This window comes from Mus musculus, chromosome 3 (assembly GCF_000001635.26).
Source record: "Mus musculus strain C57BL/6J chromosome 3, GRCm38.p6 C57BL/6J".
NCBI lineage: Eukaryota > Metazoa > Chordata > Mammalia > Rodentia > Muridae > Mus > Mus musculus.
In genome coordinates this window covers 57,388,635-57,612,192 of record NC_000069.6, presented here as the reverse complement: position 1 = coordinate 57,612,192, position 223,558 = coordinate 57,388,635, and the positions used below count along the sequence as shown (strand labels likewise).

The 223,558-nt window shown below is 42.1% G+C and overlaps 2 protein-coding genes and 2 pseudogenes across 4 annotated transcripts; 1 reads left to right on the top strand and 3 right to left on the bottom strand.

Moving 5' to 3' along the window:
- The first annotated feature begins 36,282 nt into the window (after positions 1–36,282).
- On the top strand, positions 36,283–156,549 carry Wwtr1 (WW domain containing transcription regulator 1). Of its 2 annotated transcripts, none has more exons than NM_001168281.1 (7): positions 36,283–36,479; positions 36,936–37,370; positions 110,325–110,461; positions 134,637–134,836; positions 148,629–148,750; positions 149,562–149,674; positions 153,083–156,549. In NM_001168281.1, the coding sequence occupies exons 1-7, from the start codon at positions 36,313–36,315 to the stop codon at positions 153,265–153,267; spliced, it is 1,359 nt and encodes a 452-aa protein (NP_001161753.1). In that variant the 5' UTR covers positions 36,283–36,312; the 3' UTR covers positions 153,268–156,549. The 2 variants fall into 2 exon arrangements, with proteins under 2 accessions (NP_001161753.1, NP_598545.2); NM_133784.3 differs by having other exon boundaries at positions 36,317–36,592.
- On the bottom strand, positions 82,162–84,681 carry Gm16016 (predicted gene 16016; annotated as a pseudogene). The gene has a single exon (NR_165316.1). The product of NR_165316.1 is annotated as a predicted gene 16016 (transcript).
- Positions 156,550–170,515: 13,966 nt separating the features above from the next.
- Positions 170,516–186,783, bottom strand: Tm4sf4 (transmembrane 4 superfamily member 4). The gene is made up of 5 exons (NM_145539.2): positions 186,405–186,783; positions 185,636–185,725; positions 178,344–178,480; positions 174,428–174,617; positions 170,516–171,119 (listed from the first exon to the last, which is right to left on the bottom strand). The coding sequence occupies exons 1-5, from the start codon at positions 186,576–186,578 to the stop codon at positions 171,102–171,104; spliced, it is 609 nt and encodes a 202-aa protein (NP_663514.2). The 5' UTR covers positions 186,579–186,783; the 3' UTR covers positions 170,516–171,101.
- An 11,318-nt stretch (positions 186,784–198,101) lies between these two features.
- On the bottom strand, positions 198,102–198,289 carry Gm52659 (annotated as a pseudogene).
- Between the last annotated feature and the right edge of the window lie 25,269 nt (positions 198,290–223,558).

Here is a 223,558-nt window from a genome sequence, read left to right as displayed (position 1 = left end):
CTCTGTTCCTCCTTCTCCCCTCTCTTCTGTTGTAGCCCAATCTGGCCTTAAATTTGTATGTTTCTCAGCTGGCTTTTAATTGACATCTTCTTTCCTCAGTCTCTCAGTTCTAGGATTGTAAGTGAGCCAGCACATCCGGCCCTGGCTCAACCGGATAGGGAACTCCTTAGAGTCTTTAAGCCTCAGTCCTTCCTTTCTTAGAGGTGATAATGCTAATGGCTTAAGTGCTCTCCAGATAACCAGTCACCAGCCTTCACGATGACTCCCTGAGAGAAGTGCAGATAGTTTTACAGAAGACAAAGAACAGATGTTAAATCATCTGCCCAGTCACAAACCCTTACGAGCAAACCAGGATCTGATCCCAGATAAGGGAACTCAAGCTCCGGTGCTTGGCGGGGCAGTGCTTGGCGGGGCAGTGCTTGGCGGGGCAGTGCTTGGCGGGGCAGTGGTGTGCCCTTGACTATCATAAAAGGTCATGGTCTGCACTGTTCGATTCCCACGTCAGAATAACTTCAGAATTTAAAAAAAAATGTAATCTCCCTTCATACAATCCAGCCCATCCTCTCCCTCCGCTCCTCGCAGACCCCTCCCTGCTTCCACTCTCACCCAGGCCCACTCTTGTGTTGACTTTTTGGCAACCTATGCATATCTTGTCTACTGGACTTGGGATCTAAGGATATGAAAGGTTCCAGTCTCATGCTATAAGCAACCTTACTTCAGTTTCAGGCATGGTTCACCCTCAGTCTTTCACTTGACTGTGTTTGGACACTCCTTCTCCATTTTCCTGCAGAAAAGAGCCAGGCTCCCCAGTGATATCGAACAAATAAAGCATATTAAGATACAATTAAGGCTAGACACAGCCAGTATATCAAGGCTAGACAAGGCAACTCACAAACATCCCAAACACCCCTGTTGTAGTAAATATTATTTGGGGGTTCCTACCCCACCTTAGATCATCAATTAGTTCCCCCAGAAAGACGCAAAACCTTTATATTTATAATAAGACTTAAAAGCACTAGAGCTGAGTTTGGTCACTCCTACTCCAACTGGCTGGCCCTCATGGCCATTTTCTCATGATCTATCCATCCCATGGCATCTTCTTTCTTCTTCTTCTCTTGCTTCTCCTCCTCATGGTCTGTTTCATACCCCAAGCCCAGGAACCTCCCTCAAGTCCAACCTACCTCTCTTCTGCCCAACTACAGGCTGTAGGCATCTTTATTCAACCAATAGTTTTAAATTAAGGAGCAAGGTCACATAGCATCACTTGGTGTCTGTGAAGATTTCCTCATCCCTGAGGATCTCTTCAACACAGGCAACCAGATCTTTGGGGGGCAGCATTTAGCATTACGTTACATAGAAACAGACCAAACCTCAACACACCCCAAGCTAAACAACCACAGAATGTATGCAGAGGACCTATGGAAGACCAATGTGGGCTCCATGATTGCCACTCCAGACTCTGTGAGCCCTGCTTAGTTGACTCTGTGGACAGTGTTCTTCTGGTATCCTAAGCCCCTCTGGCTAATACACCCCATCCTTCCCCTCTTCTGCGGGTTCCCTGAGTTCCATCTAATGTCTGACTGTGGGTCTCTGCATCTACTTCCATCAGCTGCTGGAGGAGGCCTCTCTGATGTCAATTAGTCTAGGCACCTATGAGTATAGCAGAATATCCTGACTTTTTTCTTTTCAGTTGTGTTTGGTTCTACCCCAGGTCTCTGAGACTAGCTCTGGTTTCTGGCCATTCAGACAGTGTCAGGGATGGGATTCCTCTCTGGACTTGGACCTCAAGTTAGACCAGTCATTGATTGGCCACTCCCATTAGCTCTTAGCCACCATTTCCCCAGCATATCTTGAAGGTAGGGCAGGAGTAAGAAAAGGTTTTGTGGCTGGGTTAGTATTTTAATGCCACTACTATGAGACTGGCCAGGTTACCAAAGATAGTCAGTTTAGGCTCTGTATCCCCCAGAACTAGGAGTCTTCGATAGGGTCACCCTCTTAGATTCCAGGAAGTTTCCACATTGCCTCCTAAATCCCCATCCCTTATTCCAGTCATTTCTCCCTATATTCTAACCCTTAATTCCCCCTACCCCCTGCCCACCTGATGCCTCCTGGTCCCATCCCCACCCAAATCCAGTCCACCCAAAATATCTATTTTTCCTTCCCAGGGAGAATCATGTATTTCCCTCTCAAGATCTCTTTGTTACTTAGCCTATCTGGGCCTGTACTGGCTAGTTTTGTGTCAACTTGACACAGCTGGAGTTATCACAGAGAAAGGAGCTTCAGTTGAGGAAATGCCTCCATGAGATCCAACTGTAAGGCATTTTTCTCAATTAGTGATCAAGGGGGAAAGGCCCCTTGTGGGTGGTGCCATCTCTGGGCTGGTAGTCTTGGGTTCTATAAGAGAGCAGGCTGAGCAAGCCAGTAAAGAACATCCCTCTATGGACTCTGCATCGGCTCCTGCTTCCTGACCTGTTTGAGTTCCATTCCTGACATCCTTGGTGATAAACAGCAGTATGGAGTTGTAAGCTGAATAAACCCTTTCCTCCCCAACTTGCTTCTTGGTCATGATGTTTGTGCAGGAATAGAAACCCTGACTAAGACAGGGCCTATAGATTATAATGTGATTATCTTTAACAGCTAATATCTACTAACAAATGAAGACATACCATGTCTTTGGTTGTTTTCAGTTTCTGGTTATTATGAACATAATTGAGCAAGTGTCCTTGTGGTAGGATGGAGTACCTTTTAGGAATATGCCCAGGAGTAGCATAGCTAGGTCTTGAGGTAGATCAAGTTCCGGTTTTCTTAGAAATGCCACATTGACTTCCAAAGTGGCTGAACAGGTTTGTACTCTCACCAACAATGAAGACGTGTTCTCCTTGGTCCATGTCCTAACTAGCATGAGTTGTCACTTGTAGTTTTGATCTTAGCAATTCTGACAGGTGTAAGATAAAAATCTCAGAATCATTTTGATTTGCCTTTCCTGATTGATTAAAAATGTTGAACATTTCTTTCTCAGCCCATTTGAGATGTCTCTGCAGAGAGTTCTCTGTTTTGATCTGTACCCCATTTTTAATTGAATTATTTTATTTGTTGACATCTAGTTTCTTGAGTTCTTTGTATATACTTTGGATATTAGCCCTTTGTCAGATGTGAAGTTGGTAAAATCTTTTCCCATCCTGTAGGCTGCCATTTTGTCTTCTTGATGGTATCCTTTGCTTTACAGAAGCTTTTCAGTTTCATGAGGTCCCATGAAGTGGAAATTTCTGGTTGTATCATGTGATACAGACTCACATGTTTGGCTAAATTTGTGGATAGAGATATTGTTGAACTTTGGCTTTATCATGGAATATCGTGTTTTCCCTATCTAAGGTGCTAATTTCTGAGTTTGTCTTTGTTGTATGGCTGTTTTGTTCCTTGGCTTCTGTTTCTTCTTGATCTTCTATCCTGAGTACCCTGTGGTTGAGTGGAGGGATTTCATCCAAATTTGGGGTTGGGCTTCTGATGGCTGCAGTGGACTCTGGGATAGCTGTGTGTCTCTGCCTGTGCTCAGCTTTGGGGCACAGTGATGAGGACGGGTGGAAAAATTGGGCATAGGGTGGGTGAGGAACTGAGAGGGACGGGAAATCACTGGGCATGCAGCCTACCTGGAGTTCTGAAAGCCAGTATGTCCCGTGTTTGAGCATGGGTTTCTCCAGTTGAGAGCTGAGTCATGACAGCAAGAAGGGGAGAGACAGCTAAGGTTGGCTGACAGACACTGAGAGAGTGGGGATATTCTGTGGGAGGGTGGTGTACCTGCAGTCTGGCAGCCTGTGTGGCTTCTGGTGGAGCAAGGGACCTTCCACATTTCTAAAAATTATATTTTATGTATATGTGTACATATATGTACATATGGGCACTCATGTGCCACTGTATGCTTGGTGAAGTCAGAGAGAGTCAGTTTCCTTTGCCTTGTGAGTTCCAGGGGCCAAATTCAGATTGTTAGGCTTAACAACAAGTACCTTTGCCTGCTGAGCCATCCCTTCTTCCCTTTGTGGATATGACCCCAGGTGAACAATGCCTCAATTCTATTCAATCTTCAGTCCTAGTTCACAGCTTAATGGCAGCTTAAGCCTGTGATTGTCAAAACACTTTCCCGGGAGAGAAAGAATTTGATTGGTGCAGGTCATCTTTGACATTGTTCTCCTGGAATAGATGTTAAGCCAGGTCCAATAAACTTGGGCAGAAGATGGCTGGTTCAGACTTTGTATCCAGTATTATTAGAAGTCATCCTAGGGTCACCTTTGTAGATTCCAGAGAGTTTACATTGCACTAGATTTCCACATTGCCCCCCTCCTTGATTCTAGTCATCTCTCCCAGTACTATGCTCCTCCATTCCCTCCCCTTTCTGATTCCTCCTTTTCCCATTCCTACCCACCCCTCACACACCTGCAAAATCTATTTTATTTATCCTTCCTAAGGACATCAACCCAGCCACAAAACCTTCAACCTACAATTTGTCCTGCCTGCAAGATAATGGTGGGGCAGAACTTGCAGGATTGGCCAACCAACCACTAGGTCCAACTTGAGGCCCACAAGTGAAGTTGCCAGGATGGCAGGAACCAGAGGCTAAATAGCTCAGAGACCTAGGATAGAACCAAACCTGACTGACAAGAAAAACAATACAAAGCAAAACAAAAAACAGTCAATGAAATGATTCCTAAGGATATTTTACTAGTAGATAGGTGCCTAACCCAATAGGCATCAAAGAGGCTTCATCCAGCAACTGATGGAAGCAGAGGCGGAGACCCATAGCCAAGCACTAGGCAGAACTCAGAGAAGCTCAAGGAATACTGAGAGAAAGAATTGTAGGAATCAGGGAGCTTGAGGACACCATGAGAACACAGCCCACAGAATCAAGTAAGCAGGGCTCACAGAATCTGAAGTGGCAACCGTAGAGTCTGTATGGGTCTGATCTAGGTGTTTTGCATATATGCTATGATTGTGTAGCTTGGTGACCTTGTGGGACTCCTGACAGTGGCAATAAGGGTCGGGTGTCTCTGATTCTTTTCTATGCTCTTTGGATCCTTTTCCTTCTATGGGGTTGCTTTGTCCAGCCTTGATATGAGGATATATGTCTAATCTTGTTGTAACTTGTTATGCTGTGTTTGGTTGATATCCCTGGGAGGCCTGCTCTTTTCCGATGGGAATGAAGGAGGAATAGACATGGGAGAGAGAGAGAAGATGGGGGGAGTGGCTGAGAGGTGTGGAGGGAAGAAAGACTGTGGTCTAGATATAATGTATGAAAGAAGAATTAAAAAAAAAAAGACTTGGACAAAGCACACCCATCTGTAACTCTGCCTCCAGTGGATCCAAAATCCTCTTGCAGGCAAAATATTCACACACATAAAATAATTTAAAAATAAAATTAAACTAAGATATTCTGACAATCCTGAATGAGGATAAACCTTGAGATTATGTAAATATAATAAACCAGCTACAAAGATACAAACACTGACTATAATTTATACAAAGTGGTTATTGTTATCAGATTCATAGAAGAAAAGGGAATATGGTCTCTGCCAGGGACAGAGGTAGGGGTTAAGGCAGCGGAGAAATCTCTAACACCTCAAATGGGAGTGCAGAGAATCAGCAGCTGAAGAGGAGTGAGGAAGTACGCACAGAGAAAAGGACCCTCTGCAAAGATGAAAATCCAGACTCTTCTCCAGGGCTGTTCTTGTTGTTTGCTTGTTTGTTTTTAATGTCTCTAAAGAGTCTACCTCTCAAATATTGGACTGGACAGTTTGAAGAAAGATAAAACGGGAAGAACCTGCAAGGCCTTTGGTTTACTTGGCCAAGCTTTCGCCTTAAGTCTTGGGAGATGACCACTTTTATCACCTCTCCCTATTGGTCTCCCAGGGAATCTATCTAATGCCTAGTCCCTCCAGTGTACAAGATGGAAACTGCTGGGGGTTAGCTTAAAAAGATGAAAAAGCAGAAAAGGAGAGGCACATCTGACCTCAGACATGTAGGACCATGTTTATTGATCACACCATGACAGGTTATTACGTTACCCACAGGAAACTGAGCCATATGTCCCATGCTATGCAGGAAGATGAGAGATTGCCCTCCGAGTCAGATGGCTGTGACCCTTATAAGGATGGAAAATGATTGTAGTGTATTTCCTCTTGAGTCCCCACTTCTGGCCATAAGGGAAACTAAGAAGTGTAGGCTTTTAACTGGAAACTATCAAATATGCTTATTATTAGTGAACTACACACTTTAAGATGATGAAGATGGACCCACAGCAGTACCCAGAAGATGAGCACTGTCCTCTTGTAGCAGAATGATATAGATGGAGAGGGCCTGGGGCCAAAGACAAAGGAAGATGGCCAGAGTTGTATCATTCCAGTTTCGGTGAATGCAGGTCATGTTGCCCATAACGCAGGAAATCTGAGCTGGAGCTGAGCCAGAAGAAAGTACAACTGTGAATTCAGTGACAGACTGATTAAATATAGGTGTGCAAAGATACTCACTTGGGTGTAAGTTGGCACTAAGAACCTATGTGGCCTCTAGTCTAGAATTTTCTGTTGGGCCCTGGGGACTTTGAGAAGTGTTACTGTAAGTTTTCACTGTGCACACAAGCAGCAGAAGCCCTGAGAAAGCTTAGGAATGTGTGTGTGTGTGTGTTATTATAACGATATATGTAATATATAATGAGTTATGATTACATATAATATAATACAGAAAGCATATATATTGCGTGAGTGTTTAGCCTGTGTGCGCGTCTGTGCTCCAAGTTTGTGCCTGGCGTCCTCAGAGGCTGGAAGAGGTGCCAGATCCCCTGAAACTAGAGTAATAGGAGTACCTACAGTGAACCACAATGTAGGTGCTGAAAATCAAACATGGGTCCTCTACAGAAGCAACAAGTGCTCTTAACTATTGAACTATCTCTCCAGCCCCTGTTTAACTTTGCCTAAGTTTTTCTCAAGTCAGTTGACTGCTGTACCCTTTTCCCCATTAAAATGTCTTCTGACTTACTAAGGACTACATTGGGGAAACTGTTCTTTGATCTATGAAGATGTTATTGTTGTTAGCAAAGTAAAGCAAAGGTCAGAGTGGTTGCTAGATCTGTGAATATTCAGTATGGTTACCCAATAGATGGTGGAAGCTTCCAGAACCTCAGGCCTGACCTGGAAACTGAGGACACTAACCCCTCAATATGGACAGTAGACTGCTAGAGGCTTTTGATCAAAGACAGCTTGCTCTCTTGGCTTTCTAACTCAAGTGCATGTGCCAGTAGAGACTTGGCCCAGTCTCTGCCTTGTTCTTTTTATCCTCCATATTGGCTTCTTGTCCTCACTTTTCCATTTGCATAACTAATATACACAGCACAGAGTTCCTGCAATTCTAAAGACATCTGGCCAGCACATCTTGAATGCTGATGTCAGGAAACATCTGGAAGAGAGTTAAAGTTACTGCCGGCCCAATGGAGAACAATGGAAGTATGTTAATATGGAAAAATCAGCAGGGGGTGGGGTTGGCTTGTGTAATAAAGATGGCTGCCAGGACAACTTATAAAAGTTTGCAAACTCTGTCGCATTTTGAGCATTCACACCACTGAGCATTAGAGCAGAAAGCCAATTAAAATGAAAGCATTGCCACTTTCTTTTGGACCCTTCCCCTAAAAGCTTTCCTTTTCTTTCTTTTTAAAATACATTCATTTTTGTCATCCGCACCTCCACCCCCAGCAAGATGATGTGGACCAAACCCAGAGCTTTGCATATACTGAGTAATCTACCACTGAGCTCCACCCCAGCCCCACGACCTTCCTTTCCAGAAAGCTTCCTGCCAGCTAGCCAAGATATACTTTTCTAAAAGCACAATGAACCAAGTCTTATTTTATAGTAGCATTAGTATGATCTTCCTCCCTTCCTGATCTCTCTCTCTCAAATTATAAACACATAAAATACTTTTTGTTCACCCATAATCTCTGTCTCTAAGAAGTTGGAAAAGTGAAGAAGAGGGCTCAGTACTTGTGACACAAGCCTGATTGACCCCCTAGTGGGGAACTGACTCCCAAAGGTTGTCCTCTGATTTCCACACTCTCTCCCTGGGTAATAATTAATAAAGCAGAGTAAATCAACGAGAGAAGACAGGTGCTTATTTAGCATATCAAGGTGGACCTTTGTTAGCATATCAAAGCCTCCAGGTTCTCCCAGCATCCCTCAGTCCTTGCCTGCCACAGGGTATAGCTGGCATATCTGTTCCCCGAACTCTTGAGCCCAAGGGTTGGGCTGCCCTTCCTCCAAAAGATCTTCCCTATATAATATAGATATTTTGATTACCCCCTCTCAGTTCCTCTTTTGATCCCTTTGTTCCTTTGGCCCCGTGGGTGCTGTACTTGGATCCTCTCTCACCCTCCTCCTCCTCCTCCTCCTCCTTTTCCCACATGGTCCAGTGTCATGAGCACTCTGGGCTTTCCCAGATGTTGCTTCTGGCTCTGTCTCCCTTCTATAATAATAATAATAAATAATATCTATAATAAACGCTCTCCTCTACCATACCTACAAGCAGTCATGTGCTTTCCTTTCCATTTAATTTCTTTCTTTCTTTTTTTTTTTTTTCTTCATTCAACTGTCTTAATTAAAAAAGGATAGGAGAAGGTCAGAAATAAAACTCGCTCGCTGCTAACATGATTGCCTAACACACAGGAGGCCTTTTGGATCTATCCCCAGTGTGGCAAGAATCTCACACACACACACACACACACACACACACACACACACACACACACACACACATACACCCATGCTCTCAAAAAATGAATAAATAAAAGGCAGACCTGGGCATCACTAATGGGCAGACTGAAATGTTTACTTTTTATTTGTTTGTTTGGTTTTGGTTTTTCAAGACAGGGTTTTCCTGTGAAATCCTGGTGGGCTATCCTGGAACTTGCTCTGTAGAGCAGGCTAGGCTGGGACTCAGAGATACACGCCTGTCTTTGCCTCTTGAGTGCTGGGGTTAAAGGCATGTACCATCACACCCAAAGGCTTTATAAATATTATTTTTCAATGGCATGAAAGAACCCAAGAAAAAGTTTTAGTGTTGAATTCTAGCCTGTCTCCTCACCTTAAGTGTGTGTAACTAGAGCATGTGGTAGTTATTTTTGTCTATGGATTGCTGTGAGGACCATGACAGCTCTATTGTGTTAGAAGCATTCTTGACTTCTAGTTAGCCACCTTTAGCATGACTTTCTTGATAACCTTAGTGTCAAACAAAGCAGGCAAGTTACTTAGCAAGGCAACTTATTCTTACAAAAAATGACACACCAGACCCAAAACCAGGCTAGGTCACACACAGGGACAGGAAGTTCGCTTGACTTCTATTCTAATTAAGGTCGCTTGATTTTTATTAAGGCGGTGCCTGTACCTCTTCCCCATTGGCTGGAGTCCAACTTCACAGTCTTCATGATTGGCTAATTTTAAAAGAATTAGTACGAAGAAAATGAAGGAAAGGGGCAAGGGCTCAACTGCAGGAGCTGGGGTGGGGGGTGAGAGATAGTGGGGGCTATGTGTGTGTGTTGAGGGGGGGGGAGTGTCTATGTAAACACAAACTTTACCAGATGGGAGACATTAAAAGATCTGCATAAAAGTTTCACTAGGTGAGAGAGATTAAAATGGAGAAGATCTACAGAATATTAGTCCCTGAGAGACAAGCTACTTTTGATAGAAAACAAAACAACATTTCTCATGCTGGATTAAGAAGAAATGTCTTCCAATATACCCATTCCTACAAAATTTTGAGCATCTGTTTTCAATTCCTATTCTACCATGTTCGTTTGTAATTAAGATTCTTCTCCTAGGCATCCCTGCAGAATTCTACCTCCTGTTTCACTTTTGTTTGTTTGTTTGTTTGTTTGTTTGTTTGTTTTTGTTTTCAAGACAGGGTTTCTCTGCATAGCCCTGGCTATCCTGGGACTCCCGTGGACCAGGCTGGTCTCGAACTCAGAGATCCACCTGCCTCTGCCTCCCAATTGCTGGAATTAAAGGAGTGTGCCACCACTGCCCTTAAATTTTGTTTTTTATATTTGAAATTTCTAACCATTTTTCTTGTTATATAATAGACTTTATGTCATGCTATTCTTTTTGTTTTTGTTTTTTTGTTTTTTGTTTGTTTGTTTGTTTGTTTTGAGACAGGGTTTCTCTGTATAGCCCTGACTGTCCTGGAACTTACTTTGTAGACCAGGCTGGACTCAAACTCAGAAATCCACCTGCCTCTGCCTCCCGAGTGCTGGGATTAAAGGCGTGCGCCACCATGCCCAGCTATGTCATGCTATTCTTATAATATTGCCACTTCTATGATTATTAGTTTTAAAAAACAGTTTTACATTAAGAATTTTATTATACAGGATTCCTAAAGCCATTTTCATGCAAGCATGTAACATACTTGGAGCATCCTCAACCTCTACCCCAACATACCTTCTCCTCCCATTCCCCTTGTCCCATTAGGCCCCTTTGTTCCCTAGACAGTTTTGGTTTTTTACTTTCACATCATCTGACTTTTTGAATTTAAAAATATTTAATTGTATGTGTGTGTGTGTGTGTGTGTGTGTGTGTGTGTTTGAGTGTGTGTGTGTGTTTGAGTGTGTGTGTGTGTGTTTGAGTGCATGTGTGTATGTGCCACCCTATGGGCCCTAGGGGCTGAACTTAAGTCTTTTTCAAGAGCAGTTTCTCCGGCTCCTAATGTTATTTTTATCTTACTTTATTTTGTCATTTTTATTTTTAATTATGTGGGGTCGGGCTTGTGCACATGAGCACAGTGCCTGTGGAGGCCAGAGAGTTGAATTTCCTGGAACTGTGGCTGCAGTTAGCTGTAAGAAGCCCTGCCCCGTATGGATCTCAAGTTAAACTTGGGTCCTGCATGGGGCATTTCTCCTCCTCCTCCTCCTCCTCCTCCTCCTCCTCCTCCTCCTCCTCCTCCTCCTCCTCTTCCTCCTTCTTCTCCTTCTTCTTCTCTAAGTATTCTAGGGAGAAAAAGCTGTTCTTTATAGAGAGGCTAGTTATTCCTGAATGCCTACACTCCAGTGACTAAATGTCAACTGAAGAGCAAAACACTTTACCACAAAAATCATCTTTCTATATACATACATACCTATGTATACACTTTCAGTACCCCATTGCTATCCTTAGTCCTGCCTAGTGCCTCAATTCTGGTTCATAGACCACTCTGTACTCTCTGCGGGCCTCGAGTCTGCTGCTTGGCGATGTGTGTTTAAGGAGGATGCTCTGGCCTTGCTCCTGTTGAGCGAAGGGTTGCTTCTTGGTTTTCCCTCCTGCTGACTTACAGTTTATCTTTCTCAGTTCAATAAATAGGCCTGTTTTTAACTCCTAAAATTCTGTTGCCTCATTATTTCTTCCCATTTTTGATAAAAAAAATTACAGTATTTTCATTTTAATGAAAGTTTAAAGGCAAACACGCTTGTTGTCAGCCATCTTTAATTAGTATTCCTGGAAAGATATGCTTACTGTATTGATTCATTCTGAAAACCCAGGTTTTATTTATGTGCCAGAAACTCAAATTGAAGCACTCCAATGGGATCAGAAAATACATCTTAGAATAGTTTTGAAAATGTATTTATTAATTTCTTACTGACTTTTAATGTATTGGCTGTCATAACTGCTGTGTGGTAAATGTTTCTATTTGTTGGCAAAACCCACTTGAGTTGTTCATCACCTTTCTTGTGGCTATAGACGTAAACAACATGTGCAACCCAGATGAGCTATGAAATCCAGGATCCCACTTTGTGACACTCCTTGTCCCACTTTGTGACAACACCACAGGCTTCCAAACGCACGTCCTCAAGTCGACTAATGGCAACTTGCATGTTTGCAGCTCTCAAGAAAGAACTCTCTGAGTGGCTAAAATCTTCATGTCAGAAAGCACTTTACATTCAATCTCTATTTTGGCAGGAGATTTTATATTTTATCTTCTTCCTATAAAACACAATGGGGGTATATTTGGATTGGCCAGGGGAGTGGGAAACGAGGCAAAAAGATTGGCAAGGAGTTTGGTCCCAATAACGTGCTGGATGGTTTTGTATCAGCTTGACACAAGCTAGAGTTATCTGAAAGGAGGAGACCTCAATTGAGAAAATGCCTCCATAAGATCCAGATGTAGGTTATTTTCTTAATTAGTGATTTACTAGGGAAGGTCCAACCCACCCACTGTGAACCATGGTGGTGCTATCCCTGGGCCGATAGTTCTGGCTTGAGTGGAATCCTGCAGGCATCCAGGTAGGGATGCAAATGGAGAAGACCATGAGGATGGAAATTCAGTTCAAACTGACTTCGTTGACCTGGATAAAGATTTTAGGGAGTCTGATATCAAGCAGTTTATTCCCAACACATTTAAACAGAGTAAAGTTGGCAGGGGGAAGCTTCCTGATATAATAGAATCCCCAGTGCCCAAGGAAGTGTTAATTACAGTGAAACTGGACTTGTCATTCTTCCAAGAAGATGGGTTCTAGAGATAGGCTGTAGCTTAAGGCGTAGTGAAGGATCTGACCTAGTCTTGGTTATATTACCACCTCTTATCCTGGCTGAGAGAGCTTGGGGGAGCCTTTGGCTATACAGATAAGGGAAAGGTCATTTAGACAGCTAGGTAGTTCTGGCTCTGATTATGGGAGCTTGGGTAGCCCCTGGCTATGAAGATCATTTAGGTTACTAACCACCTCTGGTCCTCATTGCAGGAGCTCGATATGGCCTGGTCCAGAAGATAACACAGATCACCAGGCTATCAGTCACTATGAAGTCCTGGCTTTCTGGGGGAAAGAACAGGTTGTTACCAGTTTTTCTCGTAGAAAGATAATCCTTTGTGTTAAACATTCCTAAGTTTCTCTGGAGGTCTGTGGGCACAAGGAACTCTGTGCCATGCCCCCAACGCTGGCTTTTATAGGAAAGCAGGCTGAGCAAGCCAGTAAGCATCTTCTGCATTTGGCTCCTGCCTCCAGGTTCCTGCTCTGTTTGATTTCCTGCCCTGACTTCCTTCAGTGATAGACTGTGATGAGGAAGTGTAAGGCAAATAAACCTTTTCCTCCCTATCTTGCTTTTAGTCATGGTGTTTCATCACAGCGATAGAAGCCCTACCTAGCCCTGTGTTCACACCTTCCTCATTTTGACTGTGTGTGCTGTTTTGTTGTTGCTGCTGCTACTGTTGTGTTTTGTTTTTTGAGACAAGATTTCTGTGTGTAGCCTTGGCTGGCCAGATCTACATGCTTACACGAAGGAAGGAAGGAAGGAAGGAAGGAAGGAAGGAAGGAAGGAAGGAAGGAAGGAAGGAAAGAAGGAAAGAAGGAAAGAAGGAAAGAAGGAAAGAAGAAGCAGAGAAAAAAAGGAATAGAGAAAGGAAGAGAAGGAAGAAGTGGTGGAGGAGGCTGGAGAAATGGCTCAGCAGTTAAGAGCACTAGCTATTCTTCCAAAGGTCCTGAGTTCAATTCCCAGCAACCACATGGTGGCTCACAGCTATCTGTAGTGGGGTCCAATGCCCTCTTCCGGTGTGTCTGTAGACAGCTACAGTGTATTCATATACACAAAATAAATAAATTTTAAAAAGGAAGGAAGAGAGAGAGAGACAGAGACAGAGAAACAGAAAGGAAGGGGAGGAAGGAGTAGTGGAGGAGGCTAGAGAGATGGCTCATTCAGTAAAGTGTTTGCCACACAAGAATGAGTTGATATGAGTTGAGATTCATAACAACAACATCAAAAGCCAGGTATGGTAGCATGTGCCTGTAATCTTAGCTCTGGGGATGTAGAGTCAGGAAGATCCACAGGCTGGAGAGATGACACAATGGCTAAGAGCACTTGATGCTGTAGCAGAGGACCTGTGTTCATGTCCCATCCACCTGGCAACTCACAGTTATCTATAACTTCCCAGGTACCTAAACCCTCTTTGGCTTCTGTGGTCACCATGCAAGCAGATGTCACACAAATATGCATAAAGACATTCACACATACAAATAAAATAATCATTTTTAAATGTTTTAAAGAAATAGCTCCCTCCTAGTCTTGTCAAATGAATGAGCTTCAGGTTCAGTAAAGATCTTGTCTCCAGAACTGTGGTGGAGAGTGATACAAAAGAATGCTCATAATTGTTGATTTCTAGTATCCACACCCACACTCCATCACACAGTCACATACCTGTGAGTGCACACACATATTCCACATGTGCATGTGTGTGTGAGAACATGTCAATACAGAAACAAAGATTTGCAGAATTAAATTCTGAGATCCAGGCTGGAGAGATGGCTCAGCGGTTAAGAGCACCGGCTGCTCTTCCAGAGGTCCTGAGTTCAATTCCCAGCAACCCTGTGGTGGCTCACAACCATCCGTAATAGGATCTGATGCCCTTTTCTGGTGTGTCTGAAGACAGCTACAGTGTACTCATATAAATAAAATAAATAGATCTTAAAAAAAGTAATTGGGGGCTCTACCTTGTTGTTACTAACCTGTCCCTGTAGTTTGTCACATACGGAAGGAAACTCCCGTTTGTTGAATGGCTGATTGCAAGCCAGGCACTTTACTTTTTCAATTTCTTGTTCATTTGGATAGTAGTGTATACATGACCAAGAATCCTAGAGAGTGCTAAGGATAGACATCCACCAGCTTTGCCGTTTCCTTCCCAATATTATCCACTGTTAACAATTTTCTATACTACATCCAGAGGTACTAGTTAGGAGGTTAAAATGTATTAACGCTATGTAAGCCTCTTGGCTTTTGCTCTTGTCTCAGAATATGAGGCAAATAAATGGAGAATGAAAGTCCAAGAGTGGCAAAAATGGCAACTGTTGCCCTTGCCTCTTCCTTCCATTTCTCTTACTAAAGCATTAGATTAGATTCCTGAAGCTAGCTCCCAAGATCCATTTCCTTATTTGGCTACTGAGACAAAACACTTCAAAATTCGTTATTTGGCTAACATGTCCAATCAGGACTTAACAACACACCATAGCACAGTCTCCTCCTTTTTCTCCTTAAAAACCCACTTGTTGCAGGATGTTTGTTCACACTGTGAACCCGGAGATTTTGTTATTTACTGGAAAAAAAAAAACCTGTCCTTAGTTGTTGTGTGAGTCAGCCTTATCATACATCTTTAATCCAAGAACTTTCTGCTTGAATATTTTAAACAGGATTAAATAAAATCAACCATAGGCTAAGAGACAGAGCAAGCAACCAGTTGACAGGAAGTAAGCATAGGATCATTAAGGAAAAAAAAAAGGCACAGAGAGTAGGAGGGGGTCGGGAGGAGAGTAAGAAGGGGTCGGGAGGAGAGATGAAGAGATTAAGAGGGGGTCGGGAGGACGGATGGAGAGATGCACAGGAAGTAGAAGGGAGGAATAGTCAGATTGAAGAAGTTTCTTTCAGTGAGGAGCATTCCTTCAAGGACTGGCTGAGGAGGAAGGCCAGCTGGATCCTTTCTCTGCCTCTTTGAGCTAGCAAGCTTTTACTCTAGCATCTGGCTCCTGAGTCTTCACTGGTAAATTGAATGATTGAGATTTTGTTTAAAAAAAAAAATCCACCCTGCAAACACGTCATCTGCTCCTTGCTTGCTCGCTGTTGCCTTTGGATCATTGTGTCTCCCCTTGGTAACGGAACTTGGGTGATGAACCCTCTCTCACAGAAGCTTTCTTTTCAGCCCAGAGGACTCTGGCTGGCCAGCCACCAGCAGTGATGGAGTCTGCTCCTCCATCCGGCCTGAAAAACTCCAACTCATATCCAACATTACTAGTGCATCCCAACATTCAAAAATAGCCCCTATATTCAAAGAGAGAGAGAGAGAGAGAGAGAGAGAGAGAGAGAGAGAGAGAGAGAGAGAGAGAGAGAACAAAATGATATTTAAAATTTTATAGCACAAAGAACTGGAAGTTGCAACTTTTGCAGTCATTGAACATTAAACGTTTTGGATGTCAACTAAATCTTTTTTTGTCAATACCTGTTTTCAAAAAACTATTTTTGGGGTATCTTAGGGTATAAAATTTTCTCTAGTACATATTCAAACCTTTGAAGCAGATTTGGAGGAAATGTTGATTGGGTTTGATGGTATAGGTCTTTATTTCCAGCACTCAGAAGGGGGGGACAGAAGCAGGTGTTTTACAGAGCTCTACAGGGCTACATAATGAAACTCTGTCTCCTAAACAAACCAAACAACAGTCTCAAAATATTTAACATCTTTAAAAAACCCAGAGCTGGAAGGAGTGATCAAGGCCCTTGTCTGCTCTTCTGAACATTCCTGTCCCGAGTATCTTAGACAGCATTCAACCCAGAAATGTCCTCTGTTCAATATCCTGTCAGTGATGTGCATTAGCTAGATCTACATCATTTCTTTAGACTTTAGAATAGACCTATGATCATAAGTACTATTTGCTTTTGTCCTTCCAAAAGTTGTCTGTCCTTTCTTGCTTGTTCTGATGATTCATGAGTTGAACATTTGCTAGGTACTTTGCACTATTTGGCTGAAAGTACAGAATCCTGTGTATTATTGTTGGTTAGAGAAAGGCATTATCCAAGGGAGAAATATCACCAGGACAGACCTTTGTGTTTAATTCTCAGGAAATTTGTGACCCTAGTCTCTTGAGTGGCCTCTTCATTGATATCATTAGTGCTATACTAAGCTGGCAAAGGGGACTTGGGAGATATTATTCACTTTCCTCCTTTCCTTACCTTGCTTGTTGGTTTGTCGGACAAGGTCTCATGTAGCTCTCTCCTGTGGCTCCAACTTTATAAGCGAAGGTGACCTCAAACTTCTGATCTTCCTGCCTCTGCTCTCCAAGTACCAGTATTGTAGGCATTCCACACCACTCCCCCTTTTCTTCAGAGTCCTACCTGCCTAAGAGGTGCGGTGGGTGTACTTTCATCCTTGGTTGACAGTGCCCAGTGGATTTTCTTATAGGAAGAGTCCTGTTGCAGGAGGGGAAGGTTCTGGGGGCAGTGAATACATCAAGAGTATGGAATTCTTTTGGGTGTTGTTTTGTTTTGTTTTGTTTTGTTTTGTTTTGTTTTGTTTTGTTTTTACATAGGTTCAACCCTAAAGTTGGGGTTTGCATAGGCTTTGGGTTGTCAAAGATGGCCTAAAACTCTTGATGTAGCTGAAGAATACCTTAACTCCCGATCTTTCAGCCTCTACCTTCCAAGTGCTGGGATTACAGGCATGTGGCCAACTAGGATATGGAGCTTTGCTTGTAATCTGTCCTTGTCCTGGGCCGCTGATCATAGTCAAGTCACAAGTCACCTCTCAAAACCTCATTTCTCACATATCTGTCTATCTATCTATCTATCTATCTATCTATCTATCTATCTATCTATCTATCTATCTATCACCTATCTATCTACTTGTCTGTCTATCTATCTATCTATCTATCTATCTATCTATCTATCTATCTATCTATCTACCTACCTATCTAGAGACAGATAAAATCAGATAATTGGGCAATTTTTACAATTCTGTTCAACTGAAGACTTTTCTCTTAGCCAGGCCTAGAGAGATGACACTAGCTGCTTTCCCAGGGGACCCAGATTCAATTGCCAGCACCCATATGGCAGGTCGCAACTGTCTGTAATGCCAGTTCCAGGGGATCCAACACCTTCATGCATCATACATGCAGGCAGGGAAAGCATCAATGCACATAAAATAAAAATAAAATAATTAAAATAAATAAACTCCATGTTTAAAAAATTTCCTTTTAGCATATGGAAATTTTGTATAGCTGTTTTTATAATAATTATATTGTTTACTGTTGATGTATGTGGCTGCTGGTATTTGTACTGGTGATAGTGTTAGGAATAATGGTTATAGAAAAGGAGGTGAGGATGGTAGTTGACCAAGAGTGGGCAGTGGCAAAGGTGATATAATTTGATGTATGGTGATGCTGTCTATGATGGTGGAAGAGCTGCAGATGATAGAAGTGATGGAGGTGGTCCTAGTACTTGGTGGTGGTAGCAACTTTAAATGTATAATATATTCATTACAGACTGCTTATCTCAATGATTACCACAGAATTTAGCACACTGTGTTGTATAGAGCGGGTACTTGATAACTACGGATAAAGGAATGTTTGGCAGAACTGGACATGACCACACATGTCTGTAATCTTGGCACATTCAAATTATAACATAGCTTTGAAAGTGCTGCCACTAATGTCATTTTAGTTGACATTGTACATACTGCATTCTGTAAGAAAGAATGAAAGGGGTTTTTTCAGCTAACAAGAAATCCTCTTATCAAAAGCAGAATATGCACTCTTACAAATGGTGGACAGCTGACACAGGGATGGGAGCCTGCAATCCGAGAACATGGGAGGCTAAGGTGGAAGGGTCTCAAGTGGAGCAGTCTGGACGGCGCAGTGAGGCCCTGTCTGAAAATAACACAACAGACATGTGGGGTAAGAGCCTCAGTTGCGCATCTATGCAGAAGTGAAAAGGTCATAGAAAGGAGTTTGACTAGGACCTTATCTGAATATTAAACTAAAGAAATAAAAATATTTTTATCTGATTTGAAACAGTTTGGATTTTTATGGAAGCAATAGGCTAGTCTTTACACTATGGATTGAAACAAGTACAGTTTTATTTACGGGCACATACTTTTTCTAACAAAGATTAATACTATACAGAACATTCTTTTCTTGACACACAAAAATATTGAAAGGGTTCAACAACTTTCCCTAGTTGTCCTTCTTTTCTTTTTCCCTTCAAATAATTCTTCAACGTGGGATTGTTTTTCTTTCTTGGGTTGTTAATGGATCTGCCAGCTAGACAAGGTTCCAAACATTCTGTTAAAATAATTGACTTAATTTAAAAAAAGGAAGACTTTCATCTTAATTTGCATTATGAAAATGGATATTTATGACTTCCAATAGACACAGTCAGTGCTGACTGCTGAGACACATTTGAGTGCAGAGCAAGGGATTGTCTTACTTTAGGGTATCTTGGGCTTCCCTGATCCAAAACAGTTTAGTGGAGATGGTCTTCCTTGAGGAGGCCATTCCCATGCTTGGGTGGGTCTAACCGTCTGTGACTCTGGAGAAGCTCATACCCATTAGCTTAGATGTGTCCTGATTTTCTTCTGAGTGCCATTTTCCTTTTGTCTCATATGTAAGCCTATATCACAGTTGGATTTTTAAAATTCTTCTAAATATAACACAGCTCTAAAATGATAGCCTTGGAATAAAGGTTTAATAATAACTGTGTTCAGGCCAACTGCTAACTCTCAAAGAGTAGTGAGAAGGCCAAGAAATATGTCTTCTCCAAAAGCTGAGGCAGGAGGATGGTGAGTGTGATCATTATTGTACAATGTGATCCTCCCTCAAAAAAAAAAAAAATAGCAAATACTGAAAATAAAAACCCAAGCCAAACCCAAAGCAGTGGGTTTTTATTTTTTGAACACCCAGAAATACTTTGAGGACTCTAAAAATGATAACACTGGGGCAGTACTCAGCTATGGGCTAGCATGATCAAAGCCCTGGGTTCAAATCCTAGTATAGGAAAGAAATGAAATCTTGGGAAAGCAATGAAAAAGATATAGGTACTTTGCTACCAAGTCTGATGATCTAAGTTCAATCTCCAGAACACAAACTGCAGAAGAGAACTGGCCCCTGAAAGTTGTCCTCTGACCACCTCACATGCACTGGGCACACCCATGTGTGCATGCACACACACACACACACACACACACACACACACACACACACACACACACACACACATACAAACACACCAATCAATAGAATAGATTTAAGACAAGATAACAGATGCCATGATCCTGGTTAATATCATTAAGGTTTTTTGCTGTCTGGAGAGAGTCTTGAGAATGTAGAGCCAGCCAGGCAGGATCACACTGCCTGGCTTGAGTGTCAGCCACAGCTCTCTGGTGACTTGGATGGAATTTTAAAACCACTGGCTGATACAGGGAACCTGCCACTCTTGTTCAAACCATAGTCCCAAACTAAGGCCAAGACTGTAACACAGTATACTCTGCTTTGTTCTTTCCCCCATCCCCAGGGACAGAGCTGGGTAAATGTAAGGGACCACCATTGGAGAGGAGATCCACAGGAGAGAATGGGTCATCACCAGAATGTCCAGCATTATGAACAGTGAAAGAAGTGGACAGGTAAGACAGAAGAGAATAGAGAAGGGGAGAAGGCCACTGGGGTACAGCCATTTGCTACCTTCCTCCTCTTCCCATTGTTTAGGTGTTAATTTCTAGATGGTAGAGATTAGAGGTTCCAGGCTGATAGAATTAGAGAACTGAAGGCAGCTTGCAGCATATGTGCCTGGGTTTTTAACATTGAGAGGTACATCCAAGGCTTGATGTAAGGCCCAGTCTCTGGGTGCTTGCCTCACTCATGCAAGTCCCTGGTTTCAATCTGTAGCAACTCCGTTTCAATAAAAAAAGGGAAAAAAATTGAAATAACAAAGAAGAAAGCTCTGGGCATGGTGGTGCATGCCTTAAATCTCAGCACTTGGGAGGCAGAGGCAGGCAGATTTCTGAGTTCGAGGCCAGCCTGGTCTACAGAGTGAGTTCCAGGACAGCCAGAGCTACACAGAGAAACCCTGTCTTGAAAAAAAACAAAACAAAAAAAAAGAAAGAAAGGAGGAGAGAAAGAAAGAAAGAAAGAAAGAAAGAAAGAAAGAAAGAAAGAAAGAAAGAAAGGAAGGAAGGAAGGAAGGAAGGAAGGAAGGAAGGAAGGAAGGAAAGGAGGAAGAAAGGAAGGAAGGAAAGAAAGGAAAGAATGGGAAGAAGGGAGGGGGGATGAGAGAAGAGCCAGTGTGTCTCAATCATTGTTCTATTGCTGGGAGGAGACACTATGACTAAGGCAATTCTTATAAAAGAAAGCATTGAATTTGGGTTTGCTTATAATTGTCAAGGTAGGAAGCATGGCAACACACAGGCAGACATGGTGCTGGAGAAGTCACAGAGAGTTCTATATGCAGATCCACAGGCAGAAGGGAGTGAGAGGCACTGCGCTTGGCTACAGCTTTTGGAACCCCAAAGCCCACCCCCAGTGACACACGTCCTCCAACAAGGTCATACCTCCTAATCTTTTCAAATAGTGCTATGTCCTGGTGACTAAACACTCAAAAATATGAGCCCGTGGGGACCATTCGTATTCAAACCACCATAGGGTGATTTAATTGTTTCTGTTGCTGCAATAAAATACCATGAGCAAAAACAACTTAAGGGAGAAAGAACTTATTTTTGGCTTTAATCACACACAGCTTATTCTTTCCCACAAACTCATCTTTCTTTCTTCCATCCTTCCTTTCTTTCTTCCTCCTTTCCTTTCTTTCCTTCTTCCTCTTTTCATTTGATGAATAGCCGCTCGCTGAAGATTGGGCATATCTAATGAATATATGTATTGTTTCTGGTCAATTTAGTGTAATTGAACTCTCCCAAGGAGTTTCAGGATAGTTTAGATTCTACAGGAATCATAGCAGAGAAGCACAGGTCTGTCTTTGTTTTCAGAAGAGCAAGAAAACCTTCAGGGTTTTCCTGGATTGCCTTCGTTTCCTTCCTTTCTCTCTCCAACTTAGAAGGAACTTTGTCCCCTGTACTAGGGTACTGTGACAAAATACCCCCCCCCAAAGTTCTATTCTTGCTCACAGTTTCAAGAGTACACTGCACCATGGTGGGGAAAGCATGCCTGCTGGTGTACAGGATGGCTGCATTGCATCTGCCTTGGGGAAGCAGAGAGAGATGATAGCTGGTGTTCTGTTTTCTCTTCCCCCCTTTATTTAATCTGAAACTCCAGGCATGGAATAATAAGTTCAACTTCAGGCTTGGTTTTCCCATCTGAGTTAATCTAGAAACTCTAATAGATATGCCCAGAGATTTTTTCCTGTCTATGATCTTAAGTCTTGTCAAGTTGACAATACTAAGCAACATATCTCCAATGACATCTTCAGAAGAATGGAAATTTCTGACAGAAGTGATGCTTTTTTTTTTTTTGAGTTCAGTTGGCTGTGTGATAACTGAAGGACAGACAGACTGCAGCTCGATGGGACTGATACAGGCATCACTACTATTGAGGTCTTTCTTGGTAGAGGTTTCCTTTTAAGGAAGATACCTACAAGAGTGGTTCTTAATGTCTTGCCAATGAAAACAAAGCCTCTGGAGAAAGGGGGAAGAAGACTGTCCAAAGCTAAAAGCTTGGACTCTGCACAAAGGCCCTTGGTAACTTTTGATAAAAGGGGTGCATCTCTTCTATGCCAGCAGCTTGCTTTGGAGACAGTACAGTTACTAATTTGGCAGAAATTCAGAGGAAGATGCACAAGCAAGGGTGAATTTCTCACCAGATGATGCTTGTCCTTTTAGGCAAACAGATGGAGACTTCTGGCAGTCTCTGTGTCTTCCTTGTGTCTTTAAACATAAACACAAAAAGTCATGGAACCCAGGTGACATATTTCAGTGAATGGAGTTTCTGAGGGAAGTTTTGCGGGAGAATCAACATAGACTGTTCTAGAACTGTCAAATTCAAAACATTTACCTCCATCTTATTAAAAAATCACCTTTTTCTTTGGTTGTTACCTGTATATCCCCCCCCCCCAATTATTTTGTTTTGTTTAGGAAATGAGGCATCACTGTGTGGCCTAGGCTGGCTCCTGCTCACAAGTGATCTCCCTTTCTTAGACACCTAAGCAGCAGAGACTACAGGCCCTGCTATTATACCTAGCTAAAAATTCTGCAATTACTGTCTGTGACAGTGTCATTCAAGACTTTCCTGATATAGACTGTAATATCAGGGGTGCAGTGTAGGGTTTGTGGTGGCCGGCATCTACTCAGCCACTGGGCTTGGGCCACTCATGGAGGCGAGACGTGGGACACCACTTTGAGGGGAGGAGGAGCTAAGTCTGAGGTCTCTGGGGACGGCTGGAGCTAGTTTGGGGGTCCCCAGGCCTGCAGGGAGACCAGGACCATCTGTTTCTCAGGCTCTTGGACACTCAAGCGTCACTGGGTGCAGTGGAAGAGCTGAGAATGGAGTGTGTGTGGTGGGGTGTCTTTGAGCTGGATCTAGCCTGGTGCTGAGGCAAAAAAGAGGGGAGAGCTCCAACTGGATACCGTGGGGAGGAGAGAGTCTTTGGCTTGCATGGTGGGTGGCTGGCTTGGCTTGGTGGAGGCCACGGCTGGGAGTGCCAAGAGGCCTTCTGCAGGAGATTAGCTGGGCTCTTTAGAGGAAGACCTGCTCCATTGCTCCAGCACTGTGGATCCCAGTGAAAGGAGGCAGTCAATTGTTTTAAGACACTTATTGTCATGGAAGAAAGTAGATGAATAAAACTGTACCCCACTTCTCAGGATTTGGCCTGAAGTTAAATACCTTTTGCTGGGACGAGTGTCTGGGAAGGGGAGTTTATTGGCTAAGCCTCCGGGTCTTTAGGTACCTGATTAAAATGGAGATCTGTCTTGAGGCTACGTGACCTGTGGTCAAGTCCTCTACCTGTGGAGGGGCTTGGGGCATTGCCCTTACATGACTGATGGCCACAGAGCTCTCTCTACGAGGGGCTGTGGGGGACTGTAGCTACATGACAGGAACCAGGGGTCCAGAAGCATGGCATAACACCTACCATCCCTGCAGGGTCATCGGGGTTTCAAGCCTGTGCTTGACCAGGGACCAGGCTGCCTTTCACAGCCCACCACCCTACAGTGCAGCATCAGAGATAACAATAATTTGGCATCTGGCTAGTTAGCACTGAATCAGCAAAAATAGAACTTCTCTATTCTAAAAGAGGGGCCCACCATGCTGGTGTGCCTAGATTGCTTACTCAGTTAACCCTGAATTCCATCCAAGTGTGGTGACACACTCCTGCAATCCCATTACTCTGCATGCAGGTGGGAGCAGCGGGACACACAGGAAAGATAGATTTTGTATAAGAATCTTGTGAAAACATTAGGGCCCAGAAGTTTGCCTCAGTCTGTAAAAGCACTTAGCATGAAGGACTGACAACCTGAATCTGACCCCTGAATTCCACAGCAGTAGGAAGAAAACAGACAACTTAAAGGTGTCCTCTAATTCCATATGAGTACAATGGCACTCAGACACCATACCTCCACCAACACACATGGGGAAATAATAATAGTAGTATTATTATTGTTATTTGTTTGTTTGTTTGAGACAGGGTGTCTTGGCTTTCCTGGAACTCAACTGTGTAGACCAGGCTGCTCTCTGACTTACAGAGATCTGCTTACCTTTACTTCTCAAATGCTAGGATTAAAGAGGTGTACCACCATGCCTGGCAATAATAATAATTTTAAAATTGAAAACCAACTAGAGGACTGGCAAGATGGCTCAGCGGGTAAGAACACTGACTGTTCTTCTGAAGGTTCTGAGTTCAAATCCCAGCAACCACATGGTGGCTCACAACCACCCGTAATGAGATTTGACACCCTCTTACGGTGTCTTCTGAAGACAGCAATAGTGTACTTATAATAATAAATAAATCTTAGGGCTGGAGCAAACAGGAACCGAGCGAGCAGGGCCAACCGGAGCGAGCAGAGGTCCAAAAATTCAATTCCCAACAAAAACATGAAGGTTTACAACCATCTGTACAGCTACAGTGTACTTATATACATAAAATAAATAAATAAATCTTAAAAAAGAAAAGAAAAACAACTAGAAAAGAAACTTTGTTCTTTGCTGAAACTTATAATATATATTTAATTAGAAAATGCAGGCTGGAGAGATGGCTCAGTGGTTAGGAGTACCGACTGCTCTTCCAAGCATTGAGTTCAATTCTCAGCAACCACATGATGGCTCACAATCATCTGTAAGAGGATCTGATGCCCTCTTCTGGTGTGTATGAAGACAGCTACAGTGTTCTCATATACATAAAATAAATAAATCTTTAAAAAAATTAATTAGGAAAGTAAAGGGTTTTGTTGTTGTTGAAAGTTTTATATTGTTTGAGAAAAGTCTGTTTTCAGTAAGGGGAGGAGCGTTTGGAATACTTGCAAGGCAAGTATGATTGAAAACCTAGGTGACTTTTCTTTGAAAATCATTAAACTAGTTCTACTTTTGCTGATTCAACGTTAATTAGTCACAGCGATTTAACATCTAGATGAACTCCTGACTTTGCAGTCTGTATCACGGAAGAGCCATGACAGACATTATCATGGATGGTGGCGCACGCCTTTAATCCCAGCACTCGGGAGGCAGAGGCAGGCAGATTTCTGAGTTCGAGGACAGCCTGGTCTACAAAGTGAGTTCCAGGACAACCAGGACTATACAGAGAAACCCTGTCTCGAAAAACCAAAAAAAAAAAAAAAAAGTTACAACAAAAATTTGCAAGTCTCAGAGTGGGGGTGGATAGGGTTTGCAGGGGTGGGGTGGGGGAGGGGTGCAGGGTCTGAGCCCTGGTTCTCTTGTTATTAGTTGATCTTTTGTAGATCTTGGTTTCTCATTCCTGTAAGAGCACTCTGAATAGACTTGCCTGCTGATTCTCACAGGGTTACCGCCAAAGGCATGTATGTATACTCTGTACAATATCATATGCTATTATCTATTATTATTATTACAATAGCTGAAACTTTTAATTTTTAGTTACCAGAATCTGGAGATGTTTCAGTTACGTGGAAAAATTAGGATTTGCAATGGGGTAAATACCATACGATGAATAAATCCACCTTCTTATCTAATATTTAAAAATATATATTTAAATTGTTTTATATTTTTAATTTATCATGTACATGTTCATAGGTGTGCGTGTGTGTGTGTGTGTATGTGAGTACGACATGCCACAACATCAGAGAACCACTTGCTTTAAACCATGAATTGATCTTCTGTTTTTTAATCAGCACTGGGACTGAGCCTAGAGCTCCACGTACCCTCGGTAAGTAAGAATTCCTCCACCAGTAAACTTTATCCCTGGTCCAAAAGACCTCTCTTGATCAGGCATCAACAGCGGCTTAGCTTGAGTCTGGACAATGGTGTGAAGGAGCTATCACCGGTGCTTGTATAAGCTTGGCAGCTGTCAACATGAAAAATAAGGCCAGGAAGAGAGGTGGCTTGAACAGCTGGTGGAACCAGACTCAGGGGAGGGAGGAGCTGAATGACAGCACCATCCCATGAATGTCTTATCAGGTGGTAAACCCTTCCAAGCTCTGCTCGAAAGATTGCTTCTGGCCTCCCACATAATAGGCACGCATAAAACAATGTATTTGCTATTACTCAGGAAGCCCAGGCTTCAACTCAACTTGAAGTCAGCCTAGCTTTAAGACCCTACCCTCCATCCCCAAAGTATTTATTGACAGGATAGATAATCCCCACACCTTGAAATTCCCCTCCAGTCACTGCTAAGTTATTCTCCAATCAGCATCTTTAGTTACTAATAATAACCACACCATTTGGGCTTCTGAGAGTAAATGATTCAGTTTGTTATGTGGCACATCCACAAAGATCTAAATATACAGAGAGAAGCATTCATTTAAAAATTTTATTCTACTATTTTAGCATCTTACTTTTCACTCATTTCTAATGTTTTGGACAAAGTTATGATTATGCCATCTACAGATGTTTCTTATCTGAATTTTTTCATGAAAAATATTAAAAATACCTCTTAAAGAATGCAATATCATCTTCATTAAACACTACTTCAGATAGCTAACCGAACCACAATGGGCTATGTTCAGTTGTTAGATCTACTAAGCCATTCTCTTCTTGTCACCTGATCCTCTCCAAATATATATATATATATATATATATATATTAAAGGTAACTGCTGTCATTCTTTTTCCCGTGGCCCAAGCACTGCTGACACAGTTGATAGCATCAGATGGAAGACCATCCCACTCATCTTCAGCAGCCAGAGTACTGACTGCCCTCATTGTCAGGCCATCGGCGTATTCACTAAGAACAGCAGAGTGTCCAGCATCGCAAGAGGAAATGCAGAAATGGGTGGCAGTACCAGTTTGCTTTGGTCTAAGCTTGGGTGTACACTGCATGTGTCACGTCTTCAAAACATCAAGGAACCAATCGACTTTTATCTTGATGTTTAACTAAAAGTCAATCTCATTTTACAGTTTTATGGACTTATTTATTTTAACATTAGGGCCCTTATGTACTCAAGTCCTTTTCTGCATTGCCCTTCTTCAGTTGCTAGTGATGAACCAATCCTGCCTGGGTCTTGAGAATGCTCTCCTCCTTGATTCAGCAAGTACAGACAGGGTCTGGCCCAGGGGCTTCTGGGCCATGGTCCTTTACCAACACAGCTACCTCTCAGTTTTCAAACAGTTCACCTAAGGTGGAATCTGCCACTCAAATCTAGTCAGTCACCCAGTGGGTGAGACTTTCTTGAGACAAAAATATAAAAGGCAGATGAAAAGTTGGGACAACTGGTCTACCAGCCAGACACATTAAACAACACTGTCCTGAGATACTTCATTGAGCATGGGAAAACAAAGAGAAAATGAAGTCTTTTTTGTAAGTGCATCATAGTCAAATTGTAGTGATTGCTAGATGGATACCTTATACACTTTCAGCGTACATGGATGGGTCTTGAAAGCAGAAGGGGAAAGATCATGTTAGAATAACTTTGCATTCAATAGGGAGCTGTTGCCTGCTCAGGAGAATGCCATAAAAAATGTATGATAGTTCTAGCTCCCTAGCGATCTGCAATCTAGTGAAGGGGGCAGGAGATAACAAGGTTAAGGCTGAAATACAATATATAATAGTGTTCTCTCTAATTTTATGTCACAGGAATGAAAAAGAGGACAGTGGAAATTTAGGGAGAGAAGAGTCCAGTGAAACATGACAATAGAGTTTAGAAGGCAGAGACCCACTGCTCTTTCCAGAGGACCCTGGTTTGATTCCTAGCACCTGCCTGGCAGCTCATACCATCTCTAATTCCAGTTCCAAGGAATCTGACTCATGACCTCCGTGTGTACCAGGCATGCATATGGTGCACAGACATACATGCAAGCAAAATACTTCTGTGCTGCCCCCCACCCCCAACACCGCACGCAGCCTGTACACACAAAGGAGCAGTAAAGGAAATATTCATGGATCAGAGCCTTGCTGGAATAGCTATAATAATACAGGCTATTCTTTCTTGGACTATGGGAAAGGCAAATTAAAAATCCTAGGAAGATGGAAAGGTGTTGAGAGACCTTGGGTGCTAGATTAATAGCTGTGACCTTTATTCCCCCGCTTCAGGCAATTGTTAAGGAGTTTCAGAGCCAAGGAATGACATCATGAAAATAAGAGGCCAGAGAAACCAGTTGGGAGGCTACTGGGAACATTTTAAGATAAGGTTCTGTTGTGGAAGTGTAAGAGTAAGAGCAGATTTGAATAAGCCAGAAGAAAGAATCAATAGAATAGCATTTACTTCTGATTGGACGTGAACAGATGGGGGTGGGGTTGAAGGCAGGATAACCCAAGAAGGGTGTTGAGGGATGGTTTGGTGATAGACCTCTGGTGGAAAGTAGAGAGCAAGATTTACATATCAGCAGGAGTGTACTCTCAGCTGATTATCTTACAACAGAGGGTGGTGGCGTTTCTCCAGAAGTCAGGCAGAAGTCACCAAGGTGACTTCACACGGCATTCCTAGGCAGCAAAGCCCTGCTCACACAGGACACACAGGAGAACAATGTGCTAAGGGAAAGAGCACACTGTTTATGGCTGACCCACACGGTTTTGGTTTTGTTTGATTTCATGTTTTCATTGTATGTATTTGGACAAAACACTTTAAAACCTATTGGACTATAAAGGGAGGACTTATTATGCACTGGATCTTGCATAGATCTTTATGAGATTTAAATAACAGGCATTATTTGAGGTTTGTGTTAATTTTTTCTTGCCATTTTGGCTGGATGCGTAGCTGGCTTTTATGCTTAAGACCCAGCACCAAAAACCAAACAATTTTCACTTTTTTTTTTTTTTTTTTTTTTTTTTTTGGTTTTTCGAGACAGGGTTTCTCTGTATAGCCCTGGCTATCCTAGAACTCACTCTGTAGACCAGGCTGGCCTCGAACTCAGAAATCCGTCTGCCTCTGCCTCCCGAGTGCTGGGCTTAAAGGCGTACGCCACCACGCCCTGCTTCAATTTTCACTTTCTTAATCTTTAGAATACAAATTCTGCATATAAATCCTAAATTTTGTGGAAAAAAATCATTTTATTCCATACAGTTTGCGCTCTGGTCTCACCCTGGTTCTGTTGACTTTTCTGGCACTTACAGCTAGAGAGCTGCCTGGGGGCTAGCCTCACCTTAAAAGCCAGTCTTTTTCTCTTCTTCCTTTCCGTCCCCTCCCCGCCTCCCTCCCTTCCTCCCCACCTCTCAAATAATCTTTATTTTTATTTCTGTGAGTGATTGCCTGCATTAATGGTTGTACACTATATGCATGCCCCATGCCATGAAGGCCAGAAGAGGGTATCAGATACCTGAAATTATAGATGGTTGCGAACGGCCATGTAAGTGCTGAGAACTGAACCTAGGTCCTCTGCAAGAGCAGCAGGTGCTCTTTCGTAACTGCTGAAGTATCTCTCCAACCCCCGACTATTACTTTTAGATAAGATCTTGGCAAGTACCTCAGGCTCACCTTGAGGTTGCTCTGTAACCTAGGAACACCTTGATTTTGCAGTCTTCTTTCTTTAGCCTCTGGTTAGCTGGGATTAGAAACTTCTACTAGTGGGCTCTGCTGCCAAGTGGTTTTCCCTTGAGGCTCAAATCTGCTTAGGTTTTGATTGGGAGACTCTGGTGTAGTTTTACTACTATAGTCTCCTGGTTAAGTTAAATCTCTGGCCCCGGTCATATTTAAGTGGAAAGGATTACATAAAGGATTTGAATAAAAGACATGGATCTCCCTGAAAAGGAAATACAATAGATGTTGTGGGTGAACTGGGGGCGGGGTGAGGATAGGAACAGGAAGGATCAGGTAAGGGAGGTGGGGAATAGAGGGAGAGAGTATAGGAGAGGCATGGAACTGAGGGGGAGGCAGAAACCTCATGCAATGGAAACTTCCAAGAATCTATGAGGGCGACCCTAGTGAAGACTCCTAGTCATGGGAGATATGGAGCCTGATCTGGGCATCTTATGTAACTAGGCAAGACTTCCAGTGGAGGGATTGGGACACCTACCCAGCCATAGAACCTTCAACGTACAATTTGTCCTGCCTGCAAGATGTGCTGGGGCAAAGGTGGGGTAGAACTTGTGGGAGTGGCCAACTCATGGCTGATCCAACTTGAGACCCATTTTGTGGGTGGCAGAGAGCCCAAGCCTGACACTGGGGGGCCAGAAACCAGAGGCTGGATAGCCCAGAGACCTAAGACAGAACCAAACAGGACTAGTTGGGGGCGGGGGAGTCAATAAAAGGATTCCTAAGGGTAGTCTGCTATACTCATAGATAGGTGCCTAGCCCAGCTATCATCAGAGAGGCTTCATCCAGCAACTTATAGAAGCTGATACAGAGAGCCAGGCATGGTGGCGCACACCTTTAATTTGAGTTCGAGGCCAGTCTGGTCTACAGAGTGAGTTCCAGGACAGCCGAGTACTATACAGAGAAAACCTGTCTCCAAAAACCAAAAACCAAAAAAAAAAAAAAAAAAAAAAAAAAAAAAAAAAAAAAGAAAGAAAAGAAAAAGAAGCACATACAGAGAGCTGTAGAGCCAAACATTAGGCAGACTCTGGGAGTCCTGCAGAAGAGAGGGAAGGAAGGTGTAGGAACTACAGGGGAAGACACCACAAGAAAACAGCCCACAGAATCAACTAAGCAGAGCTCTTAGGGGCTCACAGAGACGAAGCAACAATCAGGGAGCCTGCCTGGGTCTGACCTAGGTCCTGTATATACGTTATGGTGGTCTAGTTTGACGTTCTTTTGGGACTCCTAACAGCAGGAGCGGGGGTTCTCTGACTCTTTTGTCTGCTTTCGGGACCCTTTCCTCTTACTGTGTTGCGTTATCCACCCTGAATATCTGAGGATGTGTCTAGTTTTTATTCATTTTTATTTGTTCTTGTTTTTCCAGACAGGGTTTCTCTGGGTAGCCCAGGCTGTCCTGGAACTCACACTGTAGACGGGGCTAACCTCGAACTCAGAGATTCACCTGCCTCTGCCTCTCAAATGCAGGGATTAAAGGCGTGGGCTGCCATGCCCTATGACTATTCTTATTGCAACTTGTTATGCCAAGTTAGTTTGATTTCCCTGAGAAAGGAAAATCTTTTCTGAAGGGAATGGAAGAAGAGTGGATATAGGGAAGAAGGGAGTTGGCAGGAGCTGGGAGAAGTGGGAGGCGCTGGGAGGAGAAGTGGGAGGAAACCCAGTGGTTGGGATGTACCATATGGGAGAAGAATACATTTTTTTTTCTTTTTTTTAAGGAGGGTGGTTTATTGGCTTCAACAGTTGACCACAACTTTAGTAACTGAGTGGAATGTGAGTTAGGGAGGGTAGATGATTTACCCTTTGTAGTAGAAGGTGGAGCCAAGTACTTTCAAGCTTGTATTTTAATGAATGGGTCAAGAAACAACATTTGCTTTCCTCTTCTTCCTATTGTTGTTTTGAGTTGTCTTGTTCTGTAGCCCAGGCTAGTCTAGAAGTTTTGGCAATCCGCTGCCTCGGGCTCTGAGGTGCTAGGGCTAGGGGGTGAGTCACTGTTCCCGCAGGATCTCTTTTATTTTTAGACAGAGTTTCGTGTGGCCCAAGCAAGTCACACCATAGCTCAAGGGGACCATCATATTCTGATTTTCCTGCCTCCATCTCGCCAGTTTCAGGACTACAGTTCTGTCCTACGAGGCCAGGTTTTATCTGCTAATAGGGTATTGAGGTGGAGGGAAGTATTCTACAAACTGAAGTACACCTTCATGATTGGCTCATTTTTGTTATTTGAGAATTTCATACTTATATATAATGTTTTGATCAAATCACCTCCAATCCCTCTTCTCCACTTTTCCCCTCCTTTCCATTCATCTTCTTTTAAGAGATTTATTTATTTATTTATTTATTTATTTATTTATTTATTTAATGTATATGAGTACACCATTGCTCTCTCCAGACACACCAGAAGAGGGCATCGGATCCCATTACAGATAATTATAATCCACCATGTGGTTGTTGGGATTTGAACTCAGGACCTTTAGAAGAGCAGTCAGTGCTCTTAACCGCTGAGCCATCTCTCCAGCCCCATGAGTCTTCTTTTAAGCTGACTAATTCTACCTGATGCTGCCTGTACATACATGGGTGTAGGGTCATTCAGTACAGCCTCTTAGGCTACACATCCATGAAGAAAACTGGCTCTTTCTCCCCCAGCAGCCACCAACTCCCAATAGTTTCTCAGCTAGCATAAGGCTTCATGGACCCTTCTCCCATCCATGCATGGATTAAGCTGGCTTGTTCTTGTTCCATTCCTGGCCCTAAATGTGGGATTTTGCAAAGTTGGTATAGTACTATTTTCCTGAAATTACAAAGAGAAAGCAAAGAACTAGAGTGCTTGAGTGTCTGAAGTGACTAGGGTGACTGAAGAATTATACTTTTTTTTTTTCTTTTGAGACAGTGTCGTTATGTATCATTAGCTATCCTGGAACTCACTATGTAGACCAGGCTGGCCTTGAATTTACTCTGTAAATTTACCTGCTTCTGTCCCAAAATGCTGAGATTAAAGGTGGTCACTACTACACCAAAGCAAAGGAGTCATACTTAAACTTAGTTAAGTTTTCTGTTGTTGTGATAAAACACTATGACTCAAGTCAACTTGGGGAGGAAAGAGCTTATTTCATTTTACAGCTTCCCATCATCTTGAGAAGATACAGCAGGAACTCAAGGTAGGAACTGAAGAACACTGGTATCTTATAGCACCTAGGACCACCAGTTTAGGGTTAGTTTTGCCTGCAGTGAAATTGGCTTTTCCAGATCAAGAATCAATTTAAAAAAAAAATCCAACACAGGTTTGCCAGCAGCACACCTGGTACGCCAGTACCTGGACCTGATAGTTAAGATAGCTGTCGTTTAAGTTATTATTGTTGGAAAGATTGGGATAGCAGCATATTTCATTGATGCATATACTATCAGGTTATTTATTTATTAAGACAAGGTCTCCTTATGCTATGCAGTCTGGCCTGGAACTACTAGGCTCAAGTGATAGATTCTTCTGCCTCAGCCTTAGACTACAAATGTATGCCAGTGTGCCTGCCCTATGATGAATGATTGATTGCATGTGTTTAGGAATGGGAAGTTTTTGAGTTAGCAACGATTTCTAACTTACGCCTGGGTTCACTGCTGTTTGAGACTTAGCAAGGAATAAAGACTGCATCCTTATTTATCTGATCTCAAGCCCTATTCACCTCTTTGAGATAAGAACCTTCCTGGAATGGGACTGGCCTTGGACATCCTCACAGCAGCACAGCAGCTTCTGAATTGGTAACCTTTCCATCCCAGGCACTTTGCTTCCTCCAGCTCCACAGTTCATTCCCTCCCTCTTGCAAAGATTCTGTTTCCAAGGCAAGGAGCCTCAGCAGCGTTCGTTCCCCCTTTCTCTCTGTCCTTTGAAGAGAGGACTTGTTTCTGGAATCAGCAGTTTCAGATTACTGGAAGCAACCAGCCCTGCTTATCTTGGTAGGTGATCCAGGTGCCTTTCTCTGTTTGAAGCAGATCCTCTTAAACTCTGGGTTGTGAACTCACATGGGTTGTGTAATTTATTGTGGAGCAGGGGTCGTGAAAGATTTGGCAACTGTGAGAGGCAGAAGCAGGCAGATCACTGAGTTCCAGGACATAGCCAGGGCTATAGAGAAACCCTGTCTCAAGAAAAATAGTTTTTAGATTACATGCACAGAACCAAAAATTAATTCAAAATCAAACATGATTTTCATCGTTGGTAATACTTGTTTGTGTGGCATCTTGAGACTTCACTGTACTCTTGGTTCTGAACATACATGTTTAACATGTGTACTTTGTTCTGGGCACACTACACAACACCAAGGAGAGCTGCCTGAAATAGTACTGCTCAGATTTGAATTGTGGTCTTACTGGGCATACAGCACTGTGCTTTTACAGAAAATGATTTAATTATGGAAAATAGACAATATTTTTCTACCTTCATTCCTCAGTATGTATACATTAACATATATTTTGGTTAGGATGTTTGATGTTGGAAATGACTGAGTTGCTGACTTGACTTTCATTACAAAAAAAAAAAAATCATTAAATGAAATATTGGCTTGGACCTAGGACAGAACTTCCAATAGTTTCTGAGATGGCCCTAAACATACTTCTGCCATTTTGTACAACACCAGTCTCAGGACTAGCAATTATAAAATAAAAAAGGTGAAAAATGTTGAAGGCACCCTATGTCCTGTAGTATCAAAGAGTCAGGATTAGCCGGGCGTGGTGGAGCACACGTTTAATCCCAGCACTTGGGAGGCAGAGACAGGTGGATCTCTGAGTTTGAGGCCAGCCAGGTCTACAAAGTGAGTTCCAGGACAGCCAAGGCTACACAGAGAAACCCTGCCTCGAAAAACCAAAAAAAAAAAAAAAAAAAAAAAAAAAAAAAAGAAAAAAAAAAAGAGTCAGGGTTTAATTCTGTATATGGGAACCATCACATTTGTTTAGCACTTATTATTACTAGGGAATGATCCCAGGCAAGTGCTCTGCCACTGAACTATAGTCCTAGCCCAAAGCATATCTTATTATCTTTAATGAACGGCAAAATTTTATATATGCCCAGGAATGAATTATTTTAAAATCAATTTATGATTATCAGTAAATGTTTGATTCTTACCTATTTTATACAAATATAGATTAGGGTCAGATAGATAGTTTTTCAGGCAAAAAGGGGTCATGATTGAAAAAGTTCAAGAGGCCTTAGTATAAGACCACTTGCCATTTTGGGAAAAGTCTGTAAGGGACCTGGAGTCACAGCTCATGTATGGGTACTGGGATAGGACACAGCTAATCAAAGATGGTCTCAAAATTAAAAAAAAATGTGTTGGGGGCTCATGTGGGGGCTAGAGTTGGTTCTCTCCTTCTACCATGTAGTGTGTGGGATTCGAACTCAGGTTGTCAGAATTGCCTGAAAGGATCTTTTCCAGCTGAGCCACAGTTTTGTTCTCTCTTCTGTCTTAAAGTAAAAATGATGGAGTGGCTTGCATTTGTCCCTTCACCTTGCTGTTAGGTCACAGTTGTCTTCATTTTCCTGTAGCACTGTCAACTGTGGATTTAATTTTGACTTTTATGTCTCTCTTTAATATGGTGAGGCACAGTGCCTGCATTTGATACAATTCTGCTGACAAACTTCCATGCAGCCTTGGCTAAGCAAAGTGCTTTGCGTGTATTGCCTCATTTAACCTATCTAATAAACTTGTCTATTAGAATCTGTGGGTCGGGTAGGGGCTTTCTGGAATGTAACTTAAAAAGCAGCCACCCTTTCTTGGAGAGAAGGAATAGTTGAGCAGCTGGCAGTGGGAAGGGCAAGGCCTCCTCCCTCTTCCCGGCAGCTGTCTTACCAGGCCAGACCTCCTCTCTCCAAAGGCTGGGGTCTCCACCTCTGGCCCATGTCCAGTCGGGTGGGAGGCTGTGTGGCTTTTTCCGGGTCACTGGCACACCCTCTCTATCCTAGCCACCTGCCCCTGTTCCATTCCAGTTCCAGGCTCCCTAGAGCGACCCAGGGACATTCCAATCCTCCCACTACCCTCGCAAACGCCGCGGGAGGAGGGAAGGGGGCGCAATTGCTTGGCCTTCTAGAACGCAGCTTTGTCTCGGCCTTCTAAGGATTGATGAAAGGCTTGAAAGTTGGTAGTTTACAATCGACTCCTCGGTGAAGCCGCATCTTCAGCAACAGCGGCACTTTTTGGGAAACCGTCTCGCAGACAACTGAAAGCCAAACAGCCAAGTTGTCTCCCCAGCAGACCAAATATGGTCACAAGCGTTAAGCAGCCTTCCGTGGAAAGTCTGGCCTCGCGGGTGTCTCCCTGAGCCAGGGTGCGCCCCGGTCCGACCTCTGGCAGATCCGCGCCCCGTGCCACATTCCGGGTGCTGGGCGCTCCCCTTAAGACGAGGGCAAGCGCTCAGGACAGACTCATTCTGGGCCTTGGACCCTCAACCGAGGGCCCTCCGTTATTCTCCGATTTGGTTTTTGTCCATAACCCCTTGATTTAACAGGCTTGAACCATTTTCTCTTTGATCCCGCCCCAAGTCAGTGGTAAACTCAAAGGAATGCAGATAGGCGCTCGGCGGGAGAGGTCGGAGCGGCGCGGCGGGGCGGGGGCACGGTCTCTCCCGAGCTGCGAAGTGCCCAGCCCACCCCCGCCAGCCGGGCTAGGGTGGGAGGAGGAGGAAGAGGAGGGGCGTGGGGCAGGCTGGCTCCGGCCAGGAGGTCATGCATAATTCAACAGCTCCACTTTCGGCCCGCCTCTTTCCTAAGGGTGGGAGTTTGCTTCAAACTTTGTTTATGGGACAGTCCGGGAGCCGCGGCGGCTGCGCTCGTCTACGTCTTCTCTGTCGCCTCCTCGCGCAGTGGGAGCGCCCGAGGCCGGTTCCGGGGATGTAAGAGGATAAGCCTTCGGCTGCTGGGAATCCGCTCGGGATCTGCCAGCCGGGACCGGGTTCCAGCTCGTCAGTTCGGGAGGCGCCCAGGCTTGGCTTCCCCGAGTCCCCAGGTAGCTCCCGCCGCGCCCCGCACCCTCTGTGGCGTCCGGCTCTTAGACGACCGCAGTCGGGACGCCTGGGGTTGCCGGTGGGGGTATTGGGCAGGGGAAGCTGCGACTGGGTCTGGTGCAGGCACCCCCCCCCCCCTTCCTCCCGCGGCTGCCTGCTCAGGGGAGCTTCTCTGTTGCGGGAAAGTTGCATAATCTCGGAGGCCAGGGGCGCCCCCTCCCCCACCGGCTGGTCCCTGGACCCATACCTAACTGTCTCTAGGTTCTCTCTGTCCTTCCCCGGGACTACCCCCTCCTCCTCTGACTTGCACCAAAAGGCTGATCTGATCTTTCTTTTTTCTTGTAGAAAGATGAATCCGTCCTCGGTGCCCCATCCGCTCCCGCCGCCAGGGCAGCAAGTCATCCACGTCACGCAGGACCTGGACACCGACCTCGAAGCCCTCTTCAACTCTGTCATGAACCCCAAGCCCAGCTCATGGCGGAAAAAGATCCTCCCGGAGTCCTTCTTTAAGGAGCCCGATTCCGGCTCGCACTCGCGCCAATCCAGCACAGACTCATCAGGCGGCCACCCGGGGCCTCGACTAGCTGGCGGCGCGCAGCACGTCCGCTCGCACTCGTCGCCCGCATCCCTGCAGCTGGGCACCGGTGCGGGAGCCGCTGGAGGCCCTGCACAGCAGCATGCACATCTCCGCCAGCAGTCCTATGACGTGACCGACGAGCTGCCGTTGCCCCCCGGGTGGGAGATGACCTTCACGGCCACTGGCCAGAGATACTTCCTTAAGTAAGTCTGCCGGCAGTCAAGAGGGGCAAAGTTGTGATGCCCTGGACGCTCGTGTGTTCGTGGCGTGTGTGTGTGTGTGTGTGTGTGTGTGTGTGTGTGTGTGAAAGAGAGACAGAGACAGAGAGAGAGAGACAGAGAGAGACTGAGAGACTGACTCTTCCAAGGTGCTTCAGAGATCTGCTAAGATAAAAAAGTAGGGGATGAATCTCTGGGAGTTGTACTTGACTAGAACAGAGAACGTTTCATGAAGTGGAAACTGCTTAAGCCCTAAGAGATCCAGGCCATTGGAAAACTTAAACTTGGGGAAAGGAATTTTGAGCGACTTTGGCCTAAATCTGGGTCTTAGGCCCTTAGCGCCTTCACTTAAGTTAGCTAGCTCACAGCCAGGTGAGTAGGTGGTCTGGGTTCTTCAGTCACTCAGGAAAAGCAAACCGGAAAAGAACACAGTGCCTGGTGGGCTTTACCTCTCCCAGCTGATGACGTAATGACCACACAGCACAGTAATGTAATTACCAACCGCACTGTAAAGTAGTTATGGGCTGGACCAACAAATTGTGTGGAAATTGGGTCAGGAGTCTTATGTTACACTTGGTAACCTAAAATACCGTCACGGCAGGGCAGTAGTGTGCGTTGTCATCCTTCATGCCCTATCTGCCTAGCTTTTTGAGGTTGTGAATTTTACATTAGATCCAGCTTTTTGAATTAGATCGAACAGAGAAATGTATTCTCAATTGCTAGAGGGAGTTCTTGAGGGAAAGCCGGGGCTGGCACTTGAATTGTTATCAGAACCAGTGAGGTCATAGGGGTCAGGTTAGAAAAGGCCTCCGAAGAAGTTGTGGCTGAGCCATTGGTGTAGAATCACTTCAGCTCGGCTCGGCTGCGCTGCCTGCCCAAAGGGAAGACATCTAAGAACTTGTCTTAAACTTCATCTTACAGCCCCGTTCCTTTGCTGAAGTAGCCTTGCTTTGAAAGGCTCAAATGTAAGATAGCACGTACTATTTTAAAAAATGTAATGCCAAGCTCCTCCTTGGCATTAACTATCTTTGGTCCTTTGATTACCCTCTAAGAATGAGCGGATGGCAGTGGATGCTGTGGGCATATCTGAGACTCATCCTGGTTCCCAGCTCTTCCTCATCCCAAAGCTGTTGACATCACGTGCACTTACTTAGTTTTATGTGTATGTGTGTGCGCCTGGATGTATGTATGTGCACCACATACATGAAGTGCCTGTGGAGGCCAGAAGAGGATGTCTAATTCCCTGGGGTGGCAGTGTGAGCTCCATCCCCCTCCCCTAATTTGGGATTTCGGTGCTAGGAACGGAACTCCAGTCCTCTTCAAGAGCACCAAGTGGTTTTAACCATTAGCCATCTCTCCAGCCTCTTGGGGATATACTTTTTGTTGTATTTGTAATCTTTGTTTTGGGGCTTACTGTGGTGCTGGCATCCTGAAGATAACTCAATGGCTTTGGCACACAGTTGGTGTCTGGATTATTGAGCCATGCATGGTGTAGACACATGCTCAGGGCTTTGATTTCTAAGTGGAGGTTGAAGTCAGATATGCAATGTAATAGCATGGCGTTTTTCTAAGTCTCCAAAGGAAGATATTAGTGTCCGTACTGCATACATGTTCAAAATAGCATTGTGTATAAATGCAGCTGTATGTATTTCACCATGATTTTTTTTTTTTTTACCAATGTGAACTTTGCAATAAATACAAGTAGCGTCTCAGTAATTTTCGATGGTCCCTTTTGGCCGCAGATGATTTTTAAACTGCTCATGAATGCACACGTATATGTGGAAGAGCCGGGCTTGCCTAATATCTGTGGGAACCTAGAAAAAAAAACCCAACTTCTAAATAAAATCAAATTCTTTTCTACATGTGTTTTTAATGATTGAAGTTGCTCAGATGTGTTAGTGATTTAGGGCAAAAAATAGAAGTTAGCCTTGGACGTAGGGAGGGTTGCTGTGATCCATTTCTGTCCTCCCATGCAGCTATGGGCCCTCCTCCAGCTAAGCCAGAGTGCTTCTTCATTTCATTTTGAATGGTAGATGGAGTGTAAATAGTGTGCTGGCATGACCTGATGCCGTCCCTGGAAATTTCTTGGCTAAGTGACTAAGAATTTAAGGAATTATGTTTTTGTGAATATTGTCTTGTAGAATACGCATTCTGCCAAGAATTCTTGATTCCTTTTAGAGCTTTGTTTGAACTTTGAGTAAGGTACGTGTTCTGTGCCACACTTTGTTACACGGCCTTAAGAAAAATGGTAGCTGTTCACCCTGATTTCATTCTCTTGGAACCCATCCATTTCTCAAAGTGGGACTGGCAGGAGACTCCCATTCTTGACTATGGGGAGCTCAAGGCTCTGTCAGTCAGAAATCAAAGGACTTTATAATCAACAGGGATCAGTTTGAGAGTTTTGGGGTTTGTTGTTTGTGTGTGTGCGTTTTGTTTTGTTTTCCAAGAAAGGGTTTCTGTGTGTGTAGCCCTGGCTGTCTTGGAACTAGCTCCGTTGACCAGGCTGGCCTCCAACGTAGCAGTTTGAGGGTTTTAGTGACTTTTGTATTTTATCTATCCTAGAGGAGGATGAAGGTGTGATTTGGCAGAAGTCATGTTTTTTAACGGTGATATCTGACTGAAACGATTCCATCTATTTCAAAGCGGGTTTTCTCTTCCCTTTCAAAACTCCCCCTTTGCCTATGCCACCTGCAAAGCTGAACAGTGGCTTTATGGGAAGTGGAGCTGAGACATCCAAGCTTTTAACAATCCTTTGCCGTTTTCTTAGGTAGGATAGATTACTCCTAGGTACATGTTGTCATTGCTTTCTGTTACCTTTCTTTTTAAAACAGGGTCTCACCTTGTAGCCCTAGCTGGCCTCCAACTCACAGATTTGCTTACCTCTGCCTGATGAGGATTAAAGGCAGCCCTTTCTGTTTCTTAAAGGTCACTTTTTGAGTACCCACACCTTTTCTCTGCGGTGGTTGTCTTTAAGGTACCAGACAGAGAGGGAAAACCAAGTGTGGGAAAGCTGAACCAGGGTTTCTCTAAAGCCCAAGTGTGCCCTGGTTTACTGATAACTGAACCCACTGCAGGCTACTTTTTAGTTTATTTCATGGGTCAGAGTTTTCAGATCCAGTTGTGCTGGGAACCCCAGTGCCCTTGGAAGAACAGCAAGCTATCTAATGACCAAGGCATCTCTTCAGCTCTCCTACTAAGGTTTTCATTTATTTTTAAATTTCTGATTATAATGGCATAATTTTTTGTATATGAATCATAAAGCAGAATTATAAAGAAAATGATGTCCTTCAGTCAACTTTTTCAGTTTTTATTCTATAAATGTAGAAATGTTATTGTAGAACACCCATAACAGTTTCTGCTCTTAATACAATAACATTGGCCATTCTTAATTTTTTTACTGTTTTTCTTTTTAAGACAAGGTCTCATGATGTAGTTGTGGCTGGCCTGGGACTCCTGCCTTGCCACTGCCTCCTGAGCCTTGGAATTAAAGGCGTGGTTACCACACCCTGCTGCTGTTTTGCCTTTTCTGAAATCTATGTTAAAATATTGTTTTTGATTAAGCCTCTTCACACTTGGTAACTGATCTAGTAGCCCAGTGGTCTTTGGTTGAACAACACTGGTTTCCTTTGGCCCCTTAGATCTCACAGGTAGGAATCTTTAAACTTTTAAAAATTGTGTCTGTATCTAATTTAGGTTTCCTCTTTAACCCTCAGCGGTAGGCTCTGATAAGATAGAGAGGGCATAGTTCCTGAATCTAGTTTTCTTTGTTTACATATCAATTGTCTGATAGGTCATCTTTGTTGTTTGTTTGTTTGTTTGTTTTCTATCTACCCTCCTCCCCCTCTCTTTTCAGACCAGGGTCTCATGTTCTTGAACTCATGACTGATATTTCAGCCTTTTCTCCCTGAGTGCTGCTAGAATTTCGGGCACATGCCACCATGCCTTGTGTGTACGTTTGAACCCAGGGTTTCCCCTAGGCTGGGCAAGTACTGTCAGCTGAGCTGTGTGCCTCGGCGCATTCTGTCACTTTTGTAGACTGCCGGTTCTGTAAGACAGTGACGTTTGGCTTGCTGCTGGTTCTTACAGGTCGCCTGTTTGCAAGGACCTTCCACATTACCAGAGCCTGGAACCTATAACCAGAACTTATGCTTTGTTTAAATGGTTAGACAGGAGTTCACTGTGTAGCACTGGCTATCCTGGGACTTGCTCTGTAGGTTAAGCTAGCTTTGAACTCTCAGAGAACTCCATCGGCCTTTGCCTCCTTATTGCTGGCAACATTAAAGTGGTATACCATTATACTCAGAAGTTTTTTTTTTTTAATATTTATTATTACTATTTTTATTTATGTGTATGTACTCATTGAATGCCATGTGTGTGATGGCTCTCTCAGAGGCCAGAATTGAGTGTCAGCTTCCCTGGGGCTAGGGTTAGAGGAATTTGTGGCCTACCTGATATGAGAGCTGGGAACTGAACCTGGGTCCTCTGCAAGAGCAGCAAGTCCTCCTAACTGGTTCTCTATACCCCTCATAAACAATTCTGAGGGTTGGAAAATCCACAGTCAACAGTCTTTGATTTTAATGTTATAAAATGATTAATTTTCTCATGTACTAGTTAGAATTGGATTTTATCTGTTGTTTTGGTTTTTTGAAACAAGGTCTCTCACTAGGCTGACTTTGAACTCACAGGGGCCCACCTGTGAATGCCTTCAAGGTCTGGGACTAAAAAGAGGTTGCTTGGTTTAGGTTGGATTTTAAGCTAGCGCTTGTGTGTGACATTCTAAATCCTTAACCAATCGGGAGAGAGTGCATCCAACCCGCATGAAATGATTTTTTTTCTTACTCTTCATTGATCAATGTTACAGTCCCCTTTCTTCATAGTTTGACCATGATTTTTTTCTGACATGGTCTCATTCTGTAGCCCACACTGGCCTTAAATTCATGATGATCCTCTCATTCAGTGCCCGAGAATCTGGATTATAACTGTGAATGACCATGCAGGGTTTTGGACCCTGATTTTCGGTCTTCCAGAGGGAACCCTTTTTATTTCTTATTCAATTACTATACATTCATTCTATGTAATGATAGCTTTCATCTTTACGTTTTCATACATGACCGTCACATAGTGTGATCATATTTACTCTCTCCATTACCTTCTCCTGACTTCCCTCCTCCAGATCTCTTCCACTTCCCTGGTTAATCTTGCTTCTGCTTTCACGCCTTTTCCTTTTTGAGACCCAGTGGATTTAATTGGAATTGCTTCCGTAGCATGGAAAGGGGTTATTTATAGGGCCCCTACTAATGGGATCGTACTAATGGTGACATCACTGAAGAAAATGGCTCTCCCTCCTCAGCAGACCATTAACTCCTCATATGCCCTCAGAGAGATACTGGCTTTTGAGAGCTCTGCCCACTAGCAACTGTTGACTGCTTATAAATACTCAGGGGAGGTGAACCATGACTTTCTGAGAAAATTTTTTTCTAGTATGTCTAAGTAACTTTTAGTGTGTTTGTGTCTTATTTACCCTTATGATCTAGGATATATTTTGTGCTCTGTCCAATCCGTTTGGCATCTACCATTGAGCTATATAATTAGTCTGTTATATGTCAAGATTTGAATCCAACTGTGGATGAGGTCCCATAGGGCTTCAGAGAGAGAAGTCCTTATAGATCCCGTAAAGGACCTGAGGTGAATAGTCAGGAGGAAATTAAAAAGAAAAGAAAAAAAAAGTGTGCCTAGAAGCCAGCAAAGAAAATGATAAGGAGAAGGAATGGTTAGCTCTGTGATCCTAGACATGTTCAGGGAACACATTCCTCCCCACTGAGGACACTTTTTCCTGGGCTATGTATGTTAATTTAGTAATATAATTTGGGCAAATGAAGAAAATAGGAATTCAGATAGTTGTAGGCAACATGTTCTCTTACAGCCCTCCACGTTCTCTTACAAGACCCTACTGTCCCTGAAGAAGAGTAAGTCCCTCACTTCATAGGGCTGATGCTTTGTGGAGACACCATACATTTGCTTAAGCACTCTACTACAATGAGATCTGAAGCCAGTGTTTTTATAGCTAAATTAAAAGATTGGAATTCCAGGGCTGGAAAGTTGATGTTGCATAGGGCCCAGGTTCAATTCCCAGCATCCACATGGAAGCTCACCACCTCTTCAGGCATCAGACATGCCTGTGTGTCACAGACATACATGCAGGCAAAACACTCATACTCATAATGTAATATAAATAAACCCCTCCCCGCCGGGCGTGGTGGTGCACGCCTTTAATCCCAGCACTCAGGAGGCAGAGGCAGGCGGATTTCTGAGTACGAGGCCAGCTTGGTCTACAAAGTGAGCTCCAAGATAGTCAGGCCTATACAGAGAAACCCTGTCTCAAAAAAAAAAAAAAAAAAAAACAAACCAAAAAAACCAAAACAACAACAAAAAACCCTCCCTAAAATAAGAACAAAACGAGATTTGAATTCAAGTATTATCCTAATTGATAAAATAATCACTTGTCTGGTTTTTTGGTCTCTGCTCTGCTGTGGTCGATCTTTGTAAGTTAGTGGCATGTATCTGTTGTTGGGGTATGTCATACTAAATTAGCCGTAAGAGCAGCAGGTTATGTTTGGAGAGTGTCATTTGTACGTGTGGTTCTGGAACTCTAATACGTAGTTTTGGGTGAGGGTTTATCTTTTCTGTCTCTTGTGGTTTTTATTGTTTGTTTGCCAGAACTGGTACTTGGCAAAGGGAATTCTGAGATTAATGCAAGGAAATTCTTCAGGTTATATTTGATTCTATCAAGCTGAGTTAGGCTTGGTTACAGTTTATAGTTAGAGCCTATATTGAGACTAAAAGGCTATTTCATGGCTCGGGAGACGTGGCTTAGCCTTCACGAGCCCTGGCTGCCCTCGAAGAGGACCCAGGCTGAGTTCCCAGTACACATATGGTGGCTCACAACGGTCTGTAACTCTAGTTCTAGGGGGTCCTCTTCTGGTCTCCAGGGGCACTGTACATACGTGCAGGTACATGAAATAAATAAATAAATAAATAAATAAATAAATAAATATGAAAGGCTATCTTACTTGTTTGTATTTTGTAAATTTAGGAGCAACTGTTATAGATTTGGGATTTGTATAGACATGAATTTAATAGGAGGGATTAGGGTTCATATAGGAAACGATAAACTTAAGTTCTGTTCATGACATTCTTGAAGTTTCATGATGATGATGATGGAGGCAGGGTTTCTCTGTGTCACAACCCCGGCTGTCCTGGAACTTGCTCTGCAGACTTGCCTCCCGAGTGCTGGGATTAAAGGTGTGTGTCATCACACACCATTTCTGAAGCTTAGAAAATTCTGTAGTACAGCTGTACCTACTTTATAGGTTTTTGTTTTCTGTAGTGTGTAAACTACAAGCCTATGTATATACAGCTTTGGGAAAACAGGGATTTTTAAATTATATCATCTAACATATATTTGGCTAACTTGTGCCAAGTATAATATCATATAATACCATAAAGTCCAGCCATGAATTTGTATTGTGGAATAGCTTGAAGAAATGAAATGAAAGTTAGGAATAAAGGAGTAGCTAGCTGTTTGTGGGTTAAGCTATAACTAAGTGTGATCTTTCTTTTCTTAGTCTAGTAGAAAGTTGTCCCATTGTTGGGTAAGAGTTCAGCTTGAGTTAGTGATTTAACAGTTTCTGCATTTTGCATATGAAGATGGTGAGGGTGGGCTCAGGCTCAGCAAAGACAGCCGAAAGGAAGGCCTGAATCTTAATAACTATTGATCAGTGATCATCAGCTCTTTCACAGTTGGAACAGCATAGAGTGTGGGGCCCTTATGGAAAACTGGGTGTCAGTGCTAAACAAATGACTGTAAAGCCTGCATCCCAAACTGTGGCTGACTCTGACAGTGTCAGAGCAAGTTATGTAGTCCTGCAGCCTTTTGTAATTATTAGCCACAGTGCCGTGAGTCAGGTGCTGCCCCATGCTTTCCATTTAACCTGTTAATTGTCCAGTCCTAGTGAATCGCTTTGAAAATCACTAAGGGACGCAGATTTCTCACTTGCACGTGCCTCAGGATACCCAGCTTACCTCATAGGTGAATAGGTGGCTCCGGGACAGTCAAAGAGCATTGCTTATGTGTGCCTTAAAGCAAAGTGTCTTCAAGGAGTTCTAGTGGCTTCTACAAGGCCCTCCTTAGGCCTGGTAAACCTCTTGGGTGACACATGTCTGCTTTGTGGATCCTAGGATTGAGAGCTGCAGGAAGAAAGGATTATAAACTTGTCTGTGAATATGGGGACATACACTGCTGTTATGAAATTTTGTCAGCTGAAGTGAAAATGAGTGTTTATTTCGTTTTTATATTACATTTAGTTATTTAATGTTTGTCTTCATGTCTGCGAGTGCCACAACTCGCCTGTGCCACAGTGTGAGTGGAAGTTAGGACAATTTGCAGAAATTGGTTTTCTCCTTTTACTATGTTGGTCCCAGGATTTAACTCGGGTATGGTGGCATGTGCCTTTACCTGCTGAGCCATCTTGCCAGATGATAGATGTAGCCTTTGATATAATAATGTAGACCTGGATATATTTAGAGATAAAGTTATTCTATATACCAACTCATGGGTATGATAAAGGAAAATCAGATTTTTAAAACATTCATTTAGAAGCTCATATTGAATGAAATGTCTTTTTAAAATGTTTGTTTGCTTATTTGTTTATTTATTTATTTAATTGAAAACAGATTCTTTTCTCATATCATAGACCCTGATTATATTTTGCCTTCTCTCTTCCAAGTTCCTTCCTGCTTCTCCTTCCCTCCGGATCTACTCCTTTCTTGTCTCTTATTAAAAAAGAGCAGTCTTGTAAGAGATAACAACCAAACATTACATAATAAAATATGACAAGATGAAGCAAAAACTATCATATTGAAGTTGGAAATGGCAACCTAATAGGAGGAAGTTTCGAGAGTCCCAAGAGGAGGCACAAGAGTCAGAGACTCATTTCCATAGTCAGGAGTCCCCTAAAAATACTAAGCTGAAACGGGTAATATATCCAGATACAGGGGACCTGGTATGGACACATGTAGGTCCTGTACATCCTGCTTCAGTCTCTGTGGTCTCATATGTCTGCTTAGTTGATTCAGAGGGCCTGTTCTCTTGGTGTCTTCCATCCTCTCTGGCAGGACAGAGTCAGATTTTCGCCTCCTTTTCCTAGAGGTTTCCTGAACTCTGAGGGGAGGGATTCGATGGAGATCTCCAATTTGGACTCTCTCCAAGTAATGTCTGGCTGTGGGTTTCTGCATCTCTTCCCATTTGCTGCAGGAGGAAGCTTCTCTGATGACTGGATAAGGTACTGATCTAGGAGTACAGCAGAACACTAGTAGGAATCATTTCATTGTTTGGTTTAATCCTAGATTTTGGTGCTATCTAGTTTCTGTTTCTTGGGCAGTGTTGTGTTTTGGCTCCTTCTTGAGGAGGGAGCTTTAAGTCAAACCAGACATTGGTTGGCTACTTCCACATGTTCTAGGCCACCAGTGCCTTAGCACATTTTACAGGCAGGACAGATCATAGGTCAAAGGTTTTGTGACTGTTTGGTGTGTTTCTCTTTCAGTTGTCTGCAGAGTACCTTCCTACACCAAAGAGGCTAGAATGTAGGGAAAAAGACTCTATATAGGTACCAGCTCAACCTCTCCATGTTTAATGAGTTGTGTGAGTGTTTTCCTTGGCAATGGGGCCTTTACTGGCAGTTTGCAGAGAGTAACCTTTTTGTCTTAGCAACAGCTTGGGTTGTTTAGGGATTTCCATGGTACCCCCTAGGCCAACAGATCAATTGAATGCAACCCAGTCCTGCCACTGGAAGCCTTTCCCAGCTACAAGAGGTGGTCAGTTAGGATTCTATACTCATTACTAGGAGTCCTCTTTAGGATCACTGGTGGTTTGAATAGGAATGGCCTCTATAGGCTCATATGTTTGAATGTTTGGCCCACAGGGAGTAGGGCTATTAGGAGGTGTGGCCTTGTTGGAGTAGGTGTGACCTTGCTGGAGGAAGTGTGTCACTTTGAGGCCTTCAAAGCTCTAGTCAGCTCTCCCTGTTGACCTGAGGATCAAGATGTAGAACTCTCAGCTCCCAGTCCAGCAAGTACTGTGTCTACCTGCATGCTGCCATGTTTCTCACCATTACTATAATGGACTAAACTTACTCTGAATCTGTAAGCCAGCCCCAATTAAATGTTTTCCTTTGTAAGAGTTTCTGTGGTCATGGTGTCTCTTCACAGGAAAGAAACCCTAACTAAGACAGTCACCTTCATATATCTTTGGAAGTTTCTATTCCACACCACCCTCCAAATACCTCTCAATTTCAGCCTTCTATTCCCCCAATCCCATCCCCCTTCCCTCATCTGATCCTCCATTGTATCCTTACCAACCCCAGTCTGCTGTAAAATTTATTCTATTTCCCAATCCTAAGTTTCATTGTATTGCATTAGCTGGCCTATGTAGACACTGACTGGCTCACTATGTAGACAGGGCTAATCTCAAAATCATGGAGATCCACCTGCCTCTCTGCCTCTTGGTTGCTGGGATAAACGCATAGAAGAGGATTGAATTCAGATCTTCAGGCTTGGCATTGAACACCTTTATCTGCTGAGCCATCACCATCAGCTTGCTCTCTCTCTCTCTCTCTCTCTCTCTCTCATACAGGGTCTTTTTATATAGGTCAGCTGTCCTGGAACTCATCAGGCTGGTCTTGAACTCACAGAGTTCTTGAATGCTAAGATTAAATGTGTGTGTCACCCACCACCATACCTGGCTCAGAGTTGCTTTTTGTTAGAGCAGATCAAAAGTAGTTCTTTGGCTAGAAGCAAAACATCTAAGTTTCTAAGGTCGCGGTGGTATAAGTGGTGTGGGTCTGTATTCGTCCTAACCTTTGTCGGTTGACAGATCAGCTGTTTTAAAGATGGTGCAGGCTATTGGAACTTTAATGAGTCATCTGAAAAATGAGTGTGACCCTGAGAGACAGACAGTTCAGGTTGTTTGTACTTGGCAGTCTGAATGGGCTTTGAGCATGAGGAGAGATAGTGCATGAAACTATAAATAGTCTTAAGGGGATTTTTGCAAGAAAAATGGCAAGATTCGTATGAAAGGGGGCCCTATGAGAGTAAGGGAGACCCAAGAAGCTGTGTTAGGACTCTTGTGCTATCCTGAACTTTTAGACAAAGCTAAATTTTTGGGAAAGGCGAGGAAGGTAATATAAGGTCGAACGATTGTCTAGAACTAGAAATACTCATAAAAGACTTGAGGGGTTTTGTAGATTTCCTTCGTTACAGGATAGATAATCGCTGTTGCCTGAGTTTGCTGGGAGATAAAAGAGCACACCTACTACTTTAAAAACATTTAAACACCAGCTGACCCTAGAACCCTTGAAAACAGAACAGGTCTTCAGGTATGCTGGCATGCTGGCTCCTCAGGGCAAGCCCCAGGAAGCAGGTGGTTGCAGGCAGACTGCTCCTTATGCAATGTTGCCTGCCTTTGTTCTCAAGCGTGATGTTGGAGTGGCCTGCTTTGGTTTGTTTCTGGTCTGCAGCCTGCTTGGGTGAATTTAAAAACCTGTTTGTTTCATCCATCAGCCAGCTGGGCTTTACCCATAATTCCTGAACTTTGATTATGGGGGTTATTATTGGACAAGAGCGTCTTTGTCAAGGAGAATGTTTAATACTCTGGGGTCTAGCGTGACTAGCGGATGTAAATTGTATGGAAGTAATTAAATGTGAAGGAAATGTCATGTGGGCTGAATTGAAATGTTCAGACTTTGTGGCAGTCATTTTTTTTTTTTTTAAATGTATACTAAGAAGGATGGGAAGAGAAAAATAAAGGTTCAAAGAGTTAAGGGAGCAGATACAGAGCTCAGACTCCTTGTCTGTCCTGGCTGAAATTCGAAGTCAAGAGCAAGTATTCTGTGAATTCCATTGCCCTTCAGGTGAACCCGTGGAGTCTAGATGCTGGGGCGCTTGCTCTTCTTCCCAAGTGTCTTTTCTCCACATAGATGTGAATGCAGCAAGGGAGTGGGCGTTTGATGTTGTTACAGAACAGACTTGGAGCTGTGGAGATGATGGCTGTTTCTCGAGTCCTTGTTCCATTTTGTACATAGGAATGCCAGTGTCTGTGCAGAGGGGTGCCTCTTTGGATTTCTGGGCATACTTGTGATTTTTCTCCTTGTATGCAGTGCCTTTTACCACTGTGCTTGATCTTTTAAGACAGCAAACCCCTCTCTTGGGCATATATCCAGAAGAAGCCCCAACTGGTAAGAAGGACACATGCTCCACTATGTTCATAGCAGCCTTATTTATAATAGCCAGAAACTGGAAAGAACCCAGATGCCCCTCAACAGAGGAATGGATACAGAAAATGTGGTACATCTACACAATGGAGTACTACTCAGCTATTAAAAAGAATGAATTTATGAAATTCCTAGCCAAATGGATGGACCTGGAGAGCATCATCCTGAGTGAGGTAACACAATCACAAAGGAACTCACACAATATGTACTCACTGATAAGTGGATACTAGCCCAAAACCTAGGATACCCACGATATAAGATACAATTTCCTAAACACATGAAACTCAAGAAAAATGAAGACTGAAGTGTGGACACTATGCCCCTCCTTAGAAGTGGGAACAAAACACCCATGGAAGGAGTTACAGAAACAAAGTTTGGAGCTGAGATGAAAGGATGGACCATGTAGAGACTGCCATATCCAGGGATCCACCCCATAATCAGCATCCAAACGCTGACACCATTGCATATACTAGCAAGATTTTATCGAAAGGACCCAGATGTAGCTGTCTCTTGTGAGACTATGCCGGGGCCTAGCAAACACAGAAGTGGATGCTCACAGTCAGCTAATGGATGGATCACAGGGCTCCCAATGGAGGAGCTAGAGAAAGTACCCAAGGAGCTAAAGGGATCTTCAACCCTATAGGTGGAACAACATTATGAACTAACCAGTACCCCTGAGCTCTTGACTCTAGCTGCATATGTATCAAAAGATGGCCTAGTCGGCCATCACTGGAAAGAGAGGCCCATTGGACACGCAGACTTTGTGTGCCCCGGTACAGGGGAACGCCAGGGCCAAAGGGGGGGAGTGGGTGGGTAGGGGAGTGGGGGTGGGTGGGTAAGGGGGACTTTTGGTATAGCATTGGAAATGTAAATGAGCTAAATACCTAATAAAAAATGGAAAAAAAAAAAAAAAAAAAAAAAAAAAAAAAAAAGACAGCAAACCCCATCTCCTCCCTGACACCCTAGTGGTCCAAACAAGCAGAAGGCCTTTCTACTTCTCCCCAGCCCCAGTCGTAATTTAATCTGTGCCATGTAGTATTTGGCCATTAAAAGGTCCTGTAGTGCTTATTGTCAAAAGAACGAACTTAATTCATTTCCCTGACATTATGAAAATATGGACTGGGCCTTGATGCAAAGAAATACAGTGCTGGCATTGAATGCTGTAAAATTGTGAGTCTCTCTGTGTGTGTATGTGTGTGTGTGTGTGTGTGTGTGTGTGTGTACACATGAGTGCAGTGCCAAGGAGACGAGAGGCACTGGATCCCTGGAGCTAGAATTATAAACTGGTTGTAAACTGCCTTGTGTGGGTTCTGGGAATTGAACTCAGATCCTTTCAACTGCTCTTAACTGCTAAGCCATCTCACCAGCTTTTGAAATCATTATGGTGTCACTGGGTGTTCAGAGGCAGACATGGACACATGTTAGATTTGATGCAATAGTGCAAGTTCGGTTTGCAGTTGAGTTTGGTCCTGTAGGCTACCCTGGTCTGCTCTGATGGAAGGCACTTGTGTTCTATTTTTGTTTTTTATTTGTAAATTCGTACAGCTAAGGATCAGATGTTGTCCACTTTGTGTTTCTTGAGCATCTAGCTTAAAACCAGGTATATAGTAGTGATTCGGATAATGCGTCGATTTTCACTTCTCTACTTGATCATGTGATAATTTTCCCATTGATGTTTGGAGTTCATTTTGTGTCCTGCTGTCCTTAGCATAGTAGCTATGTATAAAGTAGATTTCATTCTGTAATATGTTCTACTATTCTTGGTATTTATTTTCTTGTCTGACCGTATGTGCTAAGACATCACCTCCTCAGACAGAACAATGAAGATCCAGGAGAGAGATCGTTGCTGTGAGTAGCACATTGTACATACCCATCCCCACATTATTTCATGATCTATTTGGTGGAAGTTTACCACCCTAACCCTTCTGCTTTCAAAGCTCTTGAGACTGAAACTTTCCCAGGAATTTAACGGAATTATTACATACATTTAATACAAGAGATTAAATGGGAATTTGGGATCGTTGCTGTAATTAAGCAGGTTAACTTTATCAATAGTGAGCTTATTGATGTCAGAGGAGCTAGTCAGTCTTGAATATTAAGCATAGCCTCGGCCACCGCGGCGCACACCTTTAATCCCAGCATTCGGGAGGCAGAGGCAGGCGGATTTCTGAGTTTGAGGCCAGCCTGGTCTACAGAGTGAGTTCCAGGACAGCCAGGGCTATACAGAGGAAACCCTGTCTCAAAAAAAAAATACCAAAAACCAAAACCAAAAAACCCACGGGTGGTGGTGGTGGTGGTGGTGGTGGTGGTGGTGGTGGTGGTGGAACATAGCCTCAAGTTCATTCTCAGTGGCCCACCATTACCCATAAATAAACTTAAAAGGAAATTTAGTCAATGTAGTCAGATAAACCCAGGGGAGACTGTACTTCTGGGGACACCCCATTCTAAATCATTCACTTATTACTAATATTTTCATGTAGAGATTTATCTTGAGACATTTATCACTAACATGTCATTGAGGATTATATAGACTGCCCACTTCATCATTTTTAGGGAGCGTTTCATTATCCAAAGACATGGCACTCAACAAGTTTAATTAGTAAATGTACATTGTGTTTGCACGATAGTTTACATTTATTTATTTTTAGTTCCTTCTTTTTTAAGATGTGTGCGCATGTGCACATGCAAGCATATATAGATCATGTTCAAGCATTTATGATGGTCGGACTTTGGTAAGGAATAGTCATTAGTCTGTTGGCTCTTTTTCTCTCAGAAGTCCCATCCTCAAAGATCAGGGCTAAGTCTTATTTTTGTCTAGAACCTAAGAATGAGTAACTGAACCAGAGACTGAAAAGGGATGTTTTGATGAGCGGCTGTGAGGTTTTCTCTTTCTTCTGCTGTTGTCTTCGGGAGCTGGGTCACCTAGTTCCTGATGCACCCACCTCCACATTGACTTGTCTAATAGAAGCCCCACTCTGTCATTGTATGCATGTATGTATGTATGTATGCATGTAAAATGGTTTAGACAGCATTTTACCATGTAGCTCTGGTTTGGAACTCACGATGCAGACCGGGCTGACCTTGAACTCATGGGAATCTTCTTGCCTCTGCCTCCTGAGTACTGGTATTAAAGGTATGAGCCATTATGCCTTTATGCATTCTTTTTGATACTTTCTTTTTTTGGGGGGAGGGGGGGTTCGAGACTCCATACCCCATATGATACTTTAATCATTCCTAAAATGGTTTATCCCCATTTCACTCAGGAAACCAAGATAGAGATGTTTAACTTGGCCAAAGTCATATGCCAGCCAAACCTTGGCCCTGACCGCCCTTTTCCATCCTTGACGTGGTTGACTGTGCTGTCTCACCTCTTTGGGATCTCGTCTTTCCTTCCTGCTTCTCTGTTCCTGTTGCCTCCACCCTCCTGTGACTTGATTGTTCCTTTGTGAAGGCTGTATTTCCTTATACCAGACCTTGGTCTCTTGTGGTTGTAACTAGACACTCCCATCTCATTGTTCTCAATTCTACCCCTGTTAGAGGAGTCCTGTCCTGGCAGGGCTGACCTTCCGGCCGGGTTCTTACCCTTTGCAGTATGAACACCTGGTTCTGCTCATCTAGGCTTACTGCTTGCTGGCCCCTGGGTGGTATTTACCTCCTTGCCGTAGTATCTCTACCTCTTGTCTGATCTTTTACCCACTGCATTCTATGATGTAGGCCTATCTTGGCTTTATTTCCTACCCAAATGCTCAGTTTTTAGGGTCTTTGCCTCCCTTGAGTCTAGTACAAAAGGTTGCTGGGCATAACTTCAGTTTTTCAGATTTTGAAAACTCCAACAATGCTTATATCCTTTTGTGGGGTCATACCTGGTCTAGCACTGAAGAGGGCCCCGTATTTGGGGGACATTGAGTAGTGTATCCAGTAGGCAGAGGACATTAGGAAACTGATTTCGACCTGAATATTGGGTTTGTTACTTGGTTTCCTCATTCTTGAGTGAGGAAACTTGAAGATTAGCTGAGGTTCCTTTTAATTTTAGTAATGGATTTTTTGGGGGGGGGGGTTTGGTTTTTTGGATTTTTCGAGACAGGGTTTCTCTGTGTAGCCCTGACTGTCCTGGAACTCACTTTGTAGATCAGGCTCGAACTCAGAAATCCGCCTGCCTCTGCCTCCCAAGTGCTGGGATGAAAGGCGTGCGCCACCACGCCCGGCTAGTAATGGATTTTTAAAGAAAGATTATTGGGATATGATTTAAATAACATAATCTACTAAAGTGTATATAGTCCAATATGTTTTATGTATTCATAGATAGTTGGAGCTATCCATTTTAGAACATTTTCATTACTGCAAAGAAAAGCCCTACTAGCTGGACAACTATTAGCTGTCACCCTTCTCTGTCCTCCCTCCTACCCCATCTGCTTATCCTTCTTAGCTTTAAACAATCACTAGTGTGTATTATGTTTCTCTCCATTTGCTTATTCTGGCCACCTTGTGTAAAGGGAGGCATGTCATCGTGGACTTTGACGACAGGTTGTTTTTTGCTTGGTATACTGTTTTCAGTGTAGCACGCAGCAACGGCACCTCATTCGCTGTGTGGCTAACTGATGTTCTAAGATGACTATTGTTAATGCGTTCGTCTGCTGGTCTGTTGGCGAGTACTCAGGTTGCTTCCTTTGGTAGTTTCTTCTGTTTTTTTGAGAGAAAAGTGGCCTCTTCCTTCTCTTCAGTGGTTTCTATGGCTGCCAGTTACAGTTTCCATTCGCTGCTTCAAATGCAGGAATCTGGACCTAATGGTGGTGTGGGCATAGTGTGGATAGACAGGTCGGATACTTGGCCAGCGTCATCAGCAGAGACCAGTCAGGCAGTGCTCATGAGTTTTGTAGTTAAACATTCTGGTTTGAATCATGGCTGTGCCACTGAATGAGATTAGGTAACCAGCAAGCTCTCATTTCCTTGTTTGTGGAGTCTCTTCTGACTGTTTCCTTAGACTCAGAACTATGCTAGAAAGGGGTTGGAGCTCAGCAGTGCAGAGGGACCTTATTATCACTGTAAAAGCAAGTAAGTACGCAAGTAAATATGTAAAAGTTATAAAATAAGTGCTCAAGTTGTCCGTTTTTAGAATAGTACCTTCAAGCCTTCCCTCTCATCAACTGCAGTGGGCAAGTATGTGTGTGCGTGTGCTATGTGAGTTTATATAGATTGCATGAGTGAAGAAGGTGTCTGTGAAGTCCACAGGAGGATGCCATATCTGCGGAAACTGTAGTTATAGGGAATTGTGAGCAACCATGTAGGTGTTGGGAACCTAACCAGGGTCCTCTGCAAGAACAGCAGCTAATGCTCTTAACCATACAGTCACCTGCCCAACCCCCTCGTAGCCCCAATTCACCTTCCTCTAGTTTTATGCTCTGGCCCCTGCTTCATCAGGTCCTTTGAGAATGGCTCTCATGCCTGAGGTACCTGCCATTGTTTGGAAAAGATAGAGAGGGTGCATGTCTTATTCAGAACAAGATGGGCTACTTCTTTCAAGGGATTTACTTAAAGGTTGTCTCCCTGAGCTAAATTTCTAAAATCTACTTGTATATTTCTTGAGATTATGCTACAATTGTATCATTTCCTTCTCCCTTCATCCCTTCAAATCCTCCTCCCGCACACGCGCCCCCATTAAATTCGTGGCCTGGAACTTTCTATGTAAATAGGGCTGGCCTCCAAGTCACAAATCTGTCTGCCTGCACGTGCCTCCTGAGGGCTGGGCTTGACGGCATGGAGCACCACCCTGGCTGTATATTTGGGGTTTGTACACGAAGCCTGAAATATTAGCGCCCCCCCCCCATTAGTTGGATGAGAAATGAAATGTTAGTTTGGCCCTAACTCTATTTGTAGGTTGTTGCTCATAACAATTCCTCTGGCTGAAGAAGTTAGTCGTTATTGTGGAAATTATAAAGAACCCTTGAGGATGTAGCTTCAGATTTTAGGTAAAATTTCCTGCACATGCAGATCAACCATTGTAAAAAAAGTATTTTAAAGTAAGGTTTTCGCCAGGCAGTGGTGGCGCACGCCTTTAATCCCAGCACTCAGGAGGCAGAGGCAGGCGGATTTCTGAGTTCGAGGCCAGCCTGGTCTACAGAGTGAGTTCCAGGACATCCAGGGCTATACAGAGAAACCCTGTCTCGGAAAACAAACAAAATAAAATTAACGTTTTTGGATACATATAATTTTATATTTACAGTCACTGGTCTTTAGAGAGAAGCGAAAATATTTTTTTTTCTAAAAATAAAGAAATAAATCCAAACAGTTTCTACCTCCACACTCTTTGTGGGAGGTGAATGAAAAGCTCAGTTGGGTCTGTAAGTCTAGAGTCCCTTGCGCCAGGCTAGTGGGCCAGGCCCGGCTTCAGCTCCTTTGCAGTCCGTTGATCTATGCTCATGCATGCGCTGTGAGATGGTCACTTTCCGACTAACCATATTTTGTGTAGGAGATGCTGATAGAAGACTATCATTAACTCTGTCCTTCCTACCACTAGATTGTGACCCTTTGTAGTTAAACAGAATTTAGACACGAAGTGAGAATGGACATCTCTTACAGGGAGGCTTCTGGGCCTCTTGGTCTCTATCTCGGCCCTGCAAAAGGAAGGCTTAGTCATGGAGTCATTAACCATTCTTGTTACCTCAGGCTTAGGCACCATGAGTCAGCTTCCCCTCGCTTGCTCTGCTTCAGAGGTTTCCTGATTTACATGTAAACTCCTGTTCACCTGCCCAGCAGGGCTCAGGCATGTGAGCAGGGCTCAGGCATGTGACCAGGGCATCACCTGGAGTGGCAGTCCTGGGCCCTGGTTTACATAGAGCCTAGCAGGACTGCAGAGAGAGCAAGGGGGAAATTCTTACCATCCTGTTATTTCTGTCCTCAGATGAATGCATAATACAAAAGGGAGTGGAAAATTTTAGAATTTTTTATCTGATGCTATTACCTAAGTAGTTTTATTTTCTTATATTACTGATGCTCATTTTCAGAGCTAGAGGAAGAAACAAAACTTCAGGCCAATTTTATATGTTATTTTGAGGAGACTACTCCTTTTATAAGTAGCCTTTCCTCAAATATCATCCTTTAAGTTATTGTAAAAATAGCAAAATAATGAAATGGGATTTAAAATAAAAAATAAAAAAAAAACCGTGTGTGTGTGTGTGTGTGTGTGTGTGTGTGTGTGCGTGTGTGAACCCTGCCACAGGCTAGGTGAGTACTTTGCCTGTGAAGCTGGAAATTTCTTTGGGGGTTAAGGTGGGCAGGTTCTGCAGCCCAGCAAACAGTGATCTTCAGCATCTTTTCTTGCAAGGCTTTAGTAGCCTCAGGGAGTAGGCAGGAGACATGGGTGCATGGGCTTGTGTTTGTGACCCGGAGGAGCCCCGCCCCCCCTAAGATCAAAGGCACTTATTTTAGTTTGGGAAAGATATGAAACCTTTTTTTTTTTTTTTTTTTTTTTTTGAAAAATAAACACTAACATTCATTAAATAAGGCTAAGTACGGTGGTACATACCTGTGATCCTAGCCCTCAGAAGTCTGAGGCAGGAGAATTCATAGTTTGAGGCAGGTTTGGGCTGCCTAGTGAGAAAGACTCTTATCTCAAAACAGAACAAAACAAAAAGAAAAGAGAAACTGGGAGGCCGAGGCCTTTGCTGCCTTCAGACTTGATAATGGTGTAGGAGTTGGGAAACACCTTTTCTTTTCCTTGAGCTGTTCTTTGAACTATTTGGCAGAGATAACTGCAAGACTGTGTCATCTCATTGGAATTTTTCTTGGTACTGTTTGAAATAGATACACTCCTTCTAAATAACCATTTTTCCCCCCAGCCTCTGAAAATTCACATTGTCTCTGCTCTTGTGAGGGTTATACACATTCTGCCAGCTGGGGAAGACACTGGCAAGAATGGGCTTGTCGCCTGAGGTACTGAAGCGTACCAGTGGCCAACGTTGACTCCAGTGGCAGTGTCTTAGAATTTGCTCATTTGGTTTTCTTTGCTGCGGAGGGTGCAGCTCATAAAAAGCTTCTCCAAACTGTCTTAACCGTAGGCCTTTACCACAAACATGGCTCAGGGGATATGAAAAAGCAAGGAGAACCTGACCTGGGCGTGAAACCTTTGTAAATCTCATAGATGACAAGCTCACGTGGCCTCAAGGGCTATGCAACATGGATGTCTCCAGTTGGCTTGACATCACATTTGACACTTGTGGTCTGAGAGTGCCCTCTCTAGCCACAGTGCTTCTCCTTAGGCTGTTACGGTGAATTCCCTTTTCCCGGCTTAGCTGTAAGGCACCTGTCATGTGTTTCTCTCTCAAGCCTCTTCACCTTTATGAGCATCAGGAAGATGGTATTGACATCAAATTTTTGGGTTCATCTGCTTCATTTCATTGCTTGGCATAAATATGGGGTTGACTTCCTCACATATGACTCCTTACCCCCAACAGTGAAAATGAGGGTAAGTGGTTTTTAAATTTGGATTGTAGTCAAGAAGAAGGTGAACAATAAAAGTTCTTGCCAGATAAAATACTGATGTCCACTTAAATGTGAATTTCTGATAAACATTGGATGAATTTTTTGCATGAGTACATCCCATGCCGGGCAGTGGTGGTACATGCCTTTAATCCCAGCACTTGGGAGGCAGAGGCGGGTGGATTTCTAAGTTCAAGGCCAACCTGGTCTACAGAGTGAGTTCCAGGACAGCCAGGGATACACAGAGAAACCCTGTCTCAAAAAACAATACAAAACAAAACAAAAATAAATAAAATAAAATAAAATAAAATAAATGAGTACAAATTTTGCATGGGACATATGGTAAAAATAATTATTTGTTGTTTCCCTGAAATTTATATTTACCTGGGCATACTGAGTTTTTCTTGAGTGAGAGTCTCATGCCTAGGCCAGTTTCATGTAGCCCAGGCTGGCCTCCAGATGGCCTTGAACTCAAAAATCTTCCTGCTCCTATGCCCTTTCTCCTCATCTTCCTCTTCTTCCTCCTCCTCCTCTTCCTCCTCTTCCTTCTCTATTTCTAGTTTATGTGGCCCAAGATTTCTTTGCTGTGGCGAGCTGCTGGGGAGTGGCCCAATGGGCAGGATATTACACTAGTGTGAATTAAGAGAGGGCGGGGCATAAATAAAAAGTATTGGCCAAGCAACTGCTTGGTGGCCTCAGGACAGAGTGGGTGTTCAACTACCTGCTTACTATGTGACAAGATTGGGCAACACCTTGTTTTTGATGCTATTTTTGGATGTTCTCCTGTGTTGCGTGTGTTTCACCATCTTATCACCACACCTTCAGTGTGGGCGCCTTTCCAACTGATGCTCTTTTGCCCACAAGGGCAAGCACCTGCAGGATCTTTCCTTGGAACGTATTTTAAAAAGGAGTAGAATTTTACTTCTAACCAAGAACGTAGAGTCTGCTTTGGGGAGTTTAAATACATAAATTAATAAAGTGAGAGCCGTTTTTTTGTATGCTAAATATCACCTTGATTATAGTCAGTTTTTCCCTTTAATATGTTACAGAACACATATATGGTTGCATTAGCCATTCTCTTTAAATTCTGCCTCATACAAGATGAGGGTTGTTTTTTCTTCTTTGTTATGTTGTTGCTTTCTCTCTCTCTCTCTCTGTCTCTCTCTCTCTCTCTCTCTCTCTGTCTCTCTCTGTCTCTCTCTGTCTCTCTGTCTCTCTTTCTTTCTCTCTTTCTCTTTGAGACAGAGTCTTTCTATGTAGCCCTATATGTTAAGGAACTCTATCTAGACCAGGTTGACCTGAAGGTCATAGAGATCCTCTTGCATCTGCCTCCGGAGTGTTGGGATTAAAGGCGAACAGCACTCTGCCGCACAGGCTGTCAAGTTTTTAGCTTTGTTTAGTACCACCTGGTTTGCTCTGGGTTACTGTCTACTGGGCTTTTTGGGAATCCCAATTATTAAATAGTAGGGTTCAGTAATACAGAAGATTGACAGAGTAGAAAGAATTAGTATTCAGTTACTCCATGCAGTGTCTCCACGTTAAGACTTGCCCACTTTAGCTGACGATGGCTTAGGAGGCCATCTGAGGTGTTTTTATTTCCCTTACTCCTGCAGCAGCCACACACAGTCTCTCTACTTTAAGACCTGCCCATTTCAGCTGACGTTGGCCAAGGTGTTTTTATTTCCCTTAGCCCTGCAGCAGAACTCCTGTTTCCTGAGTGACAATTACTTTGCTGTCATTACTGTGTGGTTGTGTTTAGGAGTGTCACCTTGATCGTGAGCTCAGCTGTGTGTCAGGCATCTGGGGTGGGACTTGGTAGACACATAAGGTTGAGTGGAGGTGTGTCAGTGATTAAGAAGGGAGCACTTGGTTTGAGTCAGGGAATTTAGTGCCAGGCTTGCTTGTTTCCTCACGAGGAAGCACCTCCTTTGCCCGTCGCCTTAGTATCTGCTTCGCTATGACAAAAATCAAAGAAGAGCAGGGTAGTTTGTTTTGTCAAATTCTATTTCATTAATAATCAGCTTTTCTTAATATGACTGATTTGGTTTCCCAATTTTGTAAGAAATAGAACATACATATACTTAGTGCAAACGTTGGTGTTTTATTACTTTAAAAAAATACTAGTCTGTCTCTCTGTCTGTTTTCTGAGATAGGATTTTTCTATGTAGCTCTGGCTGTCCTGGAACTCCAGCTGTAAAGGAGGCCGGCCTCAAACTCGGAGATCTGCCTCTTCTGCCTCCTGAGTGCTGGGATTAAAGGTATTCACCACTGCCCTGCTATTTTTATTTTTTAAACATTTACTTTATTTTAAATTCTGTGTGTCTCTGTGTGTCTCTATGTGGGTATGTCTGTGGGAGGTGAGGGGCATCAGATTCCTTTGATCGGGAGTTACACACACACACACACACACACACACACACACACACACACACGTGTGAGCAGTCTGATGTGGGTGCTGGGAATTGAACTCAGTTCCTGCATTCTCTTAACCTCTGAGGCCCCTTTTCCAGCCTGTTATTTTAGACAGATGCAGCAAATTGGGTCATTACAGGGGATGCATTACTTCCACTGAAGAGCTAGTCCCGCTGGGAGTATCCAATCTGTAGGGCTTGGGTCTTTGGCCATAAATGTAGCACAAATTAATAGTGCTCTACTTTGCTGCCTGCTCTGATCAAAAGTGAGCCTGTTCCAGCCCAACAAGTCAGGACTGTTCCAGCTGAAACTGCTGGATGTCCAGTGCAATTGAGGCCCAGGTTGACTCTGGATGGAGTGTCTTTTGGACTCTACAGCTGTTTTCTTGGCGTCTCTCTTCCCCTCGGCCACATTCTCTTTTCCAGCTGATGGTCCTATGGATTCAGGCAGCTGTGGGCTCCCACATCCCAGGTGAGCAATTTTAGAAGGGACGAGAGGGATTTCCCCCAGCTGCAGTGAATGTCATATCTGTTTATGTGTCCTCCCTATGTCTCATCAGGGCAAGGTAGTGGATTAGTCACTGTCCAAGAATCACATAGTTACCATGAAGTAAGAGCAGTTTCCTCAGTTGGAATGGCTATGTTGGTGGGAGGTAGGGTGGAAAGTTCTGTGGCCAGGAGGGATCGTCTGGGCAGATAATAACCACATATTAAGAAGAATGCAAGCCATGCAGGAGGTGAGGAACCTGGCCTGACCTTGTGTATAAGCTGTAAAGAACTGAAACACACCAGTGTAGTTTGTGGCATTATCCAAACTATATAGATGTAATAAGGAAATCCTGTTAAGTGTAAAGAACCTTAGTCATTCAGAGGGGTTTGTGAGTTTTTACATCAGACACAGTTTCCCATGTGTGGCAACGTTACATTGTACTTCTCTTGTCTGCGGTCTCTCAGGAGATTTTTAGTTCCGAAAGTAGCAGTCCAACTTCTGCTTTTGCAAGTTGGCATTTACCCATAGAGAAGATTTTTCACTCATTCAAATAGGTATGTCAGAATGCAGTTTCATGGAAATGATGTTGTTATTCAGTAGATAAAGGCTTTGATTCACAAAACCAAAGTCAGTCTGTTTGGTAAAAATAAACTGGGCTGTTTCATCGCTCAGGCATTTTTAGTGACTATCCAGGATTCCACTTAGAGCTGTATGCTAATTTGTTCATCCAGTTTCTCAAGTTCACATTTTAAATAAGCAAATGGGATAAACATAGTTTTAAGAAGATGTATACTCATTGATTTATTAGAAATGATTCTTAAAACTAGAATTACTGGACATAAAGCTATTGCTGCTGTGTGTTTTAATAGAGATGAGGGGGGGGGGGGAAGAAGACAGTCAACCCAGAGCCATTTGAATACTGAATCAAGTGTATTAATTCTCTTCCTTTACAAATGATTTGTTTCGTATGTATTTATTTGTAAGTGTGTGTGTGTGTGTGTGTGTGTGTGTGTGTGGTAGTGCATCTGCCACATATATGAGGGTGCCCACAGAGAACCAGAAGAGGGTTCCAGATCTCCTGTAGCTAGAGTTACAGGCTGCTGTGAGCTGCTCTGTGTGCTGGGAATCAAACTCATGTCCTCTGACAGAGCAGCCAGCACTCTTAAGCACTCAGCCATCTTTCCAACTTCAGCTCTATTTTCTTTTACTACATGTAATATTGAGTTTAATTTTAACTACCAAAATGTTCTTATTATAATTGTATTATTTATATGACTTTATGTTATTAGTATAAATCTATCATTTAATGGCCCTAATATTTTTCTAGTTTCTAAAAAATATGTTAATTATTTTAATTATTTAACTAGCTTGAGAGAAAGATATTGAAGAAATAATAACAGCCTTTGATAACTCGACTGTCACTAAGCATCATTGTCAGAAACATCATGAGAGGCTACAGTAAGCCCCTGTTATATTAAAGAAGGAGTAATGACTAATATCATGTCATGGGCGTGTTATGTGTCGATAAGTCAGACAGCAGTTTTGCAGGTATAGGATGTGAGAGATGGACTCATCCACCCACTGTTTTTTTAGGTGAAAGTGAGTGACTTGAAGCTGACACTAAAGAGAGGAAAGCATAGGAGTTGGCAGACATTTATGTTCTTTGGGACCTGGGCAAATATCCTCATGGAGCTTGTGAGAAACTGCCCATTGTATACTAAAACGGGGCAGAGAAACCGAGAGTTTAATGTCATGGCCCTGTACTATAATGCATGTAAATCTTTTTGAGACTGTCTGCAATACATAATTTTATTATATATGAAAGATGCACATAGTTCTTTAAACACTGAACTGTAGTATAGTGAGATGTAGGCCAACTTAATGACTTCTGTCTTCTGCCAAGTTCAGTAATTTTTTTCTCTTAATTTCTCACTTGATTTTTGTTTCTTCCATAAATTTTCTATTATCTGGCAAACAGTTTCTAGTTGCACCTGGTTGCTTTGATCAGCATCTCAAGAAGACTGGAAAGTCTGTTTGCTAGTCTCCAGTCCTGGGCATGGTACCGTACAACAGGCTACTGTGGGGCAGTGGCTTCCTGCTCAGAGAATCCTGTTTATTAACAGCACTCCTTCTTAGCATTCATCACTTCTGTTTGGGAACTGTGGTTTTCTGCTCCCTTCCAATAACATTACTTGAATTTAAGAGAAAAAATTACAGAAATATGGTTTTACAAAGTCTCCAGTGATTAGAATTACTGTCTGGGATTTTTAAAAAGTAGACAGCAAAGAGGCAAGAGGAAGGTGCTGAGTAGTTTAAAGACGAGAACCGTTTCTTTACAAAGGAGGTTTAAAAACCATGAGGTTAGTGAGTTTTACCCTTTAAAAACGAAATTTAGTGAACTTCAAATCCATTCAAGCAAATTGCCAAGGTAGAGAAATCTCGCCATTCTGTCACATTTTTAGCACAATAAAGTAAAATTGGCAACAACGTTGTTTCAGGATCTGTTATTCTTTCAGGAGAAATTTAATTCTGGCATAGAATCGTTCCTACTGTGAGTGGCATGAATTCTTTAAAGAGCTTCAGATTTCTGGTAGTTTATTTGCTTGTATCTGTTTACCTCAGTCACCACAAGGAAACAGAATGTCCCAAAGGGACAGTTCTAGATTTGTGTGTGTGATCCAGAAATATATTCTTGCATGTTTTTTTCTTTTTTTTTTTGAATTATTTATTTATTTTATGTATATGTGTACAGTGTACACTGCATCAGATCCCATTGCAGATGGTTGTGAGCCACCATGTGGTTGCTGGGAATTAAACTCAGGACCTCTGGAGGATCAGTCAATGCTTTTAAACCACTGAGCCATCTCTCCAGCCCTGTTTTTTTTTTTTTTTTTGCAATGGAAATATTGTTAATGGGGACTCATAGATATCTGAACTGACATTTGAGGTTTTAAAACAGACAAGAATCAAACTCATTCCCATTCCTATAAAAATGTCCTGTCATGTTCATAGTTAAGATTGATTGTCTGTCTTAACTATCTCTTTCAGTTGTGTCTGTCTGTCTGTCTGTCTCTGTGTCTGTGTGTCTGTGTGGTGTGGTGTATTTTACAGAGCAAAGGAATATGGGTGGAGCTGTAAGATGCTTGACTCTCCAGAGAGTCATAATGATCTTTGGAGCTTAATTTGTAGGCACCTGACCCTTCAGAATTGGAGGCAGTCCTTCTCTTCTTCATCCAGACCTCAGTGAAGGGAAGGAATCCTTTCCGTCAGACCCCACCTTCATCTTAGTAGGTGAATTCTGTAGTTGCTTCAGCCTAAGGGCTGACTGACCAAACAGGTTTCGAGAAAATTCAGCCCTGCTTGCAGCCTTCACACTACTAACCTTGTGACCTTTGCATGTTCCACATGCTGAGTTCCAACTTTATATAATAAAAAGAGACTAGGTGCTCAGACCCTTCTTTATGGGATGTGGCCTAGTGTAGTGGTAAGTGTATGGCTTCTGGCCTCACAATGTTTGGGTTTAATTCTGAGTCCTATGTCTCATTTCCTTATCTCAAAATGGAGATGGTAAGCATCTTGGAAACTAGGCCATTAATGTGGTTGAGAGAGCCAGTTTATCTTAAAGGACATAAGAGTGCCAGTGGGTAGAGTTTCAGGACCAAGAACTGTATCTATGTATAGGTGTTAAATGGAGCCACATTCCTAACTGGTATAATGATAAGATCTTAGATGCTTATAAGGACTCCTGGTTTTAAGAACAAAATTTAGAAATCATCTCACATGATCCTGAAAGGTCCAGACCATAGCAAAAATGTGGTCCTTAGTGTCAGAGGGTGGGAAGACAAATGGCAGCCTGTGCAGTCAGTGTTTCTGGGGTTGTCAGGTCTTTGGGCAGTACAGCTAAGCTGAGGGGCCATCAGTTCAAGGGGAAAGGAAAACTTGAATAGAGGTGTCTTTGTTGTCTCCAGGAGTGTGTGGAGGTTGAATACGTTATCAGCTGGTTCCCTTTTCAGTAGTACTGCTGACAGACACTGCCTCAGTTACTATAAAGAGTCTGAGGGGAAGCAATGTAGCTTTTCATTAGGGGGGTGGGGTGGGAGAAAGAGACATTCTGGGGGCGCACTCATGAGAGTGCCTTCTCCTCGAATCTTCACATTCCTCTTTGGACATGATATAATCCAGAGGTGTGACTAATGGTGAGCGTCACCACTCCTAGAAAGTTGTCCTGGGAGCAAGCATGGCTGGGCCTCTTTCCCTGTTGTTTTTAGCTTTCAGTCTGGTGAGGTCACTACAGTGGCAGGTTTGTCTGGGTTGGATGTCCCTGAGTGTCTTGAGGATACCAAGGAGTTGGAGGAGGTGTTGTCCCCTGCATTGATTCTGCCCCGACCCTGGAGTCCAGGTAGTGGCTGGGGAAAGGAGAGAAGGGACAGGTTTTTTTCCAGTTTGCCCTCCCAGTGGGTGCTAGCTTTACCTTTCTGGGTTTCTGAAGTTTGGAGAAACATAAAGACTTTAGGTCTAGACAGAATTGGGTTCAAATCTCAGCTCTGTCTTTTGTAAGGTTTCTTTCATATATACACTCACAAAGCCCCCTGCATTTGTTTTCATTTACCCTAATAACAGGCGTGTTACACATTTCTGCTTTTCTCCATTTGTCTGCAAGCACCAGATGTAAAGGCATTTCAGTTCTGGCATTGGCTAAGAGCACTTTTCAGTGCCTGACTTACACATAGCCTCTTGCCTATTGTGGGTGATGGTATAAGGATCAAGGATAAACATGCTAACCTCTGGTACCAAGACAGATGCTCAAGGATGTTGTGGATGGTGGTGGGGAGCACCTCCAGTTTGATGCTAGCACATTGCCTTCAGATTATTTCTCTTGTGTTATTTGACACTGTTGTCCTAGGCTTTCATAGCCAGGCTGATTCCAGGAGCCTTCACGTTTTTCTTCATTGTCTTCAAACTTCTCGTTTCAGTTCATCCTTAAAACGCAGGCAGTAGCTTTTTAAAAAGTAATCCTTGAAAGCTATTTCAAAAGAAATTTTGCTTCGTTAAGTAAGTGGGGCGAGGTCCTACTACAAGGGACTTTCTCTCATAATTTGCTGAGTTTTTCCTGTCCACTTTTGTATGTCTGCTTCTAGGAGTTCAATGTGTATGTATCTATAATAATTGTTCTTTTCCTTTGGCTAATGATTTCCTTTGACTAATTCTATACTTTATTTTTATATCTTTTGGGTGGGGGTGGGGTAGAGTCCACTGATACTTACAATTTGATTTATATAGAACATTATATTATTTATAATCTTTATTTAAAGATTTTATTATGTATGCATGTGTGGTTGGGTGGGAGGTTGGGGCATGCTCTGTGTTTGGAGGTTGGAGGACAACTCCTTTTTAAGAGTTGATTCGCTCCTATCTGTGGGTGCTAGGGATTGAGCTCAGGCCACTGGACTTGCTGGAAAGTACCCTTATGTCCTGAGGTGTCTCACTGGCCCTGATTTATATAGAATTTTAGAAGAATCCACATACTTTTAAAAAACGGGGACAGCTATAAATAATGATATATGACTAATTTGTGGGAACTCATAGGTTTCCAAAAAACCTACATTTTGCAGCTTGAAGTCTAGTGTAAGGGCTGTTGTGTAGCTTGGGCTCATCCACATGAACTTGGAGAAAGATGAGGACAGGAAAAGAAGATGAATTGATTACACGGTGTTCTGGTCTTACAGCGAGGGATCTTTGTTGTTTGTTTGTTTTGTTGTTTTTCTCTTCTTTTGAAATGAAGTCTTGCAACCAAGGCTGAACTTGAATGCCCAATTGTCCAGTTTAAGACACTTGGGTGTCTGGATTACAGCTGTAGCCAGGTGCTTCGGGATGAGATAAAGTTTCAATCCCGCTTTCTTTTTTTTTTTTTTTTTTTTTTTCTCGGTTCATTTTGTTTGCCAGCAGCCCTTCTGAGCGTGACTACTTTGTCATGGCACTCTGTGATTCCTAAGTGGAAAACAGCCATTCATGTTAACTAACGCTGGAGAGAAAAACGGGATGTGTGCTGGTCTCGCTCAGATAAAATGCATTCTGATGGCAAAGGAAACTCCGAGGGAGATTGCTAACAGCAGTTTCCCCTGCTTTTTACCTAATGCCAAACAAAACCAACCATCCCCTAGTTAGATTCATGTCTGACCTATGTATGAAAAGTAACGTTTCCTCCCTGTCTCCTTAGATAGAGGCTTAGAGTAACTAAGTATCTTTCTTTCCACATCGATCCTCAGTATCAGGAAACTCTGTCATGTGCTAATCAATTAATGCGTGTCTTAAGTAACCAACATCTTTACAAGTCTGAAAATGACTTCTAATACTTCATGTCAAGATGAAAGAGATTTATTAGATTAGAGAAGTACACAGGGAGAGATACTTTGTGCTAGCCTGGGGATTTGAATACAGGAGCTTAGGAGGAAGCCATCCCAGAGCTGAGACTTTAAAGACAGAGCCACTGAAAAGAGGTTCAGGAAGCGGCTCTTCTCGTTTTAAGACATCCCGTGGAGGCTTTGGGGGCCCGGGAGGATGAGGTTTATAGAGGTGAATTGGATATGAGACAGGAAGTGTCTACAGGCACAGAGCAAGTGCCGGTTGCTGGCTGTCTGAGTGTAGGAGACCTTCAGCTGTACGGTTTGGATGCTCACGCTCGTTTGAACCCTCCCGGAATGTTCCTGGTGTGTGTTATGAAGGGATGTCTCTCACCGAGGATATTGACTCAGCGATGTTTCCGTTTACAGTCAGGATGGCCTCCACCACACCAATATTGTTCTCAGGCCTTTTCTGTTTTGTTTTGTTTTGTTATCTTGGATAAACACACACACACAGAGGGTGATTCATTTTTCTGGAAAAACAGGATACAGTAAAATACTGCCAGTGACAACGCAACAGACATGTTCATATACACTAATATTTATAAAGGAGCCCCAGCAGTATGCGTGGCAGACACCTCTATGGTGTGGCCCTTCTCCCAACCATCCCCCTTGCTTGCCTTGCGTCCTTGGCGAACTTGCTGTTTCTTTGGATCTCAGTTTCCTCGGAAGTCAGGCAGTATTACTACCGAATGGGCACACTGAGTGTGTAGCTGGGAACAGTTATGGACTTAGAGTAATTGGCACTCTAGTAAACCTGATTATCCTTATGCTGGGCATAAAAGACTCATTCACATTCACATACTAAGAACTTGACTGTAAAAGAAAATGGCCAACCATTTGCAAAATGGAAAGAATTTTCAATCAGTGGCCCAAGGTGTTGGAGTCTCTTAATGGTACTCCCCTGACAAGGAGATATCACTTAGTTGATGGGAAATAGAAGTTTCAAGGGACTCATTCAAATAGCATTTATTGCATACTCTTAGGTACCAAGGGACAGGGAGATTAATCACAAGTGATGTCTTTCTCTTTCAAGATTCTGTTTTCCGCTGTCCAAAAATGAGGGGTATCCAACTGCCCAGGTATAGGTATACTGCATTGGTAGGTGGGGATTTTAGTTTGGGGTTTAGCTCTCTTCCTTCTCTGAATTCCGGTCAATCCATGTGCTCATGTTAACAAAATGGTGCAAATTGGGGAGACCTTGTCAAAGCGTTTTACCTCAGAATCTTGGTCTTTGGTCTAGGTTTTATATAGCTCCAGTTTTACCTACTGCAAATATCACGCCACAGTTGGGGTTTGCCAGGTTGTATGAAAACTGCATTCTTGTTTGATTATCTGCTTTTTTATTTTTATTAAATAAAAATCTCTTCAGTCTCTTCCTTGGTAAGTTGTAGAGTGGGATGGACAACTCAGGGGTCTAATCCAGTCCTTTGCCTAACTCTCTTTGTATGGAACATGAGATGACTCACCAAGCTGTTCTCATTTGCTGAAGGAAATAATGACCACCATGACTGTGGGCCCAGTGCCAGTCTAGGCAGTAATGAAAAGTATTTTTATTTTGAAAGTTTACTAAGTCCCAGTGGGATTTGCCATGGATATCAAAGAGGCTGGAAGAGCAAGAGACTACTCTTGTGGTAAAGTCACAAAAGCTATGCACAACCTTTGTTAAACTGGTAGATGTGTGCCCTGGGTAAGCCACAGGGCAGTTGGCTCAGCCCCTCCTCCACTCATCTTACACACAATTCCATTCATACTGTCTATTCAACATTCTGGCTCCTTTTCTCTCAGCCATTCTGACTCTCACAATTTTCTTTCTCCTACTCTGAATTGGGAACTCTTTAGTTTTTTTGTTTTTAATTAGACAAAGAATTTATAGGATATGGAGAAAAACCAGAGGTTTGTTTTTTTTTTTTTTTTTTTGTTTTTGTTTTTTTTTTTTTTGCATATGGTGGTAGAGATGAAACCTGGGGTCTGTATATGCTAGGCAAGGACTTGCATAGTAAGCTGTGTCCCCAGCTCTTTCAGTATTTGAGATACAATCACCTCTTACATGTAGTCTCCCTTTTGGCATACATAGTTGAATATGTATCTCTCTGAAGCAAATGTCAGGAGTTGAGGTTCTAAAAGAGGCCAGCTAGTGAGCGTTAGTGTCTTCAACAATTGACATGGTTTCTGCTGTGTCTAATCAACTCTGTAACTGAAGTACTGATAGACCAAATATAAATGAATGAGCACGGGCAGGTTTCAAAACAAACAAACAAACAACTCCCCAAGACCCCATATTTTAAAACACAAAATGAGAGCTGGATAGAGCCTGTAGGCTCTTGTTAGCCAGCCTCTGACCCACATTATCTTCTGTGTAGCTTTTCTGGTTCTGCACACATCTTGCCTTAGTTTCTGTTTTTAAGGACAGTGTCAGGTCTTTTTCCTCCTGTAATTCAGGAGGTTATACAGGTAGGAAAGTATTCAGTTGATGTTTGACCAGTGAGTGGCCAGCAGATGAATGGAGTCTGTGTTTGGGAGTCGGCAACCTCAGAATACCCCGGAGTGGCCTAGGTCTTCCAGCCTTCTCATGTTCTGCCCACCCTACCCCATCCCCGCTCCCAACTTGTCCTGCTACTAAGGGGGACAAGAAGACACCCACTCCTTTTAGCAATTGCCATTTATAACTCAAATAATTCTCTATTTATATTGTGCAGGAAACTGTTTACCTTGCTGAATTAATACTAGGTTTCTTTAAATGTGCAATTAAAACGAAAAGGAGCCAGTTTTAACTTTAAGGGCATAAGAGCTGGATTCATGATGTAAATGGACATAGACCCTCTTGAGTTATTTCCAAAGGCTCTAGGAATGGGTTTATTACTAGTATATGTATTACAAGGCATTGCTTTGTGTAGCGGTAGAGGAAAAAAAGCTAAAGAAACTTTTAGAATCATTTTGATCACGTATGAATTTTGTATTGTTTTCCAATTGCATCTCATCATTTTCCAGTATCAGAAGATGGGCAGTTTGCGAGTTTTGATTATTGGAACACCATCTCAAAGGAACAGAAAACGTCCTTCATTTCCATGTAGTGTTAAAAGACTCTTCTCCCCACACAGGGTCAATTTATTAGCCTAGTATCTTTTTTTTTTTTTCTTTTTCTCCTGCCTGTCGAAGTGAACTGTTGGAATCCTCTGAATTCATGTAGGGAAAATGACATAAACAAACCCGTGTAAATGAAGTGTTGCTTTAATTTCACCGGAGGATCTTGGCACAGGAAGGCCGTTGTTTCCTCTGTGGAAACTTTAATCTTTGTTTTCTGGTGACTGTAAAAAACAATAGGTTGCTGTGGAGTTTCAGTAATCAAGGAGGAAAATAGCGAGGGACTGCAAGTCAGTTGACCAGCAGGATAAGGCTGAGTTTGTGGAAGGTGAAGTTGAACAAATCCAGTTAGCTATCTCCATTTTCTGTAAATCGGCCCAGATACTCAAATGTCACAACGCTGTATATTCTCTGTTGAAAGTGCCCACCCCTGCTGCTCCAGTGTGAAAGATGGCCATTCTCAATCTATAAACAAGTCTAACACACCATGTTAGATTTTTCAAGTTACAAAGAATTATTAATTTCACGTGCTTCAGCTATTTAAAAATCTAGAAACCATTCTTACATTGTCTCCCAGAAACTGGCTGCACATTATAATCTCCTTATTATTAGCAAAATAATTTCCTGAAGCAGGTAGTGGAGAAGGTTGTGTGTATTTTATTAGGTCATTTGCTTATAGTCAGTTCTGGGGAGCCTCAGGAGTCTTGATGAGACTTGAAGAATCTGGTGTAGGCCTCGATTCATAATATAGGGTTGAGCTATGAACTTTGGCTAAGCATCTGGCTTATGCTGAGATTTGACATCACTACTTGGCTTTATTTTTGAGATGTTTGCTAAGCTGCCCTCCATTGTTTTACCTCGGTTCTTTTACCTCATCCTCTTAGCTGGACTGATTACAAGCTTACCACAACCTCCAGTAAACCATGTGACCTACCAGGCTCTCTGTAGATCTTATCTTTATCACGTGATTGAGCTCTCTTTTATACTTCCTTCCATTTATCTATCTAAACATTACTTAAACCCTGTGCTGAGATGTTTAATACTTGCTAATTGTTTGAGTCTTGATAGTGGTAGATTTGTGTTTTGGGGGAAAGGATTGTCAGAAAACAAGCTATATTTCATTAGCTCAGCTGCTTTTTTTTCTACATGGCATTTGTTGTATAGACTTTCTTACTGGTAAAAGCAGCGTGATAGGTAATTAATATGCATTAAAGCAAAATAATACAATTATATTATTCAAGCTTCATTAAAAAATAGATAGCAATGAGAATATTTATATATATGTTTTATTTTATGTGTGTAAGTGTTTTGCCTGAATGTATATGTATCATGTTTCTACCTGGTGCCCATGAAGGCCAGAAGACGGCAATGGAACCCATGGAACTGAAGTTATAGACTGTTGTAGACTGCTGGGGACTGAACTTGGGTCCTCAGAAGAGCAGCTGGTGCTCTAAACCACTGAGCCACCTCTCTAGACCCTCAGCTCTGGAATTATGTTCCTACTTTCCACATTAATTGCTTTATTCAGCATCTGCTACTGGCAGTAATCTATACTTGGAGGGATGAATTTTTCTTCTCTCACTCCTTTCTCTACTCCTCTATCTCATTTGCTCATGAGCTTGCTTCAGTTCTTTCTTGGCAAGTTTCTGTGTGATGCTTTTGAGGAAATGCTATCAGAAGAAACTGTAGAGCCTTGCAGATCTTTGTTGTGTCTCCTGGAAGTCTCCTAAGTGGTTAATCATTGAGGTTTGTGCTGACTCCTCACTGACAGAATGAAGTCATTAATTTTGGTTATATTATTTAAATTGGAAAATGCTTCCATTAAGATTTTAGGAAAGGCCAAGCAAGTGAGTCTTAGAAAATTGCTACAACAGCCTCACGTGGTTCTGTTCTCCAGCAATTGTGGCATTTGGACATTTGAGGAGCTTAGTCAGGACTACTGAAGGTTCAAATCTAGCCCGTGTTACCTAGGGAGAGCCCTTTTCAGCAAACAAACAGCTTAAAAATTACTATGCCACATTCACAAATGACACAGAAGACAGTCCATGCTGTAAGCCTTCTGTGCAATGATAGTGAGTTCATATTTGTGTTATATATTGTTCTTTATTGGAAAAACCGTCTTCATTGGCATGATGGCTAATCTTGGTTGTCAACTTGATACACCTGGGAAGGGGGAACCCTAGTTGAAGAGTGTCTCTTATCAGATTGGCCTGTGGGCATACCTGTTAAAGTATTGGTTGCTAATTGATAGAAAAGGCCGAAAGCCACGGTGGGTGGTGCCATCCCTAGGCAGGTGGGTCTGGGCTGTATTAGAAGGATGGCTCAGTGATCCAGGGGAAGCAAGTCTGTAAGCAGCACTCCCCTGTGATCTCTGCTTCAGGTCTTTCCTTGGTTTCTCTAGATGATGGGCTGTAACCGATAAACCAAATAAACTCTTGTGTCTTCTGAGTTATGGTGCTTCTCATAGCAGCAGAATGTGAGCTAGAACAATGGGAGCTTATTTAACGGATACTAAAAAGTCTTAAGAAAGGCCAGGTGCGGTGGTGCATGCCTCTAATACCAGCACTAGGAGGCAGAGGCAGGTGGATCTCTTGAGTTTCACCCTATATAATAAGTTCCAGGCTAGCCAGAGCTATACTGTGAGATCATGTCTCAAACAGAACAAAACAAAATAAAAGTGGGAAGATGAAGAAAAACTGAAAATATTTAATAAATACTTAGCAATGGCTGGTAAAGTTGCTTCATGCATGGTGCCACAGGCCCGTAATCCTATATTTTACCTATCAAAGCAGACCTGGCCTCCTGGTTCACTCAGCATCCCTCAGTCCCTACCTGGCATACCCTGCCCCCAACCTTGAACTTTCCAGCCCAGGGGCTGGGCTGCACTTCCCCCAGAGGCTCTTCCCTTATATAATCCAGACAATATGCTCTCTCTTCCCTCCCTCCTTCCCTCCCTTCCTTCTCCTCCTTCTCTCCCTGCATGGATGCAAATGTGTGTACACCCTTTCTCTCTTTCTCTTCCCCCTTCCCTCATCCCTCTCTCCCCATGGTAACCCAAGGTCTGTGAACTCCTCAGAGAGCAGCTTCCCAATAAACCTGCCTTTAATAGAATAGAATCTGGCTTGAGTTGGTGAAGACACAACCGCTCAGTGAGGTTCAGGAGTTTGAGGCCAGGCTTTGCCCTGCTCCTCTTAGCTTTGCCTTGATAGCCACATTTTTCTCTCTTCTTCTTCTTTTTCTTAATACGGGGGTGGTGTTTTTAGGCTGTTAGGATGGTAGAACTGTAATGATAATAACACCCAATAGGAGAGATGGCAATTCTGTCATTCCTCTTCACACTGTGGTCCTCTCTGCTTTTTTGTCAGCGCTGACTTACCAGCGTTTCAGAATCATATCAAATCAAATCAAATCTGGCTTCAGATCTTTCCCACAATTTCAGCCATCTCAGAAATTAATAACAGCAAAACATATCTCAGAAATTAATAACAGTAACACCCCCCCCCCCAAAAAAAAAACCTTCAGAGCGACCAAGAACAAAAAAGATCTTCTTTCTTGGAATTTCTCCCTAGCCTTCCTAGGGGCTTGGGGACTTAGAGTTTCCCTTTGGTATCCTGCTGTCTTGGAGCAATTGTAATTACATGTAGGAGTTTATGTCATTATCATGAGCTGTAGGAAGGTGGATTATATTGCCCAGCATTTGCTATGGACAAACCTGTTAAGCTTCTCTACCCCCCCCCCCCCCCACCAAAGAAGCTGTTAATGTGCAAAGAGGTTGAGTAGCTGGCTCAGACCACCTCCTTATACATAAGAGGGCTGTGATGCCAAGCTAGGTCATGTGACGGAATCGAGAAATATTGGTGCTTTCTCCTAAAGTAGTTCTGTATCTTTTGTGGCCTTGGACTTTTATAAGCTGTATGTTTTATTTTAAAGTTACTGACAAGATTGGCTCTGCCACTATTGGAGGGGACATTGAAACTTTTTGCAAATACAAATGGCACAAGTACTCATTGGACTACACTATTCTGAACCAACAGTATCTTGGGACAACTAGGGCATGTACTTTTGAGAACTTCAACTTTGGGGATGAAGGTGGCTTAGAAGTAAGAGTACTAACTGCCCCTACTAGGGATGCAAGTTTGGTTTCCAGAACCCAAATCAGGCCTCTCACAGCTTCCAACTCCAGGAGATGCCCTCTTCTGGCCTCTGGGTATTTGCCTGCACATAATGCATAGGCACACATGCAGACACTATACACACCATAAATCTTTTTAAAAACTTCAACTTAGGTGGCAGGAAAATGCATGTGTATGAACTAATATGTGTCTCAGTATGTTCAGGATGCTATATCAGATGAGTGATAAATGTATATTTTCACAGTTCTGAAAGCTGGGAAGTTCAAGATGATAGTAGATGTTGTTGTCTGACCCTGTGGTTCTTTGTTTCTGAATCTGTCACCAAAGGGACATATCTTTCTGACTTCTTTAGCAGGACACTAGTTTTGCTTATGAGCCTTTAGGATCTAATCCTTTCAAGAAGAATTCATCTTGGGAGTTTATATTTCAGTGCATGAATTTACTAAGGCCACAGCCATTAATGGTATCTGTTCATATTCTTACCTTCTTTTTGTTCCCAATACTTCAGTGAACAGGCTTTTAGGGTCACCAAAATTCAGAGTGGGAACTGTTAGTGGCTTATGGGAGTGGCTAGGGTTTGGGGTGTGTGTGTATATGTGTAACGTACAGCCACATTTCAATAACTCAGCAACTCTACTCAGACATGCTTCTGGTCTAAACCTGGAGCTTAAATCTTTGAGTGCTAGCTCCTGCTATCTATTGGCCTTTGGGTATGTCCCCTTAAAGGAGCTGTGCTGTGGTTCAGTAAATTTTCCTCAAGCTGGGACCTCACACATACTTTCTTCCTCATTGTCCATTGGCCCTTTAAATTCCTGGTGTACCTTTCATGTTTCTTGGCCTAGGTCTAGCTCATCACTGTCTTTGATTGGACCATTACAGTCTTTCTTTCACTGGCCGCTCTCCCGTGAGTGGTCTTATTTTTCTTTGACTTTTTTTTTATTGTCATGCTGTGACAAGAATGTTTTCTAGTAGGATGGATGTCCTACTATTGTGCTTATGATTTAAATGTGATTGAAAGCACTTATTTGGCATTTAGGATGAAGACCATGTATCTTCTGGTGCTTGCTCAGAAGGCCATCTGGTGTGACTAAGCTATTCCTCAGGCATACTGAACTTAGTTTTCCTTCTCTACTCTGCATAGTCCTTGCACACTGGGCCTTCTCAGGGCTCATTCCTGTCTCTTCAGCTCCTCTTCCCTTCTTTAGTGGACAGGCTTAAAAAGCCACCACTCACGTGTCCATAGACACTCCTGCCTCTTGGCTCTATGAAGGAGAATGTAGAAATATAATGCTTTTGTTTTCTGGTTAGGCTTGGTTTCTCCTGGCACCTATCCTGCCTTGCTCTCTGGTTTGCCACAGTGTGTGATTGGAGGAGGGTGTGAAGACGGGTCAGTAACCCTTCAACAGGAAGGACAGGACTTGAGGGCTCAAGGATAGGAGCCCTGGGCGGGCCTGACATCAGCACCCAACGCTCAATGGAGAAACAGTGAGCAGCTGGTCGTCATGTGGGCCGGGAGGAATGGGGCTGGGCTAGGGGCTGGGATTAAGGCAGCCTTGTGGCAGCAGCTGTGGTATTGGGAACACCTGGCCCTCCTGGAAGTCCAGGGGCTCTGTCTCTGACCTCTTTCCTTCATTTCCTGCATTCTCCAAATGACAGCAGAACATTGAAATAGAACTCGAGGCGAACACGTCCTGCAAATATTTGGGTTTCCTGAAATTGGTCTCTCTTTCAGTTGAGGAGGCCCTCTTACGATGAGGAGTGATCAAAGCTAGTTTAGGCGCCCTACAAACTCTTGTGAGGCCCTTAAGAACCTGTGTAGTGTGTGTGGGATGGGGGTGAGAACTGCACGTTGTGAGCTTCAGGGAGCAGGCCCTATATCGCAGGGAGTTAGGCTCCAGTCTTGGTCTGGCAACAATTTTAGGCAAATTACAGAGCTTCTGAGACTCAAATTTCTTCACCTATAAAGCAGGACAGTAGTACTAGAACGTGGAACAAAGATTAGGAGGATCTAAAACAAATGGGTTTCATGTTATAAAGTGCGAATATTTTACATATATCACTGTCAGTAGTACTATTGCTGCTTATAAAGTATGGAAGTCTTCTGCTCTTTGAGTATGTTCTCCAACTCATAGTGTGTTGTGGATGCGCCCTAAAGCCTGTAGCCGTAGCAGTATCCCATCCCTGACCTTGGATATAGAGAATGCGTGTGTGTCACAGATCTGTGCAGCCTCTCGGCTGACTTCTTGTATGTGACATTTACTAACACCACAGAAGTATTGTTACCACAACAGCATTTCTTTCCCCACTGACATTATCTCATAATCCAATCATTATTAGGAGAAAAATGTCAGTTGATTTTCTGCATCAGTAAGGACGTGAACAATGAAAACCGTGTAACACAAAAACTTTCTGTGCGGAATAGAAAAATGTCATTGCTTTCATGATTTTGTCAGTGGGGTGGTTCATGGCTCTACTTCAGAGTTTCCAGAGACTGAAATGGAATGGGGATTGGGAAGGGAATATAATTATGGGAAGGAGGGGGAGAACCCCCCTGCCTTATAATTATTAGCATTATTAGGAAGTAACTGTCCTTTGAATTATATTTTAGCTAAAGAAATTATAAAGCAGTATTTTCATGTGAACTTCCCCTTGTGTTTGAGACATTCGCTGACAATTCTTCATAAATCTTAATTATGACGTCAGAATTCCTTGTGAAGCGTCTCTTCATGTGTGTTCCCTTGTACAGTTATTAACAAAAGCCCCTTTATGTCTCGGCCCAGCTTGATTTCAGTCATGAACTCCATGTTCCTTTATTACTTCATAGAAGCTGGTTTCTTGACTGACTTAGTAAATTGGTTCCCAAGGACTTGGTGGGAAGCCAGAGGGCCCGAGTGAGGAGACGTGCTTATAGTCCAGGGTGGGTAGAGACAAAGGGAGACTGGCTGCTGGTAACCCACTCCTTCCCAGGAAAGCTTCATATGCCCTCATGGGTTCTTAACCAACTTTTAAAACTTTAGCCCAAAGTTAGTATGTTTTGAAGGCTATAGGTAGATTTTTACATGTGCCGTCCAGAGTAGAAAGGAGCCTGGTTAGTTTTGGCTTTAAAAATCTAGCTTTTCTTATAAAAAAATCCTTGAGCACTGGCCCCGTTACCTTTAACAGTGGTGAGCTGATTAGCCACCTGAAGGATTTAGTGATCCCTTCAGAGTTGTTTAATGGCAGCTATGGAGGCAGAAGCAGGTGGATCTCTAAGTTCAAGGGCAGCCCTGGTTTACATAGCGAGTTCAAGGCCAGCCAAGGCTACACATTGAGACCCTGTCTAAAATAAACCTGCTTTATGCTAATGTTCTTATTTCAGTTCCTATCGAGGGCTTCCGCTTTCTGATGTAACGTCTCTAATCACTTATGACCCAGTCTGACTGCTGGCATTTCAAAATGTCTCCAGACTGAGGCTGAAAGGAAAACTGGCAGAAGAATGCATCAGATTGCCTCTGTTCTTGGAGCCTTAGCTGTTCTTTCCTCCGAGTACTTAGCTTGCTCCGAAAGAGCTGAAAGACTTGTGAATGCTCACTCGGAGCACACAGAGGATTCTAAATGTCCTCTTACGCGATGGTGGACGATAAAAATGATGAAACTTTCTACTGAACTCTGCCTTCAGTGTACCAGAGCTTCTCTCACAGCTCTGTGGAGACATTTCCCCACCCCTCCTCCTCTGAGAAGGCTTTGTTGTTACTTTGTCCCCTCCCCTAAACTACTTGATGCGAGAAATAGATCTAATAATTTTTTTTTAAGCCCAGTATTTTAAGTCAGAATCTATGGTACTTGCAGTTTTGTTTACAGGATATTAAAGGATGGAGATTTGGAACATATTAGTTTTGGGAGTATTTGGGCTGACGGTGAACTCAAGAAAAACTAGGTATTAGCTACTGGAAAGCTTTGAGGAGTATGTGATCATACAGTCTCAAGAAAAGGGGAACTGGTCATTGTAACTTGAATTTTTTTCAAACCTTATTTATAATGATAGTGCTTAAACGCTTTAACCTCCCTTGTGGTCCACGACCCACCAGAGGTAGTGGAAAAGAAAGGATACAGGGAAGTGGGCTTGTTTAGAAATGGTTCTTTGGAGCAACTCCTGTTTGTGTTGTCTACAAATCAGCAGTTCAGTTCATAGGTTAGTAGGTAGCAGCCACAGCAGCTCGATCCACTCGCAAACACTTCATGGATACACCAGTAGTTCTGTTTGGTAGAGTTGGCTTAGCAACAACAGCAGTGATAAGACCTAGCAGAGACAGCCAGGCCTTAGCCTTGGCTCCAGTCAGTAGGAGGGACCAACAGGAACACCAGGAGAAGTTCTCAGCTGTGCCTCGTTCAGGGAAGCTAAGATCAGCGAAGACTCGAGACCCACAAGCGTTGCACAGCTAGCTGTACCAGCAAGCCACACTCTGTCTCTGTCACTCCATCACTCTGTGGGGTCTCATTTATACCCTCCAAACATTTTGTGTCTTTCCTCAGCATGTGCATCCAATCAGCCTGAGTCCTCCGAGTCCAGACAAATGCAGCTTAATTACGAAATGTAAGGTGGACCAGTGCATTCGAGTTGTTAGCAAAGAATCCTTCATCACGTGTCCTTTCATGTGCTTGCTTTAGCATAGCATCCTCTCTCCTGTGTCTGCTTCTGTGTTCCTTCAGGAATCTGCCTTAGTCTTTCAACTGTGTCCACTTCAAGAAAACACTCTTATGTGTTTGCTTCGGCAAAACACCATCCAATACAACCGACTCTTCAAAGAACCCTTAAGTTTCCACTTTAGGTCATGATGGGTCATTTGTGTTGTTTCTTTTGAAATAGTACCCACTTCTTAACATTTGTGTATTTTTGAATGTAGGAATATTGCTTCATTAGAACCTGAGCGTTGTTCTGTGTTCTGAGATACTAAGGACTGGGGTGTTGGTTTTAAAATGACGTTAGTCTGCTCTCACAAGTCTGTCATTTGTATAGGTTCTTGCATTTGTATAGATTTATCCATGTGTTGCTCCACACAGTATCTTTGGAGTGGCAGCAGTATCTGTTTCAAAGTGGCTGCTAACTGGGTTCATTGGTTTCTTCTTTTCTGGGCTTCTCTCTGATTGCTTGAGCTCCATTATGGCATGGTGGCTGGGCTTCAAGGGTAAGCATTCCTAGAGATAGAACATAGAAGCTATAGCTGGGTTTTGGAAGTGCATGTCTATAATCTGTAACCCTGGAGGCTGGAGGTAGCAAGCAGAGCTTAAGGTGAATTCTAGTCCAGGCTGAGCCACCTAAGACTCCGCCTTTAAAAAAAATGTTGTGTAAATGTCATAATTACTTAGGCAGGCCACAGCTCTTGTAGAAAGTGCCAAATTATTCATTTTTTTTTTTTTAAATCAGTTATCAGCTTCTGGAAACCAATTCTGTAGTCTGTGTCTCGCAGATGTTACCCAGACATATGAATAGCACAAACTTGTGACTATATCCCTGTGTGTATCCTGATGTCCCTTGACTATGCATGCCTACAATTAAAGTTCAAATAGGTAGTTTCATGACTTGTAGCAATATGTTATTGAGATATCATTGTTATCAAATAAGTAACCCCAGTGAGACCCATCTTGAGAACAATTGGCCTTATTTCAACCAAGAAGTGAGGGAGAGTATCAGGCCTGTGTCCATTTTACTGTTCTCATTCAAGTAAGTTAAGTGTCAAATCTAAGGGGCCTGGGACCCCAGTTTTGGCTGGCTGAGAAGGATAGAGAAGGCATAGTTGTTTTAGTATAGGCTTGGCAGGCTCCTTGTTTCCCTTTTGATTTTGTCGACTTAGCTGATGATAGGCTTATAAGGCTCTAAGCACTTTGCTTACGGTACCCAGTTATATTTGCCTAGGAGACTATGGTATGTCTGAAATCTTAGTTATTGCTATTGCTCTTTGGTAGCAATATTAGTGTTTGAAAGTGTTATCCCTTGCCGGTTTTATTACCATGCAGTATAGAGTTTGTTGCCTTTTCATTGTCCCAACGCTGGAAAATTTGATGTTTTTAAACAAAATGAAGCATCCCTGTTGTAATTTCTTGTATCTCTCCAGAATACACACATTATCTTGGCATGTTTTACCTTTTAATGATAGTGTTGAGTATTTTTTATTCAGGAAGTCAGTACACTGACAGAGTTGGCAGAATTTTAAGTCTTCTTTCCACCCAACACTGTTTAAATAGTTGGAGGATTGGCTATAATGGACAGACCCTTCTTTTCAACTGAGTTCAGTTGGCAGCCAGTGGACACTTTTCCTTTATTTTGGTAAGGTTTTTCCCTGGGCAAATACTTAACCAAATCCTGCTTTTCATTTGTTTTTGATGGCACCAGACCATACTTCCCAGCCATTTGCAGACAGTGTCTGTCTGGTGGTGGGATTTCCTGGGCACAGAGCCCCTAATTGGTACTGGCTGGCTTCTTGAACTTCACTGCTATACTTGATTATTTGCTCGCTGTTTTCTGCCATGGGAACCAGTAAGTGTACCCTTTTGAGACAGCAAAGCAACAAGAACCATCTGTTGTTAATTAGTTATACTACTACATACTTCAGCCTGTGAACCTGGCTTAGTCAAACCTTCCTTCTGCTAGGTATGGTGGTACAGACCTGTGATTCAAACATGTAGGAAGCCGAGGCAGGAAGATTGTTGAGTTTCAGGTTGGCCTGGGTTACATAACAGTTTTAAGGTTAGACTGGGCAATATGACAAGACACTGTTAAAACAAAACAAAACAAAAATAAAGACCTTTCTTCTGATATCCAAGTCAGTTCATCAGCACTCTGCAGAGATCTGGGTGAGACTGCAAGTTAGAAGCTACACCTGAGGAGTGGGTGAATATAGTTAAGAGAGGGAGCAGGGTTATTGCACCAAGCTGTCCTCATCAGTTTCCTTACTGGCCAACCAGCATTTGTTGTGCATGCCAGAGAACGCCCACTGATGGACGACCCAGGTGCCCACCACTGCTGCTGCCAGCGCCACCATAGCCACCCAACTAATCAGTGCTAGCTGTGTGCTTGTGACCATCTCATAGCACTTGAAATATCAGACACAGAGGTGTTGCAGAGTGAACTGGAGTAGGACAAGCTCAAGGGTATGTGTAAGTGTGGTCAGGGAATTCAGGCCTGAGACAACCAGGAAGAGAAAATGGCTGCCTTTCTCTCACCATTGCTGGGGAGTGGACTATGTGTATCGCTGGAATTATGCAGTGGAACCCTGTGCAGCATTCATCCAGCACAACAAAGGGCCAACATTCTATATCTCTTCAGAGCCTAACTCCCTCCCTGGGGAAAGTTTGGTCACTTATTTGCTGGGGGACACAACATAGACACAGCTATAGTAGCTAGCAACCTTTTGTAACTCCAGGGGTTCTGATGTCTGTGTGGGTGCCATGCATGCATGACCACATGCAAATACATACAGGCAGGTAATATTCATACATTAGAAACAAAAACCTACCATCTAACCAAACAAAAAACTCTATGTCAAGAATGAATTTGCTGAGAGAGAAATTAAGGGGGAGAAAAAAAAAAGCTTAAAACAAAAGTGTGCATAGTCAATGAAGTGCTGCTATTGTGAAAACTTTAACACACCAAGGAAAGACATTGAAGGCACTAGATGATGGAAAAACCTTTCATGCTCCTGGAGTGCCAGAAATAATACTGAGAATGCCTCTTCTACCAAAGTAATCTACAGAGTTACCGCAATTTGTATCACGAGTCTAGTTGACGGTTTTCACAGAAAGAAAGAAAGAAAGAAAGAAAGAAAGAGAGAAAACACCAAAAGAGAACAAAAAAAGACCCTAAAATTAATATCAAACTGGGAAGCACAGATAGCCAAAGCTATTTAAACAGAAGGGGTGTCACTGGAGGTATGGAAAATACTTGACCTTAAATTATACCACAGTCATGTTGACAAAGACAGTGTGGTGCTGGTCTAAAAACGGACATGTAAACCAATGGAGTGAAATAGAGGACCTAGGAAAACCATCCCACACAGTAGCTCCTAATATTTGGCCGAGGCTTCAGGAACACATCAGAAGAAGGGAGGGACAGCCTTTCCCACAGATGGATTTGGGGAGACTGGGCCTCTACCTGCAGAAAGTGAAGCTTGATCTGCACTTGTTACCCGCAAAAGATCAGTTTTAAATGGAGCAAGGACCTTAATTTACAACTCTAAATACTGAAGCTACGGAGGGAAAAAAGTTGTAGGTCCATGCAAGACCTTTCTGAAGGCACAGGAAGGAGCCCCAAGAATTGATACTTTGGATTCCATAAAAACGGAGTTCCCGCCAGTCACACGGAACATGTCATTACATCACTTGCACAGGCCACCATTTGTTGGGGGGAAAGGAAGCAAGCGCAGTGGTGAGTTCATTACAACTTCGGAGGGATTCCACCAGACAGCCTAGACAGAAGTTTCAGTAAACACGTTAAGGGAAGCAGACAACTGTCTCGGGGCTCAGACACACTTTCTTGCTGTATTATGTTGTTCGCCGTCTATAGTGGGCAGTCAGGAGCGTCTTCTTCAGGACAGCATGGTCACAGGACTGGGACAATCCCAAGGGGCTGACAGGGAGTATGAGAATGGGAGGAGGGCTAGCTTGAGCTGTTTCACATCAGAAACAACTGTGACAAAGTCCTCAGACCTGCGATCTCTCCTCTTATCATCTGGTATGGCATTTGATGTATTCAGCCACTTTGTCCTCCAAATCCTCCTTGTCCCGCAAATGGTGTTCTGCAGCTTCAATAATCAGTGGATCATCAAAATTCAAGAGATCAGTAAATAGTTCAATCCTCAAACAACATCCTTTAACATTCTAGTGGGACCCCAGCCAGTGCCATCAATTGAATATCCTCTTAGTAAACTTAGACATATTTCCCCTGTTTCTGTGATGTTGGGGTGCCAGATTTCAGCCAAGCATTTCACCTTGGGAGGCACCATGTTGTAGGCAATGGGGCCTTCAGTTTCAAACTGAAATTTTCCACCCCTGTAGTAACCCTCACCTGGGCTTATAGTCAGCAGAAAGCAATGGAGCTTGTTTGGGTCAGGAAAGTGTACTTTACATGTGCAAGGTAAATTAGCGTCAAGTCCTGCCACCTCTTTAACAGGCAACTTGTCTCTCACAGAAACCCTCCGAGTAGAGTCAGATGTGGAGGCTGATGTCCGGGATCCTTTGAGACCATCATGCCGCTCCAACTTGCTTTTCAGCATTAGCATTACTGTCACCTTTCTTCTGGAAGACAGGCAAGAGCAGGGGTTAAGGCCATGTCTCCAGACATTGAGTACCTCGAATCAGGCGAGGGGAGCTGGCACCCAAAACCATGCCTGGCCAACTGTGGCACTGAGTCGCGCTGGCCTTCACAGCTGCACCGGCTCCTGGCTGAATAAAATGGTTTTTATTTTGTTTTGTTTGTTTGAGACAGAGTCCCACTGTGTAGGCTTCTGCCTCCTGAACACTGGGGTTAAAGGTGTGTGACCACTAAGATTGGCCCGAAGAAAAGTTTCTGGAAGGGGGAGACTGTGTTAGGGAAGGTGTGGTAGAAGGTGGCTGGACGGAGCAGGGAGCTGGCTGGCTGTGGACATTTTACTTGTAGCAAGGCTGCACCACATAAAAGTTCCATGATCCCGTGCCCCACCCCACTTCCTCCCCAAACAGTGTCACTTCCAGGAAAGCGAGTTACCAGCTATACTTCAGACTTCAGGATGTTAATATGCAGAATATATAAAGAACTTCAGAATTTATAATGCAGATTCCAAACTGCCAATGAGTGAATGGCCTGATGAACTCAAAAGAAGAAGCTCAAATGGCCGATATTAAAAGCTGTTTGACTTTAATAGCCATGAGAGAAATGTGATTTGCATTGCTTTGAGGTTCCATCTTACCAGGTCAGAATGGCAAACATTAAAAAAAAAAAAAAAAAAAAAAAAAAAAAAAAAAAAAAAAGGAAAAGAAAACAAATACTGGCAAGGGAAGAGGCACCTTTATTCACAGTTGGTGAGAGTGTAAACTGGTACAGCCAGTATGGGAATCAGTATGGTGGTTTCTGAAGAATTTAAAAATAGAAGTCCTGTATGACTTAACTATCCACAGCCTGGGCATGGACCCAAAGAACACTGTCCTACCTCAGAGATACTTGCACTTGCATGTCTGATCTTCTCTTCATAATAGCAGGAAAATAAAATCAGCCTGGAAGCTCATCAGTAGTCATACATAAGGAAAATGTGGCCTTAGCTATACAGTGAAATTTTATTTATGTGCAAAAAAAAAAAAAAGTTTGCAGGGAAATAGATGGATCTAGAAATTTTTACACTGTCTGAGGTCACCCAGACTCAGAAAGACAAATTCTTCATTTCTTCTCAGAGGCGGATTCTGGCTTTTGATGTTTATATTTGTATATGTGTGGGTGGGAGTGTGGGCAGACGGCATGAAACAAGAAGGGAAAAAGAAGTTTTGAGGAAGGCATTTGGCAAGAAAGTGGATGGAGGACTTTTAGGGGTAGGTACAAGTGGGAGGGTGGTCAGAGGGATGAGAAGGATCAACAAAAATGATGTATTACTTTGTATACTAAAACAAAATACTATGCAGAGGGTGCTAATTTCTAAACACTCTTCCTATGGTATCTTGACCTGTTGAAATCCTTAGACCAGCATATTTCAAGCATAGTAGGATTCTGGCATCAGTGGTTTCTTAGTGTTCTACTGCTGTGAGGAGACACCATGATCTTCTAAAAGAAGACATTTAATTGGGTGATTGCTTAAAGGTCTAGAAGGCTAGTCTATTCTCATTATGGCAGGGCATGGAACACTTGTGGTACTAGAGTAGTGTGTGGGCTTTTGAAGCCTCAAAACCCACTCCAGTGACACATTTCCTCCAACAAGGCCACACCCACTCCAAGAAGGCCACACCTCTTAATCCTTCTAATCCTTTCAAACAGTTCCACTCCTTGGTGATGAGGCATTCAAATATATGAGCCTATGGTGGTCATTCTTATTCAGACTATCACAATGGAATATGATTAAAAATAGGTTGGCCAGTGAGAAACAATTGTATATTGCAAATACTGTTTAGTTTCTCTTATGAATGATTACTTTCCAAAATCTGTATTTATTATGAGCCATTTGTAAAATGGCAACAACTTTTTCATCCTATAAAGTAAGTGAATATAAGACTATGTAACTGTGTATGAGAGTACTATCTTATCACATGCAAGACCTTGGGTTGAATTTCCAGTATAGAAAAAAAAAAAGAGTAATTAAGAGCAGATAAAATATCTGTGCCCTTTCACCTAATAGTACTAATCCTGGGACTCTCGCCTAATGAATACAGGTAAGAAGAGGTATGTAAATGTCTAGAAGTGAGGGGCTTGTTAAGTGAATTGTGATACTTAGGAGTTTTAAATAGCATAAGAATTTCATTACAATATTGTATTGGATAGTTTTATTTCAACTTGATACAAGCTAAAGTCATCTGAGAGTAGAGAACCTTAACTTTAAAGATGCCTCCATAAGCTTTGAATGTAGGCAGGCCTGTAACTAGTTTCTTAGTTAGTTAATTAATTTCTTAATTCGTGATTGATGGGGTAGGGACTACCCTCTTGTGGGTGTACCATCCCTGGGCTGGTGGTCCTGGGCTCTATAAGGAAGCAGGCTGAGCAAGTCATGAGGAGCAAGCCAGTAAGCAGCACCCCTCCATGGCTTCTGGATCAGCTCCTGCCTCCAGGTTCCTGTCCTGCTTGAGTTCCTGTCCTTACTTCCTTCGATGAACTGTGATGTGGAAGTGTAAGCCAAACCCCCTCTTCCCCAACTTGCTTTCGCAATGGTGTTTTATCACAGCAATAGCAATCCTAAACAAGACAGATAATAAGGAAGGTAGTTGCTTTTATTGCTTAGTGTCAGCCTACTTATGTAATGTTAGTGAGCTGAGCTTTTTTCCCTGTCCTTTGCAGAGAGTTCTTAGGGGATGGAAAAATTTTGAGGAACAACATTGCCCTAGTTAGCTTTAATTTCACAGCCTAGAGTCATCTGAGAGGGAAGCCACAATTGAGCAATTGCCTAGATTATAGATTGTCCTATGGGTACCTCTGTGGGTGACTGTCTTGATTATTCACTGAGATAAGAGTCTATCTTCACCATGGTAGAGAACTTGCCAGCAGGCTTGGAGACATGATGGTGGAGCAGTAGCTGAGAGCTCACATCCATCCACAAGCAGGAAGCAGAGAATACACTGGGGAAGGTGAAAGGCTTTTGAAACTGTAAGCCCACCCTCAGTTACTCATATCCTCCAATAAAGACACATCTACTAATCTTTCCTAAATGGTCACTGAATGGGGACAAGTGTGTACATGTTGGAGTGTGCACATGGGGAACAAACCAAGACATTCTACCCACTGGCACCCATAGTCTTGTGGCTGTATCATAATGCATATCATGTTCAGTCCAACTTCAAAAGTCCTCGTGAGTCTTTAGTTTCAACACTTTCAATATCCCAGTTCGCCTGTAAACTCAAAAAGCAAACTAAATAGTTAACACATACAGTGGTACAGAATATACATTAACACTCCAGAAGGGAAGAAAGGGAATTCAAGAGGAAATATGGGACCAAAGCAAGACTGAAACCCAGCAGGACAAACTCCAAATCATGTAGCTCTATGTCTAATGTCAAAGGGATTAGATGGCTCCTTCCAGCTTTGCTGACTTCAGTCCATCTCTTTCTTGGGCTGGTTCCACTCTCTGTCTGTAGTTTTCTTTGTTAGATGTCTCCCAGCTCAGGTACCTCTAACTAACATCTTTGGGTCTCTGCTATAATTCATGCTTCACTTCCACAGCCTCATACATGAGCCTCTCAGGTCCTCCATGCAAGGACTCCACTGCCACAGGCCTGGCCTTGGTATATCTCCTTAACCTTGGAGGAAGACTCCAAATAAACCCATGCGTTATTTATAATTCTAAAACTAGACCTCCACTGTCAGGTTTAGGTGCCTGTTTGTGATGAAGCTTGGCCCCCTTGAATCACATTTACAGCAACTTTTGATTTCCTTTTTCTTCTTTTCAACAAGTAGACACTGCCTTAGGCCTTTTTCTCTTACAAATTTGGAATCTTAGGTGAGTGGGGTTCTGTCCTGAGGGCACCCCTCCCTTCATTCCATCTCAAATCTACTCTTCCAGCACAGTCTTTGGCTCCAATATTAAATTTCCTGCTGCTCTTTGTCTCTTCAAACTTTACATTTTGTAGGTTTTTTTTTTTGTTCCAGTTGCTCTTTCATTGTAGATCTGCATAAGAATGATTGCTAATAAAAACACAACAAAGTTAATATTAGGCTGTCTTAAAAATCTCCTCTGCCAAAGAAAGTAGTCCATTACTTTTCAATTTAGCCTCAAGTAACTTCCTAGGACAGGAGCAGAAGACAGCCATATTCCTGGCCCAAATACCACAGGAATGGCCTCTAGCACAGCTACTGTTGAAATACTTGCTTTCCCTAGATATCCCGAGCTTTATGTCCCCGCCGGCAAGAACACACTCAAGACAACCGGAATCTTCTGCGGCAAAGCTTTTATTGCTTACTTATCAGAAGGGAAGACCCCGAACAGGGAAAATGGTGTTGCTTATATAGCCCGCAGCGTGACGTTTCAGCACCTGATGTGGCATGACAGCTCCTGATTTGCTGCTCGCCCATCACCCCATTACTACACCGCGAGATGGGCAGTGACTAGGCGTGAGTTCACTCTTGCACTTGCGCATAAGGCTTGTTTACTAGTTAGGCGCAGTGGAAGCCAGCGCCATCTTATAATGGTGATTGCTCGCGGCACGGCTCTCCACACCTACAAGCCTTTTGAGCTGGACCTCCACAGTCCACATAGCTCTTAACACATTGTCTTTGGATTATGTTTAGCTTATAATATCCAGCTGCTTGTCTAGTCCAAAGTTCCAAAGTCTTCCACATCCACTCTAAAGACCACATAGTCAGGTCTGTCACAGGATAAACCCACTTCCTGGTACCATTTTTAATTGTAGTTACCTTTTCTGTTGCTGTTACTAAACACCGTGACCAAGGCAACTTACAGAAGGAAGGGTTGGTTTGTGGCTTGTAATTCCAGAGGGACAGGAATTCATCACCAACATGGTGGGAGCATGTTAGCAGTTAACAACGCTAAGTGCTCACATGCCAGTCTACAAATAGTAAGCAGAGAGTGTACTGGAGATAGTGGGATGCTTTTGTAACTTTAAGCAGCACCAAATGACATCTTGACCAACAAGGTTATACCTCTAATCGTTCTCAAACAGTTAGTAACTGGGGACCGAACACTGAGACTTATGAATGCATCTTATTAATACTATATCCTCCAAGTCGCCTTTGGTTGGGCTTTTATCACAGGAACAGTTAAAAGTGGGATAGGTGTACAATAGTAGAATCATTGTTACTAGTTTAGAGAGAAGCAATATCTTTAACCCTTTCTAGTTTTTGTTTTCCATTTGTAAAATACTTACTGGCATTATTTACCAGTAGTTATTATGATCCCAATAAGACAGCCAGTGTTCATTTTATAGCTGTATGTGTATCAGACACGAGATTAAAAGCTTGGCACACCTTCATAGATTAATTTCAAGGTAACTTTTTGTGTGGATACCTTTGTCTCGCTGATAATGTGAGCTGATGTTTATTGATGGTTTTCTACTGTACAATTTTTGCTTCAAGTTGTGTCATAGGTATAACAGAACAACTAAAGTACTGGGAATGTCTAAGCTGTTTAACCAAGTTTATGTAGCTAGTGAATATGGGAGGTAGAGTTGGAACACAGATTAGCTACAGGTTTTGAACCACTATCCACCAGTCCATTGTATAGGTGAAGAGTCTGAGAAGTACCGAGAAGCTGAGGAACTGGCAGAGCTTTCAACCACAAGGCTGTACAGATAGCTAGCTAGTAAATGGTAGAGCCGTCTGTCAAGCAAGATTCTTTCTACCTAGCTGTCCTCATTCTTGCCTGTCATGCAGGATAGAATCAAAGTTTAAGAGAATCAAAGTCTTGTAGCATTAGGTATTTTGAAGCCCTTTTGCCCTTTGTTGTTAAAACAACTCATTAAACATGTACTGGGGTAAATCTCCATAAGGGTAGCTAATCGAGCCAAAACTTTATTAAAATCTACAGTTCCTTGGGGTTGAGTAGTATATAGTGTGCTTCACATGCATAAATCCCTATACTCAATTCCGTGTCCTTCATCCCTAAATATATTGTTTTCTTCTTCCCGAGGTTAGACAATTACAGGGAGCTGGCTCTTTTAAAAAGTTAATCAGTGCCCTAGTGTGGCAGCAGGGCCTTAGAAGTATCAGAGCTAATTCTCCAGTGGGGAATGATGCAGAACGAAAAATGAATTCCTGAAGCTGTCCTCTGTTTTTACTGGCAGGTCCCAAGAGCTCTCAGATTTGAGAGTAGACTTTGGAATGTCTCTTAGGTCACTTCCTACCTCATATGCAGCTCACAACCCTCAAACTCTAGCTTCAGGAGATCCAGTGTCTTCTACTGACCTCTGACCTCTTTGGGTAGCAGTTATGCACATGGTGCACATTATACACGCAGGCAAAATACACATCCATAAAAATACATAAAAAAGAAAATAGAATAATAAGTAAACTATAATGACATTTTCTGAGAGACTTAAGGTGTGAAGAGACCCTAAGTTATTTTACTTAGCTATTGCTGTGAAGAGATACTGTGACCTACTGTGACCACAGCAACTCTTTTTTTTTTTTTTTTTTTTTTTGATTTTTTGAGACAGGGTTTCTCTGTGTAGTCCTGGCTGTCCTGGAACTTACTTTGTAGACCAGGCTGGCCTTGAACTCAGAAATTCACCTTGCCTCCCAAGTGCTAGGATTAAAGGTGTGCGCCACCACTGCCCGGCCACAGCAACTCTTATAAAGGAAAACATTTAATTGGGCATGCCTTTCAGGTTTAGAGGAAGCATGAAGGCACAGAGGCAGTCATGGTGCTGGACAGAGCTGAGCATTCTATATCTATTTCAACAAGGCAGGAAGAGAGAGAGAGGAGTGAGGGACGACACTGGGTCTGGCTTGAGCATTTGAAACTTCAAAGACCACCCCTAATGACACACTGGCATGTCCTAATGACACTGGTGGAAACAAGTCCACAGCTACCCCAACGAAGCCATATCTCCTAACAGTGTTATGCCCTGTGAGCTTATGGAGGCCATTTTTACTCCAGCCATCACACCTAGTCAGGCATCATGGCACACAACTGTAATCCCAATTCTAGAGGCCAAGGCAGGAGGATCCCAAATTGTTGATATATATAATATTAACTCTCTGATCACACATTATATATCACAGAACAAACCTGTCATCCATCCATCCATTCATCCATCCATCCATCCATCCATCCATATGGTGGCTTCACTGGCACATGACAGAGTTCTAGGAGAGTCACATAAATCTGTCATACGCATAGAATAAAAGTAAAATTCCCAAAATAGAAAATTCATTTTAAAGGTGGGCTTTGTGACTCATGCCTATAATCCCGGCACTTGGAAAGCTGAGGCAGGACAATTGCCGTTAGTCAGAGTCAGTCTGTAGTAAATACTGAGATATTGTCATAAACAAGCAAACAAACAAGCAAGCAAACAAACACACCCAAGAGTAGGTGGGAAGAATGAAATTGTTTTAGCTAGGAAGCCTCAAAAATAATTAGAAAATAATTCTGAAGTTGTCTGGCTTGGGATAATTACAGTGAGAGTGCCTTTTAATAATAGTGAACACTCTCACCGTAGTTTACTGTTAAGTGCTGGTCACTGAATCCTGAGGACTTTGTGTGCAATACATTTACTGTAGTAAAGCTCGTAGCCTACATTGTGCTAAAAAAAACAGCATCTAGCAGCACATGGAATCGGAGGTTGATCTTCTAAGTCTCTAGACTGTGTAGTGGGGGAGTGGGGGACTTTGGTGTCTCTCCAGTGGGCTGAACTGCAGGGATCAATGGTAGCATGGTAGTTTCTGGTGTCTGGTGAAGTCACTGATCGCTGGTATGTCCTCTATATATTAGGTTGCGTGTATTCTGTGAATGGCGTCTGACTGATTGTGGTTAGCACGTATGTGTGATTGTGCTGTGTTTGGAGTTTTCTGAGGGGGGGGGCGTATAGCAATCAGTGGTGTGGGTTTTCAGTGTGGCATGTCCTAGTGACACTAGTGGAAAGTGACTTGCTAAAATAGAAAGTAAGATTGAACAGCTGGGTTGATAGCTTGTTGCTTGCTTCCCACCAGTTGTCTCAACGGGACGGAGGAAGAGCCACCCAGAGTGTTTTCTAGCAGCTGTGACTTCAAACTAAGTGAAGTTTTGTTTGGATAGCACCCTAAGAATAGATGTAGGCTCTTGGTTTTAAAGTAAAGAGGAAGATTAAAAGTTTTCCGGATACAAATAGCTCATTTTTTAAAAACACCGCTTGTTTTCAAGCTATAAAGATGTTTCTATATGCATATTTATATATTTGTTGGTGGATAAACACACACATATGTATATATATGAGCATGCAGATGTCACTCTCATGTTCTTGATGTCTGTTCTTCTGTCTAATCTGTGCTTGTTCTGCTTTGGGGTGCTGGTATTGGGGGAGCTTTGAGCATAGCATCACGCTTTTGTTTGCCCACGGGCTCCTTTTCTTAGTGGTGGGTGGTTTTTGTTTTAATTTGTTTTGTTTTTGAGATACGGTCTCATGGTGTGGACTTCACTGGCCTATAGAACTCACTACGTATACCAAATTGACCTCAGACTTAACTGTAGTCTGCCTGTCTCTGCCTCCCAAGGGCTTTGTGTGCACCATCATGCGAAGCTTGCCTAGGGACTCTGGAAAGGAGCAGCCTGTGGTTTTTAAACCCTTGTTAGGTGGGTTTAAAAACGTAACTATGTGATCTCTGAAACCTTGCGACTGCTCAGAGAGTGATGCTCAAGAGAACCAACATGTCTGGGATAAATAGCATAAAAAGTATATTTGTGGGGTTGAATCCCTAAAGCTTGGGAATTAAGATAGAGTCTTACTATGTAGTTGAGCCCAGCCTCAACCTATGTTGAGTACCCAGCTATGAGCATACAGGAGTGCTTCTAAGAATGTATTTTAATAGGACATTAGTAAATGTAAAGAAAATCACACTAGAATAAATTAAGAGATATCCGGAACTAAGCCAATTAAAAAAAAAAGCCTCTTATATCCTTAAAGATTTTTCTAAATTTTAGGGGTAACTATCTTTTAGTGATTTCTAAGCTACATGAAGAGAACCTTTATAGGTTCAGAATTACTTTTTACAATCTCATAGAAAACCATATTTAAAATTTTTCTGTTCCAGGACTCAGAGACATTCTGACTAGGCATCATGGGTTACAACGAATGTTATACACATCCCCATATGCTTGTATTAATATTTATTATATGCATGAGCATCTACCATGAACCTTTCTTAAGAAAGAGCCATTTGGAATGACTTGAAATCCTTTCACAAAATAAAGTCAGTCTTTTTCTCTCTCATCCCTTCCTTCCTTCCTTTTTGTGTGTGATATAAGTGTATATGGTGCTTGCCTGTGACTGCGTGGATGTGTGCAATAGTGGGTGTGCATAAGGATGCCAGAGGAAATTGTTGGGTATCTTCCTCTTGTTCTTATTTCCTCAAGAAAGGGCTACTTACTGAACAAGAACCTAGCCCATTTGGCTTGTTTTAGTCATGGTTTCTATCCCTGCACAAACATCATGACCAAGAAGCAAGTTGGGGAGGAAAGGGTTTATTCAGCTTACACTTCCACATTGCTGTTCATCACTTAAGGAAGTCAGGACTGGAACTCAAGCAGGTTAGGAAGCAGGAGCTGATGCTGAGGCCATGGAGGGATGTTTCTTACTGGCTTGCTTCCCCTGGCTTGCTCAGCCTGCTCTCTTATAGAACCAAGACTACCAGCCCAGAGATGGTCCCACCCACAAGGGGCCTTTCCCCCTTGATCACTAGTTGAGAAAATGCCCCACAGCTGGATCTTGTGGAGGCATTTCCTCAGCTGAAGCTCCTTTCTTGGTGATAACTCCAGCCTGTGTCAAGTTGACACAAAACCAGCCAGTACAGCGAGGCTGGCTACTCAAAAAGCTCTTGCGATCTGTCTTCACCAACTTCCCATGTTGGTGATGCAGGTGTAGGAAGCTCTTTCTGACTTTTCGCATTGGTGCTGGGGATTCCAGCTCAGGTCTTTCTGCATTCACAGCAAGTGCTCTTACTGACCAAGCCAAGCCATCTCCTTGGCCCCCAATTGTTTCTTCCAATAGAACACTTTTTCTTCATTTTCTCTCTTCTTTTTCCCCAAAACAGGGTTTCTCTGTGTAGTCTTGGCTGTCCTGGAACTCACTCTGTAGACCAGCTGGCCTCAAACTTAGAGCAGTTCACCTGTCTCTGCCTGCTGTGGGCTAGGGTTAAAGGTGTGCACCACCACTGCCTGCTGAACCATTTTTCATTTTAGCATTAACCATAAAACATACTTTGCATAAATGAATGTTAAATGTTATAAAATGGTTTAGAAACATTGGGACTTAACTGTATTTTCTTTTTTAATTATGTAGGAAGTATTTATTTTAATGGAAATACTGGGGTGGGCAGAGACAGGTGGATTTGAGGCCAGCCTGGTCTACAGAGTTAGTTCTAGGACAGCTAAGTCTACACAAAGAAACCCGTGTCTCAGTGAGAAAAAGTGTTAGGTTTTCGTTAAGGAATTGCAGTTATGGTCAGTTACAAAGGCTTATAACACATCAACTGTATTTTGAACTTTTTTTATTTTTTACTTTCACATTTGAACACTTATACTAACTGACTGGCAGCTTTGAGAGAAACACAGAGTGATGCTGGCGTGTTGTAGGACCCAAACCGCTGAGCTACAGGAGGTGGGTGCTCAGCACAGGGTGAGGCTGGGGGCAGCACTGACTGCCCATGCCCTCTTTTCCTTCCTGCCTAAAGAACCACGCTAAGTGTAACCTCCCTGGCTTCACAAGGCAAGGGTTTTGCCTGCAAAGTCTTAGGAGAGTGGTTTGCCTGTCTAATCTGTAGCACAGAGACTTAAGAGTTTCAGTCATTTAACTTCTCCCACGCTGGTTTCTGGGCCTTAAAAATGGAGCTTAATAAGCCTGTTATGTGGATCAAATTAATTTTTGAGACTTTAAAATCATACGATCATCAGACATTGTTACCATGATGATTGCAAATATTACGACTGAAACATGAGTCTGCGTTAGTTACTGTGACTATCACTGTTAATATCAGTACTGATTTCTTCACCCACTCACTGTGCAAATGTGTGTTTATTGTGTGGCTAGCATATATAAGATATAGTGCATTTTCAGGGACCACGGTGTGTGGTACAGTTATTGGCTCAGTCAACCTGTTCACTGAATTGAACAAAATGCACTGGTCGTGGTGTGATTGGTTTGAGATGGTATTGTTTTATTCTCTAGTTGGAATAGAATAGTTTATTTCTTGGTAGAAATAAAGAAAAAAAATCTTCCTGAGTGAGTTTTATGAGTGTTTGTTGAAAAAGATGCTTTAGGTATGAATAATATTCCTTTGATGCTTTTGGAAAACTTTTTATTATTATTTATTTATTTATTTTTAAAAGACAGGGTCTCATGTAGCCAAAGATAGCCTTGAACTCCTGATCCTCCTGACTCTGATTCTCAGTTGCTGAGATTCTAGCCATTCTAGCCATAAGACCGGATCTGGTGTTATAGTTGATGCCGAGAGTAAAACGGTTTGTAGGACTATACTCATTCAACTTGTTCATTCATTCACTCTTCATCCATTTAGTGCTTTATTCATTTATTCTGTTAGTAGTTTTTAATACCCACTGCATGTTAGGCCTTCTTCTGTGCTCTTAATCCATGGCTAGAACTGCTCAGAGATTGAGAGCCTTGACAATCTCCTTTAGTTTCAAGCCTAGTGGTGGTTGGCCAGTCCTTGGGAGTCAGAGGAAGAGGCTTCAGTGTTTAAAGCCAGCCCCCTCTCCAATGGCATCCTGTCTCATAAAATCAAAAGGGGAAGGGCTCGTGGAAAGGAAAAGCCCCAGTGTATCCTGTAAAGAAAATACCACTTCCTTTATAGGCCCTGTGATCTGTATCCCTGCTCAGAGTTCCTCTCAAGTCAGTGGGAATTGTATAAGGAATGTGAAGGCCGGATATGCCTCCTGGTCGGATGAGAAGGAACCCGGTGGCTAGCCATGAGACTAAATTTAAACTGTTATTTGTAGTGAGTATATAATTAACATGGAACTAATGGTCAGAGATAAGCAACCTGAGTAGGCTTCTTCCTTTAATAAAAGAAAAAGGTGGGGGGGGGGGGAGGAAAACACAGTTAAATATGCTGCATGCATTCTCTTCCATGAGGGCGGTCGGAGGAGGGCCTGGAGAGGTGGTTCTTTATAAGAGCCTTGCTGCTCTTTCAGAAGACTGGAATTCAGTTCCCGGCACCCACCTTAGGCAGCTCACAGCATCTGTAAGGCCAGTCCTAGGGGATCCAATGCCTTCTTCTGGTAGGTACCAGGCATATACATGGTACACACATACACATACATACAAGAAAAACACCAACACACATAAACCATTTTTTTTTTTAAATTAAAAGTTGAATGATATTTTTTTAAATCCTAATATTTCTAGATAAAATGTGAGCTGCTTTTTCTTGGACCGGGCAGGTGTCAGTAAGAGCAATCCTACAGTTGGCGGGCTCGAGGCTGGCAGGTGCTGGACATAAGATGCTAGATTGTTCTGTGGAGTATAGACAGTGCATACATTGGCAGTCCCTGCCTCAGCTACCCAAGGAGAGGGCCGCTTTTGTGTCTGCTGGTACCTCCTTCAGATTTCCCTTCTCACTCAAGCAGTTGCCATAGGCAGCTGCAAGATGCTGCTTATAGACCTTGCCCAGTTCTTTGAATCCCCTCTTGAGTCAAGTCTTCTCCCTTTTGTGACTCCCCGATTCCATGTACCTTCAGGCTGAGCAATAAGGGAAGAGTCATCCGTATTGGATTTCCAGCTAGCAGTGAAGGAACCGGGGGACTGATAACTATTCTCTGTGGAATGATTTTTTTTTTAATATTTAATTTTTTAAAATTCTTTTTTAGATTTTATGTGTTGTACTTGTGTATGTCTGAGCACCATGTGTGTGTCATCCCAGAGGCCAGCAGGGGGCACCTGATACCCTAGGACTGGAGGTACAGGTGGTTGGGAGCCATCTTGGAGGTGCTGGAAATTCAATCTGGGTCATCTGCACACCTACTTAACTACTAGCTATCTCTCCCGTCTCACGATTTGCTTAATATTGAATTGTGTATGTGCGCATGAATGCAGGCGCCCACATGGGTGGGTCAGAGTCCCGGACTCAGATCTCCTATGGCTGGGGTTACTGGTAGTTGTAGCCATCTCATGTGGGTGTTGGGAAACAGACTCAGGTAGTCTGCAATAACATTATGCTCTTTAAACTGCCAAACCATTTCTCTAGCCCCCTTGCTGTGAAATTAATTTTGGGAGGTTGAGGTTAGATAGCATACATTCAAATGTGGAAGACAGCATCATTTTTAAAGAAGAAAGTGAATTCTGTTGCAAGGGGAGGAAGTGAAGGGTATATTTTTTCCAGGTTTAAAAAAAATATATAATGCTTTAATGAAGAAGATTCAAAGAAATCTAAAGCCTGCTTCCTCCTCATTCATATGTATCCTATTATCCAAAATGGGATTATGTTTTCTCAGTAATATATCATGGACATCCTTCTGTTAAAAATATATATATTTATAGATTTCTGTCATTTATAATAGCTGTTCAGGTCTTCATTGCCTGGACTGTACCATAATTTATTTATTGTATCAACATACATTTAAGAGAGAAAGAAGACTGCAGTGTTTCTCTTTTTAGATGCGTTTGTGTACTTTTTGTCTGCATAGCACTTCTGATGCCAGGCTCACTAGCATACCACCAGGGTATCCTATAATTTAACCTCATTCTGAGGGCATGTAGTCCAGAGGTAGGCCACTTGGTTAGCATGCATGCAGAGGTCTTGTATTTCATCCCCAGCATCACAATCTTCTTACAAACTTCTAAGTACGCAAACTTCTAACAACATCTTGTTAGAGATAGTCACATCTTATGGGCTAAGGGCTCAGCCCTAAGACTGTACCTCTCTTTCCAGATGCTGATGGAAAATGCTAGGCTTTTCCTCGTGCTTCTCATTGCCTGTCAATCATGGTTCTTGTGAGCCCTTTTGACTATTTTAGTTTGGCTGCTGGGGCTGTGATAAAACTCACTATGTAGACCAGCCTGGTCTCAGTGCTTTTCAAGATATGTGTAGGCAAGAACTTTGCTAAGCAGGCCTCCAGCAGCCCAGGATCTTGCCCTAGGAATCAAGAGATGGACCTTTGTGAGAGTAAAACATTGTATTTATTTATTTATAATGTTTTTAGAGACAGGATTTCTCTGTATAGCCCTGGCTGTCCTGGAACTCATTTTTGTAGACCAGGCTGGCCTCGAACTCAGAAATCCACCTGCCTCTGCCTCCCAAGTGCTGGGATTAAAGGTGTGCGCCACCACTGCCCAGGTAAAACGTTTTTCTTTAGCAAGAGAAGCTGTCATCAGAGCAAACAGCTCAAGAGATGGGAGTAAAAGTTTCCTTCCAAATGCTTCTGGTAGTGGACTAATAATGAGAATTTACAAAGAACTGTAAAATCTAAACATATACCAGTCAATACATGTAATGGATGATTTTTTAAAACAGCATCTCTCTTTGTGTAGTCTTGGTTGTCTTGGGATTGACTACGTAGACCAGGCTAGCATCAAATGCATACGGAGATGATTTTGCCTCTGCTTCCTGAGTGCTGGGATTAAAGGCGTCCACTACCGCACTCAGCTTGGAATGACTAGAATGAATAGACAGTTCCCCAGCGATGAAATAGAAATGGATAATAAATATGTAAGAGTATGAAACATTACTGGAACCAGGGAAAAGCAAATTATATCTGCTTTAATCTTTACCACTTCACCTTACTTAAAATCTGACAGAGGCTTGAGAGATGACTCGGTGTTTAAGGGTTCCTTTTCCTCTCGCAGGGCACCTGTGTAAAGAAAAACAAAACAAAACAAAACAAAAAAATGAAACAGGATCCTGATATTTGCAGGAAAATAGATGTATCCGGAAAATAAATTAGGTACTGGGACCCAAATTTAGAATAGTGGAAGTCATGTTTTCTTTCTTACGCAGATTTCAGCTAATGTATATGTAAATGGTGTGATTGTTGGCAAAAGACGTGTGGAAAATGAGAGAAAAGACTGGTGAGGGGAGATTATAGAGCTGTCGTCCCAGGTCTCAGGTCTCAGGTCAGGGAAGTGAGAGGGGAGAATTCCCCGAGTGTACTTTGTTGGAAAATGCCAGAATGATATGTAGCATCCAGTATACTAACTTAAAAATTAAAAAAGAGAGAACTAATGAGAGAGAACTCCCTTTATTCTCTCCCTTCTTGGGTTCTCTGTTCATCTAGGGTATTTGTTTACCTTTTCTTGTTTCCTTTCCTCTGGTTCCCCTTTCCTCTCTACCCTCAGGCAGTTTATACCTGGCATAGTGTATGGTTTCTGTTCAATGAAATACCCAAAACAGCACTGCATGCTAGATGCTCTTATGCCCTGTTGAAGGAAACTGAGGCTTGGAGAAGTGACAGTGGCCTCCTAATTAGACAATGACAGAGGTGGAGTTCAGCGTCTCATTTTGCTACTTTCCACAGAAGATGTCAGGGTGTGTGTTATAAAACACTGTGGACTGCGTTGAAATTATGAAGCATGTGTTAGCCTGGCGTGCATAAACCCCTGTGTTTCGCCCCTGGCACCACTAAAGAACAGGAAACCTCGAGGTGCGTACTTCAAGATCCTCGGTGGCATGATTCATGCCTCACTCACCATTTCAGTACCTTGGCATTTGTCTTTGACCCTTCTGGTTCCTTCTTACAAAAAGGGGTTGCGGCTGTGAAAAACACTTTGAGTCTGTCTTCAGACTCTGGGTTCACGCCAGCCTTCTTGTTGTTGATTCATGTTGCTGTGCGCCTTGAAAACACGAACAGAAAGTGGGTCAGACAGCCCGAGCCTGTGGCTCATCTTCCTAGAATTAAAGGAGAAAAGAAACCAAAGCTAAGACAAAGGGAGCAGATAGCCCCAAGTGAGGAGATGAGGAGCGTACTAACAAAAGAAATTGGGGTTTTGTAAAAAAAATCATTATTGGTGCGGATGTGCGTCCAGAGGGCGGATGCTGACGCTTGCCAGGCTCCTGTGCCTCTACTGCTCATTGTACATAGACAGTACAGAAAGGTCATGGTTTGCTAAGGGGAAGATACAGAGGAGGTGGAGGTGTAGCTCTGCCGTGGTCTGCTTCCTGGAAGCCAGAAAGGGAGAGAAAGGGCAGAGACCTTCTGTGAGGTAGGTCATTAGGATCGTCCTGGACTCCTGCCTCCTGCAGAGGACCTTTTCAGAGTATGCGCCCTTGGCTGAATGAAGCTCGGGTAGGCTAAGGGCTGCCACTCTTTCACTTGTTGTTCTTCCTATCTTAATACTAGAACATTAATTCTCCATTAATCCCCATTCTCCTGCCTGGGAGAAAATGGCTTTGTCCTCATTTTCTAGCCAAGTGACATTTACTTCATTTGGCCCAATTAGAGGGGGAGAGAAAGAATGATAGCTGTAGCCCAACTTGGAGACATTTGATATTTGGAGTGAGTTGAGAGCAACCAAGCATTGGGTCAGTGGATGCCCCACTTAAGAACAACTGGAAAAACAGCACGGAGAAACATGTGTCAGACACAGAGAGCCTGGAAAAACACTTTTCAAAGTTACTTAAGCATTTATCATAGTTTAGTGACTTTAAAACAAACTGAGCTGCTTTCCAGATGTCAGATGCAGGCAGTGTGGTCGGTGTATCAAACAAGAAGCCTTGAGACAGAGTGTCGGTTCTGGACCTTTTATAATTAAAAACAATAGCTCCTAGCCACCTACGATCTCTTATTTTTACTTCTACCAAATCCCCACCCTTGACTTACCAATCTTTTGAGGGCCCACACACTGTAGGCCCTTAGAACATCTATATTTAAGTGGCATGAGTTCAATATTCCACACCTAGCAGATCTCAGCACATTTATTTGGAGAGTGCAGAATAGCTTCATCTGAAGCTAGGCCATGGAAATAACACATATCCTACGGCTGGAAAGAACTGGCTGCATTGGACTTACTGAAAGATAATATGCTATGCACTAAACCTTAGTAGATTGTACGTTTAAAGAATTTTCATGGTAATTTCCACTATACTCAGTGGACATTTACACTATATTTTGCAGCCTATGTGCAAAATTTTATTTTGGTGGTGGGGTGGGGGTGGGGGTAGGGGTGGGGACAGAGTTCAGTGCTGTGTGTATTTTACCTCCAGCCCCAAAACTAATTCTACAGTTGGATCCCTGCAGAAATAGCACCACTGTAAAGTTCATTAAATGAGTGAAGGGATGAAAATACTCCATTTCCTATGATAACAGACTTCATCTTTTCTACACTTATGTGTTTCTGTCATTGAGAAAATACCAAGTGTGTATTTTGAAACTGTCATTTAGAAAATCAGAAAGTGGAGGGAGCGAAACAAACGTCTACACTCCGCTTGAGTCCCGACAGTAGAGCCTAACAGGACCTTTCACATCTTTAATAATATTATTAATCCCAATGTAAGAAAAGAGGGAAAATGCTGGGTGTTTATAGTGAGGTTGTTTACGTAGCCAAGCTTCTTCCATGGGCTTCTTGGCTTGAGTCGAACAGACAAAAACAGCCAGGCCTTTCCTCTTGTGCTCTTAGTGGGTTGTGAAAAATGAAGTTAAGCAAGAATTTGGCACTGCTTGCAGCGGCAAAGTGAGATTTGCTTGTCCTGGATGATACTGGTGATGGTCTGGCTCTACACTGTGGCTGGACCTCTTCCCCTCTAAAGACAGGTCTATGAGTCACACTGCTAGGCTAGATTAATGAACCATTTCCCAAAGTGGTTTTGTCTGAGAAATGGTACATTCATAGTGTTTCTTTCTTTCTTTCCTGTCCTGAGCACAAAACACTGGTTAACTAAGCCCTTTTAGGAGTCACAGATAGTAAGATATGGTCCCAAGCTGGCTCTCACTGTTTTCCTGTGCTGAGGGGCCACCCTGACTCCCTTCTGCCTCGACTGAGTAGGTTCAGAGGGAAGAAATAAGAGGGAAGCTCAAGTAAAACTCAGTAGAAAAGATCCAAGGTAGACAGATCACCACAGCTGGCTCCAGTGCAAGGCCTGTTCACACCGATGCTGCTAACTTAAGTGGCTTCTTGGCAAGGCTGGGGTGGAAGTTAAGGATTAGAGCCGAGGCTGTTAAAAATACAGTCCCTTCCATTCACTTAGAATTCTAGAAAACTAGAATTCTAGACTGGAAGCCTGCACCGAGGTAATGCTGATATCATCTTTTTTTTTTTTTTTTTTAAGATTTATTTATTTATTTCATGTATGTGAGTACGTTGTTGCTGTCTTCAGACACACCAGAAGAGGGCATCAGATCCCATTGCAGATGGTTGTGAGCCACCATGTGGTTGCTGGGAATTAAACTCAGGACCTCTGGAAGAACAGTGCTCTTAACCATTGAGCCGTCTCTCCAGCCGTTGATATCATCTTTTATCTGAAACATCTTTTTTTTTTTTTTTTTTTTTTGGTTTTTTGAGACAGGGTTTCTTTGTATAGCCCTGGCTGTCCTGGAACTCACTCTGTAGACCAGGCTGGCCGCGAACTCAGAAATCCACCTGCCTCCCAAGTGCTGGGATTAAAGGCATGGTCCACCACTGCCCGGCTTATCTGACATCTTAAAGATCCTGTATCTGGGTATGAGCTGGCACTCGGGTGACATATACTGCAGCGATACCTGTATGAGCTGTTGCAGTGAAAATTGGGCTGGAACTTTTGAACCACAAATTCCCCGTGGTTTCAGAAGCAGAGCACTCTCAGATTTCTGTTGTGAGAACAGTCACCTTTATTATATGTCACATGTACTTTTTTTTTTATAGCGTTGGGGTTTAGATGTTTACTGTTTTGATGATAGATATGTCAACTGTGCACATTTGTAGTTGGACTCTTTTCTCCAGGTGTCTTTTATCCCAGGTTAGCAAGCGTGGAGTCATAGGTGTTTTGGAAGATTGGAAGAAGAAGTGTAAGTTCTTGATAGTTTGTGAAAGCTACTCTGGGGCAAAGGGTTGGTTGGAGTGAAAGCTAAAAGGGTGAACTTAGAAGGGAGACTGCTCACCTTAGCAATAGTAGTAAAGCATTAGTTGGGCATCTATTCATCCTGGGTGCCAGCAATGCTTCATTTCTGATTGTCAGTGTGTCTAACCTCAAAAGCAAGCCCCCCCCCCCCCCCATCAACGAAGTAGCTAATGCAGGAAGCAGAGGGTAGGCTTCTAATTGATGAGCTGTGGAGCTGAGTTGAACATCCACATTAGGTAGTGTTGGCTTCTGCTGTGGGGTCCCACTGTCATCACTTTCTATGGCATTCTGCTTTTAGGTGTTATCAGTGTGTGCTTGGGCCTGGGAGGATTGTTCTTGTTACTATTTTTTTTAGATTTATTTATGAGTACACTGCAGCTGTCTTCAGTCACACCAGAAGAGGGCATCAGATCCTGTTACAGATGGTTGTGAAGCCACTGTTGCTGGGATTTGAACTCAGGATCTCTGGAAGAGCAGTCAATGCTCTTAACCACTGAGCCATCTCTCTAACACCCTCCACCCCACCCAGAGAATTATTAAAGGTCACGGCCATCACCTTTTTCTTATGGTTTAAGATAAAATCTTTGGTATCAGTTAGCAGACCTAAATGTCATAGGCCAGAAAAAAAAAATAAAACAAAAGAGAGAACTCAGGAAGTGCCAGCACATAGTAAAGAATAGGGAATGCTATGCTGTTTCCCAAGTCTTGACACTGAAGTAAGAATGCTTCTTCAGAGTATTGAATTAGATTAGAATATGGGTAATGTTTGTCTCTGAAAATATTGGAGATTTGTGTTGTAATTAGGTACAGTCTTCGAAATTTCAGTCTGGGACAAGCCTTGCTATCTGCTCCAGGATCAACACTGGCATAGAGTTTGCTGTCTGCTTATAATGGGTCTAATTTACTTGGCAAACCCTGTCTGAGAATTTATCAGTCTCATTCAAATGCATTTAAGTTTTCCTTTTTACCATGTACCAAGACTGAGTCTACTTGTGTCAATTCACAAAAAGCAGCTTGCAAGGGTATTTCATTTAGCACTGTTTAATGTTATTGCTTTTGTTTGTTTGTTTACTTATTTATTTAGAGACAGGGTCTGGTTGGCCTGGAACTCCCTATGTAAGCCAGGCTGTCCTTCAAGAGCTGAGATGATGCCTGGCAGTGGTGGCGAATTCCTTTAACCCCAGCACTTGGAGGCAGAGGCAGGCGGATTTCTGAGTTCAAGGCCAGCCTGGTCTACAGAATCAGTTCCAGGACAGCCAGGGCTATACAGAGAAACCCTGTCTCGAAAAACCAAAAGAAAAAAAAAAAAAAAAAAAGAGCTGAGATGACATTACATCGGGGCTGTTAACATACACCTTTGTTATAGAGAGCGGTAATCAGGACCGGTGAATCAAGTTCATCTATATCTAAATTGGACTTATAATGTCATGGGGATTGCAAGATTTAAAAACAAACAAACAAACAAACCTTTTGTATGCCATGCAGTTTGTTCCATGGTCATGAGAAAAGTTTACATTTCACTGGAAGAGAAATAATTCTACTCCCCAAAATAAGACGGAGTCAAGGAAGAGGTCAAAGAGGAACTTCATCAAAATAGCATTACGATGGACTTGCTCCTTAGTGTGCCTTATTGTTCCTGTCTCATGGGTACCGTTATCTTTATGACCTGCTAGGTTGTGGTGGGTAAAGGGGCAGGGGGAAGGCTTTCATGGCCTGATGATTGGAGCACTCATCCTGACTGTAGTGTGAAACTGATATATCAAAGAAAGAGGGGCAAAGGCATAGGGCAGTAAAAAGATAAGGGCACTTATAATCATTTCCATTTTTATACCTTTCTATGCTTCCAGCATATAAAACACATTATACATTATTGTCATGTGGCTTTCTTCCATAAACAGAAGTGTACTAGGTCAAGGACTGGCAAGTAAATCCTTCCACAAACACCAGACCATTTATTTGCTGGGCACTGAGAAGCTGGTAGATTCTATTTTTCAGATAAGGGTTTATCTTGGCTTTTAATGCTTCTATATGTATATGTTGTTTATATATAAAATGCTTCTCATTTTTTATTCCTGGCCAGAGCACTGTGCATCACGCATAGTAGGTATATAGACTTTGGTTGTTGGGTCAACTTTGTTAGCCTTGAACTTGAAGCAGGAGATGCCTGACACTAATAAGTGAACTTGGGAATCCTGGTCATGAATCATGAAACCTGTAAGTGATTGTTGATAATCTAGGATGCTTAGAACAGACCGGCTTTCCTTGCATGTGTTTTTGCTTAGCATATTTACTATAGGGGCTTTGTTTTGCATCTCTTTGGCTATGGATGCCAAGTTTGGGGTGGGTTATTCAGTTAGGTGACACAGGGTCTGTGCTAGTGTTAAAGTTCAGGTTCCCAGGTATGTTGTGATTTCAAGATTGTGATCTTTTAGGATTGTAAAGAGTCTGTAGTAGGTTACAGGGGTAGTAGTGGCTCTGGAGAGCCCCGAATTTGTGTGTGTGTGTGTGTGTGTGTGTGTGTGTGTGTGTGGCTTTGGAGATCTATTCCCAGGAATAATTTAGATTCCATATGGACTTGGGATAGAACAAATCTAAGTGGGAGAGGAGAGGAAAAGGAGAAAGGGAAAGGAAAGCCATCAAGACCGAGGGCACATGGTCTTTCTCATCTGAAGGAAAAGTAATATGTAGGACAAAGCAGTAGGAGAGGAGAAAACCAGACAGTCCCCCCAGGCTCATGGGCAGGGCCAGGCTTGGAAGTAAGGGGTAACCTAAGGGCAAGAGTGCTTCCTCTCTTTATTGTAGTTAATCTTTACCCACAGACTTTATCTCATAATTAGAATCGTTTTGTATTAATCCACGGGGAAGAGAATTTGACACATCGGTTTCCCAGTAGCCATCCTTTCCGGTCCAGAATCTTTCCAGAGGCACGCTGGCCTTTTCTGTCTGCTGGCAAACCCCAGGTCCCTGGATGTGCTCCTGCTCATTGGTGACTAGCCAGTTCTGGAGCCAAGTCCTGCTGGGGTTTGAAGTCTAGTACAGGTTTGTCCTTCCAAGGAAGGAGAACGGCCACTCCTTCCTTATTTGTTGTGGGCGCTTTTCCCACCACATGCTATTCGAGGCTCGTCACGGGAAACCTTTGTAGGGATTTTGTTTTTTAAGTCTATGGAAAAGTTTGTGATTGTCAAGAAAAGCTTCCCTTCCTCTTAGGAACTGCTATTCTTTGTAAACTACATGGGGCCAACAGACTGGTTCCATTTACTCCCAATCTTTTAAGACTGCAGGAAGATATGGGGGGGGGAGTGTAATTTTTCTTTTCATTTCATTTATGTATTTTATGTTGTTATTGCCTTATTTGTTTGAGGCAAGGTTTGTAGCTTTGGCTGACCTTGAATTTAGAGAGATTAGCCTGACTCTGCCGGGAGTGTTGGGACTAAAGGCATATGCCACCACACCTGGCTCCAAGCTTATATCTGAAGATCAAGTTCTTTGCCTATGCTATAAGGATTTCTGAATTCTTTCAAAATGAAGTATCTTCAGTCATCCCTATTTTTTTATATCTTTATTGTCTTTATGTGCTTCAAAGAACTTATATTCTTTTGGGAAAGAAATAGGACTGTTCTTCAGACTAAGGGAGTGAAGGGGGTTTGGGTTAGAAGGAGCTTCGTCAAAGGGGGAAGACAGCTGACGCGTAAGTCTACGGTTTATCTTCAGTAGTGGCTGTCAGGCAACCTACATATTTGCGCATTACTTTTCCTTTGTTCTTGTATGTGTGTGCCTTCATGAGTATTTTAGCCTTTGTTAATTATAAAATCATCTCACAGTCACAAAACCATGTACATAGGAATACACAACAAAACAAAATCAAACAAACCCCCCACTAATGAGCCCGTTATTTGCATATGTCATCATACACAGTTAGTTCCCCCAACCCCTTTACATTTGGAAATAGCATGTATTTATAGAGTATATAGAACATAAGGAGACTTAGGATATAACAATATATAGATGTGTTGGTGTTAATTTCCACAAGAGATTATACTTTTTAAATAGAAGACCTTTTCTTAAAGTAGACCCAGCAGGAGAATAAAGCCAGGAAGGAGGTGGGAGTAGAAAGGAAGTGGGATTAATCTAGTTAAACTCTCCGGCTTGGCACACAGCGTGGTCACACTGAGAAACAGGAGAAGGGAAGTGACTCAGTCATATTAATAGAGGCAGCCAGGGATGAGACAGGGAATAGCATCTTTTGGGGCTGGGAGCTGGGTGAGGGGAGCCAATGCTGAAGTCTCTAAATCACTTAATGATAGGAGAAGTTAGTTTTCAAATTAAATCTTGAACACTGTGGTTAGCCTTGTGACCAATATAGTTTTCCTTGAGCTTTTGCATTTAGATGGGAAAGAAATCACATAAGCCAGGGACAGGTATCCAACCCTTTGACAGTGTGACAAGATATGGTTTACAAAGGCATTGTCTCCGTTCATAGCCAATTTTTTGTGGGTAGTTTTTATTGCTGTGTGTGAATTCGAGAAGACCACTGGACTTCCTAACCCTTGCACAGCAGCCTCGCTGATGGCAGCTTAGCTATCAGGCTTCTCAGTAAAGCTGCTCTTTTATTGGAGGCTTGGAGAAGACACTGAAAGGCACAATTAGCAGATCTGGGAACAAAACTCTTCAAAAAGGTGATGGCTGGTTGTAGATTTGGAAGGGTGGGCTTCCTTCAGAGTTTACCAAAACACTGTGTGAGTCCCAGGCCCTTCAGCCTTAGTTATCATTGGGTCGGATCCATCTGGATGAGGCAGGAGTGTCCACACCAGAGGCTTTACCCTCCTTGCAAAGGAATGGGAGCTGGAAAGCATTAACTACCACTTCATATGCCAGCTTTGCCCAGGACGCTCTAGGTCCCACTATATTCACAAGCCAGTACCCGCTTGTTTAGAAGGGAAGAGAGGAGGCTCAGTGTTGGTTTCCAGTTGCTGTGGTAACCCTTCAACTTTAACCCTATGTCTGATGTCAGCAGTGACCTATCTCTATCAACAGACCCTGTATACTGATATATCTCACTCTCTGGGGGAGACTTGGGGTGCTTATGATGGTTCTCAAGATAGTATCAGTATTCATGATGCTGGCATCGTAGAACGGCTCACAGAGAAAGGTCTATGGTACCAGAACAGAAAATATTTATTTAGGACAAGTGTACCTTAGAAGTGTAAGAGTGAGTGTGTGTGTGTGTGTGAGAGAGAGAGAGAGAGAGAGAGAGAAAGAGATAGAGAGAGAAAGAGAGAGGTGTACATTTGTTGCATGAGAACATGCCTTAGTCGGAGAGCCACCACCTCAGGTGTTGTGAGTTTTAGACTGTTTTGTTTTATTTAGACTGGCTTTTGTTATTTGCTGCTGCACAGTCCACTTTAGCCACATTCCAGGGATTCTTCTCTCTCTACTTCCCATCTTGCCTCTGGAGCACTGTGGTTATAGACAATGGCCAGCAGCATTATGGTTATAGACATATACCACAATGGCCAGCTTTGCATGGGCTCTGAGGCTTTGAGGTCCTCTGTGTGTGTGCTGAGCATTTTCAACCAATAAGCCATCTTTCTAGCCTGAAACAAGTTTTTGATAGGACTGACCCTGTATGAACAATCATTAAGTGCCTTAGCTTTAATTGCTTTGCTAAAGGGAATTTACTTTATTTTGATATTTAGTTCAGTGATGTCAACTATTTATCATTTGTGTCAGTTCCTTATTTTGAAGGCTTGTGACAAAGAACCTGGGGCTATCTGAGTTTTCTCATATCCAAAGGCTGACTAAAAGATTTTATTCAAGTCTTAAAACAGAATTAGGCTGTCAAACTGAAGATATAACAAAGGACACATTCATATTTTCTCTCTCTCTCTCTTTCTCTCTCTCTCTCTCTGATTAGGGACATGGATTCTCTTTAGTCTTTTGCTTTTCACAACATAACTTTGTATTATTATTCTAGCTTGCTGCTTACTTTTTTTTGAAGATTGAGCTGGCCACTGCATTTGACATTCAGTCATCAAAGTTAACCCTGACCCCACCTCCCTTTCCCTATGTCCAGCACAGAGCTATGCTTGTGCTCAGCCCCTGGTTTATTGTTTATTTATTTTTTTAGAATTATATTCAATATGAAACTCTTAGAAGGGCTTCCATGTCTTCAATTCCTGGCAATGGAAGAGTTCCTCATGCTAACATATCCCAGTCTTGGGAGAAGCATTTAACTGTGGGGAAAGAAAAAACAAAACAAAATAAAGAAGAAGGAAAGAAAGAAGAAAGAGAGAGAAAATCTAAACTAAATGCAACTTTCCAGAAAGGAAATTTCTAGACCTAGCATAAACAGGGAGAGTTTATTGTAGTTTCAGACACTAAAGATAAGAATACCTTTGTTATTCGAAATTCAGATGTGGTTAACAGAAAGAGCAGCCACATTCCTTTTTTTTTTTTTTTTTTTGGGTTTTGGTTTTTGAGACAGGGTTTCTCTGTGTAGCCCTGGCTGTCCTGGAACTCACTTTGTAGACCAGGCTGGCCTCAAACTCAGAAATCCGCCTGCCTCTGTCTCCCAAGTGCTGGGATTAAAGGCATGTGCCACCACCCGGCTGAGCAGCCACATTCTTTTTGTGTCTTAGGAAGAGTGTAAGCAGGGCTTGACAGGAAGATGCAAACCTGGTTGTAAGACCAGAACAAAGGGGTAATATTTAGTTTTGAATATCATAGCTTGCTGTCTTTAATGGATACAGAAAGATCTCTGATTCCATTTATAAAAAGCAAAGTAAGGGCACTGTATGAATTTACTCATGTTTAAAGTCCATCTATCCATCCACCCACCCACCCACCCACCCACCTCCACAACACTGAAGATTGATCGTGATGGAGTGGGACAGATCTGTAAAGCAGTAAGAATGATCTGTGATGTGGTTTGGGAGCAGAGTATGGGGTCAGCTTTTGGAGGGCAGCTCTCCAGCGGTATCTGTGAGGGAATTTGGTGTGTGTGTGTGTGTGTGTGTGTGTGTGTGTGTGTGTGAGGAAGCAGCCCAGGTGCTGATGTGTGTGTATAAGCTACTTGGGTTAAGCCGTCTGCAGTGTTTGTCATGGCTCAACCAGAATGCAGGGCCAGATGGGCTAGGGAAGTCCCTGGGTAGAACCAAAAGCCGTTGGTTCATCAGCCACTTGTAAGCTGACCCAAGGGGAAGACCCAGTGTCACTGGGATACTGTTACTGGTGATGCCGATGATTATACTGACGATTGAACAAGAAACTAATTGTTTTCCTTCCTTTAGTCACATAGAGAAAATCACCACATGGCAAGACCCCAGGAAGGTGATGAATCAGCCTCTGAATCATGTGAACCTCCACCCGTCCATCACTTCCACCTCGGTGCCACAGAGGTCCATGGCAGTGTCCCAGCCGAATCTCGGTAAGCCCCAAGCTCTGAAGGCCCAGCTGAAGAAGGAGTCGGAATGTAGTTAAGAATGTGACCACTTCTAGTTATGACTGAGGAGAAGGGGATGGTTGATGGTAGATATGAGGGAGGAGGGTTCACCCAGAGGCATCTGGAAGCATTTAGACTAAACCTGGCCATGAGTGGAGGGAGAATGGGAGAGGGGCTAAGACTTAGAGGAGAGGAGGCAAGGACCAAAAGGCCAAGAGCTAGCCAGCTAAGAGCCAAGAGTAGAGGACCTAGAGAGCTCTGGCCTAGATGGCTGAGGTTATATAGGAAAGAGAAGCTGGGGGAAGGGAAGGGAAAGGAAGCCCAGCCCCTGGGCTGGCAGGTTTAGGAGGTGGGATGGGAGGGGCCACAGGTACTGAGCAAGACTTGTCCTGGGTTTCTTTGGGACCTGACAGAGTCTACCCAGTGGATTTGGGGGTTCAGAATCAGCTCTGCTTGCCCTGTATCTCTTCACGTACCAGAGAGTTTTCTTTGAGTTACATCTTTCAGTTTTTGCTGCATAATTTGTGACACTGGTACAGGCTTCCAGTATACTGCTGACGTTCTCTTTATTTCCTTGGCCTCATGTCTTCATTCAGACCAAGCAAGGCAAAGGAGGGCATATACTGTCTTCCTGTAACTTGGTTCCTGACGAGTACACACGTGAGCCTGCCCGCAGGCAAGGTGCTTCGATACCTTTTCTCTTACGACACCATGACAGTATTCTGTGTTAGACAGATGAAGAAACTTTCTGAGTCACAGCCTGTCGACAGCAGAGCCAGAGCTTGAATCTCAGTTGTGCTGGCTTTAGTATCAGGTACTCGCTATATAAAATGCAGGTAGCTTTTTCCCATTCAGTATATATTTACTGAATATATACTGTGTTTCAGTCTGGTTTTTAGAATTGGGAGTATTTTCTGCTCCTTGACTTCATTTTAACAACAGTAAGGTAATGTCCACTGTAGATGTGCAGAGCTGAGTAAACGCTCGCTCTGCAGGGACAGGAGAGGTCAGGGACAGGAGAGGTCAGGGGCAGGAGACGTTAGCAGTTTTTGGTGTCACTCCCCTCCATCCCCCTGAAGGGGGCAAAAAAAATATGAGGTTCGATGAAAGGTTTTTATAAAAGATGCTGCTGTTTTCTGATGATGCTTTCAACTTCTGCTTAGATATCCAAATGATGCCTTAGCTACCAAGCAGTTAGTTTTAGGGGAGTAAAAGGACTCTCTTCCTGGATCTTCAGGAATAAACTAGATAAAAATGGAAGAAGCATTGTTCCTGGGCTCTTTTCTTACCCTGTGCTTTGCCAAAGTGAGTGCAACCTCAAGTTGACTCGAGTCTTCCAGGAACTCTGAACCTACTGGTCTAAAGCTTGCACACATCCCTTATATCCTCAAGCAGCTGACCCCGATGGCAAACAAAGGTGGATTGCCCTCATCCTGTAACCAGCAGTCATAAACCAAAGCTTCCCACATGTTCCAAATCGATGAAGTGTATGAGAAGCAAGTGTGGGGATAGTAAAGAAATGCCAAATTAGATTGTCCGCAGACTAGTTGTATCATTCAGCTTTCATCTGTGTGTGTGTGTGTGTGTGCGCGCGCGCGCGCTCTCCCACACTTTTGGGCACCAAATTCGGAGCATTGTGCATGCTAAACACTTGCTCTGCCACTGTAGGTCTATCCTCAGCTCTTGACCTTCACTTTAAAACCAGCAATCTTTGGGAAATGTCTTTCATGAGCATGGTATTTTAAATTGGAGCTTTGGATATTTCTCAGGAGAAGCCGGGAGGCATCCCTAGAACTCATCTGAAAAAGTTGGTTCCTTACAACCTCAGTGCTAGGCACAGGGAGCCAGGCACCAGCCCAGCCTACTTGGCCAGTTGTAGACTAGCAAGAGACCTCCTTTCAAAGAAAAGATTGGCATTGCCTGAATAGCAGCATCCTTTTGTCTCAGGATCTTGGGGTCCCAGGGAACCGTTATGCATCTGTCTGGACTCCAGGGGATGAAGTGTTACCGGGTGGGTGAGTTCTGCTAGACCTTGGTCAATGGCGAAACAGCCTTCTCCAAGATGGTTTTCAGTGAAACAGCGCTCTTTTATTGAAAGTAACAAGACTGTATAAACCTTGGGGAGTTGTTAGGGGTTTTTGAGGTGAGTGTACATCTCTGGCTGGTGCCGAGATGCAGGAAAGGCATGAAGAGGAATTCCAGGTGCTGGATAGACATGTCCTTATTGTGAGAGAGTAAGTTAAACCTATAATTTGGCCAACAGGTTAATTGACTGTCTCAAGGATGGGAGAGGTGTTGGGGTCGTACAGACTATGTGCTACAGGACGTGCGGGCCCAGAGCAAAGAGGAAACAGTCCTACTCCTGCCTGTCTCGGGACAAGGTGTTCAGGGGTTGGAAACATTTGGTCCTCTGGAGTGCCCTGGATTGACTTTTGCAGGGCACTGGATTGCAAAAGTGGCGCCCATAGCACTATGATTGTGCTCTGTCTTCCCTGTATACATACACACTTGCAAAGAAATACATACACACAGATGAACTCACCCACAGATACACACACACACACATACACACACACACACACACACACACACACACCCCAGAGAAGTATTCACAAACTTCCTCCAGTTGCTATTTCTTCAGACCTTCAATGTGCTTCCTAGAGCCATACAGTGTTTCTAGTCATGTGTGTATGGATGTCTGTGTATGTGTGTGTATGCAAACACTTGCTTATTATACCCACTGTTCTGTATCTTTAAAGAAATCTTCTATATCTATATATGTGTGTGTGTGTATACACACATGGACAGAATTGCTTAGTATTGTAGCACATTAATATGCTATATTCATTTAATTTAGCTAGCTCCCATCTGGTAGATATTTAGGTTGTCAGTATATTCCTGATATAGCTGATGTGAAATGGCTTGGCTATGCCTTTTTAATCAGTTCTTCATATTTTTAAAAGTTGTATAAGCTATGCTGACTTAGTAAGTAAAGGTACTTACTCCCAAGCTTGGTGACCCGAGATTATGCCCCAGAACCCAGAGAATGGACAGAGAGTACTCATTTCTATACCCTGTCATCTGACCTCCACATATGCATCATGACATTTACACATACCCTATACAGAATAAATAAATAACTACAAAAATTGCAGAAAATGTAAAAGCAAGAAGTGGAATAATTAGGAGAGGTTGAGGTCGTGGCACTGAAGGCACGTGTGAATCAGTCTGTGCACATATGCATGGGAACACACTGAAAGCCCATTCGTGCTAGCAGGGTTTAGCTACAGAAACTGTGATCTAAATATTTTGAAACACATTTACTTGCTGCTGCATAAAATTCTTTACTTTGTGGATTTTTAGTTAAAGTAGGAGAGTGGTTATCTATGTTTTGTTTGTTTGCTTGTTTGTTTGTTTATGATATTAGGGATTGAACCCTGAGTCTTTCTTGTGCATGCTAGGCATGTACTACTCCTGAGCCTGGCTGCCTGGCTGCCTGGCTGCCTGGCTGCCTGGCTGCCTGCCTCCCTCCCTCCCTCCCTCCCTCCCTCCCTCCCTCCCTTCCTTCCTTCCTTCCTTCCTTCCTTTTCCTCCTCTTCTCCTTCTTCTTTTTGTCCTTAAGTCTATTTGTGTATGTTATATTACATTTATTTACATATATTTTGAGCTAACCTTGTGTGGTTGGCATAAGACCAATGTGGCCAAGTCCCAGGATGACTCAACTCTTTTCTTTCTCTTCTCTGTTTTGTGTTTGAGACAGGGGTTCCTTGGTAGCCCTGACTAGTTTGGAACTCATGCAGACTAGGCTGGCCTAGAACTCATTCTACCTTCTAGAAGCACTGGAATTAAAGGTGTGCACCACCACACGTCTTGTTTTGTGCTTTTGATACTGGGCCAGACTGATCCCCAGCTCAGTTTGTAGGGAAAGCTGATCTTGAACGTGTCTTCCTGTTTAGACCTCCTAAAGGTTAGGTTACAGGCCTGAACATCTGTACCTGACTCCTGAGATACTTTTTAGCCACATATCTAATGAGTTCCAAGAGCTTTGGATGTATTGCCAAAGCTTGTAGATCTAATCATGTCTTAGTTGTGAGAGAGGAAGACTCGTGCTTATCTCTGTATTGTAGAATTAGTGGCTTTGTAAGACAGGGGCTACTGCAGGTGACAGAGTGCCTGTATGCTTAGAATCTTTGTACTTTCCTTCATAAAATAGTCTCTGAAGAGGAAATTTGCAAAAACCAATTTTCTTCTACTTTAATTCACATACTTATTCCATGCACGGTATAATTTTTACCACAAATTTTAATTTTCATATTTTCCACATTTGGTTGACTTGAATGTTTTACTCAATTTGATATAGTCTGAGTAGATTCTTGCCCTTTGTGTCTGAATTACCAGACATCCCCAGGGATGAAGGAAGGAAGATGACGGAGGACTTTAGATACTAAATAAGACAGATGACTAGGTGGGAGCCCTATTGGTACTGTATCCAAGTATCAAATGTTTTTCTTTAAAAAAAAAAAAAAACTTCAAAAATCCAATCTTTTCCCTCAATGCAAGAAACATAGTTTACTTGGTAAGAAAATAACAGGGAAATAGCAGAAAGCCTAAAGTCCTAACTATTCAGAAAATTAGCATTTTAGTAATACATAGATGATAAGTTGATACACTGAGTAAATTTGTTTTCTGAGTAGTAAATGTCTCTCTTGGGAGTTTTGAAAAGAATTTGATAGTTTAAATCCTGTCTGTCACTTGCCTTCTTTGGGACCATCCTTGCCGTGGAGGATTTTACCCTCATAACGTTGGATGGAGCTTTACCTCGCCTCCACACCCTCCGGCCCTGCCTAGTAATGCTGGGTGACTGACATTCAGGCACTCGCTCCATGTTGGTGCCTATTGCATGACACATGGACACTGCTCTCTGGTCTCCTGGGCAATGTTGTCTCTGCTCCCGTGTGATTGTATACTCCCTTCCCCATTCCCCAACTCCCAAACTGGGGGATGAACTGATTAATTTCTTTTTCCTGTCTAGAAGTCTAAATTTATTCCTGGGTGTTTTGCAGTTGGTGATGGTTAGGGACAGCTGTTCTTTCATGCTTTGTCTGACCAGTTTTTCCGTGATGAAGTCAGCAAAGCAATACCATATGAGGGCCTTGGAAAACAGAAAGCCTTGGTTGATACTCTTCCCTGCTTAAGCACTAAAGAGAGAAAACTCACTTTTACTTTTTTTTTTTTTAAAGGCAATGACAACAATAAAAAATAAGGCCTTAATATGCTTTTGGCTGTTAGATTCCAGAAGCCTGCCCTTATGAAACAATTGCTGTTCGGTCACTATTAGCTAATGCTGTTCAACTGTCACCAAGGGAATAAGAAGCTACTGTGATTTTGCTGTTGAAAATCCTTCTATAGTTCCTTCCATGCTGGTCTTGTCTTGGCGCAGCGGGAGAAGCATTTGCCTCGAAGCCTGATAACCTGAGTGGGATCTCTGGAAACCACGTGGTAGAAGGAAAGAAGCAAGCCTTGCTAGTTGTCCTATGACTTCCACATGGTGCAGGGACACACATACACACAATGAAGTAATTTTTTTATGTGTTGTGTGTGTTGGAAAATCCTCTACAATTTTTTTTTTGTGGTCTACTTCAAAAATTAATGTATCATGAATATTTTGAAGTTGCAGGCTTTTTTTTTTCTTCTTCTTCTGTGTAATGCCTTTATTTTATTTTGTTTTATTTGTATGGGGTGTTTTGGCTGCATGCATGTCTGTGCACCACTTTTGTGTGCCTGATGCCGCAGAAGCCAGAGGAGGGTATTGGCACTAGAGTTATGGATGCTTGTGAGCTGCTGGTGCTGGGAATCAAACCCAGGTCCTCTACAGGAGCAGCCAGCGATCCTCTGAACCTTTTCTCTAGCCCCATGCATGATGCCTTTTGATGGGGTGTTTTTGTTAAAAGGAAGATTAGCGTATGGAAAAGAAGCCTAGAGTTGGTTCTGAGAACTTTCCTGAACAGTTCCCACAGCCACCATTGCTAGCAGCTTCCTTGGATTTGTGGTAGCGTTACTCTAGCACACATGGATGCATATTTCCTTTTAATAACTTTAGCCTGTGTTAGAGAGCTTTCTAAACCAGTGTTTACAGAGTGATGCCGTCTTACCAACAGCATGTCACAGTCGTGCAGTTGATACGCTGTATTTTGTTTAACCAACTCCTTATGCTGACCCTTAGCTGCTTGTTCAGTGCTACCATGTACATCCTACAGCCACATAATCTTTATGGAGAGGGTAATTTTGCTAAAGTAGAACTCTTGTGAGTATATATGCATTTATAATTTTAGTAATTATTATTTTAACTTCTTTCCTAAGCCAGTGAATATTGTCTTTTCTCATATATTGGCCAGTAATATCTGTTATCAAACTTTTTTTTTCACACAATTTAAATTTTAATTGTAGATTTACTTTATTTTTACACATATGCATGTTTTGCAATATAATTTTTGATAAGTACAAACGAATTTTAAATTATCAATGGACACAGACATGTTTTTCTAGCTTATAAGTCATAATGTTTATGACTACATGATGAGCCTTGTGTGAATGATTTAACTAGTGAGGCCGCTATTTTTCTTTCTATCAATTAATTAGCCTGCTTTGTTGTTTTTATCTTTTTTTGCAGTAGTTGAGATTGTACTCAGGGCTAGGCAAAAACTTCATCACCATGCCAGATTCTAGCCTAGTTATTGATTTCTTGAGGCAGGTTTCTAACCTCCTCTGATCTCAGAGTCCTCCTAGCCCAGTAGTTGGAATTAACATTTTGGGCTACTCTGTCTTTAGTTTTTATAATTTCTTTAACCAGTCTCCTGTTGGTAGCCATAAGGGTTTATTCTACTTTTTACCATCACAAGTGTTGTTACCATATACATTTTAGTGTGTGTTTGTGCCAGCCTTTACTTCATCCTTTTTTTTTTTTTTCGGTTTCTTTGGACATTTGGGAGACAAGGTCTAGAAATTTTATTTAAAATACAGCTTCCCTGTGGTTTTCTTACAGGGAGTTAAGGAGTATTGTCTAGAGATTCACGGTGGTGAGGAACGTGATTGTCCATTCACGTTCGTTCTCTTCTGATTTACCTTCTATGTGTGTGAGTGCTTTGCTCACCTCTCATGGCTTGTGCACATGTGTGTGCTGGGTTCCAATGGAGGTCAGGAGAGGGCAATGGATCCCCTAGACCTCGAGTTTACGGATAGTTGTGTGGTCCAAGTGAGCCCTGAAAACCACACTGAGGTCTGTCATAAGAGCAAGTGATCTTCACTGCTGAGCTCTCTCTCTAGGCCTTGGAGTATTGATCTTGTAATAAAACAATCTTCAGTACAGATGGAAGTATGTCTTCTCAAGGCACCTAGCTTTCTATCTGGCTTTGTTTCTCAGCCTGTGTATCCAGCTGCTTCCTGCCTGTCTATCCACGTGTCTCCTTTCCATATGTCCCTATGTTTCCGACCTGTGTGACCGTATGTTTCCTACCTATGGGACCGTATACACTCTACCAGATGCTCTATTCAGATGCTTCCTACCTGTTCATCCAGATGTTTTTCCTAAGCCGTAGATGGGAATCTCAGTGGGAGTTGCTCTGCTCCCCGGCACTTCTCGCAACTTCATGCCCTGTTACTTCTGTCCTTTCCCGCTTTCAGTGTTGTATTTCTCAGACAGCCGAGAAGAGTGAGTTGTGAGGTTTGAATTTTGCCAAGAGTTTAAATATTTACAGAGCTGGAAAGAATAAAGTTGGAAAAGAAAGAGAGAGGGGGGGAAAATGAAGAGACGTGAACATGGCTGACTGAGTTCTTGCTTAGTTTCATTTGGCTGTTTTCAGTGCTATACTCAAGATATCAAGAAAAACATTTTTTCAGCTTGTCCACTATTGTCAGTGCTTGAACTAATTGGAGCTGTGGTTCCTCCCTCAGTGTCATTGGCTCATTCTCATGCCCGGAGCAGTTCTATCCTAAAGGCCCCTGGGTGCTGTTTTACATCGTGTAATGTTTAGTGTATTTCTGTTGCTGCTGCCTGGGCCACCAAACCTAGAGATGCTCCCGAGAGGGCTCTCTTCATAGACCGCAGCACACATTATATGCTTGTGCCCTCTCTGGGGCCAGTCTTCTCTTAAACAAACAATATTTTATATTATATATTGTATATTTTCTTGCAATCTGAGGAAATGTCAGGGCCTAAATTATATGAATAACAAAATAAGTTTGTGTAAGATATTCCTTACTCTGGATGTTGACAGTTGCTGGTTTCTTCTCAGTCTTTCTTTTGGTCCCTTTGTGGTGTTTATTTGTTACTTTCCTGGGGCACAGTGGCACAGTTACAGTTCTGAGCTTGGATAAGTAAAGGCTTTCATGGCAGGTCTCCACTGTTACTATGAGAACTCTGGGTGCCACAGCTTCCTCTGAAGAATTTCCTGACCTGGATGTCTTGGTCTTAGTGACTAGTGACCGCTTTCCCAAAGATTTCTTATGAAAGGCTACTAGTTGTGAACAGTGTATCTTGTGTTACTAAGCTGTTTGTTTTTATTTAAGTCACAGTTTCGTAGGGAGCTGGGAGGAACAGTAAATATAAAGTATAAACACACACACACACACACACGAAACCCCCCCAAAACCCAAAAAACAAAAGCCATAATGTAGCCTATTACATAACCAGGATGCTGTTATTCCTTGCAAATGCAAGTCACTTAGCAAACCCAGTTTAATTGGGGAGGGGAGATTCCTCAAAGTCCAAGACTAATGGAAGCAATGGCCCAAGTGCAAACAGTTTCTCTGGACCCAGGCAAAACTATTAGTCTCTGCAGTCTAGACTATGTCAACATAGGTTTAATTTAGGGAAAACAAAATCTTAATTTATTTTGAAAGAATCTTAAACTTCAGAAAAGTTTTAGGTTCAGTACAAGGAACTGCTGTATTTGTCTTTTGTCATATATACCTTTGTTAGTTGTTGGTAATTTGCTTGTCAGCATAGCTTGATTTGCTTATCTCTGTGTATATGGTCTTTTCTTTTTCCTTCCTTCCTTCTTTCCTTCCTTCCTTCCTTCCTTCCTTCCACCCACCCATCCATCCATCCATCCAGCAACATCTCACTCAGGTATCCTCAAACTAGTGGCTCTCTCAGCTTCCCAGTGCCTGGAATACAGGCACACACTACCACACACCGTAGTAACAAAGTTTTGTTTGTGTTGCTGAAGATTAAACCCAGGGCCTGGAAGATTCTACAGCTAGCCTCCCACTTTGCTACCCCTCTAGCTCTTTCCTTAATGGTGGAAGGTAAAACTGGAGACACCATGATTTGTAACTGTAAATATTTATAGCACTTTAGATTGTGTTTTCTGAGCAGAGTATGGGTATCAAAATCAGGGGACCCCACCACTGATACTGTTCTGTATTTAACGTGTAGTCCATATGGGTTTTGTGTTTTGCTAACACGTGTTTTGCTTAGTTTTCTCCTCTCCTTTCTCCCTTTTCTTTCTGGGGCTAGAATCAAACCCAGGGCCCAAGTCATGCTATGCAAATGCTTTATCATTGAGCTGTATCCCCAGCCTGTCATTAAATTCTTTTAACCTGGAGTGATTCTTCAATTCTAGTTTTTTTGGACCTTGACTTTTTTTTTTTTTTTTTTTTTTTTTGGAGACAGGGTTTCTCTGTGTAGCCCTGGCTGTCCTGGAATTCACTTTGTAGAACAGGCTGGCCTCGAACTCAGAAATCTGCCTGCCTCTGCCTCCCGAGTGCTGAGTGCTGGGATTAGAGTGTGCCACCATGCCCCCGGCTTTTTTTTTTTAAGACTATAGGCCAGTGATTTGGTCGACGACCTTTAACTTTGCATCTGTCTCATGCTTCCTATGACTTAGGTGTTGGTCATACTGTTAAACTCGTTTGGCAGGAAGCAACAGGGATGTGTTATTGTCACGTGACCTTAAGAGGCACACCATGGACTGGGGATGTTAACTTTTATCATTTTGGTTGAGAGATTTGGGGGTGGGGACAGAGTTGCTGGGTCCCTGGCTGCAGTGCATTTAATATTCAGTATGGAGAATGAGCTCTGAGGAAAAGCATTTCCATCTTCAGTCAGTGAGGTGTGCGCAGAGACATGGCGATGCCCGTGGGATGAATGATCATCAAAAGATAATATCCAGCGTGGTTCAGTTAGGCTTCTCAGCGTATTTACCTGATACAATTTACATAACAACCAATACATTGTATAGCTATCTGCATAGATAAGTTTAACTTTAGCCTATTAAAGTCTGTTATTGAATTCAGAAATATTGCTTGAATTTGCTTATATTTTCTGGCCTTATTTTATGTATAGCTTAAGGACTTGAGTTAACTCTCCTTTTGGATGTGTCTCCATGCATGCTTCAATTCATTCTGGAAACATTAGTTTGGATATTTTTACGCTACTTATTTTTATTTTTCATAGCATGAGAGCTTTTGGCATGTTTCATGAGTTCATTCTCAAACATGCCTGCATCATTTGTCAGGGTATTTGAAAAATGGTATATGCATGTCTTTTGTTGTGGCCTTTTAACTATAAGGACTTTTTGTATAGCTTTCAGGATCTTTGTTTCTTAATAAACTATGCTAGTGGTCTAAGTTCTATTGCTGTGAAGAGACACCATGTCCAAGACAACTCTTATAAAAGAAAGCACTTAACTGGGGGCTTGCTTACAGTTTCAAAGATTAGTCTGTTATAATCCGTGGCTGGCATGGTGCTGGAAAGGTAGCTGAGAATTGTACATCTTAGTCTGCTGGCATGCTTGCAGAGAGAGAGATTGGGCCTGACATGTTCTTTTGCAACCTCAAAGCTCCTCCCCTCACACGACACACGTCCTCCACAAGGCCACACCTCTTAATTCTTCTAATTCTTTTAAGCAGTTCCACACCCTGGAGACTAAGCTTTCAAATATATGAGCCTACGGTGGCCACTCTTATTCAAAGCACTATTTCTTCTTGGTGGGGAAACGAAGAGGAGAAAGAAAGAAACTGATATTTTCATTCATTTTTTCCTCCTCTTTTATAGTATGTAACATTTAAGAGAATAAAAGTAAATAACCAAGTTAAATTGGACTAAGAGGAAACTATGGCTGAAAGATGGAAAGAAGACCAAACTCATGGAGCTAACGGGAAAATGAATAACAGGAAGCCCTATTTGGTGACCGAATGGATTTGAACTTGCTGGTCTCTGATGGGTCTACCTACAAGAGACAGGTCATTCATGCGAGATAGGCCCACATGTTTTTGAGGATGAATATGCTTCTTTTTTTTTTTTTTTCTGGGTATAAAGCACAAAGCAGTGATTCCTCAAGCTTGTCTGGACACTGTCAAGCAGGGCCAGTGGGAGTTCTCAGGAGGTTTCTTGAAACCTTCCAGAATAGGTTGAGTTGCAGGCCTGATCTCAGCTTAACGCGGATCAGATTTAGACCGTTGAGAGCCACAGTTGCTGTCTTGAGTAGTTTCCATTGTTACTGACACAGCCCTTTAAAGCTCACCCTTCCCAATGAAATGTAGAGCTATAGGCATTTGTTCATTTTACCTGGGGCCAAACTTGGCCGTGTGCTAAAAGCAAAGAGCCTGCTACTTGCCACTCCTTACAAGACGGAGTTACTCCCCCTGCACACCCCCCCCCCTTTTTTTTTTACGATCCCAGCCTCCATGTAGGTCTGGGAGAGGCAGTTGAGAGACATTAGTTCTGAGCCTCCTTTGACCTAATGTGACTGAATCACTTGGCAATTTCTGGTGTCATTCAAGCAGGGTGTCTGAAGGAGATTCCTGTGCCTCTGGAATTCAGGCTAAAGTGCTGCCTTCCATAGCTTTTAGGCAGCAGTGAACCTGTATGCTGCCCCTTGCCCTCTGCCTTGGAACTCATGGACTGTATCCTTTTTACATAAGTACCATACGTCAGGGATGTTCTCACCTTAATAGCATCTTTATTAAATCTTTGAGAACTTCACACAATGCATTTTCATCATCTTCACCCCCCCACTTCCTTTAACTCCTCCCAGATCCACTTGTACCCATCTCTCTATCCCCTCCAATTTGTATCCTTTTTAATTTTAATTTAATAGCCCACTAATTCCAATTTGAGTGTCCACATACTTCTGTGTGGGGCTATCCGTTAGAATACCAACTTACCGGGAGCCACATTGTTAAAACTGATTTTCTCTCCCTCAGTTCCCGTCTACTGTCTGTAGCTCCTAAGTGAGGGTGAGAGCTCATGAGCCTATGGGGGCCACTCTTGTTCAGAACACTCCATGTTAGAATGATTGGTTTGTTCAGGCAGGCACAGTGGCTGTGAGTTCACACGCGCAGCATCCTGCCATGCGCAGAACATACTATTTAGTTGGTGTCCTCATGGGCTCCTTTCTCCTCTTCCTGGGCTATGGTCCCTAAGTAAAAAGTTATTATTTATGTGCTGTTTGTCTGACTGCCCTTTTCCAGAGGGGAAGGGACCCTGCTGTCTTTTCCATCACTGAATCTAACAGTAGAATATCAGAAACGAAACGATGAAAGGGTCAATGCCGTTTAACATCCCCAAGTCACCACTATTCATATTGATCCTTTCTATTTCTAAGGCAGTTGACTCTTACTGGACATTTGTTGCAAGCTGGGTACAGTAGTCTGTGAAATTCACAGATGTGCAAAGCCACACAGTTTGATGAGCTTTCTTCATCTTGATACCCTGGGTTAAATCATAGTTTTCTAATCCCGTGTCTGGTCCCCCTGTCCCCCAAGTGGTTCTAAACTGAAAAGTGCTGATGTCCCATTGCTATCTTTGTTAATGCCTCATCTTAATTTTTGTGATATCTCACAGAGCCAATAATTTCCAGTGTTTGATTGTTACCTGCAAGTTCCCTTTTATAAAACACTCCACCTGCTTGGACTGCCTCATGCATTCTTAATGTGGATTGTGTGACCTCTGTAAATAGGCAGGAATCGGAGTTGTCATGTCCTTTCGGGATAAAGGTACACTTACTATCTAAAGGTAGTAAAACAATTTTGTTTTCCCGAGAGTGTCCACCCATGGAAACACGTTCAGAATCAGAAGGATGCCATTCTGGAGCAGCGCAGTAAAGGTCTTAGTTTCTACTGTTCCTTACTAGAAATTGCTAAGCACACCATCTATGTAGTAGTGCTTCCTGCTGGATCACTTTGGGTAAATCTTGAGATATTCCAGCAAGTAGGTGGAATTGGGGTTGCACACTCTGATACTGCTTTAGGTGAACACACACACACACACATACACACACACCACACACACACACACACACTCTCTCTCTCTCTCTCTAAAGAAGAATTCAGGAATCAATATGACAAAAATGGGAGGGTTGGTTGTTGTGCCCCACCCCATTTTATTTTTCTGGATATGTTATAATGATAAGAGCCAGTGACCTTTAGTTAGACCTTTATGGTTAGCAAACTATACATCCGGAGAGTCTGCTGTCTAAGGAGAGCATCAAAGCCGGTGGCACAAGCCTTTGTCATCTTCCTAGCAGAGTAGAGGAGCACAGTTACTTGTGCACTGGTCTAAGAATAAGATTACTGTTTTAAATGGGCAAGCAAGATTACAAAGCAGGAAAATGATTTCTTGGTGCTTAAAATTCAAGGTTGTCTGGGAAGTAATTGCAAGTTGGGCTGTAAGTTCTTTTACTGGAAGAGTCTGGAACACTTGCAGCCTTGCAAGCTCCGTGCCAGTCTTTGGAGATTCTGTTTAGCTGAGTGTATATTGTCCTTGAGCTCTGTGCTTATCAACTGAGCCAGCTAAGAACTAAAGAACTAAAGACTAAAGACTTGAGTGTAAAGTCGGGGTTGTGAAACTTACTGGTTTAATACTTTACAGACGTTTGGAACTAATTGCACCGGAAGTGAAAAGCTGGTTTCTTCCTGTTTGTTTGTTTGCTGACGGTGTTGGATGTTAAATACTGTTTCTGGGAAGTAAGAGCTACAAGTGGCTAACTGTTGACAAAAGCTAAGAAATACACAAGGAAGAAAAGAGAGGCATCTGCAGTTATTGTGTCAAGACTAAGTCAAGGCTGCATTGTGGCTGGGTTTCCTTTCCTCTGTGGACATGTGTTTTCCATCAGACAGGGCTGCGTGACACGTGATGTTGGCCAGCATGAGTCAAACCATGCATAGCATATAAACAGAGGTTAGGAAAAGACCTGCAGCTGCACTCAGACGCTCTTCCTGCTGGAATATTTTGAGAACTTGGTACACTGGGTCTGTTTGTAAGTCAGAAACGATTTACACCTGTATGTTTTGGCTTGGCTTCTGTATCGTAACATGGTCAGTTCTAGTCTTACCTGACAGCAGTGATATGAATCCTGGGATGTAATCTTTCAAAGGTCCACCTGACTTTAAGTTCTCTCTCTCTCTTTTTTTAAATTCAGGAACAAAGTGCTGTAACTTCTGTGTGTGTAAAATTAGACCACAGTCAGAGCACCATCAAAACGTGACCCAGGTTTTCACCCTTTTAAAGGGTCTGCATGAGACTTCTTCATGAGGTAGCACAAGGGGAACTAGCTGTCGTCCTCTCCAACCTAGGTTAACAACTATTTCTGACTTCTGAATGAGGGCAGGGGTAGGGATAGGGACCCCTTAGTGATGCCTATGTAGCGTTCTGGTGCAAACTGCCCTTTCAGATTTCCTGGGGGTATTAGAATGTCTCTGTGTGATCTTAAATTCGTGAGTTGGTGGAAATCATCCGTTTTAAAATGTGTCCCAAGGTCTGTGCTAGAACCCTAGAGGTTATGAGCAGTAGCTAATATGGAGTATAGTCTCTAAAAGCTTAGTGTAAAAATTTAACATAATAGTTGACAAATGTCTGTATGGAGAAAGTGATCCCCAGAGACTTGGGAGAGCACAAAGGGGCTGACATTCTACTATGGCTGTAGTAACAGAAGCCCGAGCTCCTGGCAAGCTGCTGAATGAGCCCCTGGACATAGGGGAACCCTGGCTTCAAGCTAGATAGGGGCTCATGACAAAAAATCATTTTACTAATGAAAGTCTGATAAGCACAGGTCTAAATGGACTGACCCCATCACCTGACCTTTTCTTGGTTACAGCATACAGAGTTAATAAAATAATATGCCCTCCTCCAATAATGGGTAATTTGAAGCACATTGGCTGCCAATTTGGATTTGATGGCCTTAGTCTTAAATATCAACTGGTTGTGACACCTGGTTCTATAAGAGTTCTGTCTTGATGAGGTAACCCTGGGGCTGCTGAGAGTCACAGGCCTAAAGTCACAAGCCATTCCGTTTGGTAGGGACTTGCGCTAAATTAGTCCCGTCTCCTAGGAAACCCCTCAGTTACAGGGAAGCCAGGATGATTGGTCATACCTTAGTTTCAACACTTTTTAACTCTAAGGTCTGATTTTATAGCTCTTAGCTTCCCCTCTCTCTTGGTGTACTTAGGTTGCTAAATGTGCTACTGACGATGCAGATTAGTAAACCTCTTAGCTTACATTGTACTGAAAGACACACTGTTTTAAGGAGGAAGTTTCCCAGGTTACAAGTCCTGGGTATTATCCAATATGGCATTGGCTGGCTGCATGCTTTCTGTTTTGAGGAAGTACTACTCAATTTTCAAACACTGTGTCAGCCTCTTCTGAATTCCTGTGTTCAGAGATGATGTTAAAGGGTTGCTTGGTGTACTTGGTATAGATTCAAACCTGGCCTTGAATTTATAGAGATTCTCCTGCCTCTGCCTCTGGTGTGCTAGAATTAAAGCTATGCATACCACACTTAGCCTACAGGCATGTGCCTCCCTCCCTTCCCTCCCTCCCTCCCTCTCTCCCTCCCCTTTTCTTTTCTTTTCTTCTTTCTTTCTTTCTTTCTTTCTTTCTTAATTTTTCTTTCTTTCTTTCTTTTTTTTTTTGCATTAAAGAGATTATTTTATACAGCAAAGTTTTTCTAAGTCCCTGTGAAAACTGCTATGGGATAAAACCATCTCTGACTCTTTCCTGCTCCCAGCATGTGTGTGTGGAGACTGGATAAGAAGACCTTTCTTAATGCTTTATCATCCTTTACCTGCTGTATTCTTTGCTTTTGTTTTCTTTCAGTCTTTCCGTGTTCTAGCTGGTCTCAAACTCTGGCTTGGTTTAGGTCACTCTCCAACTTCAGTCTGTCTCCCGCCGAGGCCTGTGTGTGTGTGTGTGTGTGTGTGTGTGTGTGTTGCTTTGTTCATCTGTGACTTACTATCTTGCATAACATTCTCTAGACCCATGAAATTATTTGTTCAACATAGTAGGAGCTTAATAATTGTTGATTCATATTTAAACATTTAATTCTAATCATAATTCAGTGCTTTGCCAAGACATCTACTAAGCTGGGGTTGACCAGCATTTCTTAGCTTTCTTACTCAGGAGAGAGTCCTACAAGGTAGAGGTGTTGTAATTTTTTCTCTCTTAGAAAAGGGCAGGGAGGTTGTACAAGCCTGCAATCCCACCAACAATGGAGGAGTGTTCCTCTTTCTCCACATCCACGCCAGCATCTGCTGTCACCTGAGTTTTTGATCTTAGCCATTCTGACTGGTGTGAGGTGGAATCTCAGGGTTGTTTTGATTTGCATTTCCCTGATGATTAAGGATGTTGAACATTTTTTCAGGTGCTTCTCTGCCATTCGGTATTCCTCAGGTGAGAATTCTTTGTTCAGTTCTGAGCCCCATTTTTTAATGGGGTTATTTGATTTTCTGAAGTCCACCTTCTTGAGTTCTTTATATATGTTGGATATTAGTCCCCTATCTGATTTAGGATAGGTAAAGATCCTTTCCCAATCTGTTGGTGGTCTTTTTGTCTTATTGACGGTGTCTTTTGCCTTGCAGAAACTTTGGAGTTTCATTAGGTCCCATTTGTCAATTCTCGATCTTACAGCACAAGCCATTGCTGTTCTGTTCAGGAATTTTTCCCCTGTGCCCATATCTTCAAGGCTTTTCCCCACTTTCTCCTCTATAAGTTTCAGTGTCTCTGGTTTTATGTGAAGTTCCTTGATCCACTTAGATTTCCGGGGATCCATCCCATAATCAGCTTCCAAATGCTGACACCATTGCATACACTAGCAAGATTATGCTGAAAGGACCCTGATATAGCTGTCTCTTGTCAGAGTATGCCTGGGCCTAGCAAACATAAAAGTGGATGCTCACAGTCGGCTATTGGATGGATCACATGGCCCCCAATGAAGGAGCTAGAGAAAGTACCCAAGAAGCTAAAGGGATCTGCAACCCTATAGGTGGAACAACATTATGAACTAACCAGTACCCCGGAGCTCTTGACTCTAGCTGCATATGTATCAAAAGATGGCCTAGGCGGCCATCACTGGAAAGAGAGGCCCATTGGACACGCAAACTTTATATGCCCCAGTACAGGGGAACGCCAGGGCCAAAAAAGGGGAGTGGGTGGGTAGGGGAGTGGGGGTGGGTGGCTATGGGGGACTTTTGGTATAGCATTGGAAATGTAAATGAGCTAAATACCTAATAAAAAATGGAAAAAAAAAAAAAAAAGAAAAGAAAAGGGCAGGGAGCCGGGCAGGTGGCGCATGCCTTTAGTCCCAGCACTCGGGAGGCAGAGGCAGAGGCAGATGAATTTCCGAGTTCGAGGTCAGCCTGGTCTACAGAGTGAGTTCCGGGACAGCCAGGGCTACACAGAGAAACCCTGTCTCGAACCCTCCCCCACCCTAACCCCAAAAAAGAAAAGAAAAGAAACGAAAAGGACAGGGAACTCTTGAGTATATTTAAGACTGAAACGTCCAGCAGTAAAATAGAGTCACAATCTTGATTGACAACATAATACACCTGGAAACAGCTCCTTTGTATCTTATTTACTTTTATGAAATACATTAGAGACCATATCCCACTCCAACCCTGTGTCTTTTCCCCACCTCCCTGTTAATTATACTCCCTAATTAAATGTTGCACTTTTACAAAAAAACATTGTGCAGGATTTCTATATACCTCTACACCCAGTTTCCTTTGCTATTGAATCTCACATTCATGTGCTGCGTTTGTAATAACTAATAAACAAGTGTTGGCTCATTTTTGCTAATTAAAATCCACACCTTAAGCCAGTTTATGGCAACTCATGCACTTGGGAGGCCAAGATTGGAGGATTGCTAAAGTTTGGAGGCCAGCCCTAGTTTACCTACCAAGTTCCAGGATAGCCAGGGATACATAGTTAGGTCTCAAAAAGACCAAAGAAATAAGTAAATAAGAATAAAAAATAAAATTAAAATCTCCAACCTCCATTCAAATTTCATTCATTAGCTTTTAGCTGCTGTCTTTTTCTGTTCCACACCTCATATAGCATCCAGACAGCACCTTCACCTGTCCTGTCTCGAGTTGCTTGGCTGGGATTACTTCTTAGGTTCTCCTTGTTTTGCATCACTTTGGTAGTTTTGAGGAGTATTGCTCTTATGTTGTATATAATTCCCCTTTATTAGAATTGGACTTCCCCCCCTCCCCAAAATGTGCACATGTGCACACACACACACACACACACACACACACACACACACAGAGTTAGACTTGCATAATGGTTTTGGGAAAGAAGATGATGGAGATTTTTAATTTTAAAGCCAAGGTGCACCATTCTCACCATGTCCTGTCAAGGTTATATGCCATTGTCACATCTTGTCGCTCTTAATGCTGACCCTGGTCACCTGGCAAAGTCGTGTTTTTCAGATTTCTGTACATACACTTCCTCCTTTTTCTTTGGAACTGTGTATTTTCTCAAGAACTATTTGTATGTCTGTTTCAGAGGTTTGTCTCTTATGCCCCTTATTCATCCAGTTAGTTCTATCATCCAGTTCTATGTATGCATTAGTATAGGTTCCATTGGTATTGTGCTCTTATTGATCTGATGAGCCACAGTGACTCCCAGTGTGGAACTCTGCATGACTGGTAGCAATTGAGATGCAGAAAGAAGTAGGTGCAGAAATGGGAAGTCTCAGTTTAGGAAGACCTCAGTGAATCATTTAAGTGGGATTGTGCCGCAGAGACGTTGAGGAAAGTACAGCTTCAAAACTGTAACTCCAGGATGTTGTCAGCAGAGGAGGAGGAGAAGCGGAGAATTTGACAGGAAGCATTGCTAGCCTTGGATATGGCCTCCTCCTCTCCCACACTCAAGCAGGACTAGCAGGGAAGAATTAGAAGGGAATAAAGCCGCATCAGTGTCTCTCTTAACTTCTGTGTAGCACCTGGTCACAGGAACGGGGTCTTTCTTTGCACACTCTGCCTACAGTTGGCTTCATTTCTGCCTAGGAGGGTCTCTATAATCATGCCTAACCTTATTGTTTGCCCGTGTTTTCTCCACTTTGCCTTCTGTGGCTGTAGAACCAAAAGCTGTTTGTAAATGAGGGAAGCAGGACTAGAACCCAGAAGAACAAGCCACTAGATGTCTCTGAGGCCGGACAGACATTTGTTAAACATCCTGAGTACTGTGTCCGGCAGCCTCTGAGTTGCAGCTCCCTCTGTCCTGGTTCCTCAGCTCTTGGACTGGGGAAGTTGCCAGAGCACTTTCTCCTTGAGTTGTCCCTCCGCTGTCGGTTTCCTGGTGCTGCAAAGGGCAGCGGTTCAAAAGCAGAGGCTTTTCCCACCTTGATAGGACTGAACTTGGGAACATTCTTCACTTTGAGCTCATTTTACTCTTAAGGTTTTGTAGAAATGGCCAAGAGTATTATGCTAGAGAGGGTAAGAGAATGTCACTGTGCAATGTCCCTGGGAAGCATTGGACAGAGGATCATGTCCGTCTTCAGTAACCCCTACCCACAATGCTTCACCAAGGATGTTCATTGTTACTGCATCACAAGTCAGATGCTCTGGAGTTTGTTTTTCGTGCTGTTCTATTTCATATTATAAAAAGCCTAATTTCTTTTCTTTTTAAAGCCAATTTTCCAATAACCGGAGAAAACCAATTCTTCTCCTTCCCCCACAGAAGATGAGAAAGATAATTTTACTCTCTTGGAAGCAGGAAAAACAGACGGCTCAACTTGAGCGTGATTCTATTTTGTGTCAGTAGAGGAATTATGTGTTTGGATTATTTCTTTCTTTGGAGGATAGTAAAGGTCTTGAACCCATACGGTCTTTAGTCTTTCTGAGCAGTTCATGATGGTTTGGCCTCACGCTGCACTCTTTTAAAAAGTGTCACCATTGTTTCCTCTCGAAAATGTTCTGGAATGTCATCCCAAGGAATATTTTGTCCACTGCAGTCAGATGTTTGACTGTTTTCCTGGTGATCTTCTCTGTGCAGTAGCCATCTTCTCTTACCCTGACCCCCAAAGACATTCAACTAGCAGTGATGGTCATGAGCTCCAGTCTAGCGGCATCTCAGGAGCCTTTAGAAATTAATCAGTGGCAAGGAACAGAGTTGAATAGTGGATGCCTGAATTAAGCCAAGACACTTGGCTTCTAGGCTATTTCTTTTGGGTCTTTTTTTTCCTAATTTCTGCATTGCAATCTGAGCAATTGCAACAGCAGACTCTTAGCTCTGATGGTCTTACCTTCTCAGCCTTATTTGTTGTGTTTGAAATAATTCTAGTGTCATTTTAATTCATGCGACCCCGGAAAATACTGAGTTTGACATTTGCAGAGCCATAGTTTCTGTGTTTTGAACTTTTGGGGGAAAAAAAAGATTTATTTTTATTTCATGTGTGGGAATATTTTGGCTGCATGTATGTTTATGCACTGCATGCATGCCTGGTGTCTGAGGAGGCCAGGAGAGGGCACTGGGTTCCTGGGAACTGACGTTAAGGAGGGTTGTCAGCTGCTACACATGTGCTGGGAAACCTCCTTCTGCAAGAACAACAATCGCTCTTAACTGCTTAGTCATCTCTCCAGCCCCTGCTATTTCAGTTTTTAATTTAAAAAATTGGCTCGTGTTTTACATAAGTAGTATGTGCATGTTGGCAGAACTTAAATGATGCAGAGTGTGAAGAGAGTCTTCCATCTTTAACACCTACCCGGCCTCCTCCACAGAGGCACCACTGTTACAAGTTTCTGGCTGATTCTAGAACAAGTGGTGTATATGCATAGTCCACCCCCACCCCTTTTCCATTAGTAGTCCCATGGTCTGATACATGGTTTGTCCCCTGTGGTTTTGTTCCTGTGACCCGTGAGATTATCTTATTCCCTTATTCTCTGAAATTATTATTGTTGTTGTTGTTGTTATTTAGAATGCCCCTGAAAGGATGGACTGATAGACAGTAAGATCATGTTTAGAGAACTAGAGAGATGACTGCTTTTCCAGAGGACCCAGTTTTGATTCCTGGGAACCACATGGCAGGTCACAACTCTCTCAGCTCCACTTCCAGAGGATCTGACATCCACACACAGACATCCATGCAGGCAAACTACCAATGCACATTGAATGAATGAATGAATGAATGAATGAATGAATAAATAAATAGATCCTGTTTAGTCTTTTACTATTGTAATATTATTATAAATATCCTCACATGGTATGGTGAATGTGCTGTGTTTGACTATGTTTTATTTTGAAAAGAAAGCCATTGTCTAAGGCTCGGTCCTTTCCAGACTCTGTAGTTAATAACCAGGGATGTTTAGTCTAAATGGTCAAATCTAAATTTGGTGGAAGGAAAAAAGAAAAGAGCTCTACTGTCCCTTCCCACCATCGTCTCCCAGGAGAGTGAACACCTGCAAGAGCAGATGTTCTGAAGATCAGCAAGGGTGTGGTTTTGGGAAGAACCTGCCTCTGCTGAGTCTTAAATACCCAGATTTCAAAAATCAGACATTAATAAAATCTACAGAGAGTGTCTGGTTGTGGTATGAAGTTGAGTGGTGGAAGACTGTACTGTTTGTGAGCAGACCCTGGGCAGCAAGGATGTTCTGCAAGGATGCTCTACGTAGGTTGTTGAAGGCAAGGCCACACCAACCTTGTTATGTTGGTAACTTCTCAGACCTCAGTCAGATTCTTTAAAACTTGAGATTTTGGCCTGGAGAGGTGGCTCAGTACACTAGAGAGCATGTTGTTATTCCAGAGGACCATCTCAGATCTCAAAACCTATGTCTGGTGGTTTGTTTGGCTTTTCTAGGCACCCAAAGATACACAAACACATAAATAAAAAGTACTAGCTAGTTTACGGTTAGAAAAAAGTCAATAGTATTAACAGCCTTTTAACCCCGCCCACCCTCAATCTGGACATTTCTGATGTTTGTTTGGAACATTCTGTGTCACCCCTTGCCTATAGCAGTTACATCAGTAAAGTAGAAATGCTCTTTTCTAGAGAGCACAGAAATGTCTGTCCTTTGAGTTAATTGTTTAATACTTCCTTCCTTTGACTTGAAACAGATTTTATGAATTAACTCTTCCGGATGTCAGATTTTTGTCTTAGGTGAAAGTGTATATGAGGTAACATTTTCCCTGTGACACTATATGTCCAAAATCTTTCTTCCCCCAGCCTTCAACAAAGACTGACTATACCAAGTTCTGGAAGGAAAATATACATTTCAAATATTCTGCCATCAATAAGGACTGTGGGGTTTTTTTGTTTGTTTTTCTGAAACTAAGGGTGGGAGAAATGCCCATAAGGTTCCATAGGGTCCTTACATCACAGGTTAGCAATTGAGTTGGGACGACTGCCCATCTGTTACACATGCTTTAGACACACGATGTCTTTTTATCTAAGGAATTTCAGGTATATGACATGCTTCCACATGATATCCACACCAAACTGAAGATTAAAGTATTCTCAAAATTTGTGTGTGTGTGTGTGTGTGTGTGTGTGTGTGTGTGTGTGTGTGTGTGTGGTACTTACTAGCATATATGCCTGTGCATATATTCATTCATAGCATACATTCATGCCTGGTGCCTGCGGAGGTCAGAGGAGGGTGTTGTGTCTCCTGGAACTGGAAATGGTAATAAACTTCCATGAGTACTGGAAACCTGGACCTCTAGAAGAGCTGCCATGGGGCTCTTCACCATGGAGTCCTCTTTCCAGCTCTTCCTTATTTTATTTTATTTTATTTCATTTCATTTCTCTGTGTAGCTCTGGCTGTCATGGAACTTGCTCTGTGGACCAGGCTGGCCTCCAACTCAGAGCCTTCCCTGCCTCTGCCTCTCCAATGCTGGGATTAACTGTGGATGCCACAACTGCCTGGCCTCCTCACCTACCCCTTTGTACATTTTAAGACAGGGTTTCATATAGCCCAAACAGGGCTGAGATTTGCTGTATTGCTGAAGAGTCCTCTGCATTTTGATTCTCTGTTTCCACACTTGAGTGCTAGGATTATAGGAATGCACCACCACTCCAGGTTTATCCGACACTAGGGATGAACCAAGGGCTTCTTGCATGTTAGGCAAGTACTCTATTAACTGAGCTATGCTTCCCATCCCAGGAGTTATTCTTTCTTAAGAAAGTATGAAATGGGCCTCTTTTATGATTGATGTCTTTGTTTGTTTGTTTGTTGTTTGTTTTTTCCCTGTTACTCTCAGTTCACCCATTCATGCTGAGTATTCTTATATAGCCATTGGATATTGAGAATTGATTACATGCCTTCTGTGATGCTGCTACAGCTATTCCGGGTGTTTGAAAAGTTCATGCACTCCTGGGTATCCTGGTGAAACATTTTTTCTAACGTGTAACAAAAAGCGACATATTTTGACGATTATTTTTTATGTTATGTCTAAAATGTATTTGAGGCTCAGGCTTGTGAGATGGCTCAGTGGGTAAAGGTACTTGGTATAAGCCTAGCTTTCTGAGTCCAACTGTGGGCCCCACATGTGGAAGTAGAGAAGCAACTGTGGCTTACACGTGTATGTGGCTCACACATGCACAAGCATGAGCACAAAAACCTACATACTTGTGTATACACACACACACACACACACACATACACAAAATAAGTGTAATATAAATGTGTTCCAGGTGTGGGAAACATATGACATAAGATGTTTAACAGTACAGAAAACTAATACTGGATATGGTAGAGCTGGAACCTGTACCTTCATGAATTGAATTAAGGGAATAATTGTTAAATAGTAATTAATAATTAATGGTAAAATGCTTGAAAGGAATTCAGGACTCTATACTCCAAAGCACAAAGCATTCTGATGGTCTCTTTATGATATGGTGTCATAGACCTTGGTCATTGATCTGTTCGTTATTCCCTTCTGTAGCAATGAATCACCAACACCAGCAAGTCGTGGCCACTAGCCTGAGTCCACAGAACCACCCGACTCAGAACCAACCCACAGGGCTCATGAGTGTGCCCAATGCACTGACCACTCAGCAGCAGCAGCAGCAGAAACTGCGGCTTCAGAGGATCCAGATGGAGAGAGAGAGGATTAGGATGCGTCAAGAGGAGCTCATGAGGCAGGTATGGTCTTCCATGGTACCTGCTGGAGATTCTGTGGCCTTGGGTGGCTGTTTGCTTTCAAGATAAGTCCAAAGACTCATATTCACAGACCAGTTTCTTCTCCCAACTCTCTCTGCCTGAACTATCTTCAGGGCCAACCTTAGGAGCTAAAGAGCTAAACTAGCTCATGGGCATGGTTATATTGGCATGGCTGCCTTGCCTTCCATTGATAGTGTTTAAAAAGAGAGAAAGGAAAAATTGAGAAAGAACATCTTCCAATTAGCTGTTACTTTGTCAACAGGTTATCCCCCCAAACTCGGAGACTTGAAATAGTCATTTACTTTAATCACAGTTTTGTAGGTTAAAAATTTAGAAAGGGCTAAGGTAGGTGGTTCTTCTGTTGCCATTGACTTGAGGTTACTTAGCGGTAGTCAACTGGTGGGTGGTTTGCAAGGTCCAGGAGGATGTAGCTAGTGGTGAGTATTGCTGGCAGGTTGGGCTTAGTTGGGATTACAGGAAGCATAACAATCTCAAGAGTACCAGGACATTATACAGCGATCTTCCAGAAGAGAGGATAGAAAGAGATGGGAGAGAGAAGCTGCCGGTGTCTTAGGGTCTGGTTCTAGAAATGGAGTCAGCTTTGTCCCCTTTCCCTCATTAAAGGAGACAGTAGGCAGGCATTCCATAAAACAAGCCCCGTGTAGCCAGCCATCTTGTTCGATGATAGAGTATGAAAAAGGATAGAATCAAAGCAGAATGAGAAGGAAAACTGGTTTGGATGTGGATTTGATCAGAATACTCTACAAAACTGCACGGGCATCAATTAGACTTTTCTTCTTTTACGTCTATCTTGTTATAGCTGGGCATAGTAGCACATGCCTTTAATCCCAGCCCTTGGGAGACAGGGGTAGGTGGATCTTGGTGAGTTCAAGGCCAGCCTGGTCTACAGAGTGAGTTCCAGGACAGCCAGGGCTACATGATGATACATTGTAAAAGAAAAGAAAAGGAGAGAAAAGAAAAGTCCTGTTGTCAAAGATCCTCTTGCCTCAGCTTCTAAATCCTGGGACTAAGATGTGCCATCCTGCCCATAATATTTATTCTTTATTCACCTATTTGGTCAAGAGAAAACTGCTGTATATCTTCTGAGGGTTCAGCATTGTATGTCATAAACAAAATAAAAAAGCCAGGCATGGCTTCAATCCATAACTCAGAAGACCCACTCAGGGATGAGAGTTTGAGGCCCCAGAGTTGGCTAGGGGCATAGCTCAATAGGAGAGTACTTGCTTAGAGTGTTCAAGGTTCTTGTTCCCAGAACAGAGGGAGAAAGAAAGACAGAGAAGCAAAGAAGAAGGGGATATGGGAGGGAGGAAAAAAAGACACCTGGCTGAGTTTGAGCCTTTTTGCCATTGTTAAAAATATAGTTTTAACTGCTCAGAGAGTATCCTTGGAAGGGAATATAGGGGTATTGTAAAGACTTTCTCAAGTTACAGCTGTTATTTTAAAATCTATACATCTTTTATCAATAGTAATGTCTTGCTCATCAAATACAGCTCAGATGCAGTGTTTGAAAATAGGGGAAATGAATATCAAGTTAATGAAGAAGACTATTAAGTAGCTATAGTTACTACGTTTACTCATAGAATCTACATTTTCGCTTTCTTGGCTGCATCATGGTAACAATTTTTATTAAGGTTTTTAGATATAGCCTATCATGTTTCTTGGCAGGAGATAATCATATGATTTGTTGTTTTCCATTTTTGGATATTTCTATGTGGAATCAGTCAATTTCTTATTTGGAAATAGAATGTGAATTAGCATTTATAAATTGTCTTTATACATTTAGCATTTATAAATCATTTTGTATTTAAATGATTGTGTGTGTGTGTGTGTGTGTGTGTGTTTCTTCAAGTCACTCTTTTGTTAGGAGTGATTTGTGTCCGTCTCTTCTGCCTTTCTTTTGCCCTGTCTCCTCCTTTCCCACAGAAAGAATTTTCGAAAAGGGGTGTGGAAAAGGGCCTGGCATTGTTTCCTTTATTCTAGCTGGAGGTGCCTTTGAGCCAAGGATAGTTTTGATGGTTCATATTACAGAAATGCCAACATAGTTCCTTCAGAACTGAGCTGTGGCAGCTGGGGAACTTGGTGCATTTTAGGGAATCCCAGTTTCCAGTCCTTCCCACAGTGCAGCAAAAGAAAGGCTGGCAATGACTGCTTAGCTTTGACTCCTGTGTGTGTGTGTGTGTGTGTGTAGTGTATGTGCATGTGAGTACCAGTGAGTATGTGTGTATGTGTGTATGGATGGTTTTGATCTCTTTAATTTTGTTACTGGATTATAGGAGGAAAAACCCTCTGAAGTAGACTTATTAATCATGGAAGATTGTTTTCCTCACCCCAAACCCATCCAGAAACAGCATGGTCCCCGTTACAAGTCATAGGTAATAAATAAGGCCATATAATAATGGTATGAAAGTGTTTTCTGAGGATATTTCCAGAATATCTTGGATATCATCTTGCTCAGCTTCAATTTTTTAAAAAGGATGCATCTTCTTTTATATGTGTAAATGTTGTTGCATGCATATATGTGCACCATAGGCATGCCTGGATCCTTTGGAGGATCATTGGCTCCCCCGGAACGAGAGTTAAGGGTGGACGTGAACCATCTTGTGGGTGCTGAGAACTGACCTGTATCCTCTGCAAGATCAGCAGTTGTTCTTACTTGCTAAGTCATTACCCCAGCCCTTTGGCAGGCCTTTTGCTATTAGTGTGTATGCGCATACTCGTGGAGGTCAGAGTCCAGTCCTCAGGAGTCAGCTCTCTCCTTCCAGTCTGGGATTTGAGGGGTTGGCCGCAGATGGTGAAGCTTGCTCCGAATAGCACTTTTACCCACCGACCCATACTGCCCACCCCTGGAAGGCTTCTTGACTTCTTTCTTCTGGTGATTTTTCATTTTGCTATTTGTGCCTTGACACCAGGGTAGAGATAGGAAAAGACTCAAAGTAAAAAATGGCCTTTGGTTCACCTGTTCAGCTGCTTTCTAGCACCAAATGGGAATTTATAGTGAGGAGGACTGGTTTTTCCTGGTGGGACCTCTGGGGTATCTAGAAAATCACCTTGGTTTGTTTTGCCTCAGCCACCAGCAGCCCTCTGACCATCTCTTGCTCACTGAGAGATCTGTAACCAGCCTGGCTCCCCTGCCTGCAGGAGATCTTGAACAGCCTGTCTTCTCAGCCCTTGTTCGTTTCTCTTCCTCCTCCTCCTCTTCATTTATTACTCTACGCCTATGGTTTGATGTTGCTCCATGAAGAAAGCAGTTCCTCAGTCCGTAGCATAGCTTTCTGGCCTGTACTCTGCCACCAGGCCCAGTAGAGTCCTGTGTTAGCTCACTGGTGCTGAAGTCACTGAGGGCGTTAACAAAATAGAATCGGAGACGGCTTTGATTGCAGTTTTAAAACGAGTTTTCATTGGTTTAGGATGAAACTCTTTCCCCCTCTCTTTCTTCCTTTTTCTCCCTATTGATTCCCTTAGCCAGTATCCATGGGATTGAAAGTAATACAAGGATAAGTGGGACGTGACTGCTTTGAAATGGCTTTTATGGTAGCAGATGAGACAGAATAATTAGTTCTAATCTAAGTTGTTGGTCAAAGGGTAAATTAACGTCATCACCTCCTTGGGTCCCACTGGTTACCCCTTTGACTTTTGTTATTGTCACTGAGCCCAGACAGCTCCACTTCCTGTGGAAACAGTAGAAGATACTTCTGAATCTCTTTTCATTGACCACTCCTCCTGCCCAGTAAGCTCTTCAACCACTGCTGAATTGGGGTCAAAGTAGCAGGCTCTCCATAGAGGTAGCGTCTTACCTAGACTAGGCCTGGTGGTAGCAGGCCTCTCGTTCCAAGTCCTTGGAAGGCTAAGGCAGGAGAATTGAGAGTTTAGGCCACCCTGGGCTGCCAAGTGAGTTTAAGGCAATTAGTGACAGACCCTGTTTCGAAATAGGAAAATAAAAAGAGGGGCCTGAGGCTGGAGAGATGGCTCAGAGGTTAAGAGAACCGACTACTCTTCCAGAGGGCCTGAGTTCAATTCCCAGCAACCACATGGTGGCTCATAACCATCTGTCATGGGATCCGATGTCCTCTTCTGGTGTGTCTGAAGACAGCGATAGTACACTCACATATATATATAGAAAGAGGGGCCTGTAAAATGACTCAAAGAGTAAAGGCACTTACCACCAAGCATGGCACTTGACTTTGACCCCTGAAAATCATAAGGCAGAAAGAGGGCAACTACCACAAGTTATCCTCTGATTTCCATGCGTGTGGTATGGTGTCTATACATGCATAGGTGGGATGCATGTATACCAAACACATATATGCATGAATATATTCATACATGTTGTGGAGTTCTTATAAGGATGTAGCACATGTAGATGATTTGCCTGGCATGCATGAGGCCTTAGGTCTCATCCCCATATTTCATCATTCAGAATTTCTGTCTGTCTGTCTCTCAACTTGGCATACTTCCTTAAGTTTAGTTTCTAAATTTAGCATTATGTTTTTGAAGCAACAGCATCGAGCTTTTGAGGGCCTGCGCTGTTAACTATTTTCAAGGCAATTCCATACTGTTTCCCCTCTGTCCTCTCTTTAATTGGCACTTGGGGGTGGGGATGGGGGCAGGAGAGCAAAGCTTGTAAACAAAACTGCTGACTAAGGTTGGCCTTTCGTTTCCAGGGCAACAGGGACACAGATGGAGGGAGGCAGGCACAGGATTCTTTCAGCAGGTTTTACAGATTTCTGTCAAGCTTGACAGCCACTCTGGGGGTGGGGGTAGGGTCAGCTGCCCAGCCTCACACAGCCATTTCAGATCCATGCTGCCAAGGAGAGCCGTGCTCCTCTCAGGGAAGATTTAAAGGGCTGTTTTCTGTCTTGAGTTTTTAAGAGATTTTTCAGAACTTAAAAACATACCTAGCAAAGCGTATAGGGCAATCAGTGGCTGCTACATAGCCCTTGGAACATGAGGTATAGTTATTAGGAAAGCACACTGTAGAGTTAGGTTTCAGGGTTGACTAAGGCATTTGACTGGTCCTGTTGTCCTACGTTCACCATATATCCCTAAGTCATCTGTAGTAAGATGGCTGTTTTAAGTTCATCCATTCATATATTTACTCAACACATGTTCTTATCACACATGTTGGGATGGAAAGTGGTGAATTTGTCTAGGAGTTGAGGGCGTCTATTGTGTTCCCCCACAAAGGAAGGTAGTGTATGTCTATCTCGTAGGTTAGCGCTCTGGAAGCAAAGGACCACTGCCTGCTACAGGTCAGCCTGGTCTACATAGCAAATTCTGGCTAACCAGAGCTACATGATGAGTCTTTGGTCCGGGTAAGGGTGGAAATGGGAAGAAAAGAAAAAGGGTGCCAGTTCAAATCTTTTTAGAAAAGACTCCCCGGCTCCATCACTCCAAACCAACCTCTTCCGTGATACGTACTTGTCCCTTTAAATAAATATGTTCATAATAAAAAGTCCTTTCGAAAACAAATTGGTCATTGTTTTAAACTGGAGGCTTATTTTGTACTAAGGAAAATGAGATCACAGAGGCATGAGGAAGTATTCCATTTCAAAAAATCTACTTTACATTTTTGTTTAAGTCAGAAGTATATCTACATTTTTCCTTCCTTCAAGTGATTCTTAGGCGATAACAGGCTTTGGATAATAATTACAGACTCAACAAATGTTTCCTCCAAAGTATCAGAGTTTCGAATCTGCACTTTTCTAGAGCCAGTCTGGCAGCTGAGTGTGTGCGAGGTGTTTCAAAGAGACACTCCAGGAAATGTGGCAGTGAATTTCTAGAATCGATTGGTACAGGCTTTCAACAAAAGAGATTGACACCAGATCCCCCCCCACCCCCCCTCTTCCCAGGCAGTCTGCCTCTGCAGTCTCCGTGGCTTTGAGAAAGAAAGAGTGAGCTGCACCTCTGCACTGAAATAGCCGCTTTAACGGTGGGATTTTAAAATACCGCTTTCATTTCATTTGTTTCTACTCGCCCCACCCTTCATAATTAAAACAATTCGGTCTTCCATTTTTGTAGAATCCCGGCTACACACTTAAATCAAGCTGAGCACCCTCAGAAGAGGTTATTATCATTCAGTTAGCTCCCTTTGAAGTACATTCCAGCCGAGGCAGGAGCTGGCTGGTGGGAGGTGCCCTGCGAGCCAAAAACACTCACTCGGAGCCAGGCCCCGCTCTCCATTGCCTTTTACTTTCTAGCTTCTTCTGTTGATTTATTCCACAGAGCTGCAGGCCAGTGGGGGAACTAGAGGGGAGGAAGCTTCCAGAACTTCTTAACTCACAAATTGTCTCTGCCTTTCATTATCCTCTGCGTCCACCGCACAGCTTCTCAGCCCTAGGAGGGTGCCTTTTGAATCCATAAATGACGTTTGGTTTTGTTGTTTAAGGGAGCTAACAGATTACCAGTAACTCACTCCAAAGACTCTGTTTTACAAAGGGTTTCCATTCCCAGCTTGTATGTGAAGAAATGTTGGGGGCAGGAGGAGGGAGGGCTGCAGCTTTTCAGAACTTTCTGAGACTGGCCTTTAAAACCGAACCTTAAAACTTTGCTAAATGTGGTGTGAATTCCCGGGATACTAGCTCCACCCATATACATCGAAAAGGATCATAAAACATTTCCAATCCCATCTTCCTCCCGGCTCGGGGAGGAAAAACTGTGCTCAGTGCTGTTGAATAGGCTGGTTCGTTAAGTTCTCTTCTAAACAAGCTGAATGAGGTCATGGGGTTGGTATTTCCATTTTATAGCTGGGAAAACAGGATCAGAGAAATGAAGTAACTTGCCCAAGTTTCATCTCCAGTAGTAGGTGAAAGGGTTTGAATTTGAGGCCTGCCAACTTCAGTCCTCACTGCCTTCTCCCTGGTACTGTCTGTGGAAATTACCGGAATAGCCTCAGAGGTCAAACTGCCTGGATTTAGACACTGGCTCCACCTGCTGTTAGCTACAGGGCTCTGGGAAAACCACTTAACTCTCTCTGGCCCTGTTTCCTCATCAGTAAACTAAGTTAATGGAGTCCTGTGTTCAGGCTTCACATGTTTTTTTTGCAAAGTCTAGTCAAGTCTCTTTGCCTCGCAAATCTTTCTGTGCCGTCCATGACACCTTCTATTGTTTGTCTCACTGTGTTCTTTGATCTATGTCCAACAAGATGCTTCATAAAGCATCTTAAATGAACTGTCAAGGATTTAGTCCAAGGGGCTGCAGAGATGTTTAAGAGCACTGACTGCTTGTCCAAAGACCCAGAGTTCAGACCTCAGTACTCACATGGTAGTTTAAAACCAGCTCTTATGCTAGTTCCAAGGGGGTCCCCCATCTTCTTTTTTGAATAGCTTAGGCACTGCACACATTTGGTGAACAAACATACCTGCAGGCAAACAAACAACCCCCCCAACCCATACATGTAAAAATAAATAAATAGCATTTTTTAAATTAAAATTTTTAAAGATTTATTTATTTATTATATGTAAGTACACTATAGCTGTGTTCAGACACCCCAGAAGAGGGCGTCAGATCTCATTACAGATGATTGTGAGCCACCATGTGGTTGCTGGGATTTGAACTCAGGACCTTCGGAAGAGCAGTCAGTGCTCTTAACTGCTGAGCCATCTCTCCAGCTTTAAATTAAAAAAATAATTTAAAAAAAGAATTTAGTTTAAAATTTCACAGCTCTATTGTAACTGACCTGGGATTTGAACTCTTGTGATTTTAAAGTCCTCTTCTCTGCATTGCATCACTGCTTTCTGTTATGCCAAGCTCAGGACAGGTTCAACAGCATCCTTAACTACTTCTTGAGAATTCCACTGGCAAATAGCCCACAGAACTGAGAAGTAGCCAGTACCTTACCTGATTACAACTAGAAATTTCTTCATTCTGTCTGCCACAAATCTGTGACTGGAGGGATCTTGTAGTTCACTAGTAGCTTAAGAGCCATTGCGAGGCCTTTGAGTTTTGTGATATCCTGACTCCTCGAAGACCCGATATTCTCCAGTGGTCATGCTCATGCATTGTGTGGCTTGGTGAAAGCACTGATAGACCTGCCCAACGCCTGACACACGGCTTGATGGCATGGCAGGGAAGTCAGCTGGAGTAATTGCAGAAGTAATGATGTTCCTGGAGATGGATGTAAGACCAGAGAACAGCAATATAGGGGTTAGATGAACATCCTAATGCCTGTCCATTGTCTATTCTTTGTGATTGTCTGTCTAGAATCTTGTAATTGGTGTTTTTCTATTCTAGCTAGTCTGTGTAAAAGACACACAATCCTGGTATTTTATTTACAAGCTATAGGCCTAGATTGGGCAGGTTTGGTGCTATTTTAACTTACATCACTGTGGCTGTATAACCTAAATACTAAAGCTGGGTAAGATGTGTTTGGAGGAAGAGAGACCTGAAGTACTGAGATGTGGAGAAATCAGAGGCCTGTTTTAGACAGGGCTTGTGGTGCCCTGTGAATAGACCACAATAGTTAGCCTTTCTGTTGCCGTGATAAAATACCTGAAGCAGCTTGAAGGAGAAAAGAGTGTCTTACCAGCTACAGTCCATCCTTTAAGGAAGAAGCCAAGGCTGGAGGAGCCCAAAGCAAGAACCGAGGCAAGAACCATGGAGGAATGTTCTCCACTAGGCCGCTCAGCTTGCACTCCCACATCTGTCATCAATCAAGAAAGTGCCCCACAGGTCTGCCCACAGGCCAGTCTTACAGATGCAAGCTTCTCTTCCCAGGTGACTCTAGTTTGTGTAGGATGACGTAAACTAACCAGCACACCTGCCAAGACGAGAGAGGATGATAATTAGTTTTGAGCACTCTTCATGGTTGAGGTAAAGGTGGATGATTGCCCTTTTGCTTATAGAAGGGCTTCAGCTATCAGGTGACAGTCAAAAGCATTCTGATCTAGACTTTAATTACCCAGTTTTGATAAGGACATACTGGGGAGGTTGGTCCTTTATTTTTAGCCTTTGGTATTGTCCCCCACCCCCCAAATTTGTGGGCAGATATGGGGATTTTTTTTTTAACCTTTCAAAACAGGACTGTCTTACTTGGGTTTCTGTTGCTATGATAAAACACCATGACAAAAGAGCAACCTGGGAAGGATGGGCTTTATTCCATCTTATATTTATCCCATCACCTGCGGGAGGGCAGGGCAGGGCAGGGCAGGAACCTACAGGCAGGAGCCTGGCCTGTAAGAATGTGTTGTCTGGCTTACTCAGTCAGCCTGCTTTCTTGTATAACCTAAGACCTCCTACCTAGGGTAGTCCTGCCCTGCCCTCAGTGAGCTAGGCTGTCCTCCCACCAAGAAAATGCTCCAAAGACTCTCCTGTCAGCTATCTGATGGAGGCACTTTCTCAACTGAGATTCCTCTTTCCAGATGACTTTAACGTGTGTCAACTTGACAAAATAAAAACAAAACACAACAGTGGGAAACCAGGCAGGTAGAATTTTAAAAGTTCTAAATGTAGAACTATTATATTATAAAATACAACTCTCACCACTCTATAGTTAAACCTAATTTTAGGCAGTGTAAGTTTTCTTAGCCTTGTGATGAATTTTCACATTCTGATTTAATCTTTCAAAGGTGAAAGGTGACTAGGAGGAAACTCTTAGGTATCAAAGTGGATCTATTCCACACAACACTGAGGGATACTTTTAAAGTTATCTGCTTACACACTTATTTTTGTAGTTCTGGGGATGGAACCCATGGTTTTCCTTGTACCTCTTAGGCAAGTCCTTTACTGCCAGTGTCTTTATTTTGTCTTTAACCTGTGTTTTTGAGATTGGTATGTAGAACACAAGGTGAGGTGACATTAGATATCGATGCAGTGACTTCTGGAGCAAGCTCTGTTCTGAGCATCTTTGTCATAACAGCAGCATTTTGCACATGTGGTGTTATTATTCCCCCGCTGTGAGGTGGTAGGGGACAAAATTGTGAAATACCTCAATGGGACACAGCAAGGCCAGAATTCACATCCAAGTATTTGGTGCTGCTGTTTCTGTTACTGGCCACTTAGCACCGTGCATCTTATGTTAGGGACAGTGGAGGAGGATTCAGGTGAACTGTTAACTAGGCAGCGTGTGTACTAATTTGTGGTTGAAGGTGTGATTTTTTTCCTTTTATTTCTCATTTTGTTATCACCAGCATATTTTTTAAATGTTTCTATTTGAATAAATACTATTTCTTATTTACTTACTCAGAATGTATTTTATGGGTATCTACTACTACATACTTAACATGGTTACAGGTAGTGGGTGTGTAGGCATGAACATGGTGAATAAGATCCCTTCCTTCATGGGTCATTCATTGGGGAGGACAGATAAAACCCAAGTTGCTGTGAAGAAAATAGGTGCAGGTTAAAAGACAGACAGTCATGGGTGGTGGGAGGTGACCTTTTAGATAGGGGCAGGGAGGAGTGTCTTGATACCTGGCATTTGTAGGTTAGTAACTAAGGGAAATGGGCTTCGGTGGGACGTGTGTTCCAGACAGAGGGAATAATTGTATGGATTCAGGAGCTGGAAGCAATGTTAAAGCCAGACACTAAGATTGGGAGACTGTATCAGAGCCAGGCTGGGATGGTTTTTTGGCCACTGGGCTACAGGCAAGATGTGACTCCACTATCCATCCTGGTAGGGTAGGAAGCAGAGGTCTTCCTTATATTTAGCTGTTCTTTGGAATGGTCTGTGACCCAAGAATAATCGTACAATAATCTTAAACAAGTCATTCCATTGCATTGTTAATAATAAATGGTCCGATTTATTTACTTTTTTAATGCTGTTAGGGTTAAAAGAGCCCTCTGCAGTCTCTTGCATTTTGTTAGTTACTTGAAGAAGGTAGAAACATGATCCAGTGAGACCCCTACAGACAGGATATAGCATTTCCTCTTTTGGTGACTTGGAGACTGGTGTAACTAGTTAGGACCCAATGATGAAGAATGGGATAGCACTTCTCTTGGATTTAAAATGTGGAAAAGCAGTGAGCATCTCCCATCCGCATTCTACAGGTTCTTACCCTTTGTTATATAGTCTTTATTTATTTTTTCTTGGTTAGCATACAAAGAAATGGATTTCATCCTGACATTTTCATACATATATATTATGCTTATTTACCCCTCACTACACTCTGACATCTTTCTACTCACCCTCTCGATTGTAACCTCCTTCCTTCCAAGAAGTTCCCTTTCCTGCTTTTAAGAAAGTTTTTACTTTATCTTTTATTTAGTGCATGTGTGAGCACACTTGTGCCATAGTACACATGTGGCGATCAGAGGGCAACTTTCAGGAGCTGATTTCTCTCCACTTGGTTAATAGGAAATGCAGCTATTCTTGGAGGGAGGGAGGGAGGGAGGGAGGGGAGGAGGGAGGGAGAGAGAGAGAGAGAGAGAGAGAGAGAGAGAGAGAGAGAATATGAGAATGAATATGTGTGTGCACTATTAGATAGTGAGGCTATTAGCCAAAGGATTCTTGTATTTGCTAGAATATAAATCACTGACCAGTTGTTTTCATGCCAAGAGGTTCAGCATATGTGAGTGCTTGTAAGAGTTTGTGGTAGTCTCAAGTTTACTCACCCCAGGTTCAAGCTTTGCCTTCTGCAGGAGACTTTCAGGAAAGCCTTATTGGATAGTTTCCAATCTCCATTTGTTTTCCCCTTCCCTTCTCCCTCTTGCTCTGGCCTCGCTTGCTCTGGCCCATAGGTTTTTTTTTATTTGTTTCTCATTACAGATGGTTGTGAGCCACCACATGATTGCTGGGATTTGACCTCATGATCAACAAAAGAGTAGTCAGTGCTCTTAACCACTGAGCCATCTCACTAGCCCTCAAATCTCCATTTTTAACTTGCTTTTTTGTGTATTATTGAATGAAATGCATTCTCATTACTTGCGTCAAGATAAACAGAAGGACCAGGGGCCCTTTCTTGCCAGTTATTTTATTCCTCCTCATATCAACAGTGTAGTTTCTTAACAGACCTTTCATGGTTTGTAACTTATACCACCATAGTAAGTACTAGTAATGGTACAGTGAACACAAGAACTTTTACCAGCTAGAACAAGAGTTTTCTAGCTGGTAACTTCATTGTCTAAACAGCAATACTTTAACCTTCATGTTGCATGTAGCTTTTGCTACTCCGCCTATGCTCTGGGAATGCGCTGAGCTACCAGCCCCTGCCCAGTTTCCCTCGAATCCATGGATAAAAAACATGGATACACACAGTTGTTCAAGTCCCCCTTGCCTTTTTGGCACAATTGCTGGGTGCTACTTGTCTCCTGCCTGGAGAAGCATGTCTTTATCAATACTCTTAGCTCTGCACCTCTCCACCTGCCCTCAACTTTAGTTGCTCTGTTACATCTGGTCCCAGCTAAATACTCCCAACCACCGGCCTGTAGGAGCAGCCCATGGCCACTGCATCCGAGATCTCACAAGGCTGGTCACCTTTTCTCCCTCAGAAGCATAGTGAACACTCCCCCCAGGCCCAATCCTTTGTGTCTGTCTGCTTGCCTCCAGGGACCCAGAAGTTCTGCCTGTTCCTTCTGCCCAGCAATTGGCCCATGACTTCATTACTGACAGATCAAGAACCAATTGGGGAACAGGACCTTAGCATCAGAACCATCCCTATACCATCACATGAAGAGATCTAACCAACATCCTAGAACTCATATAGCCAGAATGTTCTCTTTCATGGTTTATGAATTTTAAGGGTATGAGATCAATGACATCCATTTGGAAATTGTAGAAGTGTGGCCAGGGCCCGTCCTTGGTTTTGGATGTAAGCGTAAGCATATGAGAATATTCTTCCCTGGAGATAGCTATCAACTTGAAAGGGGTCTGACACCTGGTCATCTCTAGCTGGAGTGTACCGCTGCAGTCAAGTTCATAACATTTTGGACTGATTCTTCATGGTTTTAATGCTAGCTTAAAAATTTTAAATCTATAATCCACCAAACATCTAATTGTCTATGGGATCTCCAGTTTTCTCCAATTTTCAGCCATTCTAATCAACTCAACATTATCATTATTCTGTGTGTATGTCAGTAAGTATGTTGTGTGTATGTAAGTATGGGCATACTTGTGCCAAGCCTTGTATGTAGAGGCTAGGGGACAATTTTGTGGAGTCAGTTCTCCCCTTCTACCCTTATGTGTGCCTGGAGATTTAATTCAAGTTGCTAGGCTTATACAGTAAGCACCTTTAACCATGGAGCCATCTCAACACATACATTCATGATGTAACATGCGTATGTAGGTCAGAGAGCAACTATTTTCTTAAAGCAAACTTTAAAACTGGTTGTATTGTTCATGTGGTGATTAACACCAACTGCTAAGTGTAAATTCATGTAGAACCTGGATTCTAAACCTTCCATTTACACTAGCATGTAAATGGGAGAGACCAGATTCGCATGCTAGTCCAGAGGAGTCCAGTTACTTTGACTGTTTTTAGATTTAGTCTGAGACTCTAGAGCAAAACTGACTTGTCAGTGAGAAAGTATCTTGAGTGGCTATGGTATGGCTTGTGTATCTTAACAACTCCATGGGCAGGTGCATGTTTTTCAGAGTAAGTTCCCAGAGGTCCAGTGTCCCCTTAGGTTCAGTTAGCTGGGAGTAGAAGAGAAGGACATGCCTTGAAGACTGTGGAAGAAGGACACTAATCTAGTGACTTTGATCTACTGAAATATATATAAAGTGTTTTGTGTTTGGTGAGCAGTTTTCCCATGAAGTATATTATGATGCAACCCTTTGTGGCAATTGAGTAACTCTCTTTCCCCTCTGACTCTTGTATAGGAAGCTGCCCTCTGCCGACAGCTCCCCATGGAAACCGAGACCATGGCCCCTGTCAACACGCCTGCCATGAGCACAGATATGAGATCTGTCACCAACAGTAGCTCAGATCCTTTCCTCAATGGGTAAGTTTACACTGGGGACCACTGACTTTTGCTTTCTTCCCCATGGTTTAGACTGTAATGGGGTGTTTGTTTACACTGTGGAAAGGCAGGGAGCTTTGGGGATGGGGAGAGAGTTGGGGGCGGATGACAGAATAAAGGAAAACGTAGTCACATGTCATGGAATATATCCTTCAGTGATTTGTACGTGAGACTGAACTTCACATTTAAACAGGACAGTGCTATTTGGTAATCACTTGCAAGAATCTTGAAATTCTTTCGAGTAAGAGTGCAGTTAAAAGCATGTCATGGTACACAATACAAGAAAATTCACGGGTATTTTTGGTGAAAGGAAAACTTCCTTCTTTCCTCAGAAGCAGCCACTCTGCAGAAAGTGGTGTGTTTCTGTCACAGTGAACTTTGCTATTTTTCTGGATCCCCTTTGCCCAGCCTCTTGAGTGTTGAGATTATAGACATGGACCACCACGAGTGGTTATATACAGAGTTCTTTTACCATGACTGTTCGTATCTATGAGCATAATTCAGCACTATTTTCTGGTTTTTAAAATATTTACATAGATATTATCTATATGTAGAATAGAGTCCAAGTGGTTATTTTGAGTCAGTAAGGAAACCCCTGCCCTTGTATGGTGAGTGGCCAGTTTTAGTGCATAGAATTGATTGGTTTTGGTAAGATCAGGTTATGTTTCAAAATGAAAAGGGCCACGTAATTTTCTCCCTTTCACTGATTGAGTTCTGTGACTGTGTTTTAATTTTGAACTTTATTGAGTAGACTCACATTGAGGTCTCCTTTATTTATTTTTATTTTCTGCAGAGGGCCCTATCATTCACGGGAGCAGAGCACAGACAGTGGCCTGGGGTTAGGGTGCTACAGTGTCCCCACAACTCCAGAAGACTTCCTCAGCAACATGGACGAGATGGATACAGGTGGGCACGCAGCCTTCCACTGTCTGTAGTGTTTTCATTTTCACATTGTCCCCTTGATTTTGGCAATCCTAAAATCCAATGGGAAACACAAGCCTTCAACATAAACTAAAATTCCACTCAGTCTGCTATTACTAAATATAGACCTTTCAGAGTTTGTGCAAATATGATTTCACATAGATGTGAGATTTTAAGACCCACCCCCATCCTTTTTAGTATTTCCCTTTCCTCAGAATTATACATAACTGCAGTGAGGTGACTGTGCTGTACCCTCTTTTTGGTTGTAATGAACAGTCCACTCTTTTTACTGGGAAATAATACTCTTTTTGGTTCTCCAGGCATGCTGATATTTTCATGTTACTCACTAGTTTTAGAAGGGATTGACAGTGGTCATTTAGAAAATCAATAACTCAGAGGATCCTGTTCTAACATAATATCCCACTTCAGCCATTTACAAGAAGACAACAAGCTTGACTTTTCTAGTCCCCAGCCTGTGCATCCTATAGAGTAGACCATGTCCAAACAACAAAATAGTCTCTTAAGGAAGTTTGCACTTTGGTGTTGGGACACAGATTTTCTTCTTCCTTCCTTCCTCCCTCCTTCTCTCCCTCCTTCTCTCCCTCCCCCTTCCTTCCTTTTAATTTTGATACAGGGTCTCTCTATGTACCTCTGGCTGTGCTGAAACTTGGTATATAGACCAGGTTGACCTTGAACTTCAAGGATCCACCTGCCTCTGCCTCCCGAAAAGAGCACTAATAGCAATTAAAGGCATGGACCACCACGCTTGGCTTTCATGTAGTAGTAGCCAAGCCAAAACTAAATGACAGCTTGAGTATATGCTCTCTGTAAATACTTTTGCAAGTTTCCCTTCTATTATTATTCATGACAGAAAAGCGGTTGTTGTATTGTGTTCAGCATTTGATGCTCTTCTAAAAGACCCAGGTTCAGTAAGCAGCATCTACATGTGACTTACAACTCTCTGCAACACCAGTTCCAGGGTATACAACACCCTCTTCTAACCTTTGTAGGCACCAAACATTCAGGAGTTACACTGACATTTATGCATGCAAAACACTCATACACGTGTAGTAGTTCTGACAAAAAATAAGAGATTGTCTCCCGAATCATTGGTTTGCAGTAGCTCAAGCTTAGCATACTCTGTGCATGTCCAACTGCTCTGTGCTGCTAAGAGTCTAAAATGTTGAGTCTGAATGTCAGACCCATCGCCAGGTTTACAGTTGAGCCTTGTGAAAGTACAGGCTGGATGCTGGAACGGCATCTCTCTGGGTCTTATAGGCTGACAGGAGTAGGTAGAGAGCATAGGAGGGGTTGTGAAGAGTCACATAGGGGTGGTTTGCACTGGGCCGTGTTTGATTTATTACTGTTTTTCTTTTCTGCACCCCTTTCATCTGCACACCCCTACCCCCATGTTTTGCTTCCTTATGAGGTGGCATCTTCCTATGTTGTTTACTTTCATCTTTAAACACTGGGAATCTAGTGAGGGTAAAAAGAGAAATAAGGGGAGAGGGTGGGGACCTGAAAAAGATAGATTCTCTCCTATAGGTTTCTAAAATAATGTTAAGTAGGTAAATGGGGATTGGTTTTGAAGATGTACTACACAATCCAATGGTGTCATGAAAAGAACACAAGCAGCATCCATCCTGAGTTGAGTCTTTGTCTCCCCACTGTCTGGTAACTGTGTTCTCTATGAATCTCTGTGCGCTTCAGCTCTCACCAGTGAAATGAGTGTTCTCATGCCTGCCCATCCATTGAAGAAGTCTGTTCATGAAATAGATTTGACAAACACTATGGTTCCTATTAATCGAGTTAAGTGAGTGTGAACTCATTGAGTTCAGGGCTACCTCTGTGATGTGTTTGTAGGAAATGGACATAAACTGTTAAAGAGAGACATGGAATATTAAGTAATTAGCCGAGGGCAGGCAGAGCTCAATAGTGACTAGAAGATTGTTGAATCTGCCAGTCACCTTGACCCCTCTCCCTTTGCAACAAGCACACACAGCTGGACTTTGATGACGATGGAACAAAGGTGTATTAGCATAAGCAAAGTTTGGGCAGTCATTCATCCTTCCAGAGTGTTCCATGAAAATCACACCTCTGGAAGAATTGCGTACTTTTTAAATTTATTATTATACGTAAGTACATGGTAGCTGACTTCAGATGCACCAGAAGAGGGAGTCAGATCTCATTACTGGTGGTTGTGAGCTACCATGTGGTTGCTGGGATTTGAACTCAGGACCTTCGGAAGAACTGTCAGTGCTCTTACCCGCTGAGCCATCTCACAAACATTTTTTTTTCTTAAGTAGCTTAAGTAACCAACTCAAGTAGTTAAATCTACAAAGATTTAAGAAAGACCACAGTGACACTGTAGAGTCACTGCAAAAAGAATACTTTAAGATTGTTAAGCTTGATGAGACGCTTCTCTTGGCTGCTCTTGTGTTCATTCCTGGTGAGGAAGAATAGGAAGAATTCTTTTTAAAAAAAAAAAAGACTTTGGGTAAAGTAAGCATTCTCAGGAATTAGAAGATTGCACCTTTTGAAGTTTTAAAACGTTGTATTTATCTTAATTTGTGTGCCTGTGTGAGTTTCTGTGTGCCTCCCACATGTATGCAAGTGTCTGGAGGCCAGAGGGCATCAGATTCTCTGAAGCTGGAGTTACAGGGGTTTGTGCGCCAATATGTAGGTGCTGGTAACAGAACCCAGGTCCTTTGGAAGAGTACTAAGTGCTCTTAACTGCCAAGCCCTCTCTCCAGCCCCTGTGATGTGGATACGGCAGACACTGATCCTAGGGCCTTACTTTCTAGCATTTTTTTCTCACTTTGTATTCTGCAGAACTCTAGTCTTATTGGGCTAAACACTTCCAAAATAGGACTAGGTCAGTAACGTGGTGTCTGTCTGCATAAATGAAATATGAGATATGTTAACACTTGAGCTATCTGTGCCCTACTCAAGAACTTAAAAGAAAAGGCTGGCAAGATGGCTCAGTGGTTAAGAGCATCAGCTGCTCTTCCAGAGGACTCCATCTCAAGTTCCACTGCCTGCATGATAGCACACAACTGTCTGTTACTCCAATTCTGTGGGTACTTAACACTCTCTGGTCTGTGAGTACCAGGCACACATATGTTGCACAGATATAAAATTTTATGGGCAAAATACTCATAAAAAATAAAATTTAGTTGAGTGTAATGATACATACCTTTAATCCCAGCACTCAGGAGACAGAGGCAGGTGGATCTCTGTGAGTTTAAGGCCAATGGTCTACATAGTGACTTCTGGGACAGTCAGAAGTACATAGTGAGACCCCGTCTTGAACAACAACAAAAATTTAAATTAAAAAAAAAAAAAAGAACTTACAAGGAGGAAATAACCTGGTCACCCTTCATTCTATTACAGGTGAAAATTCCGGTCAGACACCCATGACCGTCAATCCCCAGCAGACCCGCTTCCCTGATTTCCTGGACTGCCTTCCAGGAACAAATGTTGACCTCGGGACTTTGGAGTCTGAAGATCTGATCCCTCTCTTCAATGATGTAGAGTCTGCTCTGAACAAAAGCGAGCCCTTTCTAACCTGGCTGTAATCACTACTGTTGTAACGTGATGCAGCTGTGAGCTGACGCGAGTCTTGGGCCTTGCGGACCAAGTGATGAGGCAGAGCGGGCCTGCAGCTGCACCACGTTCTGCCTTTGTACTCACACTCCTTGTCCGTGTGGCCACTTAATCATTGCCTGGTGTTGATTCGCAGGAACTTGCGTTACACAGAAATAAATACTCTCTTTTCATTTTCTGCAAGCCTGCATTTCTGTGGCAGATAAAGCAGGATGGGTTGTGCAGAATGACTTTAGAGAATGTCTGCAGCCCTATGGCTGGGTTTTATTACAGTTAGCTTAAATTCATATATCAACTGATTCTAAGCCATACAAAGCTGACCTCAGGCAGTGAATTCTGATAGGCAGCTTGGTCCAGGAAGTGATTTACAGTTTCAAAAGCTGTATTGATAACAGTAGTAACAAATGCTTTAAAACTTATTTAACTTGAGCTTCAAAAAAAAAAAATCATTGTATAGATAGTAATTTTCTCCTGTAGGGAATACAGTGTAGTTTGGAATCCATGCTGGCTCTGATGGCTTCTCTCATTCTGTGTTTACAAGGGCACAGAGTACCAATGTTGCCACCGTTCATCATTTTCCTGCTTAGCAGCTCCATTCTGTGAGCAGGAGAGTAACTTCAACATCTGTCACAATTCTTGCATGACAGATCGTGTGAAAGAGACCAGTTTGGTCACAATATGAATGATTACAGAACAAAATTGTTTTGTTTTTTTTTAATTGCAGCTTGGTTTTTTTTTCAAAATGCAGCTTAGAATTTGATGTTTGTTATATATATATATATATATATATATATATATATATATATATATATAAACTCTGTAATTTTGTAGCTATTACAGAGGGTAGCCAAATGTTTTTGATAAATCAGTGGCAACTATATTTTTATCTTTTGGACCTGATTCTGAAAACATCAGGCCAACTAGGTCGCAGCCTGATGAACCATGAATTTTGTGTGCTGTTTTGTATTCTGAGGCATTATTAATTCTGCTTTCAAGATTTCAAGTGTTTAAAATAATCCTGTCTATGAAACTGTTTGAAGAATGAAGCCGATCTCTGATTAACACATACAGAAAGGCCCTCGTCAGGACATGAGCTGTAGATTTGTACGTCTGAATTCAGTAAAATTGTTTCCTAAGTATACTATCCTAATCCTTTTGCTAAATTGGTAAGAAAAAAAGTCCAAGGTATGTACTCAATGCCTCTTATGTAACCAACATATTATTTGTTTCGTTAGCTTTTAAGGACCGAGAGCTTCATGTTCCTCTGGCAGGCAGGCCGCCTGCACTTGGCAATGACGTCCTTAGCTGTTTAGTATTTTGAACTGACATTATTTATAATCTATGAATTTAATCTCTTTTTTTAATTTTTATTTTGAAAGACATCAAGAAGCTGGAAGGAAGCTTTTAGTTGCCGTGAGGGTGAAGGCTTCTCGGTTGAGGATCTTCAGTAAGATCCCTTTTGATCCATTGAAATAGAAACGCACAGAGTACATTTGATCTTGGTGGGAAGAGGCAAGTTGAAAGGTCAGAGGCAAAGTAGCAGAGCCAGGGAAGGTGGCGGAAAGGCCAGGTGATGTGAAATTAAGTAGACATGTCAGAACCCCTCAAAGACAAGGCAAGCAAGACGTGTGAGAAGTGCCCCAAAGTGCTCCGCTGCCTTTATGCCAAAAGACACCGCTGTTAGAGAGAAGAGGGTCAGGGTGCACTTTACTGGGAAGGGCAGAGGAGGAAGGAGTGGGGCTGTGACATTGTCCATGTATTGGCAGACGAGAACATGGACTGCTGTTGCTTTCAGCACTCTTAAAGTGATCTCTCTTTTTCTGAAGGAACCCCAATTTATGTCCACGTTAATTCCTTGCTCTCTCTCTGAGCACTTCAAGAGAGACAAGTAGGAATTTTTTGTTGATACTAGGTTGAAAGGGAGCACTCTTTCGTTTCCTCTTTTGTTAGCAAAAGTTGCAAAAAAGAGTTGTACATTCTTTCTGAGGAAAACCAAAAACAAGCCAAAAACACAAGGGACCTAACAAAACTTGACAGTGTTACTATATTTAAAAATATTTTTATAGATGCATTGCAGGTTATTAAGTGTAAAAAACAAAAGATACTCCTTTTTTTAAAAAAAAATTAGTTAAGTCATCTATGATTTATGTTACCAAGTTTTAGAAGCAATTTTCTAATAAGCTTGTGGCATTATGAAATACTAGAATAATTTTCTTAGTAAATTAGTTTAAAACTTTTTAATTAATATAGTATTTTTCTAGAGTGAAATATGGCCCTTGACTGTTTACTAATAGATAAAGCCAGATATTATAATTGTTGTTGTTGTTTTTAAGAACATAAAATATGGTTTGTTACAGAACACTAAAGCTAGAAGCCAGACCTTTTTCCCCCTAGTTCTGAGTGAACTCAAGAGTTCATGTGTGCAAGTGGAGCGCCATCTCCAGCCCTCAGAGCAGTCTCTCAGTGGTTCTTTGCTGTTATAAGTATTAATATTTTCTAAGAATTCATAATAAGGTGCTATTCATATACATCATACTATAAGCCAACTGTCAGACTATCTAGTCTTCTTAGTCCTAAATCAACAAATTTTACCATGTCATCTCCAAATTTTGTCATAGGATAGACACATTTTTTTAAAAAGTTGGATTCAAAACACGTTTTTCTTGATAAGATACACTTCACTGAAGCATTTAAATAGCTACACACCCTGTCATTTGTTAACAGCAGGTGGTATTTAGGCCTTGTTTTACTGTAGTATGTAGGATATAAAGTGTATTTCTTTCAGTGATTTCTCAGTGCATAAGAAGTGCATAAGTCTCAGCCGCCTGGGCATTGCTCAGCAGAAAGGAATCTGCAGATGGTGACGTGACTTGTCCGTGATGGACATGTCACGGAGTACTGCGTTCTTACGATGTCATTAGAAGCACCTTGTGAAAGTGTAACTTTCGTGGAACAAAACAAGCCATTTGAAAAGGAAAACGGTTATTTTAAAATGGTGATTGACAGAGACCCCTTCCCCTGACCCTGTATTATACAGTGTGCTAATACTTTAACTTAATTTTTTTTTTACACTTCTACGTTTTACCAAATAAACGTTTACCTGTGTTGTTGATTATAATCCAGTATGTTGTACATACAGGAACTGTGCCGCCAAATCCATCAGATGAAACCATTTTATCTAGAGTCTGGTACAGGGTTTACTTCTCAATTCTATATATAAAAAAAATAATAAATACGATTGAGCTTCCACTTGGGCCTTTGTTTCTGTCGTCATTACTGAGGGCTTTGGGTGGAACTGAAGTGGCTTCTACAACCCCTGGCAAATAGTGAGAAAGATGAGAAGAACCCGAGGTTCTGTAGGCAAATATGCTCTGGCTCCATGGCATTCAACAAGATGAATGTCCACAGATTTTTAGATTCTATTTCATTTGAGGTACCCAGGAAAACTCTTAAAGGTACGAATTTTAAAAACCAAAAAAAAAAAAAAAACCAAAAAACAAAACACACTTTGGTCTTCGTTCTTCTTGAGTTTCATGCGTTTAGCAAATTGTATCTTATATCTTGGGTATCCTAAGTTTCTGGGCTAATATTCACTTATCAGTGAGTACATATTGTGTGAGTTCCTTTGTGATTGGGTTACCTCACTCAGGATGGTGCCCTCCAGGTCCATCCATTTGCCTAGGAATTTCATAAATTCATTCTTTTTAATAGCTGAGTAGTACTCCATTGTGTAAATGTACCACATTTTTTGTATCCATTCCTCTGTTGAGGGGCATCTGGGTTCTTTCCAGCTTCTGGCTATTATAAATAAGGCTGCTATGAACATAGTGGAGCATGTGTCCTTCTTACTGGTTGGAACATATTCTGGATATATGTCCAGGAGAGGTATTGCGGGATCCTCCGGTAGTACTATGTCCAATTTTCTGAGGAACCGCCAGAGTGGTTGTACAAGCTTGCAATCCCACCAACAATGGAGGAGTGTTGTTCTTTCTTCACATCCTCGCCAGCATCTGCTGTCACCTGAATTTTTGATCTTAGCCATTCTGACTGGTGTGAGGTGGAATCTCAGGGTTGTTTTGATTTGCATTTCCCTGATGATTAAGGATGGTGAACATTTTTTCAGGTGCTTCTCTGCCATTCGATATTCCTCAGGTGAGAATTCTTTGTTCAGCTCTGAGCCCCATTTTTTAATGGGGTTATTTGATTTTCTGGAGTCCACCTTCTTGAGTTCTTTATATATGTTGGATATAAGATATAATTTACAATTATATCTTACTTATATCTTACAAGACACAAGATACAATTTGCTAAACGCATGAAACTCAAGAAGAACGAAGACCAAAGTGTGGACATTTTGCCCCTTCTTAGAATTGGGAACAAAACACCCATGGAAGGAGTTACAGAGACAAAGTTTGGAGCTGTGACAAAAGGATGGACCATCTAGAGACTGCCATATCCAGGGATCCATCCCATAATCAACTTCCAAACGCTGACACCATTGCATACACTAGCAAGATTTTGCTGAAAGGACCCAGATATAGCGGTCTCTTGTGAGACTATGCAGGGGCCTAGCAAACACAGTGGATGCTCACAGTCAGCTATTGGATGGGTCACAGGAAGGAGCTAGAGAAAGTACCCAAGGAGCTAAAGGGATCTGCAACCCTATAGAAGGAACAACATTATGAACTAACCAGTACCCCGGAGCTCTTGTCTCTAGCTGCATATGTATCAAAGATGGCCTAGTTGGCCATCACTGGAAAGAGAGGCCCATTGGACTTGCAAACTTTATATGCCCCAGTTAGGGGAACGCCAGGGCCAAAAAGTGGGAGTGGGTGGGTAGGGGTGTGGGGGGAGGGTCTGGGGGACTTTTGGGATAGCATTGGAAATGTAAGTGAGGAAAATACCTAATAAAAAATATTAAAAAAAAAAAAGTAAGGGCGGTAAGGCAGGAGTTGGTAGGTTGGGAAGCACCCTCATAGAAGCAGGGGGAGGGGAGGGGAGGGAGGGGGCGATGCAGAGGGGAAACCCAGAAAGGGGATAACATTTGAAATGCAAATAAATAAAATAACCAATAAAAATGCAACAACAACAAAAAAAACCAAAAAACCTCATAATCTTTCCAACACCTTCATCAAAATTATGTTTTTAACAACATGGTACCTTTTCCCATTGTTATGACTGAAAACAAAGCAACCCGCTCTCTTTAATCCTGATCTGGGTTCTGGCTGTGTGTGCGCCCCATTGTTACTGTGGCTTCCCCCACCTACCTGCTCGCAGCACTGGGGGGCTAATTCTGTTAGGAATGAGGTGCTGGTTCAGGGCTTGCTGCTGCCCCAGACCAGGCTAAGCTGGTTTTTAGAGCCATGTTTCTTCCTCACTCGTTGCCTGTACAGTCCTGAGGACTCAAGTCAGAGTCTTGCACACGCTAAGCAGGTGCCTCATCACCAAGCGGTCGACTTTGGCCTGCTTGCTTACTTTTAAAGTTATAAGGACTTTTTGTTGAAAATATTAAGTACCAGCATATGTAAAGCTCAAATAGTAAATGGCTTATATCACCCAAATCTTAGATTTAAAAAAAAAAAAAAAGGCTTGTTTTTTCCCCTATGACATAATATAGATTTTTTTTGTAACAAAAAGCAATTATATAGGCTGTTTGATACTTCCGGTTTTTTGTTTTGTTTTGTTTTGTTTTGTTTGCTTAGCAATAACATGACATTGTTAATGTTTATTGAGCACTTAATACATGCCGACACTTCGCAAAGCATTAATATATTGTCTGGTTTCATCTGTATAGTAGCAGTCTTAACAACACCAAGCTTCTCACATTGTTGTAGATGAAGGTATCGCTATGCAAAGCAGTTGATTCCTACGAGGTCACTCAGTAAGCAACCAGTGTCTCATGAGTAGCTCCCCATCCTAGTGCAGATTATCGAATTTTGTTATTTTAAGTTGCAAATAATATATTTTGTGTAGGTGACCCTGACTGTTTCTTGCTGCAGTAGATAGTCAGCCTGTGGCTAGAAGTTACGTTTCTAGGGTGGAATCCTGCCTCAAAGTTTCTGTGGCTTTAAATTTGATGTATTCTACCAACTATTTTACCTAAAAAATGACTGCCAACTTATACTTGCAACAACATACATGCAAAAATGCTTGTCACCACTGTCAGTCTAGGGTTTGACATTGTGTACTTCTTAAATCTTTGCAGATATGATAGACAGTGTTTTACTCTTTTTTTTTTTTTAGTTTCTTTATATTTCAAATGTTATCCCCTTTCCTGATTTCCCCTCCAAAACCCTCCTCCCCCTGCTCCCCAACCCACCCTCTCCAGCTTCCCTCTGGCATTCCCCTACACTGGGGCATAGAACCTTCACAAGACCAAGGGCCTCTCCTCCCATTGATGACTATCTTCCTCTGCTACGTATGTAGCTGGAGCCATGAGTCCCACCATGTGTACTCTTTGGTTGGTGGTTAAGTATTTTTTTTCTCTTACACAGTTCATTCCTTGTATTATTGCTGACATCATGACTTTGTTTCTTTAGTGCATACTGTCAGTTTACCCAGTTCACTTTAGATTCCCATCTTACCTTCTCCTGAGTCCCTTTGACCCTTCACAAGCAGAGAGCTAGAAACACCCTTAGCCAGTAACAGTGTAACTTCCGGCAGTCTCCTGGGGATCCATTAGAAGCCTGCTGTGGGAGGAAGCTCTGGCTTTGTTTCTTCCTGTATTAGTTACTTGTTATTGCTGTGTTGACACAACGTGACCAATACAACTTACAGGAGAATGCTCATTAGAGTCTGTTTTAGCAGGGAGGCAGGGCTCCTGCTAGCAAACAGCAGACATGCTGGTCAGAGCAGGAAGCTGAAGGTTCAAGTCTTGAACCGTCACAGCAGGGTTCTCAGGGCCATGTCCAGTGACACACTTCCTCCCTCAAGGCCATACCTTTGAAATTTCCCAAACTGCACACATGCCAAACAATATTTGAGATAATTAGAAGACACATAGAAAAGCAGTACTGCAAAAATGGGCAAGAGTTTGTAAGGAAGGTTGGTTGAACAAGTTGTTTGCCAGTTAATTAATGGAACAACGTCTCAACAATTTCGTGTAGTGGGTGAGTGGCGTAGGATGAATAGATCTATGACAGGCACTGCAGCTGACACTGCTCAGGAGTTTCCTCCCTCCTCCCCCTGTCCTTCTGTCTTGGTCTGTCCTACTGTCCTACTCCTTTTATTTTCTGGTGTAGATGCTGCTTCTTCCTCCCCGTGTTTCTTCTTCCAGGTGCCTAGAAGTCCCACCTCTATCTCTCTGCCCAGCCATTGACCATTGGCTCTTTATTGAGCAATCCAAAACCAATTAGGGACAACGACCTTCAACATCTGGACATGCAGATTTCTGATTTGGGGGCCAAATCAAGACAAAGCATTGGAACCAATTCCCAACAGAATATTTGTATATAACACCTGTGCCTCCTTTCCTACATTTTAAAGCAGCCCTAAATTGTTTATAATACATGAGATATCAGTAGCTATTGGATTGTTTGGGGAATAATGACAAGTGGAGAAGTGTGAATTCCGGAAATGAACTAGTGGGCAAAAGGAGATGCAAAAATAGAAGGAAAGAGTGGTGTGTGTGTGTGTGTGTGTGTGTGTGTGTGTGTGTGTGTGTGTGTGTGTGAATATGTATATATGTATGTTAGTAGCACAGCTTGGAATCATTTAGGCAGAAATGTCACCTTTATCCTACTGAACAACATTTCTCTAAAACCTTTCTTCTGGAAGTCAGGTACCAGGACCATTCTCAATTTTAAAAAACAACAAAAAGGAGAGACAGGTTTATATCTGTCACCTTTAGAATTCACTTAATTTGGGGGGGTCTCATTTTTTATTGTCACAACTTATGAACCATAAGCAGTGAAATCCTCTTCTTTGTTGTCTTGGTTAGCATGTGAGTAGGTTTTCTATATCTGGAAGATGGGACTTGGTGGCATTTATATACACTCATTTTCTTATAACCCACTTGTTAGTCTCCTATTTGTAACAGATTGAAGGCTGAGAATATGGCAATATTTGTGTGTGTGTGTGTGTGTGTGTGTGTAGACGTGTGTGCCATTGAATGTGGATGTCAGATGAGAATCTCAGGGGTTGGTCAGTCATTTGCTTTCCATGTTGTTTGGTACAAGGTCTCTGGTTTGCTGCTTGCTTGTGTCAGTCTAGCTGGCACAAGAGCTCCTGGGAACTGTCCTGTCTCCACTTTTCATCTCACCTTGGGCATGGTGGGATTACACAGGATCACTACCTCCCCCAACTTTCCTGGATTCTGGGGACAGAACTCAGGTCTTCACACCTGCTCAGGGAGCCTTTTATCTAACATCTTAGTTACTTCTTTTTTTTTTTTTGGCTTTTCGAGACAGGGTTTCTCTGTGTAGCCCTGGCTGTCCTGGAACTCACTTTGTAGACCAGGCTGGCCTTGAACTCAGAAATCCGCCTGCCTCTGCCTCCCAAGTGCTGGGATTAAAGGCGTGTGCCACCACCACCCAGCTCTTAGTTACTTCTTTATTGTCACAACATAACACCACAACCAAGGCAAATTATTATTATTATTTAAAAAGAAGCATTTACTTTGAGACTGCTGATTCCATAGGATGGTAGAGTCCATAACCATCAAGGTGGGGAACATGGCAGCCAGCAAACAAGCATGACTGGAGCAGTGGCTGAGAGCTTACATCTGATCCACGAGCTCCAGGCTGTGGGCAGGGGATCCGGTTTGGGGGTTAGAGATGGCTAACTGGGAATGACATAGACTTTTAAAACCTCAAATCCCATAGCGACACACCTCCTCCAATAAGGCCATGTGTCTTTATCCTTCCCACACTACCAACTGGGGTCCAAGCATTCAAACATAGGAGCCTGTGGGGCCCATTCTCATCCAAGCCTCCACATCCACTGAGCCATCTCTCCAGCTGGAGAATTTGACATTTTGACCACAGCTTTGTTCTGCATAAATTACAAACCAAATCACAGAGCATTTTATTACTACACAGACAGGAGACCCGATCTTTCTTCCCATCATTAGGATGAAAGGCTCCATCAAACATCTGGGTAAGATGATGTGAGTTAATTTGTGGGGTTTGCAAAAATTAATAGTAATTAACCCCTGATACCCTGGGTGGGGGTGGGGGTGGGAGTCATCTGTAGGATCACCCCAGAGTCAAATAAGAGCTTCAGAGAAGCAAAATGAGAGTGCAATATTAATGAAAAAAAAATCCAGAACACTTGATGCAGCATATGGAGTTCTGTAGAGATGGTGTGTATGTGTCAATGGAAGGTGTGGCAGTCTGAATAAAAATGGCACCCATAGACTCGTAGAGAGTGGACTTATTGGAGTAGGTGTGGCCTTAGTGGAGGAAGTGTGTCACTGGGAGGGTGGGCTTTGAGGTTTCAGAAGTTCAAGACAAGCCTAGTGGCTCACTCTTCCTGCTGCCTGAAGATCCAGATGTAGGACTCTCTGCTACCTCTCCCGCAGCCTATCTGCCTACTGCCACCATGCTTCCCACCATGATGACAATGGACTAAACCTCTGAACTGTAAGCCGGTTTTTCCTTTATATGAGTTGCCAGTGGGTATGGTGTCTGTTTACAGCAATAAAATCCTAATGCAAAGGGCACATGTGGGCAGTCTCCTTGACATACCTCCCCTGGGCTTCATTCCTCCAGCCAGTTCACGCATTCAGTGTCGTGCAGTTCTTACTACGTCTTAACCGAGTTTGTTAAAGTTTAGTTTCTTTATAAAATTAGCATAAGCAAGGGTGGACAATGAGAACATGGCGAAGATAAAGAGCATTGACTTGTGTAAGACACCAGTGACGTGGTCAACACACACCTTCCTTTCCTTTAGAGTATTTCCCCCCTCTCCAGGCTTCTCACGGCACTTAACATTATCTAAGGAAAGAGACTTAACTTGGTTCCCAACTGCAGTGCTTTATTATGAGTCAGAGATTTTTGTCTGCAGGTGAACCCTCAACCCTTTCATTTCTGGTTGGTTTGGTTTTTTTTTTTTTTTTTTTTTTTTTTTTAATCACTGCCATTCCTCATACTTTGTGGTTTTTTGGAGATGCGTTTTTTCATGGGAAGCTACTGGAGAAAAGTTGAATTCTACAGGAAGGTACCTTGGACGAAATTGCAGCCATTTAGTGGCTGAGCAGAGTGGCCACTAGAGGGCAGCAAATAGTCTTGTCTATGTATGAAGGCAACTCTGGCTCAGAGCACAGAACACCACAGAAAAGGAAAAGACATGTGGGACAGACATTTTGGCGTCCTTCTTTGCATTTAACTGTACATTCTTTGATGGAGAGATTTGTGGATTTTAGTGCTAGTGAGGTTATTAAAGACAAAGGAAACCGGAAGGAATAAAGTTTCTATAAGAGCAGGTTCACAGCGGTGTTGATGGCTCTCCTGCTATAGACATCTTAAGTCTTTAGCATAAAATTAGACTTCTTGGCTCTGCAGGAGGCCGAGGGATGGGGTTTCTCTGTTACTCAGTCAGCCAGAATGCCCTCACATTTGAGAACCACTACATTTACAGAAAGTGGGTATGTTTGCTTGCTTACTGTTTAGTTTATGACACATACAAGTATGGCTGTTCTGCATTACTGAACACACATAAACATAAAAATTAAAAACACAGACACCAAATTGAAGTTTACATGGCAACTTTCCACATGGCATCTGGAGGACAGTGGGAAGAACAGATGCTAATTAACACTATCTAAGTGACCATTCTGGTGTCATGATTTTGTTTTACTCCAGCAGTCAGTAGGAGGCAGCATGAGTCTCTGTAGAGGTTTTATTTTTGCTTCAACGATGTCCTCTGAAGTTCTATCTTTATCTCCCCCTCTCTGTTTTTCTGCCATCTCACAATGTAACATCTTTAAAGATTGACTTTTGTGTATATGACTCTTTTGCCTACATGTATGCCTGTGCACTATGTGCATGCTTGGTGCTCTTGGAGGCCAGGAGAAGGCACTAGACCCCCTGGAACTGGTTGTCTGGAAGAGAAGTCAGGCTTCTTATTGACGGAGTTATCTCTCCAGTCCCCCATTACTAACATTTGATGTTTGAAAATGTCATATTTTACTACATATGATCTTAAATGTTCCTCAAGGGTCCATGTGTTAAGGGCTTTCTGTTTCTCCTGAGCAGGATAACTTAGTTCCATTAACATAACAGGGTTAATATCTCTTTTTAATGATCACTTACTGCATGCCTGGCCCAATGCTCAAAAGAAGCACATGCAGAGGAGCCCCCACTCTGTAGGGGAGGAAGGAGACTATACGAGGTCTGGGGTCACCCAAGTGTTTACCCAGATTTCAAAGGAAACGGTGAGAGGCCAGGCCATGTGTGGTAGGACTGAGGTCCCTGCAGGTGCTGAACAAACTATGGGAGTATAGCCTAAGATACTGTGGGGACAATCCAGGAATGTGGAATGTCCCCTGAAGAAGACTGCAGGCAGCGGCCATACCCGATCAACCGAAAGAGAGAAGCCACTTGGGCCACAAGTGGTGAGACTGTAAGTGGGCAGGAAAGGAAAGAATTGTAGGTGTTATGATATGGTATATACAGGGAGTCCTGGGAGCGTGCGGTGGAACTGGCTGCAGATATCAAGGTTGAGAAACCCTGGCCAGGCTTAAGTAACAACACAAGGGGCTGGTGAGATGGCTCGGTAGGTTAAGGTGCATGCTACCAAGCTTGATATCCTGGGTTCCATCCACATGACAGATGAAAAGAGCTGACTTCTCAGAGTTGTCCTCTGACCTCTACACGCAAACCTCCCTACATGCACAATCACTAAAAGTAATTCTTAAAAAGAAACAATACAAGAAAACTAAAACCCACTTCCCTCCTCCAAGGTTGGCCTGGAGACTTTGTAATGTGTAACCTGGGCTCAGCTGAGTGACAGCTCCTCATCCCAGCTTCAAGGGTTGCCTGGCAGCACACTAACCAGATAGGACTCTTGAGCTCCTGGTGGGCAGGGGGAAGCAGCAGCTACCTGTTAGCTCGTATGGACTATTGCTGATCCATGACCTCACCTCTATAATATACACACTGGCTCTTCAACTCTCCACTTTCCCAGGATTCCCCTTAATGCCTCTGACCTTCAAGTCCTGTGATAAAGGCTTCTCATTTCTACAGGACACGCATATCATGTATATCACAAGAATAAAGAACAGCATGTTACTCCATCCACATGAGCTCCACATCATGCCTGTGTTTCAACCACCTCTTGTTCTGTCTGATTTTTTAAAAATTTTGCTTATTTTTTAAAAATATTTATGTATTTATTATATGTAAGTACACTGAAGCTGTCTTCAGACACTCCAGAAGAGGGAAACAGTTGGGTGCTCTTACCTGCTGAGCCATCTCACCAGCCCCCTGTCTGATTTTTTTTTTTTTTTGGTTTTCGAGACAGGGTTTCTCTGTATAGCCCTGGCTGTCCTGGAACTCACTTTGTAGACCAGGCTGGCCTCGAACTCAGAAATCAGCCTGCCTCTGCCTCCTGAGTGCCACCACGCCTGGCTGTTCTGTCTGATTTTTACATCCATATCTGACTGCCTTACTGACAGCCTACAGTGAGGACCTCCTGCCCCACCATCAGACATGAAGACAGCAATCTGACTGCTTAACTGATCTTCATAATTAAGTTGTTGCAAGTGAAGTCACTGCAACAAGTATGTGTGTATTTATATACACACATAAGCATTTTAGAATTGCTATGGTGTGTGTTACAAGAATCCTGGGGGCTGCCTTGTAGTCACCAGATGATACCAGAAAAATCAAGGTCCCTTCCAGAGGTTCTTAGTAAATTAATAGTGGACTCAAATGGAAGCTCAAGAAAATAATTTATTAGAGTTTAAAATAAAACCCCAGGGCAGGCATGCTGCCAGTCTCTTTAGATGCCTGGAGGAGGGGGAAAAAAAAAGCCATGCTATTTGAATTACTGGTCTGGAGGTCCTCCACAGATACTGGCAGGCAGCCACGTGGCAGGGAGGGAGGGAAGGAAAGAGGGAGGGAGGGAGGAAGGGAGGGAGTAAGAAATTCCAAATCAGAAAAAGAATGTTTAGGTTTTGTCTAGCATTTGAAAGAAAAGGACATGGAGAAAGGGGGCGGGGGGTGTTAGGACTCAACAAACTTCACGGCAACCTCTTGGGAGTTTGCAGGGACTATGAACTAGGGTCAAGAATTCTGGGAAGGAAAAGTACAATATCTCATTAAAGGAATGAATGATTGTCTTTTTTTTTTTTTAATTCCTTATAGCTTAAGGTGAACCTGTCTTCCTAGGGCTGATCCCTAAGCCAGGTCATTAATCCTGTTCAATTGTAGGTACCCACTCAGGTCAGAGGTTCTTGTCTCCTGACCAGGATTTTTCCCCTAATGGGCCTTTAATCATAATACTTGGGACATGGAGTGTCCTTCCAAAAGGATCGGTCCTTAGGTGGTGGTATTTATTGTTGAGAGGTGAATGGATTTTTTTGAGGGTGCTAACCACCAATGGATGAATCCAATGGTGAGTTCATAGCTGAATAGGCTGCTGGGATGAGGTGCCTAGCTGAGCAGGAGGACATGGCTCTGTGGGTCATTAGGTGTGTGACTTTGAAGACAATCTTTTACTCCTTTTTGCTGCCATGAAGCAAGCAGCTTTCTACAGCGCTGTCCTCCTACCGCAATGTTTCTGCCCTTCCACAGACTTCAAAGCAACAGAGCCTGCTGTCTTACCCCGCAAGCATAAACCCAAATAAATTTTCCTTCCTTACTATCTTATCTCAGAAATTTTGTCAGATGGATGAAAGTAACTAACGTGATACCTGGAAGGACAGGAAAATTTGTTTTGTAGAAAGGCAGATACTTCCGCCGCACTTGCAAGCTGTGGGTCCTCTTGGTAAGTGTTCTAAGCCCTGCACCTTTTCTTTCCGTTCTCCTTACCTTTCCGCTCTTCTGCCTTTATCTCTTCTGTCCTCTCCTACTCTTCATTCCCCCTTCTCTCCATCCATAGTGTGTTTGTATCCCATCTCCCCTCTTGGACAATTATGTTAACAGACTACACAATGTTCCAGAAGTTTCCCCTCCTGTATCTCAGGGGTTACATGCTGAGCTTTCCATGACTTGTTGGATAAATTGTGCTGCCACCTGGCTTTGGGTAGTCTGAAGACTGGTGTCAGCTTGTGATGTTTTGTCGAGTCATTTGGTTATTTTGCCCATTTTGAAACCTTGTGAAGCCTTCATGTCTTTCTTAAACTGTTCAAGATATTGCAGCTCTCACTTCTGGGCAAACACTGCCAAGGTCTGAGCAGCAGGAGGAGAGGCTGGCCTTGCTTTGCCTTACATTTGCCTTGTTCGCAGCTCTTGACAATCTCTTGCCTATAGCAGGGTGTAGGGCTAGTATGCTTGGCTGTGTCTACAGAGACAGTCTCCTTCTCTGCCTCCATCGCCACAATAGTCTAGGTTCCTTAGATTATATGGATGTCATGGAACATTTTTTTTGGCATAGTAACTCTTTCCCCTCCTATTTCCCTTTTCCTGTGCAATTGGTCCCATGCTCACAGGCAAAATATAATGCTATGGTACAGTAGACAGGCCCAAGAACAGCCCCCATCAAAGCTGGGCACTGTGGTATTTAAAGTTAAAAATGAAAATAGGCTGTCCAGAACACAGTTTTTTGAGTATGTATTTTGAATATGCATATTCTTACTAACAATATAGGGGAGAGGGGAAAGCAGGGGCTCTTGGACCCTGCTCATAAAATAATTCTTTTGATTATGTTAATACCTCACGTTTGTCTCCTAAGCATATATCTGCATATATATATATATATGTATGTATGTATGTATGTATAAGCAGATACTATCTTTGTGGTGGTTTCAATGAGCATGGCCCCCATAGGTTCATATGCTTGAATACTTGGTCCCCAGTTGATTGAGTTGTTTGGGAAGGATTAGGTGGAGTGGTCTTGTTGCAAGATGTGTGTCACTAGAGGTGGACTTGGAGGTTCCAAAAGCCCACGCCATTCCCAGGCTCTCTCTCATGCAGATAAGAATATAAATCTCAGTCATTGCTCTGGTGTCATGTCTGTCTGCCTGTTGCCAGGCTCCTCACAATGAAGGCAGCAGACTCTAACAATATGCAACTGTGAGCTCCAATTTCAACATTTTCTAAAATTGCCGTGGTTATAGGTTTTGGTAGGGCAAAATAACTAAGACAATCTCCACTTGAGTACTGTGGCATAGAGGACTCAGGTACTCAAGTATGCAACACAAAGTTGGCTGCTATGAGAAAAGAAGTTTCTGAAGACTCTGAACACACACACACACACACACGTACCAGTGTGCATGCATACACACACAGTGAGAGAGAGAGAGAGAGAGGGGGAGAGAGAGAGAGAGAGAGAGAGAGAGAGAGAGAGAGAGAGAGGAAAGAGAGAGGGAGGAGAAGGAGGAAAAAGAAGAAAAGAAGAAGAGTGGAAGGAAGAAAGGAAGGGAGGGAGGGACAGAAACGTGTGTGTGTGTGTGTGTGTGTGTGTGTGTGTGTGTGTGTGTGTGTGTAGAGGGATCTCCCCAGGGAGCATTTCTCTCATTGTCTTTTAGCTCTCCACTCTGTCCTCTTATCTGAGATACGATATTTCCCCTTATCTTGTGGAAACAGGTTTTGAGGCATGTCCCTCTGGATGAGAACTAGTCAAATACTTGTTTCTGTTTTTCATGTATAAAATAATGAGATCAGATGTGAACACACACACACACACACACAATTTTTCTTCTAAAATAGAGAATCTGTGAAAGCCCCCCATAATTGGTACTCTGATCCTCCTTCCCATTTCTCCATCAAAGAACTCAAATGAATGAATCAGCTCTAATGGGTAGGCACTTTCTTAAGGCCACACTGGTGTGCATGTGCTTCAAGGAGGTGGAGCTCCCAGGAGCGTTAATTTGGCCTGGTTACACTTTATCCTGGTTGACAGGCTCTCATAGAAGACAATGGTGGCACAACATGGCTGCTCCCAGCATTGCCTTGATGTTCAGAAGTGAAGGTTAGTTAGGGCTTGGGCACATGGGTATTTCCTGGGTAAATTTGATAACCAGCCACATTTCAGAAACAATGGTCTAAACTGGGTTGAAGTATGGTGTGTGTGTGTGTGTGTGTGTGTGTGTGTGTGTGTGTATATTAAATTCTCTCAAAAGATCCTAAGGGGCCATCTGCTTGGACAAATTGGCTATAATTCTGCTGCCAGCTCAATTTCACATCTTAGATAGAGTTCACGGCAATACAACAATGAGGGAAAGATCATAGCGTGTGGCACTTTGCATCTTTAGTGCCTGACTTTTGGGGTGACCAACACACAATAGGTGGTGGGTATGAGAACCAAGTGTTGAGTGCACCTAACCATCACAGTGCAGTTTACCTGATCGGTGGCTCTGGAAGTGAGTCTGGATGGTATTTCCCTCTGACCGCCTCTGTAGTATTTGCAAGTTACATTGATCATGCTGAGAACCTTTGTTTCATACTTGCTAACTTCAAAGTACATCAGCTAAATGTATTTCAGTACTCCTTTTACAGACAGGGAAATGGAGACTTACAAATTCACTTTCAGGCTCTTCTAAGCTGGTGTGTTGTAGAAGTGATATTTGAAGCCAAATGAATTTTGATTTTACATTAGTATCTGACCAATAAAACCAAAGTTAACCTATTATCACAGTATGTGGAATTAGCATGAGCTCTTAATCTTGCCTAATAGACTGAAAAATTATTATCCAAGCCAGCTACATATGACTTTTTAATGCTTGCTGGCCAGGCATGATGGCATATGCTTGTAATACCCACACTGAGAAGGTAGTTGTGGGAAGATCATGATTTCTAGAGAAGTTTGGATTTTATAGCAAATCTAAAAAAAAAAAAAAAACCCAAAACCCAAAACCCAAAACCTAAAACCCAAAAAACAAAACACCAAAACAAAAACCAATCAAACGGAAAAAACACCCCCAAACCAAAAAAAAAACTCACAAAACTCAAAACGAATCAACCAACCATACAAACAAAACTGAAAAATAAAACACCAATAAAAAGCAAAAAAAGAATGCATTTATAAAAAGAAAAAGGACAAACAGGTATGATTCTCTCTCTCTCTCTCTCTCTCTCTCTCTCTCTCTCTCTCTCTCGCTCACACACACACACACACTTTTATTATTTTAATTCTGAATTTAATTAACTTAATATACATATGGGAACCCTGGCAAATTATGACAGGCTCATAAAACTAGTTACAAGTAGTCCAGACACATTAGTCAAACAGGCTTCACATAAAAATTATATATAATATAGCAATCATTCCTTACCTATGCATCCTGAAAAACTGGTTTTCATTTTAATGTTTTATCCACTTGAGTTATGCAAATATTCCTAAAATATGAACATCTTTATATACAAAGAGACAATATGGCAGGATAAGTGACCTTGTCTATTTTGTCTTTTCTTATGGGAAAGAATGAAAAAAAAAAAACTACTTTGAACTCGTTCTGGAATTCAAGAAAGGACCTAATTTGTAAAGTTATCTAACTAGTTTTTTATTTGAAAAAAAAAAAAAAACCCACTGAATTTCTAGATTGTGCAAAGCTGTTTGGAAAGAGAAAAGGATCTCTTGTGCCTCCCAAGCTCTGCCAGAGAGGAACCAGACAGGAATTAGCAACACATGTGGTCAGGGCTGGGCCTGGGGCATGTCTTCCCACGCACTGGACTGTAGACGTGGAGCAGCTCATCATAACCTGTTAGACTGGTCCATCACCCTAGAGGGTAAGAAAAGAAAATTAATTAAGGTGTCTTTCTTTTCTGCAGTTCTCTCCCTGTTCTAGTCCTCCCCTTTCCTGCCTTTTCACTTCTCTCATCCATTCATGGGTTACCTTCTGAACGCTCTCAACACTCTGATGAGTTAGTTTCATAATTAAATCCGTGGCTTACTTGTTTTCAGTTACAGGCATGGAAGCTTTCTTGTTTTTCTTTTGGATCATTTATTAGTAAACACAACTGCGGTGCAAAGGGTACTTTGTTGAAAACCACAGTGAATATACATAGGTCTGAGGCCTTGAAGCCCAGCTTAGGTTGCCCTCCTGAGTTTGATATGAGGATTAAACAAATATAAGTATCATTCGCCAAGTCTCATGAGTGCAAAAAATCAATCTATAGCTATTACCTTGAAGTACACACCAAGATAATCTCCCATTTTATAGATAACCAAATCAGGGCACCTGGCCACTAGTTGGCCACCCACCCAGTTCCCACAGCTAGGATTTTAAGGAATAGCCTCATCAATCAGTTTTAAAAAGACACCAGGCTCCGAAGGCACTCAGCTTGACTGAACCAAAGTAGACTTGCACGCCTTCTGCATAAGTGAGGCAACAGGTAGTTGGGACAGCAGGATGCTAAGAAGTCAGCCAACTTGCTTAAGTCACTTGATTAGCAGATGTGGTACTGGGCTCTTTCCACCCTGTGCTTCTGGGGTAGGAATGATGTCTCTGGATTAGAGGCAAACTACCCACAAGAAAGGACTCCTTGTGAGATGGAATTTGGAACTGAAATACACAGCAATCGAGTTTCACAGTCTACAAATCACTTTCTAAGAGTTCAGAAAGGGAGGGAGAACACATATTGATGAACCATCAATACAGGTGAGAGAATTCAGTGCACATTATGTGTCCCTTAAATATTTCTGTAGACTTGTTTTCAAAAATAAGAAAGTTGATAGGGAGAGTGTGAAAAAAGAAAAGAAAAATGGAATTCTGATGACTCATCCTCTTTGTCAATCCCCCTGTGCCTACATGCTGAAAACCATGAGTCTGTCCTCAGTCTTTCTATTATCAATGATTTAGTCATTATATCATCTATGTACTGAGTCTTGGCAAGTTAAATGTAGTGAAGAGACTCATATACTGGCACTTATTTATGGCTATGCTTTTAGACAGACAGAGATCTTTAGATTTAGTGAACTGTTACTATCTACCTAAGAAGCAAAGAAAATGTACCATCCAGCTAAAATACGACTCTCAGTTTACCTGGCTTAGGAGGTAGGCATTCATTTCTAATGAACTGTGAGATTTAAATGTTCAACATTCTTACAGACTTATTTATTTTTGTTTTATGCATATGGGTATTTTGCCTGCGTGTATATATGTGTACTACGTTTGTGCTTAGTGCTGGAGAGGCCAAAGAAAGGCATCAGACCCCTTGTAACTGGATTTTCAGATTGTTGTATGTTACCATGTGGATCAAACCTGGGTTCTCTTGAAGAACAGCCAGTGTTCTTAACCACAGAGTCATCTATCTATCATCTATCTATCTATCTATCTATCTATCTATCTATCTATCTATCTATCTATCTATCTTCCAAAATGCTCAGTATTCTTAATTGCTATCACACACACACACACACACAAAAAAAAAAACTGTTGGCTGATAACTGATAATGGTCCTTTCTAATTGTTTAAAGATTAAAAACAAGACCAAGTGTGGAGGTGCATGCCTTTAATCCCAAGCTCAGGAGGCAGAGGCAGTTTTCTTCTTCCACCATGGGTTCTGAGAATTGAACCAAGACTTGCATTTAAAAACATATTTTTGTTTATTAAATCTTTACAATGTTGTTTGTGTGAGTGTGTGTGTGTGTGTGTGTGTGTGTGTGCATTGCTTGAGGGGAGATCAGCTAACACCTTTGAGAGTTGGCTGTCTCCTTCTTCTAGGTGGGTCCTGTGGATTGAACTAAGGTTGACAGTTTTAGCAGCCAGAACCTTTACCCACTGAACCATCTTGCAGTAAAGATGTTTTTATATTTTCAAAGCGATATATGAGTACTAACTTTAGTAATACTATAGTTTAGAAGGAAAGAAAAAAGTAAGTCTTCATTTAAAATAATTCTGACAGAACTTTTCATTGGATTTTTTTCTATTCCTAGGTATTATTTTTATTTTTGCATTGTATATTATTTAATATGTAAGTTTCATATTCTATTTTCGAATGACCTCCCCAGCACACTCATCTGTGGTGCTGCTAGTGGAGCCTCGTGTATACTAGGAAAATGCATTATCAATGGACTAGTCTTTCAAGACCCTTAGTCTAGTGTTTTCAATATTATTATAGTTTTAGCGAGAATATTTTTTCACACTTGGTGGATAAAAATAATTTAAAAAGACTGGAAGGATATATAAGAAAATTCACAGCTTTATACAGTGAGAACCTGGGAGAATCTGAGAGAGTAGAAGGGAGGGAGGGAGACTTTCCAGTTCATCATTTAATTTTGTGTATGTGTCTTCACACATATTTTCATATATATGTATATATACATATACATACATTCATACATATATATTGCTTATTTGAAATGTAAAAAGAATGTTACTATTTTAGTCATGTCTCAATATATTTATAATAAATGCGTGGGGATATGCAATTGCTCCATCTAATTTGGTTATATGTTTAAATAATTTGACTGCTTTATTATCTATAGATTTGTTTTTATTTTTTTATATTTTGTTATTGATATTTTTTCATGGAATTTAGAAAGTCTTCTTGACTAATTTCCCCTTTTCTCTTCCTGTATCAGAAATTGTTTAGGTTCTACATTGATCCTCTTCACTGGAGAAAGTGAGAGTTTGAGGCCAGATGTAATGTGCTTACAAGGAACATGCCCAGCTGGCAAACACTTTCTCAAAGCCCTTTTGTAAATGTTGAATGCACATACACACACACACACACACACACACACACACACACACACACACAGAGGGAGGAGAAAGAGCAAGACAGAGGGAGAGAGAGAGGGAGAGGGAGGGAGAGAGAGAGGGAGAGAGAGAGAGAGAGAGAGAGAGAGAGAGAGAGAGAGAGAGAGAGAGAGAGAGAGAGAGAGAGAGAGACTGAGTTAGGGAGTGTGGTCACTACACATGCAATAATATTGTTCTCTACATGTGCTGTTTGTATGAGCTGGCAGGAACCACAGAGTGGCTAGCTTTTTCCCAGGCAGCCATACTCACTACCCCTCGTCACATGGAGACGGTGGCCTGACTTGCCCTCCTTTGCTCTGAGAAGAAACAGGGGAATCCTAACTTACCCCACAGCAGCCACAGCACTGGCAGTCTCCACAGAGAGTTCCCAGGAGGCCATTGATCACCTGGATGGCACAGAGAACCATCTGGATCCCTCCGATGACCAGCAGAATGGAGAAGAGGGTGAGGTTCCAGGGGACCACATCACGGGGCTCTTTGCACTCGCTCCACAAGGCTTGGTCTTTTAGATAATCACTATAGGTGACAGAGATGCAGAGAGGAGGGAGACATTTGACAAATGTGTGTGTTGCCATTACTATTTCTCTTGTGCAAGACAAGCTCTATGATGAGATACCCTTTAATAACAATAAAAAGAACCCAAGCAAATCTCACTGAGTAGGTCGTTCATGCTGACACTGTCTGGGACACTTCACATTTTCACTCCTTTATTGTTTACAGAAAGCAAGGACTCTTTTTCTCCCATTCCACCAACAAGGATGCTGGCACACTATCCTTGTTTGTGGATGATGGGGCCATTGGAGGCACAGGGACTTTAAGTCACTTGTCTCAGTCACAAGCTACTAAATGACAGAGCAATGTTTGTGGGCTGGCCAAGAGGATGAATAAGCATGCACACATTCATAAAGAAGCAGAAAATGAAGCTGCAAAAGGTATGCACTGCATCCATGTTGGTGCCCTTCATCCTAGGTATTATTATTATTAGAGACCAACTCTATTGTCACAAATTATCAAGTGGCTATCCAAAGCCATGGAAAATAGACCATGTCTCATAACTAAAAGGAAGTATCTAATCCAGGTGTGATGGCTCACAGCTGTAATCTCAGCACTTAGGAGCTGGAGGCAAGATGCCTTGAGTTTGAGGCAAATCCCAAGCTATGGTGTAATAAATAGCCTGTCTCAACAAACAAAACACCCACCCCAAAAACAAACAAAAAAGATGCATCTCAGTGGGTATCGTGCTTGCCTGGCATGCACAAGGCCCTGAGTGTTATCCACTGCACAGCGTAAAAGAGATGAGGTGGTACATAGTTATAATTCTAGAATTAAGGAGGTGGAGGCAGGATCAGACATTCAAGTTCCTCCTTGGCTATATCGTTAGCTAAAACAAAAAGATCCAACTCAACAAATAACACAAATTGGGGATATGGAGAGACTGTTCAGTGGCTGCTCAACAAGAGATCCTGGTTCAGTTCCTGGCACCTACATGGGATCTTACAGCCATGTACAGTTTTAGGGATCTGGTGCCCTCCTCTGGCCTTCTCAGGCACCAGGCACATGGTGTACAGTCATACACACAGGGAAAACAACCGTACAAATAAGACAAAAGGAAAATATAAGAATAAACAGGGATTTAAGAGACAGCTCCATAATTAAGAGTATGTACTGCTCTTGTAGAGGACACAAACACGAGTGGCTTATACCTACCTGTGACCTCAAGCTATAGGAGATTAGATGTCTTCTTCTGGCCTCCATATGTTCCTGACACTTCTACAACTTGCACATGCATACACACACACTTTAAAATAAAAAATAAATCTTAAAAAAAAAAGACTAGAATCTAACCAAATTTTAAATGTAATTCAATTTTTTGTTAGCATACAGGACTTCCACATAGGAAAAGACTTAAATTTCTGTATAGGAAGAGCTTGTGGCATTCTAAAGGTGTGACATTTTGAGGGAGAAGTGGGTATTATTGTTCCCTAGAGACGGCGGGTAGGAGCTGTGGGGTCACACAGGGCTTCCTGCTTCCATGCTGGGCTATCTGTCAGACTTAAACCAGCCTGGGACACATGAAGTCCTGTCTAAGAAAGAAAAAAGAACGTAAAGCAGAGGTCTCCTAATGGCTTTACCCAAGGATGCGCCTCTAATGTGAATATTGTGGCATATAGAATTTACTCCTTGTTCCCTTAATATCACCATCAGCAAACATTTCTGAGAAAATGAGTGCTAGACTCCTCAGCACCGAGAGACTGGGTTTTATGGTCCAAGCTGGAATCTTGGGAGCCACTTTGGTAACATTTGCCTTTCCTCCTCACTCCTAATCCTGGGGACTTTCTTCATCTACACTAATCAGAGACTGGAGAGTTCTGGAATCTTGTTCCTTCCAATCAGGTTGATGCTGTGCTGTTTTCATTATGAAACTGTCACCTGACACTGCTGATGAATGAGTTGCCTGTCACTGTGAGGAATAGAGGAAGTGACATAGAATGAGATCACTCATGAGAGTAATGCCCCGGATACAGAGGGGGGTGGTGAGAAGAGGCCACATGCGAAGCACCAATACACAGGGCTCTGAAACACGTGTTCCTGCTTTTACCTTAGTCAACGCTCTGCTGTTATCTACAGGGCAATGGTCACTCTCCAGACCGTGGTCATCGATTCCATTCTACCCGAAGCAGGATGTGAATGTATCTATTCTAGGGGCGGGTGAGAGGCCTTCCAGGTCAGAACCACTGGGTTGTTGTATTTCTTTGGAGTAGTACTTTGCCCCTGTTGTGTTTCTGTTTCTCTAGCCTTTGTTTTTGACACAGCCTTTAGGAAGGCAATGTTTTTTACACAGCAGAACACCACAGAAATCTGTGGCAACACTGCAGGGATGCGGTTGATGGAAGCAATAGCAGAAGTGTTCACCAGAAAGAAGTAATCCACTGCTCTCCATATTCTTCCTAGGGGAGAGACTGAGCTATTGACAAAATACCTCAAGAGAAAGCTCAGCTCGCTGGTGTCTGAATGCTACATTCCTCAACCCAACCCCACAATGATGGAGTCTCAAGAGTTCTCTGAAAGACATGGGGATTTTCCACAGTAAAAGAAACATTTTGGAGTCGCTGCATGTGATGTGAAGATGACAGCCACCTCGACTTGGTTAGTTGTGAGAATAAAGTTGAGGTACTTGATGCCAGTGAACACACCAAGGCCACCAGATCTGAGCCAGGGCCTCCCACCTCCCTAGCTGAAGATGATTCTTGACGTTTCTAAGGATTTCGTTGCAAAGGAACAAAGAGGAGTCTCAGTTAATACAGCTTTCCCTCTGCATGCTCAGGTTCCACACTTGTAAGTTTGGTCATAAACAGCTGATAAAATGGCATCTGTAATGAACATGTCATTGTTCTCTAAGCAAAACAGTGTATCAATTGTTTGCATTGCATTTACATTGCATCAAGGATTATAAGCAATATGCAAATGCTGTGCTGGCCTGTGCAAGGCTAAAGTTATTTGGGTATAAATAACTATAGATGTCCTGGAGCCTCAGTAGACGATGAAGGACAACTGTTTATTGATATACTATGAGTTGTTTTTTTTTTTCTCCAATGGGCCCATTCTCTATGTGTTAGAATATCCAAGGGCCATACTTCCTGTCTCCCAATGATAATCAGTCACCGTGTGAATAGAGGGTCTGAGATAATGAACAGATGAGAAACAATCCAAGCTTCTCAGAGGATAGAGTGTAGTTATCTAACAGCACATCGACTGAAATGGAAACATCTGTATGTTTGCTATTCACCTAGTAGCTACAAGCCACAAACAGCTAGTGAGAACCTGAAATATGGCTAGAATTGTGGAGTTCAATTCACTAGTGCAGAATTAATCTATTCTGCTGGGACTATCACTATGGTGACTATGTAGTAGGCAGATTTTGCTTATGCTATTGGAGACCAAGCATCTAAAGCAGCTAGATGTTCTGACTTCTAGTCCTAGCTACACTCCTTGAGGACAAAAATATTTAATACAACTTGCTAATGTTTGGATGGGACAGGTGACACAACAATTTTTCTCCAGATAACTGAGGCATCCTCTTCTAGTTACATCTGTTGTGTTTGTCAAAAGGACAATCAGAAGTGAAAACTATGCAACTTCTCTGAACTGCACAGCAAGCTTTGCCTTGAGGGGGTGACATGCTGAGAGTACATGGTGGAGAGGCTGTCACCCCATTATGATCATTGTCCAGTGGAGCCTTACCCATCGTGGAAGGGGTATCCCCATGTACCATTGGCCATGAAGCATTTAGGACCCTTGTTGATAGAAACAGCTGAGACGATAAATGAGTAGCCAGCACCTAAGAATCCAATCACAGCAAACAACGTGGAGGTGAACATCTGAAAGAAGAGAGACAACAAGGCTCTTAGGCAGAGATTAATTATGTCCAGTTACGCCATTCAGTATACCTGCCCGGCCTGACGCTGAACATGATGGCCTTAGGGTAGGAGTCATTTGTTATTACAAAGGAGACGTCTAGCTCTGTAAGGGTGAAGCTTTGTGTCCTGTGCTCCGCCTTTTCACTTCCCTCTCATTTTTTGCTCATTCATTGATTGAGGAATGCCACACTCTCTGGTACACAATGGTATGCCTGTAATCATGCTTTTGGAGAAAGAGGCAAGAGAATCAGAAATTCAAGGTCATTCTGGGCTATCTATTAAATTTAAACCAGTCTAGGACACATGAGACCCTGTTTAGAAAATAGCAGGATGAATGTTATTTTGAGAGCATGCTCATTTGTAATTTTCTTTCTTTTTTTAAATTTTTTTTTAAGATTTACTTTATTTGTTATATGTAAGTACACTGTAGCTGTCTTCAGACACCAGAAGAGGGAATCAGGTCTTGTTACAGATGGTTGTGAGCCACCATGTGGTTGCTGGGATTTGAACTCAGGACCTCTGGTAGAGCAGTCAGTGCTCTTAACCGCTGAGCCATCTAGGGGAATGCCAAAGAGTGAGTATAGATGTAATCATCTGCATTTAGGCAAGTGAGAAGTCAGGTTAACAAAAACCACCAGCAAGGCAATAGTGTAACTGTTGGAACTTCTTCTAGACCACCTCTGTCTACAATGTTAATTTCATATATAATGTAAACGGCCTAGCTAAAAGAAAGATATAGAAGAAATTAACAATGTATTTTGTTTAATTTTACATATTTAGCATGTTATCACTTCAGCATGATATCAGTATAAAATATATGCCTTTTTCATATAAGTTCTTTGGAATATGGTCATATTTTGTGTAGATTAGGCACTTCCCATGTGAATATGGTCATATTTTGTGTACATTAGGCAATTCCCACATTTTCTGTAGTCACACTTGGCTATCATATTGAATAATCTTTATCTAGGTCATTTGAAATTTTTGGTAGTAAAAGGTTTTAAAATTCATGGATCTGGTGTTCATTGAATTTGTGGCAATGCTTTCTCTCAAGAAAGAAGGGAATGTGATAGATAGAGGAATGCAGTCATTCTTAAGTGAATAAGTTCTGCTTTATATCACTATATGATGTATCTGGAAAAATGGGGCACTGGGTTACAGGTTCAGAAAGCTACAGGTGGTATATTATATTTTTGATTTCCAGTTTGAAATAACCCATGTAAAATAAATAAAACAAACACTTTAATTTTCATAATCCTACAGAATAGGTGAATCACATAAAGAAAGGTGCACTTTACAATATGTTGCTATAATTTATATCACACAAATATGTCTTTAAAAGTTGGTAAGTATACTGTCACTATATAACTATTAATAAATATATGATATTTTTAATTCTTTTATTGTTTTGATATAAGGTCTTACTATATAGACTAGGCTGGCCTAGAACTCACAGAGACACACCTACAGCTGCCTCCCTCAAGTGCTAGATTAAAGGTCTGTGCCACCATGCCTAGCCAGATATGATCTGACCTAAACCAGTATGGGTTGAGTCCTATTTATCATAAATTTTCATGCTAAAACTTCTTTTATTCAAATGGAATTTACTGAGATGAAATTAGTTATGTTAGGGTAGCCACTCCCAAACTGATAATATTTAAAGTGGATAGTCTTGGGACTTGGGACAGCTTCCAAATGTCACCACCTCTTGAGAGCAGCACTGCCTGCCAGATTTTGGAGTCCAGCATGGAAACACTCCCTGGCATTTGTACTGCAGGATTCTCTATCTCCCTGAAAGCGATAAATAGAACAGAGGAACACTAATGCTCACATGACCACAGATGGGTATGAGCCACAGGGGCAGGATCTGGATCTAAATCCTGGCTCCTCCCACCTGACCTCGAGAAGTTAAACATTCTTTCTCGTTTCCTCTTCTGTATAATGAGGTTCAATTATAATTAATAATTATAATCAATAATAATTAATGAGTAAGAGAGCCTATTCAGTAGTGACAAGTGACCCCTCTACAAGAGCCAGATATCCCTCAGGGTTAAAGCAGTGTGAGCTACTAAATAATGCCCAGCATACCATTTACTGACAAGCACCAGGGATCTTTTGTGCTTATTATAGGAAAACTTCTGTGACACTATAACACACTCAATATATTAGGATTAGTACATACTTTATTATTATTGTTCTATAATATTTTAACTGTTGTACCCTTACCTTCCTTTCTACAAGTGCAAAATGCAAAAATCTAGGGAGAAAAGCAAAAGTAAACAGATTTCTTCTGAGATGCTCGGTCCAGAAACCCATTCTACAGCCAAATGCTCTACTGCTGATCTACTTCCTCCCAATCACATTTTATCCACACCCCTAAACATGCATGTCCACATTGTGTGCTGTCGAAGCTTTCCTTGAAACAGATGATAAGAAACTTCTGAAAGTCAATACCTTTTAAGTCACCCTGCCAACTTTATGACTCCCCCTACCCCAAATCATGGTCCAGTGATAATTGTGCCCAGATCTGTCATTACTCAGACTGTATCTTTGGCAATCTTTTCTATGCTGCAGCGTATGGGACAGAACACATGGGAAGGACAATGGAGCTGGAAGGGGAGGAAAGTGTGTGACCTAGGGATATAGTATTTACACTGTGGGGCAATGGCTATGTGTTAGGGATATACCTCTGGTGGCCACAGCCCTTCCTACTTGACAATCATTCTAAGAGACCTATAGAGGCTACCTGAAGTTAGTTCTCTCCTTCTCCCTCCTTCCTTCCCAATCCTAGTCTCCGGAACACTGGGATTATAGTGTAGAGCAAGCTCAACTGGTTTTCTCTGAAAATAGTAGTATATTGTATTTTTTGCTTTGCCTTTGCTTGAGAAAGCTATGGGACTACAATCAGAAACGTAGTGTACAGACTGGCATTCCTCACTTGTAAAATGAGTTACTTGTGTAACTTAAGGGACTTTTGTGAGGATTGAGCCTGAGAAAGTCTAGAAATTCCCCAACACCTCCCTTTGAACTCCTTGCGCAGTCAGCTGACAAGCATTTATCTCGGGTTTGTATATCCTTGATACCAGCACACTTGCCTGAGACTTCTCTTCCTTCTCCTTACAATACTGTTGTGACCCCTTCTCTGATTCTGGTAAGGTCTTTCCACAGTTAGCACTTGTCATTGCCAGAACCCATATTACAGCAGGGGAATTGACTTTTCTATTTTGTTTTGCCTTTGTTTCAAATATTTGGCATGCTGGGGATTAAACCTAATGGCCTATACATGGCATGCAAGCATTTCACTGCTGGGCGTCCTTCCTATCTAAAGAAGATGCTTTTTAAAGACTGAGAACAATAAAGAAATGTAGATTCATACTAAACTCTTACTTAATGATAATGCATCCTTTAAAAGCATTGCCTTTTAAAAAGATTTACTCTAATATTTTTACTTATTCACTTTACATCTCATTCACTTCCCCCCTCCTGGTCACTCCCTCCCACAATCCTTCCCCCACCCCCATTCACTTGTCCTCTGAATGGGTAGGACCCCTTGGGTATCCCCCTACTCTCAACAAATCAAGTGTCTGCTAGGCTACGCTCTTCCTCTCCCACTGAGGCCAGATAAGTCCTCCCAGATAGAAGAACGTATACACATACAGGCAACAGCTTTTGGGATAGCCCTTGTTCCAGTTGTTCTGGGACCCACATGAAGACCAAGCTGCACATCAGCTATCTGTGTGGGGAGGCCTAGGTTCAGCTTGTGTATGTTCTTTGGTTGGTGCTCAGATTCTGAGAGCCCCAAGAGTCCAGGTTAGTTGACTCTGTTGGTCTTCCTGTGGAGTTCCTTTCCCCTTCGGGGCCTGCAGTCCTTCCTCCCTTCTATTCTTCCATAATGCCTTTCTTAAATGTTCTTCAATCTGGCTGCCCCTGTAAGGGATAAAGAGCTAGATATTCTGGATCTGCCTGTAGGGAGCAGTGGTTAGCTGAGTACAAGAAGTGTTCACTCACTTAACTGCACAGAGTTGCCTTATGATGGCGACACCAAGATCTTTCTTCAAAATGTCAACCACGTTGCCCTGCCTGGGGTGGGGATGTATGGATTTATTACTTGATGTCTGCCTTGCCCCCGCTGTCTCCTTATCAATCTACTTTCCATCCCATTATTAAAGACACTTAACTTTGAGTCAAGTACAAGGTTTCTAAACAACCCTTTCCTAAAATGAACGAGTTGATAAAATTAATTAGTTGTCTCATTGGGCCCTGGGTGATGAGCACTTCTCAAAGATTAAAGAGAGTACAGGGGGCAGTGACCAAACAGACAAGGCATGGGAAAAAGAGTTAATGACCTAAAAACAAACGCAGGTCAGGGCTTCAAAGGCCACCCTGAAAGGTACTCGTTCTTCCTCTTTTCCTGGCTCATTTCAGCCTAATTAATCTGAGAGTTCAGACCTTTGGGCTGAGTGAGACTAAGCCTCTCTCTGTATCCCTCCCTCTCACAGGAGCCTGTGGGGGGGTTAGATATGAGAGAGAGAGAGAGAGACAGAGACAGAGACAGAGACAGAGAGATAAAGAGACAGAGACCATCAGATTCATTTTCTCAGGCTTCACAATGAAACTGTGAAGTGGATGGTTTTAAGGATGTTTACAGTTCACAGGTTCACGTTATCTCCACAAGGCTCCTGCCTTCCAATTCCTGCTTTTCTATTATTGAAGGACAGGAATGGTGGTGCAAGCTCAGTTAACATTTGGGGAATGTGCTAGAAAAACATAACAATGCCAGTGGGGGTGGGGGAGACGGCCACTCTGGCTTCTGCTGTGTTTGCTCACAGATCTTTCTACTGGCAGAGTTTCTCAGAGCTGCACAGATAACTGGGGCAGTGTCTACTTGTAAGGAAATGCCTTGAGCATTTACAAAACTCAGATAGGTACCAGTGTAGTGCTTTAATGATGCAGCTGTGTGTGTGTGTGTGTGTGTGTGTTTGACAAAAATGTCTATTAATGATCTCACTTGGTGTTCCAGAGCCTCTAAACAACTATAAAGTCCAAGCCTTTAACTATAAACATGGTCTTGGAGGGAAATAAGAACACTACCAGGTTCCACAAAGCATCCAGTATGGAACCCTAGAGCTTAGCCATGACAGCACAGGCCATACCAACATAGCATAGGCCATGGTTGTGCCGGGAGGCTAGTGATGCCAAGTTAACTTCTTATTTGATAAGAAGTAAGAAGTATATCCTGGAGGCCTCAGGAACCCTGGTAGATGATATATATTGACCAGACCAAATATTTTAGAACATGTTTGCTCAACTGTGCTGGGGACAAATGAATTTCTTGCTGTACTCTGCATTTAAATCTAATGAAATTAAAGTTTTGTATAATACTTTGGACATGGTTTCACTTCTGCCTGTGGTTATAGCAAAATCTAGGAACACAGAAGCAAGCCTGCCCTGCTACTGGCCTGTTGTGTACCAGCTGACCATTGGCCATTATCTCACTCTCCTCAAGGTCAGAAGTGCAAAGACAGATTTTAAAGACAGGTATGGTTTTTATTTATTTTCATCCATATTCCTTAATTGGTATTGTTTTCCAAATTGTTACCTCCCATTTATTTGACAAATTATAAATGCTCTAATGGGAAAAAAGATGTATACAGCACTTCCTTTTCCTTAGAGTCAATATGAAAATATGATCAAATGTGTAGAACATGTGGCACATAACTATATCAAATGCACCATTGCTACTTCTTACACTCTTTGCAAATGATGATTTTTGAATGCTGAAATGACCATTTTCAGTACTTATGATGGTTTTCTAGAAGGTGAATATTCTATGTACGATGTGATGTCACATGAGAAACTACAGTGTCCATAAAATACACCACGCACAGCGGCCTTTCATGTGTACATACCTCTTTCTGGACTAAATCAACAAATGATGGTGAGAAAGAAATGTCAAGGGGGCTCTGCTTCAGGATGGGTAGATAGACTTTCAAGAATTCAACGTGGGCTTGGGAGTCTCCACGATGGGAGCACGAATCCTGGGAAGCTGGAACAGCTGCATCCCTTGCTCTTCATGAAACCCAGGCTCTACCTCCATTGTATTTTTGCCTTATCATATGCCCAAATGCTTGATAGTTTTTAATCCAACTCTTTCATTAATTTGTATTGCAACTTTGAAAGAAAAACTGACATCATTGCAAACATGAACAGAGTGTCATTAAATGTTGGTCATCAAATGCCCTTTGTGTTCCGAGAGCTTTAGGTTGCTTTCCCTTTGTTACAAAGGAAGTTTGAAGGTTTAGAAACAGCAAAGACTTATCCCCATCAAAATAAGGATTTCTTTCCTTCATAAAATGAAAACAACTGGAGGATAAGTAAAAGAAAACATTCTTTGTTGTTTCGATACGTGTATCTTTATACCAGGGTTTGGTCCATATCTAGGGAATTCTGATCCAGTCCAACTTGCTTATCTTACACTTGGTGTCTTGCCCAGCTGCAGAAATGGGACCTGACCCACATTCCAGCATTCCTCCTGCCCCTCTGGGAACATTAATACCTCCCTAGTCTCTGCTTCACCAACTAAAAGATGGATGGCCGCATGAAAAAGGAGAGGAGATTGAAATCCCAAGGTTGATTCTGAATGGCAGTGGGAAATACAGAGCCTCCATAAAGAGTGACCTTTGCTGTGCTAAAGAAGGGGGCTTAGTTAGCTTTTAGGGAGGGGGAAGATACCATCTTTTATTGTGCCCCAGTATCCTTCAATGGTGATGCAATTGAGGGCTGGAAGAAGGACATGGCTTGTTCAAGTTCTCATGTCTTCTTAGTGGCAAAGGGAAACCTGTGGCTCCATCTTTGCCTTCCTTCTGGGGCCTCACTCTGGTTTTAAAACTCTGGCATCTCAGTGTACTGGTAAAAAATGGATCTACACCTTTATGAAGGCTGTAGAATATATTTATTCTTATTATTCCGTATCAGTGAGAATTAGAGCTTAATCCTGTACCAGATGGCCCAGGAGTCTTGGCTGGGGCTGATTACTTGTTTGGCACACCCATGCTGCCCAGAACAAGCGGGCAGTGAACCCCAGAGATTCTGTCAGCTGATCCCAGAACGACTCACCGCAAATCGCTTCCCACAGCCCTCATTGCCACAGCATCCGCAGCAGTCGTTGTTCTGCAGGCCCAAGAACACAAGCGCAGGGAAGATCATCTGCCGGCAAGAAAAGTGCTTAGACGGTCTGGGGTGAAGGGAAACCCACACTTTTTCTTGCCAGTGAAGACCTCAGGTCTCAGGGGCTTAAGTGGGGCAGGCAAGACCTAACAGCCGATGGCTCATGGCAGCTTTTAGTACAGGGATTCCATTTGGTCAACTTCTGTGAGGAGATTTTAAGAGTAGATAGGCTGAGTTTTTCGTTTACAGGGTGGGTTTAGGGCAAGGATATATTTATACTCAGTGTATAAAAAGCAAGGCCTCCACTACTACAAGCTGGAGGTCCCACGCGTATTTGGAAACAAGGAGATGAAGAAGCCGTGAATTCCTGAATGAAAGCTTACTTACAGCTTCTGTGTCCCTTCATTCTAAGTCAATCCATTTGTATAAAGCACTGTGTTCTGTTTTTAGTTCTTATTGCCACAATTGACTAGAGTAAAATAATCAAGTGGCTATTAGCTTGGTTCTCTGGGCTCAGATGTCTTAGGGTGACTCCAGCCCAAACTTGGGGATGAACCACTTAGTAAACCAAGCTGTCCCCAGCCGCGAATAGAAAGGGGAAGTATATTAGGGCACTACTTTTCATCGCATATAGGTTGTAAGCTTCAAAATGGCATCTCCTGCAATAAGGACAGACGAGGATTTGCCTTCGTGGGAATGTTAAGGTTTCTCTACTCACCAAGACTCCACTTCCCAATATTCCTCCGAAGTACCAGACCTCATCCGAAAGGTGGCTTTTGTCGTTCACCACTTTTCCTCCAGGAAAGAACAACAGGATATTTGCCAGGAGGCCAAACACAGCCAGGGGAATGAGGGTGCCCCCCAGGCACCTGGCACAGCCCCCAGTACACATGCTGGGGGGTCACAGGAAAGCACAGAGATCAAAGGCTCGTCGCCACCAGCTTGACGGTTCTCCTCAGGGATTGCAGCAGCACGTTCCAGTGGCTGTACCGGGGTCAATAAGAAAAGTGGGACCAAATATCAGAGTTCTTTGAACCTTGGAGACACTTCACTTCTCAACTACGGCAGGCCTTCAGTGGCAATGGATATTTATATCCCTGACTCTATGTCTCTCTCTCTCTCTTTTTTTTCCAACCCCATAAATGAGATTACGTTTTGTGCGATCGTTCAATTGTTTTGCCATGGAGACCAATAACCTCTGTTAATAATCCACCAGCACAGACAAGACATTCAAGTTGTTGCAATTGAAGAGAAGGCTGGGACAAGCAGTGCTCAGCACTGCCCCTTTAATTTCATAATGTCTCTGCCCAAATAAAGAAGTATTCCCTGGGCATTATATACATCACTCTCATAACCCACTAATATCCTGATTAATGTTATGACTCCCAAACACTAAGTGATCTGCTTGGCTCTTCCTTGGTCTTGTTCACGGAAAGCCTGAAACACAGGCTTATCCAGATGGCCTTGCTTTCCTTAATAGAGAAGCAATTCCACGGACTTATTGGATACTGCTGAATTCAGGCCTGGCGTTTTTAAAGGATAAAATCAGAACAGCTATTTGTTTTACTGCCCGACTGCTGTATTTCTTTATTTGTTTACTCAATTAGGTAATTAAATACCATGTTCTTCCCAACACGTCATAGAATCGGCAAAACCAACTTTTCTAATTGGATTGTTTTGTTACTTCATACAGAAATAGAAACCTGTGTCTAAAGGGCAAGGCAAGAGAGCCCTGGGAGAAGCTAGATGCTAATGGAGGTAGAGAGGAGGAGACTGGAGGCAGCTAGAAATCGGAAGGGAGGAAGGAAAACAAACCCATGCAGAGGCTTTGCCGCCTTACAGGAGCACGGTTCAGTTACTAGTTTGCTTTGTGTCATTTAAGTTGTCTCAGACACACTTACACCAGCTCCACACGATGCATTGACCTATCCTGGTACTGTGTGATGAGTCAGCCAGAGGACTATGGGGTGAGGAAGAGAATTAGCTCTTTACTGACAGTCTAGAGGTCAAAACTAAGGACAATAAGTAAAATATTTAGGGGTTGGAATTGTTGCAAAAACAAAAATAAAAGCAAAGCAAAACAAAACAAAACAACAACAATAAAACCAAGCAACTGACACCTAACTGTCATGGAGCACTTGCTCCTTGGCAGGGATGGCCAGGGAAACAGTGGACTATGCTTTGCCAAGTCTCCAGGACCACTGTCCAGGGGAGCCGGCTGTGAGAAGGATTATAGAGAGGCAGACACTGAGGTTCATTCTGAAGAGTCTACAAAATGTGCCTTGGTTGTTCTGTATACACACTTAGAGAACTCAGGGCCAGTGTGAGATAAACAAAAACAAAAGGAAGTGTTCACTGAACATCTGCAAAATCACCCCAAAGTACAAATGAGTATTTTTAGTGTTCCCTTCTACCCAGACTAGCATTTTCCATCTAGTTCAAATAGGCTTAGAAAATTCTTTAAAGTCACCCCAGCGGAAGATGATGGGCTAATGCTGTGTGTGTGTGTGTGTGTGTGTGCACACGCGCGTGCGTGCGCACACACCCATGTGGAGATCAAAGGAGGATGCAGCGTCTCCTGCTTTATCACCCTCCATTCATCTCTGTGTGACAGGGTCTCTCTGGGAACCTGAATCTGGAGTCCTCTGGTGTCTCTGCTAGGCTGACTGGCTAGTGAGGTCCAGGGATCCTTCTGTCTCCTTCAGGGGCAGTCACACTTAGACTGAGCTCTGGATGGTGCACTGGCTGTGCTCCCCCTACCCTCGAGTGCTGGGTCATTGGCACTAATGGCCATGCTGGGCTTTTAGTTGGGTGCTGGTAATCCAAACACAGGTCTTCATGTTTGTACAGCAAACAGTCGTACCCACTGCATCATCTCCCAACTCTTGAAGATTTATTGTTTACTCTCTGTCCTTGTGGGATATCAGCAATGCACGGTTGAAAAGACAGCCCCATTCTGCATCCAGTTCTCTGACTCAGAAATGAGAGAAGATGACAGTTATAGAAGAAATAGAAGATTGTGGGTGTGGAGTTTTTGAAGGAAGACAGGGAAAGCACAGTAAGACGGGAGTATTCTCATGGGCCTCCCATGGGTGGAGTTTTGATGAAGGGATCTTCTGCAGCATGAAGTCCAAGGGCTTCCTTCTACTAGATTCAGTCCCACGTCAACAGAACAGGGGGATCCCTGGCCTCTAGCACTGGGGCAGGGATGTAAGGTGAAGCTGCTTAACTTGCTAAACCTCACCACACAAGACGCAGAGAACAACCCATTTGTTCATTGGAGAGAATCAATCAGTGTGTGTTGTCCATCAAGTTCCACAGTGTAGCCTTCCCTCAAAACCTTTGCTTTCTGCCTTCTACTCATCAACATTCCCATTTGCAGCAGGGCAAGCAGCATCTTTAACTTGCAGAAAAGTAGATGCTCATCCCTCTTTACTGACTGATGTCTTTAGCTTGCTGTAAAGTAGATATTTGTCCCTATGCACTGAGCATAGGGGGGAAAAGATGAAGAAGCACTTCAAACATTTACATTCAGGTTCACACAAATACATTTCATGTCCCAGTCTTTGCTTGCTTTGGAAGAGAACTGCTAAAACTTATTTTCCACGGTCCTATGAAGGATGGCAGAAAAATGATAGAAAATACCAGTGAGGGACTGAGAAGCTGAGAAGCTGGGGTAGGCAATCAACTTCACTGAGGTGCTTGCAGGGGTCACATGATTTAGTGGCTGGGGTAGGGGGGAGAAACATCTGGGATCTAGTCTATACTGAAGAGCTAGGAGGCTTGTATATATAGTCCACACCCAGGGTAAGATAGGAACACAGTCAACATCCTTTGGGGACAAGCTTCCCTCCTTCCTTCTCTGACTTTTCCACCATTTATCTGAAATTCCTCCAGGACTGTTATCAGCAGTCACTTTTTTTTCAAGAAATCTTTTATAAGAATTAAACCCATGCTTAATATTAATAACTAGGCACCAAACCTATAAACCCTAGGGGAAGGATCTAACATTATTCTGATAAAAAGCAGATCTAGTGATAGATAAACTGCCCAGGTTTTTATCTTTATAACTAATTCGTCTCTCAGCTTGAGTCTGAGTAGCTTCCATTTGCAGTAGATGACAATATAGAGATCCACGAATAGTAAATTTGCATAGTCTAAGAGACTGGGAAGTGTTCTGCTCTAAATGGGAATTCTGTACAATGTTCAGAGATGGCAGAAGAAAGCAAGGAGAAAGACTGTAAAAACAAGAGGGAAAAATGTGTGTAGTGAAACAGTATTTTCTGCACATGACAGTATTATTGCACACATAAATTCACAGAAGCTGGGATGACCTGCGCAAAATAAAACCGAACTAATTTCTAGCACAGATGGCGTGGGGCTAATAATGCCCCATTACCAGCTGAGGAGTGATTGGCAAGTGATGACTGCAGGGGGTGGGGATGAGGGAGTTAATTTTTCTTCTGGTATTCAACCCCTGAGATGCTAACCATGCCTCAGTATATAGTCCTACCCCAATGCACATACAGGAAGCACTAAGTTGAATTGATGTTTGTTTGTTTTGAGACAGGGTCTCTTTGTGTAATACAGGCTGTCCTGGAACTCACTCTGTAGATTAGGCTGGTCTTGAACTCACAGAGATCCACCTGCCTCTGCCTTCCAAGTGCTGGGATTAAAATCTTGCACCACCATGGCTGACCTGACTCTGTTTTGTTTTGTTTTGTTTTGTTTTGTTTTGTTTTGTTTTGTTTTTTAAAGATTACTTTAAATCAGGGAGAAAAGTAGCTGGGAGTAGAGTGGAGTGGGATTAAGAGAGGGATTGGAGAGGAGAAAATGTTCTCAAACCATTAAAAAGAAAATATTTTTTATAGTTGATGTGTTGGAGAAACTCAATAAAGCAAAGCCAGAGTTCCAAATGGCAGAATAGTTTAGGGTTTTAACTTAGTTTTTGAATGTAGTACCAAGTACCACTGTATATCCATTGAACCCTCCTGTTCCAGTGTCTGCTCAGATTCCTGAGTATACTCTAGAAAATTCTGAGCTTTCATATTTCTCAAAGGGTCATGTTATAGTATGTGCTGGCAGATAGAAGGACATTTAACAATGATAAGGCTGAGATGGTTAGAGTATGACTTGTAGATTGTGAGGGAGATGGGTGTACATGGAGTGTGGGAACTAGAAGCAGGCTTGGGAACCATCTTGCCTCCCCTGACCAGAAGAATAATAAACCAGCTGTTCTTTAAGTGGAACAATGGACTTTGACTGGCATGGCTTAGCCTTTTCATGCCCAGGTCATTTAATATGAGAATTACTACAGGAAGAATCACTGGCCTGGAGTGGACTTAACTATGAAGGGAGCAAATGTCATGAAGAACTGGAGAACAGAGCCCCACTCCTGTTTCTCTAGCTCAGACTCTGGAGTCACTGCAGGATCTGGCTTAGTCTCTGTTCTGTTGCTGTGAAGAGACACCACAACCAAGGTAACTCTTACAAAGGAAATCATTTAATTGGGGGCTTTCTTACAGCTTCAGAGGGTCAGTCCGTTATCATCATGGCATGGAGCAATGTTACAAGCAGGCACTGGAACAGGAGCAGAGAGCTACATCTGATCTGGAAGCAGAAACTGGGTCTAGCATGAGTCATTAAAACCTCAAATCCCACTCCCAGTGACTAACTTCCCCTGCAAGGACACACCTCCTAATCCTTCTAATCTTATCAAAGAGTTATACTCCCTGGTGTCTATGCATTCAAATATATGAGCCTGTGGGGCTATTCTTATTCAAACCACCCAGGATCATAGAACTTCCTGCATGTCAGATATGCTTACCTTACTGTTCTATGTTATTCACACATTCACTCAGAGCAGTTCTAGAAGGCAGATACTATGCTATGGCTTGTGCCAAGACTTGGACTTAGAATCTAGCAGGTGATGTATATATGCAAAGTCAACATGTCAGTTGGTTTCAAATTCTGAATTCATAAATGCCTCGTGACTCAGAGGGGTGTTGTGTGACCTTCTCTAGCACTGGTCTTAGTACAAAAGGTCATAACTGTAACCTCTCAGAGAGACGTGAGCATTGGCCACTAAGTCTGGCCTGAACAACCAGCTCCAATATTGATTTGTTTCAGCATTCACCCATGTTGCCATGGATACAGGTGAATGTTACTCTTATGCACTATCTGTGAAGCCAAATGGCAGTAACTGAAGTATCTCATCTTTCTTCAAAACTAAGACACATGTGGATTTTAAAGGAAACTAAGTTTAAAATCTTACATTAAATGTTCAAAGTAATTTTTTTTTTTTTACTCCTCCACACAGGTACACCAATTGCTCCCTTCCAACTCAATGCAGAAAAACCTTTTTATTAGCCCATAAATCTGACTATATGCACCAACAGTCCTTTGGTCTGTGTCTTTTGTGGTGGCTTGAATATGCTTGGCTGAGGAAGTGGCACTATTTGGAGGTGTGGCCTTTTTGGAGTAGGCGTGGCCTTGTTGGAGAAAGTGTGTCTCTGTGGGAGTGGGCTTTGAAGCTCTGCCCAGAGTCAACTTTCTCCTAATGGCCTTCAGATGAAGATGTAGAACTCTCACTCCTCCTGCACCATGCCAGCCTTGATGATGATGAACTGAACCTCTGATCCTGTAAGCCAGCTCCAATTAAATGTTGTCCTTACTAGAGTTGCCTTGGTCATGGTGTCTGTTCACAGCAGTAAAACCCTAACTAAGACATCTTTGCACAGGTAATGGTCATTTTTATTTTTTGTATTGAGACAGAGTCTGCCTATGCAGTACTAGGTGGCCTCAAATTTGTAATCCTTCTATCTCAACTTTCTGAGTGCTGGATTATACAGCATTCATCACTATGTACAACTTTTTTCCCAATTAAAAAGAAAAGCTTATTTTCTCTAACACTAAGCAATTCATATACATGTTTTTGAAAATAACAAAAATTTTAAAAGAGCTTAAGAGATATATGTATAAGTGTGTACCATAAGCATATGCATAGGCATATATCATAAGCAGCTAGTTTAAAGTATGTTAGTTAAACCTGCAGGTGCCAGTTTTGGTTCTCATACCTCTATTTAAATTTTTCATAATATTTATTGACAATTTATATGTATGCACTACCGAAATCTAAAAATAGATGGTGTTTATAAGAAAAGAAGATAAGGAAAATAAATACTAATGATACTGTAGGAAATGTTTTTCAATCTTATTGATGCTGCCTAAGTTAGTGTTCCTCGTCTTCCCTGAATATCATGTTCTTGTATTTAGAAAGCTAGTCAGTATAGAGGACGTCTCCAGCTCAGTTACAACTTGTTTTCTTTATACTTTATAACTGAGTGTGGGTCTGTGGACCAGGAGAGGAAGCCTGGTAAGGTCGAGCTAAAGGCTTGAAGCCCTGGAGATCCTGAAGGGAAGGTAGGAGTTTTGTCGCATTAGGCTCCTGTCACATAGCTGCAGTCCTCCCACCCCAGATTGTGGCCTTTAGTGACGTAAAGGCAATGCCCCAAGCTCTTCCACATGTAGATGAGAAATCCCTAACATTTCAGACCAAGACAATAGGAAAAGAGCAGTGACCACAATCAAGTAGGTTCAAAACAGAGTTCTCCATGCTAATGATGTACCAAAGGCCTGAAGGGCGTGGCCAATAAGCTTCCCTTCCCATCAAAACTGTACAAGGGTTCTTCTTTCTCTACATTCATGCCAGTATTTGTCATTCATATTCTTTTTATTTTTTCTAATTTTTATTTTATGTGTTTAAGTGTTTTCCCTGAATGTATGTATGTATACAAAGTGTGCTTGGTCCCTGTGGAGGCCAGAAGAGTATCAGTTTCCCTGGACCTGGATTTAGAGATAATTGCGACCCATCATGAGGGTTCTGGGAACCACTGAGCCATCTTTCCAGCCCTGTGTTGTCATTTATAGTCTTAATGATAACTATTCTGACTGATTTAAGATGGACTTTTAAAAGGTTTTTAATTTCTCTCCCTCTCTCTCTCTCTTTTTAATGCCTAAAGATGTTGAAAACGTTGTTGTCTAGTTGTTTGTATTTCTTCTTTTGATAAGATCATTTATTTGATAGTCCATTTTGTAATTGGGTTATTTTTTTCCTAGTGTTTAGGTTTTTGAGTTCTTTGAATATTCCAGATATTGATTCTCTGCCAGAATTATAACTGTACAATCAAAGTCAAGACACTGGGGAAAGAAACCGAGAAAGACACTGGGAGATGTAAAGATCTCCTATGCTCTTAGAATAGAATTAATCTTCCTGAAAACGGCTATCTTACCAATCGCAACATATAGATTCAATACGATCCCAATAAAATTCCAGAACTGTTCTTTGCAGACACAGAGAAAAGATTTTAAATATGTATTCTTGGTACAAAGACCAAGAATAGCCAATCCATAACAGAAATAACGCTACAGGAACTATCATATCGAACTTAAGTTATATCACAAAGCCATAGTAATAAAAATGATGTGGTTCTGATACAAAAACAAACACATCAATTAGTGGAAGAGAGGAACCATATATTTGTCTACACAACTACAGCTACTTGATTTCTGACAGCAAAAATACATACTAATGAAAGGATGAAATCTTCAATAAATCATGCTTCTAAACCTGGATATCAACATGCAGAAAACGCAACTAGATCTGTCTCTCTCATTCTGCACAAAATACCAGAAAAACATTTAACCCAATCACAAAATGGGCTATGGAAATAAATAAAATTATCAAAAGAAGAAATGCAAACAACTAGGAAAGAAAATTTTCATACTCTTTAGCCATTAGCAAAAAACAACAGAGAGAGAGGGAGGGAGGGAGGGAGGGAGGGAGGGAGGGAGGGAGAGAGAGAGAGAGAGAGTGAGAGAGAGAGAGAGAGAGAGAGATTAAAACTATTTTCTAAAAGTCTATTATTTACTTGGTTAGGTTTACTCTTAAGTATTTTTGTGGGTGCTGTGAGTGAGATTGGTTCCTGGATTGTTTCTTTTTCAGTATGCCTTTCACTGGTATTATAAGATGAGCATTGATTTTGTTTGTATATGATAATTTTGTGTCCTTCCACTTTGTTGAAAGAGTTAATCACTTCAAGAGCTTTCTTGGTGGAGTTGTTAAGTTCTCTTATATATAGAATCACACCATGTACAAATGGAAATAATTTTATTTATTTTCTATTTGTATCTTTTTATTTCCTTTTCTTGTTTTATTGCTCTCTTATATATAGAATCACACCATGTACAAATGGAAATAATTTTATTTATTTTCTATTTGTATCTTTTTATTTCCTTTTCTTGTTTTATTGCTCTAGTCAAGACATAAATCACTCTATTTAAAAGGATTGGGGGCAGTGGACAGCCTTGTCTTGCTCCTGGTTTTGCTGGAAATATTTTGAGTTTTCCTTCACTTAGTATGCTGTTGGGTCTCTTAGTCTCTGTTATGTTGAGGCATCTCGTCTCCATTTCTAGCCTCTCTTTTATAATAAAAAGATGTTGAATTTTGTCATATGACTTCTGACTTTGAATCCATTTATGGGATGTATTACATTGGTTCATTTATGTGTGTTGAACTGTCTCTGGAATGAGGTAATAAAAATCATAATGAATAGTCTTTCTAATGCAATCTTCAATTTGGTTTGCCAGTATCGTATTGGGAACTTGGCATCCATATCTATCAGGGAAATTTCTCTTTTTGTTTTGTCTTTGTTTGGTTTTGTATCAGGGCAATACAAACTTCATAAGAGTTTGGAAGACTTCCTTCCTTCTGTAGTTTATAGAATAATTTGAGTAATACTGATGTTAGGTCTTTTTATGATGTTCTGGTAGAATTTTGCAATGGATTCATCTAACTTTGATGTTTCTTAGTTGGGAGACATTTTATTTTTGCCTCACCACTGCTGGTTATAGGTCTTTTTAATTGTTTATCTTATCTCGGTTTACTTTTGGTATGTCATATGCATCTAGAAACTCCAATTTAGTGGCATATAGTTTTTTTCAAATGGTATGTATTAATTATTTTCTAAATTTCAATGGTGTCTGTTGTAATGTTTTTCCTTTAACCTATAATTTTAAGTTTTGTTTTTATTTTTAGTCCATTGTATACATGTGTGCGGACATATGCAATTGAGTTCAGGTGCCCACAGAAGCCAGAAGAGGGTGTGTGATCCACTGGAACTGGCATAACTAGCAGTTTGAGCCACCCAAGATGGGTTCTAGCTACTGAGGCATCTTTCTTGTCCCTTATCTATAATTTTATTAACTCAAGTCTTCTTTCTATTCCTATTGGTTAATTTGGTTAAAAATTTGTCACATATTTATTTTTCAGAGAACTACTCATTCTTTCAATGAATCTGAGCATTCTAAAAAGTTCTATTTCATTAAACTTACCCTGATTTTTAATTATTTCAGTCTACTGCTTTGGAGTTCATTTATTATTGATAATATCAAAAACTTAAGGTATATCATTAAGTTATTTATTTGATATCTGTAAAGATTTTTGATATGGATATTCAATACAATCAAAATTTCCTCTTAGAATTACCTTTATTGTATCCCACAGACATTTTAGTCTTGTGTTCATTTTTATACTGTTCTGGGACTTAAAATTTTTTCTTTTTTAATTTCCTCAGTGACACCATATTTAATAGTGTGTTGCTTAGTTTCAATGTTTGTGTGTCTTCTGTAGTTTCTTTTGCACGTGATCTTAGCCAAAAGGCTGAGAAGCGATTGTAGTTTCTTTAGCTATTGAAATCTAGCCTTACTCTGCTGTGATCAGATAGAATAAGGATTGTTACTTCATGTTTCCTATAATTTTTGAGGCTTTCTTTATAGTCCAATATGTGTTCTAGTTTACAGGCAGTTACATGACTTGCTGTGAAGTACATGCATTCTTTTTTTAAAAAAATTTTTATTGGGTATTTTCCTCATTTACATTTCCAATGCTATCCCAAAAGTTCCCCATACCCCCCCCCCCCCACACCCTTACCCACCCACTCCCACTTTTTGGCCCTGGTGTTCCCCTGTGTACTAAGGCATATAAAGTTTGCATGTCCAATGGGCCTCTCTTTCCAGTGATGGCCGACTAGGCCATCTTTTGATACATATGCAGCTAGAGTCAAGAGCTCCGGGGTACTGGTTAGTTCATAATGTTGTTCCTCCTATAGGGTTGCGGATCCCTTTAGCTCCTTGGGTGCTTTCTCTAGCTCCTCCATTGGGGGCCCTGTGATCCATCCAATAGCTGACTGTGAGCATCCACTTATGTGTTTGCTAGGCCCTGGCATAGTCTCACAAGAGACAGCAATATCTGGGTCCTTTCAGCAAAATCTTGCTAATGTATGTAATGGTGTCATCGTTTGGAGGCTGATTATGGGATGGATCCCTGGATATGGCAGTCTCTAGATGGTCCATCCTTTTGTCTCAGCTCCAAACTTTGTCTCTGTAACTCCTTCCATGGGTGTTTTGTTCCCAATTCTAAGGGGCAAAGTGTCCACACTTTGGTCTTCATTCTTCTTGAGTTTCATGTGTTTCCCAAATTGTATCTTATATCTTGGGTATTCTAAGTTTCTGGGCTAATATCCACTTATCAGTGAGTACATATCATTTGAGTTCTTTTGTGATTGAGTTACCTCACTCAGGATGATGCCCTCCAGGTCCAACCATTTGCCTAGGAATTTCATAAATTCATTCTTTTTAATAGCTGAGTAGTACTCCATTGTGTAAATGTACCACATTTTCTGTATCCATTCCTCTGTTGAGGGGTATCTGGGTTCTTTCCAGCTTCTGGCTATTATAAATAAGGCTGCTATGAACATAGTGGAGCATGTGTCCTTATTACCAGTTGGGACATCTTCTGGATATATGCCCAGGAGAGGTATTGTGGGTTCCTCTGGTAATACTATGTCCAATTTTCTGAGGAACTGCCAGACTGATTTCCAGAGTGGTTGTACAAGCTTGCAATCCTACCAGCAATGGAGGAGTATTCCTCTTTCTTAAATAAACATTTGTCTTATTTTGTTCATCTTTACTATGTGCATGAAGAAGCCCATGGAGATCAGGCAAGAGAATCAGATTCCTGGGAACCATAGTTACAGATGGCTGTGAGATATGTGGATGCTGGAAACTGAATCTTGATCCTTTTCACTAGTTGTAAGCATTCTTAAGTGTAGAGCCTTCTCTCCAGTTTCATCTGTGTACTCATTAGTGTCTGTTAAGTCTATATGATTTATAGCGGCGGTTACTTCCAATGTATCTGTTTGTTTTATGACAAAATGGTCTGTCATAGTGAGAGAAGGTAGGTTATTGAAATCTCCCTCCCCCCCATAATTGTGTTGGGGTTAATATTTAGGGTTATTATAGAAAGATCCATCTTAATTCTTGTTCTTCATTTTAGATTTTGTTTTTGTGTGTGAGGGGAGTGTCTTGCTACCACAAGTTATGCAGTCTAGTTTCCCACATTTGTGAAAATGGCAGGGGTCAGCACATCAGGAGTGCAATGGCTAAGTCTTGTACAAAAAACAAAATAAAACACACACAAAACAACAACAGCAATAACAACAAAACACTTTTGTGATCATGATATCTCCCCTGCCAGGTTAAGAAGTCCTCCTCCTCCTTCTTTTCTCTTCTTCTTTTTATTATTTATTTACTTATTTACTTATTTATTTATTTTTTGCGGTGTTTTCTTAGATCTCCTTTGAATAACTGTCCTAGTATTCATCATTTTTACTCTATGGCCTTTTGTGTGTTAATCTCTCTTTTCAGCCCAAAATATTTCCCTTAGTACCTTGTATAGTGTGATCTTGGTGGTGGTATATTCCTTACTGTCTTTTTTCTTTGTCAATAATTCACAGATTAGATATTACCATGGTACCCCAAACTTTTTTTTTACATATTCTATTTGTGAGTTTTAGAAAAACTTATAATTTTGATTAAGTGATTCAGTTCCTCTACTTTGTCTTCAGACATTCTATCTGTCTGTCTGTCTGTCTGTCTGTCTGTCTGTCTGTCTGTCTTTGATCTTATCACATACCTTAGGTTTACCCTAGAACTCATATAGACTTTGTCATTGAACTTGTAGAGCTAATCCTGTCTTTGCCTCTTGACTGCTAGGATTAAAATTGTGCACCACCACACCTGACAAATATTTCTCTGTTTTTTTAATTCAATGTTCACATCCTGAATTGTTTTTTTCATTCACCCATCTGTGTTTTCTTGAACTTTAATCATTGTATCCCTGTCCTCTTTAAGTTCATTCTGATGTATTTTCTTGTGTCTCCTTTGAACGTTTTGTAATCATTGAGTATGATTAGAATTGCTCTTGTACATTCTGTGTCTTAAATTTTGTCTAAGTTGGTCCTCCTGGGGAACATTACTAAGGAACTGGTGATGTGGGGTGAAGGGTGATGTCATGGTTTAATCATCTTCTTTGTGTGTTTGTGATGAATCCTGGTATCTGGAGTTAGAATGCTGATAGTCATTTGATTAGTTGTTAGTCTACAGGTCCCAAGTCCTAAGGTAGTGAAGCAGGTAGGGCAGTCCTACGGGACTGAGCTCAGGTAGAGTGAGTTGGGAGCTCTAGGCTGCATCTTTTAGTAGATACACAGAAACTCTGTGGAGTGGCTGTGGTGTATGAGTATAGAGACAAACATAGACAGGCTCTAGGGTAGGAACTATGTTTCTTATTAAGTCTGAGTCCTTAGTAACTATACATAGTATCTATCTTTAATAGTTTATCATTGAGACTGTGGTGGTTTGAATAAAAATGGTCCCTATACTCACAGTCGGCTATTGGATGGATCACATGGCCCCCAATGAAGGAGCTAGAGAAAGTACCAAAGAAGCTAAAGGGATCTGCAACCCTATAGGTGGAACAACATTATGAACTAACCAGTACCCCGGAGCTCTTGACTCTAGCTGCATATGCATCAAAAGATGGCCTAGTCGGCCATCACTGGAAAGAGAGGCCCATTGGACACGCAAACTTTATATGCCCCAGTACAGGGGAACGCCAGGGCCATAAAAGGGGAGTGGGTGGGTAGGGGAGAGGGGGTGGGTGGCTATGGGGGACTTTTGGTATAGCATTGCAAATGTAAATGAGCGAAATACCTAATAAAAAATGGAAAAAAAATGGTCCCTATAGGCTTGTAGGGGGTGATGTTATTTGAAAAGATTAGGAGATATGGTCTTGTTGGAATAGATGTGTCACTGAGAATGAGTTTTGAGGTCTCAGAAGTTCAAGCTAGGCCCAATGGCTGGATCTTGGTTTCAGTCTCTCTCTGTCTCTCTCTCTGTCTCTTTGTCTCTCTGTCTCTCTCTGTCTCTCTCTCTCTGTCTGTCTCTGTCTTTGTCTGTCTCTCTGTCTCTCTTTCTCTCTCTCTCCCTTTCTCTCTCTCTCTCTCCTGCTGATCTAGATATAGAACCCTTGTCTCTCTTGTTTCCTTCTCCAGTACCATGTCTGCCATGACATGCACTTTTGCCATGATGGTAACAGACTAAACCTCAGAATTATAAGCCAGCCTCAATTAAACATTTTCCTTTATAAGAGTTGCTATGACTATGGTGCCCCTTCATCTTACGAAGAAAGAGACTTAGTCAATCAATTCTGTGATTCTCTGTGGTTCTATGAAAGTGTCTGGCGAAGTGATTAATCAGTACTTCTCAAATAGAGTATGTCTATGACTCACTGCAGTCTTGGATCTTCCATGACCATGAATCAGAGGTATGGCCTCTAGTTTGGGGTCACTGGGAAGGAAAGACTTGACCATTTTACAATGTGGGAATTAATAAGAGGTTTCAAATTACCAGAGGGCATGTTCTTAAAGAAGATTGTTCAGCCTCTACTCATTTTTCCCTCTTTTGCCGTGTACTAGCCTTGAGGTGAGCAGCTTCTTCCCACCACATAAAACCCAACCATAATGTGCCGTCCTGCCATGGACCTCAAAACAACACAACTAACTGATGGTGGCTAAAGTTTCCAAAATATGAGTCAAAATAAGCCTATTCTTTTATTAAGTTGACTATTTGTAAGTATTTCTTATAGTAACTGAAGGCTGACTAATAAATGGATCATTTGCAGTCTTGTAAAGTCTAGACTCTGACTTGGAAGGCCTAAAGTGGGCCCTGAGAACATACTTCTAGCAAGGTTCCTAAGGGCAGTCTTTTGACCACCGGGTGATGCTGTACATGTTTATTGTTTTATTTATTTGGGATCAAATGGATGCCCCCTGCCCCTGATTTCCTCCTTTGCTCTCTGTGGGCATCTAACGTGTCTACTCACATGTTTTGAGTTCCCATTTTGTGCTTCATGGGCATTTCAGAGGTCACCTCCTTAAGTTTCCACTTTGCTCTTGGTGGTCATTTTAACGGTCCACTCCCCTTTGAGTTCCTACATTACTATATGTGGGCACCTCAAAGAGCTGCTGCTTGCTGTCCTACACTTCTGTTCTTGGGCAGCCACTTTCAATTTAGCAATCACAGAGGGCTCTGGTGTTGGAAGACATCAGGCATCCCTGCCTCTCTGCTCACTGCATTCTTTCTTTTGGGGTTGGGGGACCTTACAGTGTTAGCTCGTTAGACTTTCATGATGACTGCCACTGGACAGACATTGCCACCAATCAGCAGATATGCATTTACTGCACCATTCCATTGCTGTCATCCCAGCCCTGTCTGATATTCTTCAAGTTCTTTCCCAAGCCACAGTTTCTCCTCCCTCTTTATTGAAACGGAAGCCTGAGATAGCCTTCTATCTTCTCTTTCATTTTATAGCTTTGTTTGTTTTCTCACCTTCCCCTTTAACCTACATTTTATCATTGCCTTCATTAATGTTTCTGTGTGTTTCCTGTGTCATAAATTCTCTTATTCTCAGTGTGCCACACCCAAGATGTGTCACCAGCGGCTGTTCTCTCTTATACATCTAATATTCTCTTGTAATTCATTTCTTTACTTTCTTCCCACATGCTCAGTTTTTGCCTTTACTCTCCTAACTTAACTCTAAGGGCATTAAAATATATCTGTCAAATAAAAAGGACTGTATTATGAATTCCATTTATATACCAATCAACTTTAATGATTAGCAAAATGTGTCATTTTGGATTCCTACTTTCTTGGGGACATCTTCCTTTGACTTTGTTCTTTCCATCAATAGCACCTCATGTTTTTGTTTCCTTTTGTGGTCAAACCCCTCTTCCTTTTTCCTGGCCCACTCTGATGTGCTAACTTCCTGCCATCTGATTTCTATCTGGTCTCTATACAGCCTGTCAGCACCACCTTCTCCTGCCTCCAGGAGCTTTATTCTTCTTGAACTTCTCTGCAATGTCCCATCATTTCTCAGTCTCTTCTCATTGAATGCCTGTAATTAACTTCTTCCTATGAGAGGCTTTGGCAGTGAGTGTGCTGCAGCTTTCCACGGCTATCTCTTTTTCAAAAGCTTATCACCATGTCAAAACCTTTAATCTTACCTCTGCCCGAACAGAGAAAATGAGACACTCATTAAATTCTATGACGTTGTCATCTGGAAAGGTAAAGTCCTTGATGGTGCCTAGTACAATGCCTTCACTTAATGAAGGCATCATAAAATATTAGCTGATAGTAGCGATGGAAGTGATAATAGTCACCATTCACACAGGAGTATAAAATGAAGCTATGGCGAGCACAGGATACAGCCATTTCAACTCTTTTTGAATTTACTGTGCATCCAACCACCTGAAAGTAACTATACTAAAAGCCTACATTCTTATACTTTTAATGTATTTTATATTTCAACTTAATAAAAGAATACTTACCCATCACTTCTTCACAATTGAATTGAAAGCTTCACATATTCAAATATAACTGGTTGTTGGAGCTTCATAGGAAGTAGGAGAGGGCCAGAGCTGGCAAGGTAAGAAGGGATTATTCTACTTAATGCAACATATCTCCTCACCAGGGGAAAAAAATAAACATTTAAGAATGACATCACTTAGAACACTGGCAACAGCCTAGACAATTATGTTTGAGAGATGTGACACACTGAAAGTTTAGATCACATTTCATTCTTACTTGTACATACTTGCAGACAAACTCCAAGAGGGCACAATCTCATAGTCAACTTGAGACTTGAGGCCTTGCTCTGTCCAGACCCAAGATGTGCTTAATATCACTTGATGAATTTATTTAGCCTCCAGTGCCCCCAATTGTCGTGTGTGAGGCTCCTGGCTCACTTGGAACTTTGGAACGAGCAAAGCTGAGAAACAAAGAGATCCTCTCCCAACTTACTCAGCTTTCTTTTTCTTTTCCCACACATCCCCAGGGAAAAGAAATTGAAGAGATGTGTATAGGGACTGTTGCATGTATTAAATAGCCATTTTGTTGAAAGACTGTTATACCAGTTTTAGAGCAGCTACATCTTTTGTATCAGTTAGTTATAGCTGTATAACAAATCACTCAAAAAAATTGAATGGCTTAAAGTACGTCTGAGGAGGCAAGAAATGATCTTGTAGTCGCAAAAAAAAAAAAAAAGAGTCTGAAGATGAAGCAGACAAGAAGAATGTGGTCAATACTGCTGGGGTTGAACTTAGAATCTCTGATTCTCTCTTCTAGTCCATTTACATGGATTTCTAACTTATCGCTACTAAATGAAAGCATAAAACTACTTTAAAATGATAGTAATGGATTGAAATTATGTCTTCAAGTTTGACTTTTTATTTACTTTGAATTGGTCATAATACCTCTTAAAATCATTACTGTATTCTAAAACTCTGTAATCACATTGTATAATGAAAACTTCAAAGTTCTTTAAGTGTCTTTTCTCTTCCTTCCTTCCTTCCTTCCTTCCTTCCTTCCTTCCTTCCCTTTCCCCTTTGTCCTTTCCTTTCCCTTTTCCCTTTTCCCTTTTCCCTTTTCCCTTTTCCCTTTTCCCTTTTCCCTTTTCCCTTTTCCCTTTTCCCTTTTCCCTTTTCCCCTTTCCCCTTTCCCTTTTCCCCTTTTCCCTTTTCCCTTTCCCCTTTTCCCCTTTCCCCTTTCCCCTTTCCCCTTTCCCCTTTCCCCTTTCCCCTTTCCCCTCCCCCACTTTCCCCTTCCCTTCCCTTCCCTTCCCTTCCCTTCCCTTCCCTTCCCTTCCCTTCCCTTCCCTTCCCTTCCCTTCCCTTCCCTTCCCTTCCCTTCCCTTCCCTTCCCTTCCCTTCCCTTCCCTTCCCTTCCCTTCCCTTCCCTTTCCTCCCTCTCTCCTTTCTTTTCTTTCTTTCTCTTTCTTTCTTTCTTTCTTTCTTTCTTTCTTTCTTTCTTTCTTTCTTTCTTTCTTTCTTTCCTTCCTTCCTTCCTTCCTTCCTTCCTTCCTTCCTTCCTTCCTTCTTTCTTTCTCTCTCTCTTTCTCTCTCTCTCTTTCTTTCTTTCTTTCTTTCTTTCTTTCTTTCTTTCTTTCTTTCTTTCTTTCTTTCTTTCTTTTGTTGATAGCTCTGGCTGTCCTGGGACTTACTTGTTAGATCAGGCTGGCCTTGAATCCAGACATCTGTCTGCTTCTGTGTCCTGTGTGCTTAAATTAAAACCATGCACCACATATGGCTAAATTTCTATGTATGAGTAAGTGTGTCACACCAAATGAAAGTACTGGTCTTCATTTTTTTCCCCAGGAAATAGAAATGGATGACATAAGATGATGCCATGACTTTACCCTGCACTAGACACTGCATGGCTAAGAAACAGAGCGACAATGGGTATGTACCCAGGACTGTAGAGAGCAAGAAGGACAGGTGAGGTGGTGCTCTACACCTGCAAATGTGATCTCCACTCTTGTGAATCCTGTGCCTGCTTTACTAGAGTCATATGACACTGTGTTCCTTGATTTTTCCTAACTCATATAGTTTCACCATCATAGAAAATTGAAAACTATTTTAAGTAAATATGTTCTTGGCTTTCCATAGGAATGTAGGATAGGAGAAGGAACTTTCATTTAGATTATGATAGAAAAAATGTATCCACATTTAAAGTATAATTTTATAAAGAAAATTACAGTGTATAACAGATGTATGTGCTTTATAAAGCACATTGTGCTGAGTGGTTTTATGTCAGCTTGACATAAGCTCGAGTCATCTGAGAGGAGGAACCTCAATTAAGAAAATACTTCCATCAGATCGTAAATCTGCAGGGTATTTTCTTAATTAGTGATTGATTTTTTATTATTATTTTTATTTTATTTTTATTTAGTTATTTTTAAAATATTTTTTATTATTACGTAGTTTCCTCAATTACATTTAGAATGCTAACCCAAAAGTCCCCCATACCCTCCCCCCAACTTCCCTACCCACCCATTCCCATTTTTTGGCCCTGGCATTCCCCTGTACAGGGGCATATAAAGTTTGCGTGTCCAATGGGCCTCTCTTTCCAGTGATGGCCAACTAGGCCATCTTTTGATACATATGCAGCTAGAGTCAAGAGCTCTGGGGTACTGGTTAGTTCATAATGTTGTTCCACATATAGGGTTGTAGATCCCTTTAGCTCCTTGGCTACTTTCTCTAGCTCCTCCACTGGGAGCCCTGTGCTCCATCCAATAGCTGACTGTGAGCATCTACTTATGTGTTTGCTAGGCCCCGGCCTAGTCTCACAAGAGACAGCTATATCACGGTCCTTTCAGCAAAATCTTGCTAGTGTATGCAATGGTGTCATCGTTTGGAGGCTAATTATGGGATGGATCTCTGGATATGGCAGTCTCTAGATGGTCCATCCTTTTGTCTCAGCTCCAAACTTTGTCTCTGTAACTCCTTCCATGGGTGATTGTTTCCAATTCTAAGAAGGGGCAAAGTGTCCACACTTTGGTCTTCGTTCTTCTTGAGTTTCATGTGTTTTGCAAATTGTATCTTATATCTCGGGTATACTAAGTTTCTGGGCTAATATCCACTTATCAGTGAGTACATATCATTTGAGTTCTTTTGCGATTGTGTTACCTCATTCAGGATGATGCCCTCCAGGTTCATCCATTTGCCTAGGAATTTCATAAATTCATTCTTTTTAATAGCTGAGTAGTACTCCATTGTGTAAATGTACCACATTTTTTGCATCCATTCCTCTGTTGAGGGGCATCTGGGTTCTTTCCAGCTTCTGGCTATTATAAATAAGGCTGCTATGAACATAGTGGAGCATGTGTCCTTCTTACCGGTTGGGACATCTTCTGGATATATGCCCAGGAGAGGTATTGCAGGAACCTCCGGTAGTACTATGTCCAATTTTCTGAGGAACCGCCAGACTGATTTCCAGAGTGGTTGTACAAGCTTGCAATCCCACCAACAATGGAGGAGTGTTCCTCTTTCTCCACATCCTCGCCAGCATCTGTTGTCACCTGAATTTTTGATCTTAGCCATTCTGACTTGTGTGAGATGGAATCTCAGGGTTATTTTGATTTGCATTTCTCTGATGGAGGAGCGCCCAGCCCATCATGGATAGGGCCATCCTTGGGCTAGTGGGTCTGGGTTCTATAAGAAATCAGACTGAGCGAGCCACAATGAACAGGCCAGTAAGCATCACCCTTCCATGGCTTCTGCATCAGCGCCTGCCTCCAGGTTTCTGCCCTGTTTGAGTTCCTGTCCTAATTTTCTTTGATGGTGAACAATGATATAGATGTGTAAGCCAAATAAACCCTTTCTTCCTCAACTAGCTTTTTGGTCATGGTGTTTTATTGTAGCAGTTGAAACTCTGACTAAGACACATGTATTCAATATACTTAATAAATGTAAGTATCTGTGCTTCTCTCTGATTAATCCTCTCTTTCTCTCTCTTACACACACACACACACACACACACACACACACACACACACACACACATCCCTTCCTATCCAGTACAGATTGAGTTATGTCTTACTTGAGTCTGAATTCAATTTATAGTTTTCTTTATTATTGGAACTTCCTTTCCACTTTTAATTTTATTTGCTTGTATGTCCCATACTCTCATTAATTAATTAGCTAATTAATTAAACAAATACTTGTTGGGTGTTACTTCTGAGCAAATTAGTGTTGTCTTGCAGGCATAGTGCAGGTTGTCTTGGGACTGAATTAGGGAGAATAGGCAAACAAAGAAAATAGAGATAATAAAGCCAATAAAAGAACCAGACAGCATAGGAAGAAAATGAATGCAGGTAGATGGAGAGGTCTGTAAGAATTTGCTTCACTACATATTTGGGGACACTGAGGATGAGATCTGAGGGTGAGAAGGGAACCCCTGTTCTAAGGGGTAAGGGAGAGTACGCAAGGACCCTCTGGTGGGAATAAGCCGTGCACCAGAGTCTAGAGGGTAAAGATCTAAGGCTTTAGAGAACTGGCAGATACCTGATGCTACTCCACCTTTTCCAAGTGTTCTGTCTGGTTGGGTCTCCCCAGCACAGCCAGCACTAGCCTCTAAAGTAACAATGAACCCCACTCGCCAGGCCTATCACAATTCCATGTTCCAGGCCACCCATCCTAATGTGCTCAGCTTGACCCTCCCATTCTTTTTCTTTTTTTTCTCTAGTCTATTCTTGAAGGGTGAAGTTCTTTGCCTCATCAGAGCTTAAGGTTCAAAACCAAGTTAAAACCTTTTTTTTGATAGTGATTTTAAACCTTCATAAATAATCTCATTTAAGTCCATTTGGATAGACCTGGGTTCTTTCTGCTCATCACAAATAGAAAACCCATTTGACAGTCGGGAGGGCAGGATGAGAATTCAGTAAGAAAAGATGTTAAGGTACATCTCCCAAGTCATCTGTCTGTCCATAGTGACTTCTTATAGATAACATGGAATAGAGACAGCTCTTGGCAAGCACTGGAATTCAATTATTCTGTCTGATGGTGTAGGTATGATTGCCCTAATATGTAATAAAACAAACACCCAAGGTATTCATCTCAGGATAAGGGCAGCCAAATGAATGCTAACATGTTGGTATAGCACTTCCCTCTGTACACAACTTACTGCTTTTTGTGGCATTAGATGTTATTGCCATTGTTTTAGACGAAAATATTTTTTTTGTTTCTTCTTTGTTGTTTTTTGATTTTTGTTTGTTTTTTGTTTTGTTTTTTTGAGACAGGGTTTCTCTGTATAGCCCTGGCTGTCCTGGAACTCACTTTGTAGACTAGGCTGGCCTCGAACTCAGAAATCCACCTGCCTCTGCCTCCCAAGTGCTGGAACTAAAGGCGTGCGCCACCATGCCCAGCTGACAAAAATATTTTTAAATTATGTATACAAAATACCTACTTTAGTTTTAATAATACAACTTCCATGATATCAATTCAGCCAAGCATTCACAAATATTTTATTTTGTGCAAACTAACTCTCTAGTGCCATTTTAGTTTTGATGGGTACGGGCTAATTAGTGTGGGAAATAGTGAAATCAATATCTATTTTTTAAAAAAATGAAACGAAATGGAAAATATTGGAGTAAAGCACCATCAGGAAGAATAGCATTTCACAGAATTTTGAGTTTGATAATCTCCTCACCATGTGTGTATATATGTGATGCATTTTTGTGTGACTTTTTCTGAAAATCCCAGTGTGAGAGGGGATCTAAGTATCCAAGGGAGCTGAAATGTTGGACTGACCACTGCTTTACACAGCTAAAATGCTGATGACTACCAAAATGAGTGTGTTTTGGGAGTGCTTGAAAAAAATCAGGGCTAATTATTCACCTTTTAAAGTATTTATCCTTTTCCTTAATTCAAATATAAATTCATTTTTTTTCTTCAGGACAAGATTTAAGGAAGCCTATAAACACCTGAAAATAACACAGTCAAAGACTTATACCAGTAAATATTGGCACAAAGAAAGGAAGAAAGAAAAAAAGAAAGAAAGAAAGAAGGAAAGAAAGGAAAATAGAGCAGAGAGTGAATAGACTCAGCAGTGAAGGTGGCAACAGTGAGTCAGTCTGAAGCTGACAAGACAGTGAGAAAGAAAAGGTCCGATTTGATAGTCCTAACTAGAAATTAATATCACAATCACCTTGCCTAATATAGCTCAACTTTTTTCATGACAGAATATTTTTATTAAATAAGGCTTTACTCAAACCACAAACCTTAAAATATTTCCCTTTCCTGTTGAGTGAAGTCCCTGTATCTTCTTCACCAGGGAGTGCCTCACTCCGTGTGATGGTTAATCTCATCAAACCAATAGGGTTTAGAATCACCATGGAGATAAGCCACAGGCATTTCTGTGAAGGATTATCTAGATTAGATTGAGTTGGGAAGACTCACCAAAACTGTGGTGATGTGGTTTCATTGGCTAGGACTCCAAACTGAATTGAAAAAAGAGAAATTAGGCTAAGCACAGGCATTCATTGCTCCCTGCTAAACAACTGGGAAAGCAATGTGATGTTTGTCTCTTGTTCCTAAAACAACAACTTTCCTGCCCCGATGGGTTGAACCCCTTGGAAATGTAAGCCAAAACAAAGTTTCCTTTCTCCCTAAAGGTTTTTTGTTTGTTTGTTTGTTCTTTGTTTTTGTTTTGGTCAGGTGTCTGTCACAACAAAATAATGAATACAGAAAATTGGTACCAAGCAGTACAACTGTTGTGGCCTTTGGAACTCGACTGCTGGAGGACTATCTAGCAATACTACTCCCGGGCATATATCCAGAAGATGCTCCAACATGTAACAAGGACACATGCTACACTATCTTTATATCAGCAGTATTTATAATAGCTAAAGGATGGAAAAAACCCAGATGTCCCTCAACAGAGGAATGGATACAGAAAATGTGGTGCATTTACACAATGGAGTACAACTCAGCTATTAAAAACAATAAATTTATGAAATTCTTAGGCAAATGTGTGGATCTGGAGGATATCATCCTGAGTGAAGAAACCCAATCAGAAAAGAATAGACATGATATGCACTCACTGATAAGTGGATATTAGCCCAGAAGCTCAGAATACCCAAGATACAATTTGCAAAACACATAAAACTCAAGAAGAAGGAAAACCAAACTGTGGGTACTTTGATCCTTCTTAGAAGGGGGAACAAAATACCAATGCGAGGAGATACAGAGACGAGTGGAGTAGAGACTGAAGAAATGACCATCCAGAGACTGCCCCACCTGAGAATCTATCCCATATACAATCACTAAACCCAGACACTATTGTGGATGCCAACAAGTGCTTGCTGACAGGAGCCTGATATAGCTCTCTCCTGAGAGGTTCGGCCAGTGCCTGACAAATACAGAAGTGGATGTTCACAGCCATCCATTGAACTGAGCATAGGGTCCCCAATGAAGGAGCTAGAGAAAGGATCTAAGGAACTGAAGGGGTTTGCAACCCCATAAGAGGAACAACAATATGAACTAACCAGTACCCCCAGAGCTCCCAGGGACTAAACCACCAACCAAAGAGTATGCATGTATGGTGGGACTCATGGCTCCAGCCACATTTGTAGCAAAGTATGATCTAGTCGGACATCAATGGGAGGAGAGACCCTTGGTCTTGTGAAGGCTCTATGCCCCAGTGTAGCAGAATGCCAGGGCCAGGAAGCATGAGTGGGTGGGTTGATGAGCAGGGGGAAGGGGAAGGGGATAGGGGGGAAGGGGCTTTTGGAGGGGAAACCAGGAAAGGGGATAATATGTGAAATGTAAATAAAGAAAATATCCAATAAAAAAACAAAACAAACAAACAAACAACAACAACAACAAAAGAATTTGGAACCTTGAGTTAGAAGACACTTGACCCTTGTAAGCAGAGCTTGATAGTTCATGGTAGTGAAAGCCTGGAAGATGAGATTGCTGAAACATGGACATAGAGACCCAACTGATGGAATTTCAGAGGGAATAAGAACTCTACTAGGAACTAAGCTGTGGGACATTTGTATGATGGCCTGAAAATGAACCTGGCTGTATTCTGCCTGTGTCCTGAGAGCATGGGTGGGGTTGAACTTGAAGGCAATGGGCTCATTTGTCTGGAAGAGGAAATGTCATGTTATGTGGCAATCAGGCTGTGTCATGGTTTCTACTTACTGCTCCTGGATAGGGCTATAAAGGACAAGAGAACAAAAAGTACACAAGAAAGATGAAAAAATGTGTGACGTTTGATATGGAAAGGCATTCAAGCAAGTTCAAAGTTTCTGACAAGAAAAATGCGTATGACAGAGCATCTGTGGTTGTTAAACAGGTTAGTGCTGTTACAGAGAAACCTCTGCTGCTGCACTGTGAAAATAGGAGAGGTGATCTAAGGGTAAGACTCCACTCACCAAAGGCTCCAATCTTTGAAAATGTGAATTCATTTGAAAAGATGCTGTTGAAGGGACTCTCTGATCCTGGAAAGCAGCCTCCCCTGCGCCAGAATACAGAGGCTGCTGTGACTGTAGTCCAAAATTCCATCTTCATTTGGCAGCAGAACTTGTCAGTATCACCCATATGGTATTGGTGTGAACCATGAAGGGTTGAGAGGTTCATGAACTCATACATCACAGTTCCAAAGATCTACTGAGGCCAGGAAATTTGTGGCAGAGTTGGAACTCCTGCAAAAATGTCTTAAGCTTCACATGCATGAAGCTGAAGGTGAAACTTGAGTTGCAATGGATATTTTTAATGCCAGGGCTATGAGCAATCCATCAAAGAAAGGAATAGGTATGGAGTGTTGGCCCAAGAAAGAAATGATGTGTGCTGTAAGCTGCAGAGCAAAAGAGACGAAGCTTCTCTAACCCTGTAAAGCCTAGATGATTCCATCAGGATCTCCAGGTGCCAGACACAGAGCTACCAGGTTTAGTGGTTGTCCTTGCAGGTTCCTATACTGCTTTGATCCAATCATTCCTTGATTTATCTTCATTTATCTCTTCTAGTATGGGAATATTTACTCAGTGTCATTGTGCATTACTGTGTAAGCTGCTTTTGATTGAATATGAGTTCCCAGCAAAGAGATTATTTGGACTCTCAAATTAGACTTGAATTTTTTTTTATCATAAAGCAGAGACTTGTTAAAGAGTATGGGGACTTTTGAAGTTTTACTGAGAGCATTTTGCATTATGAGATGGTATATTGGTTTGGTTTTTGTTTGTTGGTTTGTTTTCCAACTTGATGCAAACTAAGGGCATTTGAGAAAAGGAAACCACAATTGAGAAAATACCCCCATCAGATTAGTCTGTAGAAAGGCACATGGGGGCATTTTCTTGATTGTTGATTGATGTGGTAAGGTCCATTACCTCTCCTAGGCATGCAGCTTCAGGTTGCATAAGAAACCAAACTGAGCAAACCACAGATAGAAAGCTAGAAAGCAGCACTCTTTTTTAAATTGTTATTATTTGTTTATTTATTTTTTATTAGATATTTTCTTTATATACATTTCAAATGCTATCCTGAAAGTTCCCTATACCCTCCTTCCGCCCTGCTTTCCTACCCACCCACTCCTGCTTCTTGGCCCTGGCATTCCCCTGTACTGGAGCATATAACGTTTGCAATACCAAGGGGCCTCTCTTCCCAGTGATGGCTGACTAGGCCATCTTCTGCTACATATGCAGCTAGAGATATGCGCTCTGGGGGTACTGGTTAGTTCATATTGTTGTTACACCTATAGGGTTGCAGACCCCCTTCAGCTCCTTGGGTGCTTTCTCTAGCTTTGCCATTAGGGGCCCTGTGTTCCATCTTATAGATGACTGTGAGCATCCACTTCTGTATTTGCCAGGCACTGGCATAGCCTCATACGAGACAAGCAGCACTCTTCAATGGCTTCTATGTCAGTTCTTACTCCAGGTTTCTGCCTGGAGTACCTGACCTGACTTCCTTTTATCCCGAATTACAACTCTTAAGATGAAATAAGCTTCCTTCCTCCCAGGTTTCTATTGGTCATGGGGTTGTACCACAGTAATAGAAAAGCAGACAAATACTTATGTCCTATGGAGACGGGTTGGAAGGTTATAGTTTAAAAGTTATGTGTTTGGTTTAGGGTAGACAGAAGGTGGAGTTATTATGGTTGATTTAAATTGTTAACTGGATAGAATTTAGAATCACCATGAAAGCAAATTTCTAGGCATGTCTAGATTAGCTTAATTGAGATGGGAAGACTCACTTTAAATTCTAGCAGTGCTATTGGGTGGGATTGAGCCCTAAACTGAGTAAAATGAAGGAAGTGAGCTAATACAAGCATTTTTTTATTCGCTGCCTTCTGGATGCAATGTGGCTGATATCTCCTGTTGTTGCTGCAATACTGCCCTGGGCATGATGGACTGTATCCCCTGGAACTGTAAGCCAAAATAAACCCTTCCTTCTTAAATCACTTTGTATCTTTTTATTCTGTCCATTTCATGGACAATGCTTAGGGGATATCCAGTAATAAAGTACTTCAAATTTTGAATAACATTCAGACTAGAGTGAGTCACACTTTCTTAGATATTCCCAAATGTTTTCCACCCAAACTGCATAGCAGTTTTTTTTTTTTTCTGACAAACTCTAATAATGGACTATGGTTCCCTAGACTGTATATTCTTCCTTATAGCAAACAGAGAAAGCCACAAACCTGATATATGCAGGTGCTTCAGGAGGTTTTTGCTTGATAAACATTGGTAACTGCAAAGCCAGAAGACCCTTGGTGTCACATTTTCCATTGGATAATAAAAGTTTTCATAAAACACATGTATGAATCTTAAACGAGTGAGTGTGTGTGTTTACTTTGGAGTATGTGTGTCAGAGTCCAGGAATTGAGAAGACTAACATTATTATATCATTCTTTCTTAGATAGAAGATTTAAACTCAATGGCTACTGAGAGTGCTTAGAGTACTTTTAGGTGTGACTATGTATGTGTTTGTGTTGTTTTAGAGTCTTCATTGGTGTCCTTAAGGGCTTGGTTCTAGAGAAAATGAAAATCCACAGATGCTCAATTCTTCTCTATAAAATTACACAGATTTTCATGTAACTTATACATATTCTTCTTTAGACTTCAAACACCTTTAGATTACTTATTTATGGTTATATAATAAAGTATAAATGACACGTACAAAGCTGTTATACTCTATTGTCTCAGAGAATGGCAAGAGAAAGCCTGTGTATATCTGCTATACTTTCCTGGTTTGTGGTTGGTTGAATCTACAAATACAGAATGTGGATACCAAAGGTGGACTATACTTATCTTTTGAAGATAACTACCTACATAGATATGAACCAAATCACTTGATATATACTATTTGCTTAAAAATCTATTAAGTGAAAAGGGAAATGGATAGGTGTACAGGTAAAATGCAACTTGTCACAAACTGATAATAACTGAAGCTAAGTGATGGGTATAACTAGGAGGCCTAAATCCAGTTTCTAAAATCCACATCAAGTGGCTCACAGCCATTTATAACTCCAACTCTAGGAGACTGGATGCCTCTGGCCTGTACAGACACCTGTACTCATGTACACATATCCATATGCAAACATACACCTATACACAATTTGAAATAATAAAAAATACAAATAAATATGAAGTCAGGCAGTGGTGGTACACGCATTTGATCCCAGCATCCAGGAGGCAGAAGTAGATGGACTTCTATGAATTCAAAGCCAGCCTGGTCTACAGAATAAGTTCTAGGGTAGCCAGGGCTACACAGAGAAACTCTGACCTGGAAAAACCAAAAATAAATAAATAAGTATCAATAAATCTTTAATAAAAGGAAATATTCTCAGAACTCAACTGCTTATTTGTGTGTCCAGTTCTGGAGAACATCAAAACTAAATCAGGCTGTATCTAAATATGTTGGGAAACAAGATGTTAAAATTTAGAACATTACAGGGTGTGGAATTTAGGGAAGACTTCAGAGTGTGGGTGTGGAAGCAAGGCTGAACAAGTTTTCAGAAGCTATTACAGATGAGGTGAAGACAATTCAGAGAGATTTTTAGTTAAGTGGATACTACATCTGAAATATCCACCTGAACCAGATATTAGTCAGCTGTAAAGGAATTTGAGATGCAGGTGTCCTGGAATGATGTGTGGGAGTTGAAAGCTGGGAATATTCCTTCAGCTGACCATGGCATGGCTGAGGTCATGTCTGTTGCTATGGATCCCATACTTAAAGCGAATCACTTCGTACTGCATGAGTCACAGAGTCAAATAATTCCCTTTCCTTAATTCAGTCGTTAAGGTTTCTAAAAAAAAAAATTCTCAGCATTAAATTATTCTGGTGAGAAGGAACAAGCCATCCATTCAAATCATATTTTACAGCAGATCTAGTATGTTTGAGGTAACACACACGCAGAGGAAAAATGGCGAGGTAGAGTTTTGCCCAGGAAACTAGAAGCCGATATGATCTCATAAATGTCAAATCACAAACTGAGGTGCACTTTAAAAGAGAGCAAGGATCTCTTAAATCACAGAGACTTGTTTTAGTTGGAAGAATTATCCAAGCAAATGGCATTCATTCAAAGCCATGACTATTGGAAACCAAAGGAAAGAAAGCATTAAAAGGGAATTTAAACAGGCAGTCATCGGATTGGCCAAGGCCTTGGTTTTAACTGAGTACAGCACACTAAATTGCTTTCATGGAGGATGGAATCTGTAGGTCAAGTCCCAAGGCAACAAAGCTGTCTTGGCCAAGAGGAAGACATTTCAATCTGATACAGATATTTGCCTTTCTTGGAGCATTTCTAGTGGTAGGAAAAGGAAGCCCCCACTCTCCACCCCCAAGAAAGATAGGAGATTTGTCGCCACCAGTTCCCTTGCCGTACGCATATACATTCCATTCCTCATGAAGAAGCAGAGTCTGTTCCCTGCTCTCCTTAAACCCGAGATGGTCTGTTGCTTGGTTGACTGTCAACATATGGCAGAAAAGACCTTGGATCTTTCTTACTCTCAAGCTCTATGCTCACTGACAGTTTTTACCTGTTGTATTGGGGTGGTAGCCCACCAATGAGAAGCCTAGACTGCTGAAGAGAAGCGGCATATCTGGAGAGCTGAGGCACTCGGAAAATGAGAGAATTAAGTGCCATAGGAGAGTCTTCAGGCACTTCAACTGCTATCTGATTGTCTTACATGAGAATCATCCCTCCAGCCCCAATGAACCCACAGGATCCCAAGAGTAAATCATGCACTAAGACACCATGCGTTTCAGATTTGGCCTAAAGCTTGCATTATGTTATGCTATTTGGGTTCCCAAAATTGCATGGGAATCCGCATTTAAGATACTGAAGGTCCCTGCCCGCAGTTTGTTTTAATTGGTAAATAAAATTGCCAGTGGCTAATGGCTGGGCAAGGAGATAGAGGCAGGACTTTAGGAATTTCGGGCAAGGGAACCAAGAGTAGAAGGAGTTAGCATTGCCATGCTAGGAAAGGAATAAGATGCAGGCTTGAGAGCTGTAGAAGACAATCATCAAAGAGCCAGGGAAGGGTGAATCCAGTTCCCCCCCTCCCGCCCCCGTTGGGTCTAGGGTAATAAGGATGGAATATAGATTTTAGAAAGTAATAACTCAGGAGTATCGGCGGGGAGGCGTTAGCAATGTGGAAGTTTGGGAGTGGCCCTGCCATTAAGCTGATTAAGACATATTAAATATAAGGCTGCGAGTGTGTGTCTTTTATTCAGGAATCTACAACATTGGGACAGGTAGCAAGGAACTCGCGCCACCGCCACTGGGGATATTAAAGCAGACTAATCGTCTACTGCAACAAGCATGTTTTAGGATTGATTTAAGTTGTGCCAGGGAGATGTTAGTGAGCCCCCAAAACACGAATCTGAGCTGATCTGATGATCTGATGGAACTCACAGCAGGGTCTTTATTCTATTCAAGCTAGCTCTGCCCCAACCCCCACCCCTGTCCCCAATGCAACTGCTATTAGGCAGGACGGTTTTAGTGGTGGGGGAGCCCCCAATGCCTATCAGGCAAGGCTTTATAGTAAGCAGCAAGCAGGGAGTACCTGTGCAAGCAACTAATTGGAAAGCCACTGTGGCCTTTAACATAATAGGCTGGTGCTGGGAGTCATATCATAAGCTTAATTTCTGCTCCCCTCTACACTGGTGGTCATTAGGCAGGGGGTGGGCTTGTAATCTGGGGTGCAGGCTTTTTTGGGGAATAACCTGGAAACACTGGTCTTGTTGAGGGTGTAACCTGGAGACACTGGTCTTGTTGGGGATTAGCCTAGAGACTAGAGCTTGGCTTGGGTTTTGTTGGGGGACAACTTGGAAACTAATGCTAGGTACCAGCCTGTTAGTTTACCTGAGTTCAAACTTAGCTCAGGTTCTTTAAAAAGGAGTCCGAACTAAAAGATTTGGCATCTTAAGTAACGACATCATTAACTCCAGGACCTATCAGGTGTGGTGTTTGTCTCCTCCCCCACAGATGCCTGATAAGCTGCACTGGAGCTAGACTGACATTTGTAGAACACAAATTTCATTGTGAAGTTAGATGTGTGTAACATGATAGTGGGCAAAGGAAGACTAATGACTATCGAGTTTTCACTATAAGCTAAGAGCAATACCATGCAACTGGATATGTGCCATTTTGTTTCACTCTCCAAACAAGCATGTAGAGAAGTGGGATCCCCATTTTAGAGGCAAGAAAATTGAGAGGTCACAAATTTACTGAGGAATGGAGTCTACCTTATGGATGCTTGACTCCAACACCAAGTATCTTCCTTAAATACCACACAAGTCTCCTGGAAAGCTGCTAAAAAGTTTCTATAATATTACAGGGAATTCTTTTGTGGATATATACCATATTTAACATTCTCTTATTTTATTGTTTTACAGTTATAGTAGGTATTAGTTATTCGTTGCTGCATAACAAGTTACCACAAGAACCTAGTGATATTAAACAACAAACATGTATAACTCTCAAACTGTCTGAGGGTCAGGAACTTGGGCACAGCTTAGGAGGGTGTTCTTTTGCCTCACAGTTTCTCACAAAGTTGAAAGTACTGTCTAAGCTGCACATTCCCATGCTTGTCTGCACTGGCAGGATTCAACTGTGACCTTTTGGATTGTTCTCTTCTTAGATATTGATCAAAAGTGACACCCATTTCCTTGGCTTGTGGACCTCTCTGTAGAAAGAGAAAAGCAAGCAAGCAATGGTCCTAGAAATCCAACAGTACGGAAATCAGAGTCTTTCTATAACTTCACTTCAGACGTCACCATCTATAACTCTTATGTTAGAGGTAAGCCACTGGGGTGGGTCTGTACTCAGAGGAAGGGATTATATAAATGCATCGATGCATGACAGTTAGGATTGGTAAGATCTGTCTGGGTGCCTGCCGACTGCAAGAGCAGGACTGCTAGGCATGTGCTATAGTTCTATAGGTGCTATAGTAAGGAAAACTGTACCCAGATCCTGTGTTAAAGGGTTCGTGCTCAAGGTCATGGTGTGAAAACTGGTAGAACTTTCAGGAGATGAAGGTCTTACAGCATGGGGGGCATTCATTTAAAGGGGAATTACAGGTTTCTTCTCTTCTTGGCTCCCTATGCCATGAGGTAGGTAGGTATTTCTGCCATATGTACAACTCTTGCCAGAGATCCAAGAAATATGACTCTTGACAATGGGCTGGAAGTGCAAGTCAAAATAAACTCCCAGATCAAGGATCTGGGGCTGTAGCTCACTGTGCGAGTTCTCCTTTGCTGTACCCATGCCAGGATTTGATGTCATCTGTTTTCCAAATGATGGCCACACTTATAGGGTGAAATAGATTCTTCAAGTGTTTTTAATCTGCACTTTTCTGAGGACTGAGCGCTGTTCAAAGAGATTTCTAGATACCTTACCTCTTCTTTTCAGATTTTTCTGTTCTGTTCCAAGCCTGCTTTTCAGTTGGGTATTTTATTTTCATAATTTTTAGGGTTGTTTTGTTGAATTTTTAGTTTTTTAATATATTCTAGATGCAAATCTTACCTGTGATTATCTATCATTACATACTACTACTGTTCGCTAATTTATCTGTCAGATAAATAGCTGGCAAAGATTTTCTTCTATTTTGTAGACTTTTTCACTTGAGTGACAGGTTCTTTTGATGGACATCTGCTTATAGTTTCAGGACTTCCCATTTCCTGACCTACCAGAGTCTTGTTCAGAAACCCCCCTCCCCTACACCTGTGCATATGTTGAATGAGATTTCCAACATTTTTCGATGTAAGGCTAGGGGTATCAGGTCTTCTGCCGAGGTCATTGATCCACCTAGAATTGAGTGTTGTGCAGGACGAGAGATAAGAATCCAGTTTCATTTCTCTGCACGTTGAAATCTAGTTTTCTCAGTGTCATTTGTTGAAGATGCTACCTTCTCTCCAATGTGTATTGGTTTCATCTTTGTCAAAAATTAACTGTAGCTGTGTTGACTCGTGTCTGCACTTTCTCTTCTATCCCACTTACGTATATGTCCACATTCATGCTCATCATGCTGTTTTTATTTCTATGGTCCCAAAATATAATTCGAAGTCAGGTATGGTGATTTCTTCATTCATGGTTTTCTTTTTGCTCTGGATTGTTTTGGCTTTTCTTGATCCTTTGTTCCTTCTATTCATTTTTTTTTTTTTTTTGCGTTTCTCCCCTATTTCTGCAAAATATGTTACTGAAATTTTGAGAGAGTATTGAGTCTGTAGATTGATTTTGGTAATATGGTCATTTCATAAGATTGATTCTTCTAATTTATGAGCATATGAGGCCTTTCTGCCTTCTACTATGTTCAATTCTTTTCTTCAGTATCTTAATATATTTTCATGGTAAAAGTCTTTCCCACATTTGTTCAGGTTTAGTCACAGGTAGTTAATTTTATTTATTTATTCATTTGTTTGTTTATTTACATATGTATTTATATATTATAAGGGTATTATGAATGGGATTGTTTCTTTGATTTTTCAGGATGTTCGTCATTGGTATTTAAGAAGAGTAGTGATTCTTGTAAGTTGCTTTTGTATCCTCTCATTTTGCTCAAAGTGCTTATCACCTCCAAGTGATTTTTGGTGGAGTGTTTAGTGTCTCTGATGTATAGGACCATATCATCTATAAACACAACTTCTTTTCCTCTTTGCATTCCTTTTATTTCCTTCTCTTGCATTATTCCTCTAGCTAAGATTTCAAACACTACATTGATTAGGAGTGGAGAGAGTGGACACACTCATACCTGATCTAGGTATCAATGCTTTGAGGTTTTTGTTTCTGTTTTTGTCTTTCCATTTAACATGGTATTGGCTATAGGCATGTTGAATATAGTCTTTATTGTATTTTGGTAAGCTTCCTCTCTCCCTATCTTCTCCATAAAATATATCAAGGATTTTGGTCTTTGCCAAAAGCTTTTTCTAGATCAGATTATGTGACTATCTACATTTAGTGATTTATGTATGTTGAAGCATTTCTATACCTCTATAATGAGAAATAACAATTTTTATGACGAATGATCTTTTTTATGTGCTCTTGAATTTGTTATCTAATATTTTATTGATATTTTTTGTATCTGTGTTAATCAGAGTGTACTGGCTGGTTTTGTGTGTCAACTTGACACAAGCTAGAGTTATCACAAAGAAAGGAGCTTCAGTTGTGGAAATGCTGCCATGAGATACAGCTGTAAGGCATTTTCTCAATTAGTGATCAAGGTGGGAGGGCCCATTGTGGGAGGTGCCATCCCTGAGCTGTAGTCTTGGGTTTATAAGAAAGCAGGCTGAGCAAGCCAGGGGAAGCAATCCAGTAAGCGGCACCCTCTATGGCCTCTGCATCAGCTCCTGCCTCCAAGTCTTCCCTCCCCCCCCCCCCCCCCCGTGTGAGTTCCAGTCCTGACTTCCTTTGGTTATGAACAGCAATGTGGAAGTGTAAGCTGAATAAACTCTTTCCTTCCCAACTTGGTTCTTGGTCATGATGTTTGTGCAGGAATACAAATCCTGAATAAGACACAGGGAGAATAGTCTGTAACTAACTTTCTTTTTCTTTTTCTCTTTTCTTTCTTTCTTTCTTTCTTTCTTTCTTTCTTTCTTTCTTTCTTTCTTTCTTTCCTTCCTTCCTTCCTTCCTTCCTTCCTTCCTCCCTCCCTCCCTCCCTCCCTCTCTCCCTCCCTCCCATCTCAAATGCTGCCCCTTCTTGGTCCCCCCTCATAGATTTCCTCCACACCCCCTCTCCCCTTTGTCTCTGAGAGGCTAGCTCCTCCAACCCCCACACCCCCGGTATCCCCTTATCCTGGGGCATGAAGTTCTATGGGATTAGATGCATCCTCTCCCACTGAGGCCAGACATGCTGTTCTTGTAGAGGGCTAGGGTTCAGTTTACAATACTCACTTGTTAGTTGACAACCATCAGTAACTCAGTTTCAGGATATCTAACACACTCTTTTGACCTCTCAGGTACTAGGCATGTATGTAGTCCACAAACATACATGTGGGCAGAGCAATTATATACATAAAACAAGTGTTAAAATTTTGAGTCCCATAAATTTAGATAGTTTGTATTTCCATTTCACTCAATTTTAGCCATTTAAGCTTTCCCCTTCTGATTTCTTCAATGTCTTGTTGCTCATTCAATCATTTTCTTTGAAACAGTTTCACTATATAGCTTGACTTGTCTGAAATTCACTATGTAGACCAGACTAGCTTCACATATCTACCTGGCTCTGATCCCCATTGTGGGGAATAAAGATATATCACCACACCTGACAGTAGTATGTTGTTTAATCTTCATGAGTTTGTGTACTTTCTATAGTTTCTATTGCTGCTGATGTCTAGATTTATTCTAATGTGGTCACATAGAATACAGGGTGACATTTTGATTTTCCTCTGTTTGTTGAGGCTTGCCATGTATCCCAATATGTGATTAATTTTGGAGATAGTTCCATGACCTACTGAGAAGAATGTGTGTTCTTTAGTGTTTGAATGGACCATTCTGTAAATGTGTGTTAGGTTCACTTGATTTATAGTGTCATTTTTCTCTAGTTTTCTCTGTTTATTTTTATTCAGATGACCTATCTATTGGCAAGAGTGGAGTATTGGAGTCTCTATCACTGTGTGGGATTAATGTGTGCTTTACATCTGGTGGCATTTGTTTTGTGTAGTTAGGTAAATCTATATTTTAGGATTGTGTTGGGATGTTCCCTTGATGAATATGAAGCAACTTTTAAAAATCCCTTTTATTTTTTTATTTGAAATCTCCCCCCCCCCCTTATTCAGATATTAGACTAACAATGCCTGCTTGCTAGCTCTACTTGCTTGAAGGATTCTTCTCGGGCTTTTTATCTTAAAGTTGTGTCACATTTTGGTGGTGAGTTGTGTTTCAGAGAAGAAAGTGCTGGTGTTTTTGTTTGTTTTGTCTTCCTGTGAAGATCATTTTCTGTTCTGGGTCAGTTCTGGCCTCCTTCATGGGCTTGCCCCATTTTCTGTCAAGTCATCTTCTCATTGCTCAATTGCAAAGACTTTACATATTCAAGGTAGAAGTCAAATCATATGCATATATATATATGTACACACACACACACACACACACACACACACACACACACACATTGGGATAGTCTGAGAGCGTTACTATTACTACTGATAAAACTGAAGGCATCTGCCATGTGTTTCCTGAGCTTTCACTAGCTTATCTCTAAGTCTCAAAGGGGAAGCCATTGGACCATCCGTCTAAAGTGAGTGGAAGGCACCTTTGTGCTGTTAACTCAGCCACAGGCCAACCTTCAAGACCTTTCACCAACTCTATTGCTCACTCCTGGACTTTTATCAGGATAACTGTCACTGTGTCATAGTGTGCTTCTTCATAATACAGCAGTACCAAGCCTGAGGGTCTAAAGAATAATTAATGTCTGAAACTGTTGAGCAAGCTAGGTCACAAGGACATTAGGGTAGTTATGCTTATGCTAGTTTGATTTTTATTTCTTGCTGGATATCATTAATTTCCGGGGCATTTTGTAGCTTTACAAAATGATTGTAAATGTCTTAGTCATCCTTTAGAAAATATCATTAGGAAGAATATTATGGTAGGGAAGAAGGGATGGGATTGGAGAAAGCCATAGACAAGAGGCAGAGAGGGGCTCCAATAAACTATATGACTTAGGTAAGTCAGAGCTGAAGGGGGAGGTTACGGTATACCCAGCCACTGAGGTCTCCTTGGCAAGAATGCTGCAATTTTCTTTTTGACACTTTTTGATTATTATCATAGAAGCATGGATGAGAAAGTCCTGCTCTTCAAGTCAGTGGGTTGGTTAGGGTGAAATGAGAGGTATGGAAACTTTTCCTTTTCTTTTTTTCTTTTTTCTTTTTTAAAGATTTATTTATTATATGTAAGTACACACTATAGCTGTCTCCAGACACTCCAGATGAGGGAGTCAGATCTTGTTACAGATGGTTATGAGACACCATGTGGTTGCTGGGATTTGAACTCAGGACCTTCAGAAGAGCAGTCAGTGCTCTTAACCACTGAGCCATCTTTCCAACCCAACTTTTCCTTTTCTATGCGCCACTTCTGAATCATGGCACAAAACAGTGCATTGAAGAACCATTGAATATCGTATTAATTTTACCCACTATTATTTCTGAAAACTCTGCTGTCTCTGCCTGTTTTAATTTCTACGGTCTTTAAATGTTCATAGATATTCTTTAAAGGCTCTTCCTGGTTTCTGTCTTCCTAGGTAGAACACTTACTAACTATTCCATGGCACTTAGTAGCCCCTTGCAAGCTATGGAGTTATGTACGTTAAATAGTTATTTGTACAGACATGATCACCACAAATCTTTGTCCTTCCACATAATAGTAACTTGAAATGATTTGGTTCTTAGTTAAGACGTAGTCATTATTCCCCATGCTTCAAGTGAGTCACATCATTTAGTTCCCATAACAACTCCACACTGTCTGTAATATTATTATGCCTTGTAAGCAGATGGAGGAAATGTAAGTACCGGAAACAGCCTAAGGTCATGCTTTTAGGAAACAGTGGGCTGACATCCCAGGCCTTAGTCTACAGTATTACTCTTTCTTGTCAATGCAGAGTGAGCTGCTGTGTATTTCCTCACTGAATTTAATAAACCTCTGA

Coding starts and splice junctions, on each gene's coding strand:
- Tm4sf4 (NM_145539.2), bottom strand. CDS start 186,578: ATGTGTACTGGGGGCTGTGCCAGGTGCCTGGGGGGCACCCTCATTCCC. Junction 185,726..186,404: donor TATTGGGAAGTGGAGTCTTG/GTGAGTAGAGAA, acceptor TCTTGCCGGCAG/ATGATCTTCCCTGCGCTTGT. Junction 178,481..185,635: donor GCTGTGGGAAGCGATTTGCG/GTGAGTCGTTCT, acceptor CTCTTCTTTCAG/ATGTTCACCTCCACGTTGTT.
- Wwtr1 (NM_001168281.1), top strand. CDS start 36,313: ATGCATAATTCAACAGCTCCACTTTCGGCCCGCCTCTTTCCTAAGGGT. Junction 110,462..134,636: donor AGTGTCCCAGCCGAATCTCG/GTAAGCCCCAAG, acceptor TCCCTTCTGTAG/CAATGAATCACCAACACCAG. Junction 149,675..153,082: donor CATGGACGAGATGGATACAG/GTGGGCACGCAG, acceptor ATTCTATTACAG/GTGAAAATTCCGGTCAGACA.